Below are 230,803 nucleotides of genomic sequence, written 5' to 3' on the forward strand. Positions count from 1 at the left end.
CAGGGAGTGGGAGGGGGAGTTGAAGTGATGCAATGATTTGGATATGAAAATAGAAGGTGTGGTTAGTAAGTTTCCCAATGATTGAAGGTGTAGGAGCCAGCCAAGAAGGTCACCTCAGAATACAATGGGACATTGACAAGGGCCAATAAACTGAGGAATGGCAGATGGTGTTGAGGTTTGACAAATGTGAGGTGCTACATTTTGGAAAGGCAAATCAGGGCAGCACGTTTACACTCAAGGTTGTGGGGAGTGTTGCTTAATAAAGAGACGCTGGAGTGCAGTTTCGTATTTCCATCCAAGTACAGCCACCGGAAGAAAGGATATGAAGGAGACATTTGGTGTGCTCGCCTTTATCGGTCAGTGCATTGAGTATAGGAGTTGGGAGATCACTTAGCAGCCACGTAGGACGTTGGTTCGGCTGCTTTTGGAATACTGCAATCGATTTTGGTCTCCTTGCGAGAGGAAGGATGTCGGCGCAACATTGAGGGCCGAAGGGCCTGTTCTGCGCTGTATTGTTCTATGTTGTAAACATAAAAGGGTTCAGAGAAGCTCTACAAGGATGTTACCAGCATCGGAGGTTGGAGGTATACCGTGGGCTTGAACAGGCAGCTATTTCTTGGAACTTTGGAGTTCAGGGCTGACCATATAGAAGTTTGTACAATTACGAGGGACGTGGATAGAGCGAACAGCCAAGATCTTTTCCCCGGATTGCTGGAAGCCGAAACTGGAGGGAATAGGTTAAAAATGAGAGAGGGAAGATTTAAAATGGACCGGATTTTTTTCATAGTGGTGCATGTATGGAGTGAGCTGCCAGAGGAAGTGGTGGAGGCTTGTACGTTTAAAAGGCATGTGGATGGGTATATGAATAGGATGGGTTTAGAGGAATATGGGCCAAATGCTGGCAAATGGGACTAAATTAATTTAGGATATCTGGTCAACATAGACAAATTGTGCCAAAGGATCTGTTTCCCGACTGTACATCTCTCTGATTCTATGTGTCTTTTTTCTGAACCACGTGGCCCATAGTTAGAAAAACTTGAATCAGGATTTGGGAATGTGACAATTCTAATTGGATCTGTTTGATGAAATTAACTCTGTAGGTAATGGTGGTTGAATTATGATTCGTCAAATTTGAGTTTATTGCAGCATCTTATCGAATAGAGGAGACACATGTAATCAAAACTTGGTAAAATTTTGCATTGGAAATACATGACCAGCCATTGGAGGAGATTCATGACCATTGCATTCAAGTGAGAACAACAAATGTGATTCAGTGACTGCGTGAAGTGGGCTGCAGTGACTGTGCGAAATGGGTTGCGGTGACTGAGTGAAATGGGATGCAGTGACTGAGGAAAGGAGATGAACTGACTGTGGAAAAAGGGGTGCTGTGACTGAGGGAAATGGGATGCAGTGTCTGATGGAAATGGGATCCAGTGACTGAGTGCAATGGGATGCAGTGAATGAGTGAAATGCGCTGCCCTTACTGAGTGAAATGGGATGCAGTAACAGAGGAAAGGAGATGCGGAGACTGTGGGAAATAGCATGCTGTGTCTGAGGGGAATGGGATGCAGTGACTGTGGAAATGGGATGCAGTGACTGTTAAATGGGCCACAGTGACTGAGTGAAATGGGCAGCAGTGACTTGGTGAAATGGGATGCAGTGACTGAGGAAAGGATATGCAGTGACTGTCTGAAATGGGACGCAGTGACTGAGTGACCTGGGATGCAGTGACTGAGTGACCTGGGATGCAGTGACTGAGTGACCTGGGATGCAGTGACTGAGCGAAATGGGATGCAGTGACTGAGCTGAATGGGATGCAGTGACTGAGGGGAATGCGATGCAGTGACTGAGGGGAATGCGATGCAGTGACTGAGTGACCTGGGATGCAGTGACTGAGCGAAATGGGATGCAGTGACTGAGCTGAATGGGATGCAGTGACTGAGGGGAATGCGATGCAGTGACTGAGGGGAATGCGATGCAGTGACTGAGGGGAATGCGATGCAGTGACTGAGGGGAATGCGATGCAGTGACTGAGGGAAAGCAGATGCAGTGACTGAGGGAAAGGAGATGCAGTGTCTGTGGGAAATGGGATACTGTGACTCCGGATAATGGGATGCAGTGACTGAGGGGAATGAGATGCAGTGACTGAGGGGAATGAGATGCAGTGACTGAGTGAAATGGGATGCAGTGACTCGGTGAAATGGGATGCAGTGACTGTGTGAACTGTAATGCAGTGACTGTGTGATCTAGGATGCGGTGGCTGAGTGAAATGGGATGCAGTGGCTGAGTGAAATGGGATGCAGTGGCTGAGTGAAATGGGATGCAGTGGCTGAGTGAAATGGGATGCAGTGGCTGAGTGAAATGGGATGCAGTGGCTGAGTGAAATGGGATGCAGTGGCTGAGTGAAATGGGATGCAGTGGCTGAGTGAAATGGGATGCAGTAATTGGTGGAAATGGGATGCAGTGACTGAGGGAAATGGGATACAGTGACTGTGTCAAATGGATGCAGTGACTGAGTGTAATGGGATGCAGTGACTGATCAAAATGGGATGCAGTGACTGACAGTAATTGGATGGAGTGACGGACGGTAATGGGATGCAGTGACTGAGGGAAACGGGACGCAGCGTCAGAGTGAAATAGGATGCAGTCAATGAGTGAAATGGCCTGCAGTGATTGAGTGAAGTGGGATGCAGTGACTGAGGGAAATGGGTTGCAGAGACTGAGTTAAATGTGATGCTGTGACACTGTGGAATGGGATGCAGTGACTCAGTGGAATGTGAAGCATTGACTGAGGGAAAGGAGATGCAGTGAATGTGGGAAATGGGATGCTCTGGCTGAGGGTAATGTGATGCAGTGACTGAGGGTAATGTGATGCAGTGACTGAGGGTAACGCGATGCAGTGTCTGAAGGAAATGGGATGCAGTGTATGAGGGAAATGGGATGCAGTGACTGAGCGTACTGGGATGCAGTGACTGAGCGTACTGGGATGCAGTGACTGAGGGTAATGGGATGTAGTGACTGATGGAAATGGTATGCAGTGACTGAGTGAACTGTGATTCAGTCACTGAGTGAACTGTGATGCAGTGGCTGAGTGGAATGGGATGCAGTGACTGAGTGAAATGAGATGCAGTGACTGAGGGACATGGGATGCAGTGACTGAGGGACATGGGATGCACTGACTGACGGAAATGGGATGCAGTCAGTGAGTGAAATGGGATGCAGCGACTGAATGAAGTGGGATGCAGTGACTGAGGACAATGGGATGCAGTGACTGAGGGACATGGGATGCAGTGACTGAGGGACATGGGATGCAGTGACTGAGGGACATGGGATGCAGTGACTGAGGGACATGGGATGCAGTGACTGAGGGAGATGGGATGCAGTGACTGAGGGAAATGGGATTCAGTGACTGTGGGAAATGGCATACTGTGACTCGGTAATGGGATGCAGTGACTGAGGGGAATGGGATGCAGTGAGTGTGGGAAATTGAATACAGCGTCTGAGAGATACGGGAAACAGTGACTGATGGAAATGGGGTGCAGTGAATGTGGGACATGGGATGCAGTGACTGAGGGAAATGGGATGCAGTGACTGAGGGAAATGGGATGCAGTGACTGAGGGAAATGGGATGCAGTGACTGAGGGAAATGGGATGCAGTGACTGAGGGAAATGGGATGCAGTGACTGAGGTACTGGGAAGGAGTGACTGAGTTGATAGGGATGCAGTGCCCGTGCGGGCTTGGGGTGCAGTGACTTAGGGAAATGGGATACAGTGCCTGAGTGAAATGTGACGCACTGACTGAGTGAAATCGGATGCAGTGACTGAGTGGAATGGGATGCAGTGACTGCGTGAAATGGGATGCAGTGAATGAGTGAAATGAGATGTAGTGTCTGATGGAAATGTGATGCAGTGACAGAGTGACTGATGGAAATGGGATGCAGTGACAGAGTGACATGAGCTGCAATGTCTGATGGAAATGTGACGCAGTAACTGAGGGAAGTGCGATGCAGTGACTGAGGGACATGGGATGCAGTGACTGAGGGACATGGGATGCAGTGACTGAGGGACATGGGATGCAGTGACTGAGGGACATGGGATGCAGTGACTGAGGGACATGGGATGCAGTGACAGCGGGAAAGGAGATGCAGTGACTGTGGGAAATGGCATACTGTGACTCAGGGTAATGGGATGCAGTGACTGAGGGGAATGGGACGCAGTGAGTGTGGGACATGGGATGCAGTGATTGAGTGAAATGAGATGCAGTGACTGTTGCAAATGGGATGCAGTGACTGTTGGAAATGGGATGCAGTGACTGTTGGAAATGGGATGCAGTGACTGTTGGAAATAGGATGCAGTGACTGAGGGGAATGGGATGCAGTGACTGAGGGAAATGGGATGCAGTGACTGAGGGAAATGGGATGCAGTGACTGAGTGAAATGTGTTGCAGTGACTGAGGACAATGGGATGCAGTGACTGAGGGAGATGGGATGCAGTGATTGAGGGAAATGGGATACAGTGACTGAGGGAAAGAAGATGCAGTGACTGTGGGAAATGGCATACTGTGACTCAGGGTAATGGGATGCAGTGACTGAGGGGAATGGGATGCAGTGAGTGTGGGAAATTGAATACAGCGTCTGAGAGATAGGGGAAACAGTGACTGATGGAAATGGGATGCAGTGAATGTGGGACATGGGATGCAGTGATTGAGTGAAATGTGATGCAGTGACTGAGGGAAATGGGCTGCAGTGACTGAGGGAAATGGGCTGCAGTGACTGAGGGAAATGGGATGCAGTGACTGAGGGAAATGAGATGCCAAGACTGATGGAAATGGGATGCAGTGACTGATGAAAATGGGATGCAGTGACTGAGGGAAATAGGATGCAGTGACTGACGGAAATGGGATGCAGTGTCTGTTTGAAATGGGATGCTGTGACACTGTGGAATGGGATGCAGTGACTCAGTGGAATGTGAAGCATTGACTGAGGGAAAGGAGATGCAGTGAATGTGGGAAATGGGATGCTCTGGCTGAGGGGAATGTGATGCAGTGACTGAGGGTAACGCGATGCAGTGACTGAGGGTAACGCGATGCAGTGACTGAGGGTAACGCGATGCAGTGACTGAGGGTAACGCGATGCAGTGACTGAGGGTAACGCGATGCAGTGACTGAGGGTAACGCGATGCAGTGACTGAGGGTAACGCGATGCAGTGACTGAGGGTAACGCGATGCAGTGACTGAGGGTAACGCGATGCAGTGACTGAGCGTACTGGGATGCAGTGACTGATGGTAATGGGATGCAGTGACTGAGGTGAAATGACATGCAGTGATTGAGGAACGGAGATGCAGTGACTGTGGGAAATGGGATGCACTGACTGATGGAAATGGGATGCAGTGACTGAGGACAATGGGATGCAGTCACTGAGTGAACTGTGTTGCAGTGGCTGAGTGAACTGTGTTGCAGTGGCTGAGTGGAATGGGATGCAGTGACTGAGGGACATGGGATGCAGTGACGGACGGAAATGGGATGCGGTGACTGACGGAAATGGGATGCAGTGACTGAGGGCAATGGGATGCAGTGACTGAGGGCAATGGGATGCAGTGACTGAGGGCAATGGGATGCAGTGACTGAGGGCAATGGGATGCAGTGACTGAGGGCAATGGGATGCAGTGACTGAGGGCAATGGGATGCAGTGACTGAGGGGAATGGGATGCAGTGACTGAGGGGAATGTGATGCAGTGACTGAGGGGAATGTGATGCAGTGACTGAGGGGAATGTGATGCAGTGACTGAGGGGAATGTGATGCAGTGACTGAGGGGAATGGGATGCAGTGACTGAGGGGAATGTGATGCAGTGACTGAGGGGAATGTGATGCAGTGACTGAGGGGAATGGGATGCAGTGACTGAGGGGAATGGGATGCAGTGACTGAGGGAAATGGGATGCAGTGACTGAGGGAAATGGGATGCAGTGACTGAGGGAAATGGGATGCCGAGACTGAGGGAAATGGGATGCCGAGACTGAGGGAAATGGGATGCCGAGACTGAGGGAAATGGGATGCCGAGACTGAGGGAAATGGGATGCCGAGACTGAGTGAACTGGGATGCAGTGACTGAGTGAACTGGGATGCAGTGACTGAAGGAAATGGTATGCAGTGTCTGTTGGAAATGGGATCCTGCGACTGAAGGTAATGGGATGCAGTGACTGAGGGTAATGGGATGCAGTGACTGAGGGCAATGGGATGCAGTGACTGAGGGTAATGGGATGCAGTGACTGAGGGTAATGGGATGCAGTGACTGAGTGAAATGCGATGCAGTGACTGTTGAAAAGGGATGCAGTGACTGACGGAAATGGGATGCAGTGACTGACGGAAATGGGATGCAGTGACTGAGGGACATGGGATGCAGTGACTGAGGGACTTGGAGTGCAGTGACTGAGGGAGATGGGATGCAGTGACTGATTGAAGTGGGATGCAGTGAATGAGGGAAATGGGATTCAGTGACTGTGGGAAATGGCATACTGTGACTCAGGGTAATGCGATGCAGTGACTGAGTGAAATGCGATGCAGTGACTGAGGGGAATGCGATGCAGTGACTGAGGGAAATCGGATGCAGTGACTGAGGGAAATGGGATGCAGTGACTGAGGGAAATGAGATGCCAAGACTGAGTGAACTGGGATGCAGTGACTGACGGAAATGGGATGCGGTGACGGACGGAAATGGGATGCGGTGACTGATTGAAGTGGGATGCAGTGAATGAGGGAAATGGGATTCAGTGACTGTGGGAAATGGCATACTGTGACTCAGGGTAATGCGATGCAGTGACTGAGTGAAATGGGATGCAGTGACTGAGCGAAATGGGATGCAGTGACTGAGCTAAATGGGATGCAGTGACTGAGGGGAATGCGATGCAGTGACTGAGGGGAATGCGATGCAGTGACTGAGGGGAATGCGATGCAGTGACTGAGGGGAATGCGATGCAGTGACTGAGGGGAATGCGATGCAGTGACTGAGGGGAATGCGATGCTGTGACTGATGGAACGGAGATGCAGTGACTGAGGAAAATGGATGCACTGTCTCAATTGAATGGGATTTACTGTCTCTGTTCAATGGGATGCAGTGACTGAGTGAAATGGGATGCCGTGACTGAGGGAAAGGAGATGCCGTGACTGAGGGAAAGCAGATGCAGTGACTGAGGGAAAGGAGATGCAGTGTCTGTGGGAAATGGGATACTGTGACTCCGGATAATGGGATGCAGTGACTGAGGGGAATGAGATGCAGTGACTGAGTGAAATGGGATGCAGTGACTCGGTGAAATGGGATGCAGTGACTGTGTGAAATGGGCTGCAGTGTCTGTGTGAACTGTAATGCAGTGACTGTGTGATCTAGGATGCGGTGGCTGAGTGAAATGGGATGCAGTGGCTGAGTGAAATGGGATGCAGTGGCTGAGTGAAATGTGATGCAGTGGCTGAGTGAAATGTGATGCAGTGGCTGAGTGAAATGGGATGCAGTAATTGGTGGAAATGGGATGCAGTGACTGAGGGAAATGGGATACAGTGACTGTGTCAAATGGATGCAGTGACTGAGTGTAATGGGATGCAGTGACTGATCAAAATGGGATGCAGTGACTGACAGTAATTGGATGGAGTGACGGACGGTAATGGGATGCAGTGACTGAGGGAAACGGGACGCAGCGTCAGAGTGAAATAGGATGCAGTCAATGAGTGAAATGGCCTGCAGTGATTGAGTGAAGTGGGATGCAGTGACTGAGGGAAATGGGTTGCAGAGACTGAGTTAAATGTGATGCAGAGGCTGAATGAAATGGGATGCAGTGACTGCTTGAAATGGGATGCAGTGACTGCTTGAAATGGGATGCAGTGACTGCTTGAAATGGGATGCAGTGACTGCTTGAAATGGGATGCAGTGACTGCTTGAAATGGGATGCAGTGACTGAGGGAAATGGGATGCAGTGACTGAGGGAAATGGGATGCAGTGACTGAGGGAAATGGGATGCAGTGACTGAGGGAAATGGGATGCAGTGACTGAGGGAAATGGGATGCAGTGACTGAGGGTAATGGGATGCAGTGACTGAGGACAATGGGATGCAGTGACTGAGGGAAATGGGATGCAGTGACTGAGGGAGATGGGATGCAGTGATTGAGGGAAATGGGAAACAGTGACTGAGGGAAAGAAGATGCAGAGACTGTGGGAAATGGCATACTGTGACTCAGGGTAATGGGATGCAGTGACTGAGGGGAATGGGATGCAGTGAGTGTGGGAAATTGAATACAGCGTCTGAGAGATAGGGGAAACAGTGACTGATGGAAATGGGATGCAGTGAATGTGGGACATGGGATGCAGTGATTGAGTGAAATGTGATGCAGTGATTGAGTGAAATGCGATGCAGTGACTGAGGGAAATGGCATGCAGTGACTGATGGAAATGGCATGCAGTGACTGATGAAAATGGGATGCAGTGTCTGTTTGAAATGGGATCCTGCGACTGAAGTTAATTTGATGCTGTGACTGAGTGAAATGGGATGCAGTGACTGAGGGTAATGGGATGCAGTGACTGAGGGTAATGGGATGCAGTGACTGAGGGTAATGGGATGCAGTGACTGAGTGAAATGGGATGCACTGACTGAGGGAAATGGGATGCACTGACTGAGGGAAATGGGATGCAGTGACTGAGTGAAATGGGATGCAGTGACTGAGGGACGTGGGATGCAGTGAATGTGGGACGTGGGATGCAGTGAATGTGGGACGTGGGATGCAGTGACTGAGGGACATGGGATGCAGTGACAGAGGGACATGGGATGCAGTGACTGAGGGAAATGACATGCCGAGACTGAGTGAACTGGGATGCAGTGACTGAAGGAAATGGTATGCAGGGACTGAGGGAAATGGGATGCAGTGACTGAAGGAAATGGGATGCAGTGTCTGTTGGAAATGGGATCCTGCGACTGAGGGTAATGGGATGCAGTGACTGAGGGTAATGGGATGCAGTGACTGAGGGTAATGGGATGCAGTGACTGAGTGAAATGGGATGCAGTGAATGAGGACAATGGGATGCAGTGACTGAGGGCAATGGGATGCAGTGACTGAGGGCAATGGGATGCAGTGACTGAGGGCAATGGGATGCAGTGACTGAGGGCAATGGGATGCAGTGACTGAGGGCAATGGGATTCAGTGACTGAGGGCAATGGGATTCAGTGACTGAGGGCAATGGGATTCAGTGACTGAGGGCAATGGGATTCAGTGACTGAGGGCAATGGGATTCAGTGACTGAGGGCAATGGGATGCAGTGACTGAGGGAAATGAGATGCCGAGACTGGAAATGGGATGCAGTGACTGACGGAAATGGGATGCAGTGTCTGTTGGAAATGGGATCCTGCGACTGAGGGTAATGGGATGCAGTGACTGAGGGTAATGGGATGCAGTGACTGAGTGAAATGGGATGCAGTGACTGTGTGAAATGGGATGCAGTAACTGAGGGTAATGGGATGCAGTGACTGAGTGAAATGGGATGCAGTGACTGAGTGAAATGGGATGCAGTGACTGAGGGCAATGGGATGCAGTGACTGAGGGCAATGGGATGCAGTGACTGAGGACAATGGGATGCAGTGACTGAGGGCAATGGGATGCAGTGACTGAGGGCAATGGGATGCAGTGACTGAGGGCAATGGGATGCAGTGACTGAGGGCAATGGGATGCAGTGACTGAGGACAATTGGATGCAGTGACTGAGGACAATGGGATGCAGTGACTGAGGACAATGGGATGCAGTGACTGAGGACAATGGGATGCAGTGACTGAGGGGAATGGGATGCAGTGACTGAGGGGAATGGGATGCAGTGACTGAGGGGAATGGGATGCAGTGACTGAGGGGAATGGGATGCAGTGACTGAGGGGAATGGGATGCAGTGACTGAGGGGAATGGGATGCAGTGACTGAGGGGAATGGGATGCAGTGACTGAGGGGAATGGGATGCAGTGACTGAGGGGAATGGGATGCAGTGTCTGTTGGAAATGGGATCCTGCGACTAAGGGTAATGGGATGCAGCGACTGAGGGTAATGGGATGCAGCGACTGAGGGTAATGGGATGCAGCGACTGAGGGAAATGGGATGCAGCGACTGAGGGAAATGGGATGCAGCGACTGAGGGAAATGGGATGCAGCGACTGAGGGAAATGTGATGCAGTGACTGAGGGAAATGTGATGCAGTGACTGAGGGAAATGTGATGCAGTGACTGAGGGAAATGTGATGCAGTGACTGAGGGAAATGTGATGCAGTGACTGGGAATTGGGATGCAGTGACTGATTGAAATGGGACGCGGTGACGGATGGAAATGGGATGCTCTGACTGAGTGTAAAGTGAAGCATTGAGTGAAATGGGATGCAGTGGCTGTGTGAAATGGGATGCAGTGGCTGTGTGAAATGGGATGCAGTGACTGAGGTACTGGGAAGGAGTGACTGAGTTAATAGGGATGCAGTGCCCGTGCGGGCTTGGGGTGCAGTGACTTAGGGAAATGGGATACAGTGCCTGAGTGAAATGTGACGCACTGACTGAGTGAAATCGGATGCAGTGACTGAGTGGAATGGGATGCAGTGACTGCGTGAAATGGGATGCAGTGAATGAGTGAAATGAGATGCAGTGACTGTGGGACGTGGGATGCAGTGACTGAGGGAAATGGGATGCAGTGACTGAGGGAAATTGGATGCAGTGACTGAGGGAAATGGGATGCAGTGACTGAGTGAAATGGGATGCAGTGACTGAGGGACGTGGGATGCAGTGACTGAGGGACGTGGGATGCAGTGAATGAGGGACGTGGGATGCAGTGAATGAGGGACGTGGGATGCAGTGACTGAGGGAAATGGGATGCAGTGACTGAGGGAAATGAGATGCCGAGACTGAGTGAACTGGGATGCAGTGACTGAGGGAAATGGGATGCAGTGACTGAGGGAAATGGGATGCAGTGACTGAGGGAAATGGGATGCAGTGACTGAGGGAAATGGGATGCAGTGACTGAGGGAAATGGGATGCAGTGACTGACGGAAATGGGATGCAGTGACTGACGGAAATGGGATGCTTTGTCTGTTGGAAATGGGATCCTGCGACTGAGGGTAATGGGATGCAGTGACTGAGGGTAATGGGATGCAGTGACTGAGGGTAATGGGATGCAGTGACTGAGTGAACTGTGATGCAGTAACTGAGGGTAATGGGATGCAGTGACTGAGTGAAATGGGAAGCAGTGAATGAGGACAATGGGATGCAGTGACTGAGGGCAATGGGATGCAGTGACTGAGGGCAATGGGATGCAGTGACTGAGGGCAATGGGATGCAGTGACTGAGGGCAATGGGATGCAGTGACTGAGGGGAATGGGATGCAGTGACTGAGGGAAATGGGATGCAGTGACTGAGGGAAATGGGATGCAGTGACTGAGGGAAATGGGATGCAGTGACTGAGGACAATGGGATGCAGTGACTGAGGACAATGGGATGCAGTGACTGAGGACAATGGGATGCAGTGACTGAGGACAATGGGATGCAGTGACTGAGGACAATGGGATGCAGTGACTGAGGGGAATGGGATGCAGTGACTGAGGGGAATGGGATGCAGTGACTGAGGGGAACGGGATGCAGTGACTGAGGGGAATGGGATGCAGTGAATGAGTGAAATGGGATGCAGTGACTGAGGGACGTGGGATGCAGTGAATGAGGGACGTGGGATGCAGTGACTGAGGGAAATGGGATCCTGCGACTGAGGGAAATGGGATCCTGCGACTGAGGGGAATGGGATGCAGTGACTGAGGGGAATGGGATGCAGTGACTGAGGTGAATGGGATGCAGTGACTGAGGTGAATGGGATGCAGTGACTGAGGGAAATGGGATGCAGTGACTGAGGGAAATGGGATGCAGTGACTGAGGACAATGGGATGCACCGACTGAGGGACATGGGATGCACCGACTGAGGGACATGGGATGCAGTGACTGAGGGACATGGGATGCAGTGACTGAGGGACATGGGATGCAGTGACTGAGGGACATGGGATGCAGTGACTGAGGGACATGGGATGCAGTGACTGAGGGACATGGGATGCAGTGACTGAGGGACATGACATGCAGTGACTGAGGGACATGGGATGCACTGACTGAGGGAAATGGGATGCAGTGACTGGGTGAAATGGGATGCAGTGACTGAGGGACGTGGGATGCAGTGAATGAGGGACGTGGGATGCAGTGACTGAGGGACATGGGATGCAGTGACTGAGGGAAATGGGATGCAGTGACTGAGGGAAATGAGATGCAGTGACTGAGTGAACTGGGATGCAGTGACTGAAGGAAATGGTATGCAGTGTCAGTTGGAAATGGGATCCTGCGACTGAAGGTAATGGGATGCAGTGACTGAGGGTAATGGGATGCAGTGACTGAGGGTAATGGGATGCAGTGACTGAGTGAAATGGGATGCAGTGAATGAGGACAATGGGATGCAGTGACTGAGGGCAATGGGATGCAGTGACTGAGGACAATGGGAAGCAGTGACTGAGGACAATGGGAAGCAGTGACTGAGGACAATGGGAAGCAGTGACTGAGGACAATGGGAAGCAGTGACTGAGGACAATGGGAAGCAGTGACTGAGGACAATGGGATGCAGTGACTGAGGACAATGGGATGCAGTGACTGAGGACAATGGGATGCAGTGACTGAGGACAATGGGATGCAGTGACTGAGGACAATGGGATGCAGTGACTGAGGGGAATGGGATGCAGTGACTGAGGGAACTGGGATGCAGTGACTGAAGGAAATGGTATGCAGTGACTGAGGACAATGGGATGCAGTGACTGAGGGGAATGGGATGCAGTGACTGAGGGAACTGGGATGCAGTGACTGAAGGAAATGGTATGCAGTGACTTCGGGAAATGGGATGCAGTGACTGACGGAAATGGGATGCAGTGTCAGTTGGAAATGGGATCCTGCGACTGAAGGTAATGGGATGCAGTGACTGAGGGTAATGGGATGCAGTGACTGAGTGAAATGGGATGCACTGACTGAGTGAAATGGGATGCAGGAACTGAGGGTAATGGGATGCAGTGACTGAGTGAAATGGGATGCAGTGACTGAGTGAAATGGGATGCAGTGACTGAGGACAATGGGATACAGTGACTGAGGACAATGGGATACAGTGACTGAGGACAATGGGATGCAGTGACTGCGGACAATGGGACGCAGTGACTGCGGACAATGGGACGCAGTGACTGCGGACAATGGGACGCAGTGACTGCGGACAATGGGACGCAGTGACTGCGGACAATGGGACGCAGTGACTGCGGACAATGGGACGCAGTGACTGCGGACAATGGGACGCAGTGACTGCGGACAATGGGACGCAGTGACTGCGGACAATGGGACGCAGTGACTGCGGACAATGGGACGCAGTGACTGCGGACAATGGGACGCAGTGACTGCGGACAATGGGACGCAGTGACTGCGGACAATGGGACGCAGTGACTGCGGACAATGGGACGCAGTGACTGCGGACAATGGGACGCAGTGACTGCGGACAATGGGACGCAGTGACTGCGGACAATGGGACGCAGTGACTGCGGACAATGGGACGCAGTGACTGCGGACAATGGGACGCAGTGACTGCGGACAATGGGACGCAGTGACTGCGGACAATGGGACGCAGTGACTGAGGGAAATGGGACGCAGTGACTGATGGAAAGGAGATGCAGTGACTGATGGAAAGGAGATGCAGTGACTGATGGAAAGGAGATGCAGTGACTGAGTGTAAAGTGAAGCATTGAGTGAAATGGGATGCAGTGGCTGTGTGAAATGGGATGCAGTGACTGAGGGGAATGGGATGCAGTGACTGAGGGAAATGGGATTCAGGAACTGACGGAAATGGGATGCAGTGACTGAGGGACATGGGATGTACTGACTGAGGGACATGGGATGTACTGACTGAGGGACATGGGATGCACTGACTGAGGGACATGGGATGCACTGACTGAGGGACATGGGATGCAGTGACAGAGGTACTGGGAAGGAGTGACTGAGTTAAGAGGGAATCAGTGCCCGAGCGGGCTTGGGGTGCAGTGACTGAGGGAAATGGGAGACAGTGCCTGACCGTAAAGGGACGCACTGACTGAGTGAAATGGGATGCAGTGACTGAGTGAAATGACATGCAGGGACTGTGGGACATGGGATGCAGTGACTGAGGGACATGGGATGGTGACTGAGGGACATGGGATGCAGTGACTGAGGGACATGGGATGCAGTGACTGAGGGACATGGGATGCAGTGACTGAGGGACATGGGATGCAGTGACTGAGGGACATGGGATGCAGTGACTGAGGGACATGACATGCAGTGACTGAGGGACGTGGGATGCAGTGACTGAGGGACGTGGGATGCAGTGACTGAGGGACATGGGATGCAGTGACAGAGGGACATGGGATGCAGTGACTGAGGGAAATGAGATGCCGAGACTGAGTGAACTGGGATGCAGTGACTGAAGGAAATGGTATGCAGTGACTGAGGGCAATGGGATGCAGTGACTGAGGGCAATGGGATGCAGTGACTGAGGACAATGGGATGCAGTGACTGAGGACAATGGGATGCAGTGACTGAGGACAATGGGATGCAGTGACTGAGGACAATGGGATGCAGTGACTGAGGGAAATGGGATGCAGTGACTGAGGGAAATGGGATGCAGTGACTGAGGGAAATGGGATGCAGTTTCTGAGGGAAATGGGATGCAGTGACTGAGGGAAATGAGATGCCGAGACTGAGGGAAATGAGATGCCGAGACTGAGTGAACTGGGATGCAGTGACTCAAGGAAATGGTATGCAGTGACTGACGGAAATGGGATGCAGTGTCTGTTGGAAATGGGAACCTGCGACTGAAGGTAATGGGATGCAGTGACTGAGGGTAATGGGATGCAGTGACTGAGTGAAATGGGATGCAGTGACTGAGGGTAATGGGATGCAGTGACTGAGTGAAATGGGATGCAGTGACTGAGTGAAATGGGATGCAGTGACTGAGTGAAATGGGATGCAGTGACTGAGGGCAATGGGATGCAGTGACTGAGGGCAATGGGATGCAGTGACTGAGGGCAATGGGATGCAGTGACTGAGGGGAATGTGATGCAGTGACTGAGGGGAATGTGATGCAGTGACTGAGGGGAATGTGATGCAGTGACTGAGGGGAATGTGATGCAGTGACTGAGGGGAATGGGACGCAGTGACTGAGGGAAATGGGACGCAGTGACTGAGGGAAATGGGACGCAGTGACTGAGGGAAATGGGACGCAGTGACTGAGGGAAATGGGACGCAGTGACTGGGAATTGGGATGCAGTGACTGATGGAAAGGAGATGCAGTGACTGATTGCATCCCATTTCAATCAGTCACTGCATCTCCTTTCCATCAGTCACTGCATCCCAATTCCCAGTCACTGCGTCCCATTTCCCTCAGTCACTGCATCCCATTTCAGTGACTGAGTGAAATGGGATTGCCATGACTGTGGAAAGGAGATGCAGTGACTGAGGAAATGGGACGCGGTGACGGATGGAAATGGGATGCTCTGACTGAGTGTAAAGTGAAGCATTGAGTGAAATGGGATGCAGTGGCTGTGTGAAATGGGATGCAGTGGCTATGTGAAATGGGATGCAGTGGCTGAGGGTAATGGGATGCAGTGACTGAGTGAAATGGGATGCAGTGACTGAGTGAAATGGGATGCAGTGACTGAGGTACTGGGAAGGAGTGACTGAGTTAATAGGGATGCAGTGCCCGTGCGGGCTTGGGGTGCAGTGACTTAGAGAAATGGGATACAGTGCCTGAGTGAAATGTGACGCACTGACTGAGTGAAATCGGATGCAGTGACTGAGTGGAATGGGATGCAGCGACTGCGTGAAATGGGATGCAGTGAATGAGTGAAATGAGATGCAGTGACTGTGGGACGTGGGATGCAGTGACTGAGGGACATGGAATGCACTGACTGAGGGAAATGGGATGCAGTGACTGAGGGACGTGGGATGCAGTGAATGAGGGACGTGGGATGCAGTGACTGAGGGAAATGGGATCCTGCGACTGAGGGGAATGGGATCCTGCGACTGAGGGGAATGGGATGCAGTGACTGAGGTGAATGGGATGCAGTGACTGAGGTGAATGGGATGCAGTGACTGAGGGAAATGGGATGCACTGACTGAGGGAAATGGGATGCACTGACTGAGGGACATGGGATGCAGTGACTGAGGGACATGGGATGCAGTGACTGAGGGACATGGGATGCAGTGACTGAGGGACATGGGATGCAGTGACTGAGGGACATGGGATGCAGTGACTGAGGGACATGGGATGCAGTGACTGAGGGACATGGGATGCAGTGACTGAGGGACATGGGATGCAGTGACTGAGGGACATGGGATGCAGTGACTGAGGGACATGGGATGCAGTGACTGAGGGAAATGAGATGCCGAGACTGAGTGAACTGGGATACAGTAACTGAAGGAAATGGTATGCAGTGTCTGTTGGAAATGGGATCCTGCGACTGAAGGTAATGGGATGCAGTGACTGAGTGAAATGACATGCAGTGACTGAGGGACATGGGATGCACTGACTGGGTGAAATGGGATGCAGTGACTGGGTGAAATGGGATGCAGTGACTGAGGGACGTGGGATGCAGTGACTGAGGGACGTGGGATGCAGTGAATGAGGGACGTGGGATGCAGTGAATGAGGGACGTGGGATGCAGTGACTGAGGGACATGGGATGCAGTGACTGAGGGACATGGGATGCAGTGACTGAGGGACATGGGATGCAGTGACTGAGGGAAATGGGATGCAGTGACTGAGGGAAATGAGATGCCGAGTCTGAGTGAACTGGGATGCAGTGACTGAAGGAAATGGTATGCAGTGTCAGTTGGAAATGGGATCCTGCGACTGAAGGTAATGGGATGCAGTGACTGAGGGTAATGGGATGCAGTGAATGAGGACAATGGGATGCAGTGACTGAGGACAATGGGATGCAGTGACTGAGGGCAATGGGATGCAGTGACTGAGGACAATGGGAAGCAGTGACTGAGGACAATGGGAAGCAGTGACTGAGGACAATGGGAAGCAGTGACTGAGGACAATGGGAAGCAGTGACTGAGGACAATGGGATGCAGTGACTGAGGACAATGGGATGCAGTGACTGAGGGACATGGGATGCAGTGACTGAGGGACATGGGATGCAGTGACTGAGGGACATGGGATGCAGTGACTGAGGGAAATGGGATGCAGTGACTGACGGAAATGGGATGCAGTGTCTGAGGGTAATGGGATGCAGTGACTGAGTGAAATGGGATGCACTGACTGAGTGAAATGGGATGCAGTGACTGAGGACAATGGGATGCAGTGACTGAGGACAATGGGATGCAGTGACTGAGGACAATGGGACGCAGTGACTGAGGACAATGGGACGCAGTGACTGAGGGCAATGGGACGCAGTGACTGCGGACAATGGGACGCAGTGACTGCGGACAATGGGACGCAGTGACTGCGGACAATGGGACGCAGTGACTGCGGACAATGGGACGCAGTGACTGCGGACAATGGGACGCAGTGACTGCGGACAATGGGACGCAGTGACTGCGGACAATGGGATGCAGTGACTGAGGGAAATGGGATGCAGTGACTGAGGGAAATGGGATGCAGTGACTGAGGGAAATGGGATGCAGTGACTGAGGGAAATGGGATGCAGTGACTGAGGGAAATGGGATGCAGTGACTGAGGGACATGGGATGCAGTGACTGAGGGACATGGGATGCACTGACTGAGGGACATGGGAAGCAGTGACAGAGGGACATGGGATGCAGTGACAGAGGGACATGGGAAGCTGTGACTGAGGGAAATGAGATGCCGAGACTGAGTGAACTGGGATGCAGTGACTGAAGGAAATGGTATGCAGTGACTGAGGGAAATGGGATGCAGTGACTGAAGGAAATGGGATGCAGTGTCTGTTGGAAATGGGATGCAGTGACTGAAGGTAATGGGATGCAGTGACTGAGGGTAATGGGATGCAGTGACTGAGGGTAATGGGATGCAGTGACTGAGGATAATGGGATGCAGTGACTGAGGGTAATGGGATGCAGTGACTGAGGGTAATGGGATGCAGTGACTGAGTGAAATGGTATGCAGTGACTGAGAGAAATGGGATTCAGTGACTGACGGAAATGGGATGCAGTGACTGAGGGACATGGGATGCACTGACTGAGGGACATGGGATGCACTGACTGAGGGACATGGGATGCACTGACTGAGGGACATGGGAAGCAGTGACAGAGGGACATGGGATGCAGTGACAGAGGGACATGGGAAGCTGTGACTGAGGGAAATGAGATGCCGAGACTGAGTGAACTGGGATGCAGTGACTGAAGGAAATGGTATGCAGTGACTGAGGGAAATGGGATGCAGTGACTGAAGGAAATGGGATGCAGTGTCTGTTGGAAATGGGATGCAGTGACTGAAGGTAATGGGATGCAGTGACTGAGGGTAATGGGATGCAGTGACTGAGGGTAATGGGATGCAGTGACTGAGGGTAATGGGATGCAGTGACTGAGGGTAATGGGATGCAGTGACTGAGTGAAATGGGATGCAGTGACTGAGGGCAATGGGATGCAGTGACTGAGGGCAATGGGATGCAGTGACTGAGGGCAATGGGATGCAGTGACTGAGGGCAATGGGATGCAGTGACTGAGGACAATGGGATGCAGTGACTGAGGACAATGGGATGCAGTGACTGAGGGCAATGGGATGCAGTGACTGAGGGCAATGGGATGCAGTGACTGAGGGCAATGGGATGCAGTGACTGAGGGCAATGGGATGCAGTGACTGAGGGCAATGGGATGCAGTGACTGAGGGCAATGGGATGCAGTGACTGAGGGCAATGGGATGCAGTGACTGAGGGCAATGGGATGCAGTGACTGAGGGGAATGGGATGCAGTGACTGAGGGGAATGGGATGCAGTGGCTATGTGAAATGGGATGCAGTGACTGAGTGAAATGCGATGCAGTGACTGAGTGAAATGCGATGCAGTGACTGAGTGAAATGCGATGCAGTGACTGAGGGAAATGGGATGCAGTGACTGAGGGAAATGGGATGCAGTGACTGAGGGAAATGGGATGCAGTGACTGAGGGAAATGGGATGCAGTGACTGAGGGAAATGGGATGCAGTGACTGTGGGAAATGAGATGCCAAGACTGAGTGAACTTGGATGCAGTGACTGATGGAAATGGTATGCAGTGACTGAGAGAAATGGGATTCAGTGACTGACGGAAATGGGATGCAGTGACTGAGGGACATGGGATGCACTGACTGAGGGACATGGGATGCACTGACTGAGGGACATGGGATGCACTGACTGAGGGACATGGGATGCACTGACTGAGGGACATGGGATGCACTGACTGAGGGACATGGGATGCAGTGACAGAGGTACTGGGAAGGAGTGACTGAGTTAAGAGGGAATCAGTGCCCGAGCGGGCTTGGGGTGCAGTGACTGAGGGAAATGGGAGACAGTGCCTGACCGTAAAGGGACGCACTGACTGAGTGAAATGGGATGCAGTGACTGAGTGAAATGACATGCAGGGACTGTGGGACATGGGATGCAGTGACTGAGGGACATGGGATGCAGTGACTGAGGGAAATGGGATGCAGTGACTGAAGGAAATGGGATGCAGTGTCTGTTGGAAATGGGATGCAGTGACTGAAGGTAATGGGATGCAGTGACTGAGGGTAATGGGATGCAGTGACTGAGGGTAATGGGATGCAGTGACTGAGGGTAATGGGATGCAGTGACTGAGGGTAATGGGATGCAGTGACTGAGGGTAATGGGATGCAGTGAATGAGGACAATGGGATGCAGTGACTGAGGGCAATGGGATGCAGTGACTGAGGGCAATGGGATGCAGTGACTGAGGGCAATGGGATGCAGTGACTGAGGGCAATGGGATGCAGTGACTGAGGGCAATGGGATGCAGTGACTGAGGGCAATGGGATGCAGTGACTGAGGGCAATGGGATGCAGTGACTGAGGGCAATGGGATGCAGTGACTGAGGGCAATGGGATGCAGTGACTGAGGGCAGTGGGATGCAGTGACTGAGGGCAGTGGGATGCAGTGACTGAGGGCAGTGGGATGCAGTGACTGAGGGCAGTGGGATGCAGTGACTGAGGGCAGTGGGATGCAGTGACTGAGGGCAGTGGGATGCAGTGACTGAGGGCAGTGGGATGCAGTGACTGAGGGCAATGGGATGCAGTGACTGTGGGCAATTGGATGCAGTGACTGTGGGCAATTGGATGCAGTGACTGAGGGCAATGGGATGCAGTGACTGAGGGCAATGGGATGCAGTGACTGAGGGAAATGAGATGCCGAGACTGAGGGAAATGAGATGCCGAGACTGAGTGAACTGGGATGCAGTGACTCAAGGAAATGGTATGCAGTGACTGACGGAAATGGGATGCAGTGTCTGTTGGAAATGGGATCCTGCGACTGAAGGTAATGGGATGCAGTGACTGAGGGTAATGGGATGCAGTGACTGAGTGAAATGGGATGCAGTGACTGTGTGAAATGGGATGCAGTGACTGAGGGTAATGGGATGCAGTGACTGAGTGAAATGGGATGCAGTGACTGAGGACAATGGGATGCAGTGACTGAGGGCAATGGGATGCAGTGACTGAGGGCAATGGGATGCAGTGACTGAGGGCAATGGGATGCAGTGACTGAGGGCAATGGGATGCAGTGACTGAGGGCAATGGGATGCAGTGACTGAGGGCAATGGGATGCAGTGACTGAGGGCAGTGGGATGCAGTGACTGAGGGCAATGGGATGCAGTGACTGAGGGCAATGGGATGCAGTGACTGAGGGCAATGGGATGCACTGACTGTGGGAAATGGGATGCAGTGACTGAGGGCAATGGGATGCAGTGACTGAGGGCAATGGGATGCAGTGACTGAGGGCAATGGGATGCAGTGACTGAGGGCAATGGGATGCAGTGACTGAGGGCAATGGGATGCAGTGACTGAGGGAAATGAGATGCCGAGACTGAGGGAAATGAGATGCCGAGACTGAGTGAACTGGGATGCAGTGACTCAAGGAAATGGTATGCAGTGACTGACGGAAATGGGATGCAGTGTCTGTTGGAAATGGGATCCTGCGACTGAAGGTAATGGGATGCAGTGACTGAGGGTAATGGGATGCAGTGACTGAGTGAAATGGGATGCAGTGACTGAGTGAAATGGGATGCAGTGACTGTGTGAAATGGGATGCAGTGACTGAGTGAAATGGGATGCAGTGACTGAGGACAATGGGATGCAGTGACTGAGTGAAATGGGATGCAGTGACTGAGTCAAATGGGATGCAGTGAATGAGGGCAATGGGATGCAGTGACTGAGGGCAATGGGATGCAGTGACTGAGGGCAATGGGATGCAGTGACTGAGGGCAATGGGATGCAGTGACTGAGGGCAATGGGATGCAGTGACTGAGGGCAATGGGATGCAGTGACTGACGGAAATGGGATGCAGTGTCTGTTGGACATGGGATCCTGCGACTGAATGTAATGGGATACAGTGACTGAGGGTAATGGGATGCAGTGACTGAGCGTAATGGGATGCAGTGACTGAGCGTAATGGGATGCAGTGACTGAGCGAAATGGGATGCAGTGAATGAGGACAATGGGATGCAGTGAATGAGTACAATGGGATGCAGTGACTGAGGACAATGGGTTGCAGTGACTGAGGACAATGGGATGCAGTGACTGAGGGAAATGGGATGCAGTGACTGAGGGAAATGGGATGCAGTGACTGAGTGAAATGGGATGCTGTGACTGAGTGAAATGGGATGCAGTAACTGAGGGTAATGGGATGCAGTGACTGAGTGAACTGGGATGCAGTGACTGAGTGAACTGGGATGCAGTGACTGAGTGAACTGGGATGCAGTGACTGAGTGAACTGGGATGCAGTGACTGAAGGAAACTGTATGCAGTGACTGAGGGAAATGGGGTGCAGTGACTGAGGGAAATGGGATGCAGTGACTGAGGGAAATGGGATGCAGTGACTGACGGAAATGGGATGCAGTGTCTTTTGGAAATGGGATCCTGCGACTGAAGGTAATGGGATGCAGTCACTGAGTGAAAAGGGATGCAGTGACTGAGGGAAATGGGATGCAGAGACTGAGGGAAATGGGATGCAGTGACTGAGGGAAATGGGATGCAGTGACTGAGGGAAATGGGATGCAGTGACTGAGGGAAATGGGATGCAGTGACTGAGGGAAATGGGATGCACTGACTGAGGGACATGGGATGCACTGACTGAGGGACATGGGATGCAGTGACAGAGGTACTGGGAAGGAGTGACTGAGTTAAGAGGGAATCAGTGCCCGAGCGGGCTTGGGGTGCAGTGACTGAGGGAAATGGGAGACAGTGCCTGACCGTAAAGGGACGCACTGACTGAGTGAAATGGGATGCAGTGACTGAGTGAAATGACATGCAGGGACTGTGGGACATGGGATGCAGTGACTGAGGGACATGGGATGCAGTGACAGAGGGACATGGGAAGCAGTGACTGAGGGAAATGAGATGCCGAGACTGAGTGAACTGGGATGCAGTGACTGAAGGAAATGGTATGCAGTGACTGAGGGAAATGGGATGCAGTGACTGAAGGAAATGGGATGCAGTGTCTGTTGGAAATGGGATGCAGTGACTGAAGGTAATGGGATGCAGTGACTGAGGGTAATGGGATGCAGTGACTGAGGGTAATGGGATGCAGTGACTGAGGGTAATGGGATGCCGTGACTGAGTGAAATGGGATGCAGTGACTGAGGACAATGGGATGCAGTGACTGAGGGCAATGGGATGCAGTGACTGAGGGCAATGGGATGCAGTGACTGAGGGCAATGGGATGCAGTGACTGAGGGCAATGGGATGCAGTGACTGAGGGCAATGGGATGCAGTGACTGAGGGCAATGGGATGCAGTGACTGAGGGCAATGGGATGCAGTGACTGAGGGCAGTGGGATGCAGTGACTGAGGGCAATGGGATGCAGTGACTGAGGGCAATGGGATGCAGTGACTGTGGGAAATGGGATGCAGTGACTGTGGGAAATGGGATGCAGTGACTGAGGGCAATGGGATGCAGTGACTGAGGGCAATGGGATGCAGTGACTGAGGGCAATGGGATGCAGTGACTGAGGGAAATGAGATGCCGAGACTGAGGGAAATGAGATGCCGAGACTGAGTGAACTGGGATGCAGTGACTCAAGGAAATGGTATGCAGTGACTGACGGAAATGGGATGCAGTGTCTGTTGGAAATGGGATCCTGCGACTGAAGGTAATGGGATGCAGTGACTGAGGGTAATGGGATGCAGTGACTGTGTGAAATGGGATGCAGTGACTGTGTGAAATGGGATGCAGTGACTGAGGGTAATGGGATGCAGTGACTGAGTGAAATGGGATGCAGTGACTGAGGACAATGGGATGCAGTGACTGAGTGAAATGGGATGCAGTGACTGAGTCAAATGGGATGCAGTGACTGAGGGCAATGGGATGCAGTGACTGAGGGCAATGGGATGCAGTGACTGAGGGCAATGGGATGCAGTGACTGAGGGCAATGGGATGCAGTGACTGAGGGCAATGGGATGCAGTGACTGAGGGCAATGGGATGCAGTGACTGAGGGCAATGGGATGCAGTGACTGACGGAAATGGGATGCAGTGACTGAGTGAAATGGGATGCAGTGACTGAGTGAAATGGGATGCAGTGACTGAGGGTAATGGGATGCAGTGACTGAGGGTAATGGGATGCAGTGACTGAGGGTAATGGGATGCAGTGACTGAGGACAATGGGATGCAGTGACTGAGGACAATGGGATGCAGTGACTGAGGACAATGGGATGCAGTGACTGAGGACAATGGGATGCAGTGACTGAGGGAAATGGGATGCAGTGACTGAGGGAAATGGGATGCAGTGACTGACGGAAATGGGATGCAGTGTCTTTTGGAAATGGGATCCTGCGACTGAAGGTAATGGGATGCAGTCACTGAGGGTAATGGGATGCAGTGACTGAGTGAAAAGGGATGCAGTGGTTGAGGGAAATGGGATGCAGTGACTGAATGAAGTGGGATGCAGTGACTGAATGAAGTGGGATGCAGTGACTGAGGACAATGGGATGCAGTGACTGAGGGACGTGGGATGCAGTGACTGAGGGACGTGGAGTGCAGTGACTGAGGGAGATGGGATGCAGTGACTGATTGAAATGGGATGCAGTGAATGAGGGAAATGGGATGCAGTGACTGTGGGAAATGGCATACTGTGACTCAGGGTAATGGCATGCAGTGACTGAGGGGAATGGGATGCAGTGAGTGTGGGAAATTGAATACAGCGTCTGAGAGATACGGGAAACAGTGACTGATGGAAATGGGGTGCAGTGAATGTGGGACATGGGATGCAGTGATTGAGTGAAATGTGATGCAGTGACTGAGTGAAATGTGATGCAGTGACTGAGTGAAATGCGATGCAGTGACTGAGTGAAATGCGATGCAGTGACTGAGGGAAATGGGATGCAGTGACTGAGGGAAATGGGATGCAGTGACTGAGGGAAATGGGATGCAGAGACTGAGGGAAATGGGATGCAGAGACTGAGGAAAATGAGATGCCAAGACTGAGTGAACTGGGATGCGGTGACTGATGGAAATGGTATGCGGTGACTGACGGAAATGGGATGCGGTGACTGACGGAAATGGGATGCAGTGACTGACGGAAATGGGATGCAGTGACTGACGGAAATGGGATGCACCGACTGAGGGACATGGGATGCACCGACTGAGGGACATGGGATGCACCGACTGAGGGACATGGGATGCACCGACTGAGGGACATGGGATGCTGTGACAGAGGTACTGGGAAGGAGTGACTGAGTTAATGGGGAATCAGTGCCCGAGCGGGCTTGGGGTGCAGTGACTGAGGGAAATGGGAGACAGTGCCTGACCGTAAAGGGACGCAGTGACTGAGTGAAATGGGATGCAGTAACTGAGGGTAATGGGATGCAGTGACTGAGTGAAAAGGGATGCAGTGACTGAGGGAAATGGGATGCAGTGACTGAGGGACATGGGATGCAGTGACTGAGGGACATGGGATGCAGTGACTGAGGGACATGGGATGCAGTGACTGAGGGACATGGGATGCAGTGACTGAGGGACATGGGATGCAGTGACTGAGGGACATGGGATGCAGTGACTGAGGGACATGGGATGCAGTGACTGAGGGACATGGGATGCAGTGACTGAGGGACTTGGAGTGCAGTGACTGAGGGAGATGGGATGCAGTGACTGAGGGAGATGGGATGCAGTGACTGATTGAAATGGGATGCAGTGAATGAGGGAAATGGGATGCAGTGACTGTGGGAAATGGCATACTGTGACTCAGGGTAATGGCATGCAGTGACTGAGGGGAATGGGATGCAGTGAGTGTGGGAAATTGAATACAGCGTCTGAGAGATACGGGAAACAGTGACTGATGGAAATGGGGTGCAGTGAATATGGGACATGGGATGCAGTGATTGAGTGAAATGTGATGCAGTGACTGAGTGAAATGTGATGCAGTGACTGAGGGAAATGCGATGCAGTGACTGAGGGAAATGGGATGCAGTGACTGAGGGAAATGGGATGCAGTGACTGAGGGAAATGGGATGCAGAGACTGAGGGAAATGAGATGCCAAGACTGAGTGAACTGGGATGCAGTGACTGAGTGAACTGGGATGCAGTGACTGATGGAAATGGTATGCAGTGACTGACGGAAATGGGATGCAGTGACTGAGCGAAATGGTTGGCAGTGACGAGTGAAATGGGTTGCAGTGACTGAGCGAAATGGGATGCACTATTTTTGGGAAGCAGGATGCAATCACTGATTGAAATGAGATGCAGAGACTGAGGGAAAGGAGATGCTGTGACGATGGGAAATGGGATGCAGTGAGTGTGGGAAATTGAATGTAGCGTCTGTGAGATAAGGGAAACAGTGACTGATGGAAATGGGATGCAGTGACTATGATGAAGGAGATGCAGTGATTGAGTGAAATGGGATGCAGTGACTGCTTGAAATGGGATGCACTGAGTGTGGGAAATTGAATGCATCGTGTGTGAGATACGGGAAACAGTGACTGAAAGAAATGTGATGCAGTGACTGTGGTGAAGGAGATGCAGTGATTAAGTAAATGGGATGCAGTGACTGAGTGAAATGTGATGCAGTGATTGAGTGAAATGGGATGCACTGACCGAGTGACATGAGATGCAGTGACTGAGGGAAATGGGATGCAGTGACTGAGGGAAATGGGATGCAGTGACTGAGGGAAATGGGATGCAGTGACTGAGGGAAATGGGATGCAGTGACTGAGGGAAATGGGATGCAGTGACTGAGGGAAATGGGATGCAGTGACTCAGGGAAATGGGATGCACTATTTTTGGGAAGTAGGATGCAATCACTGATTGAAATGAGATGCAGAGACTGTGGGAAAGGAGACGCTGTGTCTATGGGATATGGGATACAGTGAGTGTCGGAAATTCAATGCAGCGTCTGTGAGATACGGGAACCAGTGACTGATGGAAATGGGATGCTGTGACTGTGGTGAAGGAGATGCAGTGATGGAGTGAATTGGGATACAGTGACTGAGTGAAATGTGATGCAGTGACTGAGTGAAATGTGATGCAGTGACTGAGTGAAATGTGATGCAGTGACTGAGTAAAATGGGATGCAGTGACTCAGTGAAATGTGATTCAGTCACTGAGTGACAGGTGATTCCGTCACTGAGTGAAATATGATGCACTCACTGAGTGTACTGTGATTCAGTCACTGAGTGTACTGTGATTCAGTCACTGAGTGAACTGTGATTCAGTCACTGAGTGAACTGTGATTCAGTCACTGAGTGATCTGTGATGCAGTCACTGAGTGAAATAGGATGCAGTGGCTGAGTGAAATGGGATGCAGTGACTGAGTGAAATGGGATGCAGTGACTGAGTGAAATGGGATGCAGTGACTGAGTGAAATGAGATGCAGTGACTGAGTGAAATGCGATGCAGTGACTGAGGTACTGGGAAGGAGTGACTGAGTTAATAGGGATGCTGTGCCCGAGCGGGCTTGGGGTGCAGTGACTGAGTGAAATGGGATGCAGTGAGTGACTGAAATGGGAGGTAGTGAGTGACTGAAGTGGGAGGCGGTGACTGAGTGAAGTGGGAGGCTGTGACTGAGTGAAATGTGGTGCCGTGACTATGGGGAATAGGGAGTGGTGACTGATGTAAGTTGATTCACCGTCTCATTTGAATAGGATTCACTGTCTCCGTTAAATGTGATGCAGTGACTGAGTGATAATGGGATGCAGTGACTAATGGAAATGGGATGCAGTGACTGAGGGAAATGAGTTGCAGTGACTGAGGGAAATGAGTTGCAGTGACTGAGGGAAATGAGATGCAGTGACTGTGGGGAAATGGGATGCTGTGACTGAGGGTAATGGGATGCTGTGACTGAGGGTAATGGGATGCTGTGACTGAGGGTAATGGGATGCTGTGACTGAGTGAAATAGGATGCTGTGACTGAGTGAAATGGGAAGCTGTGACTGAGTGAAATGGGATGCCATGCCTGAGGGCAATGGGATGCAGTGACTGAGTGAAATGGGATGCAGTGACTGAGTTAAATGGGATGTAGTGACTGAGTGAAATGGGATGCAGTGCCTGAGTGAAATGTGATGCTGTGACTGTGGGGAATAGGGAGTGGTGACTGATGGAAATTGATTCACGTCTCACTTGAATAGGATTCACTGTCTCCGTTAAATGGGATGCAGTGACTGAGGGACAGGAGGTGCCGTGACTGAGGGAAAGGAGATGCAGTGACTGAGGGAAAGGAGATGCAGTGACTGAGGAAAGTGGGATGCAGTGACTGAGTGAAATGGGATGCAGTGACTGAGAGAAATGGGATGCAGTGACTGAGGGAAGTGGGATGCTGTGACTGAGGGAAATGGGATGCAGTGCCCGAGTGAAATGAGATGCAGTGACTGAGCGAAATGGGATGCTGTGTCTATGGGAAATGGGATACAGTGAGTGTCGGAAATTGAATGCAGCGTCTGTGAGATACGGGAACCAGTGACTGATGGAAATGGGATGCTGTGACTGTGGTGAAGGAGATGCAGTGATGGACTGAAATGTGATGCAGTGACTGTGTGAAATGCGATGCAGTGACTGTGTGAAATGCGATGCAGTGACGGCGTGAAATGGGATGCAGTGACTGCGTGAAATGGGACGCAGTGACTTAGGGACATGGGACGCAGTGACACACGGACATGGGATGCAGTGACACACGGACATGGGATGCAGTGACACACGGACATGGGATGCAGTGACACACGGACATGGGATGCAGTGACACACGGACATGGGATGCAGTGACTGAGTGAAATGGGATGCAGTGACTGCGTGCAATGTGATGCAGTGACTGAGTGAAATGAGATGCAGTGACTGAGGGACATGGGATGCAGTGACACACGGACATGGGATGCAATGACTGATCGAATTGGGATGCAGTGACTGCGTGAAATGGGATGCAGTGACTGCGTGCAATGTGATGCAGTGACTCAGTGAAATGTGATGCAGTGACTTAGGGACATGGGACGCAGTGACACAGGGACATGGGACGCAGTGACACACGGACATGGGACGCAGTGAGACACGGACATGGGACGCAGTGACACACGGACATGGGACGCAGTGACACACGGACATGGGACGCAGTGACACACGCACATGGGACGCAGTGACACACGCACATGGGACGCAGTGACACACGCACATGGGACGCAGTGACACACGCACATGGGACGCAGTGACACACGCACATGGGATGCAGTGACACACGCACATGGGATGCAGTGACACACGCACATGGGATGCAGTGACACACGCACATGGGATGCAGTGACACACGCACATGGGATGCAGTGACACACGCACATGGGATGCAGTGACACACGCACATGGGATGCAGTGACACACGCACATGGGATGCAGTGACACACGCACATGGGATGCAGTGACACACGCACATGGGATGCAGTGACACACGCACATGGGATGCAGTGACTGATGGAATTGGGATGCAGTGACTTCGTGAAATGCGATGCAGTCACCCAGTGCAATGCGATGCAGTGACTGAGTGAAATGCGATGCAGTGACTGTGGTGAAGGAGATGCAGTGACTGAGGGAAATGGGATACAGTGACTGAGGGAAATGTGATGCAGTGACTGAGGGAAATGGGATACAGAGCCTGACCGAAAAGGGACGCACTGACTGAGTGACATGGGATGCAGTGACTGAGTGACATGGGATGCAGTGACTGAGTGACATGGGATGCAGTGACTGAGGGACATGAGATGCAGTGACTGAGAGAGATGGGATGCAGTGACACACGGACATGGGATGCAGTGACTGAGGGAATTGGGATGCAGTGACTGAGGGAAATGGGATGCAGTATTTGTCGGAAGGAGGATGCAATCACTGAGTGAAATGCAATGCAGAGACTGAGGGAAAGGAGATGCTGTGACTATGGGAAATGGGATGCAGTGACTGAGTGAAATGGGATGCAGTGACTGCTTGAAATGGGATGCAGTGACTGCTTGAAATGGGATGCAGTGACTGAGGGAAATGGGATGCAGTGACTGAGGGAAATGGGATGCAGTGACTGAGGGAAATGGGATGCAGTGACTGAGTGAAATGGGATGCAGTGACTGAGTGAAATGTGATTTAGTCACTGAGTGAAATGGAATGCAGTCGCTGAGTGAAATGGGATGCAGTCATGAGTGAAATCGGATGCAGTGACTGAGGGAAATGGGGTGCAGTATTTGTGGGAAGAAGGATGCAATTACTGAGTGAAATGAGATGCTGAGACTGAGGGCAAGGAGCTGCTGTGACTATGGGAAATGGGATGCACTGAGTGTGGGAAATTGAATGCAGCATCTGTGAGATACGGGAAACAGTGACTGATGGAAATGGGATGCAATAAATGTGTTGAAGGAGTTGCAGTGACTGAGTGAAATGGGATGCAGTGACTGAGTGAAATGGGATGCAGTGACTGAGTGAAATGGGATGCAGTGACTGAGTGAAATGGGATGCAGTGACTGCGTGAAATGCGATGCAGTGACTGCGTGAAATGTGATTCAGTCACTGAGTGAGACGGGATGCATCACTGAGTGAAATGGGATGCAGGGCTGATGGAAATTGGATGCAGTGACAGAGTGACATGAGGTGCAGTGACTGAGTGAAATGAGATGCAGTGTCTGATTAAAATGTGATGCAGTGACTGAGGGAAAGGGGATGCAGTGACTGAGGTACTCGGAAGGAGTGACTGAGTGAAATGCGATGCCGTGACTGAGTGAAATGCGATGCCGTGACTGAGTGAAATGCGATGCCGTGACTGAGTGAAATGCGATGCCATGACTGAGTGAAATGAGATGCACTGACTGAGTGAAATGAGATGCACTGACTGATTGAAATTGGATGCAGTGATACAGCGACATGAGCTGCAGTGACTGAGTGAAATGAGAAGCATTGAATGCACTGTCTGTGAGATACGGGAAACAGTGACTGATGGAAATGGGATGCAGTGACTGTGGTGAAGGGGATGCAGCGACTGTGTGAAATGTGATGCAGTGACTGCGTGAAATGGGATGCAGTGACTGCGTGAAATGGGATGCAGTGACTGCGTCAAATGGGATGCAGTGACTGCGTCAAATGGGATGCAGTGACTGAGGGAAATGGGAAGCAGTGACTGAGGGAAATGGGAAGCAGTGACTGATGGAAATGCGATGCAGTGACTGAGGGAAATGAGATGCAGTGACTGAGGGAAATGGGATGCAGTGACTGAGTGAAATGTGATGCAGTCACTGAATGAAATGGGATGCACTGATTGTGTGAAATGGGATGCAGTGACTGAGTTAAATGGGATGCAGTGACTGAGGGAAATGGGATGCAGTGCCTGAGGGAAAATGGGTTGCAATGACTGATGGAAATGGGGTATAGTGACAGATGGAAATGGGATGCAGTGACTGTGGAAATTGCGATGCGGTGACACACGGAAATGGGATGCCTTGACTGATGTAAATGGGATGCAGTGATTGATGGAAATGTGATGCAGTGACTGATGGAAATGGGATGCAGTGACTGAGGGAAACGAGATGCAGTGTCTGAGTGAAATGAGATGCAGTGACTGAGTGAAATGGGATGCAGTGACTGAGGGAAATGGGATGCAGTGACTGAGGGAAATGGGATGCAGTGACTGAGGGAAATGGGATGCAGTGACTGAGGGAAATGGGATGCAGTGACTGAGGGAAATGGGATGCAGTGACTGAGGGAAATGGGATGCAGTGACTGAGGGAAATGGGATGCAGTGACTGAGTGAAATGTGATGCAGTCACTGAATGAAATGGGATGCCCTGATTGCGTGAAATGGGATGCAGTGACTGAGGGAAAATGGGTTGCAATGACTGATGGAAATGGGATATAGTGACTGATGGAAATGGGATATAGTGACTGATGGAAATGGGATGCAGTGACTGAGGGAAATGGGATGCAGTGACTGAGGGAAATGGGATGCAGTGACTGAGTGAAATGTGATGCAGTCACTGAATGAAATGGGATGCCCTGATTGCGTGAAATGGAATGCAGTGACTGAGTGAAATGGGATGCAGTGACTGAGGGAAAATGGGTTGCAATGACTGATGGAAATGGGATATAGTGACTGATGGAAATGGGATATAGTGACTGATGGAAATGGGATGCAGTGACTGAGGGAAATGGGATGCAGTGACTGAGGGAAATGGGATGCAGTGACTGAGTGAAATGTGATGCAGTCACTGAATGAAATGGGATGCCCTGATTGCGTGAAATGGAATGCAGTGACTGAGTGAAATGGGATGCAGTGACTGAGGGAAAATGGGTTGCAATGACTGATGGAAATGGGATATAGTGACTGATGGAAATGGGATGCAGTGACTGAGGGAAATGGGATGCAGTGACTGAGGGAAATGGGATGCAGTGACTGAGGGAAATGAGATGCAGTGACTGAGTGAAATGGGATGCAGTGACTGAGGGAAAATGGGTTGCAATGACTGATGGAAATGGGATATAGTGACTGATGGAAATGGGATGCAGAGACTGAGTGAAATGGGATGCTGTGACTGAGTGAAATGGGATGCAGTAACTGAGGGTAATGGGATGCAGTAACTGAGTGAAATGGGATGCAGTGACTGAGGACAATGGGATGCAGTGACTGAGGGCAATGGGATGCAGTGACTGAGGGCAATGGGATGCAGTGACTGAGGGCAATGGGATGCAGTGGCTGAGGGCAATGGGATGCAGTGGCTGAGGGCAATGGGATGCAGTGGCTGAGGGCAATGGGATGCAGTGACTGAGGGCAATGGGATGCAGTGACTGAGGGCAATGGGATGCAGTGACTGAGGGCAATGGGATGCAGTGACTGAGGGCAATGGGATGCAGTGACTGAGGGCAATGGGATGCAGTGACTGAGGGCAATGGGATGCAGTGACTGAGGGCAATGGGATGCAGTGACTGAGGGCAATGGGATGCAGTGACTGAGGACAATGGGATGCAGTGACTGAGGACAATGGGATGCAGTGACTGAGGACAATGTGATGCAGTGACTGAGGACAATGGGATGCAGTGACTGAGGACAATGGGATGCAGTGACTGAGGACAATGGGGTGCAGTGACTGAGGGAAATGGGATGCAGTGATTGAGGGGAATGGGATGCCGAGACTGAGTGAACTGGGATGCAGTGACTGAGTGAACTGGGATGCAGTGACTGAGTGAACTGGGATGCAGTGACTGAAGGAAATGGTATGCAGTGACTGAAGGAAATGGGATGCAGTGACTGAGGGAAATGGGATGCAGTGACTGAGGGAAATGGGATGCAGTGACTGACGGAAATGGGATGCAGTGTCTTTTGGAAATGGGATCCTGCGACTGAAGGTAATGGGATGCAGTGACTGAGGGTAATGGGATGCAGTCACTGAGGGTAATGGGATGCAGTGACTGAGTGAAAAGGGATGCAGTGGTTGAGGGAAATGGGATGCAGTGACTGAATGAAGTGGGATGCAGTGACTGAGGACAATGGGATGCAGTGACTGAGGGACATGGGATGCAGTGACTGAGGGACGTGGAGTGCAGTGACTGAGGGAGATGGGATGCAGTGACTGATTGAAATGGGATGCAGTGAATGAGGGAAATGAGATGCAGTGACTGTGGGAAATGGCATACTGTGACTCAGGGTAATGGCATGCAGTGACTGAGGGGAATGGGATGCAGTGAGTGTGGGAAATTGAATACAGCGTCTGAGAGATACGGGAAACAGTGACTGATGGAAATGGGGTGCAGTGAATGTGGGACATGGGATGCAGTGACTGAGTGAAATGCGATGCAGTGACTGAGGGAAATGGGATGCAGTGACTGAGGGAAATGGGATGCAGTGATTGAGGGGAATGGGATGCCGAGACTGAGTGAACTGGGATGCAGTGACTGAGTGAACTGGGATGCAGTGACTGAGTGAACTGGGATGCAGTGACTGAAGGAAATGGTATGCAGTGACTGAAGGAAATTGTATGCAGTGACTGAGGGAAATGGGATGCAGTGACTGAGGGAAATGGGATGCAGTGACTGAGGGAAATGGGATGCAGTGACTGACGGAAATGGGATGCAGTGTCTTTTGGAAATGGGATCCTGCGACTGAAGGTAATGGGATGCAGTGACTGAGGGTAATGGGATGCAGTCACTGAGGGTAATGGGATGCAGTGACTGAGTGAAAAGGGATGCAGTGGTTGAGGGAAATGGGATGCAGTGACTGAATGAAGTGGGATGCAGTGACTGAGGACAATGGGATGCAGTGAGTGTGGGAAATTGAATTCATCGTCTGTGAGATACGGGAAACAGTGACTGAAAGAAATGTGATGCAGTGACTGTGGTGAAGGAGATGCAGTGATTAAGTAAATGGGATGCAGTGACTGAGTGAAATGTGATGCAGTGATTGAGTGAAATGGGATGCACTGACCGAGTGACATGAGATGCAGTGACTGAGGGAAATGGGATGCAGTGACTGAGGGAAATGGGATGCAGTGACTGAGGGAAATGGGATGCAGTGACTGAGGGAAATGGGATGCAGTGACTGAGGGAAATGGGATGCAGTGACTCAGGGAAATGGGATGCAGTGACTCAGGGAAATGGGATGCAGTGACTCAGGGAAATGGGATGCAGTGACTCAGGGAAATGGGATGCAGTGACTGAGCGAAATGGGATGCACTATTTTTGGGAAGTAGGATGCAATCACTGATTGAAATGAGATGCAGAGACTGTGGGAAAGGAGATGCTGTGTCTCTGGGATATGGGATACAGTGAGTGTCGGAAATTCAATGCAGCGTCTGTGAGATACGGGAACCAGTGACTGATGGAAATGGGATGCTGTGACTGTGGTGAAGGAGATGCAGTGATGGAGTGAATTGGGTTACAGTGACTGAGTGAAATGTGATGCAGTGACTGAGTGAAATGTGATGCAGTGACTGAGTGAAATGTGATGCAGTGACTGAGTGAAATGTGATGCAGTGACTGAGTGAAATGGGATGCAGTGACTGAGTGAAATGGGATGCAGTGACTGAGTAAAATGGGATGCAGTGACTGCGTGAAATGGGACGCAGTGACTGTGTGAAATGGGACGCAGTGACTCAGTGAAATGTGATTCAGTCACTGAGTGACAGGTGATTCCGTCACTGAGTGAAATATGATGCACTCACTGAGTGTACTGTGATTCAGTCACTGAGTGTACTGTGATTCAGTCACTGAGTGAACTGTGATTCAGTCACTGAGTGAACTGTGATTCAGTCACTGAGTGATCTGTGATGCAGTCACTGAGTGAAATAGGATGCAGTGGCTGAGTGAAATGGGATGCAGTGACTGAGTGAAATGGGATGCAGTGACTGAGTGAAATGGGATGCAGTGACTGAGTGAAATGAGATGCAGTGACTGAGTGAAATGGGATGCAGTGACTGACTGAAATGGGAGGTAGTGAGTGACTGAAGTGGGAGGCGGTGACTGAGTGAAGTGGGAGGCTGTGACTGAGTGAAATGTGGTGCCGTGACTATGGGGAATAGGGAGTGGTGACTGATGTAAGTTGATTCACCGTCTCATTTGAATAGGATTCACTGTCTCCGTTAAATGTGATGCAGTGACTGAGTGATAATGGGATGCAGTGACTAATGGAAATGGGATGCAGTGACTGAGGGAAATGAGTTGCAGTGACTGAGGGAAATGAGTTGCAGTGACTGAGGGAAATGAGATGCAGTGACTGTGGGGAAATGGGATGCTGTGACTGAGGGTAATGGGATGCTGTGACTGAGGGTAATGGGATGCTGTGACTGAGGGTAATGGGATGCTGTGACTGAGTGAAATAGGATGCTGTGACTGAGTGAAATGGGAAGCTGTGACTGAGTGAAATGGGATGCCATGCCTGAGGGCAATGGGATGCAGTGACTGAGTGAAATGGGATGCAGTGACTGAGTTAAATGGGATGTAGTGACTGAGTGAAATGGGATGCAGTGCCTGAGTGAAATGTGATGCTGTGACTGTGGGGAATAGGGAGTGGTGACTGATGGAAATTGATTCACGTCTCACTTGAATAGGATTCACTGTCTCCGTTAAATGGGATGCAGTGACTGAGGGACAGGAGGTGCCGTGACTGAGGGAAAGGAGATGCAGTGACTGAGGGAAAGGAGATGCAGTGACTGAGGAAAGTGGGATGCAGTGACTGAGTGAAATGGGATGCAGTGACTGAGAGAAATGGGATGCAGTGACTGAGGGAAGTGGGATGCTGTGACTGAGGGAAATGGGATGCAGTGCCCGAGTGAAATGAGATGCAGTGACTGAGCGAAATGGGATGCTGTGTCTATGGGAAATGGGATACAGTGAGTGTCGGAAATTGAATGCAGCGTCTGTGAGATACGGGAACCAGTGACTGATGGAAATGGGATGCTGTGACTGTGGTGAAGGAGATGCAGTGATGGACAGAAATGTGATGCAGTGACTGACTGAAATGTGATGCAGTGACTGTGTGAAATGCGATGCAGTGATGGCGTGAAATGGGATGCAGTGACTGCGTGAAATGGGACGCAGTGACTTAGGGACATGGGACGCAGTGACACACGGACATGGGATGCAGTGACACACGGACATGGGATGCAGTGACACACGGACATGGGATGCAGTGACACACGGACATGGGATGCAGTGACACACGGACATGGGATGCAGTGCCTGATGGAATTGGGATGCAGTGACTGAGTGAAATGGGACGCAGTGACTCAGTGAAATGTGACTCTGTCACTGAGTGAATTGTGATTCAGTCACTGTGTGAAATATGATGCACTCACTGAGTGTACTGTGATTCAGTCACTGAGTGAACTGTGATTCAGTCACTGAGTGGAATGGGATGCAGTGGCAGAGTGAAATGGGATGCAGTGGCAGAGTGAAATGGGATGCAGTGTCTGAGTGAAATGAGATGCAGTGACTGAGGGACATGGGATGCAGTGACACACGGACATGGGATGCAATGACTGATCGAATTGGGATGCAGTGACTGCGTGAAATGGGATGCAGTGACTGCGTGCAATGTGATGCAGTGACTCAGTGAAATGTGATGCAGTGACTTAGGGACATGGGACGCAGTGACACACGGACATGGGACGCAGTGACACACGGACATGGGACGCAGTGACACACGCACATGGGACGCAGTGACACACGCACATGGGACGCAGTGACACACGCACATGGGACGCAGTGACACACGCACATGGGACGCAGTGACACACGCACATGGGACGCAGTGACACACGCACATGGGACGCAGTGACACACGCACATGGGACGCAGTGACACACGCACATGGGATGCAGTGACACACGCACATGGGATGCAGTGACACACGCACATGGGATGCAGTGACTGATGGAATTGGGATGCGATGCAGTGACTGAGTGAAATGCGATGCAGTGACTGTGGTGAAGGAGATGCAGTGACTGAGGGAAATGGGATACAGTGACTGAGGGAAATGTGATGCAGTGACTGAGGGAAATGGGATACAGTGCCTGACCGAAAAGGGACGCACTGACTGAGTGACATGGGATGCAGTGACTGAGTGACATGGGATGCAGTGACTGAGGGACATGAGATGCAGTGACTGAGAGAGATGGGATGCAGTGACACACGGACATGGGATGCAGTGACTGAGGGAATTGGGATGCAGTGACTGAGGGAAATGGGATGCAGTATTTGTCGGAAGGAGGATGCAATCACTGAGTGAAATGCAATGCAGAGACTGAGGGAAAGGAGATGCTGTGACTATGGGAAATGGGATGCAGTGACTGAGTGAAATGGGATGCAGTGACTGCTTGAAATGGGATGCAGTGACTGCTTGAAATGGGATGCAGTGACTGAGGGAAATGGGATGCAGTGACTGAGGGAAATGGGATGCAGTGACTGAGTGAAATGGGATGCAGTGACTGAGTGAAATGTGATTTAGTCACTGAGTGAAATGGAATGCAGTCGCTGAGTGAAATGGGATGCAGTCATGAGTGAAATCGGATGCAGTGACTGAGGGAAATGGGGTGCAGTGACTGAGGGAAATGGGGTGCAGTATTTGTGGGAAGAAGGATGCAATTACTGAGTGAAATGAGATGCTGAGACTGAGGGCAAGGAGCTGCTGTGACTATGGGAAATGGGATGCACTGAGTGTGGGAAATTGAATGCAGCGTCTGTGAGATACGGGAAACAGTGACTGATGGAAATGGGATGCAATAAATGTGTTGAAGGAGTTGCAGTGACTGAGTGAAATGGGATGCAGTGACTGAGTGAAATGGGATGCAGTGACTGAGTGAAATGGGATGCAGTGACTGAGTGAAATGGGATGCAGTGACTGCGTGAAATGCGATGCAGTGACTGCGTGAAATGTGATTCAGTCACTGAGTGAGACGGGATGCATCACTGAGTGAAATGGGATGCAGGGCTGATGGAAATTGGATGCAGTGACAGAGTGACATGAGGTGCAGTGACTGAGTGAAATGAGATGCAGTGTCTGATTAAAATGTGATGCAGTGACTGAGGGAAAGGGGATGCAGTGACTGAGGTACTCGGAAGGAGTGACTGAGTGAAATGCGATGCCGTGACTGAGTGAAATGCGATGCCGTGACTGAGTGAAATGCGATGCCGTGACTGAGTGAAATGCGATGCCATGACTGAGTGAAATGAGATGCACTGACTGAGTGAAATGAGATGCACTGACTGATTGAAATTGGATGCAGTGATACAGCGACATGAGCTGCAGTGACTGAGTGAAATGAGAAGCATTGAATGCACTGTCTGTGAGATACGGGAAACAGTGACTGATGGAAATGGGATGCAGTGACTGTGGTGAAGGGGATGCAGCGACTGTGTGAAATGTGATGCAGTGACTGCGTGAAATGGGATGCAGTGACTGCGTGAAATGGGATGCAGTGACTGCGTGAAATGGGAAGCAGTGACTGAGGGAAATGGGAAGCAGTGACTGAGGGAAATGGGAAGCAGTGACTGATGGAAATGCGATGCAGTGACTGAGGGAAATGAGATGCAGTGACTGAGGGAAATGGGATGCAGTGACTGAGTGAAATGTGATGCAGTCACTGAATGAAATGGGATGCACTGATTGTGTGAAATGGGATGCAGTGACTGAGTTAAATGGGATGCAGTGACTGAGGGAAATGGGATGCAGTGCCTGAGGGAAAATGGGTTGCAATGACTGATGGAAATGGGGTACAGTGACAGATGGAAATGGGATGCAGTGACTGTGGAAATTGCGATGCGGTGACACACGGAAATGGGATGCCTTGACTGATGTAAATGGGATGCAGTGATTGATGGAAATGTGATGCAGTGACTGATGGAAATGGGATGCAGTGACTGAGGGAAACGAGATGCAGTGTCTGAGTGAAATGGGATGCAGTGACTGAGTGAAATGAGATGCAGTGACTGAGTGAAATGAGATGCAGTGACTGAGTGAAATGGGATGCAGTGACTGAAGGAAATGGGATGCAGTGACTGAGGGAAATGGGATGCAGTGACTGAGGGAAATGGGATGCAGTGACTGAGGGAAATGGGATGCAGTGACTGAGGGAAATGGGATGCAGTGACTGAGGGAAATGGGATGCAGTGACTGAGGGAAATGGGATGCAGTGACTGAGGGAAATGGGATGCAGTGACTGAGTGAAATGTGATGCAGTCACTGAATGAAATGGGATGCCCTGATTGCGTGAAATGGAATGCAGTGACTGAGTGAAATGGGATGCAGTGACTGAGGGAAATGGGATGCAGTGACTGAGTGAAATGTGATGCAGTCACTGAATGAAATGGGATGCCCTGATTGCGTGAAATGGAATGCAGTGACTGAGTGAAATGGGATGCAGTGACTGAGGGAAAATGGGTTGCAATGACTGATGGAAATGGGATATAGTGACTGATGGAAATGGGATGCAGTGACTGAGGGAAATGGGATGCAGTGACTGAGGGAAATGGGATGCAGTGACTGAGGGAAATGAGATGCAGTGACTGAGTGAAATGGGATGCAGTGACTGAGGGAAAATGGGTTGCAATGACTGATGGAAATGGGATATAGTGACTGATGGAAATGGGATGCAGAGACTGAGTGAAATGGGATGCTGTGACTGAGTGAAATGGGATGCAGTAACTGAGGGTAATGGGATGCAGTAACTGAGTGAAATGGGATGCAGTGACTGAGGACAATGGGATGCAGTGACTGAGGGCAATGGGGTGCAGTGACTGAGGGCAATGGGATGCAGTGACTGAGGGCAATGGGATGCAGTGACTGAGGGCAATGGGATGCAGTGGCTGAGGGCAATGGGATGCAGTGGCTGAGGGCAATGGGATGCAGTGGCTGAGGGCAATGGGATGCAGTGACTGAGGGCAATGGGATGCAGTGACTGAGGGCAATGGGATGCAGTGACTGAGGGCAATGGGATGCAGTGACTGAGGGCAATGGGATGCAGTGACTGAGGGCAATGGGATGCAGTGACTGAGGACAATGGGATGCAGTGACTGAGGACAATGGGATGCAGTGACTGAGGACAATGGGATGCAGTGACTGAGGACAATGGGATGCAGTGACTGAGGACAATGGGATGCAGTGACTGAGGACAATGGGATGCAGTGACTGAGGACAATGGGATGCAGTGACTGAGGACAATGGGATGCAGTGACTGAGGACAATGGGATGCAGTGACTGAGGACAATGGGATGCAGTGACTGAGGACAATGGGGTGCAGTGACTGAGGGAAATGGGATGCAGTGATTGAGGGGAATGGGATGCCGAGACTGAGTGAACTGGGATGCAGTGACTGAGTGAACTGGGATGCAGTGACTGAGTGAACTGGGATGCAGTGACTGAAGGAAATGGGATGCAGTGACTGAGGGAAATGGGATGCAGTGACTGAGGGAAATGGGATGCAGTGACTGAGGGAAATGGGATGCAGTGACTGACGGAAATGGGATGCAGTGTCTTTTGGAAATGGGATCCTGCGACTGAAGGTAATGGGATGCAGTGACTGAGGGTAATGGGATGCAGTCACTGAGGGTAATGGGATGCAGTGACTGAGTGAAAAGGGATGCAGTGGTTGAGGGAAATGGGATGCAGTGACTGAATGAAGTGGGATGCAGTGACTGAGGACAATGGGATGCAGTGACTGAGGGACATGGGATGCAGTGACTGAGGGACGTGGAGTGCAGTGACTGAGGGAGATGGGATGCAGTGACTGATTGAAATGGGATGCAGTGAATGAGGGAAATGAGATGCAGTGACTGTGGGAAATGGCATACTGTGACTCAGGGTAATGGCATGCAGTGACTGAGGGGAATGGGATGCAGTGAGTGTGGGAAATTGAATACAGCGTCTGAGAGATACGGGAAACAGTGACTGATGGAAATGGGGTGCAGTGAATGTGGGACATGGGATGCAGTGACTGAGTGAAATGCGATGCAGTGACTGAGGGAAATGGGATGCAGTGACTGAGGGAAATGGGATGCAGTGACTGAGGGAAATGGGATGCAGAGACTGAGGGAAATGAGATGCCAAGACTGAGTGAACTGGGATGCAGTGACTGATGGAAATGGTATGCGGTGACTGACGGAAATGGGATGCGGTGACTGACGGAAATGGGATGCAGTGACTGACGGAAATGGGATGCAGTGACTGAGGGACATGGGATGCACCGACTGAGGGACATGGGATGCACCGACTGAGGGACATGGGATGCTGTGACAGAGGTACTGGGAAGGAGTGACTGAGTTAATGGGGAATCAGTGCCCGAGCGGGCTTGGGGTGCAGTGACTGAGGGAAATGGGAGACAGTGCCTGACCGTAAAGGGACGCAGTGACTGAGTGAAATGGGATGCAGTAACTGAGGGTAATGGGATGCAGTGACTGAGTGAAAAGGGATGCAGTGACTGAGGGAAATGGGATGCAGTGACTGAATGAAGTGGGATGCAGTGACTGAGGGACATGGGATGCAGTGACTGAGGGACATGGGATGCAGTGACTGAGGGACATGGGATGCAGTGACTGAGGGACATGGGATGCAGTGACTGAGGGACTTGGAGTGCAGTGACTGAGGGACTTGGAGTGCAGTGACTGAGGGAGATGGGATGCAGTGACTGAGGGAGATGGGATGCAGTGACTGATTGAAATGGGATGCAGTGAATGAGGGAAATGGGATGCAGTGACTGTGGGAAATGGCATACTGTGACTCAGGGTAATGGCATGCAGTGACTGAGGGGAATGGGATGCAGTGAGTGTGGGAAATTGAATACAGCGTCTGAGAGATACGGGAAACAGTGACTGATGGAAATGGGGTGCAGTGAATATGGGACATGGGATGCAGTGATTGAGTGAAATGTGATGCAGTGACTGAGTGAAATGTGATGCAGTGACTGAGGGAAATGCGATGCAGTGACTGAGGGAAATGGGATGCAGTGACTGAGTGAAATGGGATGCAGTGACTGAGTGAAATGGGATGCAGTGACTGAGTGAAATGGGATGCAGTGACTGAGTGAAATGGGATGCAGTGACTGCGTGAAATGCGATACAGTGACTGAGTGAAATGTGATTCAGTCACTGAGTGAATTGGGATGCAGTGCCTGATTGAAATGTGATGCAGTGACTAAGGGAAATGTGATGCAGTGACTGAGGGAAATGGGATGCAGTGACTGAGGTACTGGGAAGGAGTGACTGAGTGAAATGCGATGCAGTGACTGATGGAAATTGGATGCAGTGACAGAGCGACATGAGCTGCAGTGACTGAGGGAAATGTGATGCAGTGACTGAGGGAAATGGGATGCAGTGACTGAGGGAAATGGGATGCAGTGACTGAGGGAAATGGGATGCAGTGACTGAGGGAAATGGGATGCAGTGACTGCGTGAAATGGAACGCAGTGACTCAGTGAAATGTGATTCCGTCACTGAGTGAAATGTGATTCCGTCACTGAGTGAAATGTGATTACGTCACTGAGTGAAATGTGATTACGTCACTGAGTGAACTGTGATGCAGTCACTGAGTCAAATAGGATGCAGTGGCTGAGTGAAATGGGATGCTGTGACTGAGGGACATGGGATGCTGTGACTGAGGGACATGGAATGCAGTGACTGAAGGAAATGGGATGCAGTGACTGAGTGACATGAGCTGCAGTGACAGAGGTACTGGGAAGGAGTTTCTGAGTTAATAGGGAATCAGTGCCCGAGTGGGCATGGGGTGCAGTGACTGAGGGAAATGGGATACAGTGCCTGACCGAAAAGGGACGCACTGACTGAGTGAAATGGGATGCAGTGACTGAGTGAAATGTGATGCAGTGAATGATGGAAATTGGATGCAGTGACAGAGTGACATGAGCTGCAGTGTCTGAGGGAAATGTGATGCAGTGACTGAGGGAAATGGGATGCAGTGACTGAGGGAAATGGGACGCAGTGAGTGTGGGAAATTGAATTCATCGTCTGTGAGATACGGGAAACAGTGACTGAAAGAAATGTGATGCAGTGACTGTGGTGAAGGAGATGCAGTGATTAAGTAAATGGGATGCAGTGACTGAGTGAAATGTGATGCAGTGATTGAGTGAAATGGGATGCACTGACCGAGTGACATGAGATGCAGTGACTGAGGGAAATGGGATGCAGTGACTGAGGGAAATGGGATGCAGTGACTGAGGGAAATGGGATGCAGTGACTGAGGGAAATGGGATGCAGTGACTGAGGGAAATGGGATGCAGTGACTGAGGGAAATGGGATGCAGTGACTCAGGGAAATGGGATGCAGTGACTCAGGGAAATGGGATGCAGTGACTCAGGGAAATGGGATGCAGTGACTCAGGGAAATGGGATGCAGTGACCGAGTGAAATGAGATGCAGTGACTGAGCGAAATGGGATGCACTATTTTTGGGAAGTAGGATGCAATCACTGATTGAAATGAGATGCAGAGACTGTGGGAAAGGAGATGCTGTGTCTCTGGGATATGGGATACAGTGAGTGTCGGAAATTCAATGCAGCGTCTGTGAGATACGGGAACCAGTGACTGATGGAAATGGGATGCTGTGACTGTGGTGAAGGAGATGCAGTGATGGAGTGAATTGGGATACAGTGACTGAGTGAAATGTGATGCAGTGACTGAGTGAAATGTGATGCAGTGACTGAGTGAAATGTGATGCAGTGACTGAGTGAAATGTGATGCAGTGACTGAGTGAAATGTGATGCAGTGACTGAGTGAAATGGGATGCAGTGACTGAGTGAAATGGGATGCAGTGACTGAGTAAAATGGGATGCAGTGACTGCGTGAAATGGGACGCAGTGACTGTGTGAAATGGGACGCAGTGACTCAGTGAAATGTGATTCAGTCACTGAGTGACAGGTGATTCCGTCACTGAGTGAAATATGATGCACTCACTGAGTGTACTGTGATTCAGTCACTGAGTGTACTGTGATTCAGTCACTGAGTGTACTGTGATTCAGTCACTGAGTGTACTGTGATTCAGTCACTGAGTGAACTGTGATTCAGTCACTGAGTGAACTGTGATTCAGTCACTGAGTGAACTGTGATTCAGTCACTGAGTGAACTGTGATTCAGTCACTGAGTGATCTGTGATGCAGTCACTGAGTGAAATAGGATGCAGTGGCTGAGTGAAATGGGATGCAGTGGCTGAGTGAAATGGGATGCAGTGACTGAGTGAAATGGGATGCAGTGACTGAGTGAAATGGGATGCAGTGACTGAGTGAAATGGGATGCAGTGACTGAGTGAAATGGGATGCAGTGACTGAGTGAAATGAGATGCAGTGACTGAGGTACTGGGAAGGAGTGACTGAGTTAATAGGGATGCTGTGCCCGAGCGGGCTTGGGGTGCAGTGACTGAGTGAAATGGGATGCAGTGACTGACTGAAATGGGAGGTAGTGAGTGACTGAAATGGGAGGTAGTGAGTGACTGAAGTGGGAGGCGGTGACTGAGTGAAGTGGGAGGCTGTGACTGAGTGAAATGTGGTGCCGTGACTATGGGGAATAGGGAGTGGTGACTGATGGAAGTTGATTCACCGTCTCATTTGAATAGGATTCACTGTCTACGTTAAATGTGATGCAGTGACTGAGTGATAATGGGATGCAGTGACTAATGGAAATGGGATGCAGTGACTGAGGGAAATGAGTTGCAGTGACTGAGGGAAATGAGTTGCAGTGACTGAGGGAAATGAGATGCAGTGACTGTGGGGAAATGGGATGCTGTGACTGAGGGTAATGGGATGCTGTGACTGAGGGTAATGGGATGCTGTGACTGAGTGAAATGGGAAGCTGTGACTGAGTGAAATGGGAAGCTGTGACTGAGTGAAATGGGATGCAGTGACTGAGTGAAATGGGATGCAGTGACTGAGTGAAATGGGATGCAGTGACTGAGTTAAATGGGATGTAGTGACTGAGTGAAATGGGATGCAGTGCCTGAGTGAAATGTGATGCTGTGACTGTGGGGAATAGGGAGTGGTGACTGATGGAAATTGATTCACGTCTCACTTGAATTGGATTCACTGTCTCCGTTAAATGGGATGCAGTGACTGAGCGAAAGGAGATGCAGTGACTGAGGGAAAGGAGATGCAGTGACTGAGGAAAGTGGGATGCAGTGACTGAGTGAAATGGGATGCAGTGACTGAGTGAAATGGGATGCAGTGACTGAGTGAAATGGGATGCAGTGACTGAGCGAAATGGGATGCAGTGACTGAGCGAAATGGGATGCAGTGACTGAGCGAAATGGGATGCTGTGTCTATGGGAAATGGGATACAGTGAGTGTCGGAAATTGAATGCAGCGTCTGTGAGATACGGGAACCAGTGACTGATGGAAATGGGATGCTGTGACTGTGGTGAAGGAGATGCAGTGATGGAGTGAATTGGGATGCAGTGACTGACTGAAATGTGATGCAGTGACTGTGTGAAATGCGATGCAGTGACGGCGTGAAATGGGATGCAGTGACTGCGTGAAATGGGACGCAGTGACTTAGGGACATGGGACGCAGTGACTTAGGGACATGGGACGCAGTGACACACGGACATGGGATGCAGTGACACACGGACATGGGATGCAGTGACACACGGACATGGGATGCAGTGACACACGGACATGGGATGCAGTGACACACGGACATGGGATGCAGTGACACACGGACATGGGATGCAGTGACTCAGTGAAATGTGACTCTGTCACTGAGTGAATTGTGATTCAGTCACTGTGTGAAATATGATGCACTCACTGAGTGTACTGTGATTCAGTCACTGAGTGAACTGTGATTCAGTCACTGAGTGGAATGGGATGCAGTGGCAGAGTGAAATGGGATGCAGTGTCTGAGTGAAATGGGATGCAGTGTCTGAGTGAAATGGGATGCAGTGTCTGAGAGAAATGGGATGCAGTGTCTGAGTGAAATGGGATGCAGTGTCTGAGTGAAATGAGATGCAGTGTCTGAGTGAAATGAGAAGCAGTGACTGAGGGACATGGGATGCAGTGACACACGGACATGGGATGCAATGACTGATCGAATTGGGATGCAGTGACTGCGTGAAATGGGATGCAGTGACTGCGTGCAATGTGATGCAGTGACTCAGTGAAATGTGATGCAGTGACTTAGGGACCTGGGACGCAGTGACACACGGACATGGGACGCAGTGACACACGGACATGGGACGCAGTGACACACGGACATGGGACGCAGTGACACACGCACATGGGACGCAGTGACACACGCACATGGGACGCAGTGACACACGCACATGGGACGCAGTGACACACGCACATGGGACGCAGTGACACACGCACATGGGATGCAGTGACACACGCACATGGGATGCAGTGACACACGCACATGGGATGCAGTGACACACGGAATTGGGATGCAGTGACTGCGTGAAATGCGATGCAGTCACCCAGTGCAATGCGATGCAGTGACTGAGTGAAATGCGATGCAGTGACTGAGTGAAATGCGATGCAGTGACTGAGTGAAATGCGATGCAGTGACTGAGTGAAATGCGATGCAGTGACTGAGTGAAATGCGATGCAGTGACTGAGTGAAATGCGATGCAGTGACTGAGTGAAATGCGATGCAGTGACTGAGTGAAATGCGATGCAGTGACTGTGGTGAAGGAGATGCAGTGACTGAGGGAAATGGGATACAGTGACTGAGTGAAATGTGATGCAGTGACTGAGGGAAATGGGATACAGTGCCTGACCGAAAAGGGACGCACTGACTGAGTGACATGGGATGCAGTGACTGAGTGACATGGGATGCAGTGACTGAGGGACATGGGATGCAGTGACTGAGAGAGATGGGATGCAGTGACACACGGACATGGGATGCAGTGACTGAGGGAATTGGGATGCAGTGACTGAGGGAAATGGGATGCAGTATTTGTCGGAAGGAGGATGCAATCACTGAGTGAAATGCAATGCAGAGACTGAGGGAAAGGAGATGCTGTGACTATGGGAAATGGGATGCAGTGACTGAGTGAAATGTGATGCAGTGACTGCTTGAAATGGGATGCAGTGACTGCTTGAAATGGGATGCAGTGACTGAGGGAAATGGGATGCAGTGACTGAGGGAAATGGGATGCAGTGACTGAGTGAAATGGGATGCAGTGACTGAGTGAAATGTGATTTAGTCACTGAGTGAAATGGAATGCAGTCGCTGAGTGAAATGGGATGCAGTCATGAGTGAAATCGGATGCAGTGACTGAGGGAAATGGGGTGCAGTGACTGAGGGAAATGGGGTGCAGTATTTGTGGGAAGAAGGATGCAATCACTGAGTGAAATGAGATGCTGAGACTGAGGGCAAGGAGCTGCTGTGACTATGGGAAATGGGATGCACTGAGTGTGGGAAATTGAATGCAGCGTCTGTGAGATACGGGAAACAGTGACTGATGGAAATGGGATGCAATAAATGTGTTGAAGGAGTTGCAGTGACTGAGTGAAATGGGATGCAGTGACTGAGTGAAATGGGATGCAGTGACTGAGTGAAATGGGATGCAGTGACTGCGTGAAATGCGATGCAGTGACTGCGTGAAATGCGATTCAGTCACTGAGTGAGACGGGATGCATCACTGAGTGAAATGGGATGCAGGGCTGATGGAAATTGGATGCAGTGACAGAGTGACATGAGGTGCAGTGACTGAGTGAAATGAGATGCAGTGTCTGATTAAAATGTGATGCAGTGACTGAGGGAAAGGGGATGCAGTGACTGAGGTACTCGGAAGGAGTGACTGAGTGAAATGCGATGCCGTGACTGAGTGAAATGCGATGCCGTGACTGAGTGAAATGCGATGCCATGACTGAGTGAAATGAGATGCACTGACTGAGTGAAATGAGATGCACTGACTGAGTGAAATTGGATGCAGTGATACAGCGACATGAGCTGCAGTGACTGAGTGAAATGAGAAGCATTGAATGCACTGTCTGTGAGATACGGGAAACAGTGACTGATGGAAATGGGATGCAGTGACTGTGGTGAAGGGGATGCAGCGACTGTGTGAAATGTGATGCAGTGACTGCGTGAAATGGGATGCAGTGACTGCGTGAAATGGGATGCAGTGACTGCGTGAAATGGGATGCAGTGACTGAGGGAAATGGGAAGCAGTGACTGAGGGAAATGGGAAGCAGTGACTGATGGAAATGCGATGCAGTGACTGAGGGAAATGAGATGCAGTGACTGAGGGAAATGGGATGCAGTGACTGAGTGAAATGTGATGCAGTCACTGAATGAAATGGGATGCACTGATTGTGTGAAATGGGATGCAGTGACTGAGTTAAATGGGATGCAGTGACTGAGGGAAATGGGATGCAGTGCCTGAGGGAAAATGGGTTGCAATGACTGATGGAAATGGGGTATAGTGACAGATGGAAATGGGATGCAGTGACTGTGGAAAATGCGATGCGGTGACACACGGAAATGGGATGCCTTGACTGATGTAAATGGGATGCAGTGATTGATGGAAATGTGATGCAGTGACTGATGGAAATGGGATGCAGTGACTGAGGGAAACGAGATGCAGTGTCTGAGTGAAATGGGATGCAGTGACTGAGTGAAATGAGATGCAGTGACTGAGTGAAATGAGATGCAGTGACTGAGGGAAATGGGATGCAGTGACTGAGGGAAATGGGATGCAGTGACTGAGGGAAATGGGATGCAGTGACTGAGGGAAATGGGATGCAGTGACTGAGGGAAATGGGATGCAGTGACTGAGGGAAATGGGATGCAGTCACTGAATGAAATGGGATGCCCTGATTGCGTGAAATGGAATGCAGTGACTGAGTGAAATGGGATGCAGTGACTGAGGGAAAATGGGTTGCAATGACTGATGGAAATGGGATATAGTGACTGATGGAAATGGGATGCAGTGACTGAGGGAAATGGGATGCAGTGACTGAGTGAAATGTGATGCAGTCACTGAATGAAATGGGATGCCCTGATTGCGTGAAATGGAATGCAGTGACTGAGTGAAATGGGATGCAGTGACTGAGGGAAAATGGGTTGCAATGACTGATGGAAATGGGATATAGTGACTGATGGAAATGGGATGCAGTGACTGAGGGAAATGGGATGCAGTGACTGAGGGAAATGGGATGCAGTGACTGAGGGAAATGGGATGCAGTGACTGAGGGAAATGAGATGCAGTGACTGAGTGAAATGGGATGCAGTGACTGAGGGAAAATGGGTTGCAATGACTGATGGAAATGGGATATAGTGACTGATGGAAATGGGATGCAGTGACTGAGGGAAATGGGATGCAGTGTCTGAGTGAAATGGGATGCAGTGATTGTGTGAAATGGGATGCAGTGACTGAGGGAAATGGGATGCAGTGACTGAGGGAAATGGGATGCAGTGACTGAGGGAAATGGGATGCAGTGACTGAGGGAAATGGGATGCAGTGACTGAGGGAAATGGGATGCAGTGACTGAGGGAAATGGGATGCAGTGACTGAGTGAAATGTGATGCACTGACTGAGTGAAATGTGATGCACTGACTGAGTGAAATGGGATGCAGTGACTGAGGGAAATGGGATGCAGTGAGTGTGGGAAATTGAATTCATCGTCTGTTAGATACGGGAAACAGTGACTGAAAGAAATGTGATGCAGTGACTGAGTGAAGTGGGATGCAGTGACTGCGGGAAATCGGATGCAGTGACTGAGTGAAATGGAATGAAGTGACTGAGTGAAATGGAATGAAGTGACTGAGTGAAATGGAATGAAGTGACTGAGTGAAATGGGATGCATTCACTGAGTGAAATGGGATGCATTCACTGAGTGAAATGGGATGCATTCACTGAGTGAAATGGGATGCATTCACTGAGTGAAATGGGATGCATTCACTGAGTGAAATGGGATGCATTCACTGAGTGAAATGGGATGCATTCACTGAGTGAAATGGGATGCAGTCACTGAGGGAAATGGGATGCAGTCACTGAGGGAAATGACATGCAGTGACTGAGGGTAACGAGACGCAGTGACTGAGTGAAATGCGATGCAGTGACTGTGGGAAATGGGATGCAGTGACTGAGTGAAATGCGATGCAGTGACTGAGGGAAAGGAGATGCAGTGATTGTGGGAAATGGGTTGCAGTGAATGTGGGAAATGGGTTGCAGTGCGTGTGCGAAATGGGTTGCAGTGATTGAGGGAAATGGGATGCAGTGACTGAGTGAAATGGGCTGCAGTGCCTGAGTGAAATTGGTTGCAGTGCCCGTGTGAAATGTGCTTCAGTGCCCGAGTGAAATGGGCCGCAGTGCCCGAGTGAAATGGGCCGCAGTGCCCGAGGGGAATGGGATGCAGTGCCCGAGGGGAATGGGATGCAGTGCCCGAGGGGAATGGGATGCAGTGCCCGAGGGGAATGGGATGCAGTGCCTGAGTGGAATGTGCTTCAGTGCCCGTGTGAAATGTGCTTCAGTGCCCGTGTGAAATGGGCTTCAGTGCCCGAGTGAAATGGGCTGCAGTGCCCGAGTGAAATGGGCTGCAGTGCCCGAGGGGAATGGGATGCAGTGCCCGAGGGGAATGGGATGCAGTGCCCGAGGGGAATGGGATGCAGTGCCCGAGGGGAATGGGATGCAGTGCCCGAGGGGAATGGGATGCAGTGCCCGAGGGGAATGGGATGCAGTGCCCGAGGGGAATGGGATGCAGTGCCTGAGTGAAATGGGATGCAGTGCCTGAGTGAAATGGGATGCAGTGCCTGAGTGAAATGGGATGCAGTGACTGAGTGAAATGCGATGCACTATTCGTAGGAAGGAGGATGCAATCACTGAGTGAAATGCGATGCAGAGACTGAGGGAAAGGAGATGCTGTGACTATGGGAAATGGGATGCAGTGAGTGTGGGAAATTGAATGCAACGTCTGTGAGATACCGGAAACAGTGACTGATGGAAGTGTGATGCAGTGACTGTGGTGAAAGAGATGCAGTGATTGAGTGAAATGTGATGCAGTGACTGAGTGAAATGTGATTCAGCCACTGAGTGAATTGGGATGCAGTCACTGAGTGAGATGGGATGTATCACTGAGTGAAATGGGATGCAGGGACTGATGGAAATTGGATGTAGTGACAGAGTGACATGAGGTGCAGTGACTGAGTGAAATGAGATGCAGTGTCTGATTGAAATGTGATGCAGTGACTGAGGGAAATGGGATGCAGTGACTGAGGTAATGGGAAGGAATGACTGAGTGAAATGCGATGCAGTGACTGAGTGAAATGCGATGCAGTGACTGAGTGAAATGCGATGCAGTGACTGAGTGAAAGGGGATGCAGTGACTGAGTGAAAGGGGATGCAGTGACTGAGGTAATGGGAAGGAATGACTGAGTGAAATGCGATGCAGCGACTGAGTGAAATGCGATGCAGTGACTGAGTGAAATGCGATGCAGTGACTGAGTGAAAGGGGATGCAGTGACTGAGTGAAAGGGGATGCAGTGACTGAGTGAAAGGGGATGCAGTGACAGAGTGAAAGGGGATGCAGTGACAGAGTGAAAGGGGATGCAGTGACTGAGTGAAATGGGATGCAGTGACTGAGTGAAATGGGATGCAGTGACTGACGGAAATGGCATGCAGTGACTGAGGGAAATGGGATGCAGTGACTGAGGGCAATGAGATGCAGTGACTGAGGGCAATGAGATGCAGTGACTGAGGGCAATGAGATGCAGTGACTGAGGGAAATGGGATGCAGTGACTGAGGGAAATGGGATGCAGTGACTGAGGGAAATGGGATGCAGTGACTGAGGGAAATGGGATGCAGTGACTGAGGGAAATGGGATGCAGTGACTGAGGGAAATGGGATGCAGTGACTGAGTGAAATGTGATGCAGTCACTGAATGAAATGGGATGCACTGATTGTGTGAAATGGGATGCAGTGACTGTGTGAAATGGGATGCAGTGACTGTGTGAAATGGGATGCAGTGACTGGGGGAAAATGGGTTGCAATGACTGATGGAAATGGGATATCGTGACAGATGGAAATGGGATGCAGTGACTGAGTGAATTGGGATGCAGTGACATACGGAAATGGGATGCCTTGGCCTGCGGAAATGGGATGCAGTGATTGATGGAAATGTGATGCAGTGACTGATGGAAATGGGATGCAGTGACTGAGGGAAATGAGATGCAGTGTCTGAGTGAAATGGGATGCCGTGATTGTGTGAAATGGGATGCCGTGACTCAGGGAAATGGGTTGCAGTGACTGAGGGAATTGGGATGCAGTGACTGAGGGAATTGAGATGCAGTGACTGAGGGAATTGAGATGCAGTGACTGAGGGAAATGAGATGCAGCGACTGAGGGAAATGAGATGCAGCGACTGAGGGAAATGAGATGCAGCGACTGAGGGAAATGAGATGCAGCGACTGAGGGAAATGGGATGCAGCGCCTGAGGGAAAATGGGTTGCAATGACTGATGGAAATGGGATACAGTGACTGAGGGAAATGGGATAAAGTGACTGAGGGAAACGAGATGCAGTGTCTGAGTGAAATGGGTTGCAGTGACTGAGGGAAATGGGATGCAGTGACTGAGGGAAATGGGATGCAGTGACTGAGGGAAATGGGATGCAGTGACTGAGGGAAATGGGATGCAGTGACTGAGGGAAATGGGATGCAGTGACTGAGGGAAATGGGATGCAGTGACTGAGGGAAATGGGATGCAGTGACTGAGGGAAATGAGATGCACTGACTGAGGGAAATGGGACGCAGTGACTGTGTGAAATGGGACGCAGTGACTGTGTGAAATGGGACGCAGTGACTGTGTGAAATGGGACGCAGTGACTGTGTGAAATGGGACGCAGTGACTCAGTGAAATGTGATTCCGTCACTGAGTGAAATGTGATTCCGTCACTGAGTGAAATGTGATTCCGTCACTGAGTGAAATGTGATTCCGTCACTGAGTGAAATATGATGCACTCACTGAGTGAAATGTGATTCCGTCACTGAGTGAAATATGATGCACTCACTGAGTGTACTGTCATTCAGTCACTTAGTCAACTGTGATTCAGTCACTGAGTGAACTGTGATGCAGTCACTGAGGGAAATAGGATTCAGTGGCTGAGTGAAATGGGATGCAGTGACTGAGTGAAATGGGATGCAGTGACTGAGTGAAATGAGATGCAGTGACTGAGTGAAATGAGATGCAGTGACTGAGGGACATGGGACGCACTGACTGAGTGAAATGGGACGCAGTGACTGAGGGACATGGGATGTAGTGACACACGGACATGGTATGCAGTGACACACGGACATGGAATGCAGTGACTGAGGGAATTATTATGCAGTGACTGCGTGAAATGGGATGCAGTGACTGAGGGAAATGGGATGCAGTGACTGAGGGGAATGGGATGCAGTGAGTGTCGTGAAGGAGATGCAGTGATTGAGTAAATGGGATGCAGTGACTGAGTGAAATGTGATGCAGTGACTGAGTGAAATGTGATGCAGTGACTGAGTGAAATGGGATGCAGTGACTGAGTGAAATGGGATGCAGTGACTGAGTGAAATGGGATGCAGTGACTGAGTGAAATGGGATGCAGTGACTGAGTGAAATGGGATGCAGTGACCGAGTGAAATGAGATGCAATCACCGAGTGAAATGAGATGCAATCACCGAGTGAAATGAGATGCAATCACCGAGTGAAATGAGATGCAATCACCGAGTGAAATGAGATGCAATCACCGAGTGAAATGAGATGCAATCACTGAGTGAATTGCGATGCAGAGACTGAGGGAAAGGAGATGCTGTGACGATGGGAAATGGGATGCAGTGAGTGTGGGAAATTGAATGCAGCGTCTGTGATATAAGGGAAACAGTGAGTGATGGAAATGGGATGCACTGACTGTGTTGAAGGAGATGCAGTGATTGAGTGAAATGGCATGCAGTGACTGAGTAAAATACGATGCAGTAATTGAGTGAAATGTGATGTAGTGACTGCGTGAAATGGGATGCAGTGACTGAGGGAAATGGGATGCAGTGACTGAGGGAAATGTGATGCAGTACCTGATGGAAAGGGAACGCAGTGACTGAGGTACTGGGAAGGAGTGACTGAGTTCATGGGGATGCAGTGCCCGAGCGGACTTGGGGTGCAGTGAGTGAGGGAAATGGGATACAGTGCCTGAGTGAAATGAGATGCAGTGACTGAGGGAAATGGGATGCAGTGACTGAGTGAAATGGGATGCAGTGACTGATTGACATGGGAAGCAGTGACTGAGGGACATGGGATGCAGTGACTGAGGGACATGGGATGCAGTGACTGAGTGAAATGAGATGCACTGTCTGAGTGAAATGGGCCGCAGTGCCCGAGTGAAATGGGCCGCAGTGCCCGAGTGAAATGGGCCGCAGTGCCCGAGTGAAATGGGCCGCAGTGCCCGAGTGAAATGGGCCGCAGTGCCCGAGTGAAATGGGCCGCAGTGCCCGAGTGAAATGGGCCGCAGTGCCCGAGTGAAATGGGCCGCAGTGCCCGAGTGAAATGGGCCGCAGTGCCCGAGGGTAATGGGATGCAGTACCTGTGTGAAATGTGATGCCGTGACTGTGGGGAATAGGGTGTGGTAACTGATGGAAATTGATTCACCGTCTCATTTGAATAGGATTCGCTGTCTCCGTTAAATGTGATGCAGTGACTGAGTGATAATGGGATGCAGTGACTAATGGAAATGGGATGCAGTGACTGAGGGAAAGGAGATGCAGTGACTGACGGAAATGAGATGCAGTGACTGTGGGGAAATGGGATGCCGTGACTGTGGGAAATGGGATGCTGTGACTGAGGGTAATGGGATGCTGTGACTGTGGGAAATGGGAAGCTGTGACTGAGGGCAATGGGATGCAGTGACTGAGGGCAATGGGATGCAGTGACTGAGGGCAATGGGATGCAGTGACTGAGGGCAATGGGATGCAGTGACTGAGGGCAATGGGATGCAGTGACTGAGGGCAATGGGATGCAGTGACTGAGTTAAATGGGATGTAGTGACTGAGTGAAATGGGATGCAGTGCCTGAGTGAAATGTGATACTGTGACTGTGGGGAATAGGGTGTGGTGACTGATGGAAATTGATTCACTGTCTCCATAAAATGGGATGCAGTGACTGAGGGACAGGAGGTGCCGTGATTGAGGGACAGGAGGTGCCGTGATTGAGGGACAGGAGGTGCCGTGATTGAGGGAAAGGAGGTGCAGTGACTGAGGGAAAGGAGATGCAGTGACTGTGGGAAAGGAGATGTAGTGACTGAGGGAAAGGAGATGCAGTGACTGTGGGAATTGGGTTGCAGTGACTATAGGAAAAGGTTGCAGTGACTGAGGGAAATGGGATGCAGTGACTGAGGGTGATGGGGTGCTCAGACTGAGTGAAATGTGATGCAGTGACTGAGTGAAATGTGATGCAGTGACTGAGTGAAATGTGATGCAGTGACTGAGTGAAATGTGATGCAGTGACTGAGTGATATGTGATGCAGTGACTGAGGGAAAGGAGATGCAGTGACTGAGGGAAAGGAGATGCAGTGACTGACTGAAATGGGAGGTAGTGACTGACTGAAATGGGAGGTAGTGACTGACTGAAATGGGAGGGAGTGACTGAGTGAAATGGGAGGGAGTGACTGAGTGAAATGCGATGCTGTGACTGTGGGAAATTGAATGCAGTCACTGAGTGAAATGGGATGCAGTCACTGAGTGAAATGGGATGCAGTCACTGAGTGAAATGGGATGCAGTGACTGAGTGAAATGCGATGCAGTGACTGAGGGAAAGGAGATGCAGTGATTGTGGGAAATGGGTCGCAGTGAATGTGGGAAATGGGTTGCAGTGAGTGTGCGAAATGGGTTGCAGTGACTGAGGGAAATGGGATGCAGTCACTGAGTGAAATGGGATGCAGTCACTGAGTGAAATGGGATGCAGTCACTGAGTGAAATGGGATGCAGTCACTGAGTGAAATGGGATGCAGTGACTGAGTGAAATGCGATGCAGTGATTGTGGGAAATGGGTCGCAGTGAATGTGGGAAATGGGTTGCAGTGAGTGTGCGAAATGGGTTGCAGTGAGTGTGCGAAATGGGTTGCAGTGACTGAGGGAAATGGGATGCAGTGCCCGAGTGAAATGCGATGCAGTGCCCGAGTGAAATGGGCTTCAGTGCCCGAGTGAAATGGGCTTCAGTGCCCGAGTGAAATGGGCCGCAGTGCCCGAGTGAAATGGGCCGCAGTGCCCGAGTGAAATGGGATGCAGTGCCTGAGGGTAATGGGTTGCAGTGACTGAGTGAAATGGGTTGCAGTGACTGAGTGAAATGGGATGCAGTGCCTGAGTGAAATGGGATGCAGTGCCTGAGTGAAATGGGATGCAGTGCATGAGTGAAATGTGATGCCGTGACTGTGGGGAATAGGGTGTGGTGACTGATGGAAATTGATTCACCATCTCATTTGATTAGGATTCACTGTCTCCGTTAAATGTGATGCTGTGACTGAGGGAAATGTGATGCTGTGTCTGAGGGAAATGTGATTCTGTGACTGAGGGAAATGTGATTCTGTGACTGAGTGAAATGTGATGCAGTGACTGAGGGAAAGGAGATACAGTGACTGTGGGAAATGGGTTGCAGTGACTGTGCGAAAAGTTTGCAGTGACTGTGGGAAAAGGGAGGCAGTGACTGAGTGAAAAGGGATGCAGTGACTGAATGAAATGGGATGAGGTCACTGAGTGAAATCAGATGCACTGACTGAGGATAATGAGACGCAGTGACTGAGGATAATGAGACGCAGTGACTGAGGATAATGAGACGCAGTGACTGAGGATAATGAGACGCAGTGACTGAGGATAATGAGACGCAGTGACTGAGGGTAATGAGACACAGTGACTGAGGGAAATGAGACACAGTGACAGAGTGAAATGTGATGCAGTGACTGAGGCAAAGGAGATGCAGTGACTGTGGCAAATGGGTTGCAGTGACTGTGAGAAATGGGTTGCAGTGACTAGGGAAATGGGATGCAGTGACCGAGGGAAATGGGTTGCAGTGCCTGAGTGAAATGGGCTGCAGTGCCTGAGTGAAATGGGCTGCAGTGCCTGAGTGAAATGGGCTGCAGTGCCTGAGGGTAATGGGATGCAGTGCCTGAGGGTAATGGGATGCAGTGCCTGAGGGTAATGGGATGCAGTGCCTGAGGGAAATGGGATGCAGTGACAGAGTGAAATGGGATGCAGTGACAGAGGGAAATGGGATGCAGTGACAGAGGGAAATGGGATGCAGTGACAGAGGGAAATGGGATGCAGTGACAGAGTGAAATGGGATGCAGTGACTGTGGGGAATGGGATGCAGTGACTGTGGGGAATGGGATGCAGTGACTGTGGGGAATGGGATGCAGTGACTGTGGGGAATGGGATGCAGTGACTGTGGGGAATAGGGTGTGGGGACTGAGGGAAATGTGTTGCAGTGACTGAGGGAAAGGAGATGCAGTGACTGTGGGAAAGGAGATGCAGTGACTGTGGGAAATGGGTTGCAGTGACTGTGAGAAAAGTTTGCAGTGACTGTGGGAAAAGGGAGGCAGTGACTGAGTGAAAAGGGATGCAGTGACTGAGTGAAATGGGATGAGGTCACTGAGTGAAATCAGACGCACTGACTGAGGGTAATGAGACGCAGTGACTGAGGGTAATGAGACACAGTGACTGAGTGAAATGCGATGCAGTGACTGAGGCAAAGGAGATGCAGTGACTGTGGCACATGTGTTGCAGTGACTGTGGCACATGTGTTGCAGTGACTGTGGCACATGTGTTGCAGTGACTGTGGGAAATGTGTTGCAGTGACTGTGGGAAATGTGTTGCAGTGACTGTGGGAAATGTGTTGCAGTGACTGAGGGAAATGGGTTGCAGTGCCTGAGTGAAATGGGCTGCAGTGTCTGAGGGTAATGGGATGCAGTGACTGAGTGAAATTGGATGCAGTGACTGAGTGAAAAGGGATGCAGTGACCGAGGGTAATGTGATGCAATGACAGAGTGAAATGGGATGCTGTGACTGAGTGACATGGAATGCTGTGACTGAGTGACATGGGATGCAGTCACTGAGTGAAATGGGATGCAGTCACTGAGGGAAATGACATGCAGTGACTGAGGGTAATGAGCCGCAGTGACTGAGGGTAATGAGCCGCAGTGACTGAGTGAAATGTGATGCAGTGACTGAGTGAAATGGGATGCAGTGACTGAGTGAAATGGGATGCAGTGACTGAGTGAAATGGGATGCAGTGACTGAGTGAAATGGGATGCAGTGACTGAGTGAAATGGGATGCAGTGACTGACTGAAATGGGAGGCGGTGACTGACTGAAATGGGAGGCGGTGACTGAGTGAAGTGGGAGGCAGTGACTGAGTGAAGTGGGAGGCAGTGACTGAGTGAAATGTGGTGCCGTGACTATGGGGAATAGGGTGTGGTGACTGATGGAAATTGATTCACCGTCTCATTTGAATAGGATTCACTGTCTCCATTAAATGTGATGCAGTGACTGAGTGATAATGGGATGCAGTGACTAATGGAAATGGGATGCAGTGACTGAGGGAAATGAGATGCAGTGACTGAGGGAAATGAGATGCAGTGACTGACGGAAATGAGATGCAGTGACTGACGGAAATGAGATGCAGTGACTGTGGGGAAATGGGATGCTGTGACTGTGGGAAATGGGATGCTGTGACTGAGCGAAATGGGATGCAGTGACTGCGGGGGATAAGGTGTGGTGACTGATGGAAATTGATTCACGTCTCACTTGAATAGGATTCACTGTTTCCGTTAAATGGGATGCAGTGACTGAGGGACAGGAGGTGCCGTGACTGAGGGACAGGAGGTGCCGTGACTGAGGGAAAGGAGGTGCAGTGACTGAGGGAAAGGAGGTGCAGTGACTGAGGGAAAGGAGGTGCAGTGACTGAGGGAAAGGAGATGCAGTGACTGACTGAAATGGGAGGGAGTGACTGACTGAAATGGGATGCAGTGACTTAACGAAATGAGATGCAGTGACTGAATGAAATGTGATGCAGTGGCTGCGTGAAATGGGATGCATTGGCTGCGTGAAATGGGATGCATTGGCTGCGTGAAATGGGATGCAGTGACTGAGGGAAATCGGATGCAGTGACTGAGGGAAATGGATTGCAGTGACTGAGTGAAGTGGGAGGCAGTGACTGAGTGAAGTGGGAGGCAGTGACTGAGTGAAGTGGGAGGCAGTGACTGAGTGAAGTGGGAGGCAGTGACTGAGTGAAGTGGGAGGCAGTGACTGAGTGAAGTGGGAGGCAGTGACTGAGTGAAGTGGGAGGCAGTGACTGAGTGAAGTGGGAGGCAGTGACTGAGTGAAGTGGGAGGCAGTGACTGAGTGAAGTGGGAGGCAGTGACTGAGTGAAATGGGATGCAGTGACTGAGTGAAATGGGGTGCTGAGACTGACGGCACTGGGATGCACTGTCTCAGTTCAATGAGATGCAGTGACTGGATGAAATGGGATGCAGTGACTGAGGGAAATGGGATGCAGTGACTGAGGGAAATGGGATGCAGTGACTGAGGGAAATGGGATGCAGTGACAGAGGGAAATGGGATGCAGTGACAGAGGGAAATGGGATGCAGTGACAGAGGGAAATGGGATGCAGTGACAGAGGGAAATGGGATGCAGTGACAGAGGGAAATGGGATGCAGTGACAGAGGGAAATGGGATGCAGTGACAGAGGGAAATGGGATGCAGTGACAGAGGGAAATGGGATGCAGTGACTGAGTGTAATGGGATGCAGTGACTGAGTGTAATGGGATGCAGTGACTGAGTGTAATGGGACGCAGTGACTGAGGGTAATGTGATGCCGTGACTGTGGGGAATATTGCGCGGTGACTGATGGAAATGGATTTGCTGTCTCAGTTGAATAGGATTCACTCTCTCCATTAAATGGGATGCAGTGACTGAGTGAAATGGGATGCAGTGACTGTGGGAAATTGGTTGTAGTGACTGAGAGAAATGGGATGCACTGACTGTGGGAAATGGGATGCAGTGACTGACTGAAATGGGATGCAGTGACTGACTGAAATGGGATGCAGTGACTGAGTGAAATGGGATGCAGTGACTGAGTGAAATGGGATGCAGTGACTGAGTGAAATGGGATGCAGTGACTGTGGGAAATTGGTTGTAGTGACTGAGAGAAATGGGATGCACTGACTGTGGGAAATGGGATGCAGTGACTGACTGAAATGGGATGCAGTGACTGAGTGAAATGGGATGCAGTGACTGACTGTAATGTGATGCCGTGACTGTGGGGAATTGGGTGCGGTGACTGAGTGAAATTGGATGCAATGACTGTGGGAAAAGGGATGCTGTGACTGAGAGAAATGGGATGCAGTGACCGTGGGAAATGGGATGCAGTGTCTGAGTGAAATGGGATGCAGTGTCTGATGAAATGGGATACTGTGACTGAGTGAAATGGGATGCAGTGACAGAGGGAAATGGGATGCAGTGACTGAGGAAATGGGATGCAGTACCTGACGGAACTTGAATGCAGCGTCATTTGAGAAACGGGATGCAGTGACGGAGTGAAATGGGATGCAGTGACTGCTTAAATTGGGATGCAGTGAATGAGTGAAGTGAGATGCAGTGACTGATGGTAAAGGAGATGCAGTGACTGAGTGAAATTTGTTGCAGTGACTGAGTGAAATGTGATGCCGTGACTGTGTGAAATGTGATGCAGTGACTGCGTGAAATGAGATGCAGTGACTGCGTGAAATGAGATGCAGTGACTGCGTGAAATTGGATGCAGTGACTGAGGGAAACAGTATGCAGTGACTGAGTGAAATAGGATGCCCTGACTGAGTGAAATGCGATGCAGTGACTGACGGAAATTGAATGCACTGACGGATGGAAATTGAATGCAGTGAGAGAGTCAAATTGGCTGCAATGACTGTGGGAAATGGGTTGGAGTGACTGAGAGAATTGGGATGCAGTGACTGAGTGAAATTGGATGCAGTAACAGAGTGGAATGCATTGCAGTGACTGATGGAAATTGAATCCAGTGACTGAGTGAAATGGGATGCAGTGACTGATGGAAATTGAATGCAGTGACTGATGGAAATGGAATGCAGTGACTGATGGAAATGGAATGCAGTGACTGAGGGCAATGGGATGCTGAGGGACAGGAGGTGCCGTGACTGAGGGAAAGTAGATGCAGTGACAGTGGGAAATGAGATGCAGTGACTGACTGAAATGGGAGGTCGTGACTGCCTGAAATGGGAGGCAGTGACCGACTGAATTTGGGAGGCAGTGACTGAGTGAAGTGGGAGGCAGTGACTGAGTGAAATGGGATGCAGTGACTGAGTGAAATGGGATGCAGTGACTGAGTGAAATGTGATGCTGTGACTGTGGGGAATAGGGTGTGGTGACTGATGGAAATTGATTCACGTCTCACTTGAATAGGATTCACTGTCTCCGTTAAATGGGATGCACTGACTGAGGGACAGGAGGTGCCGTGATTGAGGGAAAGGAGGTGCCGTGACTGAGGGAAAGGAGATGCAGTGACTGAGGGAAAGGAGATGCAGTGACTGAGGGAAAGGAGATGCAGTGACTGACTGAAATGGGAGGGAGTGACTGACTGAAATGGGATGCAGTGACTTAACGAAATGAGATGCAGTGACTGAGTGAAATGTGATGCACTGGCTGAGTGAAATGTGATGCACTGGCTGAGTGAAATGGGATGCACTGGCTGCGTGAAATGGGATGCAGTGACTGAGTGAAGTGGGATGCAGTGACTGAGGGAAATCGGATGCAGTGACTGAGGGAAATGGATTGCAGTGACTGACTGAAATGGAATGCAGTGACTGACTGAAATGGGAGGCAGTGACTGAGTGAAGTGGGAGGCAGTGACTGAGTGAAATATGATGCAGTAACTGACGGAAATGAGATGCAGTGGCTGAGTGAAATGGGATGCAGTGACTACGTGAAATGGGATGCAGTGACTGTGTGAAATGGGACGCAGTGACTGAGTGAAATGTGATTCAGTCACTGAGTGAAATGTGATGCACTGGCTGAGTGAAATGGGATGCAGTGATTGAGTGAAATGGGATGCAGTGACTACGTGAAATGGGATGCAGTGACTGTGTGAAATGGGACGCAGTGACTGAAATGTGATTCAGTCACTGAGTGAAATGTGATGCACTGGCTGAGTGAAATGGGATGCAGTGACTGAGTGAAATGGGATGCAGTGACTGAGTGAAATGGGAAGCAGTGACTGATTGACATGGGAAGCAGTGACTGAGGGACATGGGATGCAGTTACTGAGGGACATGGGATGCAGTGACTGAGGGGAAATGGGATGCCGTGACTGTGGGGAAATGGGATGCTGTGACTGTGGGAAATGGGATGCTGTGACTGAGGGTAATGGGATGCCATGCCTGAGGGCAATGGGATGCAGTGACTGAGTTAAATGGGATGTAGTGACTGAGTGAAATGGGATGCAGTGCCTGAGTGAAATGTGATGCAGTGACTGCGGGGGATAGGGTGTGGTGACTGATGGAAATTGATTCACGTCTCACTTGAATAGGATTCACTGTTTCCGTTAAATGGGATGCAGTGACTGAGGGACAGGAGGTGCCGTGACTGAGGGACAGGAGGTGCCGTGACTGAGGGACAGGAGGTGCCGTGACTGAGGGACAGGAGGTGCCGTGACTGAGGGACAGGAGGTGCCGTGACTGAGGGAAAGGAGATGCAGTGACTGAGGGAAAGGAGGTGCAGTGACTGAGGGAAAGGAGGTGCAGTGACTGAGGGAAAGGAGGTGCAGTGACTGAGGGAAAGGAGGTGCAGTGACTGAGGGAAAGGAGGTGCAGTGACTGAGGGAAAGGAGATGCAGTGACTGAGGGAAAGGAGATGCAGTGACTGACTGAAATGGGAGGGAGTGACTGACTGAAATGGGATGCAGTGACTTAACGAAATGAGATGCAGTGGCTGCGTGAAATGGGATGCATTGGCTGCGTGAAATGGGATGCAGTGACTGAGTGAAGTGGGATGCAGTGACTGAGGGAAATCGGATGCAGTGACTGAGGGAAATGGTTTGCAGTGACTGAGTGAAGTGGGAGGCAGTGACTGAGTGAAGTGGGAGGCAGTGACTGAGTGAAGTGGGAGGCAGTGACTGAGTGAAGTGGGAGGCAGTGACTGAGTGAAGTGGGAGGCAGTGACTGAGTGAAGTGGGAGGCAGTGACTGAGTGAAGTGGGAGGCAGTGACTGAGTGAAGTGGGAGGCAGTGACTGAGTGAAATGTGGTGCAGTGACTGAGTGAAATGTGGTGCAGTGACTGAGTGAAATGTGGTGCAGTGACTGAGTGAAATGTGGTGCAGTGACTGAGTGAAATGTGGTGCAGTGACTGAGTGAAATGGGATGCAGTCACTGAGGGAAATGACATGCAGTGACTGAGGGTAATGAGACGCAGTGACTGAGTGAAATGCGATGCAGTGACTGTGGGACATGGGTTGCAGTGACTGAGTGACATGGGATGCAGTCACTGAGGAAAATGAGACGCAGTGACTGAGGGAAATGCGATGCAGTGACTGAGGGAAATGCGATGCAGTGACTGAGGGAAATGCGATGCAGTGACTGAGGGAAATGCGATGCAGTGACTGAGTGAAATGCGATGCAGTTACTGAGGGAAAGGAGATGCAGTGATTGTGGGAAATGGGTTGCAGTGAGTGTGCGAAATGGGTTGCAGTGACTGAGTGAAATGGGATGCAGTGACTGTGGGGAAAAGGGTGTGGGGACTGAGGGTAATGCGATGCAGTGACTGACTGAAATGGGAGGGAGTGACTGACTGAAATGGGATGCAGTGACTTAACGAAATGTGATGCAGTGGCTGAGTGAAATGTGATGCAGTGGCTGAGTGAAATGTGATGCAGTGGCTGAGTGAAATGTGATGCAGTGGCTGCGTGAAATGGGATGCACTGGCTGCGTGAAATGGGATGCACTGGCTGCGTGAAATGGGATGCAGTGACTGAGGGAAAGGAGATGCAGTGATTGTGGGAAATGGGTTGCAGTGAATGTGGGAAATGGGTTGCAGTGCCCGAGTGCAATGGGCCGCAGTGCCCGAGTGAAATGGGATGCAGTGCCTGAGGGTAATGGGTTGCAGTGACAGTGAAATGGGATGCAGTGCCTGAGTGAAATGGGAGGCAGTGCCTGAGTGAAATGTGATGCCGTGACTGTGGGGAATAGGGTGTGGTGACTGATGGAAATTGATTCACCATCTCATTTGATTAGGATTCACTGTCTCCGTTAAATGTGATGCTGTGACTGAGGGAAATGTGATGCTGTGACTGAGGGAAATGTGATTCTGTGACTGAGGGAAATGTGATTCTGTGACTGAGGGAAATGTGATGCAGTGACTGAGGGAAAGGAGATGCAGTGACTGTGGGAAAGGAGATGCAGTGACTGTGGGAAATGGGTTGCAGTGACTGTGAGAAAAGTTTGCAGTGACTGTGGGAAAAGGGAGGCAGTGACTGAGTGAAAAGGGATGCAGTGACTGAGTGAAATGGGATGAGGTCACTGAGTGAAATCAGATGCACTGACTGAGGGTAATGAGACGCAGTGACTGAGGGTAATGAGACACAGTGACTGAGGGAAATGAGACACAGTGACTGAGTGAAATGCGATGCAGTGACTGAGGCAAAGGAGATGCAGTGACTGTGGCAAATGGGTTGCAGTGACTGTGGCACATGTGTTGCAGTGACTGTGGGAAATGTGTTGCAGTGACTGTGGGAAATGTGTTGCAGTGACTGTGGGAAATGTGTTGCAGTGACTGAGGGAAATGGGTTGCAGTGCCTGAGTGAAATGGGATGCAGTGACTGAGTGAAATTGGATGCAGTGACAGAGTGAAATTGGATGCAGTGACAGAGTGAAATGGGGTGCAGTGACAGAGTGAAATGGGGTGCAGTGACAGAGTGAAATGGGATGCAGTGACAGAGTGAAATGGGATGCAGTGACAGAGTGAAATGGGATGCAGTGACTGAGGGCAATGGGATGCAGTGACTGTGGGGAATGGGATGCAGTGACTGTGGGGAATGGGATGCAGTGACTGTGGGGAATGGGATGCACTGACTGAGTGAGATGGGGTGCTCAGACTGAGTGAAATGTGATGCAGTGACTGAGAGGAAAGGAGATGCACTGACTGACTGAAATGGGAGGGAGTGACTGACTGAATTTGGGAGTTGTGACTGACTGAAATGGGAGAGAGAGACTGACTGAAATGGGAGGCAGTGACTGACTGAAATGGGAGGCAGTGACTGAGTGAAGTGGGAGGCAGTGACTGAGTGAAGTGGGAGGCAGTGACTGAGTGAAGTGGGAGGCAGTGACTGAGTGAAGTGGGAGGCAGTGACTGAGTGAAGTGGGAGGCAGTGACTGAGTGAAGTGGGAGGCAGTGACTGAGTGAAGTGGGAGGCAGTGACTGAGTGAAGTGGGAGGCAGTGACTGAGTGAAGTGGGAGGCAGTGACTGAGTGAAGTGGGAGGCAGTGACTGAGTGAAGTGGGAGGCAGTGACTGAGTGAAGTGGGAGGCAGTGACTGAGTGAAGTGGGAGGCAGTGACTGAGTGAAGCGGGAGGCAGTGACTGAGTGAAGTGGGAGGCAGTGAGTGATTGAAATGGGAGGCAGTGACTGGGTGAAATGCGATGCAGTCACTGAGGGAAATGAAATGCACTGACTGAGGGTAATGAGACGCAGTGACTGGGGGAAATGGGTTGCAGTGACTGTGGGAAATGGGATGCAGTGACTGTGGGAAATGGGATGCAGTGACTGATTGAAATGGGATGCAGTGACTGATTGAAATGGGATGCAGTGACTGAGTGAAATGGGCCGCGGTGCCTGAGGGTAATGGGATGCGGTGACTGAGTGAAATGGGATGCAGTGACTGAGTGAAATGGGATGCAGTGACTGAGTGAAATGGGATGTAGTGATTGAGTGAAATGGGATGTAGTGATTGAGTGAAATGGGATGTAGTGACTGAGTGAAATGGGATGTAGTGACTGAGTGAAATGGGATGTAGTGACTGAGTGAAATGGGATGCAGTGACTGAGTGAAATGGGATGCAGTGACTGAGTGAAATGCGATGCAGTGACTGAAGGAAAGGAGATGCAGTGACTGTGGCAAATGTGTCGCAGTGACTGTGAGAAATGTGTCGCAGTAACTGAGGGAAATGGGCTGCAGTGCCTGAGTGAAATGGGCTGCAGTGTCTGAGTGAAATGGGCTGCAGTGTCTAAGTGAAATGGGCTGCAGTGCCTGAGGGTCATGGGATGCAGTGACAGAGTGAAATGGGATGCAGTGACTGAGTGAAATGGGATGTAGTGATTGAGTGAAATGGGATGTAGTGACTGAGTGAAATGGGATGCAGTGACTGAGTCAAATGGGATGCAGTGACTGAGTGAAATGGGATGCAGTGACTGAGTGAAATGGGATGTAGTGATTGAGTGAAATGGGATGTAGTGATTGAGTGAAATGGGATGTAGTGACTGAGTGAAATGGGATGTAGTGACTGAGTGAAATGGGATGTAGTGACTGAGTGAAATGGGATGCAGTGACTGAGTGAAATGGGATGCAGTGACTGAGTGAAATGCGATGCAGTGACTGAAGGAAAGGAGATGCAGTGACTGTGGCAAATGTGTCGCAGTGACTGTGAGAAATGTGTTGCAGTAACTGAGGGAAATGGGCTGCAGTGCCTGAGTGAAATGGGCTGCAGTGTCTGAGTGAAATGGGCTGCAGTGTCTAAGTGAAATGGGCTGCAGTGCCTGAGGGTCATGGGATGCAGTGACAGAGTGAAATGGGATGCAGTGACTGAGTGAAATGGGATGTAGTGATTGAGTGAAATGGGATGTAGTGACTGAGTGAAATGGGATGCAGTGACTGAGTGAAATGGGATGCAGTGACTGAGTGAAATGGGATGCAGTGACTGAGTGAAATGCGATGCAGTGACTGAGTGAAATGGGATGTAGTGACTGAGTGAAATGGGATGTAGTGACTGAGTGAAATGGGATGCAGTGACTGAGTGAAATGGGATGCAGTGACTGAGTGAAATGGGATGCAGTGACTGAGTGAAATGCGATGCAGTGACTGAAGGAAAGGAGATGCAGTGACTGTGGCAAATGTGTCGCAGTGACTGTGAGAAATGTGTTGCAGTAACTGAGGGAAATGGGCTGCAGTGCCTGAGTGAAATGGGCTGCAGTGTCTAAGTGAAATGGGCTGCAGTGCCTGAGGGTAATGGGATGCAGTGACAGAGTGAAATGGGATGCAGTGAGTGAGTGATATTGGATGTAGTGACTGAGTGAAATGGGATGTAGTGCCTGAGTGAAATGTGATGCCGTGACTGTGGGGAATAGGGTGTGGGGACTGAGGGTAATGCGATGCAGTGACTAAGGAAAGGACATGCAGTGACTATGGGAAATGGGATGCACTGACTGAGTGAGTTGGGGTGCCGGGACTGTGGGGAGTAGGGTGTGGTGACTGATGGAAATTGATTCACTGTCTCAGTTGAACAGGATTCACTGTCTCCGTTAAATGGGATGCAGTGACTGAGTGAAATGGGTGCAGTGACTGATTGAAATGGGATGCATTGACTGAGTGATAATGGGATGCAGTGAGTAATGGAAATGGGATGCAGTGACTGAACGAAATGAGTTGCAGTGACAGAGGGAAATGAGATGCAGTGAATGAGGGACAGAAGGTGCCATGAATGAATGAAATGAGGTGCCATGACTGAGGGAAAGTAGATGCAGTGACTGAGGGAAAAGAGATGCAGTGACCATGGGAAATGGGTTGCAGTGACTGTGAGAAATGTTTGCAGTGACTGTGGGAAAAGGGAGGCAGTGACTGAGTGAAATAGGATGCAGTCACTGAGTGAAACGGGATGCAGTGACTGACTGAAAAGCGATGCAGTGTCTGAGTGAAAAGGGATGCAGTGACCGAGGGTAATGTGATGCAATGACTGAGTGAAATGGGATGCTGTGACTGAGTGACATGGGATGCAGTCACTGAGTGAAATGTGATGCAGTGACTGAGTGAAATGTGATGCAGTGACTGAGTGAAATGTGATGCAGTGACTGAGTGAAATGTGATGCAGTGACTGAGTGAAATGGGATGCGGTGACTGAGTGAAATGGGATGCGGTGACTGACTGAAATGGGAGGCGGTGACTGAGTGAAGTGGGAGGCAGTGACTGAGTGAAATGTGGTGCCGTGACTATGGGGAATAGGGTGTGGTGACTGATGGAAATTGATTCACCGTCTCATTTGAATAGGATTCACTGTCTCCGTTAAATGTGATGCAGTGACTGAGTGATAATGGGATGCAGTGACTAATGGAAATGGGATGCAGTGACTGAGGGAAATGAGATGCAGTGACTGAGGGAAATGAGTTGCAGTGACTGACGGAAATGAGTTGCAGTGACTGACGGAAATGAGATGCAGTGACTGTGGGGAAATGGGATGCTGTGACTGTGGGAAATGGGATGCTGTGACTGAGGGTAATGGGATGCTGTGACTGAGTGAAATGGGATGCCGTGCCTGAGGGAAATGGGATGCCATGCCTGAGGGCAATGTGATGCAGTGACTGAGTGAAATGGGATGCAGTGACTGAGTTAAATGGGATGTAGTGACTGAGTGAAATGGGATGCAGTGCCTGAGTGAAATGTGATGCTGTGACTGTGGGGAATAGGGTGTGGTGACTGATGGAAATTGATTCACCGTCTCACTTGAATAGGATTCACTGTCTCCGTTAAATGGGATGCAGTGACTGAGGGACAGGAGGTGCCGTGACTGAGGGACAGGAGGTGCCGTGACTGAGGGACAGGAGGTGCCGTGACTGAGGGAAAGGAGATGCAGTGACTGAGGGAAAGGAGATGCAGTGACTGAGGGAAAGGAGATGCAGTGACTGAGGGAAAGGAGATGCAGTGACTGAGGGAAAGGAGATGCAGTGACTGAGGGAAAGGAGATGCAGTGACTGAGGGAAAGGAGATGCAGTGACTGAGGGAAAGGAGATGCAGTGACTGAGGGAGTTGGGTTGTAGTGACTTTAGGAAAAGGTTGCAGTGACTGAGGGAAATGGGATGCAGTGACTGAGGGAGATGGGGTGCTCAGACTGAGTGAAATGTGATGCAGTGACTGAGTGAAATGTGATGCAGTGACTGAGGGAAAGGAGATGCAGTGACTGACTGAAATGGGATGCACTGTCTCAGTTCAATGAGATTCACTGTCTCAGTTCAATGAGATTCACTGTCTCCGTTAAATGGGATGCAGTGACTGAGTGAAATGGGATGCAGTGACTGAGTGAAATGGGATGCAGTGACTGAGGGAAATGGGATGCAGTGACTGAGGGAAATGGGATGCAGTGACTGAGGGAAATGGGATGCAGTGACTGAGGGAAATGGGTTGCAGTGACTGAGGGAAATGGGAGGCAGTGACTATGGGAAATGGGATGCACTGACTGAGGGAGATGGGGTGCTCAGACTGAGTGAAATGTGATGCAGTGACTGTGTGAAATGTGATGCAGTGACTGAGTGAAATGTGACGCAGTGACTGAGTGAAGTGGGAGGCAGTGACTGAGGGTAATGGGATGCAGTGACTGAGGGTAATGGGATGCAGTGACTGAGGGTAATGGGATGCAGTGACTGAGGGTAATGGGATGCAGTGACTGACTGAAATGGGAGGCGGTGACTGAGTGAAGTGGGAGGCAGTGACTGAGTAAAATGTGGTGCCGTGACTATGGGGAATAGGGTGTGGTGACTGATGGAAATTGATTCACCGTCTCATTTGAATAGGATTCACTGTCTCCGTTAAATGTGATGCAGTGACTGAGTGATAATGGGATGCAGTGACTAATGGAAATGGGATGCAGTGACTGAGGGAAATGAGATGCAGTGACTGAGGGAAATGAGTTGCAGTGACTGACGGAAATGAGATGCAGTGACTGTGGGGAAATGGGATGCTGTGACTGTGGGAAATGGGATGCTGTGACTGAGTGAAATGGGAAGCTGTGACTGAGGGAAAGGGGATGCCATGCCTGAGGGCAATGTGATGCAGTGACTGAGTGATAATGGGATGCAGTGACTGAGTGATAATGGGATGCAGTGACTGATGGAAATGGGATGCAGTGACTGAGGGACATGGGATGCCGTGACTGAGGGACAGGGGATGCCGTGACTGAGGGACAGGGGATGCCGTGACTGAGGGACATGGGATGCCGTGACTGAGGGACATGGGATGCCGTGACTGAGGGACATGGGATGCCGTGACTGAGGGACATGGGATGCCGTGACTGAGGGACATGGGATGCCGTGACTGAGGGACATGGGATGCCGTGACTGAGGGACATGGGATGCCGTGACTGAGGGACATGGGATGCCGTGACTGAGGGAAATGGGATGCAGTGACTGAGCGAAATGGGATGCACTGTTTGATGGAAATATGATGCAGTGACTGAGGGAAATGGGATGCAGTGACTAAGGGAAATGGGATGCACTGTTTTTGGGAAGTAGGATGCAATCACTTATTGAAATGAGATGCAGAGACTGTGGGAAAGGAGATGCTGTGACGATGGGAAATGGGATGCAGTGACTGTGTGAAATGGGATGCAGTGACTCAGTGAAATGTGATTCCGTCACTGAGTGAAATAGGATGCACTCACTGAGTGTACTGTGATTCAGTCACTGATTGAACTGTGATTCAGTCACTGATTGAACTGTGATGCAGTCACTGAGTGAACTGTGATGCAGTCACTGAGTGAACTGTGATGCAGTCACTGAGTGAACTGTGATGCAGTCACTGAGTGAACTGTGATGCAGTCACTGAGGGAAATGGGATGCAGTGGCTGAGGGAAATGGGATGCAGTGGCTGAGGGAAATGGGATGCAGTGGCTGAGGGAAATGGGATGCAGTGGCTGAGGGAAATGGGATGCAGTGACAGAGTGACATGAGCTGCAGTGTCTGATGGAAATGTGATGCAGTACCTGAGGGAAATGGGATGCAGTGACTGAGGTAGTGGGAATGAGTGACTGAGTTCATGGGGATGCAGTGCCCAAGCGGACTTCGGGTGCAGTGGGTGAGGGAGATGGGATACAGTGCCTGAGTGAAATGAGATGCAGTGACTGAGGGAAATGGGATGCAGTGACTGAGTGAAATGTGATGCAGTGGCGAAGGGAAATGGGATGCAGTGACTGAGTGACATGGGATGCAGTGACTGAGGGACATGGGAAGCACTGACTGAGTAAAATGCGATGCAGAGACTGAGGGAAAGGAGATGCTCTGACTATGGGAAATGGGATGCAGTGAGTGTGGGAAATTGAATGCAGCGCCTGTGAGATACGGGAAACAGTGAGTGATGGAAATGGAATGCAGTGACTATGGTGAAGGAGATGCAGTGACTGAGTGAAATGGGATGCAGTGACTGTGTGAAATGGGATGCAGTGACTGTGTGAAATGTGATGCAGTCTCTGAGTGAAATGTGATGCAGTCTCTGAGTGAAATTGGACGCATCACTGAGTGAAATGGGACGCAGTGACTGAGGGAAATGGGATGCAGTGACTGAGTGAAATGAGATGCCTTGTTTGATGGAAATATGATGCAGTAACTGACGGAAATGAGATGCAGTGACAGAGTGAAAAGTGGTGCAGTGACAGAGTGAAAAGTGGTGCAGTGACTGAGTGAAATAGGATGCAGTGACTGAGTGAAATAGGATGCAGTGACTGCGTGAAATGGGACGCAGTGACTGCGTGAAATGGGACGCAGTGACTGCGTGAAATGGGACGCAGTGACTGCGTGAAATGGGACGCAGTGACTGCGTGAAATGGGACGCAGTGACTGCGTGAAATGGGACGCAGTGACTGCGTGAAATGGGACGCAGTGACTGCGTGAAATGGGACGCAGTGACTGCGTGAAATGGGACGCAGTGACTGAGTGAAATGTGACGCAGTGACTGAGTGAAATGGCATGCAGTGACTGAGTGAAATGGCATGCAGTGACTGAGGGACATGGCATGCAGTGACTGAGGGACATGGGATGCAGTGACTGAGGGACATGGGATGCAGTGACTGAGGTAAATGGGATGCAGTGACTGAGTGAAATGGGATGCAGTGACTTAGTGAAATGGGATGCAGTGACTGAGGGACATGAGATGCAGTGACTGAGTGAAATGGGACGCAGTGACTGAGGGAAATGGGACGCTTAGACTGAGGGAAATGGGACGCAGTGACTGAGTGAAATGGGACTCTTTGACTGAGGGAAATGGGACGCTTTGACTGAGGGAAATGGGACGCTTTGACTGAGGGAAATGGGATGCAGTGCCTGAGTGAAATGGGGTGCAGTGCCTGAGTGAAATGGGGTGCAGTGCCTGAGTGAAATGTGTTGCAGTGACTGAGGGAAATGGGATGCAGTGGCTGAGGGAAATGGGATGCAGTGGCTGAGTGAAATGGGATGCAGTGACTGAGTGAAATGGGATGCAGTGACTGAGTGAAATGGGATGCAGTGACTGAGGGACATGAGATGCAGTGACTGAGGGAAATGGGACGCAGTGACTGAGGGAAATGGGACGCTTTGACTGAGGGAAATGGGACGCTTTGACTGAGGGAAATGGGACGCTTTGACTGAGGGAAATGGGACGCTTTGACTGAGGGAAATGGGACTCTTTGACTGAGGGAAATGGGACGCTTTGACTGAGGGAAATGGGATGCAGTGCCTGAGTGAAATGGGATGCAGTGCCTGAGTGAAATGGGATGCAGTGCCTGAGTGAAATGTATTGCAGTCACTGAGTGAAATGGGATGCAGTCTCTGAGCGAAATGTGTTGCAGTCACTGAGTGAAATTGGACGCAGTGACTGAGGGAAATGGGATGCAGTGACTGAGTGAAATGAGATGCCTTGTTTGATGGAAATATGATGCAGTAACTGACGGAAATGAGATGCAGTGACAGAGTGAAATGGGATGCAGTGACTGAGTGAAAAGTGGTGCAGTGACTGAGTGAAAAGTGGTGCAGTGACTGAGTGATCTGTGATGCAGTGACTGAGTGAAATAGGATGCAGTGACTGAGTGAAATAGGATGCAGTGACTGAGTGAAATAGGATGCAGTGACTGAGTGAAATAGGATGCAGTGACTGAGTGAAATAGGATGCAGTGACTGAGTGAAATAGGATGCAGTGACTGAGTGAAATAGGATGCAGTGACTGAGTGAAATAGGATGCAGTGACTGACGGAAATGGGATGCAGTGACTGAGTGAAATGGGATCCTGCGACTGAAGTTAATGGGATGCAGTGTCTGACGGAAATTGAATGCAGCATCAGTGAGAAACGGGATGTAGTGACTGAGAAAAATGGGATCCAGCGACTGAGGGAAATGGAATGCCGTGACTGAGGGAAATGGGATGCAGTGACTTAGGGAAAGGGGATGCAGTAACTGACGGAAATGGGATGAAGTGACTGATGGAAATGGGATGAAGTGACTGATGGAAATGGGATGAAGTGACTGATGGAAATGGGATGCAGTGACTGAGTGAGATGGGATGCAGTGTCTGAGTGAGATGGGATGCAGTGCCTGAGTGAAATGTGTTGCAGTCACTGAATGAAATGGGATGCAGTGACTGTTTGAAATGGGATGCAGTGACTGAGTGAAATGTGATTCAATCACTGAGTCAAATGGGATGCAGTCAGTGAGTGAAATGGGATTTAGTGACTGAGTGAAATGGGATTTAGTGACTGAGTGAAATGGGATGCAGTGACTGAGTGAAATGGGATGCAGTGACTGAGGGAAATGGGATGCAGTGACTGAGGGAAATGGGATGCAGTGGCTGAGGGAAATGGGATGCAGTGGCTGAGGGAAATGGGATGCAGTTACTGTGGGACATGGGATGCAGTGGCTGAGGTCCTGGGAAGGAGTGACTGAGTTAATAGGGATTCAGTGCCCGAGCGGGCTTGGGGTACAGTGACTGAGGGAAATGGGATACAGTGGCTGAGAGAAATGGGACGCACTGTCTTAGTGAAATGGGATGCAGTGAGTGAGGGACATGGGATGCACTGACTGAGGGAAGTGGGATGCTGTGACTGAGGGAAATCGGATGCTCTGACTGAGGGAAGTGGGATGCAGTGACTGAGGGAAGTGGGATGCAGTGACTGAGGGAAATCGGATGCAGTGACTGAGGGAAATGGGATGCAGTGACTGAGTGAAATGAGATGCAGTGACTGTTGTAAATGGGTTGCAGTGACCGATTGAAATGAGATTCAGTGACTGAGGGAAATGGGATGCAGTGAGTGTCGGAAATTGAATGCAGTGTCTGTGAGATACGGGAAACAGTGACTGATGGAAATGGGATGCTGTGACTGTGGTGAAGGAGATGCAGTGATGGAGTGAATTGGGATGCAGTGACTGAGTGAAATGGGATGCAGTGACTGAGTGAAATGCGATGCAGTGACTGTTGGAAATGAGATACAGTATTTGTGGTGAAGGAGATGCAGTGATTGAGTGAAATGGGATGCAGTGACTGAGTGAAATGGGATGCAGTGACTGCGTGAAATGGGATTGCCATGACTGTGGAAAGGAGATGCAGTGACTGAGGAAATGGGATGCAGTGACTGAGGGAAATGGGATGCAGTGACTGAGGGAAATGGGATGCAGTGACTGAGGGAAATGTGATGCAGTGACTGAGGGAAATGTGATGCAGTGACTGAGGGAAATGGGATGCAGTGACTGAGGGAAATGAGATGCCGAGACTGAGTGAACTGGGATGCAGTGACTGATGGAAGTGGTATGCAGTGACTGACGGAAATGGGATGCAGTGTCTGTTGGAAATGGGATCCTGCGACTGAAGGTAATGGGATGCAGTGACTGAGGGTAATGGGATGCAGTGACTGAGGGTAATGGGATGCAGTGACTGAGTGAAATGGGATGCAGTGACTGAGGGTAATAGGATGCAGTGACTGAGTGAAATGGGATGCAGTGAATGAGGGCAATGGGATGCAGTGACTTAGGACAATGGGATGCAGTGACTGAGGGGAATGGGATGCAGTGACTGAGGGAAATGTGATGCAGTGACTGAGGGAAATGGGATGCAGTGATTGGGAATTGGGATGCAGTGACTATGGGAAATGGGACGCAGTGACTGATGGAAAGGAGACGCAGTGACTGAGTGAAATGGGATGCAGTGACTGAGGGATGTGGGATGCAGTGAATGAGGGACGTGGGATGCAGTGAATGAGGGACGTGGGATGCAGTGAATGAGGGACGTGGGATGCAGTGAATGAGGGACGTGGGATGCAGTGACTGAGGGACATGGGATGCAGTGACTGAGGGAAATGGGTTGCAGTGACTGAGGGAAATGAGATGCCGAGACTGAGTGAACTGGGATGCAGTGACTGATGGAAATGTGATTCAGTGACTGCGTGAAATGGGATGCAGTGACTGATGGAAAGGTGATGCAGTAACTGAAGGAAATAGGATGCAGTGAGTGAGGGAAATGAGATGCAGTATTGGTAGGTAGTAGGATGCAATCACTGAGTGAAATGCGATGCAGAGACTGAGGGTAAGGAGATGCTGTGACTATGGGAAATGGGATGCAGTGCGTGTGGGAAATTGAATGCAGCGTCTGTGAGATACGGGAAACAGTGACTGATCGAAATGGATTGCAGTGACTATGGTGAAGGAGATCCAGTGACTGAGTGAAATGGGATGCAGTGACTGAGTGAAATGTGATGCAGTGACTGAGTGAAATGGGATGCAGTCTCAGAGTGAAATGTGTTGCAGTCACTGAGTGAAATGTGTTGCAGTCACTGAGTGAAATGGGACACATGTCTGAGTGAAATGGGATACAGTGACTGAGGGACATGGGTTGCAGTGACTGAGGGACATGGGTTGCAGTGACTGAGGGAAATGGGATGCAGTGACTGAGGGAAATGGGATGCAGTCAGTGAGTGAAATGTGTTGCAGTCACTGAGTGAAATGGGATGAAGTGACTGAGTGAAATGGGATGAAGTGACTGAGTGAAATGGGATGCAGTGACTGAGTGAAATGCGATGCAGTGACTGACGGAAATGGGATGCAGTGTCTGTTTGAAATGGGATCCTGCGACTGAAGTTAATGGGATGCAGTGACTGAGTGAAATGGGATGCAGTGACTGAGTGAAGTGCGATGCAGTGACTGAGTGAAGTGCGATGCAGCGACTGGGGACAATGGGATGCAGCGACTGAGGGCAATGGGATGCAGCGACTGAGGGACATGGGATGCAGTGACTGAGGGACATGGGATGCAGTGACTGAGGGACATGGGATGCAGTGACTGAGGGACATGGGATGCAGTGACTGAGGGACATGGGATGCAGTGACTGAGGGACATGGGGTGCAGTGACTGAGGGACATGGGGTGCAGTGACTGAGGGACATGGGGTGCAGTGACTGAGGGAGATGGGATGCAGTGACTGAGGGAAAGAAGATGCAGTGACTGTGGGAAATGGCATACTGTGACTCAGGGTAATGGGATGCAGTGACTGAGGGGAATGGGATGCAGTGAGTGTGGGAAATTGAATACAGCGTCTGAGAGATAGGGGAAACAGTGACTGATGGAAATGGGACGCAGTGACTGTGGGACATGGGATGCAGTGATTGAGTGAAATGGGATGCAGTGACTGAGTAAAATGAGATGCAGTGACTGAAGGAAAGGAAATGCAGTGACTGAGCGAAATGGATTGCAGTGACTGAGCGAAATGGATTGCAGTGACTGAGCGAAATGGATTGCAGTGACTGAGCGAAATGGGTTGCAGTGACTGAGCGAAATGGGTTGCAGTGACTGAGTGAAATGAGATGCATTGTTTGATGGAAATATGATGCAGTAACTGACGGAAATATGATGCAGTAACTGACGGAAATGAGATGCAGTGACTGAGGGAAATGGGATGCAGTGACTGAATGAAATGGGATGCAGTGACTGAATGAAATGGGATGCAGTGACCAAGTGAGATGAGATGCAGTGACTGAGCGAAATCGGATGCAGTATTTGTGGGAAGTCAGATGCAATCACTGATTGAAGTGAGATGCAGAGTCTGAGGGAAGGGAGATGCTGTGTCTATGGAAAATGGGATACAGTGAGTGTCGGAAATTGAATGCAGCGCCTGTGAGATACGGGAACCAGTGACTAATGGAAATGGGATGCAATGACTGAGTGAGATGGGATGCAGTGACTGAGTGAGATGGGATGCAGTGACTGAGTGAGATGGGATGCAGTGACTGAGTGAGATGGGATGCAGTGTCTGAGTGAGATGGGATGCAGTGTCTGATTGAAATGGGATGCAGTTAATGAGTGAAATGAGATGCAGTGACTGATGGAAATTGGATGCAGTTACTGTGGGACATGGGATTCAGTGACTGAGGTCCTGGGAAGGAGTGACTGAGTTAATAGGGATGCAGTGCCCGAGCCGGCTTGGAGTACAGTGACTGAGGGAAATGGGATACAGTGGCTGAGAGAAATGGGATGCACTGTCTTAGTGAAATGGGATGCAGTGGCTGAGTGAAATGGGATGCAGTAACTGGTGGAAATGGGATGCAGTGACTGATCGAAATGGGATGCGGTGACTGAGGTGAGGGAGATGCAGTGATGGAGTGAATTGGGATGCAGTGACTGAGTGAAATGTGATGCAGTGACTGCGTGAAATGGGACGCAGTGACTGCGTGAAATGGGACGCAGTGACTCAGTGAAATGTGATTCCGTCACTGAGTGAAATATGATGCACTCACTGAGTGTACTGTGATTCAGTCACTGAGTGAACTGTGATTCAGTCACTGAGTGAAATGGGATGCAGTGGCTGAGTGAAATGGGATGCAGTCACTGAGTGAAATGAGATGCAGTGACTGAGTGAAATGAGATGCAGTGACTGACTGAAATGCGATGCAGTGACTGAGGTACTGGGAAGGAGTGACTGAGTTAATAAGGATGCAGTGCCCGAGCGGGCTTGGGGTGCAGTGACTGAGTGAAATGGGATGCAGTGACTTAAGGAAAGGAAATGCAGTGTCTGTGGGAAATGGGATGCTGCGACTGAGGGAAATGGGATGGAGTGACTGACGGAAATGGGATGCAGTGACTGAGTGAAATGGGTGGCAGTGACGAGTGAAATGGGGTGCAGTGACTGAGGAAAATGGGATGCAGTGACTGTGGTGAAGGAGATGCAGTGACTGAGGGAAACGGGACACAGTGACTGAGTGAAATGGGATGCAGTGATTGAGTGAAATGGGATGCAGTGACTGAGTGAAATGGGAAGCAGTGACTGAGGGACATGAGAAGCAGTGACTGAGGGACATGGGATGCAGTGACTGAGGGAAATGGGATGCCGTGACTGAGTGAAAGGAGATGCGCTGTCTGATGGAAATGTGATGCAGTGACAGAGTGACATGAGCTGCAGTGACAGAGGTACTGGGAAGGAGTGACTGAGTTAATAGGGAATCAGTGCCCGAGCGGGCTTGGGGTGCAGTGACTGAGGGAAATGGGATACAGTGCCTGACCGAAAAGGGACGCACTGACTGAGTGAAATGGGATGCAGTGACTGAAGGACATGGGATGCAGTGACTGAGGGACATGAGATGCAGTGACTGAGAGCCATGGGATGCAGTGACACACGGACATGGGATGCAGTGACTGAGTGAAATGCGATGCAGAGACTGAGGGAAAGGAGATGCTGTGAATATGGGAAATGGGATGCAGTGAGTGTGGGAAATTGAAAGCATCGTCTGTGAGATACGGGAAATAGTGACTGATGGAAATGTGATGCAGTGACTGAGGTAGTGGGAATGAGTGACTGAGTTCATGGGGATGCAGTGCCCGAGCGGACTTGGGGTGCAGTGAGTGAGGGAGATGGGATACAGTGCCTTATTGAAATGAGATGCAGTGACTGAGGGAAATGGGATGCAGTGACTGAGTGAAATGAGATGCAGTGACTAAGGGAAATGGGATGCAGTGACAGAGTGACATGGGATGCAGTGACTGAGGGACATGGGAAGCACTGACTGAGTGAAATGCGATGCAGTCTCTGAGTGAAATGGGATGCAGTCTCTGAGTGAAATGGGATGCAGTCTCTGAGTGAAATGGGATGCAGTCTCTGAGTGAAATGGGATGCAGTCTCTGAGCGAAATGTGTTGCAGTCACTGAGTGAAATGGGACGCAGTGACTGAGGGAAATGGGATGCAGTGACCGAGTGAAATGAGATGCAGTGACTGAGGGAAATGGGATGCAATCACTGAGTGAAATGTGATGCAGAGACTGAGGGAAAGGAGATGCTGTCACGATGGGAAATGTGGATGCAGTGAGTGTGGGAAATTGAATGCAGCGTCTGTGAGATACGGGAAACAGTGACTGATGGAAATGGGACGCAGTGACTGTGGGGAAGGAGATGCAGTCATTGAGTGAAATGGGATGCAGTGACTGAGTGAAATGTGATGCAGTGACTGAGTGAAATGTGCTGCAGTGACTGCTTGAAATGGGATGCTGTGACTGTGGCGAAGGAGATGCAGTGACTGAGTGAAATGGGATGCAGTGACTGAGTTAAATGGGATGCAGTGACTGAGGGACATGGGATGCATTGACTGAGGGAAATGGGATGCAGTGACAGAGTGACATGAGCTGCAGTATCTGATGGAAATGTGATGCAGAACCTGAGGGAAATGGGATTCAGTGACTGAGGTAAGGGGAAGGAGTGACTGAGTTCATCGGGGTGCAATGCCCGAGCGGACCTGGGGTGCAGTGAGTGAGGGAAATGGGATACAGTGCCTGAGCGAAATGGGACGCACTGACTGAGTGAAATGGGATGCATTGACTGAGGGACATGGGATGCATTGACTGAGGGACATGGGATGCATTGACTGAGGGACATGGGATGCAGTGACTGAGTGAAATGAGATGCAGTGACTGAGGGAAAGGAGACGCTGTGATTCTGGGAAATGGGATGCAGTGAGTGTCGGAAATTGAATGCAGTGCCTGTGAGATACATGAAACAGTGACTGATGGAAATGGAATGCAGTGACTATGGTGAAGGAGATCCAGTGACTGAGTGAAATGTGATGCAGTGACTGAGTAAAATGTGATGCAGTGACTGAGTGAAATGAGATGCAGTGACTGAGGGAAATGGGATGCAGTGACTGAAGGAAAGGAAATGCAGTGTCTGTGGGAAATGGGATGCTGCGACTGAGGGAAATGGGATGCTGCGACTGAGGGAAATGGGATGCTGCGACTGAGGGAAATGGGATGGAGTGACTGACGGAAATGGGATGCAGTGACTGAGGGAAATGGGTTGCAGTGACTGAGTGAAATGAGATGCATTGTTTGATGGAAATATGATGCAGTAACTGACGGAAATGAGATGCAGTGACTGAGGGAAATGGGATGCAGTGACTGAATGAAATGGGATGCAGTGACCAAGTGAGATGAGATGCAGTGACTGAGCGAAATCGGATGCAGTATTTGTGGGAAGTCAGATGCAATCACTGATTGAAGTGAGATGCAGAGTCTGAGGGAAGGGAGATGCTGTGTCTATGGAAAATGGGATACAGTGAGTGTCGGAAATTGAATGCAGCGCCTGTGAGATACGGGAACCAGTGACTAATGGAAATGGGATGCAGTGACTGAGGGAAATGGGATGCAGTGACTGAGGGAAATGGGATGCAGTGTCTGAGTGAGATGGGATGCAGTGTCTGATTGAAATGGGATGCAGTTAATGAGTGAAATGAGATGCAGTGACTGATGGAAATTGGACGCAGTTACTGTGGGACATGGGATTCAGTGACTGAGGTCCTGGGAAGGAGTGACTGAGTTAATAGGGATGCAGTGCCCGAGCCGGCTTGGAGTACAGTGACTGAGGGAAATGGGATACAGTGGCTGAGAGAAATGGGATGCACTGTCTTAGTGAAATGGGATGCAGTGGCTGAGTGAAATGGGATGCAGTAACTGGTGGAAATGGGATGCAGTGACTGATCGAAATGGGATGCGGTGACTGAGGTGAGGGAGATGCAGTGATGGAGTGAAATGTGATGTAGTGACTGAGTGAAATGTGATGTAGTGACTGAGTGAAATGTGATGCAGTGACTGAGTGAAATGTGATGCAGTGACTGAGTGAAATTGGATGCAGTGACTGAGTGTAATGGGATGCAGTGACTGCGTGAAATGGGATGCAGTGACTGAGTGAAATTGGATGCAGTGACTGAGTGAAATTGGATGCAGTGACTGAGTGTAATGGGATGCAGTGACTGCGTGAAATGGGATGCAGTGACTGCGTGAAATGGGATGCAGTGACTGCGTGAAATGGGATGCAGTGACTGCGTGAAATGGGACGCAGTGACTGCGTGAAATGGGACGCAGTGACTGCGTGAAATGGGACGCAGTGACTGCGTGAAATGGGACGCAGTGACTGCGTGAAATGGGACGCAGTGACTGCGTGAAATGGGACGCAGTGACTGCGTGAAATGGGACGCAGTGACTGCGTGAAATGGGACGCAGTGACTGCGTGAAATGGGACGCAGTGACTGCGTGAAATGGGACGCAGTGACTGCGTGAATTGGGACGCAGTGACTGCGTGAATTGGGACGCAGTGACTCAGTGAAATGTGATTCACTCACTGAGTGAAAGGTGATTCCGTCACTGAGTGAAATATGATGCACTCACTGAGTGTACTGTGATTCAGTCACTGAGTGTACTGTGATTCAGTCACTGAGTGAACTGTGATTCAGTCACTGAGTGAAATAGGATGCAGTGGCTGAGTGAAATGGGATTCAGTGACTGAGTGAAATGAGATGCAGTGACTGACTGAAATGCGATGCAGTGACTGAGGTACTGGGAAGGAGTGACTGAGTTAATAAGGATGCAGTGCCTGAGCGGGCTTGGGGTGCAGTGACTGAGTGAAATGGGATGCAGTGACTTAAGGAAAGGAAATGCAGTGTCTGTGGGAAATGGGATGCTGCGACTGAGGGAAATGGGATGGAGTGACTGACGGAAATGGGATGCAGTGACTAATTGAAATGGGATGCAGTGACTAACTGATCATGGGATGCAGTGACCGATGGAAATGGGATGCAGTGACTGAACGAAATGAGTTGCAGTGACTGAGGGACAGGAGGTGCCGTGACTGAGGGAAAGGAGATGGAGTGACTGAGGAAAGGAGATGCAGTGACTGTGGGAATTGGGTTGCAGTGACTGTGAGAAAAGTTTGCAGTGACTGTGGGAAAAGGGACGCAGTGACTGAGGGAAATGGGACACAGTGACTGAGTGTAATGGGATGCAGTCACTGAGTGAAATGGGATGCAATCACTGAGTGAAAAGGGATGCAGTGACTGAGTGAAAAGGGATGCAGTGACTGAGTGAAAAGGGATGCAGGGCCTGAGTGAAAACGGATGCAGTGACTGAGGGTAATGTGGTGCAGTGACTGAGTGAAATGGGCTGCAGTGACTGAGGGAAATGGGATGCACTGACTCAGTTCAATGATATTCAGTGTCTCAGTTAAATGGGATGCAGTAACTGAATGAAATGGGATGCTGTGACTGAGTGAAATGGGATGCTGTGACTGAGGGAAATGGGATGCACTGACTGTGGGAAATGGGAGGCACTGACTGTGGGAAATGGGAGGCAGTGACTGTGGGAAATGGGAGGCAGTGACTGTGGGAAATGGGAGGCAGTGACTGAGGGAAATGGGAGGCAGTGACTGAGGGAAATGGGAGGCAGTGACTGAGGGAAATGGGAGGCAGTGACGATGGGAAATGGGATGCAGTGACTGAGGGAAATGGGATGCAGTGACTGATGGAAATGGGAGGTAGTGACTGAGTGAAGTGGGAGGCAGTGACTGAGGGAAATGGGAGGCAGTGACGATGGGAAATGGGGTGCACTGACTGAGTGAGATGGGGTGCACAGACTGAGTGAAATGTGATGCAGTGACTGAGTGAAATGTGATGCAGTGACTGACTGAAATGGGAGGTAGTGACTGAGTGAAGTGGGAGGCAGTGACTGAGGGTAATGGGATGCAGTGACTGAGGGTAATGGGATGCAGTGACTGAGGGTACTGGGATGCAGTGACTGAGGGTAATGGGATGCAGTGACTGAGTGAAATGGGATGCAGTGACTGAGTGAAATGGGATGCAGTGACTGAGTGAAATGAGATGCACTGATTGTGTGAAATGGGATGCAGTGACTGTGTGAACTGGGACGCAGTGACTCAGTGAAATGTGATTCCTTCACTGACTGAAATATGATGCACTCAATGAGTGTACTGTCATTCAGTCACTGAGTCAACTGTGATTCAGTCACTGAGTCAACTGTGATTCAGTCACTGAGTCAACTGTGATTCAGTCACTGAGTCAACTGTGATTCAGTCACTGAGTCAACTGTGATTCAGTCACTGAGTCAACTGTGATTCAGTCACTGAGTCAACTGTGATTCAGTCACTGAGTCAACTGTGATTCAGTCACTGAGTCAACTGTGATTCAGTCACTGAGTCAACTGTGATTCAGTCACTGAGTCAACTGTGATTCAGTCACTGAGTCAACTGTGATTCAGTCACTGAGTCAACTGTGATTCAGTCACTGAGTCAACTGTGATTCAGTCACTGAGTCAACTGTGATTCAGTCACTGAGTCAACTGTGATTCAGTCACTGAGTCAACTGTGATTCAGTCACTGAGTCAACTGTGATTCAGTCACTGAGTCAACTGTGATTCAGTCACTGAGTCAACTGTGATTCAGTCACTGAGTCAACTGTGATTCAGTCACTGAGTCAACTGTGATTCAGTCACTGAGTCAACTGTGATTCAGTCACTGAGTCAACTGTGATGCAGTGACTGCTTGAAATGGGATGCAGTGACTGGGTGAAATGGGATGCCGTGAATGATGGAAATTGGATGCAGTGACAGAGTGACATGAGCTGCAGTGACTGAGGGAAATGTGATGCAGTGACTGAGGGAAATGTGATGCAGTGACTGAGGGAAATGGGATGCAGTGAGTGTGGGAAATTGAATTCATCGTCTGTGAGATACGGGAAACAGTGACTGAAAGAAATGTGATGCACTGACTGTGGTGAAGGAGATGCAGTGACTGTGGGAAATTGGATGCAGTGACTGTGAGAAATTGGATGCAGTGACTGTGGGAAATTGGATGCAGTGACTGCGTGAAATGGGATGCAGTGACTGAGGGAAATGGGATGCAGTGACTGAGGGAAATGGGATGCAGTGACTGAGGGAAATGGGATGCAGTGACTGAGTGAAATGTGATGCAGTGACTGAGGGAAATGGGATGCAGTGACTGAGGGAAATGGGATGCAGTGACAGAGTGACATGAGCTGCAGTGTCTGATGGAAATGTGATGCAGTACGTGATGGAAAAGGGACGCAGTGACTGAGGTACTGGGAAGGAGTGACTGAGTTCATGGGGATGCAGTGCCCAAGCGGACTTGGGGTGCAGTGAGTGAGGGAAATGGGATACAGTGCCTGAGTGAAATGAGATGCAGTGACTGAGGGAAATGGGATGCAGTGACTGAGTGAAATGAGATGCAGTGACTGAGGGAAAGGAGATGCTGTGACAATGGGAAATGGGAAGCAGTGAGTGTGGGAAATTGAATGCAGTGCCTGTGAGATACGGGAAACAGTGACTAAAGGAAATGGGATGCAGCGACTGAGTGAAATGGGATGCAGTGACTGTGTGAAATGTGATGCAGTGACTGAGTGAAATGAGATGCAGTGACTAAGTGAAATGGGAAGCACTGATTGAGTGAAATGCGATGCAGTGACTGAGTCAAATGAGATGCAGTGACTGTGTGAAATGAGATGCACCGAGTGAAATGGGCTGCAGTGCCCGAGTGAAATGGGCTGCAGTGCCCGAGTGAAATGGGCTGCAGTGCCCGAGTGAAATGGGCTGCAGTGCCCGAGTGAAATGAGATGCAGTGACTGAGGGAAATGGGATGCAGTGACTGAGGGAAATGGGATGCCGTGACTATGGGGAATAGGGTGTAGTGACTGATGGAAATTGATTCACCGTCTCGTTTGAATAGGATTCACTGTCTCCGTTAAATGTGAGTGACAATGGGATGCAGTGACTAATGGAAATGGGATGCAGTGACTGAGGGAAATGAGTTGCAGTGACTGACGGAAATGAGATGCAGTGACTGTGGGCTAATGGGATGCTGTGACTGTGGGAAGTGGGATGCTGTGACTGAGGGTAATGGGATTCTGTGACTGAGTGAACTGGGAAGCTGTGACTGAGTGAAATGGGATGCCATGCCTGAGGGCAATGGGATGCAGTGACTGAGGGTAATGGGATGCAGTGACTGAGAGAAATGTGATGCTGTGACTGTGGGGAATAGGGTGTGGTGACTTATGGAAATTGATTCACCGTCTCACTTGAATAGGATTCACTGTCTCCGTTAAATGGGATGCAGTGACTGAGGGACAGGAGGTGCCGTGACTGAGGGAAAGGAGGTGCAGTGACTGAGGGAAAGGAGATGCAGTGACTGAGGGAAAGGAGATGCAGTGACTGACTGAAATGGGAGGGAGTGACTGACTGAAATGGGATGCAGTGACTTAACGAAATGAGATGCACTGACTGAGCGAAATGTGATGCACTGACTGAGTGAAATGTGATGCAGTGGCTGAGTGAAATGGGATGCACTGGCTGCGTGAAATGGGATGCACTGGCTGCGTGAAATGGGATGCAGTGAGTGTGGGAAATTGAATTCATCGTCTGTGAGATACGGGAAACAGTGACTGAAAGAAATGTGATGCACTGACTGTGGTGAAGGAGAGGCAGTGACTGAGTGAAGTGGGAGGCAGTGACTGAGTGAAATGTGGTGCAGTGACTGAGTGAAATGTGGTGCAGTGACTGAGTGAAATGGGATGCAGTCACTGAGTGAAATGACATGCAGTGACTGAGGATAATGAGACGCAGTGACTGAGTGAAATACGATGCAGTCACTGAGTGAAATGGGATGCAGTGACTGTGGGAAATGGGTTGCAGTGACTGAGTGACATGGGATGCAGTCACTGAGTGAAATGGGATGCAGTGACTGTGGGAAATGGGATGCAGTCACTGAGTGAAATGGGATGCAGTCACTGAGTGAAATGGGATGCAGTCACTGAGTGAAATGGGATGCAGTGACTGAGTGACATGGCATGCAGTCACTGAGGGAAATGACATGCAGTGACTGAGGGTAATGAGACGCAGTGACTGAGTGAAATGGGATGCAGTGACTGAGTGAAGTGCGATGCAGTGACTGAGTGAAGTGCGATGCAGTGACTGAGTGAAGTGCGATGCAGTGACTGAGGGAAAGGAGATGCAGTGACTGTGGGAAATGGGATGCAGTGCCCGAGTGAAATGGGCTGCAGTGCCCGAGTGAAATGGGCCGCAGTGCCCGAGTGAAATGGGCCGCAGTGCCCGAGTGAAATGGGCCGCAGTGCCCGAGTGAAATGGGCCGCAGTGCCCGAGTGAAATGGGCCGCAGTGCCCGAGTGAAATGGGCCGCAGTGCCCGAGTGAAATGGGCCGCAGTGCCCGAGTGAAATGGGCCGCAGTGCCCGAGTGAAATGGGCCGCAGTGCCCGAGTGAAATGGGCCGCAGTGCCCGAGTGAAATGGGATGCCGTGCCTGAGGGTAATGGGATATAGTGACTGAGAGAAATGGCATGCAGTCACTGTGGGGAATAGGGTGTGGTGACTGCTGGAAATTGATTCACCATCTCATTTGAATAGGGTTCACTGTCTCCGTTAAATGTGATGCTGTGACTGAGGGAAATGTGATGCTGTGACTGAGGGAAATGTGATGCTGTGACTGAGGGAAATGTGATTCTGTGACTGAGGGAAATGTGATTCTGTGACTGAGGGAAATGTGATGTAGTGACTGAGGGAAAGGAGATGCAGTGACTGAGAGAAATGGGAGGTGGTGACTGACTGAAATGGGAGGCAGTGACTGAGTGAAGTGGGAGGCAGTGACGTAGTCAAGTGGGAGGCAGTGACGAAGTGAAGTGGGAGGCAGTGACTGAGTGTAATGGGATGCAGTGACTGAGGGTCATGGGATGCAGTGACTGAGTGAAATAGGATGCAGTGGCTGAGTGAAATGTGATGCAGTGACTGCTTGAAATGGGATGCATCACTGAGTGCAATGGGATGCAGTGACTGGGTGAAATGGGATGCAGTGAATGATGGAAATTGGATGCAGTGACTGAGGGAAATGTGATGCAGAGACTGAGGGAAATGGGATGCAGTGAGTGTGGGAAATTGAATTCATCGTCTGTGAGATACGGGAAACAGTGACTGAAAGAAATGTGATGCACTGACTGTGGTGAAGGAGATGCAGTGATTGAGTAAATGGGATGCAGTGACTGAGTGAAATGTGATGCAGTGACTGAGTGAAATGTGATGCAGTGACTGAGTGAAATGTGATGCAGTGACTGAGTGAAATGAGATGCTGTGACTGAGGGAAATGGGATGCAGTGACTGAGGGACATGGGATGCAGTGACTGAGGGACATGGGATGCAATCACTGAGTGAATTGCGATGCAGAGACTGAGGGAAAGGAGATGCTGTGACGAATGGAAATGGGATGCAGTGAGTGTGGGAAATTTAATGCAGCGACAGTGAGATAAGGGAAACAGTGAGTGATGGAAATGGGATGCACTGACTGTGTTGAAGGAGATGCAGTGATTGAGTGAAATGGGATGCAGTGACTGAGTAAAATGGGATGTAGTGACTGAGTAAAATGGGATGTAGTGACTGAGTGAAATGGGATGCAGTGACTGAGTGAAATGGGATGCAGTGACTGAGTGAAATGGGATGCAGTGACTGAGTGAAATGGGAGGGAGTGAGTGACTGAATTTGGGAGGCAGTGACTGAGTGAAGTGGTAGGCAGTGACTGAGTGAAATGGGAGGGAGTGAGTGACTGAATTTGGGAGGCAGTGACTGAGTGAAGTGGGAGGCAGTGACTGAGAGCAGTTGGAAGCAGTGACTGAGGGAAATCGGATGCAGTGCCTGAGGGAAATGGGATGCAGTGACTGACTGAAATGGGAGGTAGTGACTGACTGAAATGGGAGGCAGTGACTGAGTGAAGTGGGAGGCAGTGACTGAGTGAAGTGGGAGGCAGTGACTGAGTGAAATGTGGTGCAGTGACTGCGTGAAATGTGGTGCAGTGACTGAGTGAAATGGGAGGCAGTGACTGAGTAAAATAGGATGCAGTCACTGAGTGAAATGGGATGCAGTCACTGAGTGAAATGGGATGCAGTCACTGAGTGAAATGGGACGCAGTGACTGAGGGTAATGAGACGCGGTGGCTGAGGGTAATGAGACACGGTGACTGAGTGAAATGCGATGCAGTGACTGAGGGAAAGGAGATGCAGTGACTGTGGCAAATGGGTTGCAGTGACTTTGGCAAATGTGTTGCAGTGACTGTGAGAAATGTGTTGCAGTGACTGTGAGAAATGTGTTGCAGTGACTGAGGGAAATGGGATGCAGTGACTGAGGGACATGGGATGCAGTGACACACGGACATGGGATGCAGTGACACACGGACATGGGATGCACTGACTGAGGGAATTATGATGCAGTGACTGCGTGAAATGGGATGCAGTGACTGAGTGAAATGCGATGCAGTCACTGAGTGCAATGTGATGCAGTGACTTAGTGAAATGTGATGCAGTGACTGCTTGAAATGGGATGCATCACTGAGTGCAATGGGATGCAGTGACTGGGTGAAATGGGATGCAGTGAATGATGGAAATTGGATGTCGTGACAGAGTGACATGAGCTGCAGTGTCTGATGGAAATGGGATGCAGTGACTGAGTGAAATGGGATGCCGTGACTGAGGTACTGGGAAGGAGTGACTGCGTTCATGCGGATGCAGTGCCCGAGCAGACTTGGGGTGCAGTGAGTGAGGGAAATGTGATTCTGTGACTGAGTGAAATGTGATGCAGTGACTGAGAGGAAAGGAGATGCACTGACTGACTGAAATGGGAGGGAGTGACTGACTGAATTTGGGTGGCAGTGACTGACTGAAATGGGAGAGAGAGACTGACTGAAATGGGAGGCAGTGACTGAGTGAATTGGGAGGCAGTGACTGAGTGAAATGTGGTGCAGTGACTGAGTGAAATGTGGTGCAGTGACTGAGTGAAATGTGGTGCAGTGACTGAGTGAAAGTGATGCAGTGACTGAGTGAAATGGGATGCAGTGACTGAGGAAAATGGGTGACTGGGCCCCGCAGCCCTGCCCTGCTCACAGGGACTGCCCCCGCAGCCCTGACCCGCTCACAGCGACTTGCCCCCCGCAGCCCTGACCCGCTCACAGGGACTGGCCCCCGCAGCCCTAACCCGTTGACAGGTGCTGGCCCCCGCAGCCCTGACCCGCTCACAGCGTACTGCCCCCCGCAGCCGTGACCCGCTCACAGGGACTGGGCCCCGCAGCCCTGTCCCGCTCACAGCGACTGGCCCCCAGCAGTCCTGACCCACTCACAGCGACTTGCCCCCCCACAGTCCTGTCCCGCTCACAGCGTACTGCCCCCCCGCAGCCATGTCCCGCTCACAGGGACTGGCCCCTGCAGCCCTGACACGCTCACAGGGACTGGGCCCCGCAGCCCTGTCCCACTGACAGGGACTGGTCCACGCAGCCATGTCCCGCTCACAGCGGACTGGGCCCCGCACCCCTGTCCCGCTCACAGGGACTGGTCCCTGCACCCCTGTCCCGCTCACAGGGACTGGGCCCCGCACCCGTGTCCCGCTCACAGGGACTGGGCCCCGCAGCCCTGCCCTGCTCACAGGGACTGCCCCCGCAGCCCTGACCCGCTCACAGCGACTTGCCCCCCGCAGCCCTGACCCGCTCACAGGGACTGGGCCCCGCAGCCGTGTCCCACTCACAGGGACTGGCCCCCGCAGCCCTTACCTGTTGACAGGTGCTGGCCCCCGCAGCCCTGACCCGCTCACAGCGACTTGCCCCCCCACAGTCCTGTCCTGCTCACAGCGTACTACCCCCCGCAGCCCTGATCTGCTCACAGTGGACAGCCCCCAGCAGCCCTGACCCACTCACAGGGACTGGGCCCCGCTGCCCTGTCCCGCTCAGAGGGACTGGCCACCGCAGCCCAGACCCACTCGCAGCGTACTGCCCCTGGCAGCCGTGTCCCGCTCACAGCGGACTGGGCCCCGCAGCCCTCACCCGCTCACAGGGACTGCCCCCCATAGCTGTGGCCCACTAACAGGGACTGGCCCTCAGCAGTCCTGTCCCCCTCACAGCGTACTGCCCCCCCCCCCCAGCCGTGTCCTGCTCACATTGTACTGCCCCCTGCAGCCCTGTCCCGCTCACAGGGACTAGCCATCTCAGACGTTTCCCGCTCACAGGGTCTGGCCCCCGTAGCCCTGACCCGCTCACAGGGACTGGGCCCAACAGCCCTGACCCGCTCACAGGGACTGGGCCCCGCAGCCCTGACCCGCTCACAGGGACTGGGCCCTGCAGCCCTGTCCCACTCACAGCGTACTGCCCCCCGCAGCCGTGTCCCGCTCACATGGAATGGCCCGCGCTGCCCTGTCCCGCTCACAGCGGACTGGGCCCTGCAGCCCTGTCCCGCTCACATGGTATTGCCCCCCGCAGCCCTGTCCCGCTCACAGGTACTGGGCCCCTCAGCCCTGTCCCGCTGACGGGAATGGGCCCCACAGCCCTGACCCGCGCACCGGGACTGGCCCCCTGCAGCCCTGACCCGCTGACAGGGACTGGCCCCCAGCAGTCCTGACCCGCTGACAGCGACTTGCCCCCCGCAGTCCTGTCCCGCTCACAGCGTACTGCCCCCCGCAGCCGTGTCCCGCTGACAGGTACTGGCCCCCACAGCCCTGATCTTCTCACAGGGACTGGCCCCAGCAGTCCTGACCCGCTCGCAGCGTACTGCCCCCCACAGCTGTGTCCCGCTCACAGCATACTGCCCCCCCAGCCCTGTCCCGCTCACAGCGACTGGCCCCCAGCAGGTCTGACCCACTCACAGCGACTTGCCCCCCCACAGTCCTGTCCCGCTCACAGCGTACTGCCCCCCCGCAGCCATGTCCCGCTCACAGGGACTGGCCCCTGCAGCCCTGACACGCTCACAGGGACTGGGCCCCGCAGCCCTGTCCCGCACACAGGGACTGGGCCCCGCAGCCCTGTCCCGCACACAGGGACTGGGCCCCGCAGCCCTGTCCCGCACACAGGGACTGGGTCCCGCAGCCCTGTCCCGCTCACAGGGACTGGGCCCCGCAGCCCTGACCCGCTCACAGCGACTTGCCCCCGCAGCCCTGTCCCGCTCACAGCGTATTGCCCCCCGCCGCCCTGACCCGCTCACAGCGTACTGCCCCCCGCAGCCCGGACCCGCTCACAGTTACTGCCCCCCGCAGCCGTGTCCCGCGAAGAGGGACTGGGCCCCGCAGCCCTGTCCCGCTCACAGGGACTGTCCCCCGCAGCCCCGACCCGCTCACAGGGACTGTGTCCCGCAGCCCTGACCCGCTCACAGGGACTGTGTCCCGCAGCCCTAATGCGCTCACAGCAACTTGCCCCCTGCAGCCCTGACCCGCTCACAGCGACTTGCCCCCTGCAGCCCTGAACCGCTCACAGGGACTGCGCTCCGCAGCCCTGTCCCGCTCACAGCGGCCTTCCCCCGCCGCCCTGACCCGCTCACAGCGGCCTGCCCCCGCAGCCCTGACCCCCTCACAGGTACTGGCCCCAGCAGCCCTGACCCGCTTACAGGGACTGGCCCCCGCAGCCCTGAGCCGCCCCCGCAGCCCTGTCGCGCTGACAGGGACTGGGCGCCGCCTCCCTGACCCGCTCACAGTGGATGGGTCCCGAAGACCTGACCCGCTCACAGCGGCCTGACCCCTGCGCCTTGACCCGCTCACAGCGGCCTGCCCCCGCCGCCCTGACCCGCTGACAGGGACTGGGCCCCGCAGCCCTGACCCGCTCACAGCGGCCTGGGCCCCGAAGCCCTGACCCGCTCACAGCGGCTTGCCCCTGCAGCCCTGTCCCTCTGACAGGGACTGGCTCCCCCAGTCCTATCCCGCTCACAGGGACTGGGCCCCGCTGCCCTGTCCTGCTCCCAGCGTATTGCCCCCTGCAGTCCTGTCATGCTGACAGGGAGCGGGGCCCCGCTGCCCTGTCCGGCTCACAGCGGCCTGCCCCCGCCGCCCTGAGCCGATCGCAGCGACCTGCCCCCACAGCCCTGACCCCCTCACAGGTACTGGCCCCCGCAGCCCTGACCCGCTCACAGGGACTGGCCCCCGCAGCTCTGACCCGCCCCCGCAGCCCTGTCGCGCTGACAGGGACTGGGCGCCGCCTCCCTGCCCCGCTCACAGTGGCTTGGGTCCCGAAGACCTGACCCGCTCACAGCGGCCTGCCCCCTGCGCCCTGACCCGCTCACCGCGGCCTGGGCCCCGCAGCCCTGACCCGCTCACAGCGGCCTGACCCCTGCGCCTTGACCCGCTCACAGCGGCCTGCCCCCGCCGCCCTGACCTGCTGACAGGGACTGGGCCCCGCAGCCCTGACCCGCTCACAGCGGCCTGGGCCCCGAAGCCCTGATCCGCTCACAGCGGCTTGCCCCTGCAGCCCTGTCCCTCTGACAGGGACTGGGTCCCCCAGCCCTATCCCGCTCACAGGGACTGGGCCCCGCTGCCCTGTCCTGCTCATAGCGTATTGCCCCCTGCAGTCCTGTCCTGCTCAAAGCGACTTGCCCCCGCCGCCCTGTCCCGCTCACAGCGTATTGACCCTGCAGCCTTGTCCCGCTCACAGGGACTGAGCCCCGGAGCACTGTCCCGCTCACAGCCGTGTCCCGCTCACAGGGGACTGGGCCCTGCAGCGCTGTCCCGCTTACAGGGACATGGCCCCGCAGCCCTGACCCGCGCTCAGGGACTGGCCCCCGCAGACATTTCCCGCTCACAGGGTCTGGCCCCGCAGCCCTGACCCACTCACAGGGACTGGGCCCAACAGCCCTGACCCGCTCACAGGGACTGGGCCCCGCAGCCCTGTCCCACTCACAAGGTATTGCCCCCTGCAGCCGTGTCCCGCTCACAGGGACGGGCCCCTGCAGTCCTGACCCGCTCACAGCGACTTGCCCCCTCATTCCTGTCCCACTGACGGGGGCCGGCCCCCGCAGCCCTGTCCCACTGACGGGGGCCGGCCCCCGCAGCCCAGACCCGCTCACGGGGTCCGGCCCCCGCAGCCCTGTCGCGCTGACGGCGTCCGGCCTCCGAAGCCCTGTCGCGCGGACAGGGACTGGCCCCCATAGCCCTGTCCCACTCATAGGGACTGGCCCCCGCAGCCCAGTCCCGCTCACAGGGACTGGCCCCCGCAGCCCTGTCCCGCTTACAGGGACATGGCCCCGCAGCCCTGACCCGCGCTCAGGGACTGGCTCCCGCAGCCCTGACCGGCTCACAGGGACTGGCCCCCGCAGCCCTGACCTGCTCACAGCGATTTGCCCCCGCAGTCCTGTCCCGCTGACAGGGCCTCACTCCCGCAGCTCTGTCCCGCTGACAGGGACTGGACCCCGCAGCCCTGTCCCGCTGACAGGGACTGGCCCCCGCAGCCCTGTCCCGCTGACAGGGACTGGCCCCCGCAGCCCTGACCTGCTCACAGCGATTTGCCCCCGCAGTCCTGTCCCGCTGACAGGGCCTCGCTCCCGCAGCTCTGTCCCGCTGACAGGGACTGGCCCCCGCAGCCCTGTCCCGCTGACAGGGACTGGCCCCCGCAGCCCTGTCCCGCTGACAGGGACTGGCCCCCGCAGCCCTGTCCCGCTGACAGGGACTGGCCCCCGCAGCCCTGTCCCGCTGACAGGGACTGGCCCCCGCAGCCCTGTCCCGCTGACAGGGACTGGCCCCCGCAGCCCTGTCCCGCTCACAGGGACTGGCCCCCGCAGCCCTGTCCCGCTCACAGGGACTGGCCCCCGCAGCCCTGTCCCGCTCACAGGGACTGGCCCCCGCAGCCCTGTCCCGCTCACAGGGACTGGCCCCCGCAGCCCTGTCCCGCTCACAGGGACTGGCCCCCGCAGCCCTGTCCCGCTGACAGGGACTGGCCCCCGCATCCCTGACCCGCTGACAGGGACTGGCCCCCGCAGCCCTGACCCCCTCACAGGGACTGGCCCCCGCAGCCCTGACCCGCTCACAGGGACTGGCCCCCGCAGCTCTGACCCGCCCCCGCAGCCCTGTCGCGCTGACAGGGACTGGGTGCCGCCTCCCTGACCCGCTCACCGCGGCCTGGGCCCCGCAGCCCTGACCCGCTCACAGCGGCCTGACCCCTGCGCCTTGACCCGCTCACAGCGGCCTGCCCCCGCCGCCCTGACCCGCTGACAGGTACTGGGCCCCGCAGCCCTCACCCGCTCACAGCGGCCTGGGCCCCGAAGCCCTGACCCGCTCACAGCGGCTTGCCCCTGCAGCCCTGTCCCTCTGACAGGGACTGGGTCCTCCAGCCCTGTCCCGCTCACAGGGACTGGGCCCCGTTGCCCTGTCCTGCTCAAAGCGACTTGCCCCCGCCGCCCTGTCCCGCTCACAGCGTACTGACCCTGCAGCCTTGTCCCACTCACAGGGACTGGGCCCCGGAGCACTGTCCCACTCCCAGCGACTGGCCCAAGCAGCCCTGACCCACTAACAGGGACTGGCCCCCGCAGCCCTGACCCGCTCACAGGGACTGGGCCCAACAGCCCTGACCCGCTCACAGGGACTGGGCCCTGCAGCCCAGTCCCACTCACAGAGTACTGCCCCCCGCAGCCCTGACCCAATCACAGGGACTGGGCCCAACAGCCCTGACCCGCTCACAGGGCCTGGCCCCCAGCAGTCCTGACCCGCTCACAGCGACTTGCCCCCTCATTCCTGTCCCACTGACGGGGGCCGGCCACCGCAGCCCTGTCGTGCTGACGGCGTCCGGCCCCCGAAGCCCTGTCGCGCGGACAGGGACTGGCCCCCATAGCCCTGTCCCGCTCATAGGGACTGGCCTCCGCAGCCCAGTCCCGCTCACAGGGACTGGCCCCCGCAGCCCTGTCCCGCTTACAGGGACTGGCCCCCGCAGCCCTGTCCCGCTGACAGGGACTGGCCCCCGCATCCCTGACCCGCTGACAGGGACTGGCCCCCGCATCCCTGACCCGCTCACAGGGACTGGCACCCGCAGCCCTGACCCGCTCACAGCGATTTGTCCCCTGCAGTCCTGTCCTGCAGACAGGGACTGGCCCCCGCTGCCCTGTCCCGCTGACAGTGACTGGCCCCCGCTGCCCTGTCCCGCTGACAGGGACTGGACCCCGCAGCCCCGTCCCGCTGACAGGGACTTGCCCCCGCAGCCCCGTCCCGCTGACAGGGACTTGCCCCCGCAGCCCTGTCCCGCTGACAGGGACTGGCCGTCGCAGCCCTGTCCCGCTGACAGGGACTGGCCCCCGCAGCCCTGTCCCGCTGACAGGGACTGGCCCCCGCAGCCCTGTCCCGCTGACAGGGACTGGCCCCCGCAGCCCTGTCCCGCTGACAGTGACTGGCCCCCGCAGCCCTGTCCCGCTGACAGGGACTGCCCCCCGCAGCCCTGTCCCGCTGACAGGGACTGCCCCCCGCAGCCCTGTCGCGCTGACAGGGACTGCCTCCCGCAGCCCTGTCGCGCTGACAGGGACTGGCCCCCGCAGCCCTGTCGCGCTGACAGGGACTGGCCCCCGCAGCCCTGTCGCGCTGACAGGGACTGGCCCCCGCAGCCCTGTCGCGCTGACAGGGACTGGCCCCCGCAGCCCTGTCGCGCTGACAGGGACTGGCCCCCGCAGCCCTGTCCCGCTGACAGGGACTGGCCCCCGCAGCCCTGTCCCGCTGACAGTGACTGGCCCCCGCAGCCCTGTCCCGCTGACAGGGACTGCCCCCCGCAGCCCTGTCCCGCTGACAGGGACTGCCCCCCGCAGCCCTGTCGCGCTGACAGGGACTGCCTCCCGCAGCCCTGTCGCGCTGACAGGGACTGGCCCCCGCAGCCCTGTCGCGCTGACAGGGACTGGCCCCCGCAGCCCTGTCGCGCTGACAGGGACTGGCCCCCGCAGCCCTGTCGCGCTGACAGGGACTGGCCCCCGCAGCCCTGTCGCGCTGACAGGGACTGGCCCCCGCAGCCCTGTCGCGCTGACAGGGACTGGCCCCCGCAGCCCTGTCGCGCTGACAGGGACTGGCCCCCGCAGCCCTGTCGCGCTGACAGGGACTGGCCCCCGCAGCCCTGTCCCGCTGACAGGGACTGGCCCCCGCAGCCCTGTCCCGCTGACAGGGACTGGCCCCCGCAGCCCTGTCCCGCTGACAGGGACTGGCCCCCGCAGCCCTGTCCCGCTGACAGGGACTGGCCCCCGCAGCCCTGTCCCGCTGACAGGGACTGGCCCCCGCAGCCCTGTCCCGCTGACAGGGACTGGCCCCCGCAGCCCTGTCCCGCTGACAGGGACTGGCCCCCGCAGCCCTGTCCCGCTGACAGGGACTGGCCGTCGCAGCCCTGTCCCGCTGACAGGGACTGGCCCCCGCAGCCCTGTCCCGCTGACAGGGACTGGCCCCCGCAGCCCTGTCCCGCTGACAGGGACTGGACCCCGCAGCCCTGTCCCGCTGACAGGGACTGGCCCCCGCAGCCCTGTCCCGCTGACATGGACTGGCCCCCGCAGCCCTGTCCCGCTGACAGGGACTGGCCCCCGCAGCCCTGTCCCGCTGACAGGGACTGGCCCCCGCAGCCCTGTCCCGCTGACAGGGACTGGCCCCCGCAGCCCTGTCCCGCTGACAGGGACTGGCCCCCGCAGCCCTGTCCCGCTGACAGGGACTGGCCCCCGCAGCCCTGTCCCGCTGACAGGGACTGGCCCCCGCAGCCCTGTCCCGCTGACAGGGACTGGCCCCCGCAGCCCTGTCCCGCTGACAGGGACTGGCCCCCGCAGCCCTGTCCCGCTGACAGGGACTGGCCCCCGCAGCCCTGTCCCGCTGACAGGGACTGGCCCCCGCAGCCCTGTCCCGCTGACAGGGACTGGCCCCCGCAGCCCTGTCCCGCTGACAGGGACTGGCCCCCGCAGCCCTGTCCCGCTGACAGGGACTGGCCCCCGCAGCCCTGTCCCGCTGACAGGGACTGGCCCCCGCAGCCCTGTCCCGCTGACAGGGACTGGCCCCCGCAGCCCTGTCCCGCTGACAGGGACTGGCCCCCGCAGCCCTGTCCCGCTGACAGGGACTGGCCCCCGCAGCCCTGTCCCGCTGACAGGGACTGGCCCCCGCAGCCCTGTCCCGCTGACAGGGACTGGCCCCCGCAGCCCTGTCCCGCTGACAGGGACTGCCCCCCGCAGCCCTGTCCCGCTGACAGGGACTGGCCCCCGCAGCCCTGTCCCGCTGACAGGGACTGGCCCCCGCAGCCCTGTCCCGCTGACAGGGACTGCCCCCCGCAGCCCTGTCCCGCTGACAGGGACTGGCCCCCGCAGCCCTGTCCCGCTGACAGGGACTGGCCCCCGCATCCCTGACCCGCTCACAGGGACTGGCACCCGCAGCCCTGACCCGCTCACAGCGATTTGTCCCCTGCAGCCCTGTCCTGCAGACAGGGACTGGCCCCCGCTGCCCTGTCCCACTGACAGGGACTGGCCCCCGCAGCCCTGACCCGCTCACAGCGATTTTCCCCCGCAGTCCTGTCCCGCTCACAGCGATTTTCCCCCGCAGTCCTGTCCCGCTGACAGGGACTTGCCCCCGCAGCCCTGTCCCGCTGACAGCGATTTGCCCCCGCACTCCTGTCCCGCTCACAGCGGTTTGCCCCCGCACTCCTGTCCCGCTCACAGCGGTTTGCCCCATGCAGTCCAGTCACGCTCACAGCGACTTGCTCCCTCAGTCCTGACCCGCTGATCGGGACTGACCCCCGCTGCCCTGACCCGCTTACAGTGATTTGTCACCCGCAGCCCTGACCCGCTCACAGGGACTGGCAGCCGCAGCTGTGACCCGCTAACGGGTACTGGCCCCCACAGCCCTGACCCGCTCACAGCGGCTGGCCCGCCGCAGCCCTGTCCCGCTGACAGCGACTTTCCCCCGCAGCCTTGTCCCGCTGACAGCGGCTCGCTCCCGCAGCCCTGACCCGCTCACAGGGACTTGCCCCCTGCAGCCCTGTCCCGCTCACAGGGACTGCGCCCCGCAGCCCTGTCCCACTCACAGCGGCCGGCCCCCACCGCCCTGACCCGCTCACAGCAGCCTGCCCCCACCGCCCTGACCTGCTCACTGCGGCCTGCCCTCTCCGCCCTGTCCCACTCACAGTGTGTTGCCCCCCGCAGCCCTGTCCTGCTCACAGCGTGTTGCCCCCTGCAGTCCAGACCCGCTGACAGCGGCCTGCCCCCGCCGCCCTGACCCGCTCACAGCGATTTTCCCCCGCAGTCCTGTCCCGCTGACAGGGACTTGCCCCCGCAGCCCTGTCCCGCTGACAGCGATTTGCCCCCGCACTCCTGTCCCGCTCACAGCGGTTTGCCCCCGCACTCCTGTCCCGCTCACAGCGGTTTGCCCCATGCAGTCCAGTCACGCTCACAGCGACTTGCTCCCTCAGTCCTGACCCGCTGATCGGGACTGACCCCCGCCGCCCTGACCCGCTCACAGCGGCCGGCCCCCGCCGCCCTGAACCGCTCACAGCGGCCGGCCCCCGCAACCCGCTCCCGCTCACAGCGACTTGCCCCCTCAGTCCTGACCCGCTCACAGCGGCCTGCCCCCGCAGCCCTGTCCCGCTCACAGCGGCTGGCCCCCGCAAATCTGCCCCGCTGACGGCGATTTGCCCCCCGAGCCCTGACCCCCTCACAGCGGACTCGGCCACGCAGCCATGTCCCGCTCACAGGGACTGGGCCCCGGAGCTCTGTCCCGCTCACAGCGACTGGCCCCCGCAGCCCTGACCCACTAACAGGGACTGCCCCCCGCAACCGTGTCCCGCTCACAGGGACTTTGTCCCGCAGCCGTGTCCCGCTCACAGGCTCTGACCCCCGCAGCCCTGACCCGCTCACTGTGACTTGCCCTCGCAGCCCTGACCTGCTCACAGCGACTTGCCCCTCCTTCCTGACCTGCTCACAGGCACTTGTTCCCTCCGTCGTGAGCCACTCACAACGACTTGTCCCCTCTGTCCTGACCCGCTCACAGCGTCTTGCCTCCCATCCCTCTTAGACAGGTCACCCCTTGCTCAGAAACGGTCCCGATTATCCATGAACCGGAAACCCTGCCCCCTGTGCCAGCTCCTTAACCATGCATTCATCTCACCTATCTTTCTGTGACAAGTCTCTAACATGTGGCACTCGTGGCAACCCATAAATTATTACCCTCTCGGTCCTGCCTTTCAGCCTCTTTGCTAACTCCTTGTACATAGTCCGCAGGATGTCATCCCTCTTTCTGCCCATGTCATTGGTACCAACGTGCCCCGTGGCCTCTGGCTGCTCACCCTCCCCTTTAAGAATTTGTTGCAACCAATCAGAGATGTCCTTGACCTTGCACCAGGGAAGCAACACGCGGCCCTGGTGTCTCAAATGTGGCGACAGAATCTATGCCCCCAACGAATGAGTCTCCAACCACACTCGCTCACTTGGATTTGCCTTACTCTGTCCCACAGCAGGGTGGTTTGCACTATGGACCTGGCTACTGCTGATTATATAACTGACCCAGTTTAGTTTTAGATCAGTGTTAACCTTGGTTTAGTGGATAGCCAAGCACCTCAGTAGTCTACAATACAGGAGAAATACATTCTTAAGCTCACGGATTCTGTGACAGTCAAGGACAAGCACTGAATTGTTCTAACCTGATTTCCAACACCTGGCCCGTAGCCTTGCATGGCTTGGATTGCACTTGCACATTAAAAAAAAATGTAACGATGATGTGAGGGTCAGGACATGGAATTTTTTTGATATGGTCATATTCTCTCTTGTTAGAGCTGATTGCTGCTTAGCACTTGTATGGTGCAAATGTAACTTATCCTTTATCAGGCCAAGCCTGATCGTTGTCCAAGTCTCACTGTATTTTCTCATCGTTGACTTAATGTTGGTTCGGCCCAACAGTGTTGTACATACCCTGCCTATTCTGAAACTCTACCACTTAATATTAAGTCTAATAAAGACAAGTATCCAATCTGCCTTCCAAACCACTTCAACGACCTGGTCCATTACATTGGGGGATCAACAGGCATGCACATCAAGATCCTGAGATCCCTCTGATCATTGGTGCTTGTGAGGTCCCTATGATTCATCATGGGCTCCAAGATCTGATTGTGCTGTGTCACCTAATCCTTATCCCATTTGTCCTTACATGAAATGATGTTCACAAACGCTTCTCAAAAATTCTTCCCAATCCTACTTTTTGCAATCATGACACAGGTGAGCATAAAACTTGGAACACGACAGCAACAGGAATGTGCCCTTTGGCCCACCATGTTGGGCCAAACATGACAACAAATGAAATAATCCCTTCTGCCTGTCCTTGATCCATAGTCCTCCATTCCTTGCAGATTCGTGCACTTAACTAAAAGTCCCTTTTAAATGCTTTCATCGTATCTGCATCCACTACCACCCCGGGCAATGTATTCCACACTTTTAACATGCTCAGTGTGAAATATTTGCCCCTCACATCTCTTTTGAACTTCCCCCCTCTCAGCTTAAATGCATGCCCCGTAATAGTGGACACTTCAACTCCGGGGGAGAAATTTTCTGACCGTTAGCTGTATTTATGTAACTCCTAATTTTATAGACTTCTATCAAGCCTGCCCTCAGCTTCTACTGCTCCAGAGAAAACGAAGAGTTTTTCCAGCTTCTCCCTCTCGTTCATACCCTCTATTCCAGTCAGCATGCTGGTAAATCTCTTCTGCACCCTGTCCAAAGCCTGCACGTCCGTAGTGTAATGTGGCGGCCAGAATTGAATGCAATACTCTGTGTGGTCTCACCAAAGTCTTGTAAAGCTGCAATGTGACATCCTGACTCTTGCACTGAGTTCCCCTATGAATAAAGGCAAGCATGCGATATGCCTTCTTGACCACCCTATCTACTTGTGTGGCTACTGTCAGGGAGTTATGGTCTAGGACCCCAAGATCCCTCTGGACATCACTGCTGTTTGGGGTCCTGCCATTAACTGTGTATCCCTTTCCTTAACACTTGGTCTCCTAAAATGCAACATCTCATGCCTGCCCAGATTAAATTCCATCGGCCATTTCTCCCCTCGTGTTTGCAATTGGTATGTATCTTGCTGTGTCCTTTGACAACCTTCCATGCTGTCCACAAGTCCATTGGTCCTTATATCATCTGCAAACTTACTAATCCCCCGTCTACATTTGCAACCAAGTCATTTACATATATCACAAACAGCAGAAGTCACATCGATGCGGAACACCACTCGTCACTGAGCTGCAGCCAGAAAAACAGCTTTCCACCACTGAGACGGCAAGAACTGTAGATGCTGGAATCAGAGATAACCAAGTGTGGAGCTGGAGGAACGCAGCAGGTCAGGCAGCATCAGAGGAACAGGAAAGCTGACATTGTTGATGCTGCCTGGCCTGCTGTGTTCCTCCAGCCCTATACTGTGTTATCTTTGTCAGCCTTCCACCGCTACCGTCTGCCTTATATGGGCAGGCCAAGTCACCACGGATCTCATGGATCTTAATCTTCTGGATGAGCATACCATGAGGGACCTTGTTGAAAACCTTCGTAAAATCCATGTATATGTTATCAACTGTTCTACCCAAATTGATCACCCTTGTCACCTCCAGTTGAAAACTTCAACTGACTTGGTAAGACATAACCTGCCCCGCATAATGCCATGCTGGCTGTCCCTTATTAGCCCATACCTTTGAGACATGAGACACTCACCAGTCTGTAGTTTCCTGGAAAGTCCCCGTTTTCCTGCTTGAACAGAGGAACAACTTTATCCACTCACCAGTCTCCGCAACCCCTCCAGTGCCTGGCAAGGATATCAGATCCTGTTGAAAGTGGGGTGTTGATGCATTTGTGTCATGATTGTGTTTTGTTTCAGCCCTAACATTCAAAGCAGTGTAAGAATGTCTTTGTGCAGCAGGCGAGGTGTGATGAGACTGAGCCTTCATACAATTGCAAGATGTTGAAAATTTGCCATTATTTATGAAAACAGTGATAAATTTCCATGATCAACATTTCTGTTACACTGCAATGATTATCCCGTGGCATGTAAAATCAGAAAGATACGATAAAATGAGACTGGGTCATATGCAGGGAGAATGTTTGCCTTTCATGTCTATAGAAGTAGTGAAATATTTCCGTGAATCTAAAAGTCACTTTTCCGTTCATTGAAGGACACAATCATCGCCTTGGAAGCTTCATCACGATACTACTTTGCATTTCTGAAGAGGGAAGAAGAAATCAATATGCAAATTCAATTCCATGGTTTTGGAAGTCCCATTGAGAACACGATTCATTTGCGCCAGCACAATGCTCTGACCGAGAAAGAATTGAAGGTGAGCTTGTAGTTTAGAAGATCGCAGCAATTTATGCATCAACTTCTTCATCGATAATGTTCCATTGCTTTCAAACTGCATTTTCCACTCTGCAAGATAATAACTGTTAGAACAAGCAACAGCATCGGCAGATGGTCTATGGGGAATGCAATGTTACAAAACCCAATCCATTCAACCACATATTTCAGATATGTCAACAAATTAAATATTCCAGCACAGGATAAAACAAGGAAGATGAGAGTGAGGAGGCAATAGCTCTGATGACAAAAGAACAGAAATTTACCTTTCTCCATTCGAGCAAAAAAGCAGGCACACAAATAAATAATCATCTAACAATGCACGTGTGCAACGGAGGCTACAGGGGGACTAAAAATGCCGAATTGTTGTCATGCGTATTGCTGAAAGGGTGATTGAAACAGAATCTGTGGTAAATTTGAAGAAATACAGATGATGCATCTCAGGATGTTGGAGGAAGAAGATTTATGGACTGAGGCAAATTGTATTGCCCTTTTCAGGAGTTATTAGGTTCATAATGAATTGAAAGACTTCCTTCCGTGCTGAAAGCTTCAGTTTCGTTGCAGCTGAATCACAATTTCTGTTCCTGGTAGTATTTAGCAAACTGTTAAAAGTGAATGTCACTGCACAGAATTCCAAACATGACTGCAATCAGTAGAGAAAATATCCAAGGGGTATGATGAGTTGTATCCTCTCATGTTGAACAATGCAGCTACAGATACAATGGAGGCACTGATGATAATCTTCCAAGAATCCTTAGATTGTGGAAAATTCTCAGAGGATTCAAAGATTGTGAACATAACACCATTATTGCAAAGATACTTCGACAAAATAGCAAGCCAGTATTGCCAATTTAGGTTAACCTGGGTAGATGTTCATGCCGGCAATGAAAGATGAAATAACAGGATACTGAGTGTGCCATAACATCCTACAGAGTTAACATCCTTTTATAAAGGGGAAATAATACTTGACAAACTTGCTACAGTGCTTTGAGAAGGAAACAAACATTACTGATGAAGGACCACCAGTTGATGTAGTACATTGAGATTTCAACAAAGCATTTGATAAGGTACAGCTCATAAGGTGTCTCAAATGAAATGAGCCCATGTGTTCAAGGGTAGTATGTTCGGATGGACAGAGGACTGCATCGTAAATAGAAGTAGAGTTGTAGCAGCAGGATGGTAACTGACAAGTCATGTACGGCCACAGAGCGAATGCTGCGGAGGCCATACACCTCATGTTGACTGGGTTGATTTCGGAAATGGCGTAGGGGATTGCTATGCTTAGGAAAGTTGGGCAGGGTGGGACTACGTTCATTGGCGTTTATAAGATTGAAAAAATCTTATTTTTTCAACATGTAAGATTCTAAAGAGGCTTGATAGTGTATATCCGTAGAGATTACTCCCATTTGTGAAAGATTTTACGACCAGAGGCCATATTTTCAAATTGGTTGCCTATTAATTCAGGGAAGAATTACTTCTTTCAGGTTGTAGCACTCTATTGAACACTTTAGCCAAGAAGATTTTCGAGGTAATGCCATTAATCATATGCGAGGCTGTAACGGCCAGGTTAATTTTTAAATCAAGAAACAATGATCATGAGAAAAGGGTCTAGGCCTGAAACGTCAGCATTTGTGCTCCTGAGATGCTGCTTGGTCTGCTGTGTTCATCCAGCTTCACACTTTGTTATCTTGGATTGTCCAGCATCTGAGCTTCCCATTATCAGTGATAATGAGAAAAGGGTAGTCTTTACAGTGGAAGATACTTCAAGGATCCCCTTGTTACTAAAGAATACAGGGAGGAATTAAACACATCGCTACCACACCATCACTACCATGAGAGAAGTAGCAGTAGACAATCTAATGGAGTGAAAGCAGATTAGACTCTTTGCCGTGATGGTTTACTTTCTAAGATTCTCAACAATGAGCTTCAGAGTCGGTGTATGCGTTGATTGTAATTTCCCAAAAAGGCTTAGATTCTAGAGAAGCATCTGAGGGCTGGATAACTGCCGATGAGAGATACCTATTTAAAAAGGAGAGAGGCAAAAAGAAGATAACTACAACCGAAACAACGTAACATCTATTGTTGGAAATATGTGGCAATCAACTATGAAGAAAATAATAGCAGGACATTTGGAAAATCAGAATCTAATCAAACAGAATCCCCATAGATAATGGGAACTGCAGATGCTGGAGAATCCAAGATGACAAAATGTGAGGCTGGATGAACACAGCAGGCCAAGCAGCATCTCAGGAGCACAAAAGCTGACGTTTCGGGCCTAGACCCTTCATCAGAGAGGGGGATGGGGTGAGGGTTCTGGAATAAATAGGGAGAGAGGGGGAGGCGGACTGAAGATGAAGAGAAAAGAAGATAGGTGGAGAGAGCATAGGTGGGGAGGTAGGGAGGGGATAGGTCAGTCCAGGGAAGACGGACAGGACAAGGAGGTGGGATGAGATTAGTAGGTAGATGGGGGTGCGGCTAGGGCTGGGAGGAAGGGATGGGTGAGAGGAAGAACAGGTTAGGGAGGCAGAGACAGGTTGGACTGGCTTTGGGATGCAGTGGGTGCAGGGGAAGAGCTGGGCTGGTTGTGTGGTGCAGTGGGGGGAGGGGACGAATTGGGCTGGTTTAGGGATGCGGTGGGAGAGATTTTGAAACTGGTGAAGTCCACGTTGATACCATTATGCTGCAGGGTTCCCAGGCGGAAGATGAGTTGCTGTTCCTGCAACCTTCGGGTGGCATCATTGTGGCACTGCAGGGGAGGCCCATGATGGCCATGTCATCTAAAGAATGGGAGGGGGAGTGGAAATGGTTTGCGACTGGGAGGTGCAGTTGTTTGTTGCGAACTAAGCGGAGGTGTTCTGGAAAGCGGTCCCCAAGCCTCCGCTTGGTTTCCCCAATGTAGAGGAAACCACACCGGGTACAGTGGATGCAGTATACCACATTGGCAGATGTGCAGATGAACCTCTGCTTAATGTGGAATGTCATCTTGGGGCCTGGGATAGGGGTGAGGGAGGTGGTGTGGGGGCAAGTGTAGCATTTCCTGCGGTTGCAGGGGAAAGTGTCGGGTGTGGTGGGGTTGGAGGGCAGTGTGGAGCGAACAAGGGAGTCACGGAGAGAGTGGTCTCTCCGGAAAGCAGACAGGGGTGGGGATGGAAAAATGTCTTGGGTGGTGGGGTCGGATTGTAGATGGCGGAAGTGTCAGAGGATGATGTGTTGTGTCTGGAGGTTGGTAGGGTGGTGTGTGAGAACGAGGGGGATCCTCTTGGGGCGGTTGTGGCGGGGGCGGGGTGTGAGGGATGTGTTGCGGGAAATATGGGAGATGCGGTCAAGGGCGTTCTCGATCACTGTGGGGGTCAAGTTGCGGTCCTTGAAGAACTTGGACATCTGGGATGTGCGGGAGTGGAATGTCTTATCGTGGGAGCAGAAGCGGCGGAGGCGGAGGAATTGGGAATAGGGGATGGAATTTTTGCAGGATGGTGGGTGGGAGGAGGTGTATTCTAGGTAGCTGTGGGAGTCGGTGGCCTTGAAATGGACATCAGTTACAAGCTGGTTGCCTGAGATGGAGACTGAGAGGTCCAGGAAGGTGAGGGATGTGAACTGAAGGTTGGGGTGGAAGGTGTTGGTGAAGTGGATGAACTGTTTGAACTTCTCTGGGGAGCAAGGGGCGGCGCTGATACAGTCATCAATGTACCGGAGGAAGAGGTGGGGTTTGGGGCCTGCAGTGACAGTGCAGCACTCCCTTAATATTGTGAAAGATTTTACGACCAGAGGCCACATTTTCAAATTGGTTGCCTATTAATTTAGGGGAAGAATTACTTCTTTCAGGTTGTAGCAATCTATTGAACACTTTAGCAGAGAAGGTTTTAGAGGTAATGCCATTAATTATATGCTCGGCTGAGATGGCCAGGTTAATTTTTAAATCAAGGAACAACGACAATGAGAAAAGGGTAGCCTTTACAGTGGAAGATACCTCAAGGATCCCCTTATTACTGAAGAATACAGGGAGGAATTAAACACATCACTACCACACCATCACTACCATGAGAGAAGTAGCAGTAGACAATCTAATGGAGTGAAAGCAGATTAGACTCTTCGCCGTGGTGGTTTACTTTCTAAGATTCTAAACAATGAGCTTCAGAGTCGGTATGTGCATTGACTGTAATTTCCCAAAAAGGTTCAGATTCTCGAGAAGCATCTGAGGGCTGGAAAAATGCTGATGTGACGTCCCTATTTAAAAAGGAGAGAGGCAACAAGAAGATAACTACAACCGAACCAGCCTAACATCTATTGTTGGAAATATGTGGCAATCAACTATGAAGAAAATAATAGCAGGACATTTGGAAAATCAGAATCTAATCAAACAGAATCACCATAGCCTGATGAAAGAGAAATTATGTTTGGCTAATTTGTTTGGGTTTTTGGAGGAAGTTTTGGGAGGAGAATTAATAGAGGAAAGCCAGTAAATGTGTTGTGTTTGGACTTGGAGAAATCATTGAGAATGTACTCAAAAGTAATACGCTAAGAGCTGAGGTTTTGAAGGCAGTATATTGCTATGGATCAGTATGCTTTGCACGTTCTGGGAGAAGAGATGACATCTCGAGTGAAATGCACCAAGTGAATATATATTTTGGGGAACTTGGTGGCAATGCGGTAAGTCAGTGCAGAGTGTAAGAGGTGCCATTTGCTTGCTTTTTTTGCCTGATAGTTCATAAGCATTTTTCTTTTGAGACAGGGTGAATTGAAGCCAGAATCAGGGACCGAGAGGGTGAACCAGGTTCATTGGTTGGTGATCGCTACTGGTTTAAGAATCTATTATCGGTAGCTTTCAGATTGAAAGTAAATCGGAGAAATATTTACAGGCTACAAACTAAAAGACCAGAATGTTTTCAAATCAAATTAAGATCGAAGTAATGGAAATGGAGATGCCAGGCCAGATGATGATTTGTACCTATATGACGGGGGAGTGGTCAGGCCCCAGACTCCAGCTTACGGTTGATGAACTGGAATCTCAGTTTTGACCAATCAACAGATCATGTGGGGCAGAGTTACCAGGGAATGCTGTGCTTCAGGAGGCAGTCACACACCTTAGATTAACTAGCTGAAACTCGGTCAGTGGCCAATGACAAAGAACAGGGCAGGTGGAAGGATCCAGGATGTAGTGCAGAAGGAACCTTGGCCTTTGATCCTATCGAACAGGTTTGAGATTCTTTCTTCGTGTGTGGATGAGAGTGCAGGGTATATGGAAGATGAGTAAACTGACTATAGCACGGTGGTGCAGGTGGGACATTCAGGAGGGGATAAAACGTGAAACGTGGTTATAATCAGAGGTAGTATAGTTAGGGGAATGAACACTGTTCGTTGTGACCAGGATCGAGAGTCTCGAAAGTAGTGTTGCCTGCCTGGTGCCCAGGTTCAGGATATTCCATCTCGGCTACAAAGGAACTTGAAGTGGGAGGAGTAGAAATCCAGCTATCGTGGTCCATACAGGTACCATTGATATGGAAGAAAGAGGAAAGAGGTTCTCCTGAGGGATTATGAGCACCGAGGTGCTGAGGTGAGAAAGCAGAACCAGAATGGTAATAATCTCTGGATTATTATCTGAGCAATTTGGCACGGTGTGAACATAATTATAGATGTACATTGTTCAAATGGTGGCATGGCAGAAATGTGTTTGAATTCATGGGACATTGGCATCGGTATGGGGAAGGAGGGAGTCGTTCTGTTGTTATAGGCTCGACGAGAATCATATTGGGACAAGTATCCTCGCAAAATACAGAGCTGGGTCTGGGGCTAGGGCGTTAAAATAAAAAGTGTGGAGTGGGTGAGCTCAGTTGCATGGAAAATTGTGGAAAAAGTTAGAAGCTGGTAAGTGCTCAGCAAAGTTTCCAGAGCAAGTAATAGGACAAAAAGTATGGAAATGGTCAGGAGTCTCACTTCAGCTGCAGCAGATAAGAAGGGTGGCTGTAAATGCCAGACTGAAGATCTTGTATTGAATTGCAGGGAGTGTATGAAACAAAGTGAATGAGTTTGTGGTGCAGATTGAAATTGACAGATACATCACTCTGGGTATCACAGAGAGGTGGTTGTTAGGGGATAAGTGTTGGGAACGAAATAGCCAATGATTCATGTCCGATAGAAAGAACAGGCAAATGGACAGAGATAACAAAGTGTGGAGCTGGATGAGCACAGCAGGCCAAGCAGCATCTCAGGAGCGTAAAAGCTGACGTTTTGTGCCGATACCCTTCTACTTCTGTGTGTTCATCCTGATCCACACTTTGTTATCTTGGATTCTGAAGCATCTGCAGTTCCCATTATCTCCGATACAAATGGACAGAGATGCCAGGGTTGGCTTGTCAGTCAGAAATGAGGTCGCGCTGAAGGAACCACAGCTCTTGTGCTTGTTTATTAATGACTTGGAGGAAAGAGGTGCATGTGCTGTGGCTAAATTTGTAGATGACTGAAAAAATATTTAGAAAGACAAGGCATGGCCCAGAAACAGAGATTTACCAGGATGTTACTTGGATCGGAATGTATTAGCTATAAGGAGGGTTTGGTGGAAATGCTGTGTCATGATAAATGTAATGAGATCAACCATGATCTCACCAAATGATGGAGGAATATTCAATGGGCCAAATGACTTTTTTTGTGAGTCTTCTTGTTTGACAATGCATTCATGAAGGTGTTTTTTTTTCTCTCTTGGATAAGATGTGAAAATGAAATATATACGAGATAAAGGGAACTGCAGATGCTGGAGAATCCAAGACAACAAAATGTGAGGCTGGATGAACACAGCAGGCCAAGCAGCATCTCAGGAGGACAAAAGTGCTCCTGAGATGCTGCTTGGCCTGCTGTGTTCATCCAGCCTCACATTTTGTTGTCATGAAATGTATACACTTCCTTTTCATCTGGGAATAAACAATTGTTCTGAACGATTTCCATTGACTAATAGCAATCTGACAAGCTTCGCAATGTAAAGAGATTTTTAGTTTCTTTTTAATTGTAAAGGTATTCTTTGGAATTAATTTGGCATATATTATTTGCATCTCAGGAAGTATGTTCATCACTGCATCTCAAAAAGTGCTCTGTTGTATGACAACAGCTTTTTAAAGATCACTTCAATGGTTGTGATTTTGAGTTGCCATAACACACATTAAATTACACTGTTGGCCAATCTGTCCATGATTATTTCATTATCTTATGCTTCAAACAGACAAGGAAATATTGGTGATGCAATGAAGTGTTTGACTCTCAAATATAATTGCTGTTATAGTTTCCACTTGGAAGAAAGATTCACATCAAATTGACTGGTCAAGGAAATGGGACACTGACTGTGAGTACTTTGAATGTTCGAGTTATTCCTAAAATGAAAGTTATGACCTTGATGATTTCTCTTTCATGCAGATATGAAGAGACTCTTTTAAAATATCCTCTCGGTTAGTGGTTCAGGCATAAAAGTGCAATATGTATATTTATGTATATACATGTACATGCGTCATCTGAAAAGATGATGAGTATAAATCACTTGTGACAAGGTGAGAATGAGTTATCCAGATAGTAAGAACTGCCAATGTTGGTGTCTGAGATAACACATTGTGGAGCTGGAGGAACACAGCAGGGCAGGCAGCATCAGAGGCTCAAGAAAGTTGAGGTTTTGGGTCAGGACCCTTCCTGAGAAATGGAGGGTGGAAGGGAGCTCAGAAACAATTAGTGTGGAGGGGGAGGAGGTGCTGGAGAAGGTAGGTGGGATGGTAATAAGTGAGTACTATCCAGATTGGAACAGATTTTCCCCAGGGGGTAATGAGTACGAATTCCAAATCACTCTCAAAATCTTAGTGACTGTTAACATTGATGTTTTTTGTCTGTGTGTTTCAGTAATTGCATGACAGTTGAATGGTTCGTTGAGAGTGAGGAACCTATGGACTCTCACACACCAAGATGGAATTTAGTTCGAAGAGTGACTTCAAAATAGTTGCTTGCTTTTAAAATCTTGACCGTTTTTGCTGTCCAGTTGAATGAATTTAGCTCATACTGCTTCAATAGGAATTAGTGTTTAATAGGAACATATTTGTGAAACTTACAGTTCCGTAAGTTTTAGCATAAACTGGTGCAGCCTTTCGGTGCTTGCAAAAAGGCTCATCTCTCCATTAATACCGAAGGAAAATTGGAGTTCAAAAGTAAGTTCACCCGCTGTCAGGGAATGAAATGTTAATGTTGACTCGAACATAATTTTTAAAAAAGTCATTTCTTTGTGTAACACTGAACTCAAATTAAAATTTGGATATGGTAGTTTTACAGACGGTTGGATATTGAATTCATTTTAAATGAGGGTGAAGATCACTTTAAATCCAGCATATTTGTGAAGAAAAGAAATAGCATGTCAAATTAAATTAACTGCATGACTCTTCATAGCCCTATATGTAGAATTTCATTCTGAACTATGAGACAGTTGTGACCCCATACTACCTCAGTGCTCATGGCAAGAGTAAGACTCCTGTTTGACGTGCTGTGCACTGCATGGAATGGCGGCAACATCAGATTCATTGATGCTTGAGAATCAAAAGAATATGACGATAAGATTTAAAATCAAAATCTCATTGAACACTTCAAGGAATGTATTAGGAAGATTTGGAAAACATGTATGACTAAGAGAAGGTGGTGGCGCAGATCACATAGACCTGTGTGCTAAAACTTATCACAAATTTCACATTGAATGGAACAGTTTAAACAGGCTGGAGGAAGCAGACATGCCAGCCCAAACTTTTTGAATTTGAACATTCTGTTCGTAAACATCAGCAAAATTGTTGGAAACATGTTTATTCTTTCTCTTTTATTGCACAGAACCATACGATTAGACTGTTTTGATGAGGAATTTAAAGATTATGTGTCCCATCCGTTTGACTCACCGTTTGGTACCATAGGTTGGTACGATCTTCGTTCGAGAAGAAAAAGGGATGTTCCAGACACAGAAAATCGTCAAACCATTTACTACAAAGTCCGTTTCTGGTTAGTATTAATTAATGCAGTTAACATTTTTAGCTCGACATGATTGCACAATGGAGTCAATAAGAAAATTCCATCTGATATTCCACATAAATTTTAAGTGGATATTAAAGCAGCTCATTTCTTTTTCACGCTGTATGCTGCTTTTAAGAATGGTTGTCTTCTTGTCGAAATGTTTAGCTTTGACTCCATGTCTTCTTCCATTAGCTCACATTGAAACACATGTTTCTTCAGCCAAAAATGCACGTTTACCCGGTGTAGCTTGACTAACCTTCCCCTGTGGTCGTTCCCCTGAAATCCCCTGCAGTAGCTCCCCTGAAAAACAACTATACCATTTTGGATACTGTTCCGGGGGATGACTTAGCAGGGGTATGCAGTAGGGTGCAGGTCTCTGGCACAGAGTCTGTCCCTCTTGCACAGAACGGAAGCGGGGATAGGAAGAGAGTGATAGTCATTGGGGACTGAATAGTTAGAGGGACTGATAGAAGATTTGCCGGGAACGAAAGAGACTCACGATTGGTGTGTTGCCTACCAGGTGCCAGGGTCTGTGCTGTCACGAATATCCTGGGTGGCAAATTGGCTCGTGCCATTCGGTTGGATTTAAACGAGCTCAGAAGGGGGATGGGAAACTGAGGTGTAGTCCTAGTACACAGGAGGATGAGCATAGGGAGGACATGGTCAGGACCTCACTGTCACAGAAGTGTGCTGGCAGACAGCAAGCTGGATTGAAGTGTGACGACTTTAATGCCGGGAGTATCCGGAATAATGTAGGTGAGCTTGCAGCTTGGATAGGTACCTGGGACTTCGATGTTGTGGCCATTTCGGAGGCATGGATAGAGCAGGGTCAGGAATGGATGTTGCAGGTTCTCGGGTTTAGATCTTTCATTAAGGTCTGGGAAGGTGGTAAAAGAGGGGGAGGTGTGGCTTTGTTGGTCAAGGACAGTCTAACGGCGGCTGAAAGAGCCTTTGAGGACTCGTCTACTGCGGTTGTATGGGCTGAGGTTGCCAAGGAAGGTTTGTCGACTGAGTCAGTGTGGGTGGAAGTTCGGAACAGCAAGGCAGCAGTCACCTCACTGGGGGTTTTCGACAGACCCCAAATAGCAGTTGGGAGATCGAAGAACTCATTGGCCGGCAGATTGTTGAAAAGTGCAAACGTATCAGGGTTGTTGTTGTGGGTGACTTCAACTTTCCCAATATAGATTGAAACCTCCTTAGTGCAGATGGTTTGGATGGAGCCGTTTTTGTCAGGTGTGTTCAGGAGGGTTTCCTGACTCAGTATGTGGACAGGCCGACGAGGCGGGAGGCCATTTTGGATTTGGTGCTCGGCGATGTGCCAGGACAGGTGTCAGATCTCGTGGTGGGAGAACACTTTGGCGACAGTGACCGCAAGAGCCTCCCATTTACCATAGCCATGGAAAGGGAAAGGAGCAGTTACCAGGGGAAGATATTTCACTGGGGTCAAGGAAACTATGATGCTATCAGACAGGAGTAAGTACAGATTGGGAGCAATTGTTCCACAGAAAGGGCGCAGCAGACATGTGGATGCTGTTCAAGGAGCAGTTGTTGCAAGTGATGTATAAATTTGTTCCTCTGAGACAGGTAAGAAGGGGTAAGATTAAGGAGCCTTGGATGACGGGTGCAGAGGTGCTTCTTGTCAAAAAGAAAAGGCAGCGTACGTAAGGTGGAGGAAGTGAGGGTCGAGCACAGCTTTAGAGTATTACAGGCCTGCTCGGAAGGAGCTCAAAAGATATTGCCTGTACAATTGTTACCTGTTACAACCTTTGCGTCCACGCTTGCTCATTCAATGGTGTCAAGATGCCAGCAGTGCATGTACCTTCTCCATCCCGTAATGCCGTCAGCTCACACAAGACATAGTCCTTCCTTAAAATCTTCTGATCAACCAAAGTTCATTGTAATGGACATTTTAGTTATCTATCATGAAACGAAAACTGATTCTGACTGGCATGACCTGCAGTGCAAATGAATATAATCTGTGAAACGAGATTCCTTATGGGCTTGCAGCCGCTACAAATAATTGCTTTTCAAAGACGTTGCAGACATACATTTTTTTCTCCTATCACCTTAGATTATTTTTTTGTTTATGCATGTTGTGTGGGTTTCCAGTCAGGCCCATAAACACAGGTTGATGCAGTCACTGTTACAACACGGTATTGAAAGAGAATTTGTGATCTTTGGAGTTTCATTCCAGTGTATGAAGGAGTGCACCATCAAGCCACTTCAGAGCACTACTGGCGACAAATTGTTGCAAGTTTTCAAGTGTTACTGATCGTCACATAAAATATGGCCTTTTTGTTAGAACATAGAACATAGAACATAGAACAGTACAGCACAGAACAGGCCCTTCAGCCCACAATGTTGTGCCGACCATTGATCCTCATGTATGCACCCTCAAATTTCTGTGACCATATACATGTCCAGCAGTCTCTTAAATGACCCCAATGACCTTGCTTCCACAACTGCTGCTGGCAACGCATTCCATGCTCTCACCACTCTCTGCGTAAAGAACCTGCCTCTGACATCCCCTCTATACTTTCCACCAACCAGCTTAAAACTATGACCCCTCGTGCTAACCATTTCTGCCCTAGGAAATAGTCTCTGGCTATCAACTCTATCTATGCCTCTCATTATCTTGTTATGCAGATTTATATGTACACACAATAAATAGCAACTTACATTTGGGACACTAGTACTTAAATACCTATATATAAGACAAGCCCGTAAAATATTTCAATTTCACTCAGACAGAAAGGGACAGGCTAACAGAGAGGGGGAGGGGGATATTTTGCTCTTGTTCAAACCTTCAGGGATCAAAGCATTAGGGTTTAAAGCTGGGTGAGATGCAAGAACAGATGCAGTCAGTAACCCTCGGTGAGTTGGGGGGGGGGGCGGGTGCGGTGGAGAGGAGGATGAGGAGAATGACAAGACTAAGATCATCAAATGTTATTTAGCAAATTTGTTCCCCTTAAAGGACTCTAAATTGAAACAATTTCAACACATATGCAATTTTGGTAAATGAATGAGAACAGATAAAGGAATAATGTTTTACAATTTGTATTCTGGGTTTTCTAAATAGGAAAATCAGTTGGGGAGGGGAAAGATTTGATATTTTTCAAAAAGAAAAAAAATCACCAGGTTATGTTTTGGTTTCTGTCAGAGCAACTCAGTTTGTAACTTGCATTTGACATTTTAGAAATTTGTTTGGTGACTTAATTTCGTGCAGGGATGGAAGAAAACTTTGTTGAGTCATACGACTAATTTTGTTTTAGTGAGAAACAAGGCTGAGGTAGTGTTAGTCTGAGGGAAAGTTAGAAGAAAGATGTGGTTCAGATATCAGTCCCATAAAAATTAGATACTTTGGTTGACAGGAAAATATTTAATGGAGGTTGGGCTTCATTTTAATCTGTACAGTGATAAAGTAAGGGAGGAATTAATAGACTCAGGACAAAACCATTGAAAAGTCCAAGGGATAGAACAGGGCACTGCAACGGGTAAAGTAAAATGAACAAACTGCCTGATCTTAGGAGGGAATGGATAAAACAAAGCAACAGGAAAGGTACTGGACAGGAACAAACATAAAAGTTGCTGGAAAACTCCGCAGTCTGGCAGCATCTGTAACATTTTGGGTCCAGTGACCATTCCTCAGAACTGGTTGTTGCTAGGAAAATGTCTGTTTATATACAGAAGATAGGTTGGGGTGGAGAGGGTAAGGAGTAAATGATAGGTTAGGGTAGAGTCCAAAGAGATAAGAGCAGTTGGATAATGGGGACCGATAGTGACAACAATTGGTAGCATGTAATGGCAGACTATGTGACGACAAGTCAACACAGTGTGGAGCTGCAGGAACACAGCAGGTCGGGCAGCAGAGGAGCAAGAGAGTCGACACCACGGGTCAAGACCCTCCACCAGGACTGGGAGGGGGGGAAGGGAGCTGGGACATAAATAGAGGTGGGGGGGTGGGAGAGGAGATGAGAAGATAGCTGGGATGGTGATAGGTAGGAAGGTTGATTGACAGGTTGTGGCAGACGCTCCGCAAATCGGTTACTAATGCAAAGGCCACATTGGGAGCAACTGATACAACAGATCATTTATTTCCCAACTTCCTTCCTCCTCGCCAGTCCCGATCAAAGTTCCCGACCCGAAACACCAACTCTCCTGCTCCTCCGATGCTGCCCGGCCTGCTGCATTCCCCCAGCTCCACACGGTATTGACGCCGACTCCAGCATCAGCAGTTCTTGCTGTCGCCATGTGATAACAGGCCCTGGTGGGTGGAGGTAAGTGGCTAGGACACGGGAGAGTTTAGGCCCTAAAATTATTGAACTCGATATCAAGTCCAGAAGGTTGCAGGATCCCCAAGTTGAAAATGAGGTATTGCTCTTCCAGCTTACAGTGAGCTTCACTGGAACACTGCAGCAAGGCTGAGACAGATGCTGGCCAGGGAACAGCATGGTGTGTTGAAGCAGCAGGCCACTGGAAGCTCAGGGTCTTTTTTGTGGGCAGAACATAGATATTCTGTGAAGTGGTCATACAGTCTATGCTTCATTTTCCCAGTACAGAAGAGACCACATTGAGAGCAGCAAATGCAGTAGACTAGATTGTGGGAAGTACAAGTGAAGCGCTGCTTCACTGGAAGATACGTCTGGACCCTTGGCTACTGGAGAGGGAAAGGCAATAGCAAAGTAGAGGTAATTGGAGGTAAGGTCATAGGAGATTTGTGATGGAAATCAAAGTAATTGATAGGTCAATGCGCTTTTTGCAACTTGAGGTGAGGAAGATTCAGCTTGTCAGTCACAGTCACATCAATACTGTCAGTGGGGCATGGATGAGATGCACTACAGAAAGCATGCTATCTGGGTGCATAATGACCTAGTACAGCAACTGCTGTGCCCAGGACTGCAAGAAACTAAAGAAGGTTGTGTGCATAGCCCACGCCATCACAGAAGTCAACCTCCCATCCGTGGACTCCGTTTATACTTCTCGTTGCTGCAGAAAGGCTGCTAAAGTAATCAAAGACTGCTCCTATCCCAGTAATGCTCTCTCAGAATCTCTTCCATTAGGCAGAAGGTACAGAAGCTTGAACCCACACACCAGGAGGTTTAAGTACACCTTTTTGCCTGCCACTGTTAGACTGTTGAATGGACTCTGTAACTTTAAATGATGTTCTTGCTTTGTGCACCTCCTGTGCAGTTGTGACCTGTATGCCTTGCTCTGTCTAAGCACCCTATAATCTGTATGTCCTTGCTTGCTATGGTCTCCTTGTACTGCTTGCAGAATGAAGCTTTTTGTTGTACTTGAGTACATGTGACTATAATAAATCAAACCAAGTCAAACAAATGCCAAATACAATTGCAACAAGACCTCACTATTATTGAAATTCCAACCTCCAAGTAATAAATATCAAGATTCTGTTTGCCATCTTAATTACCTGCTATACCTGCTAATGTTTTTGTGTTGAATCCATAATCATGAAGTGCAAGAACATCCACATCACTCTCTGCTGTGCTCGTATGGAATCTGTTTTCATTTCAGTAGTCTGTCTTTTGATTCTTCCTGCCAAAGTGCATGACCTCATTGCCCTACATTAAACTCCATCTGCCATATTTTTGACAACTGTGTGTGGAGTTGGGTAGAGTACTTGTGGATTGGAAGGCAGGACGTTAGAATTTGGTGTTTGTAAAGTGCTATGGGGAAAGCAGTGCATGTGCTCCCTTTTAAAAGTTAATGCACTTTTTCTATGCTTCTGTGCGTTACAGTCTGTCCTTTCTCCAAATCATTAGTATAGACTGCAAATAATTGAGACCCCAAGACTGATCCTTGTGACATTGTTAGTTATGTCTTTCTAAAGTGAAGATGCCCCATTAGTCCTGACTCTTTTCTACATTTTAACCAATGCTTAGCTTATACTAATACATTCAATACCATGTGTTCCTATTATGTGCAATAAGGATTATGGAATTTCATGCTGTTATGTACAGACATGCTATAAGAGTACCTGAAGTTGCCCACCGGATGTAAATATATTTAGCATTCAAATAATTGGAGAAGACCTCTTTCTTTATAACTGTGCATTCTGATGAAGGGTCTAGATCCGAAACGTCGGCTTTTGTGCTCCTAAGATGCTGCTTGGCCTGCTGTGTTCATCCAGCTCCACATTTTGTTATCCCCAATTTGTTACCAATTGTACGTCATTGCCCCAAAGATACCTATTGCAGCCATTGTCTTGTTCATTTAAATACATTGTATTTTGATCTTTGCTGTTAGTAGCACTGATGAGTCAGATCCCAGAGTGAGGCCTGGCTTGACAGGTCATGCATTTTCTTCCTTTTTTTCCCCTCTTTATTCACAGTGTGGAGGTCAGTCACATGAGGCTACCAGTGTACTTTTTGGACAAGTTTATTATGCAAAAGTCACCAACTATAACAGTTTACAAGAGCTATTGGAACTAACTCATTACCAAAACTAAAAAGATTCTTCCCTTTTGCCACCAGCAATAAACTTTAGACACCGAAACCTGAAGCATCAGTACTAATTCCACACTAAATTACCTTACTGAGCTGGCATAGATTGTTGTCTGGTTTCTTTCCACACACTTCTTTGCATTGGCCTGATATTGCTTTAGTTGATCCCCGATCTTAAAACCAGTGCTAACTCGGCCTAATTATTACTTAACATGGGTTTCTTAAACTCGTGTTCAAAGCTTTGAAGGGGTCTTCCTGTCATTTAGCTAAACTTACGTGACTTAGAAATGGTGTTTTTAACACCCTTAAATGATCTTTGATTCTTTTTTTAAAATAAAATGTTCTACAAAGAATTAAAATCCATTGTTCGTCTACTTTAAAATCCAAGTTCCCAAGTGATGTCATGAACCTTCATCACACATTGCATCTGAATACTAAGGAAAGACAGCCAGCTGAATTCAGTAGAGTGTTGACAACTGTTTTCTTCTGATTTCGTTTAGCCAATGCGCCTAGGAAGAATTTAGCTCCCTCTGCATTCCAGGGTCTCTGATAATTCTCTCAAGTGGGCATTCTTCACCTGAGAGTCTTGGACTAAATGTATTGGAATGGTATTCAAGCAAGAAGACAGAAATAAGTGGTAATTTGTGCAGATCCCGTATTTTTCATCTTTCTCCTACACTGTATCTCCTGCCATTCCAAAAAAAAGTATGCTTTTTTTTTCCGGGTGCACTCTTGTTTTTGCACCTGCCTTAGCTGAAGGATGCAGATACTAATTGTTACATCCAACTGGTATCTGAGCCATATCAAGTACACAACATAAGCTAAGGATCCTGGTGATCAACATGGGTGGGCTGAATACATTATTGGCGTCAGGGAGCTTGATTAGCCAGTGTAAAAAGCATTAAGTATGGGGGTATCCATGGATCTGGTTCCTGGATTACAGTCATGGGAGCTGCCCTGATTTTGCTGGTGCCTTTTTGTTGTTTTTCCCAAAATCTCTTGGTTGATTTCTGTAAGCTGCCAGCAGTTGGGCTGAATGCGTGATGCATGTGCGGGACATTCTAAGGTTCCAATCATTTAAGCGGTTCACAATTGTAGCCTCAATGAAAGAAATGATCTTAACCATGTAGTTTTCTTTGCCTGCACTCTTGCTGTTCTCTTCAGTAAAAAGGAAGTGGCAAGCATTTATAATCTTTTGTGGTGTCAGAGCTTTTAAATTTGCTAATTACAGTAGCTAGGTGACCCAAAATGTGGTTTGTAACCTCTGTGGAGAGCTGTTGTATTTCACTTTTTTATTCTTTAAAAGTTTTACCAGCGGGGCTATAAAGGGAGGAAATGCCAATTTAAGTATTTTACATATCAAACCTTTTTAAAAACTGTCCTGATCTGAAAGTACTCAGTTTTCTGTATAACACTTGTTCAATTGCAGAGGTCACCTGACCCTATAATGAATTGCTCCAGCAATCACCTGAGCTACTCTGCAATGTTGTGAACAATAACCTCCCACGGTTTATTGAATATGGCTTATGAGGAGTAAGTAATTGTTTTTGAATTATTGATACAAAAACACCCAGCTATGCTTTCAGAAACAGTTTGAAATAAGGAGACTGTAACCATTCTGAAGCGTATGTTTCAAAATGCTAAACAAGGTGCTTGTAGCTGCTGATCGATCCCATCTGTATTTTCAGTTCTGATTTTTCAAAGCTACAAGTCCAGATATATAATGGAAGAAGTTTTTATTGTGACTGTGTTCTGCACAAAATGCTATTTTATTCTTTACCTATTTCAATCCTCCTGTTTGCGTCTAGGAAGGGTCACTGGATCCGAAACATTAACTCTGATTTCTCTTCACAGTTGCGGCCAGACCTGCTGAGCGCTTCCAGCAATTTCTGTGTTTTGTTTCTAATTCAGTGAGGCTACAATTGTGGACTGTTTTTGGATTATTGGAGCCGTGGAGTGTTTTGTGCATGCATCATTTATTTAGCCCAGTTAGTAGCATCTTATCAAAATTGGTCCACCGAGAGATTTTGTTGGAAAAAGAATCAGATAGCACCGGCAAGATCAGGATAGTTTTCATGGTTGTAGTCTAGCAATCGGATTTGAGGATGCCCCTATACATTGTATTATTTTCATTATACTGATTTCATTATACTGGTTAGTCAAGCTCCCTGATGAATACAACGTATTCTAATTTAGAGATAGCAACAAACTGCAGATACTGGAATCAGAGACAACACAGCATGGAGCTTGAGGAACATTGCAGGACATACAGCATGTTATGCTAAAATTGCCCGTAATGTTCAGGGATGTGATTAGGTGGGTGATAAGGGGGATGGGTCTTGGTGGGATGTTCTGGGGCTTGGTGTGGACTTGTTGGGCCGAAGGGCCTGTTTCTACACTATAGAGATTCTATGATGATAAAAATAGTGTTACTGTGCTCATAAACTATGACAGGCATGGATTTTGTTTTATTTTCTTAACTGCAAATATGGAATAAAATTTGAAGTTGCTAAAACATGTTGCAGACCGAATGTTAGTGTATAATCCTGCAAAAAGACTTGATATTTAAAAGTCCACTTTAGATGAAGTAAAAAGCATATCAAGTCAGTGGGTAAGAAACAAAAAAATCTTTTTCAGACTTTGCTAAGATCAGACCATCACTAGTGTGTTTGGGAAAAAAAATGAAAACAAGATTTTTCAATTTTTGCCCATCCTAACCGTTATAGTGAGTAAACATTGTACACTATAATTACATTCTCTTACAGAGATGATACCATGGTTTTATATATCTCCACTTTTACAGCAAAGAAATTCTCATCCTGTACCCAACCCTTGTTCCACTTCCTAAATTGCTGTAGATTTCATCACAGCATTGTATCAATGTAAAGACAATGTATAATTGCAAAACTGGGACTGAATTTTAAGTGCAGGTATTATCTTCCAATTTCTTTTTGCATTTTACTTTTACATTTTATCTTATGCACTTAATAATATGGTCCTGGGAAGTGTTGTCGAACAAAGAGACCTTAGGGTGCAGATTCATAGTTCCTTGAAAGTGGAGTCACAACTAGACAGGGTGCTGAAGAAGGCATTTGGTACGCTTGCCTTTATTGGTAAGTATATTTAGTATAGGAGTCAGGAGGTCATGTAGCAGCTATACAGGACATTGGTTAGGCCACTTTTGGAATACTGCGTTTAGTTCTAGTCGTCTTACTATAGGAAAGATATAGGAAAGTTGTTCAACTTGAAAGGATGCAGAAAAGATTAAGTATGTTGCCTGGGTTGGAGGTTTTGAGCTACAGGTAGAGGCTGCATAGGCAGGGACTATTTTCCCTGGAGCGTCTGAGGCCAAGGGGTGACCTTATTTGAAATTTATAATATCAAGAGAGTTGTGATTGGGTGAATAGCCAAGATGTTTTCCCAAGGGTAGGGGAGTCCCAACCTAGGCAGCATAGGTTTAGGTTGAGAGGGGAAAATGGTTTAAAAGGTACTTGGACTGATTCTGCCACGACTGTTGAATATTAATTTTCTTCTTTTAGTCATGCACCTCTTAGTGCTTTAAAGTACTGCAAATGCTGGATCTCAGAAATAAAACTGTAATTCTGCAACGAGAAAAGTAAGTTAGTTTTCCAAGTGTGGATCTATGTGAGTCGATGTCAGATAGAGATTTGGAGTCATACAGCACAGAAACAGACCGTTCAGTCCAATTACTCCATGCTGACTATAATCCCGAACGTGTCCCACCTGCCTTGCTTGGCCTGTATCCCTCCAAACATTTGTTATTCGTGTATTTATTTAAATGTTGTGACTGGGTCCGCATCCTCCTCCACTTCTGGCAGTTCATTCCACTCACAAATTGGATATATTTTTAAAAAACCCTCATGCCTTTTGAAATCTTTGTTCTCTCATTTTAAAAATATGCCTCCAATTCTTGGAAAGCCCCTTGCCTAGGGAAAAGATTCTTGCCATTCACTTTGTCTATACCACTCGTTATTTTATAAACCTTAAGGTCACCTCTAACCTCCTACACTCTAGTGGAGAAAGGTTCCAGCCTGCTTGTTTATTACTGTCAAAAATCCTCATTTGTTTGTGTACCTGACTTTACATGACTTGCTGCGGTTTTGCGGATGCAGAAGTGGTACGAGTAGGTGAAAATGGCCAGTGCTTTGAAAAAAGAACAAAGAACAAAGAAAATTACAGCACAGGAACAGGCCCTGCAGTCCTCCAAGTCTGCACCAATCCAGATCCTCTATCTGAACCTGTCACCTATTTTCCAAGGATCTGTATCCCTCTGCTTCCTGCCCATTCATGTATCTGTCTAGATACATCTTAAATTATGATATTGTGCCTGCCTCTACCACCTCTGCTGGCAACACGTTCCAGGCACCCACCACCCTCTGTAAAGAACTTCCCACACGTCTCCCTTAAGCTTTTCCCCTCTCACCCTGAAATCGCGACCCCTAGTAATTGAGTCCCCCACTCTGGGAGGAGAAAGCTTCTTGCTATCCACCCTGTCTATACCTCTCATGATTTTGTAGACCTCAATCAGGTCCCCCCTCAATGTCCGTCTTTCTAATGTAAGTAATCCTAATCTACTCGACCTCTCTTCATAGCTGGCGCCCTCCATACCAGGCATTATCCTGGTGAGCCCCCTCTGTACCCTCTCCAAAGCATCCACATCCTTTTGGTAATGTGGTGACTAGAGCTGTATGAATTATTCCAAATGTCGTTGAACCAAAGTCCGATACAACTGTAACATGACCCGCCAACTCTTGTACTCACTGCCCTGTCCGATAAATGAAAGCATGCCGCCTTGACCATCTGGACCTGGGGACTTGTCCACCCTAATGCCTTTTAGAATACCCAACACTTCCTTTTTTTCCCCTTCATGTCCATGCCGATATGACCTAGAGCGATCAAACATCTATCCCTAACCTTAACATCTGTCATGTCCCTCTCGGTGAATACTGACGCAAAGTACTCATTAAGAATCTCACTCATTTTCTCTGACTCCTCGCTGAACTTTTCTCTGTTTTGTCCTTGAGTGGGCCAACCCTTTCTCTCATTACCCACTTGCTCCTTATGTATGAATAAAAGGCTTTGGGATTTTCCTTAACCCTGTTTGCTAAAGATAGTTCATGACCCCTTTTAGCCCTCTTAATTCCTCGTTTCAGCTTGGTCCTACTTACCCAATATTCTTCCAAAGCTTCGTCTTGTTTTCAGTCGCCTAGACCTTAAGTATCCTTCCTTTTTCCTCATTGCTAGTCTCACAATATCACCTGTCACCTATGGTTCCCTCGTCCCCCATTTCTGGTCCCCTCCCCCCTTTCTGGTTCCCTCCCCCTTTTCTGTCCCCCCTTTTCACAGGGACATGTCTGTCTGCACTCTAATCTATTTCTGTTTAAAAGTCTCCGACATATCAAATGTGGATCCACCCTCAAACAGCTGTTCCCAATCCACATTCCCCAGCACCTGCTGAATTTTGCTATAGTTGGGCTTTCCCCAATTCAGCACTCTTCCTCTTCCTTTAGGACCACTCTCGTCTTTGTCTATCAGTATTCTAAAACTTATGGAATTGTGATCGCTATTCCCAAAGTAATCCCCTACTGAAACTTCAACCACCTGGCCAGGCTTATTCCCCAACACCAGGCCCAGTATGGCTCCTTCCCGACTTGGACTATTTACATGCTGCTTGAGAAAACTCTCCTGGATGCTCCTTACGAATTCTGCTCCTTCTAAACCCCTAACATTAAGTGAATCCCAGTGAATGTGGGAAAATTAAAATCTCACGTCGCCACCCTGTTGCTTCTACATCTTTCCATAGTCTGTCTACGTATTTGTCCCTCTGTCTCACGAACGCTGTTAGGAGGCCTGTAGTACAGCCCCAACATTGTTACCACACCCTTCCTATTTCTGAGCACTGCCCATATTGCCTCACTGCTTGAGTCCTCCGCAGTGCCCTCCTTCAGCACAGCTGTGATATCCTCTCTGACCAGTAATGCAACTTCTCCACCCCTTTTGCCCCTCTGTCTGTCCTGCCTGAGGCATCTATATCCTGGGATATTTAGCTGCCAGTCTTGCCTTTCCCTCAACCAAGTCTCAGTAATAGCAATAACATACTCCCAGGTACTAATCCAAACCCTAAATTAATCTACTTTACCTACTACACTTGCATGTTAAAACAAATGCACCTCAGACCACCTGACCCTTTTGTGTTCATCATCTGCTCTCTGCCTACTCTTCCCGTTAGTCATACTGATTTCATTATTTAGTTCCTTACCGGCTTTAGTTACTACCTCCGTACTGTCCACTAACCTTCTCATTTGGTTCCCATCCCCCTGCCACATTTAGTTTAAACCCTCCCTAACAGCATTAGCAAAAGCACCGCCTAGGACATTGGTTCCAGTCCTGCCCAGGTGTAGACAGTCCGATTTTGTAATAGTCCCACCGCTCCCAGAACCTGTCCCAAAAATCTGAACCCCTCCCTCCTGCACCATCTGTCAAGCTGCTCATTTATCCTACTTATTCTTTCATTTCTACTCTGACTGGCACGTGGCACTGGTAGCAAGCTTGAGATTGCTACCTCTGCAGTCCTACTTTTTAACTTAGCTTCTAACTCCCTAAATTCTGCTTGTAGGGTGTCAACCCATTTTTTTTTTTTCGTACATCATTGGTGCTTATGTGCGCTATGACAGCTGGCCATTCACCCTCCCCCTTCAGAATGTCCTGCAGTCGATGTGAGACATCCCTGACCTGTGCACCTGGGAGGCAACATGCCATTCAAGAGCCTTGTTTTTGACCACAGAATGCCTATCTATTTGTGTTGTAAGCCTGTGCATATGAAGTAACTTTAATTTGAAGAATCAAAGTAAGAATAACCTTCAGTTTATTCATGTATTTTGTTTTTAGGCATCTCTCCCCTTTTATATGTACTTCATTACTGGCTGTGTTTCTGGTTCTAATTGGCACACAAATGGAAATAGGTTTCGTTGAGCAGATTGCTATATTTTGAACCCACACCACAATCTTTTCCAGTGTCTCTTTTTTGTGCTTTGCATAAAGAAATGTAAAATGATTTCCTGCTGTGCTATAAAGGTTGAAGTGCTGAATTTTGTGCGAAATAGAGGACAGAAAGATCTTCCTTCTGTGCCTGTCCATGGAACCCCAAATTATTTTATGGCTGCATTTCAAACCTCCAAATGCCTTGAGTTTTGGTATTTCACTCATCATAATGCTTCCTCAGATGCGCATTTTACACATTTTTGATGTCTTTATCCTGAGCACTTTTCTTTGTTCTTAACATCTCCCTGGCATGGTACCCATCTTTGCCCCCTCAGGTCTAAAGAATGCAAATCAGAATATCCGATGCATGTCTGATTTACCCTTTCATCATCAGATCTGGCAGGACCAAGTGCCCATACGTTCTAGTTTTTTCTATCGAGACCAGCTGTTACTTGGATCATCCTGGGTAATAAAAGTAGCCCCAATTCACCAACTATTTCTTTGTACATTCTCTCTCCTGCTTCTACTTTCAGCAAGTCCACAGACTTCTTGCCATAAATACCCCATATCTAGCCTCCATTTTTCTCCAAGGTTGTTATTGAGTCATACAGCTCAGAAACAGACCGTTCAGTCCATGCTTAACATAATCCCAAACTGAACTAGTCCCAGCTGCCTGCACTTGGCCCATAGTGTTCCAAAATTTCTTATTCATGTACTTATCTAAATGTCTTTGAAACATTGTAACTGTAGCCACATGCTCCACCTCCTCTGGAAATTCATTCCATACATGAGCCACTGTGTCTATAAAATTTTTAAAAAATGCTTCTTGAGCCTTTTTCAAACCTCTCTCCTCTCCTGTGAAAAATATGCCCCCTAGTCTTGAAAACCCCCCCCATAGGGAAACGACATCTCTTATTCACTTTATCTACACCTCTCATTATTTTATAAACTTTTATAAGGTCACCTCTCAACCCCTTGTGCTCCCAAAAATTCCTGATTATCCAGCCTCTCCTTATAACCCCAGATTCTTTCTCTTCTCTCTCTCTCTCTCTCTCTCTCTCTCTTCCCCCCCCCCCAATTCTTGGCAACATCCTGTTAAATCTCTTTGAACTTCCTCCGGCTTAATGATATCCTTCCTATAACAGCATGACTGGAACTGGACACATTACTCCAGAAAAGGCCTCAACAACAATGTCTATAACGTCCCAACTCCCATATGATGTCTGCCATTCTGCCTTTGTCAATCATCTTGCTTACTCAAAAAAAAACTCAGTGAAGTTTGTTGGATGCTATTTCCATTGTAGAAAACCGTGCTGACTATCTCCAATCATTCCTTGCCTCTCAATGCACTAAATCCTATCTTTGCAAATCACTTCTAACAACTTATCCACCACCACAGTCAGATGCACAGGTTTGCAGTTCCCAGGCTTCTCCTCACATCCCTTCTTAAAGGTGCAACATTAACCATTGTCCAGTTATTTGGCACCTTATTTACGTTCATAGATGATACAAGTATTTCTGCAAGCCACCCCCCCCACCCCCAGTTTCTTCCCTATCTACCCACAAAGTCCTGTGGATTTATCCACCCCGATATTTTCTAAGGCCTCTAGCACTATTGTTATAGAGGACATGGGTGGGCAGAGCGGGCCCGGCGTGGCATTGCTCGGGGCCCTTCCGTGGCCACCCATTCAGCCGTGGAGCATCTGTTCATGCGGATGGTGGTGCCGGCGCCTCCATTCTGAGCTTTCCATTTGTGGGCACATTGTCAGTGTCTATGTAGTTAACGGTCCTGCCATGGTGGGTTTGGGGGGCCGGACTTTCCAGCTTTTGACTCAAGTAAGGAGGATTTTGGTGCTGCGGGACGGGGACTTTCGGAGGTTGATTGGAGTGGCTGTTCGCAAATTAATGTTATAACAATGTGAACGGTTTTCAAAACATTGGTATTTATTTCTCTAAGTTCTCTGACCTCCATTTCTTTCTCTGCAGTAAAAACTGATGCTAAATATTTATTTAATATCTCCCATCTCCTGAGGTTTAATACAAAGACAACCTCTTTGTCTTTTAAGGGGACCTGCTGTCTCTCTAGTTGTTTTCTTGCTCTTAATGTACTTGTAAAATTCTATGGTTTGTCCCTAACCTTATTTGTCAAGGCTATCTGATGTCCTCTCTTTGCATTCCTGATCTCCTGCTCAGGAATGCTGTTACACTCTTTACTGTTCAAGAGACTCACTTGAACCCAGTTGTTTATATCTGCTGTGATTCTTTATTCTTGACTAGAACCTTAGTACCTTTATTCATCCCTGGTTCTCTACCAGGCTTACCTTTTACTCTAACAGGAACATAATGACTCTGAACTTTTGCTTTTGCACTTTTGCAAACCTCCCTCTTATCAGACGCCCATTGATTTGCGAACAGCTGCTCCGGTCGGCTTTTGGGAGTTTTTGTCTCGCAGCATTGAGGTTTTCCTTGGGTCGGAGGTTGGGGGGTCTGGTCTCCCAAATTCATCATGGTATGATTGTCAGTGTCTATGTAGTTGACAGTGTGCTTGCAGGTGGGGGGCTTGGGGTGGAGGTGCTGGTGGCATTGTCTGTGTGGGCAGATGCTGTGTGGCTGGGTGGGTGGTTGTGGAGGGGCCTTGGGTGGTGTCGTGTTGGGCCTGGTCTGTTTGCTTATGTCTTCTATAACAATGTGTAAACATCGAACTGGATTTATCGGAGTGGACCATTTCATTTTGACCTCAAATGAAAATAATTTGGGTCTTTTGGTAGCTTAGCACTACCTTTATTACTGAGATCATTAAATATGGTGTTATCAGTCAAAGTCTTTGTCCTAGATGTTTGTGTAATAACCATGGACTCAGAGGTAGGGATGGTACCGTAATGGTAAAAGAGCAGGATGATCATTTGCTAACATTAGATAGAGTCGTAGAGGCATACAGAGTGGGAACAGACTCTTTGGTCCAACCAACCATATTTCCAAAATAAATTAGCCCCACCTGCCTGTGTTTGGTCCATTTTCCTCCAAACTTTTTCTAATGATGCAGTTATCCAAATGTCTTTTGAATGTCGTAACTGTACCTGCATCTACAACTTTCTCTGGAAGTTCATTCCACGTGAGCCACTATGTTTAAAACAAAGCAAGGAAGTTGCCCCTCGTGTCCTTTTTTAAATTTTTCTCCTATCACCTTAAAAATATGCACCGTAGCTTTGACCTCCACCCTAGTCAAAAGACCTTTGCTTTTCCACCTTAACTATGTCCCTCATGGTTTTTCAAGCCAGTGAATAAAGTCCCAGCCTTTTTAGTCTATTTTTATAATTCAAATCCTCCATTCCTGGCAACATCCTGGTAAATCTTTCCTGAATCCCCTCCAGCTTAATAATAATGTTCTAATAAAAGGGTGATCAGAACTGCACATAGTAGTTGAGAAAAGGCCTCGCCAATGTCCTATACAACTTTAATGTGACGTCCCAACTCCTGTACTCAAAGATTTGAACAATGAAAGCAAGTGTGCTAAATGCTTTCTTAACCACCATGTCTACTTGTGAGAATTTTGTACTGAACCCCTAGTGTTTAACCACACTACCCAGGGCCCTACCATTAATTGTATAAGTCCTGCCATTGTTTGTCTTACCAAATGCAAAACCTCACATTTATCTAAATTAAACTCCATGTGGCACTCCTCAGCCCAACAATTCAATTGATCAATTGGTCGGCACAACATTGTGGGCTGAAGGGCCTGTTCTGTGCTGTACTGTTCTATGTTCTAAGATCTCTCATTATAATCTCCTTCACTATTCATTATACCACCAATTTTTGTTCTCCAATCCTTGCGATTTCTTCACGTTTCCCTGTGGTTTTTGGTATCGACAATTTATTGCATAGGTCTATGAGCCCCAATAACACTCTGGCTGTCTTGTACCTGACAACAAGCCATTAGGAGACGGTGGTCAGAGAAGAAGTTGGCAATCACATCAGTGAAAGTTACAAACTAGAAAATACCAACCCATCTGGCCTTGTCCAGTTGTATCCGTTCAGCTCTCTATCTGCAGGCTTGCTGAACCACCCATCTGGCCTCAACCAGGTATATCAGGACAGCACTCCAACTGCAGACTTGCTGAAGAAAATGTGGAATTTAGCATCTTTTGCAATTAATTTCAGGGCACTGGATCTGGCATTGCGCTCTTCCAGATTATCCAGCTGCATTGATGTTGCAGTTAATGTCAATTTTTGCGTAATCAATAGTCTCCAACAACAGTGGCATCTGCTGGGGGGAAAAAAGTCATTTGTTCACTGTTTTGAGTTAGGGTACATAACTTGGTTAACTGAAGCAGAGGGTTGTGTATATTATGTCAGCTATATAGAGGCGCCCGTTTTAGCACCACGATCGCAGATATGGAAGTTGCCTCCTGTAGCAGTGTTTATTATTCACTTGTAGAACATGGGTGTTGGTGACCAGCATTTATTGCCTAGTTGACCTTGAAGGTGGTGGTGAGTTGTTGCCTTGAACCGCTGCAGAACATGGACCGTAGGTTGACCCACAATGTCATTTCGAAGAAAATTCCAGGATTTTGACTACAAAATCAATGGCACCATCACCACACCCAAAGCCTGGTGTTTCTGCAATCCTGCATGTCAGTTTTTTTTTAAACTTTTTAGTTAGATAATGACACCAAGATAGTGACGCCAACTATGGCCAAGCACATGCACTGATCTAGGAGACTGATCTTGATGACTATGCTGGGGCCCCCTGCCTATGGAATGCCTCCACGGGCATCAGTAAGGACTACGCCTCTTAGACTTTGAGATATGGCCATTTACTTGTGGTACAGCCATTGCGTTTACTGTGTAAAAGCTGCTGGCATGTGGTGCAGGTGAGAATTTGATGTAGGATACAGTGTGCGTTATATAGCAAAATTGTTTTCCTCCTTGAATAGGTTAGATTACCTACAGTGTGGAAACAGGCCCTTCGGCCCAACAAGTCCACACTGCCCTTGAAGAATCCCGCCCAGATCCATCCCCCAATAACCCACACACCCATGAACACTATGGGCAATTTGGCATGGCCAATCCACCTAGCCTGCGCATCTTTGGACTGTGGGAGGAGGCTGGAGCGCCTGGAGGAGACCCACGCAGACACGGGGGGAATGTGCAAACTCCACACAGACAGTCGCCCAGGGCTGGAATTGAACCTGGGTCCCTGGTGCTGTGAGGCTGCAGTGCTAACCACTGAGCCATCGTGCTGCCCCCCAAATAAGGGCAGCTCACCAGCAAGACCAGATGCTTGTCTTTCAATATGCACTAAGAAGCAAAGCAGGGATGCTGCAACACTGAGTGAGTGCTAAAAAAGCAAATGAACACACTTGAGCTGCACCCAGGCCTGGTCTGACGACTTGGTGGCTTTTCCTGTATCAAATAACAGCAGTAAAATGATAGTTGTCATTGTGTTCTGTAGTGCAATTTTGAAGTGTCCTGTAAGTGGATCAGAGATGTACCATGCTGGTCTGAGAAGTTGGCCATTGTCAAATGGCAGCATCTGTAGACATGGGGAAGCCATTCAACAGGTGCCCATGAACCATACCCTGAGAAATTATAGGCTGTCCAAGATGAAGGCCCTCATAGCCCAGAAGCTGCAAAAGTGTAGTTGGTACTCTGGGGACTGAAGGATATAATCATCTGGCTGTATCCAGTGACAGAATGGCAGCTACCATGGATAGGCAGGTCCAGCTGTTTCACAGTATGCCAGATATGTGAATTGACCTGCAATCCATCACGTTAATCATTTGGCCTCAGCACCTAGAGCAAACTGTTAGGGATTTTGAGCTCACTGCAGGTGCACCTCCCTACAGTGCAGTGCCAGTAGGCATTTCACTGTGGGAGAAATAACAAGATCCTTAGGAGTCTCCTTTCAGGACCCTCTGTAGGTAGCTTTGGCTTCCAACTCCACCCAGGCAGGAGAAGCAAGGAGTGAGCTCTGACTTCCATGTCGTAAGTTCTTAGAATCTAATCTCCTCACAACGGGTAGTAGGATAGGAAGCTGTATAGTAATAAGGTGAGATGTGCAGTTAACAACACTGACTGCTGCCAAATGGGAATCGTCTTGACAAATGAACCCTGGGAAAGAGCAGTTAGTCATATCCGATATCAGGAAGACTTCACTGGACTTCTTAGATGATTCGACCGGTTTTCTTGTCATAGCCTGCACAGGCAGAGCCCTACAAGAAATTGTCGTGATGAACTCATTGTTGCACTTTTCATCTTAACTGCAACATATCTAGTATTTAGGCTTGGAAACTATTTCAAGTTTTTTGATTTACTTGTTCAAAATCATTTATGATTGTTGTCATGATATCTACAATATGTTATTTTGATTGGACATAGAGGATTGGATCTGTCTCAATGGAAATAATGTATGCGCTTATAAAACTCCTTCTGGGCAAGGTAGTTGCTCAGTGGTTAGAGCTGCTCATGCACTGGGGAGCCAATTGAGATTCCAGTCTTGGGTAACTATCTGTGTGGAATTGACACGTCCTCCCCGCATCTGCGAGGGGCTTCCGCCAGGTGCTGCAGTTTCCTCCCATTGTTCAAAGATGTGCAGGTCCTTATATGTGATTTGTGAAGCATTTCTTAAATGTTTCAATCCTGCCAGCATCCAGTGCCTTGGACAAAATAACTGGAGATGAATAAAAGATACAGTGCCTTCTGACACCATTTCCTGCTGGATTTTCATCAATCCTGCTTTATATCGGTGACAACTTCCATGACCTTTTTTGATGCTATGTCTGAATTGACAGTCGAGTTCCAAATATTTGTTGTGCAGTATTTCAAGGTCTCTGTTATAGCATACCCACGAATGTCCACTTCAAAAGATACTTCCATATCATAGAATCCCTACGGTGTGGAAACAAGCCCCTTTTGACCCAAGTGTTCCACGGCCACCCTCCAAAGAGCGTCTCACCCTGACTCATCCCCCGACCCTTTCCTCAGTAACCCTACATTTCCCATGACTAACACACCTAATCTACACATCCCTAAACACAATGGGCAAGTTTGGCATGGCCCATACACCGAGCCTGCACATCTTTGGACTGTGGGAGGCAACCAGAGCACCCAGCAGGAACCCATGCAGGCATAGGCAGAATGTACAAACTCCGCACAGAAAATCGTCCAACGGTGGGATCGAACCTGGGTCCCTGGCGCTGTGAGTCAGCAGTGCTAACCACTGAGCCACCGTGCTGCCCTTGGAGTTAGACAGAGCTTGCTTGTTCCTGGGTGGCCTCAAACTGCCAACCTCCACTTAGTGGCAAAAGTGCTGACCAACTGCACTCATCTTCACTGGTTTTTGCTTTGTATCATTGAATTCAATCCTTCAAACTCTATGATAAATATTTAAATTTCCATTGATATGTGAGGGTTGTTTTTAGTACGCAGTATTGGTTTATTATGTTTCATTGGTACATAATGAATATTTTATGTATATGCAAATGGGCAAGTTGGTAGCGATGCAGTCCACAGACCTGGAGGATAATAACACTGTCCTTCAATCGCCCACGATGCCCTCTGCAAATTGGTAGAAAACAAAAATTTCTGTAAGATTCATCTCTCCTCCCGTCAGTCGATCAAAATTAATTCATGATTTTGTACAGGCCAATAACCGTAAGATTACACGAGCCTAAACAAAACTACTGGCTCATATTAGTTCAGTAAAGTGAAAGGGCAACAATAGAGGTAGTAGGAACTGCAGATGCTGGAGAATCTGAGATAAGAAGGTGTAAAGCTGGATGAACACAGCAGGCCAAGCAGTATCATTCGGCTCTGCACCTTGTTATCTCAGATTCTCCAGCGCCAATTTTCTGAAGTAGGGTCTCGTCCCGAAACATCAGCTTTCTTGCTTCTCTGATGCTGCTTGACCTGCTGTGTTCATCCAGCTCTCCACCTTGGGCAACAATAGAGTATGCTTTAAGTCACTAGATGGGTTTCTCTTCCTTAGGGTGGAGTTAGTGGAACCGAAAAAGATGTCTCCCTCACAGCGTTTGTGACAAAAGAATTGCATCGTTCCTTGGCGGCCTTTCAACAGAAGAATATTCAGAGATTTCCCGAGTGGTAAGAATGTAACTTCTTTTACTTCTCTTTATCTCACTTTTTCCAACAATTGCAAAATAGATTTTAGAAATAACGTCGAGCTGATGAAGTGTGAAAAGAAGAATAATTCCAAGCTGTGGTGGGAGTTGGTCAGTGAGGTGGGAGGAGTGGATAGGTGGGAGAGAAGGCGGACAGGTCATGGAGGCGGGGATGAGGGGAGGAACTAGTCTTGGGATGAGGCTGGCGGGTGGGGAGATTTTGAGGGTGGCCAAGTCCACATTGAGGCTATTGAGTTGGAAGCTCCCGAGGCAGAATATGAGGTGCTGCTCCTCCAGTTTCTGGGTGGTTTGGTTGTGATACTGGAAGAAGCCCAGGATGGACATGTCATTCAGGGAGTGGGAGGGGGAGTTGAAGTGATGCAATGATTTGGACATGAAAATAGAAGGTGTGGTTAGTAAGTTTCCCAATGATTAAAGGTGTAGTAGCCAGCCAAGAAGGTCACCTCAGAATACAATGGGACATTGACAAGGGCCAATAAACTGAGGAATGGCAGATGGTGTTGAGGTTAGACAAATGTGAGGTGCTACATTTTGGAAAGGCAAATCAGGGCAGCACGTTTACACTCAAGGTTGTGGGGAGTGTTGCTTAATAAAGAGACACTGGAGTGCAGTTTCGTAGTTGCATCTAAGTACAGCCACCGGTAGAAAGGATATGAAGGACACATTTGGTGTGCTCGCCTTTATCGGTCAGTGCATTGAGTATAGGAGTTGGGAGATCACTTAGCAGCCATATAGGACGTTGGCTCGGCTGCTTTTGGAATACTGCAATCGATTTTGGTCTCCTTGCGAGAGGAAGGATGTCGGTGCAACATTGAGGGCCGAAGGGCCTGTTCTGCGCTGTGTTGTTGTATGTTGTAAACTTGAAAGGGTTCAGAGAAGATCTACAAGGATGTTATGAGCATCGGAGGTTGGAGGTATACCGTGGGCTTGAACAGGCAGCTATTTCTTGGAACTTTGGAGTTCAGGGCTGACCATATAGAAGTTTATACAATTACGAGGGACGTGGATAGAGCGAACAGCCAAGATCTTTTCCCCGGGTTGCTGGAATCCAAAACTGGAGGGAATAGGTTAAAAATGAGAGAGGGAAGATTTAAAATGGACCGGATTTTTTTCATAGTGGTGCATGTATGGAGTGAGCTGCCAGAGGAAGTGGTGGAGGCTTGTACGTTTAAAAGGCATGTGGATGGGTATATGAATAGGATGGGTTGAGAGGAATATGGGCCAAATGCTGGCAAATGGGACTAAATTAATTTAGGATATCTGGTCAACATAGACAAATTGGGCCAAAGGATCTGTTTCCCGACTGTACATCTCTCTGATTCTAAGTGTCTTTTTTCTTAACCACGTGGCCCATAATTAGAAAAACTTGAATCAGGATTTGGGAATATGACTATTCTAATTGGATCTGTTTGATGAAATTAACTCTGTAGGTAATGGTGGTTGAATTATGATTCGTCAAATTTGAGTTTATTGCAGCATCTTATAGAATAGAGGAAACACACGTCATCAAAATTGAAAATCAAAACTTGGTAAAATTTTGCATTGGAAATACATGACCAGCCATTGGAGGAGATTCATGACCATTGCATTCAAGTGAGAACAACAAATGCGATTCAGTGACTCAGTGAAATGGGATTCAGTGACTCAGTGAAATTGGATGCAGTGACTGTGTGAACTGGGATGCAGTGACTGAGGGTAATGGGATACAGTGACTGAGTGAAATGGGTTGTAGTGACTGAGTGAAATGGGATGCAGTGACTGAGTGAAATGGGATGCAGTGACTGAGTGAAATGGGATGCAGTGACTGCGGGAAATGGGTTGTAGTGACTGCGGGAAATGGGTTGTAGTGACTGCGGGAAATGGGTTGTAGTGACTGCGGGAAATGGGTTGTAGTGACTGCGGGAAATGGGTTGTAGTGACTGCGGGAAATGGGTTGTAGTGACTGCGGGAAATGGGTTGTAGTGACTGCGGGAAATGGGTTGTAGTGACTGCGGGAAATGGGTTGTAGTGACTGCGGGAAATGGGTTGTAGTGACTGCGGGAAATGGGTTGTAGTGACTGCGGGAAATGGGTTGTAGTGACTGAGGGAAATGGGATACAGTGACTGATGGAAATGGGATGCGTTGACTGATTGAAAGGAGATGCAGTGACTGTGGGAAATGGCATGCTGTGTCTGAGGGTAATGGAATGCAGTGACTGAGGGGAATGGGATGCCGAGACTGATTGAACTGGGTTGCAGTGACTGAGTAAACTGGGATGCTATGACTATGTCTAATGGGATGCAGTGACTGAGGGAAATGGGATCCAGTGACTGTGGGAAATGGGTTGCAGTGTCTGAGTGAAATGGGATGCAGTGACTGAGTGAAATGGGCGGCAGTGAATGTGTGAACTGGGATGCAGTGACTCATGGAGATGGGATGCTGTGACTGGGTGAAATGGGATGCTGTGACTGAGGGTAATGGGAGGCAGTGACTGAGGGAAAGGTGATTCCGTGTATTTGGGAAATGGGATGCGGTGACTGTGGCGAATGGGATGCAGTGACTGAGTGAAATGGGATGCTGTGACTGAGTGAATTGGGATGCTGTGACTGAGTGAAATGGGATGCTGTGACTGAGGTTAATGGGATGCTGTGACTGAGGTTAATGGGATGCAGTGACTGAGGGAAAGGAGATGCAGTGACTGTGGGAAATGGCATGCTGTGACTGAGAGAAATGGGATGCTGTGACTGACGGTTTTGGGATGCAGTGACTCTTAAATGGGATGCAGTGACTGCGTGAAGTGGGCTGCAGTGACTGTGTCAAATGGGATGCAGTGACTGATGGAAATGGGATGCAGTGACTGATGGAAATGGGATGCAGTGACTGATGGAAATGGGATGCAGTGACTGATGGGAATGGGATGCAGTGTCTGAGGGAAATGGGATGCTGTGACTGAGCGTAGTGTGATGCAGTGACTGAGGGTAATGGGATGTAGTGACTGATGGTAATGGGATGCAGTGACTGGGAAATGGGATGCAGTGATTGATGGAAATGGGACGCAGTGACTAAGTGAAATGGGACGCAGTGACTGATGGAAAGGAGATGCAGTGACTCTGTGAAATGGGTTGCAGTGACTCTGTGAAATGGGTTGCAGTGACTGAGGGAAATGGGTTGCAGTGACTGAGGGAAATGGGATGCAGTGACTGAGGGAAATGAGATGCCGAGACTGAGTGAACTGGGATGCAGTGACTGATGGAAATGGTATGCAGTGACTGAGGGAAATGGGATGCAGTGACTGACGGAAATGGAATGCAGTGTCTGTTGGAAATGGGATCCTGCGACTGAAGGTAATGGGATGCAGTGACTGAGGCTAATGGGATTCAGTGACTGTGGGGAATGGGATGCAGTGACTGAGGGAAGTGGGTTGCAGTGACTGAGCGAAATGGGATGCCGAGACTGAGTGAACTGGGATGCAGTGACTGATGGAAATGGTATGCAGTGACTGATGGAAATGGGAAGCAGTCACTGACGGAAATGGAATGCAGTGTCTGTTGGAAATGGGATCCTGCGTCTGAAGGTAATGGGATGCAGTGACTGAGGGTAATGGGATTCAGTGACTGAGATAAATGGGATGCAGTGACTGATGGAAATGGGATGCAGTGAATGAGGGAAATGGGATTCAGTGACTGAGATGAATAGGACGCAGTGACTGATGGAAATGGGATGCAGTGACTGAGGGTAATGGGTTGCAGTCACTGAGTGAAATGGGATGCAGTGACTCAGTGGAATTTGACGCATTGACTGAGGGAAAGGAGATGCAGTGAATGTGGGAAATGGGATGCTCTGACTGAGGGTAATGTGATGCAGTGACTGAGGGTAACGCGATGCAGTGACTGTGGTTAATGGGATGCAGTGAATGAGGGAGAGGAGATGCAGTGAATGTGGGAAATTGGATGCAATGACTGAGGGAAATGGGATGCAGTGACTGATGGAAATCAGATGCAGTGTCTGAGGGAAATGGGATGCAGTGTCTGAGGGAAATGGGATGCAGTGACTGAGGGAAATGGGATGCAGTGACTGAGCGTACTGGGATGCAGTGACTGAGGGTAATGGGATGTAGTGACTGATGGTAATGGGATGCAGTGACTGAGGTGAAATGGGATGCAGAGACTGAGTGAAATGGCATGCAGTGATTGAAGAACGGCGATGCAGTGACTGTGGGAAATGGGATGCAGTGACTGATGGAAATGGGATGCAGTGACTGAGGACAATGGGATGCAGTGACTGAGTGAACTGTGATTCAGTCACTGAGTGAACTGTGATTCAGTCACTGAGTGAACTGTGATTCAGTCACTGAGTGAACTGTGATTCAGTCACTGAGTGAACTGTGATTCAGTCACTGAGTGAACTGTGATTCAGTCACTGTGATGCAGTGGCTGAGTGGAATGGGATGCAGTGACTGAGTGAAATGAGATGCAGTGACTGAGGGACATGGGATGCAGTGACTGAGGGACATGGGATGCAGTGACTGAGGGACATGGGATGCAGTGACTGAGGGACATGGGATGCAGTGACTGAGGGACATGGGATGCAGTGACTGAGGGACATGGGATGCAGTGACTGAGGGACATGGGATGCAGTGACTGAGGGACATGGGATGCAGTGACTGAGGGACATGGGATGCAGTGACCGAGGGACATGCGATGCAGTGACCGAGGGACATGGGATGCAGTGACAGAGGGACTGGGAAGGAGTGACTGAGTTAATAGGGAATCAGTGCCCGAGCGGGCTTGGGTTGCAGTGACTGAGGGAAGTGGGATACAGTGCCTGACCGAAAAGCGACGCACTGACTGAGTGAAATGGGATGCAGTGACTGAGGGACATCGGATCTTGTGACTTACGGAAATGGGATGAAGTGACTGAGTGAGATGGGATGCACTGTCTGAGTGAAATGGGATGCAGTTAATGAGTGAAATGAGATGCAGTGACTGATGGAAATTGGATGCACTGACAGAGTGACATGCGCTGCAGTGCCAGATAGAAATGTGATGCAGTTACTGTGGGACATGGGATGCAGTGACTGAGGTACTGGGAAGGAGTGACTGAGTTAATAGGGATGCAGTGCCCGAGGGGGCTTGGGGTGCAGTGACTGAGTGAAATGGGATGCAGTAACTGATGGAAATGGGATGCAGTGACTGAGTGAAAAGAGATACATTGACTGAGTGAAATGGTATGAAGTGACTGAGGGAAATGGTATGAAGTGACTGAGGGCAATGGGATGCAGTGACTGACGGAAATGGGATGCAGTGTCTGTGTGAAATGGGATCCTGCGACTGAGGTTCATGGGATGCAGTGACTGAGTGAAATGGGATGCAGTGACTGAGTGAAGTGGAATGCAGTGACTTAGTGAAGTGGGATGCAGTGACTGAGTGACGTGGGATGCAGTGACTGAGGGTAATAGGATGCAGTGACTGAGGGAAATGGGATGCAGTGATTGATGGAAATGGGACGCAGTGACGAAGTGAAATGGGACGCAGTGACTGATGGAAAGGAGATGCAGTGACTCTGTGAAATGGGATACAGTGACTGAGTGAAATGGGATGCAGTGACTGAGTGAAATGGGATTGCCGTGACTGTGGAAAGGAGATGCAGTGACTGAGGAAATGGGATGCAGTGACTGAGGGAAATGGGATGCAGTGACTGAGGGAAATGGGATGCAGTGACTGAGTGAAATGAGATGCCGAGACTGAGTGAACTGGGATGCAGTGACTGATGGAAATGGAATGCAGTGACTGACGGAAATGGAATGCAGTGACTGACGGAAATGGGATGCAGTGTCTGTTGGAAATGGGATCCTGCGACTGAAGGTAATGGGATGCAGTGACTGAGGGTAATGGGATGCAGTGACTGAGGGTAATGGGATGCAGTGACTGAGGGTAATGGGATGCAGTGACTGAGGGTGATGGGATGCAGTGACTGAGGGTGATGGGATGCAGTGACTGAGTGAAATGGGATGCAGTGACTGAGGGTAATGGGATACAGTGACTGAGTGAAAATGGATGCAGTGAATGAGGACAATGGGATGCAGTGAATGAGGACAATGGGATGCAGTGAATGAGGACAATGGGATGCAGTGAATGAGGACAATGGGATGCAGTGAATGAGGACAATGGGATGCAGTGACTGAGGCAATGGGATGCAGTGACTGAGGCAATGGGATGCAGTGACTGAGGCAATGGGATGCAGTGACTGAGGCAATGGGATGCAGTGACTGAGGCAATGGGATGCAGTGACTGAGGCAATGGGATGCAGTGACTGAGGCAATGGGATGCAGTGACTGAGGCAATGGGATGCAGTGACTGAGGCAATGGGATGCAGTGACTGATGGCAATGGGATGCAGTGACTGAGTGAAATTGGATTGCCGTGACTGTGGAAAGGAGATGCAGTGACTGAGGAAATGGGACGCAGTGACAGATGGAAATGGGATGCCCTGACTGAGTGTAAAGTGAAGCATTGAGTGAAATGGGATGCAGTGGCTGTGTGAAATGGGATGCAGTGTCTGTTTGAAATGGGATGCAGTGACTCAAGTGAATGGGATGCCGTGTCTGTGGGGAATGGGATGCAGTGACTGTGGGGAATGGGATGCAGTGACTGTGGGGAATGGGATGCAGTGACTGATGGAAATGGGATTCAGTGACTGAGATAAATGGGATGCAGTGACTGATGGAAATGGGATGCAGTGAATGAGGGAAATGGGATTCAGTGACTGAGATGAATGGGACGCAGTGACTGATGGAAATGGGATGCAGTGACTGAGGGTAATGGGTTGCAGTCACTGAGTGAAATGGGATGCTGTGACACTGTGGAATGGGATGCAGTGACTCACTGGAATGTGACGCATTGACTGAGGGAAAGGAGATGCAGTGAATGTGGGAAATGGGATGCAGTGACTGAGGGAAATGGGGTGCAGTCACTGAGTGAAATGGGATGCTGTGACACTGTGGAATGGGATGCAGTGACTCACTGGAATGTGACGCATTGACTGAGGGAAAGGAGATGCAGTGAATGTGGGAAATGGGATGCAGTGACTGAGGGAAATGGGGTGCAGTGACCGAGTGAAATGAGATGCAGTGACTGAGCGAAATGGGATGCAGTATTTTTGGGAAGTAGGATGCAATCACTGAGTGAAATGAGATGCAGAGACTGTGGGAAAGGAGACGCTGAGTCTATGGGAAATGGGATACAGTGAGTGTTGGAAATTGAATGCAGTGTCTGGGAGATATGGGAACCAGTGACTGATGGAAATGGGATGCTGGGACTGTGTTGAAGGAGCTGCAGTGACTGAGTGAATTGGGATGCAGTGACTGAGTGAAATGGGATGCAGTGACTGCGTGAAATGGGATGGAATGACTGCGTGAAATGCGATGCAGTGACTGCGTGAAATGGAATCCAATGACTGCGTGAAATGGGACGCAGTGACTGAGTGAAATGTGATTCTGTCACTGAGTGAAATATGTTGCACTCACTGAGTGTACTGTGATTCAGTAACTGAGTGTACTGTGATGCAGTCACTGAGTGAAATGGGATGCAGTGGCTGAGTGAAATGGGATGCAGTGGCTGAGTGAAATGGGATGCAGTGACTGAGTGAAATGAGATGCAGTGACTGAGTGAAATGGGATGCAGTGACTGAGGGACATGGGATGCAGTGACTGAGGGACATGGGATGCAGTGACGGAGGGACGTGGGATGCAGTGACGGAGGGACATTGGATGCCGTGACTGAGGGGAATGGGATGCAGTGACAGAGTGACATGAGCTGCAGTGACAGAGGGACTGGGAAGGAGTTTCTGAGTTAATAGGGAATCAGTGCCCGAGCGGGCATGGGGTGCAGTGACTGAGGGAAATGGGATACAGTGCCTGACCGAAAAGGGACGCACTGACTGGGTGAAATGGGATGCAGTGACACACGGACATGGGATGCAGTGACACACGGACATGGGATGCAGTGACACACGGACATGGGATGCAGTGACACACGGACATGGGATGCAGTGACCTGAGGGAATTGGGATGCAGTGACTGAGTGAAATGCGATGCAGTCACTGAGTGCAATGGGATGCAGGGACGAGGTGAAATGGGATGCAGTGACTGATGGAAATTGGATGCAAAGACTGAGGGAAATGGGATGCAGTCACTGAGGGAAATGGGATGCAGTGAGTGTGGGAAATTGAATGCATCGTCTGTGAGATACGGGAAACAGTGACTGATGGAAATGTGATGCAGTGACTGAGGTGAATGAGATGCAGTGATTGAGTAAATGGGATGCAGTGACTGAGTGAAATGTGATGCAGTGGCTGAGTGAAATGTGATGCAGTGGCTGAGTGAAATGTGATGCAGTGGCTGAGTGAAATGTGATGCAGTGGCTGAGTGAAATGTGATGCAGTGACTGAGTGAAATGTGATGCAGTGACTGAGTGAAATGGGATGCAGTGACTGAGTGAAATGGGATGCAGTGACTGAGTGAAATGGGATGCAGTGACTGCGTGAAATGGGATGCAGTGACTGCGTGAAATGGGATGCAGTGACTGCGTGAAATGCGATGCAGTGACTGCGTGAAATGCGATGCAGTGACTGCGTGAAATGGGATCCAATGACTGCGTGAAATGGGATCCAATGACTGCGTGAAATGGGACGCAGTGACTGAGTGAAATGTGATTCCGTCACTGAGTGAAATATGCATACAAGATAATGAGAGGCATAGATAGAGTTGATAGCCAGAGACTATTTCCCAGGGTAGAAATGGCTAGCACGAGAGGTCATAGTTTTAAGCTGGTTGGTGGAAAGTATAGAGGGGATGTCAGAGGCAGGTTCTTTACGCAGAGAGTTGTGAGAGCATGGAATGCGTTGCCAGCAGCAGTAGTGGGAGCAAGGTCATTGGGGTCATTTAAGAGACTGCTGGACATGTATATGGTCACAGAAATTTGAGGGTGCATACATGAGGATCAATGGTCGGCACAACATTGTGGGCTGAAGGGCCTGTTCTGTGCTGTACTGTTCTGTGTTCTATGTTCTATGCTGCACTCACTGAGTGTACTGTGATTCAGTAACTGAGTGTACTGTGATGCAGTGGCTGAGTGAAATGAGATGCAGTGACTGAGTGAAATGGGATGCAGTGACTGAGTGAAATGGGATGCAGTGACTGAGGGACATGGGATGCAGTGACTGAGGGACATGGGATGCAGTGACGGAGGGACGTGGGATGCAGTGACTGAGGGACATTGGATGCCGTGACTGAGGGAAATGTGATGCAATGACAGAGTGACATGAACTGCAGGTACAGAGGGACTGGGAAGGAGTTTCTGAGTTAATAGGGAATCAGTGCCCGAGCGGGCTCGGGGTGCAGTGACTGAGGGAAATGCGATACAGTGCCTGACCGAAAAGGGACGCACTGACTGGGTGAAATGGGATGCAGTGACTGAGGGACATGGGATGCAGTGACTTAGGGACATGGGATGCAGTGACCTGAGGGAATTGGGATGCAGTGACTGAGGGAAATGGGATGCAGTGATTGCGTGAAATGGGTTGCAGTGACTGAGTGAAATGCGATGCAGTCACTGAGTGCAATGGGATGCATCATTGAGTGCAATGGGATGCAGGGACTAGGTGAAATGGGATGCAGTGACTGATGGAAATTGGATGCAAAGACTGAGGGAAATGGGATGCAGTCACTGAGGGAAATGGGATGCAGTGAGTGTGGGAAATTGAATGCATCGTCTGTGAGATACGGGAAACAGTGACTGATGGAAATGTGATGCAGTGACTGTGGTGAAGGAGATGCAGTGATTGAGTAAATGGGATGCAGTGACTGAGTGAAATGTGATGCAGTGACTGAGTGAAATGTGATGCAGTGACTGAGTGAAATGTGATGCAGTGACTGAGTGAAATGTGATGCAGTGACTGAGTGAAATGGGATGCAGTGACTGAGGGAAATGGGATGCAGTATTTGTGGGAAGAAGGATGCAATCACTGAGTGAAATGAGATGCTGAGACTGAGGGCAAGGAGATGCTGTGACGATGTGCAAAGGGATGCAGTGAATGTGGGAAATTGAATGCAGCGTCTGTGAGATAAGGGAAACAGTGACTGATGGAAATGGGATGCAGTGACTGTGGTGAAGGAGATGCAGTGATTGAGTAAATGGGATGCAGTGACTGAGTGAAATGTGATGCAGTGACTGAGTGAAATGTGATGCAGTGGCTGCGTGAAATGGGATGCAGTGACTGAGTGAAATGTGATGCAGTGTCTGCTTGAAATTGGATGCATCACTGAGTGCAATGGGATGCAGTGACCAATGGAAATTGGATGCAGTGACAGAGTGACATGAGCTGCAGTGTCTGATGTAAATGTGATGCGGTGACTGAGGGAAATGGGATGCAGTGACTCAGGGAAATGGGATGCAGTGACTGAGGGAAATTGAATTCATCGTCTGTGAGATGCGGGAAACAGTGACTGATGGAAATGTGATGCAGTGACTGTGGTGAAGGAGATGCAGTGATTGAGTAGATGGGATGCAGTGACTGAGTGAAATGTGATGCAGTGACTGAGTGAAATGGGATGCAGTGACTGAGTGAAATGGGATGCAGTGACTGAGTGAAATGGGATGCAGTGACTGAGTGAAATGGGATGCAGTGACTGAGTGAAATGGGATGCAGTGACTGAGTGAAATGGGATGCAGTGACTGAGTGAAATGGGATGCAGTGACTGAGTGAAATGGGATGCACTGACCGAGTGAAATGGGATGCACTGACCGAGTGAAATGGGATGCACTGACCGAGTGAAATGGGATGCACTGACCGAGTGAAATGGGATGCACTGACCGAGTGAAATGGGATGCACTGACTGAGTGAAATGGGATGCACTGACTGAGTGAAATGGGATGCACTGACCGAGTGAAATGGGATGCACTGACCGAGTGAAATGGGATGCAGTGACTGAGGGAAATGGGATGCAGTATTTGTGGGAAGAAGGATGCAATCACAGAGTGAAATGAGATGCTGAGACTGAGGGCAAGGAGATGCTGTGACGATGTGCAAAGGGATGCAGTGAATGTGGGAAATTGAATGCAGCGTCTGTGAGATAAGGGAAACAGTGACTGATGGAAATGGGATGCAGTGACTGAGGGAAATGGGACGCAGTGACTGAGGGAAATGGGACGCAGTGACTGAGGGAAATGTGATTCAGTCACTGAGTGAAATGTGATTCAGTCACTGAGTGAAATGTGATTCAGTCACTGAGTGAAATGTGATTCAGTCACTGAGTGAAATGTGATTCTGTCACTGAGTGAAATGTGATGCACTCACTGAGTGAAATGTGATGCACTCACTGAGTGAACTGTGATTCAGTCAGTGGGTGAACTGTGATGCAGTGACTCCGTGAACTGTGATGCTGTCACTGAGTGAAATGAGATGCACTGACTGATGGAAATTGGATGCAGTGGCAGAGTGACATGAGCTGCAGTGACTGAGTGACATGAGCTGCAGTGACTGAGTGACATGAGCTGCAGTGACTGAGTGACATGCGATGCAGTGGCTGAGTGAAATGCGATGCAGTGGCTGAGTGAAATGCGATGCAGTGGCTGAGTGAAATGCGATGCAGTGGCTGAGTGAAATGCGATGCAGTGGCTGAGTGAAATGTGATGCAGTGGCTGAGTGAAATGGGATGCAGTGGCTGAGTGAAATGGGATGCAGTGGGGCATGAAATGGGATGCAGTGACTGAGGGAACTGAGATGCAGTGACTGAGTGAAATGGGATGCAGTGACTGAGGGAAATGGGATGCAGTGACTGAGGGAAATGGGATGCAGTGGCTGAGTGAAATGGGATGCAGTGGCTGAGTGAAATGGGATGCAGTGGCTGAGTGAAATGGGATGCAGTGGCTGAGTGAAATGGGATGCAGTGGGGCGTGAAATGGGATGCAGTGACTGGTGGAAATGAGATGCAATGACTAAGGGAAAGGAAATGCAGTGTCTGTGGGAAATGGGATGCTGCGACTGAGGGTAATGGGATGCAGTGACTGAGGGTAATGGGATGCAGTGACTGATGGAAATGGATGCAGTGACTGAGTGAAATGGGATGCAGTGACTGATGGAAATTGGATGCAGTGACAGAGTGACGTGATCTGCAGTGACTGAGTGAAATGAGATGCATTGTTTGATGGAAATATGATGCAGTAACTGACGGAAATGAGATGCAGTGACTGAGGGACATGGGATGCAGTGACTGAGGGACATGGGTTGCAGTGACTGAGGGAAATGGGATGCAGTATTTGTGGGAAGAAGGATGCAATCACAGAGTGAAATGAGATGCTGAGACTGAGGGCAAGGAGATGCTGTGACGATGTGCAAAGGGATGCAGTGAATGTGGGAAATTGAATGCAGCGTCTGTGAGATAAGGGAAACAGTGACTGATGGAAATGGGATGCAGTGACTGAGGGAAATGGGACGCAGTGACTGAGGGAAATGGGACGCAGTGACTGAGGGAAATGTGATTCAGTCACTGAGTGAAATGTGATTCAGTCACTGAGTGAAATGTGATTCAGTCACTGAGTGAAATGTGATTCAGTCACTGAGTGAAATGTGATTCAGTCACTGAGTGAAATGTGATTCTGTCACTGAGTGAAATGTGATGCACTCACTGAGTGAAATGTGATGCACTCACTGAGTGAACTGTGATTCAGTCAGTGGGTGAACTGTGATGCAGTGACTCCGTGAACTGTGATGCTGTCACTGAGTGAAATGAGATGCACTGACTGATGGAAATTGGATGCAGTGGCAGAGTGACATGAGCTGCAGTGACTGAGTGACATGAGCTGCAGTGACTGAGTGACATGAGCTGCAGTGACTGAGTGACATGAGCTGCAGTGACTGAGTGACATGCGATGCAGTGGCTGAGTGAAATGCGATGCAGTGGCTGAGTGAAATGCGATGCAGTGGCTGAGTGAAATGCGATGCAGTGGCTGAGTGAAATGTGATGCAGTGGCTGAGTGAAATGGGATGCAGTGGCTGAGTGAAATGGGATGCAGTGGGGCATGAAATGGGATGCAGTGACTGAGGGAACTGAGATGCAGTGACTGAGTGAAATGGGATGCAGTGACTGAGGGAAATGGGATGCAGTGACTGAGGGAAATGGGATGCAGTGGCTGAGTGAAATGGGATGCAGTGGCTGAGTGAAATGGGATGCAGTGGCTGAGTGAAATGGGATGCAGTGGGGCGTGAAATGGGATGCAGTGACTGGTGGAAATGAGATGCAATGACTAAGGGAAAGGAAATGCAGTGTCTGTGGGAAATGGGATGCTGCGACTGAGGGTAATGGGATGCAGTGACTGAGGGTAATGGGATGCAGTGACTGATGGAAATGGATGCAGTGACTGAGTGAAATGGGATGCAGTGACTGATGGAAATTGGATGCAGTGACAGAGTGACGTGATCTGCAGTGACTGAGTGAAATGAGATGCATTCTTTGATGGAAATATGATGCAGTAACTGACGGAAATGAGATGCAGTGACTGAGGGACATGGGATGCAGTGACTGAGGGACATGGGTTGCAGTGACTGAGCGAAATGGGATGCACGATTTTTGCGAAGTAGGATGCAATAACTGATTGAAAATAGATACAGAGACTGTGGGAAAGGAGATGCTGTGACGATGGGAAAATGGATGCAGTGACTGAGTGAAATGGGATGCAATGACTGCGTGAAATGCGATGCAGTGGCTGCGTGAAATGGGATGCAGTGACTCAGTGAAATGTGATTCAGTCACTGAGTGAAATGTGATTCCGTCACTGAGTGAAATATGATGCACTCACTCAGTGTACTGTGATTCAGTCACTGAGTCATCTGTGATGCAGTCACTGAGTGAACTGTGATGCAGTCACTGAGTGAAATGGGATGCAGTGGCTCAGGGAAATGGGATGCAGTGACTGAGGGAAATGGTGTGCAGTGACTGAGGAAATGGGATGCAGTACCTGACGGAACTTGAATGCAGCGTCAGTTGAGAAACGGGATGCAGTGACGTAGTGAAATGGGATGCAGTGACTGAGTGAAATGAGAGGCAGTGACTGAGTGAAGTGGGAGGCAGTGACTGAGTGAAGTGGGAGGCAGTGACAGAGGGTAATGGGATGCAGTGACAGAGGGTAATGGGATGCAGTGACAGAGCGTAATGGGATGCAGTGACAGAGCGTAATGGGATGCAGTGACTGAGTGAAATGCGATGCTGTGACTGAGGAAGGGTCATGGAGTGACTGAGTGAAATGGGGTGCTGAGACTGAGTGAAATGGGATGCAGTGACTGAGTGAAATGGGATGCAGTGACTGAGTGAAATGGGATGCAGTGACTGAGGGAAATGGGACGCAGTGACTGAGTGAAATGGGATGCAGTGACCGTGGGAAATGGGATGCAGTGTCTGAGTGAAATGGGATGCAGTGTCTGAGTGAAATGGGATACTGTGACTGAGTGAAATGGGATACTGTGACTGAGGGAAATGGGATGCAGTGGCTGAGGGAAATGGGATGCAGTGGCTGAGGGAAATGGGATGCAGTGGCTGGGCGAAATGGGATGCAGTGACTGAGTGAAATGGGATGCAGTGACTGAGGGAAATGGTGTGCAGTGACTGAGGAAATGGGATGCAGTACCTGACGGAACTTGAATGCAGCGTCAGTTGAGAAACGGGATGCAGTGACGTAGTGAAATGGGATGCAGTGACTGAGTGAAATGAGAGGCAGTGACTGAGTGAAGTGGGAGGCAGTGACTGAGTGAAGTGGGAGGCAGTGACAGAGGGTAATGGGATGCAGTGACAGAGGGTAATGGGATGCAGTGACAGAGCGTAATGGGATGCAGTGACTGAGTGAAATGCGATGCTGTGACTGAGGAAGGGTCATGGAGTGACTGAGTGAAATGGGGTGCTGAGACTGAGTGAAATGGGATGCAGTGACTGAGTGAAATGGGATGCAGTGACTGAGTGAAATGGGATGCAGTGACTGAGTGAATTGGGATGCAGTGACTGAGTGAAATGGGGTGCCGAGACTGACGGTAATGGGATGCAGTCACTGAGTGAAATGGCATGCAGTGACTGAGTGAAATGGGATGCAGTGACTGAGGGAAATAAGATGCAGTGACTGAGGGAAATGAGATGCAGTGACTGAGGGAAATGAGATGCAGTGACTGAGGGAATGGAGATGCAGTGACTTGGAAATGGAATGCTGTGACTGAGGGCAATGGGATGCACTGTCTCAGTTCAGTGAGATGCACTGTCTCAGTTAAATGGGATGAAGTGACTGATTCAAATGGGATGCAGTGACTGAGTCAAATGCGATGCAGTGACTGGATGAAATGGGATGCAGTGTCTGGATGAAGTGGGATGCAGTGACTGAGTGAAATGGGATGCAGTGACTGATGGAAATGGGATGCAGTGACTCAGTGAAATGAGATACATTGACTGAGTGAAATGGAATGCAGTAACTGAGGGAAATGGGATGCAGTGACTGAGTGAAATGGGATGCAGTGACTGAGGGAAATGGGACGCAGTGACTGAGTGAAATGGGATGCAGTGACCGTGGGAAATGGGATGCAGTGTCTGAGTGAAATGGGATGCAGTGTCTGAGGGAAATGGTGTGCAGTGACTGAGGAAATGGGATGCAGTACCTGACGGAACTTGAATGCAGCGTCAGTTGAGAAACGGGATGCAGTGACGTAGTGAAATGGGATGCAGTGACTGAGTGAAATGAGAGGGAGTGACTGAGTGAAGTGGGAGGCAGTGACTGAGTGAAGTGGGAGGCAGTGACTGAGTGAAGTGGGAGGCAGTGACTGAGTGAAGTGGGAGGCAGTGACTGAGTGAAGTGGGAGGCAGTGACTGAGGGTAATGGGATGCAGTGACTGAGGGTAATGGGATGCAGTGACTGAGGGTAATGGGATGCAGTGACAGAGGGTAATGGGATGCAGTGACTGAGCGTAATGGGATGCAGTGACTGAGTGAAATGGGATGCAGTGACTGAGGAAGGGACATGGAGTGACTGAGTGAAATGGGGTGCTGAGACTGAGTGAAATGGGATGCAGTGACTGAGTGAAATGGGATGCAGTGACTGAGTGAAATGGGATGCAGTGACTGAGTGAATTGGGATGCAGTGACTGAGGGAAATGGGGTGCCTAGACTGACGGTAATGGGATGCAGTGACTGAGGGAAATGAGATGCAGTGACTGAGGGAATGGAGATGCAGTGACTTGGAAATGGAATGCTGTGACTGAGGGCAATGGGATGCACTGTCTCAGTTCAGTGAGATGCACTGTCTCAGTTAAATGGGATGCAGTGACTGATTCAAATGGGATGCAGTGACTGAGTCAAATGCGATGCAGTGACTGGATGAAATGGGATGCAGTGTCTGGATGAAGTGGGATGCAGTGACTGAGTGAAATGGGATGCAGTGACTGAGTGAAATGGGATGCAGTGACAGATGGAAATGGGACGCAGTGACTGAGTGTAATGGGACGCAGTGACTGAGGGTTATGTGATGCCGTGACTGTGGGGAATATTGCGCGGTGACTGATGGAAATCGATTCGCTGTCTCAGTTGAATAGGATTCACTCTCTCCATTAAATGGGATGCAGTGACTGTGGGAAATGGGATGTAGTGACTGACTGAAATGGGATGTAGTGACTGACTGAAATGGGATGCTGTGACTGAGGGAAATGGGATGCAGTGACTGTGAGAATTGGGTTGCAGTGACTCAGTGAAATGGGACGCAGTGACTGAGTGAAATGGGATGCAGTGTCTGGATGAAATGGGATGCAGTGACTGGATGAAATGGGATGCAGTGTCTGAGTGAAATGGGATGCAGTGTCTGAGTGAAATGGGATGCAGTGTCTGAGTGAAATGGGATGCAGTGACTGAGTGAAATGGGATGCAGTGGCTGAGGGAAATGGGATGCAGTGGCTGAGCGAAATGGGATGCAGTGACTGTGGCAAATGTGTTGCAGTGACTGTGAGAAATGGGATGCAGTGACTGAGGGAAATGTGATGCAGTGACTGAGTGAAATGGGATGCAGTGACAGAGGGAAATGGGATGCAGTGACAGAGGGAAATGGGATGCAGTGACAGAGGGAAATGTGACGCAGTGACTGAGTGAAATGGGATGCAGTGACTGAGTGAAATGGGATGCAGTGTCTGAGTGAAATGGGATGCAGTGTCTGAGTGAAATGGGATGCAGTGTCTGAGTGAAATGGGATGCAGTGTCTGAGTGAAATGGGATGCAGTGTCTGAGTGAAATGGGATGCAGTGTCTGAGTGAAATGGGATGCAGTGACTGAGTGAAATGGGATGCAGTGACTGAGTGAAATGGGATGCAGTGGCTGAGGGAAATGGGATGCAGTGGCTGAGGGAAATGGGATGCAGTGGCTGGGCGAAATGGGATGCAGTACCTGACGGAACTTGAATGCAGCGTCAGTTGAGAAACGGGATGCAGTGACGTAGTGAAATGGGATGCAGTGACTGAGTGAAATGAGAGGCAGTGACTGAGTGAAGTGGGAGGCAGTGACTCAGGGTAATGGGATGCAGTGACAGAGGGTAATGGGATGCAGTGACAGAGGGTAATGGGATGGAGTGACTGAGCGTAATGGGATGCAGTGACTGAGCGTAATGGGATGCAGTGACTGAGCGTAATGGGATGCAGTGACTGAGTGAAATGGGATGCAGTGACTGAGTGAAATGGGATGCAGTGACTGAGTGAAATGGGATGCAGTGACTGAGTGAAATGGGATGCAGTGACTGAGTGAATTGGGATGCAGTGACTGAGTGAAATGGGGTGCCTAGACTGACGGTAATGGGATGCAGTCACTGAGTGAAATGGCATGCAGTGACTGAGTGAAATGGGATGCAGTGATTGAGGGAAATAAGATGCAGTGACTGAGGGAAATGAGATGCAGTGACTGAGGGAATGGAGATGCAGTGACTTGGAAATGGAATGCTGTGACTGAGGGCAATGGGATGCACTGTCTCAGTTCAGTGAGATGCACTGTCTCAGTTAAATGGGATGCAGTGACTGATTCAAATGGGATGCAGTGACTGATTCAAATGGGATGCAGTGACTGATTCAAATGGGATGCAGTGACTGAGTCAAATGCGATGCAGTGACTGGATGAAATGGGATGCAGTGTCTGGATGAAGTGGGATGCAGTGACTGAGTGAAATGGGATGCAGTGACTGAGTGAAATGGGATGCAGTGACTGAGTGAAATGGGATGCAGTGACTGAGTGAAATGGGATGCAGTGACTGAGTGAAATGGGATGCAGTGACTGAGTGAAATGGGATGCAGTGACTGAGTGAAATGGGATGCAGTGACTGAGTGAAATGGGATGCAGTGACTGTGGGAAATGGGACGCAGTGACTGAGTGTAATGGGACGCAGTGACTGAGTGAAATGGGATGCAGTGACTGAGTGAAATGGGATGCAGTGACTGAGTGAAATGGGATGCAGTGGCTGAGGGAAATGGGATGCAGTGGCTGAGGGAAATGGGATGCAGTGGCTGGGCGAAATGGGATGCAGTACCTGACGGAACTTGAATGCAGCGTCAGTTGAGAAACGGGATGCAGTGACGTAGTGAAATGGGATGCAGTGACTGAGTGAAATGAGAGGCAGTGACTGAGTGAAGTGGGAGGCAGTGACTCAGGGTAATGGGATGCAGTGACAGAGGGTAATGGGATGCAGTGACAGAGGGTAATGGGATGGAGTGACTGAGCGTAATGGGATGCAGTGACTGAGCGTAATGGGATGCAGTGACTGAGTGAAATGGGATGCAGTGACTGAGTGAAATGGGATGCAGTGACTGAGTGAAATGGGATGCAGTGACTGAGTGAAATGGGATGCAGTGACTGAGTGAAATGGGATGCAGTGACTGAGTGAAATGGGATGCAGTGACTGAGTGAATTGGGATGCAGTGACTGAGTGAAATGGGGTGCCTAGACTGACGGTAATGGGATGCAGTCACTGAGTGAAATGGCATGCAGTGACTGAGTGAAATGGGATGCAGTGATTGAGGGAAATAAGATGCAGTGACTGAGGGAAATGAGATGCAGTGACTGAGGGAATGGAGATGCAGTGACTTGGAAATGGAATGCTGTGACTGAGGGCAATGGGATGCACTGTCTCAGTTCAGTGAGATGCACTGTCTCAGTTAAATGGGATGCAGTGACTGATTCAAATGGGATGCAGTGACTGATTCAAATGGGATGCAGTGACTGATTCAAATGGGATGCAGTGACTGAGTCAAATGCGATGCAGTGACTGGATGAAATGGGATGCAGTGTCTGGATGAAGTGGGATGCAGTGACTGAGTGAAATGGGATGCAGTGACTGAGTGAAATGGGATGCAGTGACTGAGTGAAATGGGATGCAGTGACTGAGTGAAATGGGATGCAGTGACTGAGTGAAATGGGATGCAGTGACTGAGTGAAATGGGATGCAGTGACTGAGTGAAATGGGATGCAGTGACTGAGTGAAATGGGATGCAGTGACTGTGGGAAATGGGACGCAGTGACTGAGTGTAATGGGACGCAGTGACTGAGGGTAATGTGATGCCGTGACTGTGGGGAATATTGCGCGGTGACTGATGGAAATCGATTCGCTGTCTCAGTTGAATAGGATTCACTCTCTCCATTAAATGGGATGCAGTGACTGTGGGAAATGGGATGTAGTGACTGACTGAAATGGGATGTAGTGACTGAGTGAAATGGGGTGCTGTGACTGACTGAAATGGGATGCTGTGACTGAGGGAAATGGGATGCAGTGACTGTGGGAATTGGGTTGCAGTGACGATAGGAAAAGGTTGCAGTGACTGAGGGAAATGGGATGCAGTGACTGAGGGAAATGGGAGGCAGTGATGATGGGAAATGGGCCGCAGTGGCTGAATGAAATGGGCCGCAGTGCCTGAGTGAAATGGGCCGCAGTGCCTGAGTGAAATGGGCCGCAGTGCTTGAGTGAAATGGGCCGCAGTGCTTGAGTGAAATGGGATGCAGTGCCTGAGGGTAATGGGATGCAGTGACTGAGTGAAATGGGATGCAGTGACTGAGTGAAAAGGGATGCAGTGACTGAGTGAAATGGGATGCAGTGACTGAGTGAAATGGGCTGCAGTGACTGAGTGAAATGGGCTGCAGTGACTGAGTGAAATGGGATGTAGTGACTGAGTGAAATGGGATGTAGTGACTGAGTGAAATGGGATGTAGTGACTGAGGGAAATGGGATGCAGTGACTGAGTGAAGTGGGATGCAGTGACTGCGTGAAATGTGGTGCAGTGACTGAGTGAAATGGGACGCAGTGACTGAGGGTAATGAGATGCAGTGACTGAGGGTAATGAGACACAGTGACTGAGTGAAATGCGATGCAGTGACTGAGGGAAAGGAGATGCAGTGACTGTGGCAAATGGGTTGCAGTGACTTTGGCAAATGTGTTGCAGTGACTGTGAGAAATGTGTTGCAGTGACTGAGGGAAATGGGATGCAGTGAGTGAGGGAAATGGGTTGCAGTGCCTGAGTGAAATGGGCTGCAGTGTCTGAGTGAAATGGGCTGCAGTGCCTGAGGGTAATGGGATGCAGTGCCTGAGGGTAATGGGATGCAGTGCCTGAGGGTAATGGGATGCAGTGCCTGAGGGTAATGGGATGCAGTGCCTGAGGGTATTGGGATGCAGTGCCTGAGGGTAATGGGATGCAGAGATTGAGTGAAATGGGATGCAGAGATTGAGTGATATTGGATGTAGTGACTGAGTGAAATGGGATGTAGTGACTGAGTGAAATGGGATGCAGTGCCTGAGTGAAATGTGATGCCGTGACTATGGGAAATGGGATGCACTGACTGAGTGAGATGGGGTGCCGGGACTGTGGGGAGTAGGGTGTGGTGACTGATGGAAATTGATTCACTGTCTCAGTTGAACAGGATTCACTGTCTCCATTAAATGGGATGCAGTGACTGAGTGAAATGGGATGCAGTGACTGAACGAAATGAGTTGCAGTGACAGAGGGAAATGAGATGCAGTGAATGAGGGACAGAAGGTGCCGTGAATGAATGAAATGAGGTGCCATGACTGAGGGAAAGTGGATGCAGTGACTGAGGGAAAGTAGATGCAGTGACTGAGGGAAAGGAGATGCAGTGACCATGGGAAATGGGTTGCAGTGACTGTGAGAAATGTTTGCAGTGACTGTGGGAAAAGGGAGGCAGTGACTGAGGGAAATGGGATGCAGTGACTGAGTGCAATGGGATGCAGTGACTGAGTGAAATGGGGTGCTGTGGCTGACTGAAATGGGATGCTGTGACTGAGGGAAATGGGATGCAGTGACTGTGGGAAATGTGTTGCAGTGACTGAGGGAAATGTGTTGCAGTGACTGAGGGAAATGTGTTGCAGTGACTGAGGGAAATGGGATGCAGTGACTATGGGAAATGGGATGCACTGACTGAGGGAGATGGGGTGCTCAGACTGAGTGAAATGTGTTGCAGTGACTGTGGCAAATGTGTTGCAGTGACTGTGAGAAATGTGTTGCAGTGACTGAGGGAAATGGGATGCAGTGAGTGAGGGAAATGGGTTGCAGTGCCTGAGTGAAATGGGCTGCAGTGACTGAGTGAAATGGGACGCAGTGACTGACTGAAATGGGATGCTGTGACAGTGGGAATTGGGTTGCAGTGCCTATAGGAAAAGGTTGCAGTGACTGAGGGAAATGGGATGCAGTGACTGAGGGTAATGGGATGCAGTGACTGAGGGTAATGGGATGCAGTGACTGATGGAAATGGATGCAGTGACTGAGTGAAATGGGATGCAGTGACTGATGGAAATTGGATGCAGTGACAGAGTGACGTGATCTGCAGTGACTGAGTGAAATGAGATGCATTGTTTGATGGAAATATGATGCAGTAACTGACGGAAATGAGATGCAGTGACTGAGGGACATGGGATGCAGTGACTGAGGGACATGGGTTGCAGTGACTGAGCGAAATGGGATGCACGATTTTTGCGAAGTAGGATGCAATAACTGATTGAAAATAGATACAGAGACTGTGGGAAAGGAGATGCTGTGACGATGGGAAAATGGATGCAGTGACTGAGTGAAATGGGATGCAATGACTGCGTGAAATGCGATGCAGTGGCTGCGTGAAATGGGATGCAGTGACTCAGTGAAATGTGATTCAGTCACTGAGTGAAATGTGATTCCGTCACTGAGTGAAATATGATGCACTCACTCAGTGTACTGTGATTCAGTCACTGAGTCATCTGTGATGCAGTCACTGAGTGAACTGTGATGCAGTCACTGAGTGAAATGGGATGCAGTCACTGAGTGAAATGGGATGCAGTGGCTCAGGGAAATAGGATGCAGTGACTGAGTGAAATGGAATGCAGTAACTGAGGGAAATGGGATGCAGTGGCTGAGCGAAATGGGATGCAGTGACTGTGGCAAATGTGTTGCAGTGACTGAGGGAAATGGGATGCAGTGACTGAGTGAAATGGGATGCAGTGACTGAGGGAAATGGGATGCAGTGACAGAGGGAAATGGGACACAGTGACTGAGTGAAATGGGATGCAGTGTCTGGATGAAATGGGATGCAGTGACTGGATGAAATGGGATGCAGTGACTAAGTGAAATGGGATGCAGTGACAGAGTGAAATGGGATGTAGTGACAGAGGGAAATGGGATGCAGTGACAGAGGGAAATGGGACGCAGTGAATGAGTGAAATGGGATGCAGTGACAGAGGGAAATGGGACGCAGTGACTGAGTGAAATGGGATGCAGTGACCGTGGGAAATGGGATGCAGTGTCTGAGTGAAATGGGATGCAGTGTCTGAGTGAAATGGGATACTGTGACTGAGTGAAATGGGATACTGTGACTGAGGGAAATGGGATGCAGTGGCTGAGGGAAATGGGATGCAGTGGCTGAGGGAAATGGGATGCAGTGGCTGGGCGAAATGGGATGCAGTGACTGAGTGAAATGGGATGCAGTGACTGAGGGAAATGGTGTGCAGTGACTGAGGAAATGGGATGCAGTACCTGACGGAACTTGAATGCAGCGTCAGTTGAGAAACGGGATGCAGTGACGTAGTGAAATGGGATGCAGTGACTGAGTGAAATGAGAGGCAGTGACTGAGTGAAGTGGGAGGCAGTGACTGAGTGAAGTGGGAGGCAGTGACAGAGGGTAATGGGATGCAGTGACAGAGGGTAATGGGATGCAGTGACAGAGCGTAATGGGATGCAGTGACAGAGCGTAATGGGATGCAGTGACTGAGTGAAATGCGATGCTGTGACTGAGGAAGGGTCATGGAGTGACTGAGTGAAATGGGGTGCTGAGACTGAGTGAAATGGGATGCAGTGACTGAGTGAAATGGGATGCAGTGACTGAGTGAAATGGGATGCAGTGACTGAGGGAAATGGGACGCAGTGACTGAGTGAAATGGGATGCAGTGACCGTGGGAAATGGGATGCAGTGTCTGAGTGAAATGGGATGCAGTGTCTGAGTGAAATGGGATACTGTGACTGAGTGAAATGGGATACTGTGACTGAGGGAAATGGGATGCAGTGGCTGAGGGAAATGGGATGCAGTGGCTGAGGGAAATGGGATGCAGTGGCTGGGCGAAATGGGATGCAGTGACTGAGTGAAATGGGATGCAGTGACTGAGGGAAATGGTGTGCAGTGACTGAGGAAATGGGATGCAGTACCTGACGGAACTTGAATGCAGCGTCAGTTGAGAAACGGGATGCAGTGACGTAGTGAAATGGGATGCAGTGACTGAGTGAAATGAGAGGCAGTGACTGAGTGAAGTGGGAGGCAGTGACTGAGTGAAGTGGGAGGCAGTGACAGAGGGTAATGGGATGCAGTGACAGAGGGTAATGGGATGCAGTGACAGAGCGTAATGGGATGCAGTGACAGAGCGTAATGGGATGCAGTGACTGAGTGAAATGCGATGCTGTGACTGAGGAAGGGTCATGGAGTGACTGAGTGAAATGGGGTGCTGAGACTGAGTGAAATGGGATGCAGTGACTGAGTGAAATGGGATGCAGTGACTGAGTGAAATGGGATGCAGTGACTGAGTGAATTGGGATGCAGTGACTGAGTGAAATGGGGTGCCGAGACTGACGGTAATGGGATGCAGTCACTGAGTGAAATGGCATGCAGTGACTGAGTGAAATGGGATGCAGTGACTGAGGGAAATAAGATGCAGTGACTGAGGGAAATGAGATGCAGTGACTGAGGGAAATGAGATGCAGTGACTGAGGGAATGGAGATGCAGTGACTTGGAAATGGAATGCTGTGACTGAGGGCAATGGGATGCACTGTCTCAGTTCAGTGAGATGCACTGTCTCAGTTAAATGGGATGAAGTGACTGATTCAAATGGGATGCAGTGACTGAGTCAAATGCGATGCAGTGACTGGATGAAATGGGATGCAGTGTCTGGATGAAGTGGGATGCAGTGACTGAGTGAAATGGGATGCAGTGACTGATGGAAATGGGATGCAGTGACTCAGTGAAATGAGATACATTGACTGAGTGAAATGGAATGCAGTAACTGAGGGAAATGGGATGCAGTGACTGAGTGAAATGGGATGCAGTGACTGAGGGAAATGGGATGCAGTGACAGAGGGAAATGGGACGCAGTGACTGAGTGAAATGGGATGCAGTGACCGTGGGAAATGGGATGCAGTGTCTGAGTGAAATGGGATGCAGTGTCTGAGGGAAATGGTGTGCAGTGACTGAGGAAATGGGATGCAGTACCTGACGGAACTTGAATGCAGCGTCAGTTGAGAAACGGGATGCAGTGACGTAGTGAAATGGGATGCAGTGACTGAGTGAAATGAGAGGGAGTGACTGAGTGAAGTGGGAGGCAGTGACTGAGTGAAGTGGGAGGCAGTGACTGAGTGAAGTGGGAGGCAGTGACTGAGTGAAGTGGGAGGCAGTGACTGAGTGAAGTGGGAGGCAGTGACTGAGGGTAATGGGATGCAGTGACTGAGGGTAATGGGATGCAGTGACAGAGGGTAATGGGATGCAGTGACAGAGGGTAATGGGATGCAGTGACTGAGCGTAATGGGATGCAGTGACTGAGTGAAATGGGATGCAGTGACTGAGGAAGGGACATGGAGTGACTGAGTGAAATGGGGTTTTGAGACTGAGTGAAATGGGATGCAGTGACTGAGTGAAATGGGATGCAGTGACTGAGTGAAATGGGATGCAGTGACTGAGTGAATTGGGATGCAGTGACTGAGGGAAATGGGGTGCCTAGACTGACGGTAATGGGATGCAGTGACTGAGGGAAATGAGATGCAGTGACTGAGGGAATGGAGATGCAGTGACTTGGAAATGGAATGCTGTGACTGAGGGCAATGGGATGCACTGTCTCAGTTCAGTGAGATGCACTGTCTCAGTTAAATGGGATGCAGTGACTGATTCAAATGGGATGCAGTGACTGAGTCAAATGCGATGCAGTGACTGGATGAAATGGGATGCAGTGTCTGGATGAAGTGGGATGCAGTGACTGAGTGAAATGGGATGCAGTGACTGAGTGAAATGGGATGCAGTGACAGATGGAAATGGGACGCAGTGACTGAGTGTAATGGGACGCAGTGACTGAGGGTTATGTGATGCCGTGACTGTGGGGAATATTGCGCGGTGACTGATGGAAATCGATTCGCTGTCTCAGTTGAATAGGATTCACTCTCTCCATTAAATGGGATGCAGTGACTGTGGGAAATGGGATGTAGTGACTGACTGAAATGGGATGTAGTGACTGACTGAAATGGGATGCTGTGACTGAGGGAAATGGGATGCAGTGACTGTGAGAATTGGGTTGCAGTGACTCAGTGAAATGAGATACATTGACTGAGTGAAATGGAATGCAGTAACTGAGGGAAATGGGATGCAGTGGCTGAGCGAAATGGGATGCAGTGACTGTGGCAAATGTGTTGCAGTGACTGTGAGAAATGGGATGCAGTGACTGAGGGAAATGGGATGCAGTGACTGAGTGAAATGGGATGCAGTGACTGAGGGAAATGGGATGCAGTGACTGAGGGAAATGGGACGCAGTGACTGAGTGAAATGGGATGCAGTGTCTGGATGAAATGGGATGCAGTGACTGGATGAAATGGGATGCAGTGTCTGAGTGAAATGGGATGCAGTGTCTGAGTGAAATGGGATGCAGTGTCTGAGTGAAATGGGATGCAGTGACTGAGTGAAATGGGATGCAGTGGCTGAGGGAAATGGGATGCAGTGGCTGAGCGAAATGGGATGCAGTGACTGTGGCAAATGTGTTGCAGTGACTGTGAGAAATGGGATGCAGTGACTGAGGGAAATGTGATGCAGTGACTGAGTGAAATGGGATGCAGTGACAGAGGGAAATGGGATGCAGTGACAGAGGGAAATGTGACGCAGTGACTGAGTGAAATGGGATGCAGTGACTGAGTGAAATGGGATGCAGTGTCTGAGTGAAATGGGATGCAGTGTCTGAGTGAAATGGGATGCAGTGTCTGAGTGAAATGGGATGCAGTGTCTGAGTGAAATGGGATGCAGTGACTGAGTGAAATGGGATGCAGTGACTGAGTGAAATGGGATGCAGTGGCTGAGGGAAATGGGATGCAGTGGCTGAGGGAAATGGGATGCAGTGGCTGGGCGAAATGGGATGCAGTACCTGACGGAACTTGAATGCAGCGTCAGTTGAGAAACGGGATGCAGTGACGTAGTGAAATGGGATGCAGTGACTGAGTGAAATGAGAGGCAGTGACTGAGTGAAGTGGGAGGCAGTGACTCAGGGTAATGGGATGCAGTGACAGAGGGTAATGGGATGCAGTGACAGAGGGTAATGGGATGGAGTGACTGAGCGTAATGGGATGCAGTGACTGAGCGTAATGGGATGCAGTGACTGAGTGAAATGGGATGCAGTGACTGAGTGAAATGGGATGCAGTGACTGAGTGAAATGGGATGCAGTGACTGAGTGAAATGGGATGCAGTGACTGAGTGAAATGGGATGCAGTGACTGAGTGAATTGGGATGCAGTGACTGAGTGAAATGGGGTGCCTAGACTGACGGTAATGGGATGCAGTCACTGAGTGAAATGGCATGCAGTGACTGAGTGAAATGGGATGCAGTGATTGAGGGAAATAAGATGCAGTGACTGAGGGAAATGAGATGCAGTGACTGAGGGAATGGAGATGCAGTGACTTGGAAATGGAATGCTGTGACTGAGGGCAATGGGATGCACTGTCTCAGTTCAGTGAGATGCACTGTCTCAGTTAAATGGGATGCAGTGACTGATTCAAATGGGATGCAGTGACTGATTCAAATGGGATGCAGTGACTGATTCAAATGGGATGCAGTGACTGAGTCAAATGCGATGCAGTGACTGGATGAAATGGGATGCAGTGTCTGGATGAAGTGGGATGCAGTGACTGAGTGAAATGGGATGCAGTGACTGAGTGAAATGGGATGCAGTGACTGAGTGAAATGGGATGCAGTGACTGAGTGAAATGGGATGCAGTGACTGAGTGAAATGGGATGCAGTGACTGAGTGAAATGGGATGCAGTGACTGAGTGAAATGGGATGCAGTGACTGTGGGAAATGGGACGCAGTGACTGAGTGTAATGGGACGCAGTGACTGAGTGAAATGGGATGCAGTGACTGAGTGAAATGGGATGCAGTGACTGAGTGAAATGGGATGCAGTGGCTGAGGGAAATGGGATGCAGTGGCTGAGGGAAATGGGATGCAGTGGCTGGGCGAAATGGGATGCAGTACCTGACGGAACTTGAATGCAGCGTCAGTTGAGAAACGGGATGCAGTGACGTAGTGAAATGGGATGCAGTGACTGAGTGAAATGAGAGGCAGTGACTGAGTGAAGTGGGAGGCAGTGACTCAGGGTAATGGGATGCAGTGACAGAGGGTAATGGGATGCAGTGACAGAGGGTAATGGGATGGAGTGACTGAGCGTAATGGGATGCAGTGACTGAGCGTAATGGGATGCAGTGACTGAGTGAAATGGGATGCAGTGACTGAGTGAAATGGGATGCAGTGACTGAGTGAAATGGGATGCAGTGACTGAGTGAAATGGGATGCAGTGACTGAGTGAAATGGGATGCAGTGACTGAGTGAAATGGGATGCAGTGACTGAGTGAATTGGGATGCAGTGACTGAGTGAAATGGGGTGCCTAGACTGACGGTAATGGGATGCAGTCACTGAGTGAAATGGCATGCAGTGACTGAGTGAAATGGGATGCAGTGATTGAGGGAAATAAGATGCAGTGACTGAGGGAAATGAGATGCAGTGACTGAGGGAATGGAGATGCAGTGACTTGGAAATGGAATGCTGTGACTGAGGGCAATGGGATGCACTGTCTCAGTTCAGTGAGATGCACTGTCTCAGTTAAATGGGATGCAGTGACTGATTCAAATGGGATGCAGTGACTGATTCAAATGGGATGCAGTGACTGATTCAAATGGGATGCAGTGACTGAGTCAAATGCGATGCAGTGACTGGATGAAATGGGATGCAGTGTCTGGATGAAGTGGGATGCAGTGACTGAGTGAAATGGGATGCAGTGACTGAGTGAAATGGGATGCAGTGACTGAGTGAAATGGGATGCAGTGACTGAGTGAAATGGGATGCAGTGACTGAGTGAAATGGGATGCAGTGACTGAGTGAAATGGGATGCAGTGACTGAGTGAAATGGGATGCAGTGACTGAGTGAAATGGGATGCAGTGACTGTGGGAAATGGGACGCAGTGACTGAGTGTAATGGGACGCAGTGACTGAGGGTAATGTGATGCCGTGACTGTGGGGAATATTGCGCGGTGACTGATGGAAATCGATTCGCTGTCTCAGTTGAATAGGATTCACTCTCTCCATTAAATGGGATGCAGTGACTGTGGGAAATGGGATGTAGTGACTGACTGAAATGGGATGTAGTGACTGAGTGAAATGGGGTGCTGTGACTGACTGAAATGGGATGCTGTGACTGAGGGAAATGGGATGCAGTGACTGTGGGAATTGGGTTGCAGTGACGATAGGAAAAGGTTGCAGTGACTGAGGGAAATGGGATGCAGTGACTGAGGGAAATGGGAGGCAGTGATGATGGGAAATGGGCCGCAGTGGCTGAATGAAATGGGCCGCAGTGCCTGAGTGAAATGGGCCGCAGTGCCTGAGTGAAATGGGCCGCAGTGCTTGAGTGAAATGGGCCGCAGTGCTTGAGTGAAATGGGATGCAGTGCCTGAGGGTAATGGGATGCAGTGACTGAGTGAAATGGGATGCAGTGACTGAGTGAAAAGGGATGCAGTGACTGAGTGAAATGGGATGCAGTGACTGAGTGAAATGGGCTGCAGTGACTGAGTGAAATGGGCTGCAGTGACTGAGTGAAATGGGATGTAGTGACTGAGTGAAATGGGATGTAGTGACTGAGTGAAATGGGATGTAGTGACTGAGGGAAATGGGATGCAGTGACTGAGTGAAGTGGGATGCAGTGACTGCGTGAAATGTGGTGCAGTGACTGAGTGAAATGGGACGCAGTGACTGAGGGTAATGAGATGCAGTGACTGAGGGTAATGAGACACAGTGACTGAGTGAAATGCGATGCAGTGACTGAGGGAAAGGAGATGCAGTGACTGTGGCAAATGGGTTGCAGTGACTTTGGCAAATGTGTTGCAGTGACTGTGAGAAATGTGTTGCAGTGACTGAGGGAAATGGGATGCAGTGAGTGAGGGAAATGGGTTGCAGTGCCTGAGTGAAATGGGCTGCAGTGTCTGAGTGAAATGGGCTGCAGTGCCTGAGGGTAATGGGATGCAGTGCCTGAGGGTAATGGGATGCAGTGCCTGAGGGTAATGGGATGCAGTGCCTGAGGGTAATGGGATGCAGTGCCTGAGGGTATTGGGATGCAGTGCCTGAGGGTAATGGGATGCAGAGATTGAGTGAAATGGGATGCAGAGATTGAGTGATATTGGATGTAGTGACTGAGTGAAATGGGATGTAGTGACTGAGTGAAATGGGATGCAGTGCCTGAGTGAAATGTGATGCCGTGACTATGGGAAATGGGATGCACTGACTGAGTGAGATGGGGTGCCGGGACTGTGGGGAGTAGGGTGTGGTGACTGATGGAAATTGATTCACTGTCTCAGTTGAACAGGATTCACTGTCTCCATTAAATGGGATGCAGTGACTGAGTGAAATGGGATGCAGTGACTGAACGAAATGAGTTGCAGTGACAGAGGGAAATGAGATGCAGTGAATGAGGGACAGAAGGTGCCGTGAATGAATGAAATGAGGTGCCATGACTGAGGGAAAGTGGATGCAGTGACTGAGGGAAAGTAGATGCAGTGACTGAGGGAAAGGAGATGCAGTGACCATGGGAAATGGGTTGCAGTGACTGTGAGAAATGTTTGCAGTGACTGTGGGAAAAGGGAGGCAGTGACTGAGGGAAATGGGATGCAGTGACTGAGTGCAATGGGATGCAGTGACTGAGTGAAATGGGGTGCTGTGGCTGACTGAAATGGGATGCTGTGACTGAGGGAAATGGGATGCAGTGACTGTGGGAAATGTGTTGCAGTGACTGAGGGAAATGTGTTGCAGTGACTGAGGGAAATGTGTTGCAGTGACTGAGGGAAATGGGATGCAGTGACTATGGGAAATGGGATGCACTGACTGAGGGAGATGGGGTGCTCAGACTGAGTGAAATGTGTTGCAGTGACTGTGGCAAATGTGTTGCAGTGACTGTGAGAAATGTGTTGCAGTGACTGAGGGAAATGGGATGCAGTGAGTGAGGGAAATGGGTTGCAGTGCCTGAGTGAAATGGGCTGCAGTGACTGAGTGAAATGGGACGCAGTGACTGACTGAAATGGGATGCTGTGACAGTGGGAATTGGGTTGCAGTGCCTATAGGAAAAGGTTGCAGTGACTGAGGGAAATGGGATGCAGTGACTGAGGGAAATGGGAGGTAGTGACTGAGACAAGTGGGAGGCAGTGACTGTGTGAAGTGGGAGGCAGTGACTGAGTGAAGTGGGAAGCAGTGACTGAGTGAAGTGGGAGGCAGTGACTGAGTGAAATGGGAGGCAGTGACTGTCTGAAATGGGAGGAAGTGACTGACTGAAATGGGATGCAGTGCCTGAGTGAAATGGGCTGCAGTGCCTGAGTGAAATGGGCTGCAGTGCCTGAGTGAAATGGGCTGCAGTGCCTGAGTGAAATGGGCTGCAGTGCCTGAGTGAAATGGGCTGCAGTGCCTGAGTGAAATGGGATGCAGTGCCTGAGTGAAATGGGATGCAGTGCCTGAGTGAAATGGGATGCCGTGCCTGAGTGAAATGGGATGCCGTGCCTGAGTGAAATGGGATGCCGTGACTGTGGGGAATTGGGTGTGGTGACTGATGGAAATACATTCACTGTCTCAGTTGAATAGGATTCACTGTCTCCGTTAAATGGGATACAGTGACTGAGGGAAATGGGATGCCGTGACTGAGGGAAATGGGATGCCGTGACTGAGGGAAATCGGATGCCGTGACTGATGGAAATGGGATGCAGTGACTGAACGAAATGAGATGCAGTGACTGAACGAAATGAGATGCAGTGACTGAACGAAATGAGATGCAGTGACTGAGGGACAGGAGGTGCCGTGAGTGAGGAACAGAAGGTGCCGTGAGTGAGGAACAGGAGGTGCCATGACTGAGGGAAAGGAGATGCAGTGACTGAGGGAAAGGAGATGCAGTGACTGAGGGAAATGGGTTGCAGTGACTGTGAGATAAGTTTGCAGTGACTGTGGGGAAAGGGACGCAGTGACTGAGGGAAATGGGACACAGTGACTGAGTGTAATGGGACGCAGTCACTGAGTGAAATGGGACGCAATCACTGAGTGAAAAGGGATGCAGTGACTGAGTGAAAAGGGATGCAGTGACTGAGTGAAAAGGGATGCAGTGACTGAGTGAAGTGGGATGCAGTGACTGAGTGAAATGGAATGCAGTGACTGCGTGAAATGTGATGCAGTGACTGCGTGAAATGTGATGCAGTGACTGCGTGAAATGTGATGCCGTGACTGCGTGAAATGTGATGCCGTGACTGCGTGAAATGGGATGCAGTGACTGCGTGAAATGGGATGCAGTGACTGCGTGAAATGGGATGCAGTGACTGCGTGAAATGTGATGCAGTTACTGAGGAAATGGGATGCAGTACCTGACGGAACTTGAATGCAGCGTCAGTTGAGAAACGGGATGCAGTGACGGAGTGAAATGGTATGCAGTGACTGCGTGAAATGGGATGCAGTGAATGAGTGAAGTGAGATGCAGTGACTGAGTGAAATGTGATGCCGTGACTGCGTGAAATGGGATGCAGTGACTGAGTTAAATAGGATGCCCTGACTGAGTGAAATAGGATGCACTGACTGAGTGAAATGCGATGCAGTGACTGACAGAAATTGAATGCAATGACGGATGGAAATTGAATGCAGTGAGAGAGTGAAATTGGCTGCAATGACTGTGGGAAATGGGTTGCAGTGACGGAGAGAATTGGGATGCAGTGACTGAGTGAAATGAGATGCCGTGATTGAGTGAAGTGAGATGCAGTGACTGAGTGAAATGTGATGCCGTGACTGCGTGAAATGGGATGCAGTGACTGAGTTAAATAGGATGCCCTGACTGAGTGAAATAGGATGCACTGACTGAGTGAAATGCGATGCAGTGACTGACAGAAATTGAATGCAATGACGGATGGAAATTGAATGCAGTGAGAGAGTGAAATTGGCTGCAATGACTGTGGGAAATGGGTTGCAGTGACGGAGAGAATTGGGATGCAGTGACTGAGTGAAATGAGATGCCGTGATTGAGTGAAATTGGATGCAGTGACTGATGGAAATGGAATGCTGTGACTGAGGGCAATGGGATGCACTGTCTCAGTTCAATGAGATTCACTATCTCAGTCAAATGGGATGCAGTGACTGAGTCAAATGGGATGCAGTGACTGAGTCAAATGGGATGCAGTGACTGAGGGACATCAGATGCAGTGACTGAGGGACAGGAGGTGCCGTGTTTCCGAGTTTCCGTGTGGGAAATGAGATGCAGTGACTGACTGAAATGGGAGGGAGTGACTTACTGAATTTGGGAGGCAGTGACTGAGTGAAGTGGGAGGCTGTGACTGAGTGAAGTGGGAGGCTGTGACTGAGTGAAGTGGGAGGCTGTGACTGAGTGAAGTGGGAGGCTGTGACTGAGTGAAGTGGGAGGCTGTGACTGAGTGAAGTGGGAGGCAGTGACTGAGTGAAGTGGGAGGCAGTGACTGAGTGAAGTGGGAGGCAGTGACTGAGTGAAATGGGATGCAGTGACTGAGTGAAATGGGATGCAGTGACTGAGTGAAATGGGATGCAGTGACTGAGTGAAATGGGATGCAGTGACTGAGTGAAATGGGATGCTGTGACTGAGTGAAATGGGATGCAGTGACTCAGTGAAATGGGATGCAGTGACTCAGTGAAATGGGATGCAGTGACTGAGGGAAATGAGATGCATTGACTGAGGGACAGCAGGTGCCGTGACTGAGCGAAATGAGATGCAGTGACTGAGTGAAAAGGGATGCAGTGACTGTGTAAAATGGGATGAAGTGACTGAGTGAACTGCGATGCAATGACTGAGGGAAATGTGATGCACTGACTGAGGGTAATGCGGTGCACTGACTGAGTGAAATGCGTTGCAGTGACTGAGGGAAATGCGATGCAGTGACTGAGTGAAATGGGCTGCACTGACTGAGTGAAATGGGATGCCGTGACTGAATGAACTGGGATGCGGTGACTGTGGGAAATGGAATGCGGTGACTGTGGGGTATAGGGTGCTGTGACTGACGGAAATGGATGCACTGTCTCAGTTGATTCGCATCCACTGTCTCCGTTAAAGGGGATGCAGTGACTGAGTGAAATGGGATGCAGTGACGGAGGGAAATGCGATGCAGTGACTGAGGGACAGGAGGTGCCGTGACTGAGGGAAAGGAGATGCAGTGACAGTGGGAAATGAGATGCAGTGACTGGCTGAAATGGGAGGTCGTGACTGACTGAAATGGGAGGTCGTGACTGACTGAATTTGGGAGGCAGTGACTGAGTGAAGTGGGAGGCAGTGACTGGGTGAAATGGGATGCAGTGACTGAGTGAAATGGGATGTAGTGACTGATTGAAATGGGATGCAGTGACTGAGCGAAATGAGATGCAGTGACTGAGCGAAATGAGATGCAGTGACTGAGCGAAATGAGATGCAGTGACTGAGCGAAATGAGATGCAGTGACTGAGCGAAATGAGATGCAGTGACTGAGCGAAATGAGATGCAGTGACTGTGGGAAATGGAATTCGGTGACGTTGTGGTATAGGGTGCTGTGACTGATGGAAATAGATGCACTGTCTCAGTTGAATCGCATCCACTGTCTCCGTGAAAGGGGATGCAGCGGCTGAGTGAAATGGGATGCAGTGACTGAGGGATATGCGATGCAGTGACTGAGTGAAATGCGATGCAGTGACTGAGTGAAATGCGATGCAGTGACTGAGTGAAATGCGATGCAGTGACTGAGTGAAATGCGATGCAGTGACTGAGTGAAATGCGATGCAGTGACTGAGTGAAATGGGATGCAGTGACTGATGGAAATGGGATGCCGTGACTGTGGGGAATATTGCGCAGTCACTGATGGAAATGGATTTGCTGTCTCAGTTGAATAGGATTCACTCTCTCCATTAAATGGGATGCAGTGACTGAGTGAAATGGGATGCAGTGACTGTGGGAAATGGGATATAGTGACTGAGAGAAATGGCATGCAGTTTACTGTGGGAAATGGGATGCAGTGTCTGAGTGAAATGGGATGCAGTGACTCAGTGAAATGGGATGCAGTGACTCAGTGAAATGGGATGCAGTGACTGAGTGAAATGGGATGCAGTGACTCAGTGAAATGGGATGCAATGACTGAGGGAAATGAGATGCATTGACTGAGGGACAGGAGGTGCCGTGACTGAGCGAAATGAGATGCAGTGACTGAGTGAAAAGGGATGCAGTGACTGTGTAAAATGGGATGAAGTGACTGAGTGAACTGCGATGCAATGACTGAGGGAAATGTGATGCACTGACTGAGGGTAATGCGGTGCACTGACTGAGTGAAATGCATTGCAGTGACTGAGGGAAATGTGATGCAGTGACTGAGTGAAATAGGACGCAGTGACTGATTGAAAGAGGATGCACTGACTGAATGAAATGGGATGCAGTGACTGTGTAAAATGGGATGAAGTGACTGAGTGAACTGCGATGCAATGACTGAGGGAAATGTGATGCACTGACTGAGGGTAATGCGGTGCACTGACTGAGTGAAATGCATTGCAGTGACTGAGGGAAATGTGATGCAGTGACTGAGTGAAATAGGACGCAGTGACTGATTGAAAGAGGATGCAGTGACTGAATGAAATGGGATGCAGTGACTGAGTGAAATGGGCTGCACTGACTGAGTGAAATGGGATGCCGTGACTGAATGAACTGGGATGCGGTGACTGTGGGAAATGGAATGCGGTGACTGTGGGGTATAGGGTGCTGTGACTGACGGAAATGGATGCACTGTCTCAGTTGATTCGCATCCACTGTCTCCGTTAAAGGGGATGCAGTGACTGAGTGAAATGGGATGCAGTGACTGAGGGAAATGCGATGCAGTGACTGAGGGACAGGAGGTGCCGTGACTGAGGGAAAGGAGATGCAGTGACAGTGGGAAATGAGATGCAGTGACTGACTGAAATGGGAGGTCGTGACTGACTGAAATGGGAGGTCGTGACTGACTGAATTTGGGAGGCAGTGACTGAGTGAAGTGGGAGGCAGTGACTGGGTGAAATGGGATGCAGTGACTGAGTGAAATGGGATGTAGTGACTGAGTGAAATGGGATGTAGTGACTGAGTGAAATGGGATGCAGTGACTGAGTGAAATGGGATGCAGTGACTGGGTGAAATTGGATGCAGTGACTGAGCGAAATGAGATGCAGTGACTGAGCGAAATGAGATGCAGTGACTGAGCGAAATGAGATGCAGTGACTGAGCGAAATGAGATGCAGTGACTGAGCGAAATGAGATGCAGTGACTGAGCGAAATGGGATGCCGTGACTGTGGGAAATGGGATATAGTGACTGAGAGAAATGGCATGCAGTTTACTGTGGGAAATGGGATGCAGTGTCTGAGTGAAATGGGATACAGTGACTGTGGAAAATGGGATGCAGTGACTGAGTGAAATGGGATGCAGTGACTGAGTGAAATGGGATGCCGTGACTGTGGGGAATTGGGTGTGGTGACTGATGGAAATACATTCACTGTCTCAGTTGAATAGGATTCACTGTCTCCGTTAAATGGGATGCCGTGACTGAGGGAAATGGGATGCCGTGACTGAGGGAAATGGGATGCAGTGACAGATGGAAATTGAATGCAGTCAGAGAGTGAAAATGGATGCACTGACTGTGGGAAATGGCATGTAGTGACTGAGGGAAATGGGATGCAGTTACTGAGGGAAATAGTATGCAGTGACTTTTGGGAATTGGATGCAGTGAGTGATGGAAATGGGGGGCAGTGATTGAATGAAATGGGTGCAAGTGACCGTGGAGATGGGATGCAGTGACTTGGAGAAAGGAGATGCAGTGACTGTGGAAACTGGATGCTGTAACTGAGGGTAACGGGTTGAGGTGGCTAAGTGAAATGGGACGCCGTGTCTCTGTGAAATGTGATGCGGAGACTGTGGGGAAATTGATGCAGTGACTGAATGAAATGGGATGCAGTTGTTGAGTGAAATGTGATGCGTTGACTGATGGAAAGGAGATGCAGTCACTGTGGGAAATGGCATGCAGTGACTGAGTGAAATGGGAAGCTGTGACTGAGTGAAATGGGAAGCTGTGACTGAGTGAAATGGGAAGCTGTGAATGAGTGAAATGGGAAGCTGTGAATGAGTGAAATGGGCTGCAGTGACTGAGTGAAATGGGCTGCAGTGACTGAGTGAAATGGGCTGCAGTGACTGAGTGAAATGGGGTGCAGTGACTCTGTGAAATGGGACGCAGTGAATGAGGGAAACGAGATGCAGTGACTGTGGCAACGGGATGCAGTGACTGATGGAAATGGGATGCAGTGACTGTGGGAAATGGGATGCAGTGACTGAGTGAAATGGGATGCAGTGACAGATGGAAATTGAATGCAGTGAGAGAGTGAAATTGGATGCAATGACTGTGGGAAATGTGATGTAATGCGTTAGAGAAATGGGATGCTGTGACTGAGTGAAATGGGATGCCGTGACTCTGGGGATTTGGGTGTGGTGATTGATGGCAATACATTCACTGTCTCAGTTGAATAGGATTCACTGTCTCCGTTAAATGGGATGCAGTGACTGAGTGAAATGGGATGCAGTGACTGATGGAAAGGAGATGCAGTGACTGATGGAAAGGAGATGCAGTGACTGAGAGAAATGTGATGCAGTGACGGAGTGAAATGGGATGCAGTGACGGAGTGAAATGGGATGCAGTGACGGAGTGAAATGGGATGCAGTGACGGAGTGAAATGGGATGCAGTGACTGCATGAAATGTGATGCAGTGACTGCGTGAAATGTGATGCAGTGACTGCGTGAAATGTGATGCAGTGACTGCGTGAAATGTGATGCAGTGACTGCGTGAAATGTGATGCAGTGACTGCGTGAAATGGGATGCAGTGACTGCGTGAAATGGGATGCAGTGACTGCGTGAAATGGGATGCAGTGACGGAGTGAAATGGGATGCAGTGACGGAGTGAAATGGGATGCAGTGACGGAGTGAAATGGGATGCAGTGACGGAGTGAAATGGGATGCAGTGACGGAGTGAAATGGGATGCAGTGACGGAGTGAAATGGGATGCAGTGACGGTTGAAATGGGATGCAGTGACTGAGGGAAATGGGATGCAGTAACTGATTGAACTGGGATGCAGTGACTAAATGAAATGCGATGCAGTCACTGTGGGAAATGGGATGCAGTAACTGATTGAACTGGGATGCAGTGACTAAATGAAATGGGATGCAGTCACTGTGGGAAATGGGATGCAGTGACTGAGGGCAATGGGATGCAGTGACTGAGGGCAATGTGATGCAGTGACTGAGGGCAATGTGATGCAGTGACTGAGGGCAATGGGATGCAGTGTCTGAGTGAAATGGGATGCAGTGACTGATGGAAATGGGATGCACTGACTGAGGGAAATGGGATGCACTGACTGAGGGAAATGGGATGCCGTGACCGAGGGAAATGGGATGCCGTGACTGAGGGAAATGGGATGCCGTGACTGAGGGAAATGGGATGCCGTGACTGAGGGAAATGGGATGCCGTGACTGAGGGAAATGGGATGCCGTGACTGAGTGAAATGGGATGCAGTGACTGAAGGAAATTGAATGCAGTGAGAGAGTGAAATTGGATGCAATGACTGTGGGAAATGGGATGTAGTGACTGAGAGAAATGGGATGCAGTGACTGAGGAAATGGGATGCAGTGACTGAGGAAATGGGATGCAGTACCTGACGGAAGTTGAATGCAGCATCAGATGAGAAACGGGATGCAGGACTGTGTGAAATGGGATGCAGTGACTGCGTGAAATGGGATGCAGTGACTGCGTGAAATGGGATGCAGTGACTGCATGAAATGGGATGCAGTGACTGTGGGAAATGGAATGCGGTGACTGTGGGGTATAGGATGCTGTGACTGATGGAAATGGATGCACTGTCTCAGTTGAATCGCATCCACTGTCTCCGTTAAAGGGGATGCAGCAGCTGAGTGAAATGGGATGCAGCGGCTGAGTGAAATGGGATGCAGTGACTGAGGGAAATGCGATGCTGTGACTGAGGGAAATGCGATGCTGTGACTGAGGGAAATGCGATGCTGTGACTGAGGGAAATGCGATGCTGTGACTGAGGGATATGCGATACAGTGACTGAGGGATATGCGATGCAGTGACTGAGGGATATGCGATGCAGTGACTGAGTGAAATGGGATGCAGTGACTGAGGGAAATGCGATGCTGTGACTGAGGGAAATGGGACTCAGTGACTGAGTGTAATGGGACGCAGTGACTGAGGGTAATGTGATGCCGTGACTGTGGGGATATTGCGCGGTCACTGATGGAAATGGATTTGCCGTCTCAGTTGAATAGGATTCACTCTCTCCATTAAATGGGATGCAGTGACTGAGTGAAATGGGATGCAGTTTACTGTGGGAAATGGGATGCAGTGTCTGAGTGAAATGGGATACAGTGACTGAGGGCAATGGGATGCAGTGACCGAGTGAAATGGGATGCAGTGACTGTGGGAAATGGGATGCAGTGACTGAGTGAAATGGGATGCAGTGACTGAGTGAAATGGGATGCAGTGACTGAGTGAAATGGGATGCAGTGACAGATGGAAATTGAATGCAGTGAGAGAGTGAAATTGGATGCAATGACTGTGGGAAATGGGATGTAGTAACTGAGAGAATTGGGATGCTGTGACTGAGTGAAATGGGATGCCGTGACTGTGGGGAATTGGGTGTGGTGACTGATGGAAATACATTCACTGTCTCAGTTGAATAGGATTCACTGTCTCCGTTAAATGGGATGCAGTGACTGAGGGAAATGGGATGCAGTGACTTTTGGAAATGGGATGCAGTGACTGAGTGACCTGGGATGCAGTGACTGAGTGAAATGGGATGCAGTGACTGAGTGAAATGAGCTGCAATGACTGTGTGAAGTGGGATGCTGCGACTGAGGGAAATCGGATGCAGTGACTGAGGGAAATCGGATGCAGTGACTGAGGGAAATCGGATGCAGTGACTGAGGGAAATCGGATGCAGTGACTGAGGGAAATCGGATGCAGTGACTGAGAGAAATGGGATGCAGTGACTGAGGGAAATGGGATGCAGTGACTGAGGGAAATGGGATGCAGTGACTGAGGGAAATGGGATGCAGTGACTGAGGGAAATGGGATGCAGTGACTGAGTGAAATTCGATGCAGTGACTCCATGAAATGGGATGCAGTGAGTGAGGGAAATGCGATGCAGTGACAGATTGGAATGCGATGCATTGACTGTTAAATTGGCTGCAGGGACTGTGGGAAATGGGATGCATTGACTGAGTGAACTGGGATGCAGTGACTGAGTGAACTGGGATGCAGTGACTGAGTGAACTGGGATGCAGTGACTGAGTGAACTGGGATGCAGTGACTGAGTGAACTGGGATGCAGTGACTGAGTGAAATGGGATGCAGTGACTGAGTGAAATGGGATGCAGTGACTGAGTGAAATGGGATGCAGTGACTGAGTGACCTGGGATGCAGTGACTGATAAATGGGCTGCAGGGATTGTGGGAAATGGGATGCACTGACTGAGGGGAATGGGATGCAGTGACTGACGTGAATGGGATGCAGTGACTGAGGGGAATGGGATGCAGCGACTGAGTGAACTGGGATGCAGCGACTGAGTGAACTGGGATGCAGCGACTGAGTGAACTGGGATGCAGTGACTGAGTGTCCTGGGATGCAGTGACTGTTAAATGGGCTGCAGGGACTGTGGGAAATGGGATGCAGTGACTGAGGGGAATGGGATGCAGTGATTGAGTGAACTGGGATGCAGTGACTGAGTGAACTGGGATGCAGTGACTGAGTGAACTGGGATGCAGTGACTGAGTGAAATGGGATGCAGTGACGGAGTGAAATGGGATGCAGTGACTGTTGGAATGGGATGCAGTGACTGAGGGGAATGGGATGCAGTGACTGAATGAAATGGGATGCAGTGACTGAATGAAATGGGATGCAGTCACTGTGGGAAATTGCATGCTGTGTCTGAGGGTAATGTGATGCAGTGACTGAGGGAAATGGGATGCAGTGACCGAGTGAAATGGGATGCAGTGATGGTGGGAAATGGGATGCAGTGACTGAGTGAAATGGGATGCAGTGACTGAGTGAAATGGGATGCAGTGACTGAGTGAAATGGGACGCAGTGACTGAGTGAAATGGGACGCAGTGACTGAGTGAAATGGGACGCAGTGACTGAGGGAAATGGGATGCAGTGACTGACGGAAATTGAATGACTGACGGATGGAAATTGAATGCAGTGAGAGTGTGAAATTGGCTGCAATGACTGTGGGAAATGGGTTGTAGCGACTGAGAGAATTGGGAAGCAGTGACCGAGTGAAATGGGATACCGTGACTGAGTGAAATGAGATGCAGTAACAGAGTGGAATGTATTGCAGTGACTGATGGAAATTGAATGCAGTGACTGATGGAAATTGAATGCAGTGACTGATGGAAATGGGATGCAGTGACGGAGTGAAATGGGATGCAGTGACGGAGTGAAATGGGATGCAGTGACGGAGTGAAATGGGATGCAGTGACTGCGTGAAATGAGCTGCAATGACTGTGTGAAGTGGGATGCAGTGTCTGAAGGAAATGGGATGCAGTGACTGAGGGAAATGGGATGCAGTGACTGAGGGAAATGGGATGCAGTTGCTGAGGGAAATGGGATGCAGTGACTGACGGAAATGGGATGCAGTTACTGAGGGAAATGGGATGCAGTGACTGAGGTAAAAGGGATGCAGTGACTGAGTGAACTGGGATGCAGTGGCTGAGTGAACTGGGATGCAGTGGCTGAGTGCATGGGGATGTAGTGACTGAGTGTCCTGGGATGCAGTGACTGAGTGAAATGGGATGCAGTGACTGTTAACTGGGCTGCAGGGACTGAGGGGAATGGGATGCATTGACTGAGGGGAATGGGATGCAGTGACTGAGGGGAATGGGATGCAGTGACTGAGGGGAATGGGATGCAGTGACTGAGTGAAATGGGATGCTGTGACTGAGGGGAATCGGATGCAGTGACTGAATGAAATGGGATGCAGTCACTGTGGGAAATGGCATGCTGTGACTGAGGGTAATGGGGTGCAGTGACTGACGGGAATGTGATGCAGTGACTGAGGGAAATGGGATGCAGTGTCTGAGTGAAATGGGATGCAGTGACTGAGGGAAATGGGATGCAGTGTCTGAGTGAAATGGGATGCAGTGACTGAGTGAAATGGGATGCAGTAACTGATTGAACTGGGATGCAGTGACTAAATGAAATGCGATGCAGTCACTGTGGGAAATGGGATGCAGTAACTGAGGGGAATGGGATGCAGTGACTGAGGGCAATGTGATGCAGTGACTGAGGGCAATGGGATGCAGTGTCTGAGTGAAATGGGATGCAGTGACTGATGGTAATGGGATGCACTGACTGAGGGAAATGGGATGCACTGACTGAGGGAAATGGGATGCCGTGACCGAGGGAAATGGGATGCCGTGACCGAGGGAAATGGGATGCCGTGACCGAGGGAAATGGGATGCCGTGACTGAGGGAAATGGGATGCCGTGACTGAGGGAAATGGGATGCCGTGACTGAGTGAAATGGGATGCAGTGACAGATGGAAATTGAATGCAGTGAGAGAGTGAAATTGGATGCAGTGACTGTGGGAAATGGGATGTAGTGACTGAGAGAAATGGGATGCAGTGACTGAGTGAAATGGGATGCAGTGACTGAGTGAAATGGGATGCAGTGACTGAGTGAAATGGGACGCAGTGACTGAGGGAAATGGGATGCAGTGACTGAGGAAATGGGATACAGTACCTGACGGAAGTTGAATGCAGCATCAGATGAGAAAGGGGATGCAGGACTGCGTGAAATGGGACGCAGTGACTGCGTGAAATGGGATGCAGTGACTGCGTGAAATGGGATGCAGTGACTGCGTGAAATGGGATGCACTGACTGTGTGAAATGGGATGCAGTGACTGTGGGAAATGGATGGCGGTGACTGTGGGGTATAGGATGCTGTGACTGATGGAAATGGATGCACTGTCTCAGTTGAATCGCATCCACTGTCTCCGTTAAAGGGGATGCAGCAGCTGAGTGAAATGGGATGCAGCGGCTGAGTGAAATGCGATGCAGTGACTGAGGGAAATGCGATGCAGTGACTGAGGGAAATGCGATGCTGTGACTGAGGGAAATGCGATGCTGTGACTGAGGGAAATGCGATGCTGTGACTGAGGGATATGCGATGCTGTGACTGAGGGATATGCGATGCAGTGACTGAGTGAAATGGGATGCAGTGACTGAGGGTAATGTGATGCCGTGACTGTGGGGAATATTGCGCGGTCACTGATGGAAATGGATTTGCTGTCTCAGTTGAATAGGATTCACTCTCTCCATTAAATGGGATGCAGTGACTGAGTGAAATGGGATGCAGTGACTGTGGGAAATGGGATATAGTGACTGAGAAAAATGGCATGCAGTTTACTGTGGGAAATGGGATGCAGTGTCTGAGTGAAATGGGATACAGTGACTGAGGGCAATGGGATGCAGTGACCGAGTGAAATGGGATGCAGTGACTGTGGGAAATGGGATGCAGTGACTTTTGGAAATGGGATGCAGTGAGTGATGGAAATGAGAGGCAGTGATTGAATGAAACGGGTCCAAGTGACCGTGGAGATGGGATGCAGTGACTTGGGGAAAGGAGATGCAGTGACTGTGGAAACGGGATGCTGTGACTGAGGGTAACGGGTTGCAGTGACTGAGGGTAATGGGATGCAGTGACTGAGCAAAGGAGATGCTGTGACTGTGGGAAATGGGATGCAGTGACTGTGGGAAATGGGATGCAGTGACTGTGGGAAATGGGATGCAGTGACTGAGTGAAATGGGATGCAGTGACTGAGTGAACTGGGATGCAGTGACTGAGTGAAATGGGATGCAGTGACTGAGTGAACTGGGATGCAGTGACTGAGTGAACTGGGATGCAGTGGCTGAGGGAAATGGGATGCAGTGGCTGAGGGAAATGGGATGCAGTGGCTGAGGGAAATGGGATGCAGTGGCTGAGGGAAATGGGATGCAGTGGCTGAGGGAAATGGGATGCAGTGGCTGAGGGAAATGGGATGCAGTGGCTGAGGGAAATGGGATGCAGTGACTGACGGAAATGGGATGCAGTTACTGAGGGAAATGGGATGCAGTGACTGAGTGAAATTCGATGCAGTGACTCCGTGAAATGGGATGCAGTGAGTGAGGGAAATGCGATGCAGTGACAGATTGGAATGCGATGCATTGAGTGTTAAATGGGCTGCAGGGACTGTGGGAAATGGGATGCACTGACTGAGGGGAATGGGATGCAGTGACTGAGGGGAATGGGATGCAGTGACTGAGGGGAATGGGATGCAGCGACTGAGTGAACTGGGATGCAGTGACTGAGTGAACTGGGATGCAGTGACTGAGTGAACTGGGATGCAGTGACTGAGTGAACTGGGATGCAGTGACTGAGTGAACTGGGATGCAGTGACTGAGTGAACTGGGATGCAGTGACTGAATGAACGGGGATGCAGTGACTGAATGAACGGGGATGCAGTGACTGAGTGTCCTGGGATGCAGTGACTGTTAAATGGGCTGCAGGGACTATGGGAAATGGGATGCAGTGACTGTGGGAAATGGGATGCAGTGACTGAGGGGAATGGGATGCAGTGACTGAGGGGAATGGGATGCAATGACTGTGGGAAATGGGATGTAGTAACTGAGAGAATTGGGATGCTGTGACTGAGTGAAATGGGATTCCGTGACTGTGGGGAATTGGGTGTGGTGACTGATGGAAATACATTCACTGTCTCAGTTGAATAGGATTCACTGTCTCCGTTAAATGGGATGCAGTGACTGAGGGAAATGTGATGCCGTGACTGAGGGAAATGTGATGCCGTGACTGAGGGAAATGTGATGCCGTGACTGAGGGAAATGGGATGCCGTGACTGAGGGAAATGGGATGCCGTGACTGAGGGAAATGGGATGCAGTTACTGAGGGAAATGGGATGCAGTGACAGATGGAAATTGAACGCAGTCAGAGAGTGAAATTGGATGCAATGACTGTGGGAAATGGGATGTAGTGACTGAGGGAAATGGGATGCAGTGACTTAGTGAACTGGGATGCAGTGACTGAATGAACGGGGATGCAGTGACTGAGTGTCCTGGGATGCAGTGACTGAGTGTCCTGGGATGCAGTGACTGTGAAATGGGCTGCAGGGACTGTGAGAAATGGGATGCAGTGACTGAGGGGAATGGGATGCACTGACTGAGGGGAATGGGATGCAGCGACTGAGTGAACTGGGAAGCAGTGACTGAGTGAACTGGGATGCAGTGACTTTGTGAAATTGGATGCAGTGACTGTTGAAATGGGATGCAGTGACTGTTGAAATGGGATGCAGTGACTGTTGAAATGGGATGCAGTGACTGAGGGGAATGGGATGCAGTGACTGAATGAAATGGGATGCAGTGACTGAATGAAATGGGATGCAGTCACTGTGGGAAATGGGATGCAGTGTCTGAGTGAAATGGGATGCAGTGACTGAGGGAAATGGGAAGCTGTGAATGAGTGAAATGGGCTGCAGTGACTGAGTGAAATGGGATGCAGTGATGGTGGGAAATGGGATGCAGTGACTGAGTGAAATGGGATGCAGTGACAGATGGAAATTGAATGCAGTGAGAGAGTGAAATTGGATGCAATGACTGTGGGAAATGGGATGTAGTGACTGAGGGGAATGTGATGCAGTGACTGAGGGAAATGGGATGCAGTGTCTGAGTGAAATGGGATGCAGTGACTGAGGGGAATGTGATGCAGTGACTGATGGAAATGGGATGCAGTGACGGAGTGAAATGGGATGCAGTGATGGTGGAAAATGGGATGCAGAGACTGAGTGAAATGGGATGCAGTGACAGATGGAAATTGAATGCAGTGAGAGAGTGAAATTGGATGCAATGACTGTGGGAAATGGGATGCAGTGACTGAGAGAAATGGGATGCAGTGACTGAGGGAAATGGGATGCAGTGACTGAGGGAAATGGGATGCAGTGACTGAGGGAAATGGGATGCAGTGACTGAGTGAAATGGGATGCAGTGACTGAGTGAAATGGGACGCAGTGACTGAGTGAAATGGGATGCAGCGACTGAGTGAACTGGGATGCAGTGACTGAGTGAACTGGGATGCAGTGACTGAGTGAACTGGGATGCAGTGACTGACTGAACTGGGATGCAGTGACTTTGTGAAATGGGATGCAGTGACTGTTGAAATGGGATGCAGTGACTGTTGAAATGGGATGCAGTGACTGTTGAAATGGGATGCAGTGACTGAGGGGAATGGGATGCAGTGACTGAATGAAATGGGATGCAGTGACTGAATGAAATGGGATGCAGTCACTGTGGGAAATGGGATGCAGTGTCTGAGTGAAATGGGATGCAGTGACTGAGGGAAATGGGAAGCTGTGAATGAGTGAAATGGGCTGCAGTGACTGAGTGAAATGGGATGCAGTGATGGTGGGAAATGGGATGCAGTGACTGAGGGAAATGGGATGCAGTGACTGAGGGAAATGGGATGCAGGGGCTGAGGGAAATGGGATGCAGTGGCTGAGGGAAATGGGATGCAGTGACTGACGGAAATGGGATGCAGTTACTGAGGGAAATGGGATGCAGTGACTGAGGTAAAAGGGATGCAGTGACTGAGTGAAATTCGATGCAGTGACTCCGTGAAATGGGATGCAGTGAGTGAGGGAAATGCGATGCAGTGACAGATTGGAATGCGATGCATTGACTGTTAAATGGGCTGCAGGGACTGTGGGAAATGGGATGCACTGACTCAGGGGAATGGGATGCAGTGACTGAGGGGAATGGGATGCAGTGACTGAGGGGAATGGGATGCAGTGACTGAGGGGAATGGGATGCAGTGACTGAGTGAACTGGGATGCAGTGACTGAGTGAACTGGGATGCAGTGACTGAATGAACGGGGAAGCAGTGACTGAGTGTCCTGGGATGCAGTGACTGTTAAATGGGCTGCAGGGACTGTGGGAAATGGGATGCAGTGACTGAGGGGAATGGGATGCAGTGACTGAGGGGAATGGGATGCAGTGACTGAGCTTACTGGGAAGCAGTGACTGAGTGAAATGGGATGCAGTGACTGAGCGAACTGGGATGCAGTGGCTGAGTGAACTGGGATGCAGTGGCTGAGTGAACTGGGATGCAGTGACTGAGTGCATGGGGATGTAGTGACTGAGTGTCCTGGGATGCAGTGACTGAGTGAAATGGGATGCAGTGACTGTTAACTGGGCTGCAGGGACTGAGGGGAATGGGATGCATTGACTGAGGGGAATGGGATGCAGCGACTGAGTGAACTGGGATGCAGTCACTGTGGGAAAAGGCATGCTGTGACTGAGGGTAATGGGGTGCAGTGACTGACGGGAATGTGATGCAGTGACTGAGGGAAATGGGATGCAGTGTCTGAGTGAAATGGGATGCAGTGTCTGAGTGAAATGGGATGCAGTGACTGATGGAAATGGGATGCAGTGACTGAGGGAAATGGGATGCAGTGACTGAGGGGAATGGGATGCAGTGACTGAGGGAAAAGGGATGCAGTGACTGAGTGATATGGGATGCAGTGGCTGAGTGATATGGGATGCAGTGGCTGAGTGAAATGGAATGCAGTGGCTGAGTGAAATGGAATGCAGTGGCTGAGTGAAATGGGATGCATTGACTGAGGGAAATAAGATGCATTGACTGAGGGAAATGAGATGCAGTGACAGAGGGAAAGGAGATGCAGTGACTGTGGGAAATGGAATGCTGTGACTGAGGGTAATGGGATGCACCGTCTCAGTTCAATGAGGTTCGCTGTCTCAGTTAAATGGGATGCAGTGACTGAGGGAAATGGGATGCAGTGACTGAGGGAAATGGGATGCAGTGACTGAGGGAAATGGGATGCAGTGACTGAGGGAAATGGGACGCAGTGACTGAGGGAAATGGGGGGAGTGACTGAAATGGGAGGGGGTGACTGACTGAAATCGGAGGCAGTGACTGAGCGAAATGGGATGCAGTGACTGAGTGAAATGGGATGCAGTGACTGAGTGAAATGGGATGCAGTGGCTGAGTGAAATGGGATGCAGTGGCTGAGTGAAATGGGAAGCAGTGGGTGAGTGAAATGGGATGCAGTGGCTGAGTGATACGGGTTGCAGTGGCTGAGTGATACGGGTTGCAGTGGCTGAGTGAAATGGGTTGCAGTGACTGAGGGAAATGGGATGCAGTGACTGAGGGAAATGGGTTGCAGTGACTGAGGGAAATGGGTTGCAGTGACTGAGGGAAATGGGATGCAGTGACTGAGGGAAATGGGATGCAGTGACTGAGTGATATGGGATGCAGTGGCTGAGTGATATGGGATGCAGTGGCTGAGTGAAACGGGATGCAGTGGCTGAGTGAAATGGGATGCAGTGGCTGAGTGAAATGGGATGCAGTGACTGAGGGAAATGAGATGCATTGACTGAGGGAAATGAGATGCAGTGACAGAAGGAAAGGAGATGCAGTGACAGAAGGAAAGGAGATGCAGTGACTGTGGGAAATGGAATGCTGTGACTGAGGGTAATGGGATGCACCGTCTCAGTTCAATGAGGTTCACTGCCTCAGTTAAATGGGATGCAGTGACTGAGGGAAATGGGATGCACCGTCTGAGTTTAATGCGATGCTCTGACTGAGTGAAATGGGATGCTCTGACTGACTGAAATGGGATGCTGTAACTGAGGGAAAGGAGTTGCAGTGACTGTGGGAAATGCGTTGCAGTGATGGTGGGAAATGCGTTGCAGTGATGGTGGGAAATGGGTTGCAATGACGGTGGGAAATGGGTTGCAGTGACGGTGGGAAATGGGATGCAGTGACTGAGTGAAATGGGATGCAGTGACTGAGTGAAATGGGAGGCAGTGATTGAGAGAAATGGGACGCACTGACTGAGTGCAATGGAAAGCAGTGACCAAGTAAAATAGGATGCAGTGACTGACTGAAATGGGAGGTAGTGACTGACTGAAATGGGATGCAGTGACTGAGTGAAATGGGATGCAGTGACTGAGGGACATGGAATACGGTGACTGTGGGGGATGGGGTGCGGTGACTGACGGAAATGGATGCACTGTCTCAGCTGAATAGTATTCACTGTCTCGGTTAAATGGGATGCAGTGATTGAAGGAAAGGAGATTGAGTGAATGGGGGAAATGGGAGGGAGTGACTGACTGAAATGGGAGGGAGAGACTGACTGAAATGGGAGGGAGTGACAGAGTGAAATGGGATGCTGTGACTGAGGGTAATGTGATGCAGTGACTGAGTGAAATGCGATGCAGTTAATGGCGAAAGGAGATGCAGTGACTGAGTGAAATGGGAAGCAGTGACTGGGTGAAATGGGAAGCAGTGACTGGGTGAAATGGGATGCAGTGACTGCGTGAAATGGGATGCAGTGACTGAGTGTCATGCGATGCAGTGACTGAGGGCAATGGGATGCACTGACTGAGTGAAATGTGATGCAGTGAATGTGGGAAATGGGATGTAGTGACTGACTGAAATGAGAGTGACTGACTGAAATGGGAGGGAGTGACTGACTGGAATGGGAGGGAGTGACGGACTGAAATGCAAGGCAGTGTCTGAGTGAAATGGGAGGCAGTGTCTGAGTGAAATGGGAGGCAGTGTCTGAGTGAAATGGGAGGCAGTGTCTGAGTGAAATGGGAGGCAGTGACTGAGTGAAATGGGATGCAGTGACTGATGGAAAACGGATGCAATGACTGATGGAAAAAGGATGCAGTGACCTCGGGAAATGAGATGCAGTGACTGAGGGTAATGTGATGCAGTGACTGTGGGAAAGGAGATGCAGTGACTGAGTGAAATGGGGTGCTGAGACTGCATGAAATGTGATGCAGTGACTGAGTGAAATGGAATGCAGTGTCTGAGTGAATGGGATGCAGTGACTGATGGAAATGGGATGCAGTGACTTAGGGAAATGAGATGCAGTGACTGAGGGAAAGGAGATGCAGTGACTGAGGGTAAGGGGATGCACCATTTCAGTTCAATGAGATTCACTGTCTCAGTGAATTGGGATGCTGTGACTGAGGGAAAGCAGATGCAGTGACTGTGGGAAATAGGTTGCAGTGACTGAGGGAAATGGGATGCAGTTACTGAGTGAAATGGGATGCACTGACTGAGTGAACTGGGGTGCAGTGGCTGAGGGTAATGGGATGCAGTGACTGAGTGTAATGGGATGCAGTGACTGAGGAAAGGAGCTGCAGTGATTGAGTGAAATGGGGTGCAGTGGCTGAGTGAAATGGGATGCAGTGGCTGCGTGAAATGGGATGTAGTGACTGAGTGAAATGGGACGCCCTGACTGAGTGAAATGGGACGCCCTGACTGAGGGAAATGGGATGCACTGACTGAGTGAAATGGGACGCAGTGACTGAGGGAAATAGGATGCAGTGACTGAGTGTAATGTGATGCCGTGACTGTGGGGAATAGGGTGTGGTGATGATGGAAATGGATTCACTGTTGCAGCTGAATAGGATCCACTGTCTCCGTTAAAAGGGATGCAGTGACTGAGTGAAATGGGATGCAGTGACTGAAGGAAATGGGATGCAGTGACTGATCGAAATGGGATGCAGTGCCTGAGTGAGATGGGATGCAGTGACTGATTGAAATGAGATGCAGTGACTGAGTGAAATGGGATGCAGTGACTGACTGAAGTGGGAGGCAGTGACTGCGTGAAGTGGGAGGCAGTGACTGCGTGAAGTGGGAGGCAGTGACTGCGTGAAGTGGGAGGCAGTGACTGCGTGAAGTGGGAGGCAGTGACTGACTGAAGTGGGAGGCAGTGCATGAGGAAAATGGGACGCAGTGACTGAGTGAAATGGGATGCAGTGACTGAGTGAAATGGGATGCAGTGACTGAGTGAAATGGGATGCAGTGACTGAGTGAAATGGGATGCAGTGACTGAGTGAAATGGGAGGCAGTGACTGAGGGAAATGGGAGGCAGTGACTGAGGGAAATAGGATGCAGTGACTGCGTGTAATGGAATGCCGTGACTGAGGACAATGCGATGCAGTGACTGAGGACAAGGCGATGCAGTGACTGAGGGAAATGAGATGCAGTGACTGAGGGGAAGGAGATGCATTGACTTTGTGAAATGGGTTGCAGTGACTGTCAGAAATGGTTTGCAGTGACTGAGGGAAATTGGAAGCAGAGACTGAGTGAAATGTGATGCAGTGACTGAGGGAAATATGATGCAGTGACTGAGTGTAATGGGACGCAGTGACTCTGGGGACATGGGATGCAGTGACTGTCTGAAATGGGAGGGTGTGACTCACTGAAATGGGAGGGTGTGACTCACTGAAATGGGAGGGTGTGACTCACTGAAATGGGAGGGTGTGACTGGGGTAATGGGAAGCAGTGACTGAGGGTAATGGGAAGCAGTGACTGAGGGTAATGGGATGCAGTGACTGAGGGTAATGGGATGCAGTGACCGAGTGACATGGGATGCAGTGACCGAGTGAAATGGGATGCAGTGACTTTGTTAAATGGGATGCAGTGACTTTGTGAAATGGGATGCAATGACTGATTGAAATGGGATGCGGTGACTGAGGGAAATGGTCTGCTGTGACTGAGTGAAATGGGATGCAGTTACTGAGGGTCATGGGAAGCGGTGACTGAGGGTCGTGGGATGCGGTGACTGTGTGAAATGGGATGCAGTGGCTGAGTGAAATGGGTTGCAGTGGCTGAGTGAAATGGGTTGCAGTGGCTGAGTGAAATGGGTTGCAGTGGCTGAGTGAAATGGGATGCACTGGCTGAGTGAAATGTGATGCAGCGGGTGAGTGAAATGGGATGCATTGACTGACTGAATTGGGAGGGAGTGACTGAAATGGGATGAAGTGACTGAGGGAAATGGGAGGGAGTGACTGAGTGAAATGGGATGCAGTGACTGAGTGAAATGGGATGCAGTGACTTTGTGAAATGGGATGCAGTGACTTTGTGAAATGGGATGCAATGACTGATTGAAATGGGATGCGGTGACTGAGGGAAATGGTCTGCTGTGACTGAGTGAAATGGGATGCAGTTACTGAGTGAAATGGGATGCAGTGACTGAGGGTCATGGGAAGCAGTGACTGAGGGACATGGGAAGCGGTGACTGAGGGTCGTGGGATGCGGTGACTGTGTGAAATGGGTTGCAGTGGCTGAGTGAAATGGGTTGCAGTGGCTGAGTGAAATGGGTTGCAGTGGCTGAGTGAAATGGGATGCACTGGCTGAGTGAAATGTGATGCAGCGGGTGAGTGAAATGGGATGCATTGACTGACTGAATTGGGAGGGAGTGACTGAAATGGGATGAAGTGACTGAGGGAAATGGGAGGGAGTGACTGACTGAAATAGGACGCAGTGACTGAGTGAAATGGGATGCAGTGACTGAGTGAAATGGGATGCAGTGACTGATTGAAATGGTCTGCTGTGACTGAGGGTCGAGGGTCAAGGGATGCGGTGACTGAGTGAAATGGAATGCGGTGACTGAGTGAAAAGGGATGCAGTTGCTGAGTGAAATGGGATGGAGTGGCTGAGTGAAATGTGATGCAGTGGCTGACTGAAATGGGATGCAGTGACTGAGGGAAATGGGAGCGAGTGACTGAGTGAAGTGGAAGGCAGTGACTGAGTGAAATCGAGGCCCTGACTGAGTGAAATGGGATGCCGTGACTGAGTGAAATGGGTTGCAGTGGCTGAGTGAAATGGGATGCAGTGGCTGAGTGAAATGGCATGCAGTGACAGAGGGTAATGTGATGCAGCAACTGAGTGAAGTGGGCTGCAGTAACTGAAGGAAAGGAGATGCAGTGACTGTGGGAAATGGGTTGCAGTGACTTTGGGAATTGGGTTGCACTGACTGAGTGAAATGGGACGCAGTGACAGAGTGAAATGGGATGCAGTGACTGAGCAAAGGAGATGCTGTGACTGTGGGAAATGGGATGCAGCGACTGAGTGTAATGGGGTGCAGAGACTGAGTGACATGTGATGCAGTGCCTGCGTGAAATTGGATGCAGTGACTGCGTGAAATTGGATGTAGTGACTGAGAGAAATGGGACGCAGTGACTGATGGAAATGGTACGCAGTGACTGACGGAAATGGGACGCAGTGACTGAGGGAAATGGGGGGAGTGACTGAAATGGGAGGGAGTGACTGAGTGAAATGGGATGCAGTGACTGAGTGAAATGGGATGCAGTGACTGAGTGAAATGGGATGCAGTGACTGAGTGAAATGGGATGCAGTGACTGAGGGAAATGGTCTGCTGTGACTGAGTGAAATGGGATGCAGTGGCTGAGTGAAATGGGATGCAGTGGCTGAGTGAAATGGGATGCAGTGGCTGAGTGAAATGGGATGCAGTGGCTGAGTGAAATGGGATGCAGTGGCTGAGTGAAATGGGATGCAGTGGCTGAGTGAAATGGGATGCAGTGGCTGAGTGAAATGGGATGCAGTGGCTGAGTGATATGGGATGCAGTGGCTGAGTGAAATGGGATGCAGTGGCTGAGTGAAATGGGATGCAGTGGCTGAGTGAAATGGGATGCAGTGGCTGAGTGAAATGGGATGCAGTGGCTGAGTGAAATGGGATGCAGTGGCTGAGTGATATGGGATGCAGTGGCTGAGTGATATGGGATGCAGTGGCTGAGTGATATGGGATGCAGTGGCTGAGTGAAATGGGATGCAGTGACTGAGGGAAATGGGATGCAGTGACTGAGGGTAATGGGATGCACCGTCTCAGTTCAATGAGATTCACTGTCTCAGTTAAATGGGATGCAGTGACTGAGGGTAATGTGATGCAGTGACTGGGGTAATCGGATGTAGTGACTGAGGGTAATGGGATGCAGTGACTGAGTGAAATGGGAAGCAGTGACTGAAGTTCATGGGATGCAGTGACTGAGGTTCATGGGAAGCAGTGACTGAGGTTCATGGGAAGCAGTGACTGAGGGTCATGGGAAGCAGTGACTGAGGGTCATGGGAAGCAGTGACTGAGGGAAATGGATGGACTGTCTCAGTTGAATAGGATTCACTGTCTACGTGAAATAGGATGTAGTGACTGAGTCAAATGCAACGCTGTGACTGAGTGAAATGGGATGCACTGACTGAGTGAATATGATGAAGTGGCTGAGTGAAATGGGATGCATTGGCTGAGTGAAATGGGATGCAGTGGCTGAGCGAAATGGGATGCAGTGGCTGAGCGAAATGGGATGCAGTGGCTGAGGGAAATGAGATGCAGTGGCTGAGGGAAATGAGATGCAGTGACTGAGGGAAATGAGATGCAGTGACTGAGGGAAATGAGATGCAGTGACTGAGGGAAATGAGATGCAGTGACTGAGGGAAAGGAGATGCAGTGACTGTGGGAAATGGAACGCTGTGACTGAGGGTAATGAGATGCACCGTCTCAGTTGAATGAGATTCCCAGTGTCAGTTAAATGGGATGCAGTGACTGCGTGAAATGAGATGCAGTGACTGCGTGAAATGAGATGCAGTGACTGCGTGAAATGAGATGCACCGTCTCAGTTCAATGAGATTCACCGTCTCAGTTAAATGGCATGCAGTGACTGAGTGAAATGGGATGCAGTGACTGAATGAAATGGGATGCAGTGACTGAGGGTAATGGGATGCATTGACTGACTGAATTGGGAGGGACTGACTGAGTGAAATGGGATGCAGTGGCTGAGGGTAATGGGATGCAGTGACTGAGGAAAGGAGATGCAGTGATTGAGTGAAATGGGGTGCAGTGGCTGAGTGAAATGGGATGCAGTGGCTGAGTGAAATGGGATGCAGTGGCTGCGTGAAATGGGATGCAGTGACTGAGTGAAATGGGACGCCCTGACTGAGGGAAATGGGATGCACTGACTGAGTGAAATGGGACGCAGTGACTGAGGGAAATAGGATGCAGTGACTGAGTGTAATGTGATGCCGTGACTGTGGGGAATAGGGTGTGGTGATGATGGAAATGGATTCACTGTTGCAGTTGAATAGGATTCACTGTCTCCGTTAAAAGGGATGCAGTGACTGAGTGAAATGGGATGCAGTGACTGAGTGAAATGGGATGCAGTGACTGAAGGAAATGGGATGCAGTGACTGAGTGATATGGGATGCTGAGACTGAGTGAAATGGGATGCAGTGACTGATTGAAATGAGATGCATTGACTGAGTGAAGTGGGAGGCAGTGACTGCGTGAAGTGGGAGGCAGTGACTGCGTGAAGTGGGAGGCAGTGACTGCGTGAAGTGGGAGGCAGTGACTGACTGAAGTGGGAGGCAGTGCATGAGGAAAATGGGATGCACTGACTGAGTGAAAGGGGACGCAGTGACTGAGTGAAATGGGATGCAGTGACTGAGTGAAATGGGATGCGGTGACTGAGTGAAGTGGGGTGCAGTGGCTGCGTGAAATGGGATGCAGTGACTGAGTGAATTGGGTGCAGTGACTGAGGGAAATAGGATACAGTGACTGCGTGTAATGGAATGCCGTGACTGAGGACAATGCGATGCTGTGACTGAGGGAAATGAGATGCAGTGACTGAGGGGAAGGAGATGCAGTGACTGTGTGAAATGGGTTGCAGTGACTGTCAGAAATGGCTTGCAGTGACTGAGGGAAATTGGAAGCAAAAGACTGAGTGAAATGTGATGCAGTGACTGAGGGAAATATGATGCAGTGACTGAGTGTCATGGGACGCAGTGACTCTGGGGACATGGGATGCAGTGACTGTCTGAAATGGGAGGGTGTGACTCACTGAAATGGGAGGGTGTGACTCACTGAAATGGGAGGGTGTGACTGAGGGTAATGGGATGCAGTGACTGAGGGTAATGGGATGCAGTGACTGAGGGTAATGGGATGCAGTGACCGAGTGAAATGGGAAGCAGTGAGTGAAGTTCATGGGAAGCAGTGAGTGAGGTTCATGGGAAGCAGTGAGTGAGGTTCATGGGAAGCAGTGACTGAGGGTCATGGGAAGCAGTGACTGAGGGTCATGGGAAGCAGTGACTGAGGGTCATGGGAAGCAGTGACTGAGGGAAATGGATGCACTGTCTCATTTGAATAGGATTCACTGTCTCCGTTAAATAGGATGTCGTGACTGAGTCAAATGCAATGCTGTGACTGAACGGAATGGGATGCTGTGACGGAGGGAAATGAGATGCAGTGACTGAGGGAAATGAGATGCAGTGACTGAGGGAAATGAGATGCACCGTCTCAGTTCAATGAGATTTTCTGTCTCAGTTAAATGGGATGCAGTGACTGAGTGAAATGGGATGTTCTGACTGAGTGAAATTGGATGCTGTGACGGAGGGAAAGGAGATGCAGTGACTGTGGGAAATGGGTTGCAGTGACGGTGGGAAATGGGTTGCAGTGACTGAATGAAATGGGATGCCATGACTGAGTGTCATGGGATTTAGTGACTGAGTGTAATGGGATGCATTCTCCTGAGTGTAATGGGATGCATTCTCCTGAGTGTAATGGGATGCATTCTCCTGAGTGTAATGGGATGCAGTCTCCTGAGTGTAATGGGATGCATTCTCCTGAGTGTAATGGGATGCAGTCTCCTGAGTGTAATGGGATGCAGTCTCCTGAGTGTAATGGGATGCAGTCTCCTGAGTGTAATGGGATGCAGTCTCCTGAGTGTAATGGGATGCAGTCTCCTGAGTGTAATGGGATGCAGTCTCCTGAGTGTAATGGGATGCAGTCTCCTGAGTGTAATGGGATGCAGTCTCCTGAGTGTAATGGGATGCAGTCTCCTGAGTGTAATGGGATGCAGTCTCCTGAGTGTAATGGGATGCAGTCTCCTGAGTGTAATGGGATGCAGTCTCCTGAGTGTAATGGGATGCAGTCTCCTGAGTGTAATGGGATGCAGTCTCCTGAGTGTAATGGGATGCAGCGACCTAGTGAAGTGGGCTGCAGTAACTGAAGGAAAGGAGATGCAGTGACTGTGGGAAATGGGACGCAGTGAGAGAGTAAAATGGGGGGAGTGACTGAAATGGGAGGCAGTGACTGAGTGAAATGGGAGGGAGTGACTGAGTGAAATGGGATGCAGTGACTGAGTGAAATGGGATGCAGTGACTGAGGGAAAATGGTCTGCTGTGACTGAGTGAAATGGGATGTAGTTACTGAGTGAAATGGGGTGCAGTGTCTGAGTGAAATGGCATGCAGTGACTGAGGGTCATGGGAAGCGGTGACTGAGGGTCATGGGATGCGGTGTCTGTGTGAAATGGGTTGCAGTGGCTGAGTGAAATGGGTTGCAGTGGCTGAGTGAAATGGGTTGCAGTGGCTGAGTGAAATGGGATGCAGTGGGTGAGTGAAATGGGATGCATTGACTGACTGAATTGGGAGGGAGTGACTGAAATGGGATGAAGTGACTGAGGGAAATGGGAGGGAGTGACTGACTGAAATAGGACGCAGTGACTGAGTGAAATGGGATGCAGTGACTGAGTGAAATGGGATGCAGTGACTGAGTGAATTGGGATGCAGTGACTGAGGGAAATGTGATGCAGTGACTGAGGGAAATGTGATGCAGTGACTGAGGGAAATGTGATGCAGTGACTGAGGGAAATGTGATGCAGTGACTGAGGGAAATGTGATGCAGTGACTGAGGGAAATGAGATGCAGTGACTGAGGGAAATGAGTTGCAGTGACTGAGTGTAATGTGATGCCGTGACTGTGGGGAATAGGGTGTGGTGATGATGGAAATGGATTCACTGTTGCAGTAGAATAGGATTCACTGTCTCCATTAAAAGGGATGCAGTGACTGAGTGAAATGGGATGCAGTGACTGAGTGAAATGGGATGCAGTGACTGAGTGTAATGGGATGCAGTGACTGAAGGAAATGGGATGCAGTGACTGATGGAAATGGGATGCAGTGCCTGAGTGATATGGGATGCAGTGACTGATTGAAATTAGATGCAGTGACTGAGTGAAATGGGATGCAGTGACTGACTGAAGTGGGAGGCAGTGACTGCGTGAAGTGGGAGGCAGTGCATGAGGAAAATGGGACGCACTGACTGAGTGAAATGGGACGCAGTGACTGAGTGAAATGGGATGCAGTGACTGAGTGAAATGGGATGCAGTGACTGAGTGAATTGGGATGCAGTGACTGAGGGAAATAGGATGCAGTGACTGCGTGTAATGGAATGCCGTGACTGAGGACAATGCGATGCAGTGACTGAGGACAAGGCGATGCAGTGACTGAGGGAAATGAGATGCAGCGACTGAGGGGAAGGAGATGCAGTGACTGTGTGAAATGGGTTGCAGTGACTGTCAGAAATGGTTTGCAGTGACTGAGGGAAATTGGAAGCAGAGACTGAGTGCAATGTGATGCAGTGACTGAGGGAAATATGATGCAGTGACTGAGTGTAATGGGACGCAGTGACTCTGGGGACATGGGATGCAGTGACTGTCTGAAATGGGAGGGTGTGACTCAGTGAAATGGGAGGGTGTGACTCAGTGAAATGGGAGGGTGTGACTCAGTGAAATGGGAGGGTGTGACTCAGTGAAATGGGAGGGTGTGACTCACTGAAATGGGAGGGTGTGACTGAGGGTAATGTGATGCAGTGACTGGGGTAATGGGAAGCAGTGACTGAGGGTAATGGGATGCAGTGACAGAGGGTAATGGGATGCAGTGACTGAGGGTAATGGGATGCAGTGACTGAGGGTAATGGGATGCAGTGACCGAGTGAAATGGGAAGCAGTGAGTGAGGTTCATGGGAAGCAGTGAGTGAGGTTCATGGGAAGCAGTGAGTGAGGTTCATGGGAAGCAGTGAGTGAGGTTCATGGGAAGCAGTGACTGAGGGTCATGGGAGCGGTGACTGAGGGAAATGGATGCACTGTCTCATTTGAATAGGATTCACTGTCTCCGTTAAATAGGATGTAGTGACTGAGTCAAATGCAATGCTGTGACTGAACGGAATGGGATGCTGTGACTGAGGGAAATGAGATGCAGTGACTGAGGGAAATGAGATGCAGTGACTGAGGGAAATGAGATGCACCGTCTCAGTTCAATGAGCTTCACTGTCTCAGTTAAATGGGATGCAGTGACTGAGTGAAATGGGATGCTCTGACTGAGTGAAATGGGATGCTCTGACTGAGTGAAATGGGATGCTCTGACTGAGTGAAATGGGATGCTCTGACTGAGTGAAATGGGATGCTCTGACTGAGTGAAATGGGATGCTCTGACTGAGTGAAATGGGATGCTGTGACGGAAGGAAAGGAGATGCAGTGACTGTGGGAAATGGGTTGCAGTGACGGTGGGAAATGGGTTGCAGTGACTGAATGAAATGGGATGCCATGACTGAGTGTCATGGGATTTAGTGACTGAGTGTAATGGGATGCATTCTCCTGAGTGTGATGGGATGCAGTCTCCTGACTGTAATGGGATGCAGTCTCCTGAGTGTAATGGGATGCAGTCCCCTGAGTGTAATGGGATGCAGTCCCCTGAGTGTAATGGGATGCAGTCCCCTGAGTGTAATGGGATGCCGTGACTGAGGGTAATGTGATGCAGCGACTTAGTGAAGTGGGCTGCAGTAACTGAAGGAAAGGAGATGCAGTGACTGTGGGAAATGGGTTGCACAGACTGAGGGAAATGGGACGCAGTGACAGAGTGAAATGGGGGGAGTGACTGAAATGGGAGGGAGTGACTGAGTGAAATGGGAGGGAGTGACTGAGTGAAATGGGATGCAGTGGCTGAGTGAAATGGGATGCAGTGGCTGAGTGAAATGGGATGCAGTGGCTGAGTGAAATGGGATGCAGTGGCTGAGTGAAATGGGATGCAGTGGCTGAGTGAATTTGGATGCAGTTACTGATTGAAATGGGATGCTGTGACTGAGTAAAATGACATGCAGTGACTGAGTAAAATGACATGCAGTGACTGAGGGTCATGGGAAGCGGTGACTGAGGGACGTGGGATGCGGTGACTGTGTGAAATGGGATGCAGTGGCTGAGTGAAATGGGATGCAGTGGCTGAGTGAAATGGGTTGCAGTGGCTGAGTGAAATGGGATGCACTGGCTGAGTGAAATGTGATGCAGTGGGTGAGTGAAATGGGATGCATTGACTGACTGAATTGGGAGGGTGTGACTGAGGGAAATGGGAGGGAGTGACTGACTGAAATAGGAGGCAGTGACTGAGTGAAATGGGATGCAGTGACTGAGTGAAATGGATTGCAGTGACTGATTGAAATGGGATGCGGTGACTGAGGGAAATGGGATGCGGTGACTGAGGGTCATGGGATGCGGTGACTGAGGGTCATGGGATGCGGTGACTGAGGGTCATGGGATGCGGTGACTGAGTGAAATGGGATGCGGTGACTGAGTGAAAAGTGATGCAGTTGCTGAGTGAAATGGGATGCATTGACTGACTGAATTGGGAGGGAGTGACTGAAATGGGATGCAGTGACTGAGGGAAATGGGAGCGAGTGACTGACTGAAATAGGAGGCAGTGACTGAGTGAAGTGGAAGGCAGTGACTGAGTGTAATCGAGGCAGTGACTGAGTGAAATGGGATGCCGTGACTGAGTGAAATGGGTTGCAGTGGCTGAGTGAAATGGGTTGCAGTGGCTGAGTGAAATGGGTTGCAGTGGCTGAGTGAAATGGGATGCAGTGGCTGAGTGAAATGGGATGCAGTGGCTGAGGGTAATGTGATGTAGCAACTGAGTGAAGTGGGCTGCAGTAACTGAAGGAAAGGAGATGCAGTGACTGTGGGAAATGGGTTGCAGTGACTTTGGGAATTGGGTTGCACTGACTGAGTGAAATGGGACGCGGTGACAGAGGGACATGGAATACGGTGACTGTGGGGAATGGGGTGCGGTGACTGACGGAAATGGATGCACTGTCTCAGCTGAATAGTATTCACTGTCTCGGTTAAATGGGATGCAGTGATTGAAGGAAAGGAGATTGAGTGAATGTGGGAAATGGGATGCAGTGACTGAGGGAAATGGTCTGCTGTGACTGACTGAAATGGGAGGGAGTGACTGACTGAAATGGGAGGGAGTGACAGAGTGAAATGGGATGCTGTGACTGAGGGTAATGTGATGCAGTGACTGAGTGAAATGCGATGCAGTTAATGGCGAAAGGAGATGCAGTGACTGAGTGAAATGGGAAGCAGTGACTGGGTGAAATGGGATGCAGTGACTGCGTGAAATGGGATGCAGTGACTGAGTGTCATGCGATGCAGTGACTGAGGGCAATGGGATGCACTGACTGAGTGAAATGTGATGCAGTGAATGTGGGAAATGGGATGTAGCGACTGAGGGAAATGGGATGCAGTGACTGACTGAAATGAGAGGGAGTGACTGAAATGGGAGGGAGTGACTGACTGGAATGGGAGGGAGTGACGGGCTGAAATGCGAGGCAGTGACTGAGTGAAGTGGGAGGCAGTGTCTGAATGAAATGGGAGGCAGTGACTGAGTGAAATGGGATGCCGTGACTGAGTGAAATGGGATGCCGTGACTGAGTGAAATGGGATGCCGTGACTGAGTGAAATGGGATGCCGTGACTGAGTGAAATGGGATGCAGTGACTGAGTGAAGTGGGATGTAGTGACTGAATGAAATGGGGTGCAGTGGCTGAGTGAAATGAGATGCAGTGACTGATGGAAAAGGGATGCAATGGCTGATGGAAAAGGGATGCAGTGACCTAGGGAAATGAGATGCAGTGACTGAGTGAAATGGGATGCAGTGAATGAGGGAAATGGGATGCAGTGACTGTGTGAAATGTGATGCAGTGACTGAGTGAAATTGGATGTAGTGACTGAGTGAAATGGAATGCTGTGACTGAGTGAATGGGATGAAGTGGCTGAGTGAAATGGGATGCAGTGACTGAGGGAAATGGGATGCAGTGACTGAGGGAAATGAGATGCAGTGACTGAGGGAAATTAGATGCAGTGTCTGAGGGAAAGGAGATGCAGTGACTGAGGGAAAGGAGATGCAGTGACTGAGGGAAAGGAGATGCAGTGACTGAGGGAAAGGAGATGCAGTGACTGAGGGTAAGGGGATGCACCATTTCAGTTCAATGAGATTCACTGTCTCAGTGAATTGGGATGCTGTGACTGAGGGAAAGCAGATGCAGTGACTGTGGGAAATAGGTTGCAGTGATTGAGGGAAATGGGATGCAGTTACTGAGTGAAATGGGATGCACTGACTGAGTGAACTGGGGTGCAGTGGCTGAGGGTAATGGGATGCAGTGACTGAGGATAGGAGCTGCTGTGATTGAGTGAAATGGGGTGCAGTGGCTGAGTGAAATGGGATGCAGTGGCTGCGTGAAATGGGACGCCCTGACTGAGTGAAATGGGACGCCCTGACTGAGTGAAATGGGACGCCCTGACTGAGGGAAATGGGATGCACTGACTGAGTGAAATGGGACGCAGTGACTGAGGGAAATAGGATGCAGTGACTGAGTGTAATGTGATGCCGTGACTTTGGGGAATAGGGTGTGGTGATCATGGAAATGGATTCACTGTTGCAGTTGAATAGGATTCACTGTCTCCGTTAAAAGGGATGCAGTGACTGAGTGAAATGGGATGCAGTGACTGAGTGAAATGGGATGCAGTGACTGAGTGAAATGGGATGCAGTGACTGAGTGTAATGGGATGCAGTGACTGAAGGAAATGGGATGCAGTGACTGAGTGAAATGGGATGCAGTGCCTGAGTGATATGGGATGCAGTGACTGAATGAAATGAGATGCAGTGACTGAGTGAAATGGGATGCAGTGACTGACTGAAGTGGGAGGCAGTGACTGCGTGAAGTGGGAGGCAGTGACTGCGTGAAGTGGGGAGGCAGTGACTGACTGAAGTGGGGAGGCAGTGACTGACTGAAGTGGGGAGGCAGTGACTGACTGAAGTGGGGAGGCAGTGACTGACTGAAGTGGGGAGGCAGTGACTGAGTGAAATGGGACGCAGTGACTGAGTGAAATGGGACGCAGTGACTGAGTGAAATGGGACGCAGTGACTGAGTGAAATGGGACGCAGTGACTGAGTGAAATGGGATGCAGTGACTGAGTGAAATGGGATGCAGTGACTGAGTGAAATGGGATGCAGTGACTGAGTGAAATGGGATGCAGTGACTGAGGGAAATAGGATGCAGTGACTGCGTGTAATGGAATGCCGTGACTGAGGACAATGCGATGCCGTGACTGAGGACAAGGCGATGCAGTGACTGAGGGAAATGAGATGCAGTGACTGAGGGGAAGGAGATGCAGTGACTGTGTGAAATGGGTTGCAGTGACTGTCAGAAATGGTTTGCAGTGACTGAGGGAAATTGGAAGCAGAGACTGAGTGAAATGTGATGCAGTGACTGAAGGAAATATGATGCCGTGACTGAGTGTAATGGGACGCAGTGACTCTGGGGACATGGGATGCAGTGACTGTCTGAAATGGGAGGGTGTGACTCAGTGAAATGGGAGGGTGTGACTCAGTGAAATGGGAGGGTGTGACTCAGTGAAATGGGAGGGTGTGACTCAGTGAAATGGGAGGGTGTGACTCACTGAAATGGGAGGGTGTGACTGAGGGTAATGTGATGCAGTGACTGGGGTAATGGGAAACAGTGACTGAGGGTAATGGGATTCAGTGACAGAGGGTAATGGGATGCAGTGACTGAGTGAAATGGGAAGCAGTGAGTGACGTTCATGGGAAGCAGTGAGTGAGGTTCATGGGAAGCAGTCACTGAGGGTCATGGGAAGCAGTGACTGAGGTTCATGGGAAGCGGTGACTGAGGGAAATGGATGCACTGTCTCATTTGAATAGGATTCACTGTCTCCGTTAAATAGGATGTAGTGACTGAGTCAAATGCAATGCTGTGACTGAACGGAATGGGATGCTGTGACGGAGGGAAAGGAGATGCAGTGACTGAGGGAAATGAGATGCAGTGACTGAGGGAAATGAGATGCACCGTCTCAGTTCAATGAGATTCACTGTCTCAGTTAAATGGGATGCAGTGACTGAGTGAAATGGGATGCTGTGACGGAGGGAAAGGAGATGCAGTGACTGTGGGAAATGGGTTGCAGTGACGGTGGGAAATGGGTTGCAGTGACTGAATGAAATGGGATGCCATGACTGAGTGTCATGGGATTTAGTGACTGAGTGTAATGGGATGCATTCTCCTGACTGTAATGGGATGCAGTCTCCTGACTGTAATGGGATGCAGTCTCCTGAGTGTTATGGGATGCAGTGACTGAGTGTAATGGGATGCCGTGACTGAGGGTAATGTGATGCAGCAACTTAGTGAAGTGGGCTGCAGTAACTGAAGGAAAGGAGATGCAGTGACTGTGGGAAATGGGTTGCACTGACTGAGGGAAATGGGACGCAGTGACAGAGTGAAATGGGGGGAGTGACTGAAATGGGAGGGAGTGACTGACTGAAATGGGAGGCAGTGACTGAGTGAAATGGGATGCAGTGACTGAGTGAAATGGGATGCAGTGACTGAGTGAAATGGGATGCAGTGACTTTGTGAAATGGGATGCAGTGACTGATTGAAATGGGATGCAGTGACTGAGGGAAATGGTCTGCTGTGACTGAGTGAAATGGTCTGCTGTGACTGAGTGAAATGGGATGCCGTTACTGAGTGAAATGGGATGCAGTGACTGAGGGTCATGGGATGCGGTGACTGAGGGACATGGGAAGCGGTGACTGAGGGTCGTGGGATGCGGTGACTGTGTGAAATGGGATGCAGTGGCTGAGTGAAATGGGTTGCAGTGGCTGAGTGAAATGGGATGCACTGGCTGAGTGAAATGTGATGCAGTGGGTGAGTGAAATGGGATGCATTGTCTGACTGAATTGGGAGGGAGTGACTGAAATGGGATGAAGTGACTGAGGGAAATGGGAGGGAGTGACTGACTGAAATAGGACGCAGTGACTGAGTGAAATGGGATGCAGTGACTGAGTGAAATGGGATGCAGTGACTGATTGAAATGGGATGCAGTGACTGAGGGAAATGGTCTGCTGTGACTGAGTGAAAAGGGATGCGGTGACTGAGTGAAATGGGATGCAGTTGCTGAGTGAAATGGGATGCAGTGGCTGAGTGAAATGTGATGCAGTGGCTGAGTGAAATGGGATGCATTGACTGAGGGAAATGGGAGCGAGTGACTGACTGAAATAGGAGGCAGTGACTGACTGAAATAGGAGGCAGTGACTGAGTGAAGTGGAAGGCAGTGACTGAGTGAAGTGGAAGGCAGTGACTGAGTGAAGTGGAAGGCAGTGACTGAGTGAAGTGGAAGGCAGTGACTGAGTGAAATCGAGGCAGTGACTGAGTGAAATGGGATGCCGTGACTGAGTGAAATGGGTTGCAGTGGCTGAGTGAAATGGGTTGCAGTGGCTGAGTGAAATGGGATGCAGTGGCTGAGTGAAATGGCATGCAGTGACAGAGGGTAATGTGATGCAGCAACTGAGTGAAGTGGGCTGCAGTAACTGAAGGAAAGGAGATGCAGTGACTGTGGGAAATGGGTTGCAGTGACTTTGGGAATTGGGTTGCACTGACTGAGTGAAATGGGATGCTCTGACTGAGTGAAATGGGATGCTGTGACGGAGGGAAAGGAGATGCAGTGACTGTGGGAAATGGGTTGCAGTGATGGTGGGAAATGGGTTGCAGTGACGGTGGGAAATGGGTTGCAGTGACTGAATGAAATGGGATGCCATGACTGAGTGTCATGGGATTTAGTGACTGAGTGTAATGGGATGCATTCTCCTGAGTGTAATGGGATGCATTCTCCTGAGTGTAATGGGATGCAGTCTCCTGACTGAAATGGGATGCAGTCTCCTGAGTGTAATGGGATGCAGTCTCCTGAGTGTAATGGGATGCAGTCTCCTGAGTGTAATGGGATGCAGTCTCCTGAGTGTAATGGGATGCAGTCTCCTGAGTGTAATGGGATGCAGTGACTGAGTGTCATGGGATGCCATGACTGAGGGAAATGAGATGCAGTGGCTGAGTGAAATGGGGTTCAGTGGCTGAGTGAAATGGGATGCAGTGACTGAGGGAAATGAGATGCATTGACTGAGGGAAAGGAGATGCAGTGACTGAGGGAAATGGAATACTGTGACTGAGGGTAATGGGATGTACCGTCTCACTTCAATGAGATTCACTGTCTCAGTTAAATGGGATGCAGTGACTGAGGGAAATGGGATGCGCTGACTGAGTAAATGGGATGCTGTGACTGAGGGAAAGGAGACGCAGTGACTGTGGGAAATGGGTTGCAGTGACTGAGGGAAATGGGAGGCAGTGATTGTGTGAAATGGGATGCAGTGACTGAGTGATATGGGATGCTGTGGCTGAGTGAAATGGGATGCTGTGGCTGAGTGAAATGGGATGCTGTGGCTGAGTGAAATGGGATGCTGTGGCTGAGTGAAATGGGATGCTGTGGCTGAGTGAAATGGGATGCTGTGGCTGAGTGAAATGGGATGCAGTGACTGAGGGAAATGAGGTGCATTGACTGAGGGAAATGAGGTGCATTGACTGAGGGAAATGAGGTGCATTGACTGAGGGAAATGAGGTGCATTGACTGAGGGAAATGAGATCCATTGACTGAGGGAAATGAGATCCATTGACTGAGGGAAATGAGATCCATTGACTGAGGGAAATGAGATCCATTGACTGAGGGAAATGAGATGCAGTGACTGAGGGAAAGGAGATGCAGTGACTGTGGGAAATGGAATGGTGTGACTGAGGGTAATGGGATGCACCGTCTCAGTTCAATGAGATTCACTGTCTCAGTTAAATGGGATGCAGTGACGGAGGGAAAGGATACGCAGTGACTGTGGAAAATGGGTTGCAGTGACTGAGGAAAATGGGAGGCAGTGATTGAGTGAAATGGGATGCAGTCACTGAGTGAAATGTGATGCAGTGACTGAGTGAAATGGGATGCCGTGACTGAGTTAAATGGGATGCCATGACTGAGTGAAATGGGATGCGGTGACCTAGGGGAATAGGGTGCAGTGACTGAGGGAAATGGGATGCAGTGACTGAGTGATATGGGATGCAGTGACTCAGGGAAATGAGATACAGTGACTTAGGGAAATGGGATGCAGTGACTGAGTGATATGGGATGCAGTGACTGAGTGATATGGGATGCAGTAGCTGAGTGAAATGGGATGCAGTGGATGAGTGAAATGGGATGCAGTGACTGAGGGAAATGAGATGCATTGACTGATGGAAATGAGATGCATTGACTGAGGGAAATGAGATGCAGTGACTGAGTGAAATGAGATGCAGTGACTGAGTGAAATGAGATGCAGTGACTGAGTGAAACGAGATGCAGTGACTGAGTGAAACGAGATGCAGTGACTGAGTGAAATGAGATGCAGTGACTGAGGGAAATGAGATGCAGTGACTGAGGGAAATGAGATGCAGTGACTGAGGGAAATGAGATGCAGTGACTGAGGGAAAGGAGATGCAGTGACTGTGGGAAATGGCATGCTGCGACAGAGTGAAATGGGATGCAGTGACTGAGTGAAATTGGATGCATTGACTGAGCGAAATGGGATGTTGTGACTGAGTGAAATGGGACGCAGTGACCAAAGGAAATAGGATGCAGTGACTGACTGAAATGGGAGGTAGTGACTGACTGAAATGGGACAGAGTGACTGCGTGAATTGGGAGGCAGTGACTGAATGAAATGAGATGCAGTGACTGAGTGAAATGGGATGCTGTGTCTGAGGGTGATGAGATGCATTGACTGAGTGAAATGCAATGCACTGACTGAGTGAAATGCGATGCAGTGACTGAGTGATATGGGAGGTAGTGACTGACTGAAATGGGACGGAGTGACTGTGTGAAGTGGGAGGCAGTGACTGAGTGAAATGGCAGGCAGTGACGGACTGAAATGGGAGGCAGTGACTGTGCAAAGTGGGAGGCCGTGACTGAGTGAAGTGGGAGGCAGTGACTGAGTGATATGGGATACAGTGACTGAGGGAAAGGAGATGCAGTGACTGTGGGAAATGGAATGCTGTGACTGAGGGTAATGGGATGCACCGTCTCAGTTCAATGAGATTCACTGTCTCAGTTAAATGGGATGCAGTGACTGAGGGTAATGTGATGCAGTGACTGGGGTAATGGGATGCAGTGACTGAGGGTAATGGGATGCAGTGACTGAGGGTAATGGGATGCAGTGACTGAGGGTAATGAGATGCAGTGACCGAGTGAAATGGGAAGCAGTGACTGAGGTTCATGGCATGCAGTGACTGAGGTTCATGGGAAGCAGTGAGTGAGGCTCATGGGAAGCAGTGACTGTGGTTCATGGGAAGCAGTGACTGAGGGTCATGGGAAGCAGTGACTGAGGGTCATGGGAAGCGGTGACTGAGGGAAATGGATGGACTGTCTCAGTTGAAGAGGATTCACTGTCTCCGTTAAATAGGATGTAGTGACTGAGTCAAATGCAATGCTGTGACTGAGTGAAATGGGATGCAATGACTGAGTGAATAAGATGAAGTGGCTGAGTGAAATGGGATGCAGTGACTGAGGGAAAGTAGATGCAGTGACGGAGTGAAATGGGATGCAGTGACGGAGTGAAATGAGATGCAGTGACTGAGGGAAATGGGATGCAGTGACTGAGGGTAATGGGATGCACCGTCTCAGTTCAATGAGATTCACTGTCTCAGTTAAATGGGATGCAGTGACGGAGTGAAATGGGATGCAGTGACGGAGTGAAATGGGATGCAGTGACGGAGTGAAATGGGATGCAGTGACGGAGTGAAATGGGATGCAGTGACGGAGTGAAAGTAGATGCAGTGACTGAGTGAAAGTAGATGCAGTGACTGAGGGAAATGAGATGCAGTGACTGAGGGAAATGAGATGCAGTGACTGAGGGAAATGAGATGCAGTGACTGAGGGAAAGTAGATGCAGTGACTGTGGGAAATGGAACGCTGTGACTGAGGGTAATGGGCTGCTCCGTCGCAGTTCAATGAGATTCACTGTCTCAGTTAAATGGGATGCAGTGACTGCGTGAAATGAGATGCAGTGACTGAGGGAAATCAGATGCAGTGACTGAGGGAAATGAGATGCACCGTCTCAGTTCAATGAGATTCACTGTCTCAGTTAAATGGGATGCAGTGACTGAGTGAAATGGGATGCTGTGACGGAGGGAAAGGAGATGCAGTGACTGAGGGAAATGAGATGCACCGTCTCAGTTCAATGAGATTCACTGTCTCAGTTAAATGAGATGCAGTGACTGAGTGAAATGGGATGCAGTGACTGAGTGAAATGGGATGCAGTGACTGAGGGTCATGGGAAACGGTGACTGAGGGTCATGGGATGCGGTGACTGAGTGAAATGGGATGCGGTGACTGAGTGAAAAGGGATGCAGTTGCTGAGTGAAATGGGATGCAGTGGCTGAGTAAAATGTGACACAGTGGCTGAGTGAAATGGGATGCATTGACTGACTGAATTGGGAGGGAGTGACTGAAATGGGATGCAGTGACAGAGGGAAATGGGAGGGAGTGACTGACTGAAATAGGAGGCAGTGACTGAGTGAAGTGGGAGGCAGTGAATTAGTGAAATGGGATGCAGTGACTGATGGAAATGGGATGCAGTGACTGAGGGAAATGGTCTGCTGTGACTGAGTGAAATGTGATGTGGTGACTGAGTGAAATGGGATGCAGTGACTGAGTGAAATGGGATGCAGTGACTGAGGGTCATGGGAAACGGTGACTGAGGGTCATGGGAAATGGTGACTGACGGTCATGGGATGCGGTGACTGAGTGAAATGGGATGCGGTGACTGAGTGAAAAGGGATGCAGTGGCTGAGTGAAATGTCATGTCGTGGCTGAGTGAAATGGGATGCATTGACTGACTGAATTGGGAGGGTGTGACTGAAATGGGATGCAGTGACTGAGGGAAATGGGAGGGAGTGACTGACTGAAATAGGAGGCAGTGACTGAGTGAAGTGGGAGGAAGTGACTGAGTGAAATCGAGGCAGTGACGGAGTGAAATGGGATGCCGTGACTGAGTGAAATGGGATGCCGTGACTGAGTGAAATGGGATGCAGTGACTGAGGGTCATGGGATTCAGTGACTGAGGTTCATGGGATGCAGTGAGTGTGGGTCATGGGATGTGGTGACTGATGGAAATAGGATGCGGTGACTGAGTGAGTGAAATGGGATGCGGTGTCTGTGTGGAATAGGGTGCGGTGACTGAGGGAAATGGATGCACTGTCTCAGTTGAATAGGATTCACTGTCTCCGTTAAATAGCGTGTAGTGACTGAGTCAAATGTAATGCTGTGACTGAGTGAAATGGGATGCAGTGACTGAGGGTCATGGGAAACGGTGACTGAGGGTCATGGGATGCGGTGACTGAGTGAAATGGGACGCAGTGACCAAAGGAAATAGGATGCAGTGACTGACTGAAATGGGAGGTAGTGACTGACTGAAATGGGACGGAGTGACTGCGTGAATTGGGAGGCAGTGACTGAATGAAATGAGATGCAGTGACTGCGTGAAATGGGTTGCAGTGACCAAGGGAAATAGGATGCAGTGACTGACTGAAATGGGAGGTAATGACTGCGTGAATTGGAAGGCAGTGACTGAGTGAAATGAGATGCAGTGACTGAGTGAAATGGGATGCTGTGTCTGAGGGTGATGTGATGCATTGACTGAGTGAAATGCGATGCAGTGACTGAGTGATATGGGAGGTAGTGACTGACTGAAATGGGACGGAGTGACTGAGTGAAGTGGGAGGCTGTGACTGAGTGAAGTGGGAGGCTGTGACTGAGTGAAGTGGGAGGCTGTGACTGAGTGAAGTGGGATGCAGTGACTGAGTGAAGTGGGATGCAGTGACTGAGTGAAGTGGGATGCAGTGACTGAGTAAAGTGGGATGCAGTGACTGAGTGAAGTGGGATGCAGTGACTGAGTGAAGTGGGATGCAGTGACTGAGTGAAGTGGGATGCAGTGACTGAGTGAAGTGGGAGGGAGTGACTGACTGAAATAGGACGCAGTGACTGAGTGAAATGGAATGCAGTGGCTGAGTGAAATGGGATGCAGTGACTGAGGGAAAGGAGATGCAGTGACAGAGGGAAAGGAGATGCAGTGACTGTGGGAAATGGAAAGCTGTGACTGAGGGTAATGGGATGCACCGTCTCAGTTCAATGAGATTCACTGTCTCAGTTAAATGGGATGCAGTGACTGAGGGTAATGGGATGCAGTGACTGAGGGTAATGGGATGCAGTGACTGAGTGAAATGGGAAGCAGTGACTGAGGTTCATGGCATGCAGTGACAGAGGTTCATGGGAAGCAGTGAGTGAGGCTCATGGGAAGCAGTGACTGTGGTTCATGGGAAGCAGTGACTGTGGTTCATGGGAAGCAGTGACTGAGGGTCATGGGAAGCAGTGACTGAGGGTCATGGGAAGCAGTGACTGAGGGTCATGGGAAGCAGTGACTGAGGGTCATGGGAAGCGGTGACTGAGGGAAATGGATGGACTGTCTCAGTTGAAGAGGATTCACTGTCTCCGTTAAATAGGATGTAGTGACTGAGTCAAATGCAATGCTGTGACTGAACGGAATGGGATGCTGTGACGGAGGGAAAGGAGATGCAGTGACTGAGTGAATATGATGAAGTGTCTGAGTGAAATGGGATGCAGTGTCTGAGTGAAATGGGATGCAGTGTCTGAGGGAAATGGGATGCAGTGTCTGAGGGAAATGAGATGCAGTGTCTGAGGGAAATGAGATGCAGTGTCTGAGGGAAATGAGATGCAGTGTCTGAGGGAAATGAGATGCAGTGTCTGAGGGAAAGTAGATGCAGTGACTGAGGGAAATGGGATGCAGTGACTGAGGGAAATGGGATGCAGTGACTGAGGGTAATGGGATGCACCGTCTCAGTTCAATGAGATTCACTGTCTCACTTAAATGGGATGCAGTGACTGAGGGTAATGTGATGCAGTGACTGAGGGTAATGGGATGCAGTGACTGAGGGTAATGGGATGCAGTGACTGAGGGTAATGGGATGCAGTGACTGAGGGTAATGAGATGCAGTGACCGAGTGAAATGGGAAGCAGTAACTGAGGGTCATGGGAAGCGGTGACTGAGGGAAATGGATGCACTGTCTTAGTTGAATAGGATTCACTGTCTCCGTTAAATAGGATGTAGTGACTGAGTCAAATGCAATGCTGTGACTGAGTGAAATGGGATGCAATGACTGAGTGAAATGGGATGCAGTGGCTGAGTGAAATGGGATGCAGTGGCTGAGTGAAATGGGATGCAGTGGCTGAGTGAAATGGGATGCAGTGGCTGAGTGAAATGGGATGCAGTGACTGAGGGAAATGAGATGCAGTGACTGAGGGAAAGTAGATGCAGTGACTGTGGGAAATGGGACGCAGTGACTGAGGGAAATGGGGGGAGTGACTGAAATGGGAGGGAGTGACTGACTGAAATGGGATGCAGTGACTGAGTGAAATGGGATGCAGTGACTGAGTGAAATGGGATGCAGTGACTGAGTGAAATGAGATGCAGTGGCTGAGTGAAATGGGTTGCAGTGGCTGAGTGAAATGGGATGCAGTGGCTGAGTGAAATGGGATGCAGTGGCTGAGTGAAATGGGATGCAGTGACTGAGGGAAATGAGATGCAGTGACTGAGGGAAAGTAGATGCAGTGACTGTGGGAAATGGGACGCAGTGACTGAGGGAAATGGGGGGAGTGACTGAAATGGGATGCAGTGACTGAGTGAAATGGGATGCAGTGACTGAGTGAAATGGGATGCAGTGACTGAGTGAAATGGGATGCAGTGGCTGAGTGAAATGGGATGCAGTGGCTGAGTGAAATGGGATGCAGTGGCTGAGGGAAATGGGATGCAGTGGCTGAGGGAAATGAGATGCAGTGACTGAGGGAAAGTAGATGCAGTGACTGAGTGAAATGGGGGGAGTGACTGAAATGGGAGGGAGTGACTGACTGAAATGGGATGCAGTGACTGAGTGAAATGGGATGCAGTGACTGAGTGAAATGAGATGCAGTGGCTGAGTGAAATGGGTTGCAGTGGCTGAGTGAAATGGGATGCAGTGGCTGAGTGAAATGGGATGCAGTGGCTGAGTGAAATGGGATGCAGTGGCTGAGTGAAATGGGATGCAGTGGCTGAGTGAAATGGGATGCAGTGGCTGAGTGAAATGTGATGCAGTGGCTGAGTGAAATGTGATGCAGTGGCTGAGTGAAATGTGATGCAGTGGCTGAGTGAAATGTGATGCAGTGGCTGAGTGAAATGGGATGCATTGACTGACTGAAATGGGATGCAGTGACTGAGGGAAATGGGAGGGAGTGACTGACTGAAATAGGAGGCAGTGACTGAGTGAAGTGGGATGCAGTGACTGAGTGAAGTGGGATGCAGTGACTGAGTGAAGTGGGATGCAGTGACTGAGTGAAGTGGGATGCAGTGACTGAGTGAAGTGGGATGCAGTGACTGAGTGAAGTGGGATGCAGTGACTGAGTGAAGTGGGATGCAGTGACTGAGTGACGTCGGAGGCAGTGACTGAGTAAAATGGGATGCAGTGACTGAGTAAAATGGGATGCAGTGACTGAGTGAAATGGGATGCCGTGACTGAGTGAAATGGGATGCAGTGACTGAGTGAAATGGGATGTTGTGACTGAGTAAAATGGGACGCAGTAACTGAAGGAAAGGAGATGCAGTGACTGTTGGAAATGGGTTGCAGTGACTTTGGGAATTGGGTTGCACTGACTGAGGGAAATGGACGCAGTGACAGAGTGAAATGGGATGCAGTGACTGAGCAAAGGAGATGCTGTGACTGTGGGAAATGGGATGCAGCGACTGAGTGTAATGGGGTGCAGAGACTGAGTGACATGTGAGGCAGTGACTGTGTGAAATGGGTTGCAGTGACCAAGGGAAATAGGATGCAGTGACTGACTGAAATGGGAGGTAATGACTGCGTGAATTGGGAGGCAGTGACTGAGTGAAATGAGATGCAGTGACTGAGTGAAATGGGATGCTGTGTCTGAGGGTGATGCGATGCAGTGACTGAGTGAAATGCGATGCAGTGACTGACTGAAATGCGATGCCGTGACTGACTGAAATGCGATGCCGTGACAGAGGGAAATGGAATGCGGTGAATGTGGGGAATAGGGCGCGGTGACTGACGGAAACAGATGCACTGTCTCAGCTGAATAGTATTCACTGTCTCGGTTAAATGGGATGCAGTGACTGAGGGAAAGGAGATGCAGTGAATGTGGGAAATTGGATGCAGTGACTGACGGAAATGAGCTTCAGTGACTGACTGAAATGGGAGTGACTGACTGAAATGGGAGGCTGTGACTGAGTGAAGTGGGAGGCTGTGACTGAGTGAAGTGGGAGGCTGTGACTGAGTGAAGTGGGAGGCTGTGACTGAGTGAAGTGGGAGGCCGTGACTGAGTGAAGTGGGAGGCCGTGACTGAGTGAAGTGGGAGGCCGTGACTGAGTGAAGTGGGAGGCCGTGACTGAGTGAAGTGGGAGGCCGTGACTGAGTGAAGTGGGAGGCCGTGACTGAGTGAAGTGGGAGGCCGTGACTGAGTGAAGTGGGAGGCCGTGACTGAGTGAAGTGGGAGGCCGTGACTGAGTGAAGTGGGAGGCCGTGACTGAGTGAAGTGGGAGGCCGTGACTGAGTGAAGTGGGAGGCCGTGACTGAGTGAAGTGGGAGGCCGTGACTGAGTGAAGTGGGAGTCCGTGACTGAGTCAAATGGGAGTCCGTGACTGAGTCAAATGGGAGTCCGTGACTGAGTCAAGTGGGATGCTGTTACTGAGGGAAATGGAATGCTGTGACTGAGGGTAATGGGATGCACCGTCTCAGTTCAATGAGATTCACTGTCTCGGTTAAATGGGATGCAGTGACTGAGGGAAAAGAGATGCAATGACTGTGGGAAATGGGTTGCAGTGACTGAGTGAAATGTGATGCAGTGACTGAGTGAAATGTGATGCAGTGACTGAGTGAAATGTGATGCAGTGACTGAGTGAAATGTGATGCAGTGACTGAGTGACATGGGATGCAGTGACTGAGTGACATGGGATGCAGTGACTGATGGTAATGGGATGCAGTGACTGATGGTAATGGGATGCAGTGACTGATGGTAATGGGATGCAGTGACTGATGGTAATGGGATGCAGTGACTGATGGTAATGGGATGCAGTGACTGATGGTAATGGGATGCAGTGACTGATGGTCATGGGATGCAGTGACTGATGGTAATGGGATGCAGTGACTGAGTGAAATGGGATGCAGTGACTGAGTGAAATGGCATGTCGTGACTGATAGAAATGGGACGCAGTGACTGAGGGAAATCGGACGCAGTGACTGATGGTAATGGGATGCAGTCACTGAGTGAAATGGGATGTGTGACTGAGGGTAATGTGATGCAGTGACCGAGTGAAATGGGATGCAGTGACGGAGTGAAATGGGATGCAGTGACGGAGTGAAATGGGATGCAGTGACGGAGTGAAATGGGATGCAGTGACTGAGTGAAATGGGATGCAGTGACTGAGTGAAATGGGATGCAGTGACTGAGTGAAATGGGATGCAGTGACTGACTGAATTGGGAGGGAGTGACTGAAATGGGATGCAGTGACTGAGGGAAATGGGAGGGAGTGACTGACTGAAATAGGAGGCAGTGACTGAGTGAAGTGGGAGGCAGTGACTGAGTGAAATGGGAGGCAGTGACTGAGTGAAATGGGAGGCAGTGACTGAGTGAAATGGGATGCAGTGACTGAGTGAAATGGGATGCAGTGACTGATTGAAATGGGATGCAGTGACTGAGGGAAATGGGATGTTGTGACTGAGTGAAATGGGATGCAGTGACTGAGTGAAATGGGATGCAGTGGCTGAGTGAAATGGGATGCATTGACTGACTGAATTGGGAGGGAGTGACTGAAATGGGTTGCAGTGACTGAGGGAAATGGGAGGGAGTGACTGAGGGAAATGGGATGCAGTGACTGAGGGAAATGGGAGGCAGTGACTGAGTGAAGTGGGAGGCAGTGACTGAGTGAAGTGGGAGGCAGTGACTGAGTGTAATGGGATGCAGTGACTGAGTGTAATGGGATGCAGTGACTGAGTGAAATGGGATGCAGTGACTGAGTGAAATGGGATGCAGTGACTGAGTGAAATGGGATGCAGTGACTGAGTGAAATGGGATGTCGTGACTGAGTGAAATGGATTGCATTGACTGAGGGAAATGGGATGAAGTGACTGACTGAAATGCGATGCAGTGACTGAGGAAAGGACATGCAGTGACTATGGGAAATGGGATACAGTGACTGATGGAAATTGAATGCAGTGTCTGATGGAAATGGGATGCAGTGACAGAGGGAAGTGGGATACATTGACTGAGTGAAGTGGGATGCAGTGACTGAGGAAAATGGGAGGCAGTGATTGAGTGAAATTGGACGCAGTGACTGAGTGAAATTTGAGGCAGTGACTGAGTGAAATGGGATGCAGTGACTGAGTGAAATGGGATGCAGTGACTGAGTGAAATGGGATGCAGTGACTGAGTGAAATGGGATGCAGTGACTGAGTGAAATGGGATGCAGTGACTGAGTGAAATGGGATGTTGTGACTGAGTAAAATGGGACGCAGTAACTGAAGGAAAGGAGATGCAGTGACTGTTGGAAATGGGGTGCAGTGACTTTGGGAATTGGGTTGCACTGACTGAGGGAAATGGACGCAGTGACAGAGTGAAATGGGATGCAGTGACTGAGCAAAGGAGATGCTGTGACTGTGGGAAATGGGATGCAGCGACTGAGTGTAATGGGGTGCAGAGACTGAGTGACATGTGAGGCAGTGACTGCGTGAAATGGGTTGCAGTGACCAAGGGAAATAGGATGCAGTGACTGACTGAAATGGGACGGAGTGACTGCGTGAATTGGGAGGCAGTGACTGAGTGAAATGAGATGCAGTGACTGAGTGAAATGGGATGCTGTGTCTGAGGGTGATGTGATGCAGTGACTGAGTGAAATGCGATGCAGTGACTGACTGAAATGCGATGCCGTGACAGAGGGAAATGGAATGCGGTGAATGTGGGGAATAGGGCGTGGTGACTGACGGAAACAGATGCACTGTCTCAGCTGAATAGTATTCACTGTCTCGGTTAAATGGGATGCAGTGACTGAGGGAAAGGAGATGCAGTGAATGTGGGAAATTGGATGCAGTGACTGACGGAAATGAGATTCAGTGACTGACTGAAATGGGAGGGAGTGACTGACTGAAATGGGAGGCAGTGACTGAGCGAAGTGGGAGGCCGTGACAGAGCGAAGTGGGAGGCCGTGACAGAGCGAAGTGGGAGGCCGTGACAGAGCGAAGTGGGAGGCCGTGACAGAGCGAAGTGGGAGGCCGTGACAGAGCGAAGTGGGAGGCCGTGACTGAGCGAAGTGGGAGGCCGTGACTGAGCGAAGTGGGAGGCCGTGACTGAGCGAAGTGGGAGGCGGTGACTGAGCGAAGTGGGAGGCCCTGACTGAGCGAAGTGGGAGGCCCTGACTGAGCGAAGTGGGAGGCGGTGACTGAGCGAAGTGGGAGGCGGTGACTGAGCGAAGTGGGAGGCGGTGACTGAGCGAAGTGGGAGGCGGTGACTGAGCGAAGTGGGAGGCGGTGACTGAGCGAAGTGGGAGGCGGTGACTGAGCGAAGTGGGAGGCGGTGACTGAGCGAAGTGGGAGGCGGTGACTGAGCGAAGTGGGAGGCGGTGACTGAGCGAAGTGGGAGGCGGTGACTGAGCGAAGTGGGAGGCGGTGACTGAGCGAAGTGGGAGGCGGTGACTGAGCGAAGTGGGAGGCGGTGACTGAGCGAAGTGGGAGGCGGTGACTGAGCGAAGTGGGAGGCGGTGACTGAGCGAAGTGGGAGGCCCTGACTGAGTGAAGTGGGAGGCTGTGACTGAGTGAAGTGGGAGGCTGTGACTGAGTGAAGTGGGAGGCCGTGACTGAGTGAAGTGGGAGGCCGTGACTGAGTGAAGTGGGAGGCCGTGACTGAGTGAAGTGGGAGGCCGTGACTGAGTGAAGTGGGAGGCCGTGACTGAGTGAAGTGGGAGGCCGTGACTGAGTGAAGTGGGAGGCCGTGACTGAGTGAAGTGGGAGGCCGTGACTGAGTGAAGTGGGAGGCCGTGACTGAGTGAAGTGGGAGGCCGTGACTGAGTGAAGTGGGAGGCCGTGACTGAGTGAAGTGGGAGGCCGTGACTGAGTGAAGTGGGAGGCCGTGACTGAGTGAAGTGGGAGGCCGTGACTGAGTGAAGTGGGAGGCCGTGACTGAGTGAAGTGGGAGGCCGTGACTGAGTGAAGTGGGAGGCCGTGACTGAGTGAAGTGGGAGGCCGTGACTGAGTGAAGTGGGAGGCCGTGACTGAGTGAAGTGGGAGGCCGTGACTGAGTGAAGTGGGAGGCCGTGACTGAGTGAAGTGGGAGGCCGTGACTGAGTGAAGTGGGAGGCCGTGACTGAGTGAAGTGGGAGGCCGTGACTGAGTGAAGTGGGAGGCCGTGACTGAGTGAAGTGGGAGGCCGTGACTGAGTGAAGTGGGAGTCCGTGACTGAGTCAAATGGGAGTCCGTGACTGAGTCAAATGGGAGTCCGTGACTGAGTCAAGTGGGATGCTGTTACTGAGGGAAATGGAATGCTGTGACTGAGGGTAATGGGATGCACCGTCTCAGTTCAATGAGATTCACTGTCTCGGTTAAATGGGATGCAGTGACTGAGGGAAAAGAGATGCAATGACTGTGGGAAATGGGTTGCAGTGACTGAGTGAAATGTGATGCAGTGACTGAGTGAAATGTGATGCAGTGACTGAGTGAAATGTGATGCAGTGACTGAGTGACATGGGATGCAGTGACTGAGTGACATGGGATGCAGTGACTGATGGTAATGGGATGCAGTGACTGATGGTAATGGGATGCAGTGACTGATGGTAATGGGATGCAGTGACTGATGGTAATGGGATGCAGTGACTGATGGTAATGGGATGCAGTGACTGATGGTAATGGGATGCAGTGACTGATGGTCATGGGATGCAGTGACTGATGGTAATGGGATGCAGTGACTGAGTGAAATGGGATGCAGTGACTGAGTGAAATGGCATGTCGTGACTGATAGAAATGGGACGCAGTGACTGAGGGAAATCGGACGCAGTGACTGATGGTAATGGGATGCAGTCACTGAGTGAAATGGGATGTGTGACTGAGGGTAATGTGATGCAGTGACCGAGTGAAATGGGATGCAGTGACGGAGTGAAATGGGATGCAGTGACGGAGTGAAATGGGATGCAGTGACGGAGTGAAATGGGATGCAGTGACTGAGTGAAATGGGATGCAGTGACTGAGTGAAATGGGATGCAGTGACTGAGTGAAATGGGATGCAGTGACTGACTGAATTGGGAGGGAGTGACTGAAATGGGATGCAGTGACTGAGGGAAATGGGAGGGAGTGACTGACTGAAATAGGAGGCAGTGACTGAGTGAAGTGGGAGGCAGTGACTGAGTGAAATGGGAGGCAGTGACTGAGTGAAATGGGATGCAGTGACTGAGTGAAATGGGATGCAGTGACTGATTGAAATGGGATGCAGTGACTGAGGGAAATGGGATGTTGTGACTGAGTGAAATGGGATGCAGTGACTGAGTGAAATGGGATGCAGTGGCTGAGTGAAATGGGATGCATTGACTGACTGAATTGGGAGGGAGTGACTGAAATGGGTTGCAGTGACTGAGGGAAATGGGAGGGAGTGACTGAGGGAAATGGGATGCAGTGACTGAGGGAAATGGGAGGCAGTGACTGAGTGAAGTGGGAGGCAGTGACTGAGTGAAGTGGGAGGCAGTGACTGAGTGAAGTGGGAGGCAGTGACTGAGTGTAATGGGATGCAGTGACTGAGTGTAATGGGATGCAGTGACTGAGTGAAATGGGATGCAGTGACTGAGTGAAATGGGATGCAGTGACTGAGTGAAATGGGATGCAGTGACTGAGTGAAATGGGATGTCGTGACTGAGTGAAATGGATTGCATTGACTGAGGGAAATGGGATGAAGTGACTGACTGAAATGCGATGCAGTGACTGAGGAAAGGACATGCAGTGACTATGGGAAATGGGATACAGTGACTGATGGAAATTGAATGCAGTGTCTGATGGAAATGGGATGCAGTGACAGAGGGAAGTGGGATACATTGACTGAGTGAAGTGGGATGCAGTGACTGAGGAAAATGGGAGGCAGTGATTGAGTGAAATTGGACGCAGTGACTGAGTGAAATTTGAGGCAGTGACTGAGTGAAATGGGATGCAGTGACTGAGTGAAATGGGATGCAGTGACTGAGTGAAATGGGATGCAGTGACTGAGTGAAATGGGATGCAGTGACTGAGTGAAATGGGATGCAGTGACTGAGTGAAATGGGATGTTGTGACTGAGTAAAATGGGACGCAGTAACTGAAGGAAAGGAGATGCAGTGACTGTTGGAAATGGGGTGCAGTGACTTTGGGAATTGGGTTGCACTGACTGAGGGAAATGGACGCAGTGACAGAGTGAAATGGGATGCAGTGACTGAGCAAAGGAGATGCTGTGACTGTGGGAAATGGGATGCAGCGACTGAGTGTAATGGGGTGCAGAGACTGAGTGACATGTGAGGCAGTGACTGCGTGAAATGGGTTGCAGTGACCAAGGGAAATAGGATGCAGTGACTGACTGAAATGGGACGGAGTGACTGCGTGAATTGGGAGGCAGTGACTGAGTGAAATGAGATGCAGTGACTGAGTGAAATGGGATGCTGTGTCTGAGGGTGATGTGATGCAGTGACTGAGTGAAATGCGATGCAGTGACTGACTGAAATGCGATGCCGTGACAGAGGGAAATGGAATGCGGTGAATGTGGGGAATAGGGCGTGGTGACTGACGGAAACAGATGCACTGTCTCAGCTGAATAGTATTCACTGTCTCGGTTAAATGGGATGCAGTGACTGAGGGAAAGGAGATGCAGTGAATGTGGGAAATTGGATGCAGTGACTGACGGAAATGAGATTCAGTGACTGACTGAAATGGGAGGGAGTGACTGACTGAAATGGGAGGGAGTGACTGAGCGAAGTGGGAGGCCGTGACTGAGCGAAGTGGGAGGCCGTGACAGAGCGAAGTGGGAGGCCGTGACAGAGCGAAGTGGGAGGCCGTGACAGAGCGAAGTGGGAGGCCGTGACAGAGCGAAGTGGGAGGCCGTGACAGAGCGAAGTGGGAGGCCGTGACTGAGCGAAGTGGGAGGCCGTGACTGAGCGAAGTGGGAGGCCGTGACTGAGCGAAGTGGGAGGCCGTGACTGAGCGAAGTGGGAGGCGGTGACTGAGCGAAGTGGGAGGCCCTGACTGAGCGAAGTGGGAGGCGGTGACTGAGCGAAGTGGGAGGCGGTGACTGAGCGAAGTGGGAGGCGGTGACTGAGCGAAGTGGGAGGCGGTGACTGAGCGAAGTGGGAGGCGGTGACTGAGCGAAGTGGGAGGCGGTGACTGAGCGAAGTGGGAGGCGGTGACTGAGCGAAGTGGGAGGCGGTGACTGAGCGAAGTGGGAGGCGGTGACTGAGCGAAGTGGGAGGCGGTGACTGAGCGAAGTGGGAGGCGGTGACTGAGCGAAGTGGGAGGCGGTGACTGAGCGAAGTGGGAGGCGGTGACTGAGCGAAGTGGGAGGCGGTGACTGAGCGAAGTGGGAGGCGGTGACTGAGCGAAGTGGGAGGCGGTGACTGAGCGAAGTGGGAGGCGGTGACTGAGTCAAATGGGATGCTGTTACTGAGGGAAATGGGATGCTGTTACTGAGGGAAATGGAAAGCTGTGACTGAGGGTAATGGGATGCACCGTCTCAGTTCAATGAGATTCACTGTCTCGGTTAAATGGGATGCAGTGACTGAGGGAAAAGAGATGCAATGACTGTGGGAAATGGGTTGCAGTGAATGAGTGAAATGGGATGCAGTCACTGAGTGAAATGTGATGCAGTGACTGAGTGACATGGGATGCAGTGACTGAGTGACATGGGATGCAGTGACTGATGGTAATGGGATGCAGTGACTGATGGTAATGGGATGCAGTGACTGAGTGAAATGGGATGCAGTGACTGAGTGAAATGGGATGCAGTGACTGAGTGAAATGTGATGTAGTGACTGAGTGAAATGGGATGTAGTGACTGAGTGAAATGGGATGTAGTGACTGAGTGAAATGGGACGCCCTGACAGAGGGAAATGGGATGCACTGACTGAGTGAAATGGGACGCAGTGACTGAGGGAAATAGGATGCAGTGACTGACTGCAATGGGATGCAGTGACTGTGGGAAATAGGTTGCAGTGACTGAGGGAAATTTGACGCAGTGACTCAGGGAAATGGGATGCCCTGACTGAGTGAACTGGGGTGCAGTGGCTGAGGGTAATGGGATGCAGTGACTGAGTGTAATGGGATGCAGTGACTGAGTGTCATGGGATGCAGTGACCGAGGAAAGGAGATGCAGTGGCTGAGTGAAATGGGGTGCAGTGGCTGAGTGAAATGGGGTGCAGTGGCTGAGTGAAATGGGGTGCAGTGGCTGAGTGAAATGGGGTGCAGTGGCTGCGTGAAATGGGATGCAGTGGCTGCGTGAAATGGGATGTAGTGACTGAGTGAAATGGGATGTAGTGACTGAGTGAAATGGGACGCCCTGACAGAGGGAAATGGGATGCACTGACTGAGTGAAATGGGACGCAGTGACTGAGGGAAATAGGATGCAGTGACTGACTGTAATGGGATGCAGTGACTGTGTGTAATGTGATGCCGTGACTGTGGGGAATTGGGTGTGGTGATGATGGAAATGGATTCACTGTTGCAGTTGAATAGGATTCACTGTCTCCGTTAGAAGGGATGCAGTGACTGAGTGAAATGGAATGCAGTGACTGAGTGATATGGGATGCTGAGACTGAGTGAAATGGGATGCAGTGACTGATTGAAATGGGATGCAGTGACTGACTGAAGTGGGAGGCAGTGACTGCGTGAAGTGGGAGGCAGTGCCTGAGGGAAATGGGACGCAGTGACTGAGTGAAATGGGACACCGTGACTGAGTGTAATGGGATGCAGTGACTGAGTGAAATGGGATGCGGTGACTGAGTGAAGTGGGGTGCAGTGGCTGCGTGAAATGAGATGCAGTGACTGAGTGAATTGGGATGCAGTGACTGAGGGAAATGAGATGCAGTGACTGTGTAAAATGGGTTGCAGTGACTGTCAGAAATGGTTTGCAGTGACTGAGGGAAATGGGACGCAGTGACTGAGTGTAATGGGACGCAGTGAGTCTGGGGACATGGGATGCAGTGACTGTCTGAAATGGGAGGGTGTGACTCACTGAAATGGGAGGGTGTGACTCACTGAAATGGGAGGGTGTGACTCACTGAAATGGGAGGCAGTGACTGAGCGAAATGGGATGCAGTCACTGAGTGAAATGGGATGATGTGACCGTGGGAAATGGGATGCAGTGACTGAGGGTAATGGGAGGCAGTGACTGAGTGAAGTGGGATGGAGTGACTGAGTGAAGTGGGATGGAGTGACTGAGTGAAGTGGGATGGAGTGACTGAGTGAAGTGGGATGGAGTGACTGAGTGAAGTGGGATGGAGTGACTGAGTGAAGTGGGATGGAGTGACTGAGTGAAGTGGGATGGAGTGACTGAGTGAAGTGGGATGGAGTGACTGAGTGAAGTGGGATGGAGTGACTGAGTGAAGTGGGATGGAGTGACTGAGTGAAGTGGGATGGAGTGACTGAGTGAAATGGGGTGCCGTGACTGAGTGAAATGGGATGCAGTGACTGAGTGAAATGGGATGCAGTGACTGACGTAATGGGAAGGAGTGAATGAGGTAATAGGGATGCAGTGCCTGACTGTCCTTGGGGTGCAGTGACTGAGTGAAGTGGGATGCAGTGATTGAGGGAAATGGGATGCAGTGACTGAGGGAAATGGGATGCAGTGACTGTGGGAAATGGGATGCAGTGACTGAGGGAAATGGGATGTAGTGACTAATGGAATTGGAGTGCAGTGACTGCTTCAAATTTGGTACTGGGTCATGAGCCTGGCCAGGTGTTAGATTTGGAAGTAGGTGATCACCTTGGTGAAAGCGATCACAATTCTAAGATAATAAAATGCCAACCTCAGCGATCACAATTCTGTTATGTTTACTTTAGTGATGGAAAGGTATAGGTGTACACCACTGGGCAAGAGTTGTATCTGGGGGAAAGGCAATTACGATGAGATTTGGCAAGATTTTGGGAGCATAGGATGGGGAAGGAAACTGCAAGGGATGGGCACAATAGAAATGTAGAGCTTATTCAAGGAAAAGTTCCTGTGTGTCCTAGATAAGTATGTACCTGTCAGGCCGGGAGGAAGCTGCAGAGCGCGGGAGCCGTGGTTTACGAAGGAAGTGGAATCTCTGGTCAAGAGGAAGCAGAAGGCTTCTGTTACTATAAGATGTGAATGCTCAGTTAGGGTGCTTGAGGGTTACAAGGTAGCCAGGAAAGACCGAAAGAGAGAGCTCAGAAGAGCCAGGAGGAGACTTGAGAAGTTGTTGGCGGATAGGATCAGGGTAAACCATAAGGTTTTCTATCGGTATTTAAGAAATAAAAGAATGAGAAAAGTAAGATTAGACCCAATCAAGGATAGCAGTGGGAAGTTGTGTGTGGAGTCAGATGAGATAGGGGAAGCGCTAAATGAATATTTTTCAACAGTATTCACTCTAGAAAACGACAATGTTGTCGAGGAGAATACAGAGATACAGGCTACTGGACTAGGTGGGATTGAGGTTCACAAGGAAGAGGTATTTGAAATCCTACAGAGGGTGAAGATAGCTATGACCCCTGGGCCAGATGGGATTTATCCTCGGATCCTCGGGGAATCCAGGGAGGAGATTGCCGAGCCTTTGCCATTGATCTTTAACTCGTCATTGTCTGCAGGAATAGTGCCAGATGACTGGAGGATAGCAATTGTGGTGCTCATGTTCAAGAAGGGGAGTAGAGACAACCCTGGTAATTATCGGCCAGTGAGCCTTACCTCAGTTGTTGGTAAAGTGTTGGAAAAGGTTATATGGGATAGGATTTACAATCATCTGGAAAAGAATAAATTGATTAGGGATAGTCAGCACAGTTTTGTGAAGGGTAGGTCGTGCCTCGCAAACCTTATTGAGTTCTTTTGAGAAGGTGACCAAACAGGTAGATGAGAGTAAACCGGTTCATGTGGAGTGTATGGATTTCAGCAAGGCATTCGATAAGGTTCCCCAGAACAGACTATTGTACAAAATGCAGAGGAATGGAATTGTGGGAGATATAGCAGTTTGGATCAGAAATTGGCCTGCTGAAAGAAGACAGAGGGTGGTAGTTGATGGGAAACGTTCATCCTGGAGACCAGTTTCTGGTGGTACCGCAAGGGTCGGTGTTGGGTCCACTGCTGTTTGTCATTTTTATAAATGACCTGGATGAGGGCAGTGAAGGATGGGTTAGTAAATTTGCAGACGACACTAAGATAGGTGGAGTTGTGGATAGTGACAAAGGATTGGTTGCAGAGAGACACAGATAAGCTGCAGAGCTGGGCTGAGAGGTGGCAAATGGAGTTTAATGCAGACAAGTGTGAGGTGATGCACTTCAGCAGGAGTAACCAGAAGGCAAAGTACAGGGCTAATGGTAAGATGCTTAGTAGTATAGATGAGCAGAGAGATCTTGGTGTCCATGAACACAGATCCTTGAAAGTTGCCACCCAGGTTGACAGGGCTGTTAAGAAGGCATACAGTGTTTTAGCTTTGATTAATAGAGGGATCGAGTTCCGGAACCGAGAGGTTATGGTGAAGCTGTACAAAACTCTGGTGCGGCCGCACTTGGAGTATTGTATACAGTTCTGGTCACCGCATTATAAGAAGGATGTGGAAGCTTTGGAAAGGGTGCAGAGGAGATTTACTAGGATGTTGCCTGGTATGGAGGGAAGGTCTTACGAGGAATGGCTGAGGGACTTGAGGCTGTCTTCATTAGAGAGAAGAAGGTTGAGAGGTGACTTAATTGAAACATATAAAATAATCAGAGGGTGAGATAGGGTGGATAGGGAGAGCCTTTTTCCTAGGATGGTGACGGCGAGCACGAGGGGGCAGAGCTTTAAATTGAGGGGTGAAAGATACAGGACAGATGTCAGAGGTAGTTTCTTTACTCAGACAGTAGTAAGGGAATGGAACGCTTTGCCTGCAACGGTAGTAGATTCGCCAACTTCAGGTACATTTAAGTGGTCATTGGACAAGCATATGGACGTACATGGAATAGTTGCAGGTTAGATGGGCTTGAGATCGGCATGACAGGTCAGCACAAGATCGAGGGCCGAAGGGCCTGTCCTGTGCTGTAATGTTCTATGTTCTATCTTCTATGGCTAGCTCACAGGGACAGTCCCTGTGAGCGGCTCAGGGCTGCGGGGGACAGTCCCTGTGAGCGGCTCAGGGCTGCGGGGGACAGTCCCTGTGAGCGGCTCAGGGCTGCGGGGGACAGTCCCTGTGAGCGGCTCAGGGCTGCGGGGGACAGTCCCTGTGAGCGGCTCAGGGCTGCGGGGGACAGTCCCTGTGAGCGGCTCAGGGCTGCGGGGGACAGTCCCTGTGAGCGGCTCAGGGCTGCGGGGGACAGTCCCTGTGAGCGGCTCAGGGCTGCGGGGGACAGTCCCTGTGAGCGGCTCAGGGCTGCGGGGGACAGTCCCTGTGAGCGGCTCAGGGCTGCGGGGGACAGTCCCTGTGAGCGGCTCAGGGCTGCGGGGGACAGTCCCTGTGAGCGGCTCAGGGCTGCGGGGGACAGTCCCTGTGAGCGGCTCAGGGCTGCGGGGGACAGTCCCTGTGAGCGGCTCAGGGCTGCGGGGGACAGTCCCTGTGAGCGGCTCAGGGCTGCGGGGGACAGTCCCTGTGAGCGGCTCAGGGCTGCGGGGGACAGTCCCTGTGAGCGGCTCAGGGCTGCGGGGGACAGTCCCTGTGAGCGGCTCAGGGCTGCGGGGGACAGTCCCTGTGAGCGGCTCAGGGCTGCGGGGGACAGTCCCTGTGAGCGGCTCAGGGCTGCGGGGGACAGTCCCTGTGAGCGGCTCAGGGCTGCGGGGGACAGTCCCTGTGAGCGGCTCAGGGCTGCGGGGGACAGTCCCTGTGAGCGGCTCAGGGCTGCGGGGGACAGTCCCTGTGAGCGGCTCAGGGCTGCGGGGGACAGTCCCTGTGAGCGGCTCAGGGCTGCGGGGGACAGTCCCTGTGAGCGGCTCAGGGCTGCGGGGGACAGTCCCTGTGAGCGGCTCAGGGCTGCGGGGGTCAGTCCCTGTGAGCGGCTCAGGGCTGCGGGGGACAGTCCCTGTGAGCGGCTCAGGGCTGCGGGGGACAGTCCCTGTGAGCGGGACAGGGCTGCGGGGGCAAATCGCTGTCAGCGGGTCAGGGCTGCGGAGGCCAGTCCCTTTGAGCGGGTCAGGGCTGCGGGGGCAAATAGCTGTCAGCGGGTCAGTGGTGCGGAGGACAGGGCTGCGGTGGCAAATAGCTGTCAGCGGGTCAGGGGTGCGGGGGACAGTCCCTGCGAGCGGGTCAGGGGTGCGGGGGACAGTCCCTGTGACCGGCTCAGGGCTGCAGGGGACAGTCCCTGTGAGCGCGTCAGGGCTGCGGGGGGCAAGTCGCTGTGAGCGGGTCAGCGCTGCGGGGGGCCAGTCCCTGTGAGCGGGTCAGGGCTGCAGGGGGCCAGTCCCTGTGAGCGGGTCAGGACTGCAGGGGGCCAGTCCCGGTGCGCGGGTCAGGGCTGCGGGGGCCAGTCCCTGTCAGCGGGACAGTACTGCGGAGTAAATCGCTGTGAGCGGGTCGGGACTGCAGGGGGCAAGTTGCTGTGAGCGGGTCAGGGCTGCGGGACCCAGTCCCTGTGAGCGGGTCAGGGCTGCGGGACCCAGTCCCTGTGAGCGGGACAGGGCTTCGGGGCCCAGGCCGCAGTGAGCGGGTCAGGCCTGCGGGGCCCGGTCCCTGGAAACGGGTCAGGGCAGCGGCGGCAAGCCGCTTCGAGCGGGTTAGGGCGGTGGGGGCAGGCCGCTGCGAGCGGGTCTGGGCTGCGGGGGCAATACGCTGTGAGCGGGACAGCGCTGATGGGGCCAAGCCGCTGTGAGCGGGTCAAGGCGGCGGGGCCCAGTCCATCCAGCGGGTGAGGAGGGCGGGGGCAGGTCGCTGCGAGCGGGTCAGGGCGGCGGGGGCCCGTCCCTGTGAGCGGGACACGGCTGCGGGGAGGCAATACCATGTGAGCGGGACAGGGCTGCGGGGCCCAGTCCGCTGTGAGCGGGACACGGCTGCGTGGGCCAGTCCCTGTGAGCGGGACACGGCTGCAGGGGGCAATACGCTGTGAGCGGGTCAGGGCTGCGGAACCCAGTCCCTTTGAGCGGGTCAGGGCGACGAGGCCCAGGCCGCTGTGAGCGGCTCACGGCTGCGGGGCCCAGTCCCTGTCAGCGGGACAGGGCTGCGGGGCCCAGGCCACGGTGAGTGGGTCAGGGAGCAGGGGGCAAGCCGCTGTGAGCGGGTCAGGGCGGCGGGGCCCAGGCCGCTGCAAGCGGGTCAGGGCGGCGGGGGCAGGCCGCTGCGAGCCTGTCAGGGCGGCGGGGGCAGGCCGCTGCGAGCCTGTCAGGGCGCCGGGGCCCAGTCCCTGCCAGCGGGTCAGGACTGCAGGGGGCAATACGCTGTGAGCGGGTCAGGGCTTCGGGGCCCAGGCCGCTGTTAGCAAGTCAGGGCGGCGGGGCCTGGTCCCTGTCAGGGCGACAGGGCTGCGGGGGCCAGTCCGGGAGCGGGTCAGGGCTGCGGGGGACAGTCCCTGCGAGTGGGACAGGGCTGCGGGGGGCATTACGCAGTCAGCGGGACACGGCTGCGGGGGTCAGTCACTGTGAGCGGGACAGGACTGCGGGGGGCAGGCCGCTGCGAGCGGGTCAGGGCGGCGGGGCCCAGGCCGCAGCCAGCGGGTCAGGGCAGCGGAGCCAGAGTCCCTGTGAGCGGGTCAGGGCTGCGGGGGCTAGTCCCTGTGAGCGGGTCAGGGCGGCGGGGGGCAATACGCTATTAGCGGGACAGGGCTGTGGGGGCCAGTCCCTGTGAGCGGGTCATGGCTGCGGGGGCAGGACGCTGAGAGCGGGACAGGGCTGCGGGGCCCAGTCCCTGTGAGCAGATCAGGGCTGCGGGGCCCAGTCCCTGTGAGCAGATCAGGGCTGTGGGGGCCAGTCCCTGTGAGCGGAACACGGCTGCGGGGGGCAGTACGGTGTGAGCGGGTCAGGGCTGCGGAGCCCAGGCCGCGGTGAGTGGGTCAGGGCGGCGGGGGCAGGCCGCTGCGAGCCTGTCAGGGCGGCGGGGGCAGGCCGCTGTGAGCGGGTCAGGGCTTCGGGGCCCAGGCCGCTCTGAGCAAGTCAGGGCGGCGGGGCCTGGTCCCTGTCAGGGCGACAGGGCTGCGGGGGACAGTCCCTGTGAGGGGGTCAGGACTGAGGGGGCAGGCCGCTGTGAGGGGGTCAGGACTGCAGGGGGCAATACGCTGTGAGCGGGTCAGTGCTTCGGGGCCCAGGCCCCTGCGAGCGGGTCAGGGCGGCGGGGCCAGGGTCCCTGTCAGGGCGACAGGGCTGCGGGGGCCAGTCCGGGAGCGGGTCAGGGATGCGGGGGACAGTCCCTGTGAGGGGGTCAGGGCTGTGGGGACCAGACCCTGTAAGCGGGACACGGCTGCGGGGGGCAGTACAATGTGAGCGGGTCAGGACTGCTGGGGGCCAGGCCCTGTGAGCGGGTCAGGGCTGCGGGGGGCAATACCATGTGAGCGGGACAGGGCTGCGGGGCCCAGTCCGCTGTGAGCGGGACACGGCTGCGGGGGGCCGTACGCTGTGACTGGGACAGGGCTGCAGGGCCCAGTCCCTGTGAGCGGGTCAGGGCTGCGGGGCCCAGTCCCTGTGAGCGGGTCAGGGCTGCGGGGGCCAGACCCTGTGAGCGGGACAGGGCTGCGGGGGGGCAGAGCGCTGTGAGCGGGACAGGGCTGCAGGGGGGCAGTGCGCTGTGAGCGGGACAGGACTGCTGAGGGCCAGTCCCTGTTAGTGAGCCACAGCTACGGGGGGCAGTCCCTGTGAGCGGGTCAGGGCTGCGGGGGCCAGTCGCTGTGAGCAGATCAGGGCTTTTGGGCCAGTTTTTGTGAGCAGGACACGGCTGCGGGGGGCAGTCCGCTGTGAACAGGTCAGGGCTGCGGGGGCAAGTCCCTGTTAGTGGGTCAGGGCTGCGGGCGCCAGTCGCTGTGAGCGGGACATGGCTGCAGGGTCAGTACGCTGTGAGCGGGTCAGGGCTCCGAGGGCCAGACCCTGTAAGCGGGACACGGCTGCCGGGGGCAGTACGCTGTGAGCGGGACAGGACTGCTGGGGACAAGTCACTGTGAGCAGGACACGGCTGCGGGGGGCAGTACGCTGTGAGCGGGTCAGGGCTGCGGGCGCCCGTCCCTCTGAGCGGGACACGGCTGCGGGGGGCAATACCATGTGAGCGGGACAGGGCTGCGGCTCCAATCCGCTGTGAGTAGGACAGGGCTGCGGGCTCCAGTCCCTGTGAGTGGGACACGGCTGCGGGGGCCAGTACGCTGTGCGCGGGACAGGGCTGCAGGGCCCAGGCCCTGTGAGCGGGACACGTCTGCGGGGGGCAGTACGCGGTGAGCGGGACAGGACTGCGGGGTGCAAGTCGCTGTGAGCGGGTCATGGCTGCGGGGGCAGGTCCCTGTCAGCGGGTCAGGGCTGCTGGGGGCAGTACGCTGTGAGCGGGACATGGCTGCGGGGCCAGTCCCTGTGAGCTCCAGCTCCAGTTCCCTCACGCGGTTTTCAAGGAGCTGGAGTTGGGTGCACTTCCCGCAGATGTAGTCAGCAGGGACACTAGTGGTGACCCTTACCTCCCACATTCTGCAGGAGGAGCATTCAACTGCCCTGACCTCCGTTCCCATTATTCTAAATTCCCAAAGAGACTGTTTAAAATAAAGAATAAAAAATAAACTAGTTACCTTCTGTCGCACAGAAACTTTTTTTTTGCTTCGAGGAGGAGGATGGGTGGGAGACACTACCCGAGTAGTGTTTCGGGTAATGCAACCAACACAAATATATTCATATAAATATTATAGATATGTAATATATAAAATATTATATGTATAAATATTATATACACAAATATAAATTAGTACATATATTTTCTCATTAGGTTTACCCATGCAACGAATTAAGTGACTATGTAGAGTGTTTAAAGGAGTTTAAATTGCTTACTCCCTGTGCACAATGTCCACGAGCATTCATCAAATGCCACTTTAAACAGAAACACATGAGTTAACCACAATAATAGTGAAAACAATGCAAGGTCCAATGGCTGGAATATTGAACTCTCATGTTAATGAAATAATAACTTACAACTAGCAGCAGCTAACCACTATTTCACAATACACAGTTCGAATGAGAAACACTCCACTTTCCATAGTGGAGAACAAATTTAAAACAACCATTGATCCAACTTGGTCCGCGAAGACATTCTACGAATTCGGGAAATGTTTTCTGTGTGGTGTATTCCTGATGAAGTTGATGCTAATAATGAAGCATCATTTCACTGAACTCTTGAACTTCCTGGTACGGTTACAGCCAGGAAACGTACAGATTTATCACCAATGCAGCACAGCAGGACAAGAAATGAGAACCGTCACGATTCCAGCTGCTTCAGCAAGTGGAATAGTCAAACCCCAGAATAAAACCTGCCTCGCTCGATCTTTTTCCCCTTTGTCAAACCTTGTGGTCTTTCACTGAAACATAAGCACATCAGACTACAGATTAGATTTTACCAATAAAACAGAAGTTTATTACATTGAAGAAATAAAATAAACCAAAATATCAAATATAGCAGTTTCAAAAATTTCAGAACACATCGCAAAAGAAAGTTACCCATGAGAACTTTCCCCTTGACTACTCACAAACTTAAGCTTAGCCTTCCTCAGTTTTTTCACAGTCTGCAGAATTCAAACAAAATACTCGGGGTCTGAAAGATTCACAAATAATAACCCTTACTCTGAGACAACTTATTCCTTTAACTGTTCTAAACAATCGCCTTTTCTGGAGAGACTGTGCTTAATTCTGAAGTCAATGCTTAACAAACAGAGCTTGCAGTACAGAAACAGGCTCATGATGTTATCTATGTTTCACACAAGACTCTTTCTACCCCTTTTTAACCCTACCATCCCCTTTACCTCATGTGCTCCTCTGGCTTCCTCTTAAAAGTATCTGTGCTATCATTTCAGCCACTCTTCCTGGTTCAAATTTTAACCACTTTCTGGGCAAAGTTGCTTCTCCTGAGTTTCCTGTTAGATTTATTAGTGGCTATGTAGCATCTATATTAATAAAACATTCTTCTATCTGGTCTCAAGAATGAAGCTCCAATAATAGAATTACGAGGTGTGAAGATTTGATAGAGTATAAAACTTGTGCTCTTTCCCCAACATTTTCCACTGAGGAATGAACAAGGAGAGTTCAAGAGCATCCCTGTTACATCCATTGATCAGGAGACTAAAATATCCATTAAACATTCAGTCGGCATTCCACAGCAGTAACACTGATCATATTGTAGTATTCCTCAGAGAGTTTCATGACTGATTCACTGAGAAGCAATCTTGGCTGAGGTTTCTCAGTGGATATTATTCAGAATAAAGCAACATGTTGCCTTCGGCTGTATTGGAAAGCTGCTGGTAATGGAACTGTTGAAAGCATTCACACCTTTTCTGGATCCATCTTTTATTCCTGTACTTATCTCATTGCTACACTTTTTGTGCTTTACAAAAGCATTTGCTTTGTCATTTAAAACAATGCAGTCTCTGTCTCTGTAACTTCTATCTCTGTCTAATTTTACATTGTTGCATTTTTCTTGATTCATTCACAAGATGAGGGCGTCACCGGTCAGGCAGCATTTATTGCCCATCCCTTATTGCCCGGAGGGCAGTTAAGAGTCAACCACATTGCTGTGGGTCTGGAGTCACATGTAGGGCAGACCAGGTAAGGAATGCAGTTTTCTTTCCTAAAGGACATCAGTGAACCTAGACAGGTTTTTCCAACAATCGACAATGGATTCACGGCCATCATTAGATTGTTAATTCCAAATATTTATTGAATTCAAATTCTACCATCTGCCGTGGTGGGTTTCGAACCCAGGTCCCCAAAACATTACTTGGGTTTCTGGATTAACAGTCCAGCGATAATATCACTAGACCATCACCCCTCCTCCAACTTTTAGCTGCCTAGGCCCGAATCTCTGGAATTCCCTTCCCATGCCCCTCCATTTTCACTCTTTCCTCCTGAAAGCTGCCTTTTTGGCAATACTTTATGTCACTTGTCCTAATAACTACCGATTTGTAATTAAATACACTCAGTGTGGATTTGTTCACGGGTGATCACGTCTGGGTAGTACAACAGCAAAATACTGCAAATGCTGGCAATCTAAAGTAAGACCAAAACACGCTGGAAATATTCAGCACAATGGACCTATCTTTGGACTTCTGATGGCAGGTTAATGAAACATTAATTCTGTTTCTCTGTCCACAGACGCTGCCAGACCTTCTGAGCAGTTCTGGGATTTTCTGATTTCATTTGTGTCTGATGAACTTGATTCTATATTTGAATTTCATGATTCATAGAATCCCTACAGGGTGCAAGCAGGCGATTCATCCCATCAAGTCAACACCAACCCTCCAAACAGCGTCCCAGCCAACACATCCCCTATCCTATCCCTGTAACCCTTCATCTCCAATGGCTAATCCACCTAATCTACACGTCCCTGCACACTATGGGTAATTTGGCATGGCCAATTTAGCATGGCCAATCCACCTACCCTCCACATCTTTGGACTGTGGAAGGAAACCAGAGCACCTGGAGGAAGCCCACACAGACATGGTGAGAGTGTGCAAACTCCGCACAGACAGTCTCCTGAGGCTGGAATCAAACCCTGATCCCTGGTGCTGTGAGTCAGCAGTTCTAACCACAGAGTCACTATGCCGCACCAATTTGAATTGGTGTTAAAGAGGGTCAAGGAGAGTAGAGCATTTGATGCAGCTTACGGAGGTTTCAAGGTGGCTTTGGACTAGTTCACACATGATGAATTGGTCAAAACAGAAGGTGGTGATGGAATCTGAGGGAAAGTAGCAAATGGAACAAAATAAACTCAGTGACTGCAGACAAAGGGTAATGCTCACTGTAGTTGTAGTTGAAAGGTCATTTCTATTGGGATTCCACAGGGTTCAGTATTGGGTCCTTTCCCTTTCATGGTAGATAGCAAAGAAGCAAACTTAAGTGCAGGGGGCACCATTAAAAATTTGCAGATGATAGACTAAAAATGAGTGCATGGTTGATAAAGAGGAAGAAAGCTGCAGACTTGGAATATAGTAACAATGGGCTGATCGGTTAACAGAAAGGGACAAATAGAATTTAATCTGCCGGAATGTGCAGTAAGGCATTTGGGGAGGGCAAACTAGTCAATAGGATACACAATAAATGATACAATACTGATCAGCTTAGAGGCACAGCGTATGTTTCCAGATACTGGGGGGGAGCAATGAGCAGCACATGGTTTGCAACTCTATCAGCTACAAGTTCCCCTCCAAGTCATACTCTCAACTCAACTGGGGTCAGAACCAAGTATAATCTATCCTAGAAATGGAGACTGTTCAGAGGGGCTAAGGAAATAAGCTATTTTTGTTAAAGGGTGTAGTTAGTGAAACTTCCAGAGCTGGAATGTCTGGGGAGAACCGTGTGGATTAGTAAAACACTGAGGAAGTCGAAACTCTCAGTTGTGTGAATGGTGAAGGAGGAAGACCCCACAATTTGAGGGACAGAAACTGAGCAGAAGCAGTTAAATCTAACATGCAGATTTGATAGAGAAAGAAAACCGCTCCAGATTGTTAAGTAACTGTAAAGTGACTGTTTTAGGGAGTACATGGGATGCTGTTTTGTTGTGTTTTGCAACCTTTCAAACTGAGTTATATAGTTAGTTTGGTTTGCTTTATTGTATTTTACTTTCTTTAGTGCAATGAACTGTTTTATTGTTAAAACCAAATGTGCAGCTTTGTGTGCTTATGTTTCAGTGAAAGGCTGCCACACTAAATTGAAGAAAAATTGATAATCAAGTCAGATTTCATTCTCGGATGTGGCCTGGCTTGTAACAACAGCAGCTGGAATCATAGCACCAGCAAAAGAAGAATAAATGAAAAAACTTTGTTGGGAGCAGACTGTATAGTTTTCGACATTGTAGAAGAGAAAGAGGACTAACAGAGGTGCTTCTGATCCGGAAGGGAAACAACCAATGATTCTGTTGTGCACATTATTTGCCCAAAGACAAGCATTGAATACAAGTTAATTGTGCCCTTGGACACAGCACTGTTTTAGTAGGATATGAAATTTCACTTTAGAATCCATTTTCACTCGCAAATATTGATGGGGAGCACTATTTAATAAAGTGAATTTCTTCAACATCTTCAGAGCTGCATGTTTATCATTCGTATACATGGGAAATCTCAAATTCATTTTGCAGTTACATGAAAATAATGTACAAGGAAAGGAATTTAAACTCAGTATTTTGCACTTCAATTGAGCACAGGCCTTACTCATAAAAATCTCATCTCCTGAATCCCTCTCCAGAATTGATTAACAATGGATACTATATTCATTACAGACAGTATAGGAGATTTTCCGTGTTGTAGCCCATTCCGAAATCTAGGCAAAGCTTCTTGGCGCCTCGCTGCAGGAGTTAAAGATCTGGGGAAATTGCTACATCTTACATCCCTGCCTAGGGGATGCTTCAACATCATTTCCTAAGATAACCACATGTCCATATACATGTTTTCATATTGGGGAGGTCTAAACAGGACACAAACACCTCCAAGGGTATGCCAGCTGACGCCTACATTGAAAGCGTAATACTGAGAATGCTGGAAATCTGAAATAACAGCAAGCTCTGGAGAAACTCAACAGGCCTGGCAGAATTTATGGAGAGAAAAAGGCCGAATTTTACTGTCAGCTATACATCAGTGACTAATACTATTTATTTCAGAGGAAAGGTGACCGGACCTGAAGCCTTAACTTTGATTTCTCTTCACAAATGCTGCCCAGACCGGCTGAGCTTTTTCAGCAACTTCTGTTTTTTGTCTCTTATTTACAGCATCCACAGTTCTTTTGGTTTTTAACACTATTTATTTCTTGAGTTGTAAGGTTTTTGGATTTAAGTTCTTGCCCACTGAGGTGAAAGCTATATCTAGCCCATGTAGTATGGTAGTAAAGGGATGGTGCACTGACTGTGGGGCTGCCTTATGGATGTGTGGTTAAACATTAAACATTCAGTAGGCATTCCACAGCAGTAACACTGATCATATTGTAGTATTCCTCAGAGAGTTTCATGACTGATTCACTGAGAAGCAATCTTGGCTGAGGTTTCAGAATAAAGCAACATGTTGCCTTCGGCTGTATTGGAAAGCTGCTGGTAATGGAACTGTTGAAAGCATTCACACCTTTTCTGGATCCATCTTTTATTCCTGTACTTATCTCATTGCTACACTTTTTGCGCTTTACAAAAGCATTTCCTTTGTCATTTAAAACAATGCAGTCTCTGTCTCTGCAACTTCTATCTCTTGTTTAGAACAGTTAAAGTATTTTGTTAGAATTCTGCAGACTATGAAAATACTGAGGAAGGCTAAGCTTTAAGTTTGAGAGTAGTCAAGGGGAAAGTTCTCATGGGTAACTTTCTTTTGCAATGTGTTCTGAAATTTTTGAAACTGCTATATTTGATATTTTGGTTTATTTTATTTCTTCAATGTAATAAACTTCTGTTTTATTGGTAAAATCTAATCTGTAGTCTGATGTGCTTATGTTTCAGTGAAAGACCACAAGGTTTGACAAAGGGGAAAAAGATCTAGCGAGGCAGGTTTTATTCTGGGGTTTGACTATTCCACTTGCTGAAGCAGCTGGAATCGTAACAATTCTCATTTCTTGTCCTGCTGTGCTGCATTGGTGATAAATCTGTACCTTTGTTTGCTCTCCCAGGTGGAAGTAAAAAAAATCACATGGTATTCTTTAGAGGAAAAACAGGTGAGATCTCACTGGAATCAACATTGCTAAAAGTGATTATCAGGTCATTATCACATTACAGTTTGTGGGAGCTCATGCAAGTAAATTTACTGTTTGTAGGAACTTATGTAAATACATTCTCTATGTTACAGCAGTGACTACACTTTGTCTGTTTCAAAGCACTTTGGTTTGTCCTTATTGGGGAATATCAATCAAGTCTGAATCCTATTTATGTTTGGAACTAGGTCAGTGAGTTATAAATGTTCAGTTTAATTTTATGCTTAAAGCAATAATTAATTAACTACCGGATTATCCATTCCCCTTTCCCAATTTAACATAGAAACAGAGAAAATTGGACTGGGAGTAGGCCATTCAGTTCTTGAGCCTGCTCCACCATAAAATATGAGCATGCCTGCTCATTGCTGTTCCTGCTTTCTCCCCATATTCTTTGATCTCTTTAGCTCGAAGAACAATATCTAACTCTGTCTTAAAAATATTCAATGATAGAAAATTCCACTGGCTCACCATTCTCTTGGCGAAGACATTTCTCCTCATCTTCGTTCTACTGTGCATCCTTAGTCTGTGACCTTTGGTTCTGCAATCTCCAGTCATGAGGAACACCCTTCTTCACTTACCCTCTCTGATACTCTCCAGCTGTGTGACTTGAATCCACAACCTTTTGACTCAATGGTGATATTTCTACTAAGCCAATACAGCAACAATGGAATCTGTCATGTACCTTCACATCACAGCTATTTCTTTTCTCCATGACTTCATCTTGATTGGCAGCTTGTTAACAGTCAGCACCATACAATACTAGCATAGTAAGTGGCTCCTTACACTCAGAATAGAGAATCTCGAATGAGGATGCAAGTAGATGCCTTAAAGTGGATGCTCCAACTGGA

The 230,803-nt window shown here is 50.2% G+C and overlaps 1 long non-coding RNA gene across 2 annotated transcripts; it reads left to right on the top strand.

Annotated features, from left to right (window-relative positions):
- Positions 1-102,338: 102,338 nt before the first annotated feature.
- LOC132207843 (uncharacterized) lies at positions 102,339-229,560 on the top strand. 2 transcript variants are annotated; one of them, XR_009443903.1, is made up of 6 exons: positions 102,339-102,495; positions 109,780-109,839; positions 111,348-111,512; positions 132,975-133,087; positions 225,731-225,842; positions 227,924-229,560. It is a non-coding gene; the product is annotated as an uncharacterized LOC132207843 (long non-coding RNA). The 2 variants fall into 2 exon arrangements; XR_009443902.1 differs by lacking the exon at positions 102,339-102,495 and having other exon boundaries at positions 109,771-109,839.
- Positions 229,561-230,803: the final 1,243 nt, after the last annotated feature.

The sequence above is a fragment of the Stegostoma tigrinum genome, unplaced genomic scaffold (assembly GCF_030684315.1).
Source record: "Stegostoma tigrinum isolate sSteTig4 unplaced genomic scaffold, sSteTig4.hap1 scaffold_177, whole genome shotgun sequence".
In the NCBI taxonomy this organism is placed as follows: Eukaryota; Metazoa; Chordata; class Chondrichthyes; order Orectolobiformes; family Stegostomatidae; genus Stegostoma; species Stegostoma tigrinum.